The sequence below is a fragment of the Callithrix jacchus genome, chromosome 22, assembly GCF_049354715.1.
Source record: "Callithrix jacchus isolate 240 chromosome 22, calJac240_pri, whole genome shotgun sequence".
Taxonomy (NCBI): domain Eukaryota; kingdom Metazoa; phylum Chordata; class Mammalia; order Primates; family Cebidae; genus Callithrix; species Callithrix jacchus.
In genome coordinates, this window is record NC_133523.1 from 37,114,453 (window position 1) to 37,392,038 (window position 277,586).

Sequence of the window (277,586 nt, forward strand, 5' to 3'; positions counted from 1 at the left end):
CCCGACCTCAGGTGATCCACCCACCTTGGCCTCCAAAGTGCTTGGATTAGAGGCGTGAACCACCACACCCAGCCAGGTTTTATTTTTCTCTCTTTTTTCTTTTTGAGACGGAGTTTCGCTCTTGTTATCCAGGCTGGAGTGCAATGGCGTGATCTTGGCTCACCGCAACCTCCACCTCCTGGGTTCAGGCAATTCTCCTGCCTCAGCCTCCTGAGTAGCTGGGATTACAGGCACGCGCCACCACGCCCAGCTAATTTTTTGTATTTTTAGTAGAGACGGGGTTTCACCATGTTGACCAGGATGGTCTCAATCTCTTGACCTCGTGATCTGCCCGCCTCGGCCTCCCAAAGTGCTGGGGTTACAGGCGTGAGTCACCACGCCCGGCTTGCTCTCTCTTTTTTTTTTTTTTTTTTTGAGGGAGAGTCTTGTTCTGTTGCCCAAGCTGGAATGAGGTGGCACAATCTTGGCTCACTACAAACTGCCCAGCCTGGGTTCAAGTGATTCTTCTGCCTGAGGCTCCTGAGTAGCTGGGATTACTGGAACCTGCCACCACACCCAGCTAATTTTTGTATTTTTAGCAGAGACAGGGTTTAACCATGTTGGTCAGGCTGGTCTTGAACGCCTGACCTCAGGTGATCCACCAGCCTTGGCCTCCCAAAGTGCTGGGATTACAGGCATGAGCCACCACACCCAGCCTAAAACAAAATAAATTCTAATAATTGTTGTTGTAAAAGAAATGACATAAATGTCATTTGCCAAATAACAAGATGGGTTTCACCATATTGGCCAGGCTGACTTCGAACTCCTGACCTCGTGATCTGCCCACCTCAGCCTCCCAAAGTGCTGGGATTACAGGCATGAGCCACTACACCTGGCCCATGTTTGGGGTCTTGCTATGTAGACCAGGCTGGTCTCAAACTCCTGGCCTCAAGGGATCCTCCCATCTCGGCCTTTCAAAGTGCTGGGATTAGAGACGTGAACCATGACACCCAGCCTGTTTTGTCTTCCATTTTTTAGAGTCATACTCTGTTACCCAGGCTGGAATCCAGTGGTACAATCACAGCACACTGCATCCTCAGCCTCCTGGGCTCAAGCGATCCTCCTGCCTCATCCTCCAAGTAGCTGGATCCACAGGCGAGCGCCACCGCATTTGGCTAGTTTATTTTGTAGAGATGGAGTCTTGAGTTCTGTGTGGTTCTGACTGTGCCACCCTGAAGATAGGCTTGGACCAAATGATCATCTTCAATGTACTATTCTGATGCTCCACCCCTGCTGACTTGTTTTGAGAGTTGAGGTGCTTTGCTTTCTTTCAGTCTTGTCAAAACACTGTGATGCTAACACTTTTTGTCTTACTAAATATGAAACATCTCTCTCACTCTATTCCTTTTTCCTGTGCCTCGATTCCCAATACTATCGAATTTGCAGGATCCCAGCACCTGTGTACCAAGCATACATTAGAGGATGGAACAGTGTTGAGGAAACTGAACAGCTTTTTTTTTTTTTCCCCTGAGACAGAGTCTCACTCTCTCACCCAGGCTAGAGTGCAGTGTGGCATGATCTTGGCTCACTGCAACCTCTACCTCCCAGGTTCATGATCCTTGGGCCTCAGCTGCCTGAGTAGCTGGGATTACAGGTGTGCACCACCTGTAATTAGCCTGGCTAATTTTCATATTTTTAGTAGAGATGGGACTTCACTGTGTTGGCCAGGCTAGTCTTCACCTCCTGGCCTCAAGTGATCCGCCCATCTTGGCCTCCCAAAGTGCTGGGATTACAGGCGTGAGCCACTGCGCCCAGCCTTGCAGTACATTTTCATTAATACCACTTCTAATTTTCAGCATTAAGGTTTAAGGGTCAGTCCATGGCCTGATGGCCTGCAGAAGCTGTTGTACTGCCAAGATGGGTACAATAATTTGAGAAAGAGTTACTATTGCTCTAAAAAGGAAGAGGGTTGGTGTATACATTGTACCACCAGAATACTTCAAAATCAACTCTGGTTGGTTTGTTTGAGACAGGGTCTCACTCTGTCACCCAGGCTGGAGTGCAGTGGTGCTATCATAGCTCACTGCATGCAGCCTTGGCCTCCCAGGCTCAAGAGATCCTCCCACCTCAGCCTCCCGAGTAGCTGGGACCACAGATACACACCATCATGCCCAGTTAATTTTGCTCAATTTTTGTAGAGATGGAGTCTCACTGTGTTGCCCAGGCTAGTGTTGAACTGGGCTCAAGGGTTCTTCCTGCATTGGCCTCCTAAATGCTAGGATTACAGGCGTGAGCCACCGCACATGGCCTCGTTTTGTGTGTGTGTGTGTGTGCTTTTTTTTTTTTAGTGATCTGAAAAAATGACATATAACTCTTCTGTTAATTTATTTGACTATCTGTGAGGCTGAAACTTTTTCATGTGTTAATTGGAACTCTGGTTTTCAACAGTCTCGTTCGTCCTTTGGCAGAGCATTCAGGGACGGAGATGGGTAGACACTTGCTGGTTTCCTGGCTTTCTCATAGTAGTCATTTATTGAAGACAGTGTGCTGGAGCTCCGTCCTAAGCGCTTTACTTAGACCATCATCCTACAACCTTGTGAGGTAGATACTGTCCCTAAATACATGAAGGTCATACATTTATAAAATGGCAGCACTGAGATTTGAATTCAGAAATGTGAATTCATCCTGAATTTAAAGACTTGGTTCTTTGATTGGTGAGAACATTTGTTCAGCTTTTACTTCCAAACATTCACTCTTTTTTAAAATTTAATTTTTTAAAAATTTGTTTTTTTTTTTTGAGACAGAGTTTCGCTCTCGTTATCCAGGCTGGAGTGCAATGGCGCGATCTCGGCTCACCACAACCTCCGCCTTCTGGGTTCAGGCAATTCTCCTGCCTCAGCCTCCTGAGTAGCTGGGATTACAGGCACGCGCCATCGTGCCCAGCTAATTTTTTGTATTTTTAGTAAAGATGGGGTTTCACCATGTTGACCAGGATGGTCTCGATGTCTTGACCTCGTGATCCACCTGCCTCGGCCTCCCAAAGTGCTGGGATTACAGGCGTGAGCCACCACGCCCAGCCTCAAAAATTTGTTTTTTTTGAGACAAGGTCTCCCTCTGTCACACAGACTGGAATGCAGTGGCACGATCACCATTCATTGCAGCCTCAACATCCCAGGTTCAAGCGATCCTTCCAACTCAGTCTCCCAAGTAGCTAGGACTAGACACTACAGGCACGCACCACCATGCCCCGCTGAGTTTTTGGGGTTTTTTAAGAGAAGAGTTCTCACTATGTTGCCCAGACTATGAGCATTCAGAAGTAAAACCCAGCATACAGATCTCCAACCCCACACCTGGATTTCTTTACCACCCTTCCCAGGACAGAGAGGAGACCAAGGGAGAGCAGGCATCATTTCTCTCTGTACAGTTTTTAATTTTTAATTTTTTGATGTTTTTTGTTCAGATGAATGACACACTCAAGTTACAAAAATGGGGCCTTAAAAGAAGCACATTGTACAATGAACAAGCAGATTGGAGTTAAGAACACTGAAACGCTAACCCGCTACCACGAGAAGAGACAGGGAGTGGGTACAGGAAAGGAAGGAAGGGGCTACCAACACAGGGGTCAGACGGAACTGAAAGGGAGGCAAACTTGGTGAGGATGGAGGAAAGGCAAGTCTACTCCGGAGCTGATTTCTGGATGCTGCTTTTTGGGCACCCTTGCCTTGTACTTGCCACCCCCTCCAACTCCACTCACCCCCATTCTGTCTGACCTGGTTATTCTGGGAGGTGAGACACCCACACCAAAATGGGCTGAGCCAATCAGGTCTTTACAAGGCAGGGTGCTCACTTTACCCTAGTGCAGCCCTGGATTTGGAAGGTGATGGTGGCAGCAGTGGGACAAGAGGCCAGAAAGGAGCTGATCAAAGTTCAGGCCCCTGCTCTTCCCAAAGACTTCTTGCCCTTTCCCCACCCTACCATGATCCAAAGGCCCTCTACGAGTTGTCGAGAGAGACCCCCAGTCACCCTGCAATTATATAAATAAATAAATACTGAGCCCCTGGGTTTGGGGGACAGGTTGGGGGAGGGGCAGCAAGGATAGAAGACAGGAAAAAGGAAGGGGAGGGAGGCAGAGGGAAGAGGTCACAGACATAGTAAATAGTAGTCTCCATCCCAGCAATACTTCTCTCTGGATTTTTCTCTCCTTTTCTTGTTTGTTTAACAAGGAGCTAACAATTCAAGGACAAATACTTAAAAATATACATTATTTTTTCTTTGTTTCCGCCTTTGTCATCGTCGTCTTGCTTTGGAGACTGCTGAGGTCAAAGTTTAAACCGCATGAAGGACCTGCGGCTTGGAGTTTTTGTGTATTTTTAATTTTTATTTTTAATTTTTTTTCACTTTTTTTCCCAACGTATAAAAAGGTAGCGGAGTTGTCTGTGGGGTTTTTTTTAATGGTTAAATCTTTGGTTTGTTTCTTTTTTCTCTTGGAGGCCTTTATCTCTCGCACTTGCCTTTCCCACTCAGAGACCAGTGGGGGCCCGCGTGTCTCAATCTTGCTGTCTCACTCTCTCTCTCACTCAAGTCCCCCTACCCTGGGCTAGAGGAAGAGAAGCACCCTAGGATTCAGGTGGGTTAGAAAAACTAGTCAGGTCAAGAGTTCACCCTGACTTGGCTAGTTCCTTGCCAAATCTCCCCAGGGCTTGGAGAGCCTGTCACGGCCTTCTCCAGGGAGGAGATGGGTGGAAAACTCATATCCTTCCCCTCCTCCTGATCACAGCCCCCAACTCCTGCTGGGGCTTGGGTTCCCCATCCCTACCCGCCCCCCCACACACTCCCCCCACCCCCCAGAAGAGAACAGAGAGAGGTGGTTTAGTTACTGGCATCAATTTTTTTTGGCACAATGAAAAGGCCCACCATTAAGGTAGACCCAGTCTCTGTCCCTCCCTTAAGTAGGAGATCAGGGTTGGGGAGAAGAGAAATTCAGAGGGCTCCCCACTGCTCCAATCCACTCATCTCTCCTCTCTTTCTAGCCCAGGCCCTCAGCCCCCAACCTTGGACATCTAACCTAGCCCAGAGCCTACCCTGGGGTTTCCCTCCCCATCCCCCACATAAAGCTCCCCAGCCCTCCAACTCTCTCGCTCACACACAGACACACGGACACAGGCTCTGTACAGACCGCAAAATAAAAACGATGAGATAGTTTTGTTTCCCGGAGTCGAGACGGGGGACCCGAGTGGAAGGGACAGATGGGGGTGGGGGGCATGAATTCCCCCATCACCTTCCCAACCCTGGCTCCCTCCAGCCCCCCAGCCCCTTGCCCTGGCTGGCCCCCAGCCAACGATATTTGGTTTCCTTTTTTTAACATTAAAGTTCTATGAGGTATTTGGTGCCTTATCTCGAGTCCTCGGGGGAGGGGGGCCCAGGGGGAGACCTGGGGCTCACCTGCCCCTCCCTCCCTCCTACCCCCTTCCCAATATTTGGTTTCACAGCTGTAGTTAAAGCTTGGGATTTGGTTATTTTTCCCCCTCCCAGGAATTTTCTTTTTTCTTGTTTTTCTTTTCCCAGTTGTGAGGATTGGATGGGGAGGGTCCCCAGCACCCCGGCTGCACGGGGGTCCCTCCACCAACGTCAGGGCTTCTGCCCCATCCCTGCCCCCTGCTCCTCCTCTTCTCTTTGCCCCACTCTCAACACTGGGGTGTGGAGAGGTCCCAAGTGGTGGGACTTGATGAGGAGGAAGCAGGATGAAGTGGGTGGTGGTTGAGTCCTGGATTTTCTTTTTTTTTTTTTCCTTTTTGGTCTAGAATCATAGTTTTTGTTTGAGTCATCTCCACCATGCCTTCCATGCTGCCTGTCTTCTCGGAGGGGGTTTTGGTTGTAATTCCTTTCATTTTGCTCTGCTCACATGTTCTTCCTATTTGGTCAGGAGCCCTTGGCCCCCTCTTCACCCTTGGGCTGGGGCCCAAGCCCTCTTGCCAGTCCCTTCTCTCTTCAGGAAATAAACATGGACAAACTCAGAGGTAGGGTAAGGGCAGGGAGTCATTCATCGGAGATGCTTACATTCCGGCGAGGATGGGTCGACGAGGTGCCAGGCCCCATCGTGCCAGGGGTGGGGGGGCGACTACTCCACCACTGCCCGGACAAGGCACCCGGAGGCCCCTGCAATGGCCGAGTCTCTGCTGCCTCCATGGCCCAGCCCAACAGTTTCATTTCCCAGGTGGGAGAAGGGAGACAAGAAAAAAAGAGAACGCTGAGGCCTGGGGCTCCATCTGCCTCTCCTCAAGAGTGTCCAGGAGAAAGTGGAAGCTGCCCAGGCTGTGGCCCTGCAGTCTCAGGGCTCTCCCCTCCCTCTGCTCCTGCCCAGTGAGGGGCGGGGGCCACACTGCGCTGCCAGGCCCCACCCTGATTTCAATGGCTCGCGTCCTTCACTGCAACACTTTGGTTTGAGGAGAGACACAGAAAGAACAAGATTGAGAGAGGAGAGAGGAGAGCAAAGGGAAAGAGAGGAGAGAGGAAGGAGGGAAGAAGAAAAGACAGAAGAGAACTGAAAAAGAAATCAAAGGAGGAATCAAACCACCCGAAAGTTGTTAGTTTTCCTTTGTCCGTTCTTTTTGCTTGCTCCTTTTTTCTTTTCTTTTTTTAAAGCTTTTTCAGTTGATTGCGGGGGGGTAGTTAGGGCTCTTCACCCCTGTCCCTGACACCCTCTCAGCCCCACCCACCCGCTTCCATCTGCCCTGGCCGAGGGACAGGCTTGCCTCAGCCGCCCCCTCCAGCTTTCCCAAAGACGACATCCATGAGGTATTTGTGAAGAGAAAGAAGCATCCGTCCTTCTGTCCGCGTTGGGGACCAAGGGCCTGGACCACCGGTGCAGGGGCTTGGCTCCGCTTCACGGCTCTATCTTATTCTTGAAGAGTCCTCATCTTCTTTCCCTTTTAGATATATATAAATTCTTTTTTTCTAGTTTAAATTTATTGTTTGTTTGGTTTTGTTTTTGTTTTTTGGTTCAAAACTTTGTTGGCCTCCACAATAGCAGGAGGGCAGGGTGGCTCCCAGTGGCGTCTCTCCTCTGTCCGTCATCAGTGGAGATGTGTCCGGGGCTGGGCAAACACAGGGTCCAGCCAAGACTCGTGGAGGTCTCATGGGAGTAGTGGCCACCACCGTGCCTTTTCAGATAGGGACCACAGGCTGTGGCACTGTCCCCACACATGGACCCTGATGGGGATGCCATCTCGAGGAACCCCACCACTGGGGTGTGTGCGTGTGTGCATGTGTGGGGAGGGAGAGGCATTCGCCAGTACCAGAGGGGCACGGGATGGGAAAAGTGAGGCGAGTTCTCTTTTTGGTTTCTGGTTAATGTCAAAGAACGTGAAGGATCCCACGGATAGGCACTGGAATATGAATTTTCTTTTTTAGGGAAACTGACAGACAGGATGGAAAAAGACAACTGAATGCCTTCATCCCCTCTTGCCTGAAACTTCCACCATCCCATAGGCTGGGGAGGGGGTTGATTCCAGAACAGAGGAGGGTGACAGGGTTGAGGAGGAACTTGTGAGAGCTAGAACTTGGCAAAATGGCCTAGCTCACCCTTCAAAGGGGAAAAGAGGGAGGAAGAGGGGATGAAAAGTCATCCCCAGGCCTTCCCTTGAACTCTCCCCTGGCTGGGGGGAGGGAGGAGGTTAAAGCAAGACCCCCTGCCCAAGTGGGGAGAGCTGGGGGCCAGGGGAGAAGGGGACACATGGTAGGGACACATTCTGTTGAGCACAACGCTAAAAATTCTGTACATCCTTTGGATGAAGCTACTGAATATTTGGTGTAAGGTTGTTCAGGCCCTTTCTCTTTCACCTTTCAGAAAAGAACATTTGGCGGGTGGTGCTGAGCCCCAGCCCATCTGCCTAGACTGTGCCCTGTCTTTGCTGGCCCAGGGCTGGGGGCCAGGACTAGGAAGCTGGCATCTTCTCTTTTTCCTTCTGTAGCCCCCACTGGGGGAGGCAGGGTTGGGGGTTGGCCCCACAGCCAGGGCTTGGTGGCAATGAGGTCTGACCTGCTGGAGGCTTCTCCGCCCCTGGCTGGGGTTCTTATTTGGTGTCATAGCAGTGAGGGTGTGAGCACACTGAGGTCTGGCTCGAGACTGGTTTTTTGGTTTGTTTGATTTTGTGGGTTTTTTTTTTTGGTTTTGTTTTGTTTTGTTTTTCACCTCTGGTTCCTTTGGGGCAGCTGGTTTCTGTTGTGATTATTTTTGGTTTTCTCTTTTGTTGGTTAGTTAGTTTCTTTCCTTTTTTTTTTTTTTTGGTTGGTTGGTTTTTTTGGTCTTTCCTCCCTTGTCACTCCTGCTCCGAGGACCCTCTGTGTCCCCACCACTGGCCTCCTTACCCTCTTCCCAGGCAAGAGACCAAGGCGGGGGTCAGAGGAGTGGGAGGGGAGGCATGGCTGGCCCTCACTCAGGTTTGGACCCTGCCTCGGGCCCCCCTGGGCCTCCAGGGGTCTGTGCTGCTGCCTCGCTGCAAGTGGAGGAGGAGGAGGATGAGGATGAAGATGATGAGGAGGAGAGGCCAGGAGACTTGCTGGAGATGGAGGCTGCCACGGCCGCAGCCGCTGCTGAGACCAGGCCCACGCCAGGTGGGGTGCTGAGCAGGGGCAGCCCAGCATGGTTCAAGAAGAGCGGCGAGGTCACCAGGCCAGGGCTCCCCGGGGCGGCGCCGGCTGCCCCCAGCACCAGGTTCCCGCTGCCATCAAGGCTGGTAAGGGGCAGGGTTCCACCAGAGGCCAGGGCTGGTGGGGAGAGAGAGAGGCTGGGCTGGGGGCACGCCGGGCCAGGGGAGACCTTTGCCTTCCAGCATCCTGCCCAGAGTGCCCCCCATCTCCTCATCGGTCCCACTGACCCCCATCAGCACCCCTCACACCTTCCCCAAAGGTGAGATGGGTATGAAGAGGCGAGCAATGCAGTGAGCAGGGGCATGATGGCATGGCTGGAGCAGCAATGGCAGGGCTTGAGGCCCCAGAGGATAGGGCTGGTGACAATGGGAGTGACATGAGGCAGCACGCACCTTGGATAGTGGCCAAAGGGTTGTTGCTCATGAGGGCTGGACTCAGCCCAGAGCTCAACCCCACCATTGTGCTTCTGCAAGAGGCAAAGCAGAGGCATTAGCAGGGGCAGGGACCTGACAGCATAAATGGGGTGCAGCTCCCCACCCCAGAAGTAGCAGCGACCCTGCTTCTCCCCCACAGCCTCCCACCTGCACCCACTTACCCCGTGCTGGGGTTCAGGCCCGACAAGCTGATAGCTGAGTGGCTGCCTTGAGGGCTGGGGTTTGTGCTGTTGGTTGTGGCCGGGGGTGGGGGAGTGACAGAGGGGATGGAATTGAGGGGGGGCACAGCCCCGCCCCCACCCCCACCCCCTCCAGCTGTCCGGCTGGGGTGGAGCGTCCCCACAGCTGAGGATAAGGTAGTAACTGCCAGAAAGAGACAAAGAGATGAGGTCTTCAGCTTCCACTAATTGCCCACTGAGGAACCTGAGTTTAATTCCTATTTGTCCCCCCGCACAGCTCACGAAGCATCTCCTCAGTCAAAACAGCCTTAGACCTCCCTGCTCTCTCTTCCCAAAGCCATTTCCCTGTGCCTCTGCCATGGTGACCCCTATCTTAACAATGGAAGTCAGAACAGCTGCTTCCTGCTAAGCCCTGGCACTCTGCGCTCCCCGCCCTGAACCACTTTTATACTGACTAGAAACGGGGTGCCCAGGAGACAAAGTCCTATGGCTCTCTAGGGGCCGGGGAGGGGCAAGGGGTGTCAGGCATGTTGCCACAGCTGAGGGATAGGCAACCTGGCAGGGGCTGAGGGCCCAGATTCAGCCAGACTGCTGGGGTAGAAACTCCTGGTTTTCTGTTGTCCTAGGGGTGCCCCTGGGGGGATTGCCTTAACCTCTCTGAACTTCAGATCCCTTATCTGGAAAATGGGGATAAAAGAACCTATCTCATAAAATGAATTTGAGAATTAAGTCAGTCAGTGCAGTTTAGAAAAAGCTCAGTACAGTGCCAGGCAAGCACTTACTGCTTTATAAATCTCCACTTACTATTTCCTGGCCTGGGGAAGGGCAATATGTTGTTTGTTATGCTAAATATATATTTTAGATGAAATCTCACTCTGTTGCCTAGGCTAGAGTAAGGTGGTATGATCTCAGCCTACTGCAACATCCTCCTCCCAGGTTCAAGCAATTCACCTGCCTCGTCTTCCTGAGTAGCTGGGACTACAGACACAAGGCACCACACCGGCTCATTTTTGTATTTTTAGTAGAGACAGGGTTTCCCATGTTGGCCAGGCTAGTCTTGAACTCCTGACCTCAGGTGATCCACCTGCCTCGGCCTCCCAAAGTGCTGGGATTATAGGCATGAGCCACCGCACCCGGCCAATTTTATATTACTCATATATAGTGTATAACCATATATATAAACCTGCTGTGTCCCAGGAAGAGGAAGGAGAACTCTGGGTACAAGAGTATGTCTGTATGCACACGTGTGTGTGTATACGTATACACACATACATACACTCTTGCATGCATGTATTTATATCTTTTGTATTACACATTCATAATAATTTTATAAAAACTGAGGCTCAGAAAGGTAAAGCAAGCTCTTGAGTTCACATAGCTTATGAATAACAGAGGCCAGGCACAAAACCCAAGTGCCTCACCTTTTACCATGCTCGTGCTTTTCTCATATGAAATTGTGAAGCAGATTAAAGCTGAGTTGCTCCTGCAGAGGAGGGGTGAGTCCTGCCCTCTTCCCACTGTCTCTCCCATTCACCCACCCACACTCCCCTGGCCCAGTCTTGATACCCAGAGCCACTTGGAAACCTCAGGCTGCAGCCTGTGCCTCATCCTCCCAGTCCCCCCTCACCACCTTCTGCCCTCCCTGACCTGTTGTGCTCAGACCGCTGGAAGCTTGGGACAATGGTAAGGTCCCCGCACCCCCTTGGGGTGTGACCTGGGGAGAGAGGAAAGGAGGTATGGTTAGGCCACTGTCTGCGGGCAGCCCCCGTGATGCTTCCTGCAGGACCCCACTCCTCTGTGTCAGGATGGGGGCAGGGGGTTTTGGCACAATGCTGTGTTTGTATTATTCCATGTGCCTTCTTCACACTTGCCCTAGCTGATCCTGAACCACAAGCAGGAATGGCTAATTCTCCATTGAAAGCACTCCCCACCTCTCTTCTGACACCACCCTGTCTGGCTAGTCTCTGCAGGGCTTCATCCTGTCTGAAGTGACTGCACCGTAAGAGTGGCTGCTGTACATGCTCTTGCTACTGTTGGTTCAGCAAAACTAAAACTCAGGACGAGCAAACACCACTCTTTTACCAGTGGGGTTGGCAAGTGATGCAGGAGAGCCTGTTCAAAGTGACCCAGGCAAGGAAAGAGCAGGTCTAAAGTGTGAGGCTAAATGGATGCATATCTTTGCATCAGGGTGTTGGGATGTCATATTACTTGATTTTCTGGGACCATTCACCAGCTTCCTTCTTGGCCACTGCACCTCCAGTCTCACCTTTGCATCAGCCCCAAAAACCTCACAAATGTAACCCTATCCTTCCCCAGCTCAAAACCCCTCCTTACCTCCACACTACCCATGGTTCAAGTTCCAGCTGTTCACTGTAAAACTTGGGGTACGTGCCCCCACCCCTTCCCCAACCTCATTCATATGAACTACAGCAACAACCATACTAAATTTGCACTGGAGTTCCTCAGATTGGGCTGGGCACACCCTGGCTTCTAGGCCTTAGTGCACACTCGTCCTGGAAGGCTCTTCGCTTTCTCGTGGCTGGCTAACTCTCCCTTGTCCTTTAGAACTCAGTTCAGACAGTGCCTCCTTCATACCACTGGGGGGCGGGGGCTCCTCTCTGAAGCATGACAGCCCTTTCCAGGAATGGAAATAAAGGGATGGGATAAAGGATGTCCCAGCTGTGTCTGACACCAAGTGGGCCTGTGTGCAGCTGTGGACTTGAGAGGACACCCATGGGTGTAACAGTGTCCCTGAATGGCAAATAAGTGCCTCTCCCTGCCTCTGTGTGGTTGTGAGACTGTGTGTTTCAACCTGGACCACATCCCTGGACATATATCCCTCCCTGTGTGGCTATGGCACTGTGATAACTCTGTGTCTGGCTATGCAGGTGTGTATCTAGGGGTGCTTGTATCCCCCATATAAGACCATAGTTCCCTGGAAAGTGTGTCCTTGTGTGACTGTGCCTGTCTACATGATGGCCTGTCCCCAAGAGTGGCTCTCTTTGCCTCTGTTCTAGGTTCTGTGGACAACCAGGTAGGGTGGGCCTCACAGAGGTGCCTGTGGAGCTCTGTGGTCTCCCACCCCCTAGACGGGCTCTTAGTACCATATGGGGGCTGTAGCTGGCCGGCTTCCCTGGGCTGGGCAGCATGGGGGCCGCACTGCAGGGGTTGATGCGTTTCTCCTTCTGGCGCCGGTTGCAGAACCAGACGCGGATCACTTCCTTCTCCATGTGCAGCTGCTCGGCGATCAGCAGGATCTCCTCTGAGGTAGGCTTCTGGTTCTGCAGGCAGAGGGCTCATTAGCCTGGGGCCCACTGCCCACCACCCCTCAGGTGAGGGCCACCCAGGACGGGGGGGCCTCACCGCTAGAAAACTCTTCTCTAAGGCGAAGCGGACGTTTGTCTCAATGCTGGTCCTCTTCTTGCGTCTACGGCCGGGCAGCCCGTCGAAACCCAGACTGGGGCTGCTCAGTTGGTTGGGGCTGGGCAGGCTTGAGTCCACAGACATAGTCTCTGTGCCCCGGGGGATATGTGAGCATGAGAGGGTGCCTCCCATGGCCACCGGCTGCTGCCCGCCCCCCACACGAGAGCCCCAGCCTAGTCCCACCTGCGTCGTTGAGCCACTTCTCCAAGAGGGGCTTGAGTTTGCACATGTTCTTGAAGCTCAGGTTGAGGGCCTCAAAGCGGGAAATGGTCGTCTGGCTAAAGTCGTTGCCGTAGAGCTTGCCCATGGCCAGGCCCACATCACCCTAAGCCAGTGGGGCGGGTAAGGGGCGGAGGTCAGGGCGGGGCCTTTCGGCACTGGGCCCACTGCGCCCACTGACTCGCCACGCTCCTTGCGGCATCCATCAACTAGCCACGCCCCCACACCCACTGTCCAGCCTGCAAGGTGACTCCAGACCTGTGTGAAGCCCAGCTTGATGCGGCGTTGCTTGAAGGTGCGGGCGAACTGCTCCAGCTCCTCCAGATCACTGGGCTCCTCGGGGTGGGATGGTGGCTCTAAGCATTTGGGGGGCTGCGGATGCGAGAGGTGCGGGTCGGGCAGCGTAGGGCGGGTCACGGCCTGGTGGGGTTGTTGGCAGGTGGGTGGGATGCAGGGCAGAGGACCAGGACGGGGCTCAGAGATGGGTGCACATCCCTCCCTCCTCACCCCTGCATTCCATCCTCCGCCTGCAGACTTCCCTCCACCTTCTTCCACATGCACTGTCAATCCCTTTAAAGGTCCGACTCTGCTGCCCTACATGGGTTTCCTCATTGCTTGGGATTCTGCATTGTCCCTTCACGCCTGGGAACTCCCAGAAGGAGCCGCCAGCTTTTTGTGCCAGGGCTCTTTCCCTGGAGCCGAAGGCAGTGGTTCACAGTCATCTCAACCAGGGAATCAAGGACTGGCCCTGCCACCAAATCATTGCTTAGCCCAGGCCTCACTTTTCCCCTGTGCAGGATGGGTACAATCACTGCTGCTCTGTCTACCCAATGAGGCTGTTGAGAGAATGAGGTTAAAAATGAGTAGGTTGGCCGGGCACAGTGGCTCAAGCCTGTAATCCCAGCACTTTGGGAGGCCGAGGCGGGTGGATCACGAGGTCAAGAGATCGAGACCATCCTAGTCAACATGGTGAAACCCCATCTCTACTAAAAATACAAAAAATTAGCTGGGCATGGTGGCACGTGCCTGTAATCCCAGCTACTCAGGAGGCTGAGGCAGGAGAACTGCCTGAACCCAGAAGGCGGAAGTTGCGGTGAGCCGAGATCGTGCCATTGCACTCCAGCCTGGGTAACAAGAGCGAAACTCCATCTCAAAAAATAAAAAAAAGAGTAGGTCGTGCAAATCCATGGATTGTACAACACCAAGAGTGAACCCTAATGTCAACTATGAACTTTGGGTAATAGTGATGTGTCATTGTAGGTTCATCATTTGTTACACTTGTCCCACTCTGGTGAGGGATGTAGATAATGCGGGAAGCTGTGCCTATGTAGAGAGATATATGGGATATCTCTGTATCTTCTACTCAGTTTTGCTGTGAATCTAAAACTGCTCTTAAGGAATTAAGTCCTAAGAAATGAGTAAACTGCAAATAAACTGAAAATTTTTTTAAAATGGACTGAGAGGGCAATTAGGGAGATTTACAAAAAAGCAACAGCTCTATCTGGGATGCTTCACTGCCCTAAAAATAAGAGATCTGAAGCAGGTGGTGGTTGTAGGGATGTCTTGTCACCCAGGTCCTTGATCCATTATTCTCCAAAATGCTGGGGCCAGATGGTTAGGACTTTTTCTGTTTTGTTTTTTTAGATGGAGTTTCACTCCTGTTGCCCAAGCTGGGGTGCAATTATGTGATCTCGGCTCACTGCAACCTCTGCCTCCTGGGTTCAAGCAATTCTTCTGCCTCAGCCTTCTAAGTAGCTGGGATTACAGGCATTGCCACCATGCCCAGCTAATTTTGTATTTTTAGTAGAGACAGGGTTTATCCATGTTGGTCAGGCTGGTCTCAAACTCCTGACCTCAGGTGATCTGCCCACCTCAGCCTCCCAAAGTGCTGAGATTACAGGTGGTTAAGCCACTGCGCCCAGCCTTTTCTTTTCTTTTCTTTTTAAAATTGTATAAATTTAAGGCCAGCCTTAAGCCAGGTGCAGTGGCTCATGCCTGTAATCCCAGTACTTTTGGAAGCCAAGGTGGGAGGATTGCCTGAGCACAGGAATTTGAGACCATCCTGGGCAACATAGCAAAACCCTATCTCTACAAAAATTTTAAGAATTAGCTGAGCATGTGGGGCATGCCTGTAATACTAGCTACTCAGGAGGGCTGGGGACCGCTTCGCTTGAGCCCAGGAGGCCGAGGCTGCAGTAAGCTGTGATTGTACCACTGCACTCCAGGCTGGGTGACAGAGTGAGACCCTGTCTCAAACAAGAACAAAAAAACAAAAAAAAATTTAAGGGGTACAAGTGCAATTTTGTTACACAAATGTATCATGTAGTGATGAAGCCTGGGCTTTTAGTATATCCATCACCCAAACAGTGTACATTGTACCCATTAAGTAATTTCTCATCATCCACCCACTCTCACCCCTCTCAGGTTTTGTTGTTTTACAGAACAGGTCTCGCTCTGTTGCCCAGACTGGCCTCAAACTCCTGGGCTCAAGTGATCCTCTTGCCTCAGGTTCACACGTAGCTGAGACTATAGGCATGCACCACTGTGCTTGTTTCAGTTTTCAGAAATCCTACATAGGTAGCCAGGAGTGGTAGCTCATGCCTGAAATCCCAGCACTTTAGGAGGCTGAGGCAGGTGGATCACCTGAAGTCAGGAGTTCGAGACCAGCCTGGCCAACATGGTGAAACCTGTCTCTGCTAAAAATACAAAACTTAGCTGGGAATGGTGGCACATGCCTGTAATCCCAATGTCATAGGAAGCTAAGGCAGGAGAATCACTTGAACCCATAAGGTGGCGGCTGCAGTGAGCCGAGATTAAGTCACTGGACTACAACCTGGGTAACATAGCGAGACTCCATCTCAAGAAAAAGAAAGAAAGAAAAAAAGAAAACCTATATAGGATGTATATCATAGATAATGTGGCCTGCCTCCCACCCACACCAGAATCAAAGATGCTACTCCATAATCAGATACATTAGTTAACAGTTTTGCAGTAGCAAAAATGCCACACCAAGGGGGACAAAGAAAAGTCATATACTGCCTTATGTCATGGCAGAACAGATTTTGCAGCCAAATGAGTTCTCATTCCAATGGTGTAAGAACAACTTGACTTTCAGGGCGTTTGGGATTTCAGAACTGCAGCTAAGACCTGTATTAGTCTCTAATCTTTTCAGTCAGTCCTTCTTAAACAGTTCACATATATTTTTTTAAAGGGCTATAAAAAATAGGTAGAAAAAACTTTGAAATTCATAAAAGGTAGTGAAAATTATTATTAAAGTCTAGAATTCAGGCAGCAAACTGAAAGGCCTTTGGGTCCAGGCGCCAAGGTGGCCTAGAGAGCTGACCCCCTCTAAGGGGCCTTTGCTCCTGCCAGTGGCCAGGGAAACTGCTCACTGCACCAAGCCACCTCATAGACACAGGTACAGTCTTGCCAGATCTTTTGGTTTATCAAGAGGAGCTGGAAATCTGGTGCTTTCTGGGAATTTAATTGACAATGGCTAAATAAAACACACCTGTGGGCCTTGTTTTCAGTCTCTAGTCTCAGAAGTGGATGTGAAGTATCACCTAACGAATCCGTTGTTCAGAAAACCCTCCACTGCAGTGCTGGAAAAGGCCCGAGGCATTTGTAACCTAAAGGCTCACAACCCCCTGCAATTTTGCGTGTTTTTGCACATGAGCATTTTGGGGGAATAGGGATCAGATCTAAATCTTTCATCATATTCTCAAAGAAGCCCATATATCTGAAAGGGTTAAGAACCACTCATCTGGGCCACTTCCCCTCATTCTATAGAGGAAGAGGCTGACCCAGACAGGGTGAGAGGCTTGCCTGAGGTCTCATAGCAAATCACTGGCAGAGTGTGGCTAGGTCAACTGGAGAGGTGACTCTCACCCCCGACCCTTGTTTACCCAGCTTTCATCAGGCTTGCTGCTGGCCTGGCCTGGTCCAGTCAGTGGACAGTCTTACCTGTGTGGGAAGCCCGGCCCGGGGCTGGGAGGTCAGAAGAGCTCCCTGGGTTTGTTGAGGTAGCTGGAATAGATTTGGTGTCGGTAGCAGGCCTGGAGAGACAAGGGGAAATGCACAGGGTGAGGGGAGGGGAAAGTGAGGAAGTTCTGTGGAGGTGTCAGGGAGGCCATCTGGGGTAGGGACCTTACCTGGCTGGCTCTGCTGGGCCTGCGGCAGCAGGAACTGAGCAGGTGGCTGGAGGTGGTGGCCTGGCACAAGCACCAGCTGCTGGAGCTGGAGGAGCTGCTGTATGTCCTGGCAGGGAGGGGGATGGACAGAAAGACAGCCTGAGTCCCAGTCGGGTTCCATCCTCTCTGCATCACCTGAACCCTGAGGGACTAAAATCAGGAAGCTGCTCCACATGGCAATCTGGCACTGGGCAGTGAGGGATGCCACCCAGTCTCTGAACAGCATCCCTGAGCAAAAGCAGGTTTTTCTCTGCTGTGGGGTACCAGAGGGTCCCAAATAGGCAGTCCTGGGAGGGCTCACTCTTTATTTACCTTTCTTTTTTGATGAAGTATTTGCCTTATCTTAACATTTCCACAGAACAAATAGAATCACTTAAAAATATAAGCCAGGCCAGGTGCAGTGACTCATGCCTGTAATCCCTGCACTTTGGGAGGCCAAGGTGGGCAGATCACCTGAGGCCAGGAGTTTAAGACCAGCCTCGCCAACATGGTGAAACCTCGTCTCTACTAAAAATACAAAATTAGCTGGGTGTAGTGGTGCATGGCTGTAGTCCCAGCTACTCTGGAGGCTGAGGCTGGAGAATTGCTTGAACCCGGGAGGCAGAGGTTGCAGTGAGCTGAGATCACATCCCTGCACTCCAACCTGGGTGACAGAGTGAGACTCTGTCTCAAAACAATAAATAAATAATAGGCCAGGCACGGTGGCTCAGGCTTGTAATCTCAGCATTTTAGAAGGCCGAGGCAGGCAGATCATCTGAGGTCGGGAGTTCGAGACCAACATGGAGAAACCCTGTCGGTATTAAAAATAAAAAATTACCCCGGCTTCATGGCACAGGCCTGTAATCTCAGCTACTTGGGAGGCTGAGGCAGAGAATTACTTGAACCTGGGAGGCAGAGGTTGCAGTGAGCTGAGACTGCACCAGTGCACTCCAGCCTGGGCAACATGAGCAAAACTCCATCTCAAAAAATAACAAATAAATAAATAAAAACAAATAAATAAAATTGTAAACCAGACCAGGTATTTCCTCCTTTAAAAACATTCCCAAGGCAAATGATACCATGTCTGGAATTAGCTTTAAAATACTCCAGCAAATAGTATAAATTAGTAAAACCACTTTGGGAAGCTCTTCAGCACTGTTATAGGTTGCACTATGTCTCCCCCCGCTACTTCCTGCCACCCCCAAAAAAGATACATTGGAATCCTAACCCCCAGAACCTCAGAGATTAACCTTATTTGGAGATAGGGTCTTTGGTAGATCAAGTTAAAATGAGGTAATTAGGGTGGGCTCTAATCCTATATGACTGATGTCTTAATAAAAAAGGGAAATTTGGACATAGACAAGGATAAAGGGAAGATGATGTGGAGAGACACAGGGAAAAGACAGTAAGCAACAAGCCAAGGAGAGAGGCCTGGAACAGATCTCTCCATCACGGCCCTCAGAAGACACAGATTCTTCCCTCACTGCTGACACCGTAATTTCTGACTTCCAGCCTCCAGAACTGTGAGGCAATACATTTCTCTCAAGTCACCCAATTTGTGGTTCTTTGTTTTGGCAGCCATAGCAAACTAATACAGGTGCTATCTAAGAAAGCTGAATATATACCTCCCTTATAACCCAGCAACTCCACCCCTGCATATAACCCACCATAAATGTGTACGTGTTTACCACAAGACATGTACCACAATGTTCACGTGGACCATTTGAAATATGCAGGATTTGAAGATAGCTCAAGTGCCCTCAACAGAATAGGTAAAGAAACTGCTTCAATGGAAGCCACAGCAATGAGAATGAGCAGTCCACAAGTCACAGTTACATGCTACAACATAGACTTCCCAAACATAATCAGTGAGAGAGCTAGTCTTGACAGAGAACAACCCGTACAATTCTAATGGTTGAAGTTTGGGGAGACAAGACTGAAAAGGGACACCAGGAAGCTTCTGGGGACAGGCCACATTGTTTCTAGATCTGGGTGCCAGTTCCATGGGAGTGCTCATAGCCGTATACCTATGATTTGTACACTTTTATATATTTATTATATTTTAATATAAATATGTTTTAAGAGTTGGGTGGGGAGGTGCAAAAAAATATGTTTTAAGACAGGGCCAGACACAGTCGTGTGTGCCTATAATCTCAGCACCATGGGTGGTTGAGGCAGGAGGACTGCTTGAGGCCAAGAGTTCAATACCAGCAACACAGTGAGACCCCCCATCTCAAAAAAAAAAAAAAATCCTTGTTTGCATAGCAGTGAGTAAAAAATAAAGTAAAATAAAGGGAAAAAAGCAGGATGAGGTAGGGAAAGAGGGAGAGGAAAAACATCCAATCCTCCCCCAACAAAAAAATGAAGAGTTTAGATGAATCCTATTTGCCAGTAGGACTGGCAAAATGTTGGTATCTATTGAGCTTGGTGAAGAGTATGTGGGGTTCTTGACAACATTCTCTCTACTTTTATGTTTAAACATTTCCAAAAGAAAAAGCAAAACCGCCTTACAGATACAGTCCAATGGCTTCTCATAGCTTTCAACAATGCAAACAAAACCCCTCACCTTCCTACAGGTCCATTTATACTGAGGCCTATGCTCATCTTCCTGCTCATCTCCCACCGCCCTCTCCCACCCTGGCTATGCTCCAGCCATTCAGCCCTTTTTCTGTTTGTTTTTTTTTTTTTTTTTCAAATGCACCAAGCTTGTTCCTGCCTCAGGGCCTTTACACATGCTGTTCCCTCTACTGGGCAGTTCTACTTCTGACAGTTATGCCTGGGTCCTAACACAAAGTCACCCTCTCAGAGGTGCCCTCTTTGACCATCCAGTGTTTATCAGCCCGCCTCCTGGCTTCCCTTTATCAGCCCATTTCATCTCCCTCACAAGGCTTATCACCATCTCTAGGCATTGCTCTTCCTGTTTACCCATTCATGGCCGGCCCCTCTCATTGGAACGTCAGGACCATGAGAGCGTGATCTTGACTGTTTCAGTCACCACTGTATCCTGAGCACCTAGAGCAGCACCTGGCACCCAGCAGGTGTTCCATATAGATACATTAATAAACAAGACTGATGCTTTATCATTTACTTGGCAAATTTTATGTAGAGTTGAAACCTGTAATATGTTACTTACAGTTTTTTCCTTCTGGGAAATTGTGGGTATTGGCACATGCCCCTCAATTCTTCCCAATGCTATTACAATTTGATGTGCCAGGAAGTGAACAAACTGGGAAAATACATAAGCAATTCAACAGAAGGAGTTCATTTATTTAATATACAGTGATTTTGAAAGTAACTATATAATTAAAAAAAGAAGAAGAAAAATAACAATTACAAATCTGTATGAAAAAAACTGATAACCCGGTAGTAATGTGGGTGACAAGTCTGGAGAGTGTTCAGTGAAATAAATGTGAACAACTCTGGATAGAAATACACTGAGATTCACTTGCAATAAGATAAACACAACTGCAGTTGCACTGAGATATCATTTTTACCTCTCAGATCACCAAAGATAAAAATAGTGTGTAATATTACATTGGAGAGTGTGGGAAAACACACACACATTCTTGTACATGCTGGTGAGACGGTGATTTGGCAATGTCTATCAAAGTTACAACTGCACACGGCTTTCAACTCTGTCATTCCACTGCTAGAAATTTATCTATTCTCACACTTGTGCAAAATGACCTCTCTAGAAGGCTACTCCCAGCAGCAAGTGGCATTCTAGCAAAAGAGTAGAAGGTAGCTGAGCAGGCAGCAAGAGAGGGCAGCTTGAATGAATGAGAATAGAGCTCTACAGTGGAATACTATGCAGTTGTCAATAAGAATGGTGAGTCACTTTGTATCCTGATATGGAACAATCTTCAGGATGCCCTGCTGAGTGGAAAGCTCAAGAGGCAGAACAGAAGATATGATGATGCTACTGTTTTTGTGTTAAAAAAAAAAAAAAGTATATCTCGATATTTGCTTGGGTATGCATAGTTGATGCCTGGAAAACTAAACCAGAAGGCCACATTACAAATCCATCCATACCTCTGGGATTTGAAACACGTACCTGGTCTGAGTAAATAAAACATCCCAGTGTCCCACCCCCACCCACCCAAAGTCACTGCTGATCAACATCCCTGCTTTTCCAACCATTTGACAGCTCAAAGCCATTTCCTGAACCCCTGGGGGTGTCTCTACTTTTTCTGTGTATGGCAGTAGACTGGGTACTCCTGTGCTCCTGACCTTTCTCTTGCTGCTAATCATCTCAGAATCCAACTTAAGGGATTCTGAAGTCCTAGCACTCTATCCTGTGAAACCATGTCCATCCTGCCTTCCCTTTCCCAGCTACCCCAGCCCAATGACACCTCCGTGGTCACCTCCCTCCAGATGTAGATCAGCTGTGAAGCGGACAACACATATGCTTCAGGGCCCCAATTTAGTGAATGCTTTTTAAGGTCCCATACCTAATTTTGGTTTCAAACGTTGTTTTTTTCTTTCAAGGGACTCCAAGTTGCATAATCTTTCAGCCCCACAAAACGGGACCCACCTGCCTTGTGCTGCACGTCTCCCAAGGCAATGAGTATTTTTCCTCTGCTAGACTGAAACTCTAGCAGGCCAGAGGCATGTCTTATTCTTCCTGTATCCCTAACCCATATTGGAGCCTGGTAAGCCCCCATTAAATGCCCACTGAATTGAAGCTAATGAATAAGACCAGAAATCAAGTCTTATTATCAGCATTTTTCTGATTTCCTATAACCCATAACTTGTGGATTAAAGTGTCTGTTAACTCCTGTTCCTCCCTAGCATGACTCTGAGTGAAAATTCCCCTTTCCTCCAGAAGCCTAGAGAGGTATCTATAGGTTTCATTCTGAATCAGCAGAGAGAGGAAATAATGGGGAAAGTGCATCCCAGTTTGCAGAAGGTCTCATGGTGAGAAAGTCTGATGATAAATATTTAACCACTTCCCTGTCCAGTTTCTCAGACCAGAGACTTAGGGGTCAGCCTTGATCCCACCTTCCCTTCCTCTCATCCACCCAATCCATCTTCAAGTCCTCCCAGTTCCCTCTACATCTCTTCCTGTCCACAGTCACTGTCCTGGTCCAAACCACCATCCTTGTACCCCGGACCATCCACTTGCCCCAAGCAGCCAGAGAGGGGTCTAAAACAATAGATTTCTAAATTTTTTTGTGCCCTGAATTCTTCAGCATCTTAAGACAAAAACAAAAACAAAACAAACAAACAAACAAAACAAAACAAAAACTCTACAACCCTCTTCTCAAAGTTAAAAACACAAAACATAAGATATAAGATCTATCTTTCCTTCCTTCCTTCCTTTCTCTTTCTTCTCTCTCTCTCTCCCCTTCTTTTTTTTTTTTTTTTTGAGATGAGATGGAGTATCGCTCTTGTCACCCAGGCTGGAGTACAGAGTGTACAGTGACTCAATCTCAGCTTCTAGGTTCATGCGATTCTCCTACCTCAGCCTTCCAAGTAGCTAGGATTACAGGTGCACCCACCATGCCCAGCTAATTTTTATATTTTTAGTAGGGATGGGGTTTTACCACGTTGGCTAGGCTGGTCCCTAACTTCCGACCTCAGGTGATCCACCCACCTCATCCTCTCCAAGTGCTGGGGTTAAAGGTGTGAGCCACCACACCGAGCCAGATATATAGAATTTCAAATGAAATCGATCACATAGAATTACAGACATCATCACTAGGGACTCCAAAGGGAGGGAGAAGGGAAAGGGTTGAAAAACTTCCTACTGGGTACTATCAGGGTGACGGGAACAATTATGCCCCAAACCTCAGCATCTTGCAATATAAGCTTTGTAACATACCTGCACATATATCTCTGAATCTAAAATTAAAAAACTGGCTGGGCACAGTGGCTCATGCCTGTAATCTCAGCACTTTGGGAGGCTGAGATGGGAGAATCTTTTGAGCCGAGGAGTTTGAGACCAGCCTGGGTAAGATGGCAAGACCCTGTCTCTACAAGAAGAAGAAGAAAAGTTAGCTAGGCATGGTGGTGCATTCCTGTGGTCCCAGCTACTTGGGATGCTGAGGTAGGAGGATCCCTTGAACCCAGGAGTTTGAGGTGGCAGTGAGCTATGATAACACCATGGCACTGCGGCCTAGGCAACAAAGGGAGATACCCATCTCCGAAAAACAAAATAAAATAAAATAAAAATTAATTAAAATTTGGCAGGGTGTGGTGGCTCATTTCTGTAATCCCAGCACTTTGGGAGGCCAAGACAGGTAGATCACTTGAGGCCAGGAGTTTGAGAGAAGCCTGGCCAACATGGTAAAACCCTGTCTCTACCAAAAATACAGAAAAAAATAGTGTGGTGGTGGGTGCCTGTAGTTGCAGCTACTCAGGAGGCTGAGGAAGGAGAATCACTTGAACCCAGGAGGCAGAGGTTGCAGTGAGCTGAGATCGTGCCACTGCACTCCAGCTTGAGCAACAGAGTGAGGCTCTGTCTCAAAAAAATTAATTAATTACTTAATTAAAATTAAAAGAAAATATAGTCATCAAACATTTTTTGAGTTGTCGTATAATAATTTATAGTTTTCTTTCTTAGCACATTAAGTAACAAGATCCAGTAGTAGATCTGATGACTACTGTAATTTCAAAGCAATGATGAGTAAAAACAGTATTTTGAGAGATCTGCAACAACCATAAGAGAATCTGAAAATCTGCATTCTCTTGGTGACAAAGTCTGAGTATCGCTAATACTACTGTGGTCTGTTGTCTGTATTCATGACAGGGACGTGCTACAGTTTGGTCCGAAGACAGTAAAAACTGAGATGTAATTTTTTTCTCATCCGAGTTCGTGGACTCTGACTTCTATGCATAGACTCTTCTAGGGCTGGTCTGCGGACTCAGAGTCCCTGTTCTAAAATGTAAATCCAGCCACACAGCCTCCACTGACTTTCATCACACTTGTGGTACAATCCAGCTCTAAGCCATCTTGCCTCTCCTTCCTTGCCTCACATGACTCTCACTCCCTAACTCTGATCCAGCCCCACTGGTCTCCTTCCTGTTACTGAACCCACAAATAAGTCCCCACCTCAGTACCTTTGCTATACCCTTTCTAGATTTGCACAGAGCTAGTCCCTCCTCATTATTCAAGTCTCCATTAAATGCCACCTCCTCTTTGGAGAGGCCTTCTTTGGCTACACTCTGATGAAGTCTTCCTTTTCTTTCAACACTCTCTATTGCACTCTTTTCTTTCCTTCATAGCAATTATCTGCTTCCTGCCTGTCTCCCCAACTACAGCAGGTGTCAGCTCCATGAGGGTACAGATGTGTCTACCTCATTCCCCACTATATCCTCACCCAGAAAGGCTCTTGGGCATGGTGATGTTCACTAAATATTTGCTGACTAAAGGAATGAAAGAAGGGGAGAAAGACAGTGGGGAATGGTAGCTCACACCTGTAGTCCCAGCACTTTGGGAGGCTGAGGTAGGTGAATTGCTTGAGCCCAGGATTTCGAGACCAGCCAAGGCAACATGTAGTCCCAGCACTTTGGGAGGCTGAGGTAGGTGAATTGCTTGAGCCCAGGATTTCGAGACCAGCCAAGGCAACATGACGGGGTCTATACAAAAAATCCAGGCATGGTAGAATGTGCCTGTAGTCCCAGCTACTCGGGAGACTGAGGCAGGAGGATGGCCTGAGCCTGGGAGGTCGGGGCTGCAGTGAGCCATGGTCATGCCACTGTACTCCAGCCTGGGTAACACAGCAAGACCCTATCTTAAACCAAAACAAAGAAAAAAAAAAAAAGAAAGAAAGAGACAAGATAAGATTCTGGGTGAACAGAACAGTAAGCTGGCTCAGAACTGGGGTAAGCCGGTAGGAGGTGCCATTTCTCCATAATCTAGAGGTAGCATGGCCACCTGAAGCCACTTGGGGGCGTGTTACATCCAAGTCAGACAGTGGAGAAGTTACAGTAAGACAGGCCAGAGAAAAGACCCTGGCCACCATATTTCGTGCATCAGCTACTCTGTCCCTGAGCTTTGAGGAAGCCTAGCACAGAGGGCTAGCATGCCCATGAAAGCTAAGAAGGGATGGTAACGATTTTTGCTCGTTGCTGTATTTTGATCACCCTCCCAGTGCAGGAGCCTCATAGGTGATCAATGCATTTACAATGAATGAATGAGGTGAAACCTTAAGACAGATTGGCAGTACTCTGCCATAGCTGGGACTTTGGCCATGACTGGGGGCAGAAAGATTGATATGTGGATTATAGGATACTTGGGTGAACTGCCCACTTTCCCATCTGGGCTCAGTTCCACCTGGTGGGGGAAGAGAAAGCCATGACAATGAACTTGAGGACGCTGGGCCCCAGAGCCGGTGGTGGCTGCAATGACCCAGATGCTGCACCTCGCTCCAGTGCATAGGGCAGATGGCCCATCCCCCATGGCCTCTTGCACCCCCATTAGGGGCCACCACGCAAGCTCTGGCAGCCACCATGACATATCAGGGATGGCAAAGGAGTTGACATTCCTTTGCCATCCCTGATATGGCAAATTGTGACCAGTTCTGGACCTCCCCTCTCTAAGACAAGTCCAGAGTAGGGGAGAACAAGAAAGAGTTGGGTCTGGGAACTATGTAAACTATATCGTGATAGACTGTGTTCAAAATGAGGAGGGGAGGATGGATGGGGAAAAGGAAGATGGTCAACAAGCACAGAGTTTCAGTGAGATAACAGGAATCCATTCTGGTGTTCTATTGCACAGTGACTACTGTTAATAATGTACTGTATATTTCAAAACATCAAAGAGAGAGTTTTTTTGTTTATTTGTTTTGACTGGAGTACAGTGGCATGATCCTGGCTCACTGCAACCTCTGCCTCCTGGGTTTAAGCAATTCTCCTGCCTCAGCTTCCCGAGTAGCTGGGACTATAGGCACACACCACCATGCCCAGCTAATTTTTGTATATTTTAGTAGACAAGGGGTTTCACCATGTTGGCCAGGATGGTCTTGATCTCTTGAGCTTGTGATCCACCCGCCTTGGCCTTCCAAAGTGCTGGGATTACAGGCATGAGGTACCGCACCCGGCCTTGTTTTTGTTTTTTAAGAGACAGGGTCTTGTGCCGTCACCCAGGCTGGAGTGCAGTGCATGATTATAGCTCACTGCAGCCTTGAACTCCTGGGCTCAGGCCATCCTCTTGCTTCAGACTCCCGAGTAGCTGGGATTACAGTGAGCCACTGTGTCCGGAAAGGAGAGTACTTCAAAATGATTTCACCACGAAGAAATGACAAATATTTGAGGTGATAAATATGCTAATTAGCCTGCTTTGATCATTCCACAATATATACATGTATCAAAACATCATATTGTTCCCCATAAATATATACAATGATTATTTGTCAGTTAAACATAAAATAATAGCCAGGTGCAATGACTCATGCCTATAATCTCTGCACTTTGGGAGGCTGAGGTGGAAGGATCACTTGAGGCGAGAAGGTCAAGACCAGCCTGGGCAACATTGTGAAACCCTGTCTCCACCAAAAAATTTGTCTTTTTACTTATCCAGGTATTATGGTGCATGCCTGTAGTCTCAGCTACTTGGGAGCCTGAGGTGGGAGGAATGCTTCAGCCAGGAGGTCGAGGTTGCAGCGAGTTATGATGGTGCCACTGCACCTCAGGTTAGGCAATAGAGCAAGACTAAAAAAAAAATAAATAACTACATAAATTAAATAAAACTTAAAATTAAAATGAGGTCAGGCTTTCTGATACTCCAAGTAGTGTCAGTCTGTCTGGTGGAAGGACACTGCCTGGGAAGGCAGTGGGCGCCTGCCATGGAAGACATCTGGGTGAAAATTCCCACCTGGCAATAACAGTGACAAGAAAACACCTAACCCAGGGGAATTTAGACTAGTGGGGTGCAAGAGTCCCTTCCAGCTTAGAAACTTGGGGGTTTGAGCCTTGGCCCTCTCACCTGCTTCTTGCTGTGTGCCTGGGGGAAGCCACTTTCCCTCTGGGCCTCAGCCTCTTTAACTGTGTAAGATGATGATGTAAGGTGTCATAGAGAAATCTGGGCTTTGGAGCCCAGAAACCTGACTTTCCCTCACACCCTTCAGGCAGTTCCTTACCCTCTTTAAGTCTCAGTTTCCTTAGACGACACCACAATAAGTCTTACTTCATGGAGCTGTTAAAGCTGTTAAATTCAATGAGACAATATGCATAGAATGTTTAGCCTGATTCCTGTTCACTTAATTTGTCCTTCATAAATGGTAGTCATTATGACTGAGTCATTTCTCTCTCAGGGCCTCAGTTTTCTTATCTGTAAAATGGGGATAATAATGTCTAATTCTCCACTGGGTTGTTCTAAGGCCTGAGTAATATTATCTAGAAATCATTTCAGAAATTACAACATACCCCTCAAAGTGAGCATTTTCTACCATTGCCCACCTCATGTCACCACACTTGACAGTGAGCTCTTAAGGGTGGGAACCCAATCTGGCTGAGTCCTTCCTTCCATCTGTCCAGCCATCCTCCTTCCTTTCCTTTTTTTCTTTCTTTTTTTGGAGACAGGGTCTCACTCTGTCACCCAGGCTGGAGTGCCATGATGCAATCATAGCTCACTGCCACCTTGACCTCCCATGCTCAAGCGATCCTCCTGCCTCAGCCTCTCAAGTAGTGTGGGACTATGGGTATGCATCACCACACCTGGTTAATTGTTTCTTTTTTTGTAGAGATGGGGTCTCGCTATGTTGCCCAGGCTGGTCTTGAACTGGCCTCAAGCCATCCTCCTGCTTCGGCCTCCTAAAGTGTTGGAATTATAAACCTGAGCCACCGTGCCTGGCTAAGTTCATTCTCTTCCTGACAACTAGCAACTTCCAGCTCCTTCCCAGACACTCTGCTGAACTTCAGCCTCAAATATGTATCTGCTTATTTGGTGTCCCCATGTGGCTGATTTATAGACTCGTCAAACCCTAACATATCCAAAATGAAACTGCTGGCTCCCTACCACAGCCTTCCAAAACATCCTGTTCCTCCCGTCTTTCCCAACTCAGGAAACCATGTCATCACCACCCAGCTGCTGAAGCCAAAATCCTAGGAGTCATCCTTGACCTATACAATCAATACAAAATAGCAACCAGAACCCCCATCCTCACCCTCCTGGCTCAAGCCACCCTCATGTCCCATCTGTATGCCTTCAAGGACTTCCTACTGGGTTCTCATTTCTAATTCTATCCCCTGCAGTCCATTCTATGATTAGTACAGTCACTCCACTAGGGGAAGCTCTAAAGATGGAAGTGGGGTAGAGGAGGTGGCCATTCTCTAGTGTGGGTTCTTCTCTGGACCCCCAGCGGTTGGTCCTGTGACATGGAGCCCAAGAAGTTGTAGAGACTGGGGCAGAACACCACAAATGGAGAACCATTCGACAGGGAGAAAAAATGACTACATACGGACTTCATATCACATCACATGCTACCTTATGCTAAAATTCCAAGACAGATGGGCAACAGCAGATCCCAACCAAGGAACCAGTGGGAGTGACTGGCATGCCTGGGCCAGGCTCCTGGACTCCAAGGCCCTGTGTATGCACTGACCACACATCTCCAGGTGGGCAGCTTTGATTGGTACCCACTGCCCCTCCAACTTCTTCAAGCAACAGAACCCATCTCTTTGGGGGTTACACTTTCCTACTCTGAAATCATGAGGACCAGGTAGGGCTGACCTTACCTTCTCTGGGGTTGAGGGCAAGGACTCAAACCTAGCCAGGGGACATGTTTTTGTTTGTTTGTTTTTGAGACAGAGTCTTACTTTGTTGTCCAGGCTAGAGTGCAGTGGCACAATCTTGGTTCACTGCAGCTTCCACCTCCTGGGTTCAAGCAATTCTCTTGCCTCAGCCACCTGAGTAGCTAGGATTACACGTGCCTGCTACCATGCCCAGCTAATTTTTGTATTTTTAGTAGAGACAGGGTTTCCCCATGTTGGTAAGACTCGTCTTAAACTCCTGATCTCAAGTGATCCGCCCACCTCTGCCTCCCAGAGTGCTGGGATTTGTAATCCAGTGGCATGAGCCACTGCACCTGGCCCAGGGGATGCATTTTATTTCCCTGGGTAGGGTAGCTACAAGTCTGGAAATGCTGACACGCATTTTGCCTGCCCTGGAATGAAACAGGGAGACAGACCCATGGAGCTGGGCCTGGTATTTCAGGCCAGGCCTTTTCAGTTATCTGAGCCAAATACTCCTGAGTCTTGTTCAGCTACCTGGCCTTGAGCTTTGGCTCCTCCCTCCCAGCTCATCCTTCCCTATTTGTGCCTCCACAGCCGGCCTTGCTTTCTCACTTTGCACTTGGCATTCCCACGGCCTGGAAGCCCTTTCCCAGCAAACTCCTCCCCATATCCCTGAGTCTTTCTGAAAGCCTGGGTCCTGATTCCCTCAGACACACATCCATTTCTTTTCCCACATTTCATCACACTCAGTAGGTTTCTTTGGGAAACTTTCATTCGCTAGGTCCTTGCAGCCTAAAAGATTTTGTCAAGCTTTTTGCCATGGTCCTGTTAGGAAAATACCAATTTTCCCCCCTACTCTCCAATACAAAATGATGTTTTAACTGTTAATGTAAGTTTTCCACCAATGCCTACCCCTACCCCACACATTCTAAAATACTTCCCTGGAGAGATATCTTCCCTACCCTTGATTGAAAATCTGCTGCAAAACATCCCTCATTGATTCAGTAAACATCCACCGCCTCAGTAGAAGGTATCACACTGAGCAATGGACAGACAAATTGTAAAACTGTATTATAATTGCCCCTTCATCTGTACAAGCTAGAAGATTGCAGGGAAGGATCCTGCCAAACGGTTTAACTGGCATTTCTTTGGAAGCTGACATCAGAGGGATGGAAGGGGGACTTTTCCTTGGTATTTTATACAGTTTTAAAGGGACAGCATTTATGAGTGTTTTTGACGTCTTTCCTGGGCTTCTTAGTATCTTCCAGGTGAGACATTTCTTATTAGCTTACTGATGTGCTTGTTCCACTTCAGGAAAGGGAGCCCCTCAAGGGCATGGATGGCTGTGACTCATTCCTAAGTCTTCAGCTTCCTGCCATGGCCCAACACATAGGAGGCCAGGAAATGTTTGTGAAATGACTACAGGAACAGAGCTGACCAGGCACAAGAAGTGGACTGGGGAGTGAAGGGCATGAGATGTGGGCTGGGAAGAGCCATCCAAGCTGAGGAGCTGGGGAGGGCTAGAGCAGTGGGCAGGTTAAGTCAGGAAGAGCTGGTCCCTCTGCAGCCTGGGTCCAGCATGGTTCCCATAGGAGGTGTTGTTGTAGAAATCATGTCAAAGGGCAACTCAGTTTGTGAGAAAGAATTCCCAGAAAGCAAACTTGGCCCAGCTTTGCACTTGTTGAGGACAAAAAAGGAAAGATCAGAGCTGAGGGAAGCTGGGGAGGGAGGAGTGAAAGGAAAGGACATGGCAGAGAGGGTTTTAAGGAGACCTTAACAATCAGGGCCTGGGCTGGACAGCAGGTGGTAGAAGCTCAGCCTGCTGCTGCTGGGTCCCTGGGGAGCTGGGGAGGTGGCTCTAGGAGTGCGTAGACAGGAATGTCTGCTGCTCACAGAGGTGGTAGCCTGGCTGGGTCTGCGCTAGGCTGCCCTGTTCCGCCTTCTATCCTCTAGTCTTTGTTCCTTCAACTGATATTTCCTCAGGTATATTCAAGAACAGCTGGAGGGAGGGAAGTCATTATGACTTCCTAGAGGTGTGGACTCCTGGGCTGGGGCTTAGATGAAGAGTAACTATCCAGGTAAAGGAACAAAACAGACTTCCAGGGAAAAGAGAACAAGAGCAGGGCTACTGAGATGCAAAAGAGCCCAGCCCCAGTGAGGAGCCCCCAAGCCCTTGGCATTGCTCGGTAAAGGGCTGTCTATGCTACGAGGCAAATGGAGCACCTGCTGCTGGAGTCTCTGGTGACCAGGGTGGGAGGGGCTAGAAACCATGTTCCGTGAAGAACAGCTAAAAGACGCAGCCACAGATTATGTAGTTAGAGCCCTGGACTTCCAGGCCGCTCTGTCACTCCTGCTCACAGCATGATCTGGGGCAGGTCACTTGCCCCTCGGAGCCTCGGGTGTGGGGAGAATTCATGGGTGCAGAGAGGCCATCACTGGCAGGTGGCTGGAATAAAGGCAGCACCCAACAGACTTAATTTACTGTTACTGTGGAGAGCCAGGCATTTAAAGGCTACGTCTGGGCCAGGCATGGGCTCATGCCTATAATCTCAGCACTTTGAGAGGCCAAAGCAGACAGATCGCTTGAGCTCAGGAGCTCAAGATTGGCCTGAGCAATATGGCAAAGCCCGTCTCTACAAAAAATTTTTATATATGAAAAATTAGCTGGATGTGGTAGCATGCACTTGTAGTCCAAGCTACTCAGAAGGCTGAGGTGGGAGGATCATTTGAGCCCAAAAAGGCTGAGGCTGCCATAATCATTTCACTGCGCTCCAGCCTGGGCAACAAAGCAAGACCTCATCTCAAAAAAAAAAAGGCTACATCTGCAAGAGCCATCACTGGACCTAAGAGCAGTAGGTCCAGTTTACAGAGTGTCTTCACAGAATCAGGCCCAGTGTAAAGAAGCTCTAAGGAGGCAGCTATCAATTCAGTGTTAAGGAAAGTCCCAAATGGGAGCATTGGTCAATAATGAAATGGGCCCATCTGGGGGAGTGAACAGTATCAAGGGAATAGCCTCACCAGGGCTGGACAGCTCCCTTCGTGGACAGCAGCTGCTATCTAGGGTTCTGTGGAAGTGGGTAGATGGAGTGAGAGAACAGCTTTTTATAGAGCAGTCACTAAAGGAAACGCTAGGCTAAGGCAAGTTAAACAGATAGCTTTGCTGTAGGGCTTCCCAGGACCTTCACTGCCCTGAAACTTTGCTTATGGAACTCTAATGCTTATGGAAACCAGACAGACAATATGAATGGGTGACGTAGGATGGGAGTGGGCTGGGAGACAGCTGCCCTTTGGAAGAGGAAGCCTACTCAGCTTCTACTCTGCTCCCCTCAACGTCCTAAGGAAACTCTACTGGCCACTGTTACGGGTTAAATTGTGTCCCCCAAAAGATATGTGGAAGTCCTCACTCCTGATACCTGTACATGTGACCTTATTTGGAAATAGGGTTGCAGCTGTAATCAAGTTAAAATGAGGTCATCAGGGTGGGCCTTAATCTAATGACCAGTGTCCCTAAAAGAAAGAAAAATTTGAATACAGAGACAGATGCACACAGAGAGAAGATGACCATGTGACAATGGAGGAGGCAGAAATCGGAGTGAGCCATCTACTAAGCCATCGAACACCAAGAATTGACAGCAACATCAGAACCCAGGGAGGCAAAGAGGGATTCTCCCTGGGAGCCTTCAAAGAGAGCATGGCCCTGCCGACACCTTGAGTTTGGACCTGTGGTCAGAGACAATATGTTTCCGTTGTCTTAAGCCACCCAGTTTGTGGCATTTTGTTATGGTAGCCCTAGGAATCTGAGACAGCCACTAATTCATGATGAACTATGGACCAGCAAGCTCCAGAGGGAGAGGATGCAGAACCTCTTAACTCATAGATCACGGGCCCCTTTTTGAAAGAGCATCTTGGGGCTGGGCGCGGTGGCTCAAGCCTGTAGTCCCAGCACTTTGGGAGGCCGAGACTGGTGGATCACGAGGTCGAGAGATCGAGACCATCCTGGTCAACATGGTGAAACCCCGTCTCTACTAAAAATACAAAAAAAAAAAAATTAGCTGGGCATGGTGGCGCGTGCCTGTAATCCCAGCTACTCGGGAGGCTGAGGCAGGAGAATTGCCTGAACCCAGGAGGCGGAGGTTGCGGTGAGCCAAGATTGCGCCATTGCACTCCAGCCTGGGTAACAGAGCGAAACTCTGTCTCAAAAAAAGAAAAAAAAAGAAAGAGCATCTTGTTGGATGAGCCAGGGGACCCAATGAAGGTAGGGCACTCATTCTTATTCTCAACCTTTTGTTTCGTACCCACATGGTACCATTCACAGAGGTGACTCCTGGTTTCCTTACCTGTAAGTTGAGGACAACAATCTCAATCTCCCAGAAAGCTGTGAACTCCCAGCAAGATGCATAGCAAGCACTACCCCTGATAACGCCACCAGAGGGAGGATTATTACGTGGGATATTCCTCCCTGTGAGCCTCACTCTACCCCTCTGTAAGATGGGACAGCAATATCTCCCAAGGCTTCCCAGGGTTGCTAGGAACTGGCGTGTGGCTAGTGGTCAGAACCGTCCACGTGAACCAGTCAGCTCCTTCCTGCACACTCACTGCTTCTCCATGTCCGTCACTGCAGGGAGCCTGGTCTCCAGTGGCTGCCCTTACCTGTGCTGTGAGCTGGATGGGTTGGGACAAGGTGAGCTGTGGGGTCCCAGAGGGCTGGCTGGCAGGCTGTGGTGGCGGCAGGTCACCCCCCCCAGAGGAGACTGGGGGCTGTGAGGTCGAGGAGGAGGCAGAAGAGGAGGAGGAGGAAGTGGAGGAAGAGGCGGAGGCGGCGGCGGCAGCGGCGTTAGCAGCAGCCGCGGCACTGGACTGCTGCACGGCGGCGGCCAGGAGCTGGGCCTGGGCTTGCTGCAGGAGGAGCTGCTGCTGGGCTGGCATCAGCGCCGTGAGCTGTGGGGCAGCGGGGTCAGCGGGAGCCGGAGCAGGGGGTTAGAGAGGAGCAGAGAAGGCAGAGAGGGATTAGTGCCTAAGCCAAGCAAGTGAGGGGACAAGACCTCCTGGAGGACAGAGGCAGGCATGCGAGAGTGGCCATGGCCTTGGTGGAACAGTTCATCCACTAGCCCTGTAACAGATGAGGGGTGGCTGGTTTGTGCCCTTGTCCCCATCCTTCCCTGAGTACTTACCCCAGCTAGCTGGCTGCCCGTCAACATGAGTTGGGCCTGGGGCAGATGAGGCTGGGCCGGCTGGTGGGGCAGAGGTGCTGCTGGGGCTGAATCACCACTGGGGTCTTCAGCCTTGATCTGGGGGGGAGAGAGGCAGGGTCCGGGACCCCAGAATGTTAAGTGGAGGCCAGAGAGAATGCCCACCTGTGAACCAAAAAGAGGGCACGAGTGTGGCAATGGCAACCAGACTGGCACAGGAGGAACAGACTGGGGTGTGAACATGAGGCTGCAGCTCGTGGTCCTGCACTGACCATTGGGAGATTCAAACCACTCCTCTGGCCTCAGTTTCCTCATCAATCAGACAGTGCTAACACAACACCTGCACCCAAACTCCCTACAGGAGAAGTCTCCTTTGCAGAGTGCTTTCCCCTCCTGAGAGTCAGTTTCCCTGTCTGTCAAATGTAAAATAGTGGCCAGGCGTGGTGGCTCACACCTGTAAGCTTAGCACTTTGGGAGGCCGGGTTGGGTGGATCACTTGAGGTCAGGAGTTCAAAACCAGCCTGGCCAAAATGGTGAAACCCCGTCTATTAAAAAAAAAAAAAAGGAAAATACTTCCACTGGGCATCTCGGAGGTCAAATAAAGGGGTTCTGGATCCCACACACTTCATCTGTATCACACAGAGGTACCCCTCTCCCTCTCCCCCCCATCTCTATCTCTCTATCTCTATCTCTCTCTGTTGCCTAAGCTAGAGCGCAGTGGCATGATCACAGCTCACTGAAGCTTCTACCTCCCAGGATCAAGCAATCCTCCCACCTCAGCCTCTGAGTATCAGGGACTACAGGTGCCCACCACCACATCTGGCTAATTTTTAAATTTTTCTGTAGAGACAGGGGATCACTATGTTGCCCAGGCTGACCTTGAACTCCTGGACTCAAACGATCCTCCTGCCTTGGCCTCCCAAAATGCTAGGATTACAGGCATTAACCACTGCACCTAGCCAGGTGCATCTCTTATTTGTCCAATGAAGTAATACTTGGTTGGAAGGAAAGGTTTTCAGGTACTAAGAAAAACCACCACTGTGGAACCTGGGCTACAAACTCAGATGCTTACGGAAATGGGCACAAATGTGTGATAGGAGCAGGGCTGGATGGAGGTGGACTGGAGAGAGCGCTGCCTGAGTAGAAGTCCTATTCAGCTCCTACTTGGCTCCTCCTGGCCACTCTTTTCAAAATCTAGAACAAAAATACTGGCAGAATAAGCAAGACACAATATTTGTCCTGCACTGTGGACAAGCCAGATGGATGTGGCCCAGGAACTGCCAGGCTTCAGCCTCCGCCCCTGAGCTCTGCCAAGCCTCTCTGTGTCTCTCTGAAGACGATATGGACACATCTTGCACCATACACACAGAACAGACCACTGTAGAGCCACCTTGGCCTCCTCTGCTCCTAGGTGAAAAGCCAGACAGCAGCAGTTGTTGCTGAAAGGCCTATTGGATGAAGCATGCACAGTGGTGGGAGAAGGCAGGGCCTGATGGATCACACACCCTCAGGCCTAGAGTGGACAATGGGACCATCCTTCAGCCTGATATCCCAACACCATTTTTTAAAGGAAGTCCAGAGAAGGAAAGCAACTTATGCAAAATGATACAGCGTATTGGCAGTGGGGGTGATATTTGGAACGTGGACAGAGACAAACAGAGGTCAAGGAAAGGCCAAATAGTAGACAGTGAGTGCCATGTCCCAAATTATGGAACGTAAGTATTAGAAAGTTTAAGAGCTATGGAGGCCAGGTGTGGTGGCTCATGCCTATAATCCCAGCACTTTGGGAGGCTAAGGCAGGAGGATTGCTAAAGGCTAGGAATTTGAGACTAGCCTGGGCAACAGAGTGAGATGCTGTCTCTACCAAAAAAAAAAAAAAAAGAAAGAAAAAGAAAAGAGAGAGAGAAGTTTAAAAAAAAAAGTGCTGCAGAGATGCAGCATGAAATGACACTGACTATAAAAAGTCAGGGTAGTGGTTGTCCCTGGCAGGGGCATTAAGGGCCTCTGGAAGGCTGGTCGTGCTCTGCTTCTTGCTCTGATGCTGGTGACATGAGTGTTCTCAGTTTCTGAAAGTTCACAGGGTCATACATTGAAGACCTATGTCTGTTTTTAACGTGTGTCATATATGCATATATATATATATATATTTTTTTTTTTTTGTGAGACAGATTCTTACTCTGTCACCCAGGCTACAGTGCAGCCAAGGACGCAGTAGCTCACGCCTGTAATCCCAGCATTTTGGGAGGCTGAGGCAAGCAGATCACTTAAGGTCAGGGGTTCAAGACCAGACTGACCAACATGGTGAAACCTCATCTCTACTAAAAATATAAATTAGCTGGGCATGGTGGTGCACACCTGTAGTCCCAGCTACTCAGGAGGCTGAGGCAGGAGAATTGCTTGAACCCAGGAGGTGGAGGGTGCAGTGAGCCAAGATCACGCCATTATACTCCAGCCTGGGTGACAGAGTGAGACTCTGTCTCGGAAAAAAAAAAGTTTTTAAAAAATATAATGTTGAATGCCATGGTGAGCACACTATTCCCTTTTCAGTGGTCTTTCATTGTTTCTGGTTGTCTTACAGTCTCTGTTTGGTGCTTGGGTATCTTTAACATCTCTCCAATACTAGCTAATCTCCACTTTTATTTTAATTTAATTTTATTTTTTTGAGACAGGGTCTCACTCTGTCACCCAAGCTGGAGTGCAGTGGCACCATCAGGGCTCACTGCAGCCTTGACTTCCCAGACTCAAGTGATCCTCCTGCCTCAGTTCCCCAAGTACCTGGGACTATAGGCATGCACACCCATCTAATTTTTGTATTTTTTGTAGAGACAGGGTCTCACTACATTGCCCAGGCTGGTCTTGAACTCCTGGGCTCAATCGATCCACCCACCTTGGCCTCCCAAAGTGCTAGGACTATAGGCTGAAGACACTGCACCTAGCCTAATCTCCCTTTTTGAGATGCTCTCACTCTATTGCCCAGGCTGGAGTACAGTGGCACAATCTCAACACACTGCAAACTCTGCCTCCTGGGTACATGCAATTCTCCTGCCTAAGCCTCCTGAGTAGATGGGATTACAGGTATCATGCCCGGCTAATTTTTGTATTTTTAGAAGAAACAAGGTTTCACCATGTTGGTCAGGCTGTTGACCAGGCAGGCTCCTGACCTCAGGTGATCCACCTGCCTCAGCCTCCCAAAGTGTGTTGGGATTACAGGCGTGAGCCACTGCCCCCAGTCCTAATCTCCTCTTTTAATAAGAGAGCAGGCCTCTGAAGTTTAGACCCTTCAGCACACAAGAGACTCTTGGTAAATTTTAATAATCATCGTATTTATTTCCGTGGCAAATGATTCTGGTTTTCCATTTGTGAAATTTCCATTTAAAAAACATTTATTTAAGCTGTCAAAAAGCAAGCCATTTCATGAGTTGGTAATTGTTGAAGCTGACTGATGGGTATCTAGGGGGTTTATTTTCATTACACCCTTCTTTCTATTTCTGTATTCACTTCACATTTTCCATAATAAGGTGTTTTTTAAAAATTGAGCCAATTAACACAATTATTATGTAAATAGTTGCACACTGTGGTCTCATGCCTGAGACTGTGACAGGAGCACACGAATCACTTCAGTTAGGGAAAGACTGACAGAAGAGATGAAGAGAAGTTGAGAGGCAAAGGCCAGAGAAACAGGGTGAGTTGTGGACTGAGCCCAAGGCCAGGAAGGGGAGGGAGAAACCTTAATTCCTTTGGTCCCACTGGCATCCCCAAAAGAAGGAAGCCTGCTGCCAGTCTGAGAACAGACTGCAAAGATCTGATTCAAATGAGGACAAAGTGGGGGCAACGGATATATGCTCTGCTCCGAGGGCTAAGGCAAGAGCCAAACCTGCCATCTGAGGGTCACAGAGGTCAAGATCAAGAGCCTGTCTCCCCTGGACCCCGGTTAAAGCAGGCAGCACAGAAGCAGGACATCTGCTTGCAAAGCACTTTTGTCCTCTCCTAACACAGTGGCATGGGGGTACACGAGACATGGAGGCAACCACAGAGGCCATCCCATCTGACTGTCCCCTCCCCCCAACCAATGATAGAGAAGAGGAAACTGAGAAGCCCAGAGAGGGGAAGTGACTTTCCCATGGTCACAGAGCAAAGCTGTAGCAGGGTGGGGAGCAGTTCCCAGCTTCCTACCCAATCCCTCAGCTACCGCTGGTCAGAGTCTGGAGTCCTGCTCACACCTTCTGCCTCCACCTCCAGTGCTACATTCAAGCCTCTGGACCTGCCTGGTACCCCTGACCAGGCTGAAGGGTGAAGACTTGGGCCCAAGCAACCCCAAGAAGCCCAGAATGTCAGGCACAGGGCCCCATCTGGATGTGGAATTTGCACTGCCTGGCTGCTTCCGGCCTCCCTGACATCCTCTCCTCCTGCATCCTTAAAGCTATCCTCAACTGGTGCCAAACTCCCACCCCCACCCACCTCAGCTGGCAGATAAATGTGTGTATTGGGGGACAGGGGGTGGTGCAGGCCCCTGTTGGGTCAGGGAAGTTGGGATGGGGGCGGGCCTTTGGCTTCCTGTTGTTCATCACCCTGGGGTTCTGGGGGGGATTTCCCTGGCCACCCCCACCCCCTAGGGAAGGGGAAGGAGCCTGGGTGAGTCACAGACCTGGGGTGGGAGCCCAAGAGTGAGAAGGGGAGGGAGGAACCTCATTACCAAGGTACCAAGGCTCAGTGCTCTCTCAGGCCTTGGACCGAGGCAGGCCTTCTGAGGCCCCTCTCCCCAGTGCTGCCTGCTTCCCTGGCTGTTCTGACAGTTGCTTACCTTTGTGCTGGGGCCAGTTGGGGACACGGAGAATGGGGAGGTCTTATTCTGGGGGTTCTGCAAATAGAAAGTAAGGGCAGGGGGATGGAATAGTGCAGTGGAGCAGCTTCTGACCACCCCCCTCCCTGCCCTCCTGGTCCAGGTGGCACAGAGCCCCCTCTGTACCCCTCTCCCCATTTCTTCCCACCCCCTCCCACTTATCCACTCCCTCCTGACCTGATGATTAGTGTCTGGTCCATTTCTTTCAGTGTCTGCAAAGAGAGGGAAAGGATGTGTTGTCAACAGGCACCCCCACCACACCTGTCCCCTCCCAGCCCTCTTCCCATCTGCCCCACTTCCCCTGCCCATGGTGATTCCTGCCCCCCTGCTCCCTGCCCACACACCTGTGTGCTCTGATGGGGAGTCCAGACCTTGCTTCTCGGCCTCCAGGGGCTTAGACATTCTTATTTCTGGGGACAGAGGAGGAATGGAAGTGGAATGAAGGAGGGGAAGCCAGTAGGGCTCTCAGGACCCTGTTCCACCACACCGCCCACGCCTTTCCCCCAGATTCCCCCCTTACCCCCAACCACCTTGGAAGTGTCTCTTCCCGAGAGACATGTCCTCCATTCCAGGCCTCTGACCTCCTCTGACAGGACAAGACACGGCCCTCAGGCGTTGGGGGATCTTGCCTTATCCTTTTACCCCTCCAGAAAGTGGCACAGGGGTGTCAATCACAATGCAGCACAGGGTAGGGCAGGAGGTGGAAGGTGGTCATGAGAAGGTATCAGCTGCCCAGGAGGAGGCTGGTGACGTCCAAAAGGAGCGAGAGCAGCCTTGGGCCTCCTCCTCAGGCGAGCCACCCAGACTCCTGTCTTGCCCCACCAGGTTTCGGGTGAGACATGTTTTCCACTCTGAGATGAGCCTCGGAGATGTGATGGGGCTGCAGTGTTCCCAAAAGAGGCAGTTGTCAGATCTCTGAGTGTGATTCAGCCGCCCTCTGGCCCTCTCCCCAGCCCACCACTTTCCCCGTCCACATCTCACTCCCACCAGGCCTTCCTTCTTACGTTTAGCACCCAGGCCTAGCAGCCCCACCCTGATCCTCTGTAACCTCAGTTCCATCCAGCTCTACCCCTGAGCTTGTCCTCCAATCTAAACCTCACCTGGGACTTCAGGCTTAAACCCCAGCTGCATCCTCAAGTCCACTCCTATAACATAACCCCATTCTATAGTTCCCTAGGCCCAGGAAATGACAGGGGGTGGCCAAGGGAGGGTAGCAGGCAGCAAGCTGGGCACCAGGGGACATAAACCCACAGAGACAAATGCCTGTCCTCAAAGCGCTCCGATACTTTTCACAGAAAGGCGAGTGCTCACCAGTGCCAAGAACAGAAGTAGATATGACTCACAGCTCACATTAGCGGTTAGTGCTAATATTACCCCGATTTACAGAGGAGGAAACTGAGGCTCCAAGAAGGGATGTTACCTCCCCAAAAGCACAGCAAGACAGCAGACATGCCCGGATTGGATCTCTGGTCTTCATGCCTCCAGTGCTCCTGCTTCTAATCTGAGCCACTCTAATCTAATGGCCCCGAGTCCTGACTTCCAGCTATCTCATCTTCAACAGTCCCCCCACCCAAGCTCATCCTGAAACCAAATCCAACCCTTCCTGGTCCTAGACCCCAAGACAAATCTGGGCTTCAGCCCAACCCATCCTTAGTCCACTTACTCACCCTGAATCCCAAGTTGTACCCAGATGGCTCAAGTCCTTCATCTGACTTTGACTCTCAACTGTCCTGAGACCCTGTCCCTGATCTAAACTTTTCCCATAACTCACTCCAAAATCCCTACTTAAACCACGACCCCACCCCTACTAAAGGAGCTGTCCAACTCTAGTGTGATCTGCACCAAGATACTTAAAGAAAGCAGCTAGGTTAGGCACAGTGGTTCACGCCTGCAATCCCAGCACTTTGGGAGACTGAGGCAGCCAGATCTCTTGAGCCTGGGAGTTCAAGACCAGCCTGGGCAACATGGAGACCCTATGTCTGCTAAAAATACAAAAATTAGCTGGGCACAGTGGCACACACCTGTAGTCCCAGCTATTGGGGAGGCTGAGGCAGGAGAATCGCTTGATTCACCAGGAGGTCAAGGCTCCAGTGACCTGTGATTGCACCACTGCACTCCAGCCTGGGTGACAGAGCAAGACCTTACCTCAAAAAAAAAAAAAAAAAAAAAAGGTGGGGGGCAGCTAAAGTGAGGGATAGGAAATAGAAAGAACTCAGTAACAGCAAAAAAAAAAGTCTAGGAATTTTGCAATTGAGGATTATTCAGTGTGAAATGCAGCTTGAGTTTTAAAGTCCTAATTAAAAAGACAGGTTATGCATTGCTGGTAGGAGTGTAAATTGATACGCGCACCATTCAGAAAAGCTGAAAAGATATCCTCTCCCTAAGATGTAGCATGTCCACTCCTGGGCATCTGCCCAAGAGGAACACGTGTCCTGCCCATCAAAGGAAATGGGCATAGCCTTTTTATAATGGCCCCAAACTGAAAACAGCCCAAGGGGCCATCAACAGGTGAACGGATAAACAAAATGTGGTACGTCCATACAATGAAACACATCACAGCAATGAAAATGAACAAACTTGGCCAGGTGAGGTGGCTCATGTCTGTAATCCTAGCACTTTGGGAGGCTGAGGCCAGTGAATCACAAGGTCAGGAGTTCAAGACCAGCCTGGCCAACATGGTGAAACCCTGTCTCTACTAAAAATACAAAAGATTAACTGGGTGTAGTGGCAGGCACTTGTAATCCCAGCTACTCAGGAGGCTGTGGCAGGAGAACTGCTTGAACCCAAGAGGTGGAGGTTGCAGTGAGCCAAGATTGTGCCACTGCACTCCAGCCTGGGCAACAGAGTTGAGACTCTGTCTCAAAAAAAAAAAGAAAAAAAGAAAGAAAAAGAACAAACTTCTGCTTTGTACACATGGCCAAAGCTTAAAGACATGAGGGTGAATGAAAGACGCCAAACACAAAGGCAGACATAATTTATGATTCTAATTACAGGAAATTAAAAAACAGGGAAGCTGATAGCAGATGATCACGGTCAGAGTGAGCACCTTGGAGGTACTGACCAGGAAAGGGTGTGAGGAAGCCTGCAGGAGGTGAAAAAGAATCTGGTTTGGTGGTTACAGGGTCTATATATATGCAAAAATTCATCAAGCTGTACACTTAAAATTTGAGCACTTTTACACTTACATTTTAACAAGCAAGAAAACATTTAAAAGCTAAAAAGCAAAAAGCCAGCACACAGTCCCATTAAGATGCACACTGCACCAAGGCAGGTGGATCACTTGAGGCCAGGAGTTTGAGACTAGCCTGGGCAACATAGTGAAACCCCCGTCTCTCCAAAAAATAAAAAAAGTTAGCCAAGCGTAGTGGTATGCACCTGTAGTCCCAGCTACTCAGGAGACTGAGTTGAAAGGATCATATGAGCCCAGGAGGCTGAGGCTGCAGTGAGCCCTGACTGCACCACTGCACTCCAGCCAGACTCTGTCTCAAAAATAAATAAATAAATAAATGAAGATTCAGACTGCTGTATCTGGTAGGGTACCCAGGACACTACCAGAGCTCAGGTCCTATTTCTTGGCCCCAGGGATGGGGCATTAAATGGCTACTGATACAAGAGATAAAGGCTGTCCTGACTCTGGAGCAGTAAAGGCAGGAATCCTGCCTGATCCTAACTTTAATTCATACACACCTTAGCCCTACTTCAGGCAACCACTAAGTCTTATCTGGTCCTAAATCCCACCCCTCCTAGCATCCCTAAAACTGGAACTCCAGCCTCCTCTGGCCTCCTTCCCTCTAGCCAAGCTCCACATTGCCTAAGGGCAATCCTTTCCTGACTCCTCTCTACCTCCTGGAGAAACATCCAGGCTACTGGGCCTGGCCTCCAGGGGCTGGCCCACCACCCTCCACTGCTCTTCTCTTGCAGCTAATGCACACTGCTCTTCAACCACATTGAGCATCTCCCCCCGCTTGGGGGTTCTGCTTGACAGACAGCAGACTGTGTAGGTTCTACACTCCCCACCTAGCTGGACAACCCTCTCCCACCCACAGATCAAGGCAGCCTCGGAACCCCACTGCCAGCCCAGAAAGTCCACACTCATCCTTAGCCTCTGCTACGGGCCAAGTTGCATCTCCCAAAATTCATACACCGAAGTCCTAACTCCTGGTCCCTCAGAATGTAATGGTATTTGGAGATAGGGTCCTTAAATACTTAATTAAGATAAAGTAAGGTAATTAGGGTGGACCCTACTGCAATCTGACTGATATCCTTATAAGAAGTGGGAATTAGGTCACAGATGGGAACAGAGGGAAGACCATATGAAGACCTAGGAGATGACCAGCTGACCACAAGCCAAGGAGAGAGGCCTTGGAAGAGGCCAACCCTGCTGACATCCTCGTCTCCAACTTCCAGCCTCCATAATTGTGAGAATGAATTTCTCTTATTTCAGCGACCTAGTCTGTGACACTTCTCTGTGGAAGCCCTAGCAAACTAAGACAGCATCTCAAAGCCCCTGCCCTCCTGCTATCCCATCCCTGAGCCCCCAGCTGTGCCCAGGTTCCTTCCCCACATGACCAAGGGGACAGGCCTGGTCTGACTAATCGCTGGGTTCCTAGCATCACTAGCCCAGAATGGATTGTAACTGCTGAATGTCCCTCTCTGCAGCAGTCTCTGTTTCCTACTACTTCCCACACATGTCCTACTGTCTCTCTGCTATATATTTTATTATACTTATATTTTGGGACAGAATCTTGCTCTGTCGGCCAGGCTGGGCTACAGTGGCACAATCACAGCTCACTGCAGCCTCGACCTCCTGGGGTCAAGCTATCCTCCCACTTTAGCCTCCTGAGTAGCTGGGACTACAAGTGTGCACCACCATATCCAGCTAATTAAAAAAAATTTTTTTTTTGTAGAGACGGGGTCTCCTTATGTTGTCCAGGCTGGTCTCAAACTCCTGGGATCAAATGATTCTCCTGCCTTGGCCTCCCAAAGTTCTGGGACTACAGGCATGAACCACCATACCTGCACTCTGACATTTAAAATATTTCCTGAGGGTTTGGCACGGGCTGTTCCCTCTGCCTGGAACATTGTTCCCCAATCATCCACCTGGTGACCCCCTACGCATCCTTCAGGATTCAGCATAAGCTCTGTTTTCTTTCTTTTCTTTTTTTTTTTTTTTGATACAGAGTCTCACTCTGTCACCCAGGCTAGAGTGCAGTGTGCAATCTTGGCTCACTGCAACCTCCTCCTCCCAGGTTCAACCAGTTCTGCCTCAGCCTCCTGAGTAGCTGGGATTATAGGCACGTGCCACCACTCCCAGCTACTTTTTTGTATTTTTAGTAGAGACAGGGTTTCACTGTGTTAGCCAGGATGTCTTGATCTCCTGACTTGTGATCTGTCTGCTTCAGCCTCCCAAAGTGCTGGAATTACAGGTGTGAGCCACCACACCCAGCCATAAGCTCTGTTTTCTATGAAACCACCACTTGATGCCCCCCAGCTCCCAGCCAGGTCTCTCTCCAGCTCCCCCTACCCTAGCACCTTCCCTTGTCACTGTCTTTTTTTTTTTTTTTTTTTTTTTTAAGTTAAGAGACCAGGGGAGAACACAAACATAGTCCCTTGTCATTGTCTTAATGAGGCAACTGTAGCTACCTGGGCCCCAGTATATTTCCCCTATCAGACCGGGAATTTTTCAAGAGCAGGTCTGATCTCAGGTTCCCAAACACTGCCTAGCAGAAAACATGTGGGTCAGTGGATAGCAGTGGCCCCAAGGCCCTGATCTCCCTCCCCCCGGCCTTTGCCTCTGCTCCTCTCCCATTTGGGTGACCCTTTCCTTCTCTACTAGCAAACTCTTGCTCCTCTTTAAGATTCAGCTTATATGTCACCTCCTCTGTGAAGTACTCCCTGATTCCCCAGATGGCCAGTGTCTCTCTGTTCTGGGCTTCCCTGCCCCTGTACTGTTCTGCATCACATCCTGACCATCCTGGGCAGAGACCTCCACCCCAACTGTGGGCACCTCAGAAGCCCAGGCTGGAGTCATTGCTGCACAGGCCTAGGAGTATGTCTTTGGAATGAATGAATGAATGAACGAATGCATTCAAGAATCCCCGAACTGACCAGGGCCCAGTCCTGTCTAAAACAAACCGCTATCTCTACTGTCACCCACTCTAACATCACCAAGAAACCTTAACTTAAATCTTTAAGGTAAGATTTCCTCTGCAGGGACAGTGGCTGGAAAGACAAGAGTGGTTTGAGGGAAAACTTTCTCCATTCTCTCACCCTTATTCTCCCTAAATTCTTTCAACCACAGTTATACATCCCTGCATAATCCCTGCCCCACACCTGGTTGGGCCACTGCAAAATGGCCAACTGTTGCCCTTTGCCCCTTTTCTTTCCACCTCCCCTATCAGAGCTCAATCTGAGAGAAGGGTTAGATTATTTCCACCAGGAGTAAACAGGGAGTTCCATTTCCACTGTGGACTAAAAGCCAAATGACACCTTAACAGGGATTCCAGGGCACTAGCAACCATGGACTTGGAGGGTCTGTCAAATGGCTCAGCCTCAACCTCAGCCCAGGCAGGGATGCCCATTGACTGTCACTCAACTCTAAAGAAATACTAGCCTGTTCCAACCCTAGACTCTCTAATTTCAATGGTACAGGGTGTGACCTGGGCATCCAGATATTTAAAAGCCCCTCCAGGTGATTCTTCTTTTCTTTTTTTTGGAGGCAGAGTCTCACTCTGTCACCCACCACCCAGGCTGGAGTGCAATAGCATGATTTTGGCTCACTGCAACCTCTGCCTCCTGGGTTCAAGCAATTCTCCTGCCTCAGCCTCCGAGTGGCTCTGATAACAGGTGCGCACCACTATGCCCAGCTAATTTTTATATTTTTAGTAGAGACAGGGTTTTGCCATTTTAGCCAGGCTGGTCTCAAACTCCTGACCTCAAGTGATCCACCCACCTTGGCCTCCCAAAGTGCTAGGAATACAGGCATGAGCCACCGTGCTCGGACCCCTCCAGGTGATTCTAATGTGCTCCATCCCCTGGCACCTTCAGAAGCTCCTCTCAAAGCCTTACTCACACACAAAAAATTGGTTGGTTATTTACAGCCATTCCCACCCTCATCTAGGTAATGTGTAATTTTTTAGGGGAACTGGAAGAGAAAAGCAATGCAAAGCCCTACCAGGCCCCTTGGAGCCATGTTGCCCGTTGAATCCCACCTTCTTCAGGTTAGGCCCCTTTCCAGGCACTGCCCAGCCCTGAGCTCACACTCGCTTGCCCGACTGCCCCAGGCCTGGGACTCTGGGTCCTCTCCACCCTCCCACTCCTCCCTCCCCGGACTTTCACTTCTCCTCTGCATTTCCACCCCCCCGCCAGTTTTAGCAGACTTAGGCCAGCTTCTCGTTAGCACTTACCGAAAATGGGGCTAAATATAGAGGGCCCAAGGACTGCCCCTCACCCCTCTTGGCCCCACTTGTCCTGTCCCCTGGGTCCCCTGCCTCCACAGCCTGCCTCAATCAAGGCTACAGGCTGGGAGCCCCTGTGGGCAGGTTGGTGCTGCTGGGAACCTCTGTGGGTCCAGCTGGCTGAGTCTCCATCCTCCCCAGAAGCAGCACCTCACCCCTCCCCACCCCACAGCTGTCCCTGGGTGGCCTCAAGGGAGTGAGCACTTCTGAGCTGTCAGGAGGGACGGATGGAGATACAGGCAGCAGACACAACAAGAGAGGTGGCTCCACAGCTGCGCTGACAACAGACAAGAGCTGCAACAGTACACACCCCACGGCCACAGGCAGGCAAGGCCCCAGCCAACACACCACAAGAAACAGATGTACAGATTCCAGACAGGAACGTGAACACGTTTGCAGATGAGACACATGCCCAGACATGATGCCATGGGCATATATGCAAAACACACACAGAGACATGTGTACACACATGCGTTTACACACACTCTCACACTGACACACGGCCAGCCACACACACACAGAAGTACACAAACTCATATACCCAGAGTTGAACACAAACACACCCCTACACACTAGACCCAGTCACTTACAGACTCAAGATATGTGTACACACACACACATGTACTTACACACGTTCTCACACTGTTATATCAGTCCAGCCAGAGGTACACACCTGGACATGCACATGCTCACACGTACTCACACACACATACCCAGAGTCACCTCATCCTGGAAGATGGCCAGGGTTGACCTCTGAACCCAGTCCACAGGTATGGATCCTGGCCCTGACCCCTCTGCCTGGGCCTCCCCTATCCCAGCCCTGACCCATCTGTGCTGTCATTGATGACAGGTCTGTCTTCTCCAACAAACTGGGAGCTCCAAGAGGACAGACCTGAGCTGCCCCTTCCACTGTATTTCCAACACCTAGCACAGAACTGCTCAATAGATACACGTTGGTGGAGGACACAGGGATGCCCACACACAATGGTGCATATGGGACAGCACACACCACCAAACCAAGACTCATGCCCATGGTCATGCCTGCATAGCCACAAATGAAACAGGCATGAAGGGCTGAGTGCCTGCCATGTTCCAGGCACTGTGCTAAGCATGGTACATGTATTATCTCATTTAAGGCTCCCGTCAACACTGCTGAGTGATAGCCATCACCAGACAGACATGTACACATTCTACTAAATGAGCCAACAGCTATACATCACCTTAGACAGTGCCTGGTGCACAACGTTCACTCAATCAATTGACATTTGGTGGAGGAGGCATTTAATAAGCACACAAACAAACACATAATGAAATTCCCAGCAGTGACAAGTGCCCTGAAGAAAAGATAAAGCAGGGTAAAGGGAAAAGATAAAGCAGGGTGAGGCGACTGAGAGTGACAGGATCAGTGCCAGTTTAGATGGGGAGGTCAGGGAAGGCCACCCTGAGGAGGTGACATCTGAGGTGAATAAAGTGAAGAAGTGAGCCAGGGGATCATCACCAAGACTACCCCACAATGCAAACCCAACAGCCCCCTACACTCACAAGCACACAGCAGTCCCACTCAGGGCACTCAGAACTACTGTACACACACACACACCCTTACCAGATGTGCACACACCAACTCAACAGGGAATGACACCCCCCAAGTCCAGCAACGTAGCGTTCCAACCCCTTTGCAGTCCTTATCCAAGGATCACCCTTGTCACCAACCCCACTGGTTCTCCACATGAGGTCCGACGATTAACACCCAGCTCCCTCCCTCCTGTCCCCAGACCCCTTGGAACAGGGCAATAGAGGAGAAGAGGTTGGACGTTCCAGTGCCTGATGTGAAAGGGGAGGGCAAAGAGGACTTGTGGGGGTTTGGGGGTACCCGGCATGGGAAAGAGGGAGTTGCTAGAGTACAGAGGAGAAGGACAAGAGAGACAGCTGAGGAGGAGGGGCAGGGAGGGCCCGCAGAGCAAAACTAAATGTGCTGCCTGTCCTCTGAGCAATGGCGCAGACACCAGCCCCCTTACCTGGAGCCCCCATGCTGGAGTGAACCATGCTGCCCGCCCCGCCAGGGCTGGGGGAACAACTGTGTCATCTCCCCACCCTCTCTAGGGGCTGAGCCCTCCCTGCCGGAAGTCACTCAGGGAGGAAACCACAGGGCCGGTCCGCCCCCTTCAGAAGGGAAAATACCCTGGCCCACAGACCTGCCCTGGCAGCCTGGCCCACCCCAAATCATGTGTGTGTGTTGGGGGTGTGAGGGCTAGTGGGGCAGAGGATAAGCAGGCTAGAAGAGCCCACTCCTACCACTTCGGTCCAGGAGGTGCCTGCAACAGTGTCCCCCAACCACCCCCCAGCTTCTACCGCTTCATGGAGGTAAACAAATCTGTAACAAGGCAAGGGGATCTGGAAGAGAAGGTGGGCCCACAACAGTAACAACGATAAAACACTAGCCTGCAGCTTACTGGAGAAAGGACTTCGCCGATGCCTGACCCTGTGCCTCACTCTTGACAGGTGCCATCTCGAATGTGGTGGTCACTGTTATTTGCCCCATTTTACAGATGAAAACACTGAGGTTCAGAGAGGTGAGCAGTAGCTTTCTCAAGGGCCCAGAGCCAAGAAGCGTTGAAGCTTAAAAGCACGCCGTGGCAGGGAAGATCAAGCAAGTTCTGTGCCTATCTGCAGGTGAGCTGTTGGGTGTCACCATTGGGAGGAAGTGGTGACTGTGGGCAGTGGCAGTGGGGACGGTGGGTCGGGGCCTTGGCCTGGCGCTACAAGAAGTCGCCGGTCTATAGCGGGCGCCCGAGGCGGCTCCGGCGGAGGGGAGCACCAGGTCTCCCGGCTGCCGGCTGGCTCTTCGCGCTGCCTCACTCCCAGTTCAGCGCCTTCGCGCCCGCCAGAGGGCGGCAGCGCCCAGCCAATGGGCCGGAGGGCGGAGCCGGCTGCGGAGGAGGGAGACCCTCCCTCTGCTCCCTTCCCCAACCCCCCCAACGCCCCCGCGCGCACACCTGCCAGGGTCACACAAAGGCGCAGGACTCCTGGCGCACCGCAGTTCAGACAAAGGCACGCCCAAGTCCGCTGCCCTCTTCCTCTTCTTGGTACCTGGGGTCTGAGGCTGCTGGGCTGCCTGGCATCTCCAGACACCTCATCTGCCTATCTGGGCCCAGCAGGACACGCTGCAGCCCATGCCTGGACCAAACCACAGGTGCAGGCACAGATGCCTGAACTCACCCCCCCACACACAACTATTTCTACACATGGACCCCAGCACATCACACACATGTGTGCACACGCAGGCATGCATGAACACATCTTTGTGCACAGACCCCAACACCAGCCCTCCCTGCTAACGATGGTTACTCCCGTATACTGATACCCCCTCTACTTCCTCACATGGACCCAAGACACAAAGGCATTTCTACACATATGTGCCCAGGCACGCTTCCTGGCCACTCACACACAGGCACACTCAAAAAGGGCATACCACAGGTAGCACTACAGGAGTGCCCTTCCCTGATGGCACACATGCCCTGTGCACCCAGACACACCCAGGCAGACAGGTGGGCACAACAGGAAGGACCAGCAGTTCTCATATCTGCACGTGAGAGGGGACAGTTTCCAGGCATCTACACGCCACAACATCCCATATTGTTAAAGGCCATTTCACAGAGGAGATCCACAGACCACACAGCAACTGGCCACAGGATTTCTATATGTGAGGGTCTTCCCAACAGCAGCCTGGTGGCGGTGGGTCCTGGAGCCTTGTGTCGAAGCTGTATTTCCACAGTAAGCTTTGTTTTCTATTAGGATTTGTTTTGGGGGGACTTGGAAATGGGGCTCATAGGACACTGAGGGGGGCAAAACCTCATCAGCCACCCCTATGTTCCACTCTGGACAGATTCAGCATCATCCATGTCAGGAGCATGCTTTTGGACACGACCCCATTCCAGTCCCTTAGGGTGAGCCAGCAGAGAAGGACCACCCACTTCCAGTGCAGCCAGGTCTGCAGTTCAGTCCTACAGCTGGGGAAGGCTGTATACATTCCCTGAAAGATGAAACCACCCTATCCTTCTTGCCTTCCATGCTAGTTCCATTCTTAGTGCCTCAGACCAGAGCTGGGCCTGGTGAGGGGATCTTGAAAGAGGATGGGCCTGCCCAAGAGAGGATAAAGGGGCAGAGTTTGGAGCACACCGGGTGGGTACAGCCTGGCAGCCAGAATGGGGAGGTTCAGGCAGTGGGAGATGGTGGCCTCATTGCCACTGAAGAGGCCTGGAGTCATGCTGAGCCCGGCAGGTAGGGTATGGGAGCTGGGGAGCAGTGGGGGCCACTTGAGGTGCAGAGAGCTGGCAGGGAGGCGGCACAGGGGAGGCCAGGCTGGGCTCAGGGCTGAGCGGTAATTAAAGGAGACGTAGGGGGCTCCCCAGGGCCAGCGGGGCTGGTAACTGACACGCGGGCCCCATTGCTCCGCTCATATTTCTCGCCGGATCGATACGTTTGACTCCCGACAAGACAATAATCGCTTGTACGCGGCCGGCGAGTCGATCAAATACATTATTAGAGCGAGGTCCCCTGGGGGCCCGGCGGGGAGTGGTTGGGGGGAGCAGTCAGCCCACCGGGGACAGCGGAGCAAGATTCTTCACCCCTCAGGGCCCCCCAGCCAAAGCCTCTTCCTCTTGGCCACCCCTGGGGACCCTCTCTGTGGCTCAGTTCCCCAACCTCTCTCCAAATACCTGCTGCTTTGGTGATCTCTCTACTCAGCCCCCAGCAGCATCCCTGTTCTGTGAGGGGACCCAAGGGTTCTTTCCCCATAGGCACTGCCTTCATCTGTAAGGCTGTGGCATGTGGGAGCTCAGAGAGGCCCCTCAGACCCCCAGCCTGGCAGGACACAGGGAGACCAAGCCTCGGGCCACACTCTGAGTCCATGGCTAGGCCAGGAAATGAACTTGGGCCCAAGACTCATTGATATCCACCTTCCTCTGCCCAGCCTCCTTGCTGCATCTAAGCACATGGGGCTTCAGTAGCACCCAGGCAAGGGGCAGCCTCTAGGGTGGTTAGGGAAAGCTAGCTTAGGGACCCAAACAGGCAGGAAAACAGGATGATAGGGGTGACAAACAAACACATAGACAAAGGGATGTGTCTGCTCCTGCTGCAGGGCCATCCGGTCCCCCAGTGGGCCTCAGATACCCTCAAACCATGCCCAGCCCCAGTCCTGGCCCACCCTAGACACTGCTTGCCACACTTGCCCACTTTCTTGGCTTCTGGGCTCAAGCCTATTTCTCCCTTTTAAAAAAATTCAATTAAGCTTTATTTTTAAAGGCTTTTTAAAAGGCTTTTTTTGTGTGTGAGATAGTCTCACTCCGTCACCCAGGCTGGAGTGCAATGGCAGGATCTCGGCTCACTGCAACCTCCACTTCCTGGGTTCAAGCAAGTCTCATGTGTCAGGCTTCTGAGTAACTGGGATTACAGGTACATGCCACCATGCCAAGCTAATTTCTGTATTTTTAGGAGAGATGGGGTTTCACCATGTTGACCAAATGGGTCTCGAACTCCTGAGCTCAAGTGATCCGCCCACCTTACCCTCCCAAAGTGCTGGGATTACAGGCGTTGAGTCACCACACCCTGCCTCAAGTCTATTTCCTGTTTACACACCTGCTTTGCCCACTAGACCCAAAGTGCCCCCTTTGCTTCTCCAGCAGCCCTAAGTCAAAGTCAAGTTCTGTTTAGGAGTATCCAGTACTCAGGGACTTAAAATATTTCTTCCTCTTCTTCTTTGTCTTCATTATCACTGGCACAATCTTGGCTTACTGCAACCTCTGCCTCCCAGGCTCAAGTCATCCTTCCATCTCAGCCTCCCAGGTAGCTGGGACCACAGCCATGCACCAACACATCCAGGTAGTTTTGTATTTTTAGTAGAGACATGGTTTTGCCATGTTGCCCAGGCTGGTCTCGAAACTCCTGGGCTCAAAGCCATCCACCCACCTTGGCCTCCCAAAGTGCTAAGATTACAGGCATGAGCCACCACGCCCGGCCTACTCTGTGTTATTTGAACCAATACATTATCTCTAAGTCTTCATGACAGTCTGAGGAGATAAGGTCTGTTATCCTCATTTTACTAACAAATTGAGCCTCAAAAAGGTGAAGTCACCTGCCCCCAAGTCAGACAGCATGAGTGGTCGAGTCAGGTTAGTTTAAGCCCAGGTCTGTTCCCCTGACAGCTTGCTATCTCTATACTGAGCCCTGGAGCGCCTTCTTGGAGGGGTGAAATGCTACCTATCCTTCAGGAGACAACAGCAACAGCCAGCCACTCCTTGCACAGTCAGCAACGCTGGAATCCCTCTACAGCTCACAACCCAATGCCCACAGCCTTCAAGTCTGTTTCTTGATATTCAGCAATGCACTGGACTCCTGATCCCATCAGCTCCTGGCTTAAGGTGGGCCAACCATTCCCCATCTCCTTCTATTCAAACATTCAGTGCCAAGCCCTGTGCCGGGAGCTGAGGACCCAGAGGTGAGCTAGATCTAAAATCTGACCTCAAGGAGTGTTAACAGTCTGAGAGGAAGACTGAAGTGGATAAAAATACCTTGACAACATGGTGAAACCCCATCTCTACTAAAAATACAAAAATTAGCCTGGCAGAGGGCACCTGCAATCCGAGCTACTCAGGAGGCTGAGGCAGGAGAATCACGTGAACCCGGGAGGCAGAGGTTGCAGTGAACCAAGATCATGTAATTGCACTCCAGCAAGGGTGACAAGAGTTAGACTCTGTCTCCAAAAAAATAAAAAATAAAAAAATAGCCTTGATAATTTATCACTCAGCAAGTATCCAATAAACGTTATTATGTGCCAAGCCATTGCTAAGCTCACAGAATGCAGTAGTTTAAAGCACCCCATAGAGCTTATAGTCTTTGGGGGACAAACGCTTTTTTTTTTTTTTTGAGACAGAGTCTCGCTCTGTTGCCAGGTGCCAGGCTGCAGTGCAGTGGCATGATCTCGGCTCACTGCAACCTTCGCCTCCCGGGTTCAAGCAATTCTCCTGCCTCAGCCTCCCAAGTAACTGGGACTACAGGTGCACGCCGCCATGCCCAGCTAATTTTTGTATTTTTAGTAGTGACGGGGTTTTACCACATTGGCCAGGATGGTCTCCATCTCTTGACCTCGTGATCCACCTGCCTCAGCCTCCCAAAGTGCTGGATTACAGGCTTGAGCCACCACACCTGGCCCGAGAAACAATTTTTAAAAGTTAATCAGCTAGCTGGGCATGGTGGTATGCCCCTGTAGTCCCAGCTCCTCTGGAGTCTAAGGCAGGAGAATCACTTAAGCCCAGGAGTTCAAGGCTGCAGTGAGCTATGATAGCACCACTGCACTCCAGCCTGGGTGACAGAGCAAGACCGAATCTCTCAAAAAAAAAAAAAAAAAAATTGGCCGGGCATGGTGGCTCACACCTGTAATCCTAGCACTTTGGGAGGCCAAGGCGGGCGAATCTCAATCAAGGTCAAGAGATTGAGAGCATCCTGGCCCACATGGTGAAACCCTGTCTCTACTAAAAATACAAAAATTAGCTGGGCATGGTGGCATGCCTGTAGTCCCAGATACCTGGGAGGCTGAGGCTGGAAAATCACTTGAACCTGGGGGGAAGAGGCTGCAGTGAGCCAAGATCGCACCACTGCACTCCAGCCTGGAGACAGAGTGAGACTCTGCCTCAAAAAAATAAAAATAAAATAAAAAATAAAAAGCCATCAAATAAATATGTAATTCTAAGTTAGGAAAAGTTATATCAAGAATAGGTCGAGGATTGAGCCAGGCATGGCGGCTCACGCCTGTAATCCCAGCACTCTGGGAGGCTGAGGTGGGCAGATCACAAGGTCAAGAGATCAAGACCATCGTGGCCAACATGGTGAAACTCTGTCTTTACTAAAAACACAAAAATTAACTGGCCACGGTGGCACACGCCTATAGTCCCAGTTACTCAGGAGGCTGAGGCAGGATAATAGCTTGAACCCAGGAAGTGGAGGTTGCAGAGTGGAGATCGCGCCACTGCACTCCAGCACTCCAGCCTGGCGACAGAGCAAGACTCCATCTCAAAAAAAAAAAAAAAAAATAGGTAGAGGAGAGGCTGGGCATGGTGGCTCACACCTTTAATCCTGGTGCTTTGAGAGGCGGAGGTAGGAGAATCGCTTGAGGCCAGGAGTTTGAGACCAGTCTGGACAATATATCAAGATCCCATCTCTACAAAATAAAATTGTTTTAACTTAGCTGGGTGTGGTGGTATGCATCTATAGCCCCAGCTACTTGAGATGGGAAGATTGCTTGAGGTCGAGGCAACAGTGATCTACAATCATGCCACTGCACTCCAGCCTGGGCAACAAAGAGAGACCCTGACTCTTAAAGCGGAAGGAAGATACCTGATGTAAACAAAGGGTACAGAAAAGTGTTGTTGCAGAAAGCGTCCCAAGGAAGTCACATTTACATAGGAATTGGACACAGTATTCTTGAGGCAAAGAGTGTGGAGGAAGATATTCCAGGCAATGGGAACAGAGGTGGCGATGGCTCCATGGCAGAAAACGGTGTGGCAATTCCAGGATCTGATAGGAGGCCTATAAAGCTGGAGCCGAGTGAACAAAGAAGAGAAGATAGAAGACAAGGTGTGAGGTGGTGAGGCAGCCAGGGCCAGATCACATGGGGCCTTGCAGGCCACGGTAATAATCTGGGACTTTAACAATTGGACATCTCTCAGAAGGTTTCAAGCAGGAGAGTGGCATGGTTCTATGAACATTTTTGTGACAACCCTGGCTGCTTTGGAGGCCGCAGTGAAGAACCAGAGGATGGGGGTGTCAGGGTCAGTGTGAGAAAGCTGATGAGTTCCGTTCACCATCAGGTGATGGTGACAGGAAGTAAGAATTGGTGATTGGCTAAATGTGGGAGTCATGGAGAAGTCAAGAATGAGGTCCAGGTACGTTAAAGTATCTTTCCTGCCACAGAAGATTGGGGCAGGTAGAAGAGCTTAAGCTCAGCTAAGAAAGATCAGGGTAGGACCTGAGGTCCTGAAGGATGAGAGGAAGGGCAGGAAGTAGAGAACAGTATTCAAGGGTGTTGGCAAGGTTGAAGGTCCCAAGGTGGGGACAAACTTGGGACTTGTCCTTGGTTCCCCAAGTTTGTCCTTAGCTTCCCAAGTTTGTCCTCAAGTTCCTTTGAGGCTGGATTTGAAGTGCAAGTGGAAGGCTTCTGAAAAGAAGGATTCTGTGTAAGGAAGTTCTACTGGGGATGAATGTGGGGACAGGTTGGTAGGGTGGAATTTGGAGAAAGGACGATCGTGGGGAGGCTGGGACAGTGGTCCAAGGTGGCAGGGGAGAATGGAGCCATGAGGATCAGGATGAGAAAACACATTCAAGCTGGAGTCTACAGGAGCAGGAGATAGGAACTGAGTGCTGGGCCAGGGTGGCTGCGTGGATCCAAGGTCATCACTGAAAGAGAATGAGACGGGAAGGCACTTGGGTCAGTCCCAGGGGGAAAGTCAGGAAGCAGCAAGGTCTGTGGACCAGGAAGCCAGCAGATGCTTAACAAATTCACATGGACACAAACATTCCTCAACATACCCTCCCCACCACCACCAATTTTCCACATCTACCAGAATTCCCAGTTTGCCTCATGTAAGAAAAGAAGCACTGCAATGTGAATCAAAGAAAATGAAAGAAGACCAACTGGCCAGGCCCAGTGGCTTACACCTGTAATCCCAGCACTTTGGGAGGTCGAAGAGAGTGAATCATCTGAGGTCAGGAGTTCAAGACCAGCCTGGCCAACATATAGTGAAACCCTACCAAAAAATTCAAAAATTAGCTGGGCATAGTGGCACATGCCTGTAGTCCCAGCTACTTGGGAAACTGAGGCAGGAAAGAATCACTTGAACCCAAGAGACAGAGGTTGCAGTGAGCTGACATCACGCCACTCCATTCTAGCCTGGGCAACAGAGTCTTGCTCTGTCTCTCAAAAACAAACAAAAGAAGACCAACCAGTCCCTATTCTGAAATTCGCCCTCTAGTGACCTAGAGCCAGTCCCCTGAACTTCCTGGACCTCAGTTTCCCAGATATAAGTCTGAGATGGGCTGGAGAAGCACTCTAAGACTTCTTTCAGCTCTAATAGTCTTTTATTTTATTTTAATTCATTGCAACCTCCACCTCCTGGGTTCAAGCTATTCTCCTGCCTCAGCCTCCCAAGTAACTAGAACTACAAGCATGCACCACCAGGCCCAGCTAATTTTCGTATTTTTAGTAGAGACAGCGTTTCACCATGTTGGCCAAGCTGGTCTCAAACTCCTGACCTGAAGTGATCCACCCGCCTCAGGCTGCCAAAGTGCTGAAATTACAGGCATTAGTCACTGCGCCAGGCCCCAGCTCTAATATTCTATAGCTTGAAAGAAACAAGAACAAGTGAGATGAACTGATGGCTCAACTGACCACTGACAAATAGGGAGGTAAAGCACAGCCAACCTACTCTAAGGAGGCCCCGGCTGGGTATACTCAGCAACCCACTGACTCCTCACTGTCATCTTATGAGGGAGAGACCATTATTATCCCTACTTTAAAGATTAGGAAGCTGAGGCCCACAGTCACACAATTAGGCTGGGATGAACCCAGAAGCTTGCTGACCCCAAAGCTTGTGCTTCAGCTGTAGTGTTGAGCTCACTGCTCCTCAGCCTGGCTGGTGCAAGTCTCACTCAGATTGCAGATCCCCAGGAACAGGGTCCCTTGGCATCCACTGCCATGTGCTCACCAGGTTCTCCAAATGAGCTGTAGGAGCAGGTGCCTGGCCCTAGGCCTTCCCCAGTGAGGCTCCACCTTTGGCCCAGAAGCCCCCAGCCCCCTGCTGCTGACCCTAGGCTTTCCACAGCCCACATGTGCACTTCCTGTTCTGCTCTAGCTCCCACTCACCCAGCACCAACTGTGCAGGTTCAGAAGCCTCTGCTATCACCCCAGCTCCAAGAGCAGGGAGCTGTCCAAAGGCTGAAAAGCAAGAGCCCATGGTCTTGACCCAGAGCCCTCTAGCCCTGCTGCCCCCCAGGACAACCCCAGTCCCCTTACCATGGCCTCTAGGGCCCTAAAGGACTTCCCCTCTGGCCACATGAGTACCACGCCCCAGCCACACTGGAGGAAGAAGAAGCCAATTTTGTTCCCAACATCGGGCCTTCAACCTTGCCAGCCCCCTTGAATGCTGTTCCCCACCCTCCTCCCCTTCCTCTCCTCCTTCAAGACTCCGCTCAAAGGCCACTCCTCAGAGAAACCCTCCCTAGTCACGCTCCGCTCCATTCCCAGTTTTATTTCCTTCAGAGCACTCTGGAATTCAATTGCTGCCTATTCACTTTACTGTCTGTTTCACCCTCTAAAATGTAAGCTCTCTGAAGATAGGTGTCCTTTTCTGTCTTATTCACTGTGGTATTCTTGATGCTTTAACAGTTCTTGGCACAGAGTTAATGCTTGGACCTTATTTATTGAATGAATAAATCCTTCCAGGCACCCATGGTCCACAGAACAAAATCCAAGGCTGGCTCTCCAAACCCAAATGGATATGGTGCCTCCCAACCTCCTCAGCTGTCTCACCCTCAGAGCTCACCTTTCTCCTCTGTTCAATAACTTGGGCTCCCCTATGTATCCCATCCCTCATGCATGCATTTGTCTGCCACAAATTCTGTATCCACCAACCTCTGCTCAAATCTCTTCTCTCTGGAAGCCTTCCCTGACATCAGTCTTGCCACAGCTCCAGGCAGTATCCCTGGACTTTAGCACTAATTGTACTGCACTGAGTCACTTCCCAATGAGGCTGTCCCTACAGACTGTGAGCTTCTTGAGGACAGGGCTCAGTTTGACATGTTCTTGTAGACTCAGAGCCCAGCACTGGGCCTGCATTTAGGCAGGGCTCCAGGAATGTTTATTGGGTAAGGACAACTGCCCTGCAGATGGTTAACCATCTATACAAGTACACATAATGACTAACTTGGGAGTCAGTCAGATGAAGGTTTGGAATCTGGTTCCTCCATTCATTTGCTGTGTGATCCTGGGCAGGTGACTTCCCTCTTTAAGCCTCAGGCTCCTCATCTGTGAAATGGGGGCAGTAACATTGGCTGACAGGAACTTAATTAATCTTTTTTTTTCTTGAGACAGAGTCTCACTTTGACACCCAAGCTGGGTGTGGTGGTGCATGCTTGTAATCCCAGCTACTCAGGGAGCTGAGGCTTGAACCTGGAAGTACACTGGTATGATCTTGGCTCACTGTAACCTCTGCCTCCCGGGTTCAAGCGATTCTCCTGCCTCAGCCTCTCAAGTAGCTGGGATTACAGGCCTGTGCCACCATGCTTGGCTAAGTTTTTGTTTTGTTTTAGTAGAGATGGGATTTCACCATGTTGGCCAGGCTGGTCTCAAACTCCTGCCCTCAAATCATCTGCCTGCCTTGGCCTCCCAAAGTGCTGGGATTACAGGTAGAAGCCACCAGGCATGGCCAGGAACTTAATTAATCTTAACTATAATACTTGCCACCACGCCCTAAGAACAAACATGTTCACTAACTACATCAAGATTTGAGGTTAATAAAAATAAGAAACAGTCTAGATGCCTCCAACAGGACAGTGGCTAAGTAAATTATAATACATTCATACTCAGGAATACTATGCAGTTATGAAAGAGAATGAGACAAGGACATGAAAAGTTCTCCAAGACACTGTTGAGTGAAAAAGCAAGTTGCAGAACGATTTATACAATTTGATAGCATTGATGTAAAACACATACATCTATTTTTTTTGTTATTATTCTTTTCTTTTTTCATCTATTTTTAAAACTAAATATTTTCTATGGTGCACAAGTATTAAGCAAATGTAGAAGAAATAGTCTGGAAAGTAATTAATTATAACCTCTTCTGTAATGACTTTAGTTTTTATAATGAGATATACTTGTTTTTTTGAAGAGGGGGTCGGGTTTGTTTTTTTCTTTTGCCAGAGTCATCTCACTCTGTCAAGCAGGCTGGAGTGCAGTGGTACAATCTCAGCTAACTGCGAATTCCACCTCCCAGCAAGCAATGCTCCCAACTCAGCCTCCTGTGTAGCTGAGACCACAGGCACACACTACCATACCGGCTAATTTTTGTATCTTTTGGTAGAGACAGGATTTCATCATGTTGCAGGGGATGGTCTTGAACTCCTGGACTCAAGCGATCCTCCCTCCTCAGCCTCCCTACATGCTGGGATTACAGGCATGAGCCACTGCGCCTGGTCTCATTTTTTAAATTAAAATTAGAACATACTAAATGATACACTGCAGAAAATCAAACAAATGATTATCACAAAAGTGAGAATTGTAGTTACCTCCAGCAGGGAGAAAGGAGTATGTCTGAGAAGGGACACGCAGAAGTGGAGCTTATGGGTGCCTTTGACGTCTCCACCCAAGTGGTGAGTGCACATACGTTTGCTCCATCAAGAGTCATTAAACTACCAGGTGCTGTGGCTCACACCTGTAATCCCAGCACTTTGGGAGGCTGAGGCTGGATCACTTGAAGCCAGGAGTTTGAGACAGCCTGGCCAACATGGTGAAATCCTGTTTCTGCTAAAAATACAAAAAATTAGCTGGGCGCATGCTTGTAATCCCAGCTACTCAGGAGGCTGAAGCTTGAACCTGGAAGGCAGAGGTTGCAGTGAGCCAAGACTGCGCCACTGCACTCCAGCCTGGGCAACAGAGCAAGACTCTGTCTCAACAAAAAAAGGAAAAATTCATTAAACTGTACATTAACATCTTGTCCAATGACTGTGCGCTTCCTGTGGGCAGGGGCAGAGTCATGCTGACTGCCATATCATCTGTTTCCCCACCCCCATTTCACTGCCCAGAAACAGACTTAATATCCCAGAAACAGACTTAATATCAACAGGGAACGCCCATAGCAGCAGCGCTCAGAGGGGCCAAGGCCGCTGTCCAGGGTACTAACGACCCAACGCTGGCCACAGAGAAGGCCAGCCAAGCGAGCCAGTTTCAAGATGCCTCATTCCAAAGGGCCTCTGCCCACCTCAACTCCTCTCTCCCCATCCCCTTCACTCACTTCCTCCAAGCTGGCTGCCTTTCTGTTCCTGCAATCCACACCCGCACTTCCTCTTGCCTCAGGACTTTTGCTCTTGTCCTTCCTCCTGCCTGACGCAGGAGGTGTTCCCATGGCTTGTCCCCTTACTGATTCCAGAATTACACTTAAACACCCCCTCCACAGACACCTTTTGATCATCCTACCTCACATGGCCCTTCTCATCACTATGTCCTCTACCAGACTGCACTTTCTTCTAGCACTTTTTGCTGTCTCACCTTCAAGCTTCCATGTGTCACGTGCTTGTTTATTTTCCCCCAACCTGAATGTTTATGCCAGCACAGGGAGCATGTGTGTCCCATTATTTCTCATCCTGTCTTTTAGAAGGATCCCAGGTGCACAAAATTGGATTAATCATAATCCTTGGTTCATGGTGTATTCCCATCACTAGGCTGGACGGAGCCCTCTTTCTCTATACATTCACTTGTTGTTTTACTTATTTTTAATAATGAGTTAATGTGAACCCACATTAAACATTCCGATTAGAACATAATAATAATCATACTAGCTTGTAGTCTGTCCTGTTCACCACTGTGTCTCCAGACCTGCAGCCCAGGAGGTGCTTGGTATTGATTTATTGAAGAAACTGACAGAGGGGTAATGACCTTCACACCCTGCAAAAGGGAGTGAATGGGAACACCCACCTGTCCTCACAAGGTGGGAGAAGAAGGCAAAGGCCAGGCCCTCCACTCAGCTCCCCTGTTCTCCCCTGATGCTCCACTCCTGCTCAGCATGGGCAAGAGCTTCTTCCACATGATTCAGTTCCACACTTTCAGGAAGGACCCACTGTGCCAGATCCTGTGCCAGAAGCTGGGGACACAGGGCAGCTCAGCTTGGCCATGCTCCTGGGGAGCTCTCAAGCCTTGATGCCCCAGGCCCCTAGACCATCCCACTACTCTACTAAGTAACAAAGCAGCTACATGGCACCTACTCGTTGCAGGCATGTGCTACATGCATTCTCTGTATCATTTTTTGGCATCTTCCCAACTATCCACTAAAGCAGGGGCTGTTATTATCCACCCCCTTTTCAGAGGAGCATCCCAAGGTGAATCAGAGAGGGCAAGGACTTGCCCAAAGTCAGTCATGGGCAAGCTGATTCCAGAGCCTAACTCCCCTTGCCCCAGGCCTTGCTGTTACACTGATCATATGCATGTTTCTCTTCCTCCAAAGTCCGTGAGGTCCTGGGCCTCTTGCATCTCTGCAAAAGCAACTGAGGATAGCTAAAAAGGTGTCACATAAATAGGTAGTTAGGTCCCAGCTGCAGGACTAGCTATGACCTTTGTGTCACTTGGCCCATGTGTCACATTCCTGAGGGGATGAAATTAAAACAACATGTGTATTTTCTACTTTATAGTTAAGTGACACTGCCAGACCATATCACCTGTAAGATACTATGAATTTTATTTTAATAAATCCTGAATTGACCTTATAAATATCAGTTAATGTGGTATTTTATTGTTGTCATTGCTAACAATGGATGGGCAGGATTCAGAGAGGAGAAGAGCAAGAGGGAAGGGCATGGCCATTTGTCAGGTGACACTGCATTTTGTATGTTCTCTTTCCCTAACCCCTATGAGGTAGTAGTTATGACCCAGAGGAGGAAATAAGGCTCAGACACGAGAAGCCCCCTTCCTGGGGTACCCCTTATACAGAGGCAGGCAAGGTTCCTGAGCATCTCCAACAGAGCTTGATCCCTAGCAGTGGGCTCTTGATAAACATTTATGAATGGAACTAATTCAAAGGGCCAGCCAGAATCACAGTCCTGGCTCTGCCTCTCACTGGCTAGAGATCTTAGGCAAGTCACTTCCCTTCTCTGAGCCTCAATGTCCCCATCAGCAAAGTGGGAATAATAAAAATGCCTACACCCTAGGGTGGTCAGAGGTCAGCAGGAGCACAGGCTGAGAACCTAGCACACAGAAGGCAGTACATAAGCAGCTGCCAGAATGGTTCCACTTCCAGTGAGGGAACGGCATGCGTGAAGGATGGTAACAGGCTAGCAGTCAGTCCAAGAGGACTCACAGGAGGGGCTGCTGGAGCCAGATGGAAAGGGACTCCCAAATCTGTGCCTGGATCCCTTCTCAAGGCAGGCAGTGGGAAACCTGGACGTGTTCTGAACTCTAAAGAACAGCCCCTGTCCAGGGGGCCCTTCCTCAGGCAGCCAGGGAGGTGGTGAAATGGTCTTTGCAGGAGAAGCATTCCCTGATCTCTTGCCCCCTCTTCATCCTTCACCCCCAAAGCCCTCACCTCTTTCCAGGTTTTCTGGCCTTGGCCTGAATCCCATACTCCTCAGCCAATCCTGCCAACCTCATCTCCATCCCAGGACCCAGCCCTGCCCCAGCTGACACCGGGTTCTTGTGGTCATACCCTGGTCTTTCCCAAATAGCCCAGAGGGACCTTTCTGTCTTCTATTAGGAAGGCCTTGTGCTAATTGGAAAACTTTTGTCTAAAGGTAATATCAAAAATTCAAAACTGGTGAAAAATAAGCGCTGTTTCAGGTATAAGCAAGCATATGGCATATGGGTAAATAAATGGATCTGTACACACCTTTGAAACACAAATGGCGTCTTCCCACATCAGAGGGATCTCTCTAACACAGAGATCCTCACTCCCCTCAGCAAACCAGTTGCTGTGAGGCCACAGGTGGGGAACTGTGAAAGCTGCACTAATGTAGAGCTTGTTGGTGTAGGGTGGGGATAACTGGTCCTAGGTGTAGGATGAAGGCTTGAAAAGGACACCCATGGTCATCCTGAGATCCTCCTCCTCGTCCAAGTGCTCCCATCTGTCAACTTCCCCTCAATTCAACCCAAAGTTGTCTGAATCCCTCTTCTCCTCCCCCTATGCCTCCCATCCAGGACTTGCTCCTCCCCTCTCCCCACCGTAGCCTGTAGTGTTGCACAGGTTCTTCCTCACTTGCTCCAAAAATGTCTCTTGAATCCCATCTGTGTGGCAGGCAATGAGCCAGGGACCAGTGATGTCATGGACCCTGCTCTGGGGAGTTGACAATGGACATGGAGCCGGCGTCTTGAATCCACACCCCATATTCCTTAAAGCATGATTCTGGTCAGGCCTCTCTCCTGCCCAGACCAAGAGCAAAAGTCTTAGCACACTTGACCTGCCCATATCTGCAGCTTCACCTTCCCAAGCCACCACAAGGTGAGAGGCGGGGCAATCATGTTCCCCAGCATGAAGATCCTGCCCCAAACTCCCTCCCTAGGAGACAGAGGAACTTGGGCTTTCAAGGCAACATAATCCACAGAGGAGGCTGTAAACACCCTTGGAGCAGCTCACTTTTCATGGGAAACCAAGGCTCAAGGCCGGCAAGTGACTTGAGCAAAGGCATACAGCATGTCTGTGGCAGACAGACGGGCTTTGCCCCTTAGTTCCCAGCTCTATCTCTGTGAGTGTAGACTCGCCTAGACACTGACACTACTAAGAGAGCGAAGAGGGGCTTAAGAACCTTTTTCTGCATGTTCTGCTGATGTTCCAAGGACCCAAGCCTCCGCTCCTTTCTATAGCTGTGTGAGGGGGGATGAACCAAAAGAGATGGGGCTGAGACAAGGGATGTGGGGCACAGGCAGGGTAGAAAAAGATGGAGTAAAAAGCATGCAGCAGGGCAGAGAAAAGAGGGGTGTGGGGAAAGAGTAACTGGGGACTATAAAGGTGGAACAGAGAAGTATATGGAGGTTTATCCCTAGAGGGAAAGGCAGCAATAAAGGAAAGAGAGTCAGAGTCAAACAGACAGAGATAGGAAGATGCAGATAAAGAGGCAGAGAGAGAGAACAGCAGAAAGAGAGACAAAGAAAACGAGAGAAAAGAAAGAGGGAGGGAGAGAGGGAGGGAGGGAGGGAGGGAGGGGGAAGAGCAAGCTGAGGTGGGGCCACCAGGGCCTTCTGTAAATTGCTTCCCAGTATCCTCTCCTCTGCCCCTCACACCAGCAGTCCGGCAGGGTGTGTGGTGTCATCCCCATTCCTGAAGGGGCTGCTCCGGGCAGAGAGCTGAGACTGACGCATGGGAAGGTGTCCAGCTCCAAGCCCTCTCTTCACCTGAACCCAGCTGCCTCCCAGAGAAAAGGGCCAAGTTCAGTGTGGAAGGGGCAGGAACAGGCCCTGAGGGACTAAGAACTGAAGTGCTGCAACCAGGGGCAGAGGGGCTGGGGTCTGTCTGCCCTTTCCAGTGCCTGGTGCCCACAGACACCTTACCTGTTCTTGTTCCCTGCTGGCTACTGAGGAACAGGCTTTGGCTATCCTGACTTTAGCTAATATCTCCCTCAACCTATGACCATCATCTCCCTATCTGGCCACCCCAACGCCCTCCTGAACCTCCTCCTGCCCAACACTGTGCTCCCCAAGACCACCCATCCCGAGCCCACCTTTCTGCTCCCCTGCAGTTTTGGGGTTAGGGAAGGGAGCACAGAGGCCTAGATGGGGGGTGGAGGGCTTGGTGGATTATTGAAGATGTGTGGGCACTGCGGCTGACATGGATGAGGAGGAAGAGGAGGGGGTCTTGGTGATGGACGATGCTGATTCTGCGGTGGGGGGAATGGCAGGGGAGGGGGTGGAGAGGGCTGGGGGAGGGGTGGTGAGGAAGCAGGTTGGGGGGGAGCAGGACCAGGCTCACATTTGGCATTCAGGGCAGCTGACAATAAAAATGCTTTATTGCCAAGAAACTGGATCGATCGGGGCTGGAGGGGGCCGGCAGGGGGGACGCGGAGGGCTCAGCGCAGAGGCCGGCGGCCGGCCTTCGCAGCGACCAGGGCCCGAGCCGCCCTCCCCCCTGCGCCCCCCTCCCCGCCTCCTGCCCTTTCTCTCTCCTGCAGCCACCGCTTAGTTCTTATTATATTTTTTCTTATATATTTTTTCCCCCAGCTTCTGCTCCCGTTGTTTTTTTTTTTTTTTTTTTTAATTTTTTTTAAAACTCGCTGCACTCCCAATGCCGCAGGCGGGGTGGGGGTGGGGTGGGGGCGTCTGCCTGGGCCAGGCCCCTATCCACCGGGTGCCCAGATCTGCTGGCTCTGGGATGAGCCCCACTTTGCCTCCATATCCCCCAATCCAACCAGGCTCCTCCTAGAGCCTGTCTTCTGTGGGTGACCACCTCCCCCTGCCAGCCCTCCTACGGGCCTCCTTCCAACCTCAGAGCACCCACACACACACATCCGTGGTGGGCTGAGAGCCCTGGTCAGGCCTTCCTCCCCTCCCCCCTACCTGGCCCCCTGCTCACTCCTGGAGCCATTTGGCTGATGGTCAGAACTGTCCGTCAAGGGGACTCTGAGCCCCTGGGGACCCAGATGGGAGGAGGGAGGGTGAGAGGTCGGGGGTCAGGCCGCATCCCCTCAGCTGGTCTCTTTCCCCTCCCCCTTCCTAACAAAGGGAGCATTGGCCTGATGCTGGCGGGATGGCCTGGTACTTAGGGAAGCGGGGAGGAGAGGGGCTGTGGGGATGGCCATGGGCAGGAGGTGGGGGTGGGGGCCGCCTGCCCCTCCTCTGCCCTCCCCCTCGGGTCAAGGCTAAGGTGATTCCTCAACCTCTCGGAGGCTGGGCTGGGAGGAGAAGAGGATCTGAACAGACAAAGAACTGGAGCCCTGGGGAGCTGGGGGCCGGAGGGATGCACCTGGGACCCGGGCAGTCCTGGCTGAGGGAGGGGCAGCAGGCACCCCTCTGGCCCTGCTCTCACCCTCCGAATGGCCCTGCCCCCTATCTGCACCAATCCCTACAGATCCCAGAGCCATACAGACCTTCTAGCTTGGGCAGGGTTGGATGGGAGTGGGGGGAAACTGAGGATCAGAGAGGAGAGACAGCCCAGGCCCAGGGTTCTCAACACTGTCCCAGAGACTCTCCCCTCACTTCTCTTCCTACTAAGGGAAGACTTCTTCCTTTCCTGCCTTCCCCACCCAGGTCAGGGGAGGTTTGGTGGGGGCAGATGGTAGAAGGTTCTATGGAGAGGAAAGAGGACGCTGAGGTAAAAGTGAGGCTAAGTGTTCTCCTCTCTTAGACCAGTGGGGAAGGGAAGGAGCCAGAAGAAAAAGAGTCTAAATGTGACCTCTAGCACTGGCCTGGCACAGCTGTGGGAAGAAACTTAACATCTGTTGGAAAGGGCAGGAAACCGACATAGACAGGGTGCTCCTGAGTTCCTGGCTAGCAGTGGCTGGGGAAGAGGCCTTCAGACAGTTTCCCCTTTTGCCCATGACCACAGTGAAGGAGGTGGATTCACAAGCCACCCATGACATTGCATCAGGGCCTCCCACCTACCCAGTCTGACAACAGGAGATAAAAGGTAGCTGAGGCAATGAACAGCTGTGAGCCCCCATGCCCACAGGGATAAGGAGCCTCCAAAGAAATGGGCAGATCTTTTATGCTTTAAATTCTCCTATGAAGGCTGAGGTGGCTCTTGGAGAGAGGGCCGCAGCCAACAAGAGGGGGAGGATAAGGCAGGCCTTTTTTGTGGGGGTGGGATAGGCTCACACATGACCCCACAGCCTACCAAGAAGGACCCAGATGGGCAGAGGACTATAGGGGTCCTGGCTGCCCTCCCCTAAATCTCCCCTCCCTTCTCTCCCTCTCTCTTTCTCAGCTGGCTATCGACCGAGGCTGTGACATGGTGGATCAATACGGCAGGGATATAAAGCCGGCTGGCTGACTGCCTGCCTCTCCCTCTCTCTCTCTCTCCCTTGCTTGCCTTGCTTCCTTTTCCAGGAGCTGCACCCAGGTCCCCTACCATCATGTACCCCTTACCTAGGCCTCTGAGGGGCCAGGCACCCCCCATCACTTCCCTACAGCGGGAGAGCTTAGGGAGGCTGAGAGCTTGGACAGCCAGGAGAGGGGGTGAGTATGGGAGTGGGCAGGGAAGCAGATGGGGATGGGGGCACACTTGCAGGTAAGGGGGTTGGGATAAATTGAGGGACAGGCCACCTGGGAGAAAGCAGGCATCCCCTCAGTTGGGAGCAGCTCAGGGAGATGGGGCCCTTTGAAGGTGTGTGATGGACAGAGCTCTTGGAGGTGGGCAGGGGGCACCTGGGGGTCCAGGGAAACACTGTCCTGAGCCCATGAAGCAGGGGAAGGTCTGGAGGGTGCTGGGGTAGGCTACAGTGAATGGATGCAAAGAACAGTGGGGCAACCCCTCAGGCCAGCCTGCGCCCACCCTCAGAGCTGCCGGCTGCCCCCACAAGCTGCCTTGGCCTCACCCCAGGGTCTGGCCTGCACATGTGTGGTGGGAGTGGGAGGCTTGTGAGGCTTCAGACAGGAGGTTCCATGGAGAGGTCTGTGATGTGCAAGCTACCATGTACGTAAGGTGTGTATGTGTCCTCAGGCTCTGCTGCGGGACTCTGGGACTGCACACACCCAAGCGTCTTGGCCCCTAAGTCATGTGTGTATGTGACCATGAGTTCATGGATGTATCCCAGGAGCACAGGGTGGCTGTGTATGCACTTACACGAGTGTCTCCCTGACCCTCGGTATCCCTAAGTCTCTGTCTGTCCCTTGGGGCTGTATTCCAGGAGCACCTCAGGGATCCCCCCGTCCCTAGGTAATGGGGTGGCTATGTGTTCCCATGTCCTCTGGGGAGTCTGTGTGTGTTGGCGTGTGTGTTCCCCTGCCAGAACGTGGCTGAGCACGGATGTTGCTGCACGTGAGCCTCCATAGGTCCCATGTGGATCCGTGCCTGTGCCTGTGGGCCTCTGTGTGTGCTTCAGGGATCTGCGTCATGGTCTCTGGGTGTACTGGAAGCGCTTTCTCCTCATGAGTGTTGGAGAGTCCATGTGGTTTCTCTGTATGTCTACATGTTGCTGTGTGTCCCTGTGTGCCGATGGCCGAGTGTGTTTCCACAAGTGGGCTAGAGGCTTTGGGTGTGTCCCTGTGTGTGTCATGGTGACTCTGTGTACACGGCAGGGTGTGTGTGTGTAGAAGCTACAACCCTGTCTCTGAGTGGGGGAGGGTGGTGAGGCAGCAGGGGCTGCCACAGAGACACAGGCTAGTCCGTTTTATCACTACATCATCTCCAAATCCCAATGTTCAGGCCTGTCTGCCTTCTTTCCCTTCCCTGCCAGAGACCCCAGACCCCTGCCAGGATGGATGGCCCAGGTCCCCACCTCCCCCCGCACCTTGGGCAGGCTGTACTTCTGTTCCTCAACACCCCTGCTTGGTGGATGCCACCTCAACTCCACCAAGCGACCTCCGTCCCTCCCAACCCCCCCAGCGCCACCCGCTCCCCCCACCCTCCCCCCACCACAAGTCCAGTCCAACCCAGACAAAAGCAATTACTCCAGAGGTAGGATGTGAGTGTGGGTGTTGGAAACAGGAAAAAAGGGGGGGCAGAGAGGGGGAGCGAGAGAGACACACACAGAGGCAGGGATGGACAGGCAGAGACCCTGAGACATGAGAAGAGAAAGAGATCGGCAGAGTGAGAGACAGAGGGACACACAGAGAGGCGCACAGAGAAGCAGAGACAGAAGATGAAAGAGACTAGAAGGGACACAGACACCAAAACCAGGAGGCAAAGGCAGAGAAAAAGAGTAGAGGAAGGGCAAATGCAGAGAGCATGATAGAGAGACAGAGACAGAGACCAGAGAGACAGAGAGAGAAACAGAGAAAGAGCACACAACAGGGCGGAAAACCCAGTGATGGAGCCACATGGGGAGAAGACACAGATAAAGAGAGAACGGGAGCCAGAGGCAGGGAGAACTAGAAAGGGCAATGCACAGAGAGGAACAGAAAGGCTGAGTGAGAGTGAGAGACAGAAAGGAGACCAGAGAGATAAAAGACAGACGGCAGATAGTGGTGGAGGGGAGTTGGTAATGCACTAGAGACTCTGAGATAGCAAAGCTAGAGAGAAGCTGAAGGGGGACCATGTCCAAAGTGATCTCTCTCTACCCCCACCTCCTGCGTGTGCATGCGGGTGCGCACGCACACACGCGCGCACACACACACACACACTTCTCCCCATTCCGCAGGCCAGAAGTCAGGGATGCTAAAGCCTTTTCCATGTTCCTCTGGGCCCCTGTGAGCCAGGGTGGGGAGGGGACAGGATGAATGGACAGGGATGATCTCAAATAGCTTCAGGGACCAGCCAGAGCCAACTGGGACCTGATCACAGGGACAGGGGGAGCAGTGCATCCCTCCTTACCACACACTACCACCTCACCCTCCACACACACCAGGGCCCTGGTCAAGTTCCTCGTACTCTGCCAGGCATGGCCAGCTTGGGGGGTGGGGGCCAGGTGTGAGGTCCTTACTTCCTGCCCCACAGTCCTGCCCACCTGCCTCGGCTGCAGCTGCCTTGCACTGTTTTTTCTTTCTCATTGTCCCCTGCCGTCATACCGGCCACCTTCATCTCTCTCTGATGCACTCTCATGAGTTCAGCTCCAAAGCACACACTCTCTCTTTCTCTCTGTTCCTTTCTGTCTCTGAGTCCCTTACTCTGCTTTCCTGCCTCTGACTTTTCCGTTGCTCCCTCTTCCTCTTGGCACCTCTCCAGTTGCTCCATCCCCCTCTGTGTCTCTGTCTGGAGGTGCGTGCTCTCTGGGTCTCCCTCTCCCCCCACTCCATCTGGTATATTCTAGATTTCCCTTTCTTAGACATCCCTCCAGCCCCTATCCACCTCATGCCCAAGAAAACTAAGGGTGGGCACAGTGGTCTTAGCCTTGTACCTGTAGGCCCGGCTACACAGGAGGCTGAGGCAGGAGGATTACTTGAGAGTTCAAGAAAAGCAAGGGTGGATCACTGTGTAAGGGACCTCAGAAGCTGTCCTGGAGTAGCCAGGAGCAGGTAAATACCTCCTTTCTTGTTTTTCTCTCAAGCACCTTTTTTCCTCCTCTCTTTCCTTCCCCGGCCTCACACCCACACCAGACCTGATCTCTGGATCTCCCTGATCTCCAGATCTCAGTGTGGCTCTCTCTGGAGACAAAAGCTAAGACTCAACCCACAGGCAACACTAAATACAGAGATCCAGCTCAGAGGAAAAAGGAGGTGACCAGGGAGGAATGGAGAGGCCAAGACATATAATGAAGACCAGGAAAAGGAAGAAAGAGGATGCTGGGGCTGGAGCCAAAAGGAGAGGAAGAGGAAAGGAAGGAAACCCAGGAGTGGAGACCCAGCAGGGCATCGTGAGCACAACCACCATGGAGTGGGAGTGGGGTGCGCATCAAGATTTCTAACAAGCGCAGCTGAAAACATCCAGGGTCGTTCTCTGAGGCCTTCTCTCTGCCTACCAGTCCTGACCAGTGCTTTGAAGAACCCTGCAGAATGTCTCTCTATTTGAAGTTAGAGCCAAATGCCTGCTCTTGGCACCTGGGGCTCCATGCTTACTAGGATGGTTGGCATTTGACCTTCATTTGCTATGGGACTGTCAGGGATTCCAGAACCCACTGGTCCCCAAACTAGCTCAGAGTTCAAGCCATTTTTACCTTCTACACATTTGTAATCCCCACCCCATGGCTGACAAATATTCCCAGTCCACAGCTATCTCCACCCACCCAGTGACAGAGCCCAGGCAGCCAAAAGGATCAAGCAATCTTTTGCCACCTCCCAGCAAACCATAATGGTGAACAGCCCCTCACATCTGGACTCCACATTCAGCGAGAGTGGCTCTGCCCACCGCCCAGATCACACAGCTGCAATTTACAGACCACCCTATGGGTCCCACCCCACAGCCATAGCCACCAGTATCCAAGAGCTGCCTCTACAATGAAGCTCTGTCCCAGCCCAGCCCATCCTTCAAGCCCTATATGGAACAGCACACACCCTATTCCTCTAGCCAAAGCCCTCCAGGTGCAATTCAGAAGGAGGCAGACTAGGCCTGGAGCATGTGGACAAGTTCCTGATGTCACTCCCTGGCTTCTCCAGCTTGTCTGTGGAACCTGACTGCCCTGAAGGGCCGAACCTCTGATCTCAGGGCAGCCCTCCATCACACCTCTACTCTTGCCCATGAGACAATGTCTCCAGAGGCTAAACATCCTCCTCATGCAGCCCTGGGTTCTGTTCCTTCCATGTCACCTCACAGACCCAGGATGGAAGCCTTTCACCCAGACCGAAGCTTCTGCTTCTGAAACATTCAGGACTCTCTCGGAGTGTGTGAGCACCCTGGGGCACATCCCTGCTGCTTATGTCTGAGTTACCTCTGAGACCCCAGGACCACTCCACATCGAAGGCCATTGTGTCTTTTTGCAGAAGGATGGAAGATTAGAAGGGAAAGAAATACAAAGTGGTACCATGGCCCTGCTCCTGCCCTGGCACTTGGAAGGCACCAGATACCCAGGGGACTGTAGCTGGCTGTGAGGATTCTGAGGCCAGGTCAGCATCCATGGTCCCCAATAGTGAGTAAGAGTCCAGTTTTAGCCCACACCCCTTCCCATCCACCTGAAATGTAACTTAGCCCTCGGCTTCTCCTTACCTTTCAGGAGTTCTCCCCTTACCCCCAAAGAATTCCTGAGGTCCCCCTAGGCCGGTAAGTCTGTCTCTCCCCTAACCCAGCACCCTGTAGCCCCTGGTTCAAGTTGATAGTATCTGTGCCCAAGCCCCCACCAGCCTGAAAGCCCCTCAAAGGCCACACAGATCTCCCACCTCTCTGCATCTCCAGATGTTGGTACAAGGCCTAGCACAGAAGGAATCCCAGAAAATGTTGGCTGAAGGAATAAATGGATGGATCTGGGTTTATGTGTCTGTTTGCTCACTTATTTATTCATTCAACTCATGCTTGCTGAGCACTTACACTGGGCCAGGGACTGAGTGTAGACAGACATGTTAGACAGAGAGGTCCCCTTGCCATGAAGCTTCTGGGGGCAGACACTAACCATATAGAATATAATCAGATATGGTGATAGTGCTCAGGAGGGAAAAGGGGGCATCATCCAGCCAAGGGGTCAGGAAAGGCCCTCAGAGTTGGGGATCCTTAGATGGAGAGCTGAGGAGGTAAAGAAGTGAACTCAACGCAGAGTAGAAAGAAGGCCCTGGCATGGGTAGGAGGAGAATTTGAAAGAAGGACCAGAAGAGGAGAGGGAGAAGAGGAAGGGGAGTCACATGGGAGCATGGGCAGCAGAGGCTACCACCACCCCACAGCTGGGAGGGGGTTCTCTCACTCATCTTGGGGCTCCGGCTCCCATGCAGAGCATTGAGGAGGCCTCCAGACATGTTTGGGGGAACACTCACCTTCCAAGTGTGACTATAAAGGAAAGACAGAGCAGGTGTTTATTGTAGTTGTTATTTGACAACAAAACTACACACCTGGCCGGGCGCAGTGGCTCACGCCTATAATCCCAGCACTTTGGGAGGTCGAGGCAGGCCGGTTTTTTAGTAGAAACCCCGTCTCTACTAAAAATACAAAAATTAGCTTGGCATGGTGGTGCGCGCCTGTAGCCTCAGCTACTCGGGAGGCTGAGGCAGGAGAATTGCTTGAACCCAGAAGGCGGAGGTTGCGGTGAGCCGAGATCGTGCCATTGCACTCCAGTCTGGGTAACAACAGTGAAACTCCATCTCAAAAAAAAAAAAAAAAACTATACACCTAAAAGACTATGGCTTCCTTCAAATATTTCTCCTCAGGAGGCTGAACTTTTTCTTCAACCTTCTGACTTTTGGCAACAGCCTTCAAGGCCAGTTTACAAACTCCATCAACAAAGCATCTCTCTAGTGTATAATTGTCTCCAGTTTCTATTGAAAAATCAAGTGACCCCAGTATTATCCAAATCCTTCATTGCTAAATTCATCAGATCTACTGCTAAATCAAACTTCGAGTGGTCTCCAAAATCAAATTCATTCCCAAAGTGCAAAAATTTGCCACTCTGTGGAGATACCAAAAACTATGGTGGGTTCTGGTGAGGTACAATAATGAGAGCTTTAAGTTCAGGCAAACCCAGGTCCAAATTCTGACTCTATTGCTTACATGTTGGGTGACTACAGGAAAGTTGCCTTCATGCTCTGTGCCTCAGTTTCTTTCTCTTTTAACAGTTGCCAACACTCACTTCACAGGGTTGCAGTGAGGATTAAAAGCAAAGTGCCAGCCAGGCACAGTGGCTCACGCCTGTAATCCCAGCACTGTGGTAGGCTGAGGCAGGCAGATCACGAGGTCAGGGGTTAGAGACCAGCCTGACCAACATAGTGAAACCCTGTCTCTACTTAAAAATACAAAAATTAGCCAGGCATGGTGGCACAAACCTGTAATTCCAGCTACTTGGAAGGCTGAGGCAGGAGAATTACATGAACCCGGGAGGTGGAGATTGCAATGAGCCAAGAGTGCAACATTGCACTCCAGCCTGAGCGACAGAGCAAGACTCTGTCTCAGAAAAAAAAAAAGCAAAGTGCCCAGAACAGGCCCTCACACAAAAGTGGCCCCTAATAAATGTCAGTTTCCTCAGTGGAATGTACAAGCCCTATTATGATTACATGTGTTACCAAGTCAGTCACCCATATGTCCATGAAATCATGGATATTTAATGAACATCTATTTGAAGGCAAAGAATTAAAATCATAGACCTGACTGTAACCCTACCCAACCAGAAACATTTCAGCCCAAATTTCAGGCATTCCTCAAAGCCAGTCTCTAGCTCCCAAACTAATTCTGCAATCTGGAAACTCCTTGACCCTCTTTTTGAGGATGTGAGGATTTCTGGAAAAGCTGCAACTCCAGTTCCCTGGAGAAAAGCATGCTAGAGAAATGACATGCCCTGGAATGAATATTCTCATGTTCCTCAGCAGTGATAACAGGGGCCCGTGAATGAACTTCACGGGATCTGTGATCATCCCAAAGTGTAGCACAACTGGGTAAACGTAGGTATATGTTTTCCTGGGAGAAGCTCTGTACTGTTGCAGAACTAACCAAAGGTTGCCTGAAACATGTGGTTTGGACCGCAAGGAGATTTTGGAAGTTTTGCATTAGTCACCAACATTTAAAGATTGGAAGACGTCACACACAAGTCCGGGTTTCTGGCTTCTCTTGAAAAATCAAAAACTGGTAAGTCAGGGTTGCATCTGTGTATGAGAACAGTCAGTGGAGCTAAAAAGCAGCTCCCCAACCTATGTATTTTCCAGTCCATCACAGTCCCTACAATACCGGGTTGCAAATCCTGGGCTACAGCTTCCATCTGCTTGTTAAAATGAGTCTGTGATTCCTGGTATAGCAAAGGACACCTGGGTAGGAGTCCTACGAGGGCACCCAGAGGCCTCCCTGGGGTCCTGAGGCCTTTGCGTTAAGCTTCGATGGTGGGAATAGGGGTGGCAGTAGGGGAGCGTTCCACCCCAGAACTCTTATCCACCCTGCTCCCTAGATGTTCATTGCAGGGCCTCATCAAGCCAACTGGCGCAAACATCAGGGCAAATGGCCAGAGCCCCTGCTTCCCACAGAGGTAAGCAACAGGATAACTACCACTTTTACCTGAGAGTCTCAGTGGGCTTTAGGGAGGGGATTCATAAAACCTTCTTTGTTCAGGGGAATGCTTCCAGCCATATTTCAAGCTCCCATTTCCTCCAGCTACACAACTTTAAGAAATAAGTACTTTCATTGTCACACCACCTCTGCATGGTAAATGCTATTAATTACCCTCCTTTGACAGATGGGGAAACTGAGCCATGTCCAGGATCACTCAGTCACCTGGCTCTTCTTCCTCTATCTCCTTATGCTCTCAGGATGGCACTTAAGGTGGATTCTATTAGTATTCCCATTTACAGATAAGGAAATGGAGGCTCCAACTTTCCCAAGTCCCTCGAAGTCAGGAAAAGAGATTAAACATAGGTGTGCTTGACCCCAAAGCTGTGATCTGAGCCACCAAGTTATCCCTATCTCACTCCTACTGAGTCCTAACACCAGCAAAAACACCCACAGTCACAAACACCAAGAACCACTTGTTTGGCACAAAAGCCACAGGATCCATGGAGGGTGAAAACAGTTAGATACTAATCTCTGAGTGGCCAGAGTGGAGAGGGGAAGCAATTCTCTGGGTGAGCCAGAGACAAGGATGTGAAAGCAGGGACTTCTGTGAGAAAACAGGATCCCTGGTGCATCATTAAGCAAAACTCTAGAGGCCACGGTCCTTACCTCTTGGGCAGACGCAGCGAAGCTAATACATTCAGGCCACCAACCCGGTCCAGTCGAGAACCTGGAGAGAGAGGAGACTGCAGTCAACATCCCAGAGAATTCATCTCACCCTCATGCAGGATAATGCACTCCTCCAGTGGAGGAATCCTCTTCCTGTCACATCATCAGGAGCTGCAGTTGGCGAACTGTGGAGTCAGGTGCCTGGGACTCAGGTCCAGTCAGCCACTTGTTGTCTGCAGTGGTCATTTCTGGCCTCTGAGCCTCAGTGTCCCCATCTCATAAATGGGCATACTGGTGCCTGCCATTGTAGAACATCTGTTTTCCCATCAGACTGGAAGCTTCTTAAAGTCCAGGGACCTCGTCTTGCAGCTTTTGTGTTTGGCAGAGGGCCTGGCAAATTTGAGATGCTCAATTAGTGCATAATGGATGACTAAGTGATGGATACGTAAATAGAGAAATTAACTGATTAAACTGTGCATCTTAAAGGACTGCTAGGAGGATCAAATGAGAAAGAAATTTGAAAGGGTTACTTGTTAATAGGTACCTATGTGCTGTGGGAGATAAAAATAAAACTCATAATAATATTTCTGACTTGTACATTTGTCCATTCATTTATGCATTTAGTTCATTAACAAATATTGAGGTTTCTCTGGCTCTGAATCAAGTGTGGCAGGGGACAGAGACGAATTAGACAAGGTCTCTGCTCTATTACGGGGCTCACAGGCAAGTTGGGGAGACAAAAGGAAGAGCCAATGCCAACACGCTGGGTTAAGTAGAGGGTGCTGCAGGCATCCTGGGTGAGATCACAGAAGACTTAAGGAGGAAACAACACCCAGGCTGAACCTGGAAGACAAACTTTAGTCAGAGAAAGAACCAGGTGCAAGGAAAAAGAATGCCAGGCCTTTGCCTGTCCGGGGTTCAATGAGAGAAGTGAGGAAGGACGAGGCTTCCAGATTGCAGGGGCTACTCCCTGCAGGGCCTCAAGTGCCTGGTCCGAGCAGCCAGGGCTTCATTGGAGAGGGAGGTGGGTACAGTCCGTTTGCCTTTGGAAAGGTCCTTCTACCTGCTGTGTCCAAGATGGAGAGAACAGAGAGGTAGGCAAGAGGTCAGGAGGCTCATTCACAAAGAGGGTTTGCTGAGCCTCTCCACAGCCCTGCAGGAAGGGAGAGTGAGGAATTAAGGGAGGCACCGGAGTTCAAGAAGAGGAAGCGAAGAAAGAAAAAGATGGACTGAGAAAGAAAAACAGAGAAAGAGAAGAGATAGGGAGACACGGACAGAGAGAAATGAAGGAAGCCGGGGCAGAGAGACCAGGGAAAAGCCCAAACAAGAAGAAAAAGGGAGGTAAAAAGGGCCAGGGGTCTCCCCACTTCCTCCTCCATCTGTCCTTTCTCTCTCTGGGCCTTAATCTTCAGGAGCAATAAGGGACCAGAACTCCTAGTTCCTGGGGGGAGGGAGGAACTGGGGTTGCTCCCCCTTCAGGGGCTGCTTCCCCCCAACCCCCGCCTTGGAGCTAATCAGCGGCTGTCATCTCCACAGTGAGGTCTTGGTTAAGGAGATTTAGGGCCAGGATCAATAGGAAATTTAAAAATCGATGCAGCGCGCAGGGCAAAATCGATGGCGTTTAATCGCCTTGCCGATTCCCAGTCAAAACAATTAGCCGCGCTGAGTGTTGAACACGGTGGCGACACGGCATTAACCGTCAATATTGGTGTAAGTGATGGTGGGGAGGGCAAGGGAATCCCCAGGCCTGGGTGGGGGGGCAGAGTCAGACAGCGCCTTAGGGCTGGGGTCTTCCCCCAGGCAGCACCCCTATCCTTGGCTTCCCTCCAGCAGGGCCCACACTTCAGTCTCCCCGCCCTCTGCTACCTGGGGCTGTGGTGCCCATGGGCAGCACTACCCCTGGCATATCTACCTCCAACTCTCATCCCACCTCCCAGGTTCCCAAACCCCAATATGCCCTCCAACAGAGGGGAGAGGACCCCCCTCCCAAGCAGACAACATCTCCAAGTAGAGAGACAGTCCATGGGATCTGGGAGCTGTATTCCCAGCAGTGTCTTAAGACTGGAAACTATTTAAAAGATATCTTCTCCCATTGTACAGATAGGGACTCAGAGGAACACAGAAGGGCAGCAGCCGGCCTACGGTTACCAGGCACAGGAATTGAAACTGATGTGACAGCCAGGATTTGAAACTGATGTGTCCAACCCCAAAGCTTACATTTCCTGCAGCTGTGCCACATAAAGGGTAGATTCCACTGTTCACAGAGGGAAAGCAAGCTCAATGTTTGGTCCTGGCCCCTCAAGTCTCCTCGCAGCTGGTGTACATAATGGTTTGCTGTGTCCTGGGGTCAGTTTTCCACATACATGGCAGACTATGAGCTCCTTGAGGGCAGGGCAGGGTCTGGCTCCTTTGAGGGTCTGAAGCATTGCCCAGCACAGGGAATGGCCCCAAGCTACAGATTGGGACAGACCTAAGAATGACGGTGACACTTGGCCCCACAGACACAGAATGCCCACATACACCCCCACCGACGGACAGATGGACGGAAACATGGCACTCACAGACGCATCAGTACTGGCATTTCCTGATTGCTGGTCATGCACCAGGGGTGGGCCACTGTTCTGCAGGTGTGATCTCTCAGCATCTCACATTTGTTTGGTGAGTGTCATCCCACGACACTGCTGTGGAAAATGGAGGCTCAGAGAGGTAAAGTTACTTGCTCAAGGTTATACAGCCAAGTGTGGGCAGCTCTAGCTGACTAGACTCCAAGGGGCAGGGGACATACAGCAAACAAGATCTAATGACTATGAGCAAGATAGTTGGATGCAAGGAGAAGGTACTGGAACTGGGCACCTAGACAGAGGACCAGGAATGACCCACAAAGGGCCATGGGGTTCCTGGTTCTGGGGTGCTGTGTGGGGAGGGCAGAGGCTTCTATGGCCACCTGCTCCCTGGCGCAGAACAGGAAGGAGTGTGTGGGCAGGGGAGGAGGCCCACAAGATGAGTCAGGGATTGATCTGACAAGGTCCTAATCAAATGGTCAATATCACTGACCTGACCACTTAACCTATTGATAAGCTGGCAAGGATGGAGCAGGCAGTGAATGGGCTCAGGGAGGGGGGCAGTGGAAGGGAAGAGGGAAGCCTGAGGGCGGCAGGGCTTAAGCCGGAATCACACCTGGTTCTAGCGCCTGGAAAAGGGTGGTCTCCTCCTCAAGGGCCCCTGCCTCCCCTCCGACATGTCACATGTCTTATATCTTGGGGGCTTCCTCTACCCAGTCCCTCAGTCCCTCCCTGAGGCAGGCCAGGGACTGTTGCCAGCACCCAAGCCATCCCCAGCTCCCCTCTGACCGTGCCTTAGCTTTTTACATATAAGAGAAGCTTCACATCCGAGCCTCAATGTCTTCAGCTATTAACAGGGGATAATTATAACAGGAGAAACAGAAAACAGCCTAGAAGTCCTATGAGTGGGGATTGGTATAATAAATGATGGTATAGCACCCACACAAAGAAGGACTGTAAAGTACTAAAAAACATGCCCAAAATACATTCTTTTTTTTAACACTCCTCTCAGCTCATACCATGAAATAAAATCATTGACAAGGGAACCATGTTCCTAATCTGTTGTTAGGAAGAAGAATAGGCAAGTTATAAACAAGTATGTAGCATATCATCCCATTTTTACAAAATACACATCCAGATGCTTCCCCTCACCAAAAATAAATAAATTTGGAACAGAAATCAGAATTCTGAGTTTGGACCAGTCTGGTCAACGTGGTAAAACCCTATCTCTACTAAAAATACAAAAATTAGCCAGGTGTGGTGGCAGGCACCTGTAATCCTAGCTACTCAGGAGGCTGAAGCAGGAGAATCTCTTGAACCTGGGAGGCAGAAGTTGTAGTGAGCTGAGACTGTACCGCTACACTCTAGCACTCTAGCCTGGACAACAGAGTGACACTCTGGCTCAAAAAAAAAAAAAGTTAGGTGTGGTGGCTCACGCCTGTAATCCCAGCACTTTGTGAGGCCGAGGCAGGCAGACCACAAGGTCAGGAGTTCGAGACCAGTATGGCCAACTAAAAATACAAAAAATTAGCCGGGTGTGTTGGCAGGTGGAGGCTGAGGCAGGAGAATCGCCTGGACCTGGGAGGCAGAGGTTGCACTGAGCCAAGATCACACCATCATACTTTAGCTCAGGTGACAGTGTGAGACTCCATGTCAAAAAAAATTTAAAAATCTGAGTTTGGGTCCCAGGTATCTAAATTTTAATAAGTTCTTTGGATAAATTCATAGGCATAGTCCCCTTTGGGGACAAAAAGCTATCTAGGACAGACAGTCCGGGCGCAATGGTTCACGTCTGTAATCCCAGCACTTTGGGAGGCTGAGGTGGGCAGATCCCTTGAGCCCAGGAGTTCAAGACCAGCCTGGGCAACATAGCAAGACTCTCTCTACAAAAAATACAAAAATTAGCTGGGTGTGGTGGTGCCACATACTTATAGTCTCAGCTATTTGGGAGGCTGAAGTGGGAGGGTCGCTTGCACCTGGGAGGTAGAGTTTGCAGTGAGCCAAGATCTCTCTACTGCACTCCAGCCTGGGTGACAGGCTATTTCAAAAAAAAAAAAAGATAGACACCGAAAAGTTAATGTCTTTTTTGCTGTTCGCTTAACTAGATTATTAACAGTCATTTTCTTCTCATCTCACTGAATTTCTGTGTTTTCTGTTATTTCTACAATGAACATGCGTCACACCATTTGTCTGTAATTGGCAGGCAGTGGCTAGGTGCTCAGTGGAAGCACAATGAGTGCTGTTTCTCTGCTCCCCTCTCCCTTTCCCAGCCAGGCTTGTCTTACGTCCTCCCTTATGTCCAAACCCAGCAGAGTTCAGTGCCTTCAAGAATGTGAATGAATTTGAAGTCCACTGAATAGAGAAGAGCTCGCTCCTCTGGCTTCTACTCTCAATAGAGTGGGTAGGGTAGCACCGAGCCGAATATAGTCCCCTGTCCCCTCTTCAGGAAACTGGCTGAGGGCTTACAGACAGGAGAAACTGCTGGAGGGAAAACCAAGACCCAGAGGGAGGGAAGGGATTTTCCCAGAGCTGCTCAACTGGTCATGACACAGCCGGGACCAGAAGCTGGGCCTTTGGACTCCTGCATCCTACATAGTGCCATCCAACTACTGGGAGGGGGAAAACTGCAAGAACTAGTGTGCATGCAGACCACTGAGAGAATGTGCACTTCTGTGGGGCGGAAAAGCACAGTGGGTAAACACTAGGTCAGCCACTGCCGCACTGTGTGGCCCTGGGTAAGTCACTTCACCTCTCTGAGCTTTAGTTTGCACAAAGATAGCATGAAGATAATAATAATAATAGCTGCCTCATTTTGCTGATGCGAGAAGCCAACAATCCCATGCTTCTAGGGAACTTAGCAAAAGGCCTGACACACAAAAAAGGGGCAATGAGTGGGAGAAATGAATAGTATTACCATCAGCAGCCACAAATGCTGTGAGTAGCAAGTGAAGGTGGTGGGTGGGGAAGGGAGAATGTATGTCTTGGTAATCTGAGCAAATGAATAAATGCAATGAAGACACTCAGCTAAATATATTCCTTTGTTCATTCATTCATTCATTCAGTAAGCATTCCCTGAGGCCAATTCTAAGCCAGATCTCATGCTGGGCCCTGCAATCCAGATATAAACAATGAAAGCTCCCATTAGGTTGGTAAAGGGTAATTAAGGATGCCTGGGGATGGCCCCTTATCTCTGAGAGTTGCTGCTTCAATGGCCCCCAAACTATCTCTTTGGGCTTCTACAGAAAAGCATCACATACAGGAGCGTAAGCCCCCAATCACCTGACTGGTGTGACACTTCGGGTATGTGTGTGCACACACTGGAATAGTAAGCTCTGTGCAGATGGGTTCTGTTCATTTTTGTCATTCACAGCACTGGGCACCAGGTCTCATGCTCTGGGGACATACCATGCTCAGAGGTTTTTTTTCCTCCATTTTTTAAAATGAACAACAAAAAAAAGTTCAAAGCACCTCGCACAATGCTTAACACCTGGCAGGTACTCAATAAATAGCAGCTATTATTAGCGTCATCATCACACGTGCCACTGCTCTTCATCCCCACAAAAACCTTATTTTGCCGACAAGGAAACTCGAGGCTTAAAAGGAGTGATGTGACTCAAAGCCGGGTGTGTCTGACTCCACAGTCTGTGGTCTTCCCTCCTTTGTGTCTGGGGGCGGAGGCCATCAGAGTGTATGCTGGAGGTGAAGGAGGGGAAGGGCAGCAGCCTGTGTTGGGGGGTGAGCAGATCTGACAATGGGAGTAAGCAGGAGTTGGTTGGAGTGAGGGGAGTGTTGTGAGGGAGATGAGGGTGTAGGATGGGAGCATATAGGCCCAGGATGATGATGGTGCTTTGAGGGTCAGGTAGGAGGTGAACTCACTTGCCAATGTACCCCTCCAGCACTGGTAGGTGCAGCCCCCCTGAAGTTGAGCTCCGCTACCCTTATCTGACACAGCAGACATCTACCTCCACCATTATATTGAGCAAGTAGGTGACAGGGAATCTGGCTTCAGTTCATTTAAAAGAACACCCAATGAGCACTTATCATGTTATAGGCACTGTGCTACACACTACGGATACAACTATGTACAAGACAAAGTCCCTGCCATCGTGGAATCCACCTTCTAGTGGAGGAAGAGATACCATAGACAAGAAAATATATTTAAGAGCTAAGAAGGAAAGTAAAGCAGGGAGAGAGTGCCTTACAAGATGCTGCTATTGACTGGGTGCAGTGGCTCACACCTGTAATCCCAGCACTTTGGGAGGTTGAGGCGGGCAGATCACCTGAGGTCGGGAGTTCAAGACCAGCCTGGCCAATATGGTGAAACCCTGTCTCTACAAAAATAAAAAAATTAGCCAGTCATAGTGGCTAATTTTGGGAAAAATGACAGGCTCTCTCTGTGGCAGGTGTACCCCACAGAAGGTTGGTCTCACCTTCACAAACCAGGCTCCATCCTCACCCATTGCCCATATACCCCATGGAGCCTTCTGACCCATTCATTCTCCAAGAACAAGCCCAAGAAGCCCTCAGTAAGCCCTTGAAGTCCCTTGACAGGGCTTTGTCAGGGTCAACCTCCCCAGACTGAAGACTCCTCTGGAACACGGAAAGATCTGACTCAACTGTGTGACTGGGCATGCAGCTCAGGCCTGGCCACAGGAGGCTCAGAAATCAGCAGAATATCAATAGGAACTAAGGGGAACTATAGCCCCTGACCCCTATCCCCTAGCAAATCTCTATTTGGGGGCAAGTCGTAGCAGTGGCCAAGATATGGGGCTGGGGGCAAGGCAAAGGTAGTCTGCACCTCCCTTGCCAGGCCTTGTCCAGGGTTCCCAGACTGGACAGGTAGAACAGAAGGCCTTGTGACTGGTGGCCTGCTCACTGGATCCCTTCCCCCAGGGGCTACCCATCCTGTTCTACCCCCACACAAGACTCAGAGAGATCAGACTTGGTATCTGGCTCACACGCCCTATCTAGTCCTTTCTCAAAACCACTTTGTGGTTATGTGGTATGCCCAGAATAAATCCTAAGCCTCACAGCCCTTCCCAATCATGTAAAGTCTCCTCTCAGTCCTCCTGAAGGTCCCGTGACCCTGGACCTTACATGATTGTTGGGAACAGTCTACGCTTGTTCGTACATCCGTGCCCTTGCCCAGCCTAACACCTCCATTTAGAAAGTCTTCTGTCGGGCCGGGCGCGGTGGCTCACACCTGTAATCCTGCACTTTGGGAGGCTGAGGTGGGTGGATCACGAGGTCAAGAGATCGAGACCACCCTGGTCAACATGGTGAAACCCCGTCTCTACTAAAAATACAAAAAATTAGCTGGGCATGGTGGTGCGTGCCTATAATCCCAGCTACTCAGGAGGCTGAGGCAGGAGAATTGCCTGAACCCAGGAGGCGGAGGTTGCGATGAACTGAGATTGTGCCATTGCATTCCAGCCTGGGTAACAAGAGCGAAACTCCGTCTCAAAAAAAAAAAAAGAAAGTCTTCTGTCTCTCTTCTCTGCACCTAATCACCCTCTCCATGTCTCCTCCTTGGTGAATCCTCCTGGGCTCCCCACTCAGCACTGCCCCAGAATGCTTTGTGCACCTCATCCAGTCCCCAGAACCTGGGCCCCAGGTGGAGGGAAACCATTTCCCACCTAGGGACATGCCAAAGGAGTTTTCTAGTGGGACAAGTATGGCATAGTGAGGTGAGGGTAGGGGCATCTGAGTGCTGCATTATTTATGCCTGTGCGGCCTCTGTGAGTTTCAGGAGGGATACGTGTACACATTTAGAATCTGTGCGTTGTGTCTGATGCCAAACTTAAATGTCACTTCCTCAGAGGTGTTACACCTGGCCCACCAATCTAAACCAGTTTCTCCCATGATGCCCTCCTGTAGCCCCTTTTTCCTCTCCTTCCCAGATGCTATCTCTATTTATAACTAACTATACACTGAGGTCTGATCAGTGCCAGTCCTGTTGGCTTGGAGCTCTTAGAGAGCAAGGCCCAGGTCTGTCTTGTAAACCACTATTTCCTCAGCTTCTAAGACAGGGCCTGACTCCTATAGGGGCTCAGTACCTTTGTGATGAGTTAATTAATTCTATTCACATTTTTAAACTTGAACATCTACCTGTTTAGTTTTGCTTTAAGGGGATGAAGCTAGCCTGGGGGGGTGTTTGTGTGCTATAACTCAGGGCATAGCCCTTTCAGTCACCCTGTGTGGCCTCCTTGTAGGATCTTGGAATGTGGCCTGTGTGCACCCACAGGCATGTAGGCTGGGATGCTGCCATGTTTTATTATCTCTATTTGTACATTTTCTATTAAAAAACAAATCTCTACACAAGGAGCATGGTGTGTTGGTGTCTGTCTTGCCCTGAGAGGTCTCAACACCTACATGCCTGCACCAACATCTGGGTTTTCATACCTGTGTCTGAATATGTGTTTATCCTTATTTCCCAACCTGGTGTGTCCATTTTGGCAACTCTGTGGACAAATACACAAATGTCTATGTGCATCTGCAGGGTTTAGTATCTACGAGTTTTCTTAGAGAATCTCTGACCTAAAATATGGGTACCTGGGTCTCGGGACCCAGGGGTGCACATGGCTATCATGTGTTTCAGAATCTGTGTGTATGTCTCTTGCAGGATCATGGCATTTGTCTTCATGCACATGTATTTCAGTATTTGCCTGTGTATGTTCAAGATTTATGTGGCCTCTCTAGTTTGGTGAGGGTGAGTGTGTATGTGTGTGTGTGTGTGTGTGTGTATGTGTGTGTGTGTGTATCAGGGGTGATACAAACATGTGTGCATGTGTACCTGTCTGCCTTTCTTCCCCTATCTGCTGCTGCCTTCCCAGGCTGGATGAGTACCTTTTCTCTCTCTCTCTCTCTCTCTCTCTCTCTCTCTCTCTCTCTCACACACACACACACACACACAGCCTTGCTCATATGTGCCTCGCAGATGGGGAGGGGGCCGGGGTGTCGACGAGCTCCTGTGTCACAAGGTTAATTTCTCCACAGCCAGGCAGGCTGGGCCCTGAGGGGAGTGGTGGGGGAGGGGCTGGTCCCCACAGCCCCTCTGATAAATATGTATTTGGGGCTGCTGTGCTCAAAGGTCATGGGGGGAAAAGGAGGAGGAGGGGTGGTCTGCAGTGTGCCGTGCTGCTGGATCCCAGCCAGGCTCAGCATGGGTTGTGTGACCCCCTCCAGAGGTCTGATGAGATTCAGGGAGATGCCCCTCTCATCGTAGTCTGGCCCACTCCACCCACAGCCATGCTCATAGGGAGATGCTGCTGTGGACACACAGATAATTCAAACTCTGAAACAGGCAAGCACATAAGCCCATGCCCGCCAACACCTAGACAGAGGCTCAAATAGATGCACAAAGATGGCCTTGTGGGCCATCAGATGCATGGATGTCATAGAGTGCAGAGCCAGACCCATCACATCTTCCCTACCCTAACCTTCACCTTAACACCAAAAAAATATATATATATACACACACACACACATATATACACACACAAATGCTCAAGAGTGCATAGTGTCTCACAATAAGAAAGATGTCTACACATTCAATAGACACAAACACACACATGGACACAAAAATGCACAGTCTAACAAGAAATGTCCCTGAACACTTTGTGGGTAGGCATGTACACATATATACACAAGTAAACACAAACACAAAGGCACACACATAGATGCACACCAAAAGTCCCAAAGACACAAAGTTCTACGGAGGTAGGCACACACTGACAACTGCAGATAAATATATGAACACATATGCAGACAAACATGCACACATACAAAGACCCCAAGATACACATGGCAGGCAGGATACACGGTGGAGCCAGGCTGGAAAACCCACCCTGCTGCAACAGAGCCTGATGTGGCCCTTTCCCTACAGAGGTGAGAATGGCTGCCTGGTCTCTAGTCTTGGGCCCCCCAGCCAGCTTCAGCCAAATGCGCCATCATTTGTCCAGCTCTGAGTCACATCAATTGTCGAGCCTCCCCTCCTCGCTGACCAGCCATCTCGGCCATCGGCGGCCTCGGCCATTAGCCGACTCCTGCCTCTGGCCTGCATTTGTTGAATCTCCCTTACCTGGCAGAACCGTCCGGACCAATGGAACCCTTTTGGGGTTGGCCTGACCTTTTCCTCAAAGGATTCTGATGTACCCTGTTCTATGACCCTTGGTCCATGCCTCAGGGCGACCCTCCCCTCAGCACACTGCTCAGGCTGTCATTCTTCAATGACCGCTGGCCACAGTGGTTCTGGTGGATTGTGAGGCTGTGTGTTTGAGTATGTGTGGAAGTCCGCTAGAAGGTATATGTGTATGGGTGGTGGGATGGCTATAGCTGTGCTTTAAGTCAAGACGAGTGTGTGTCTGTGTGTGAATAAAGGGTTAGGAAGTCGTCAGTAGCTGTGCTTAAAGTCAGAATGCCTGAGTATATGGTTGTGCATATGGGGAGACAGAATGTCAGGGGCTGTGCTTCGTGTGTGTGTGTGTGTGTGCATGCGTGTGCGCTTTAATGTAGGACTGACTTGGTGTATTGGCCTGGGCTTGGGGTGGGGGGTAATGAGGGGCCGTCTCTGTTTTGGGCATGGGGGGCAGTGCAGTACAGGCGTCTGTTTCTCAAGCAGTTGTCAGCAAGTGGAATGTGGCTCTCTCAGACTCTGCTGCTTGTGTTTGTGAAAGTGACAGATGCTGCCTCCCTGCCCTCACTGCGGTGGATTAAGTCTGTGAATGCCACATGAGTCTGCACCCCGGGTGGGGGAGGGTCCCCAACCTGCTCTTATGCTTGCATGTGTGGGCCACAGCCCTGTACATTATAGGATCCTGAGAGTGAGGACTAATGTAGCCCGCCCCCCACCTTGTTGGTTTCTGTGAGGGAGACCCTGAATGGATGCCAGAATAAAGGTCCTTGTGTGTGTGGCACAAGCACACTCATGCTCACATACAAGTCCGTATTGTCCAAAGCACACTGTCACGAGATGCACATGTACATGTGTATGTGTGTGTGATTGCAGGCATGATAGCTCCCCGCTGCCAGCCAGATCAAGTTCAAACTTCCCAGAGCAGCAGCTGAGCCTCCACAGACAGGGATTTGCAACACTGTGCCAACCTCTACTCTTAGAGCTTTATCTCCAGCCTGGGCTGCTTCCTCCCTACTTCCCTTGGCCATCTTTATGCCCTCCCACCACGCCACTTTTCTCAATGCCTGAGCATCCCCAAAGACCTACCTTTCTGTCTAAACCCAAGCCATCCTCATTCCCCAGATTCCTAATGACCTGGAAATTCCCTTTGTGCTCACCTGTCTAAGGCTGGGGTTGGTTCTGTTTCAGAGTCCAGGTCTGTGTCGGCCCAAGGTCAGTGCCTAGCAATCATTTCCAAGTAAGGAGTGATCATACCACCATGGCCCAACTACCTCAGGGAACTCTTGGACTTTATTTGTTAAGTGATTCACACTACTTAATAAATACCTATTGAGTGCAGGGACCTTGTATGTGGAGCCACCACCTTCAGCCTCCTTCCAAATGTGTCAGACCTGAGAAAGCTCCCTGTCCCGAGGATCTAATGAAGTTGGGGTGGTGACTGAGAGAGGGAAAGTGCATCTGCTTCCCGAGGCCATCATGTAGATTTGAAAAGGTCACACAGGGCTTACCAGAATGGGTAGGGGAGACCATAAGCTCATGTAAACCCCTGTCTTTGAACAGGCCCATCCCCAAACCATCATTGACAGAACAAACTTGACCATGCTCATTTGCTGGATCTCCCTTCAGGATATAAAGCGAGACCCAGGTCCTTAAAGCCCTCAATCAGCCACATAAGGCATCCATCCACCCAACAGGTCCTGGGAGACAGGTCTGTGGATGGATATCTCAGGGGGCAGGGAGAAAGTGGGGAAAGAGGCAGAGCCAGTGAAAGGAAATGGCTCTGGGACAGCTAATAGGAGAGGGCAGACCAATAAGGACAGACAAAGGTCGGTATGAGGAGGACCTTGGTTCTAGCATCAGCATGGTTGCTGATGGGCTGAGCAAATAATGTGGGCCTCAGAATCCTCATCTGTGAAAGGGGCACCATCGGGGCTGCTGTAAGAATGGGGTGGGTGTAAGGGACATCATTGCCATTATTATTATTAGATCAGGAGGTATCGAGCCCAAGAGAAAAATTAGTGACATACATTCAGAAGGAGGAATAGGTAACAGTCTGAGGAGACCTCACACCTACTCTGTCTTCTAACAATTCTTCATACTTGCGTTTCTCAACCATTTCTATCCTGAAATATCTTAAAAATTAACCAGCACATGCCAGAGATGAAAACTTCTCCCTTGCCCCCATCAATGTCCAAGTAGCCCCTGGTATGGCCATGTGCCCCTGCTCCCCTCATTGTAAGTCATGCCACTACACATTATGATTATGCACCAGGGCTGTGAAAAGCTCTACCTAATGGGGTGCTAAGGTTGGGCCCCTTGCTTGGCTGTCACATGGTGGAGGAAGAAGTTCTGGGCTATGGGCCCTGCATACAAGAAGGGAGTGTATATGAACTGGAATGGCTGGAGTGGCCACAGATGGACTTGCTGGAAAAAAAAACCTGGCCAACATGCTGTCTAGGACGTAGGCTAACAACCTCTAATACACACACAGCATGGGTACAGGCATGTGTGTGTACAGCATGTGGCTGAGTTCTTTCCCGACCATGGCCCTGACACAGACACCTTCCATTTTCCCTGCAAAGACTGTCAGAGGAAAGTGAGGGCAACCATGATCCCCAAAGATGGCATTGCAACCTGCCACAGGATTCACCAGCAGCCTCAGGGAAATGGGGGTCTGGACCTCTCCGAAGACAAAGATGGGCCTCTGACCAGCATTACCCATAAATCAGGAAGTAGATGTGGAATTGCATTATCAGCAACTGGAGATGTTGCCTGTGGCCCTGATCGGCTTTACTCCTGGCCTGCCTGTCACCCCCTGACATGGGACGCTTTGTTACTACAGACGGTCCAGGGAAGGTTTTCATGGGTTGGTAGATTATGGAGAGAGAGGATCTTTTCTTGTTTTGTTTTCTTGAACCCAGCTTCAAGGTTGCTGTACAAGCATGCTGTCAAACTCAGTCATACACCTGCGACCTCTGTGCACTCACACATCTCTCACCACTCTACCCAGACCCTGCTTCACAAACCCACCCTCCCTCTTACCCAGGACACACAGAGACCCCAAGCAATAACAATATCTCCATGCAGAAATGATACTTTCACATATGTGACTTTCTTTAATGTGCACCTTTGTGCGCACACACTACGTTCAGACCTAGTACCCACACAGAGAGCCTCTACTCCAAACACGCTGCACATACAAAGTGTCACGTGTCCACTGCTGAAGCCACACTCGGCACACGGATCTGCACACGCATGGATGGCTTCCACGCACAGACCCAGAGTGCACACATATCGATGGTACAAAAACATCAAGACAAGGGAGAGATCAGTACAAATATGCACTGACTCCCTCATGCACATATGTCACTCATAATGGGGACCCCCGGTATCCGACCCCACACTGAAAATGCATGTCATGATTCTATACCTTTGGCTCCTCACTCTGCCAAGGCTTCTAGGCCCAACATACATAGTCCTTCCTGAACACATCTCGCCATGCATGCAGGCCTTGTACACATGCACGCTACCGCCATGGTCTGACTCTGTACACACCAGCCCCCTACTGCACACTGACTCTGTACCCTCCACTAATATCCTGGGGGGTGGAGGAACAAATCCACCTGACAAGATGGCAAGAGACTAGAAACTACTGAGTGAAGGGGCTGATTGGGTCTTTCTCTAAATCCAGGACCTACTCCCCAACTCCACAGGCCCCAGGAAGGAGGCAAAATGTGGGGAGTGGTCATCAGGCCAAAGGATTTCTCTCAGGATCTTTTACCTGGACTCAAAATCTCCTCTAAGGACTCTCTTAGATGGACCTCCGCCCCAATTTTCTCCCCTTTTCACTTCCCACTAGGAATCCATGTCATTTTCTTTTCTGTCCACACCCTTCTCAGTGGGGCTGAGTCCACAGCCATGAGCCCTCACTTAAGATCTTCCCCTCCCCCTCCCAAAGCCCCAGTGAGCATCCAGCAGGACTTCTCCAGGAGGCCTCAAGGAAGTAAGGGGTGGCACTAGAACTCCAGGGCAAAGACCCAAGCCCCCACCCAGGGGAAAAGAGAAGGTAGAATTTCACGGGGTTTCCGAACAGAGGTTAAGCTCCTGTACGAAGTTGGGGATTCCTGCCTTTGCATGGAGTCCCTTTCCCTGGCACCTTGTTCAAGGCCAGAGCAGCAGAGTGATGAATAAATGAAACTGAGGGAGGGGGTAGGAAGGGCCGGCAACAGGGGAAATGAGTGGCAGGAAAAGGAAGAATAAAAGAAAGGGGGAAAAGGGGGAGGGAAAAAAGGGAGAAAAAAAGAAGGGAAGGAAGTAGAGATAAGGGAGATAGAAAAAGAAAAACTAAGGGGTAGGAAGAAGGAGAAAGTGCCTTTATTGAGAGGAGGAAGAGAGGGAGAAACTGGAAAACAGGAAGAAAGAAAAGCCAGTTAAGGAGATGGAAATAAAGGAGCCGAGAAAGGACATGAAAAGAGAGCAAAGAGGTAGCAGGCAGTCGAAGGGGTTTCCCAAGTTGCAGACTTTGTCCAGAGAGCTGAGGGGTGCACCGCGGCTCCCCAACATCACTCTGGGGCCCTGGAGCTGTTTTCCACCTTTCCTTCTGCCTGAGATGCCACCGCCTCTAGGTGCCCCATCCCGGCTGCTTTTTTCTATTTCTCACCTTTTCTGCTGTCCAAGGCACCCCGTTCCTTTCTCTCACCCTGCATTCCCACCCCCCCAGCCCTTTCTCGTTCCCTGTGCCCCCTTACCTCTCCCCCCTATGCACCCTGCTTGCTTCGGAGCTTCAGGCAGCATCACCGACCAATATCCTCACCATCATCACACTAAACCGGCCCCCACACCCCCAGAAAAGGAGAGAGAGAGAGAGAGAGAGAGAGAGAGAGAAAAAAAAAAAAAACAGGCGGAACCGCCACCAGCCCTGACCCCCTCTCGCCTCATTTTCTCCACAGTCGCCCCTTCCTCAAATGCAGGGTCAAAATGGGGGTCCCGCCCAGCCCGGGGAGCCTCTCCGAAACGCCGCAGCCAGCCGGGAGCAGATGCCACCTCGCCTCTGTCCTCGCTCCTTTTTGTGTCAGTGGCCCTAGATGCGATGTGTTTTATTCCATCGTCTTTTTATTGGCATTTTTTTTTCTTTTTCTTTTCTTTATTTTTTGGCCTGGGGACAGCAGCGGCGAAGCGCCCACTGCCTGCCTCCTTTCCCAGCTCCGCGGCCGTCAGGCTCTTTCTCTAGTCTGCGCTCCTGCCTCCCTCCTTTCTCCTCCGCTTCAGCTCCCGCTCCTCTGCTCCTCCGCTCCTCCGTCCTTTCAGCTCCGTCCTCAGTCCACTGCCTCTCCTCTCTATACTGCCTCCCGCTCCACGCCTCTCCTTTCCCCATCCTTCTTGCCCCTTCTCCCTTTTCCTCTCCCTCTACACCTCCTCTCCATCCCCATTTCTTCCCATCCCTCCTCCCCACCCCCATGTACACCTCTCCTTTGGTTCCCTCACTGCCACCGAGAGCAAACTGACGCCCCCCCATCCCCAAATAATAAAAATACCCAGCCAGGGGGCAAAGCCCCGGCACCGGGCGCCGAGAGGGAGGCGAGAGGGCCGGGGCCGCGGCGGCAGCGGGCAGCCGGAGCGCGGTGCGGAGCGAGCGGCGCCCGCCCGGCTCCCGCCCGGAGAGCTCTCTGCAATAGGCCGAGCCGGCTGCATTAAGCTTCTTGCAATCAATAAAGCGCGGGTCAGATTATGCAAAGCGCAGATATTAATATGCAAAGTTTTAAAGATTTTTAAATGGAAGGGCGAGCGCGGCGCGGGCGGGCGGGCGGGCGGGCAGGGGCTGCGAGGGGAGAGGGAAGAAGGGAGGGCAGGCGGGCGGGCGCGCAGGCGAGCTGGGGAGAGGAGGAGGCTGCCCGCCGCCCGCCCGCCCGGCTGCGCCGCACCGCCTTGCCTTACCGCTGCTCCCATCGGTAGGCGCCGCTGTCTTCGCCATGCGCGTCAGCTGCACGGCTCCGAGGGGATGGCCGAGGAGGAGCCGCCGCCGCCAACGCTACCCCCGCTCCCGCTCCCGCTCCCGCGCCCGCTCGCTGCCTGCTGCTGGCGCTGCTCTGGCCGCTGCTCCTCGCCTGAGCTGCCGGCGCGAGCCCAGGCGCGCGCCATCCCCGGCTCCCACCTTGTCCCCATGGCAACCCCGGGCCCAAGGATGCTCAGAGAGAGAGCGCGAGTGTGAGAGCGAGGGGGGAGAGAGAGGGAGAGGGAGAGGGCGGGGAGCGCAGGGGACACGGAGGCAGGGAGAGGCCCGAGACCCACAGAGACACAGAGAGACACAGAGATAGAGAGATGCAGAGATATGCAGAAACAGAGACACAGACATAGAAGGGTAGGACTAGAAGAGGACACCGAGACAAGGAGAATCCTTGAGAGCCACAGAGACCCAGAGATACTTGGAGACACAGAGACACACGAACACACAGTAAGAGACAGAGGGGAAATGGAGAGGGATAGGGAGCAAAGAGGGGGAGACCCTGAGGTCCAGAGACACACAGACACCCAGATATACTCAGAGACAAAGAGACACCCAGAGACAGAGAGAAAAAAGAGAGAGGATAGGGCAGGGAGCACAGAAGATGCAGAGGAAGAGAAAGACTCATAGAGACAGAGAGAAGCTCAGAGACACAGAGAGACATAGATGCACTTAGAAACTAATAGACACAGGAACACACAGAGAGAAAGAGACAGAAGGGTGGGGAGCACAGGGAACTCAAAGGCAGGGAAAGGCCCTAAAAGCCAGAGACTCAAAGAGACACCCAGAGACAAAGAGGAAAAGGAGAAGGGAGAGAGCAGGAAGTATAGGGGACATGGAGGCAGAGAGATTCCTAGAGGGAGAGAAATGTCCAGAGACACACAGAAACATAGAGACACAGGGACAGAGAGGAGGAGAAGAGGGAGGGGGGAGCAGATGGGGACACAAAGGGTCACCAAGAACCACAGAGACACCCAGGGACAAAGAGATAAGGAGAAAGGTCCATGCAGAGAGATGCAGAGTCAGAAAGACAGCCACAGAAAACTAGACACATAGATTCAGGGAGATAGTGAAAAAAATATATATATGGGGAGAGAAAGAGACTAATTCACAAAGAGAGAGACAGAAATAAGAGAGATAGGTATGCACAAATCAAAGATAAGAGAAAGCTACATGCAAAGAGAGACAGATGAAGATGCAAGGCAGTGTTGCAGAGATACAGAGAGAGGAAGACAGAGAGACAGAGGCAGACACACACAGAGGTAAGAGAGATAGACCTACAGAAACAGAGATTAAGAAGGAGCCATTGAAAGAGACAGAGAAAGAGAGACAGAAAAAGAGAGATGCAAAGCCAGAAAGACAGACACTGACAGAGACCAAAAAGATACAGAGACTGAGACTGAGACAGAGAAAAAGGCAAACAGAGAGTGTCAAACAAGGAGACAGAGTCAAACAAGTAGATGTAGACAGAAACACAGAGATATATACATAGGGATTCTGAGAGAGAACCTAAGAAACAGAGACAGAAAGAAATGTGCAGAGACACAGATGTCAAGACATAAAAAGAGACTAAAAGAAATATAGAGATGGTGAGAGAAAGAAAGACCTCGAGACCCAGAGAGTCAAAGTGAGACAGAGAAATGTGGAGACATGGACAGAGACTGCAAAAATGTGACAGGAACAGAGAAACCTCAGGAGACACACAGAGAGACACAGTGAGATGGAGACAGACAGAAAGAGGCTTTCTGTTGGACAGAGATCCACAGAGAGTTGTGAGACAGAGACAAGAAGAGACAAATGCAGAGTCAGATATAGAGAATGAGATCCTGTAGACGAGGTTGGGGATGGGGGCAAAGAGACAGAGCCCAGGTAAAGGAGGAAGGGGCAGTCTGGGGTGAGAGCAGAAAGTAGGAAGGTGACAAGAGGGTCCAGGGAAGCATCAAGGGGGAAAGGGCACATAGGGGAGAGAAGAATAGCAGAAAGGAGAGGAGTAGGGGAGGGAGGGGAAGGGAGGAAACAGATGAGGCAGTGCCCGGTCACTGGTCACCGAGAACCTCCCCTGTGCCAGGCACATTATGGCTTGGGGACAGGGAGGAAAGAAAGGAAGGCCAAGGGTAAAAAGGCTGCAACTAGGGGAAGGTGGGAGCAGGGTCCTGGTAGGGTGCATGGCTCCCGCCCCGTGTTGGCTGGGGCAGTGGTACAGAGAGGAGAATGGGGTTGCAAGTGGTACCCAGACCTGGGAGGGGGTGTGAGAGGGAGGGAAAAGGAGGGGGAAGACAGGGAGGGAAAGGGAGGAGGAGGAGGACACAGGCACTCGCTACACAGTCTTGGCTTAGCAGCTGCAGCCGCCCTTCGCTTTGTTACCAGCAAGGCTGCCCCGTGTGTACTGAGTGGGCACTCGGGACCCTCATGTGTGTGAGCGAAACATGAGAATCACCAACTGCCCACATGTATGGAGAATGCTCCCGAGACCTACACTGGAAATGTGTAACATAAATAAATATAGAAAACATCTACCCCGTGGGCATACAAAGTAAGTACCCAGGACCTGTGCAGAGTGTGCATAATAGACATGGAACTACCTACTACTCCCTGTATGGAGCAGCCTCCTGGGACCCACACTGTGTGCAAAACACAAATAAATGCAAGGAATACTACCCTGTGTCCATACAAAGTAGGTATGGGTCTTATACAGCAAGTGCATAATGGACATGGGATGACAATACTCCCATACAGAGAGACTCCTGGGATCCGCACTGTGTTTACAACACAAATAAAAACAGGAAATGCCCAAACCACCTGCACACAAACTAGGCACATGGGCCTACAGGGCATGAACATAATGGACATGGAACTACCCCATAGCCACCTACCAAGCAGCCTCCCCAGGACCCATATGTGTGTGCACAACACAAATGAATGCAGGAAGTACCCTATCCCCCGTGCCTACAAAGCAGGCACACCAACCTAATACACTTAGCTAGTGTGAACATAAGAGATGCCCATGAGCATGTTCTGGTGACTCACAGAAGGCACATAACAAAACTGAATGTAAGAAACACCCATTCAGTTTGCATACAAAGGCACATGGGGTCCCACTAGTGAGGAGAGAACTCAAAAAAAGGTGTGTGTAATGACAACTCACACACTATTCATTCTGGAAAGAGCAAAAAGGAATACTGGACCCTGCAATGCATCTACCCAGCAGACTCTCAGGCCCCTCAGTCTGTATGTGCACAACAGACCCAAGAGGAGCTATGGACACCCTGTGTACTTATTAGAAAGGAAGCAGGGACAGGGCAGAGACCAAGGATGTCCTGTTCCCTGCCTTAGCCCTGGCACCTACAAGGACCAGCACATGGGTCAGCGGGGGTCATTCTTTCTAAGAATCATTGTCCTAACATGATAATTGTGCATACAATGAGTATACACTAAGCACCAATTGTTTTTGTTTGTTTGTTTGAGACAGGGTCTCCCTCTGTCACCCAGGCTGGAGTGCAGCAGTGCAGTCATGGCTCACTGCAACCTCAAACTCCTGCGCTCAAGTGATCCTCTCCTGCCTCGGTCTCCCAAGTAGACCCACAGGCATGCACCACCACACTCAGCCTTTTTTATTTTCAGCAGATATGAGGTCTCCATATGTTGTCCAGGCTAAGCACCAATTTTAAGGATACAAAAAACTTGGTTTGATATGTGCTAAATCTGTATCATATGCTTATTTGCCAGTATGTTAAGAGTCTGTGGTCCACAGCCTATGCATGATTGGTACCTCTTAATTATCCAGAATATCCGTATGAAGCAGAAGCTGACATCCCTCACGGACTGACAAAAGTCAGATCCAACAGGACAGTCAAGCAATCCCCACATGCAGATTGTCCTGACTGATTTGTAGGGCTCCACCCAGCCCTGAGTCATGATTCCATGAAGGCTGATGCAGCACATGTATACAACTCCAGGCACATGCAAAGATGTACACTGCACACTGCACACAACACAGCAAAAACATGTTTGCTTTCCCTGCTTCTGAAATAGCCCAGTTCCAGAAATACCAGATTCTTCTGAGGAATATGTGTGTGTGCATGTCTGAGTGAGGGCCATCTCCGGGTACAGGTGTGCATGCATATGGCTTTTACTGTGCAAGGGAACCTGTGGGCTCAGCTCTTATTCCCTCCTTATCCCGCCTGTTCATCTTTCAGAGACATGTATACAAATAATAATACCTGATGTATACTAAGTGTAAAACATTTCAAGCTATGGATGCCCTTAACTGTGTGTATGTGTCTGAACATAGTTTTATTTATTTTTGTTTTGTTTTTGTTTTTTTTTTTGAGATAGAGCCTTGCTCTGTCACCCAGGCTAGAGTGCAGTGGTATGCTCTCGGCCCACTGCAACCTCCGCCTCCTAGGTTTAAGCAATTCTCTGCCTCAGCCTCCTGAGTAGCTGGGATTACAGGTGCTCACCAGGATGCCTAGCTAGTTTTTGTATTTTTAGTAGAAACAGAGTTTCACCATGTTGGCCAAGCTGGTCTCAAACTCCTGACCCGGTGATCTGCCCACCTAGGACTCCCAAAGTGCTAGAATTACAGGTGTGAGCCAACACACTTGGCCTTGAACATACCTTTCAATAGATGCATGTGCTCATTAATGCAACGTCTATTCACACATCTGTGGCTGTGTGTGTGTGTACATCTTGGTGTCTTGGTTATAAGTCTTGGGGCTCCCTTATAACCTCTGAGGATAAAGGGTATAAGATAGGGAAAATGAAGGCACATAAATCAGGAAGGGAAGAAACTGGGGAGAAGAAAAAAAGTGGTGCAAAGAGAAGGGGCAAAAAGAAGAGAGCTGTTATTCAGGCGCCTGAGGCACAAGAATCACTTGAACCCAGGAAGCGGAGGTTGCAGTGAGCCGAGATTGCAACACTGCACTCCAGCCTGGGCAATAGAGCGAGACTCTGTCTCAAAAAAAAGGACAGAGAGAGAACGAGAGACCTGGAACTGGAACTGGAACTGGACGTTTGGAAAGAAAGGAGGAGGCCCTGAGGACACAGGCAGAGGGAGATGGGGTGGGTGAGGAAGGAGAACAAGGACAGGAGGAGAATGGGTGGGAGAGAAGACAGGAGGCTAGGAGAAAGAGGAAGGGAAGTGAATGGTGAGCCGAGAGGAGTGAGGGTATCAGGAAGAGTGAAGGGGAATGGGGAAAGGAGAAAGGAGATGAGAGAAGGAGATAAAGGGCCAAGGGAAAGAGAGGCTTTTCTGGTCTGAATGAAATTTAGAGGTTGCCCCAGTGGCCTCCTATGGGAAGGTGTTGAGTCAGAGAATGATGGGGAAGCAAAAGACAGACAGGAAGAGGAATCATAACCTAGTTCCCTAGGATGGGGCAAACAGCTGTCTCCATGATCCTAGAAGGGTCCCAGAGAGAGGGACACAGAGACAGAGAGAGAGAGAGAGGTATGCAGAGCCAGACTGAGACATCTGAAGTGGGTAGGGTCCTGGAACAGGCAGGAGGAGGAGTGGAGAGACTGGCAGGCTCAGGGAAGTCAGGGCTCAGTGGTGTGAAGACTTCCAAAGATCGGGAGGAGGCTGGAGAAGGCAATGGAGTAGGGCCCTGAGACCATGAGCAGGGAATTGAAGTCCAGGTAAAGGGAAGCAGGTCAGAGAAGGGCAGAGGAGTGAGGGTCTGCTGAGCAGAACCAGCTAGGGTAAATGGAGGAGCAGCTGGAGTGGGATGTGAAGGCCATGAGGCATCTTGCAGATAGGTCCTGCCTTACGCACACCCGGGTTCAGAAGCTCTCCAAGGCTGACTCTCCCCAACCATTCAGTTTGATTTCATTTAAGACGCGTGCACTGAGTACTATCACAGGCTAGCACTACACTGCGAGCTGAAGAAACAAATGTAAATGATACCCAATTCTGCCCTCATGGAGACCCTCATCTGAAGTTGTCGGTGGGAGGGGTGCTGGGCAATAAATACAGTTACTGACACACACAGCAACACAAATGCAGCTAAAAAGCAAAGTCAGATGCAGAAGACCACACACTGTAGGATTCCATTTACATGAAATTCTAGACAGCAAAACTACTATGACAGAAAAGCAGATGAATGGTTGAAAAGGGCGGGAGTGGAAGTAGGGGACTGACAGCAAAGGTACCAGAAGGAACTTTTCGGGGTAATGGGAATGTTTTGTAACATGATTGTGGTGGTAGTTACACAACTGTGTGTGCAGGTGTGCATGCGCGTGTGTGTGTGTGTAAACTCATCAAACTATACACTTAAAATTCTTAAAATTAGTGAATTTTACTGTATGCAAGTTATATCACAATAAAGCTGACTGTAAATAAATAAATAAATAATTACAAGCCAGAATATTCAAAACTCAAGAAGGAGCTCTATGGGAGCCAAGAGGAGGTGGATGGGGCAGTGAGGGAAGGCTTCTGAAAAGAGGTGATGCCTGAGATAAGACCTGAAGAATAGGCCAGGCGCAGTGGCTCACACCTGTAATCCCAGCACTTTGGGAGGCCGAGGTGAGTGGATCACCCGAGGTCAGAAGTTCAAAGCCAGCCTGACCAACATGAAGAAACCCCATCTCTACTAAAAATACAAAATTAGCCAGGCATTGTGGCACATGTCTTTGATCCCAGCTACTCAGAAGGCTGAAGCTGGAGAATCGCTTGAACCCAGGAGGCGGGGTTGTGGTGAGCCAAGGTTGCACCATTGCACTCCAGCCTGGGCATCAAGAACAAAACTCCATCTCAAAATTAAATAAATAAATAAAATAAAAACCTGAAGGATAAAGGGGAGGCAGGATGGAGGCGTTCCCCTGGAAGAAGAACATTCACATGGAAGCAGTTGAGAACTGAAAAAGTTCACTATGTTTTGAACACAGAATGCAAAGTAAGATTATCAAGAAGTGAGAGCAAAGAAAATGAAGGTTCAAAATACAAACCCATGGCTACTGGAAGTATCGTGTTAAATAAAACCTGCCTGGCCTGAAAAAGCCCAGCGAGAGGGAAACTACAAGACACAACTGGGGATTTTTATTGTTGGGTTTTTTTTGTTGTTTTTTTTTTTTTTGAGACAAGGTCTCCCTCTGTCATCCAGGCTGGAGTGCAGTGGCACAATCACAACTCACTGCAGCCTCGACCTTCTCCTGCCTCAGCCTCCCGAGTAACTGGGACCACAGGTATATGCCACCACACCCTGCTAATTTGTGTATTTTTTGGTAGAGACAGATTTTTGCTGTGTTGCACGGCCTGGTGATCTGGTAGCCTTCATCTCCCAAAGTGCTGAATTACAGTCATGAGCCACTGCACTGGGCCAGGACTGGGGATTTCTAATCGGCCTCCTGTCTGCCCCACAGAAAGGTCTCCTTCCCACAGCCCTTCCAAGAACTTCTTCCTTGCTCTTTTCACATGGGGACATCCCTCTCCATTAGGAAACAGCCTCTGCTCTGGACCTGTCCCCCAACCCTACCCACATCTCTGACAGCTTGTGGGACCCAGTGAATCCCTCCAACCTGAATTCCATGTGGCCACTGCCCTCTGGTGGCTGAAGTGATGCATTACTAAGGATGAAGGGACACCTCCAAGGCCAGGCCCAGCCTGCCCTTCCAGAGGCCAGTCCAAGCCACTCCCACTGCTGCCCCCCAAGACAAACCCGTCCCTGACAGTCTCCTCCTTGCTAAATCCAACAAACACTTTCCAGTCCTATCTGACTCTCCTCTGTAGCATGCAGCCACAAATATCTTTTCAAAATCCTCTTGGCATCTCAGAACCTCACTCTCTTGGTTCTCCAGCTCTGCCTGGGCTGCTCTCCCAGAGTGAATCATCCCCTCCCACAACTGCTTTCTCTATGCTGGTAATCCCTAAATTTGTCTCCAGTTTAGGCCTCTCTCCTAAGCTTCAGATCAGGATACCCAGCCACTTCCTAGATGTTCCAAAAATACCTTAAAATCAACATGTCCAGTCTAAACATGTCATCTTCCCTACCATGCCCCCAGACCTTGGTTCCTGCTCCCCATGGTGACACTCCATCCAATCTGGCATTCAAGTTCAGAAAAATGGTCCCTGTCCTTGACACCTTCCTCTTCCTCATATTCACATTCCAATCAGACTTGAAATCCCACCCAGTTAATTTACTTCATTAATATTAAAATAAACCATATGAAATTGACAATATCACCTAGCTTTTTCTTATAAAACAGGAATTTCACAGAGTTCAACTGAATATTTCTCAAATCCATCTCTTCTCTTCCCTGTTCCCCATATCCTAGTTCAGGCCTCCACATCTGCTTGGCCCGTGAATCTCCTTCCTACTTGGCCTCCCAGTCTCCCATCTTGCCTCCTTTGTAGTCCATCCTCCACACTGGCTACTGCGGTAACCTTTCTACAATATGGCTCTGATCAAAGCATTCCGCTGCTTCCAAGTCTTACTCCCTGTTGCCAACAGGACAAAAGCCAAACTCCTTAGTCAGGTTTTCAGACCCTTCACAGTATCTGGCTCCCTTCCCTCTCCAGGGAGCACCACTATGCATCCTATACTCCAACCACACCAAACCACCAACACTTCCTTGAATCCACCTCCCCTAATCTCCTGGCCTTTGTACATGCAGTTCTCTATAACTAGAATGCCTTTCTCACTCTTCTCCCACTTGTATTTGACTTCAAGAACCAACTTATAAATTGTATGTTAATGTAAACCTCCAGTTCATCCATTCATCCATTCAATACACACAGTTTGAGTACCTATACTTGTATGATCTCCACAGAAGGTACTGGGGATGTGAAGGGGAATAGGACACAATTCTTGCCATCAAGAAAGCTCATGGTCCAGTAGGAGACACAAATGCATATATAAATCACAACACTATAGTGTGCTAGCACACAAAACTAGACTGGGAAAATAGAGTTTTACTTATTTTTGAGATGTCTTACTCTTGCCCAGGCTGGAGTACAGTGGCACTATCATGACTCACTGCAACCTTGAACTCCTGGGCTCATGTTATCCTCCTGCCTTGGCTGCTCCAGTACTGGGACTGTAGATGCGTACTACTACACCAGCATGTTCTTGAATTTTAAAGGGGAAACAGTCCTTCTAAAGAGGTCATTAAAATTGGAGGGAAACACGAAAAAATGTACCCAGGAGAGGAAGAGTAGGATATGTGGAGGGAGGGAGTTATTAGTTGGGATTGCTAAAGCATAAAACCGTAAGAGAAAAATGCTGCTGGAGAGGCTAGATGGGGCCCAATCATTAAGTATCTTTTGATCTAGGAGGCCATGGGAAGCTGCTGATGAGTTTTCATCAAAAGCAGCTTTGTAATTTTGAGAAGATGAATTTGAGGGGACAAGAATGAAGACAGGAAAAACCAGGAAGCTATTGCAATAGCCTAGGCAAGAGATGCTAATGGCCAGTATTGACACTGGTATCAGGGACTTGAAGGAGGCAACAGGTTTTAAAACCCAGAGGTAAGTCAAGTCAGCAGGGCTTTATGTTTGGATATGAGGGTGAGGGAGAGGGTGGTGTCAAGGATGATGCCCACGTTTCTCACTTGGATGCCTGGATGGATGGAGGTGCCATTTATTGAGACAGGAGAAAACAGGAGGTGACACAGGATTTACTCAACAAAGTTCTTTTTTGAACCTCTTATATCTAAGGTGCCTATGGGACATGCCCTGGATCCAGCAAAGAGTTATGTTAGTTCTTCGGTCTATATTAGGATACAGTTGTGTGCAGTGTCATGGAGAGAGGTCTGGGCTGAAGATCTGGATGTCATTAGCATACAACTGATAGCTGAAATCACTAGAGTCGATAATGTCTCTCAGGAAGAATACACTGAATGTAAAGAGCTCTAAGCCCAGGAAAGAGCCTAGGAGAAGCACCATATTTCAAAGGTAGGCAGAAGCCAGGCACGGTGGCTCATGCCTATAATCTCAGCACATTGGGAGGCTGAGGCAGGTGGATCACCTGAGGACAAGAGTTCAAGACTACCCTGGCCAACATGATGAGACCCTGTCTCTACTAAAAATACAAAAAATTAGTCAGGCATAGTGGAAGGCACCTGTAATCCCACTTGCTCGGGAGCCTGAAACAGAAGAATCACTTGAACCCAGGAGGCAGAGGCCACAGAGAGCTGAGACTGCATCACTGCACTCCAGCCTGGGCGACAGAGCAAGACTCTGTCTCGAAACAAAAACAAAAACAAAACAAACAAACAAACAAACAAAAAACAAAAACACAGGCCAAGCACGGTGGCTCACAGAGGCCGAGGCGGGCAGATCACCTGAGGTCAGGAGTTTGAGATCAGCCTGGCCAACATGGCGAAACCCCATCTCTACTAAAACTACAAAAATTAGCTGGGTGTGGTGGTGGGCACCTGTAATCCCAGCTACTCAGGAGGCTGAGGCAGGGAGAATTGTTTCAACCCGGGAGATGGAGGTTGCAGTGAGTTGAGATCACACCACTGCACTCCAGCCTGGATGACAGAGAGACTCCATCTCAAAAAAGGGGGGGAAAAAAAAAGGGTAATCAGAGAACTAGTGTCCATCAATGAACAAGAGAAGAAGCTGTCAGGGAGAAAAGAACAGAACTGTGAGCCTGCTTCATTATGGAAGCTGTGGTAGGCAGACCCTAAGAGGCCCCATTGACCCCTGCCTCCTGGTACTTATGCCCTTGTGTGGTGCCCTCTGCTTGAATGTGGGCTGAACCTTTTGACTCACTTATTTTTTAAAATCATTCTATATTTCATTTCAAAAGTGACTCACTTCTCATGAATAGAATGTGGCAAAAGTGATGAGATGTTATTTCTGAGATTAGGTTATAAAAGACTATGGCCTGGCACAGTGGCTCATGTTTATAATCCCAGCACTTTGGGAGGCCAAGGCAGGCAGATCGCTTGAACTCAAGAGTTCCAAACAAGCCTGGGAAACATGGTGAAACCTCATCTCTACCAAATATACAAAAAATTAACCAGGCGTGGTGGTACATGCCTGTGGTCCCCACTACTCAGGAGGCTGAGGTGTGAGGATCACTTAAGCCTGGGAGGCAGAGGCTGCAGTGAGCTGAAATGGTGCCACTGCACTCCAACATGGGTGACAGAGTGAGACCCCGTCTCAAAAAAAAAAAAAAAAAGAAAGAAAGAGAAGAAAAAGTCTTCTTTTTTCCAAATTTAAAAACAGAGAGAAAAAAATTTTTTAAGACTACAGATTCCATATGGCACATATATGTTAATGTATGTGTGTGTGTGTGTCTCTCTTTCCCTTCTCTTCTTCCTCCCTCCACCCTCCCACTCTCTGTTGGATCACTCACCCTCGGGGAAACCATGTCGATACCCACCCATCTCCACACCCCCACTTCAGAAGTGACCACAGCCCCTCATCTGGGCCACTCATAGATTTCTGAATCACAGAAGCAATGAGATAATAAATGTTAGGCCAGGTGTGCTGGCTACACTTGTAATCCTGGATTACAGGGCCACCATGCCCAGTGAAGCCAGAAGTATGGCTTGAGGCCAGGAGTTTGAGACCAACCTGGGAAACATGGTGAGAGCCTGTCTATACAAAAAATAGATTTAAAAGTCAAGCCAGGTGTAGCTGCACACATCTATTATCCCAGCTATTGGGAGACTGAGGTGAGAGGAACACACGAGCCCAGGAGTTGAAGGCTGCAGTGTGGCATGATTGCACCACTGCACTCCAGTCTGGGTGACAGAGCAAAATCCTGTCAAAAGGAAAAAAGAAGATGGGCACAGTGGTTCACACCTGTAATCCTAACACTTTGGGAGGCTAAGGTAGGCAGATCACTTGATGTCAGGAGTTCAAGACCAGCCTGCCCAACATGGTGAAATCCCATCTCTACAAAAAATACAAAAATTAGCTGGGTGTGTTATCGTGCATCTAGTCCCAGCTACTCAGGAGGCTGAAATGAGAGAGTCGTTGGAACCTAGGAGGCGGAGGTTGCAGTGAGCCGAGATTGCGCCACTGCACTCCAGCCTGGGTGAGAGTGAGACCCTGTCTCGAAAAGAAAAAAAAAAAGGAAAGAAATAAAAGGAAGGAAGGGAGGAAGGAAGGAACAGAGGAAGGGAGGAAGAGACAGATGAAAGAAAGAAAGAAAGAAAAAGAAAATGGAAGAAAGATGGAAAGAGGGAAAAAGGAAGGAAAGAAGGGAAAGAGACAAAGAGAGGAAAGGAGGGAGGGAGGGAGGGAGGGAGGGTTGGTTTGGGGTTGACTTAATATGCAGAAGCCAAGGGAAGAAAGATTTCTGAAAGAGAGGTACTGGTCGATGGAGTTAAAGCTTTAGATAAAGATGGAAAACGTCCTTGGATTTGGCAAGACAAAGTCCTTAACAAGCTCAATGTGAACGGTTTCAGTGAGCTGAGACTCAAATGGGAGGTAAAGGCCGGGACTGGTGAAGGAGTGGACACCATTGTTTCTGCCTGCCCAGCATCCATTTTGCCATCCTCTGTAGTAGCTCCCTCACTTTTCTGAGTAACCACCATATCCTACTGGATATGTTTCCATGAGACTGTCAGGGCACTCAGCTGTCTAAAGGCCAAGGGAGTCATGGAAGGCTACATGACTCAAGATGCACCAGTCAAAAGCTCTCCCTGGAATCTGAATCATGAGCTTATGTGACATGAGGCCCAAATCTGGTTGGAGCTTATTCATGCTGCACCCAGGGCCCTGAGGAAACTCCCTGTCCTTTCTTCTACTTCAATCCCTGATACTGCCCTGGTTCCAGTCTTTTCTGAAGCCTGCTTCTTCAGTCTTTCTCTCTCTCTCTGTTGTGGGTGCCACCTTTATCTCCTTCTAATAAATATCTTTCTTGCTTAAGTTTGCAAGGTGTGGTCTCTGTTGTTGCAGCCGAAGAACCTTGACTCATACTTGTCCTTTCAAGAATTTGAGATGAGATGAGGAGGGCAACAAAGGACAAGCATGAGGGGAGCATAGCCTAGAGGAAGAAAGAGGTTTTTTTGAGTTGGGGGCAGTTTGTTTTGTTTTCGAAACAGGGTCTCACTCTGTCACCCAGGCTGGAGTGCAGTGGTGGGATCACAGCTCACTATAGCCTCAATCTCCCAGGCTCCAGCAATCCTCCTCCCTTAGCCTCCGGAGTAGCTGGGACCACAACAGAGGCTCATTTTTTTTTTTTTTTTTTTTTTTTTTTTAGCACAGAGAGGGGTATCACTATGTTGCCTATTCTGGTCTCGAACTCCTGGCTCAAGCAATCCTCCTGCCTCAGCCTCCCGAAGTGATGGGATTATGGGCATGAGCCACCACACCTGGTGAGTTTTTTTCTTTTAATTAGTTTCTAAGGTAGTAGAAATGTGGATGTATCTATAGGTTGAATAGGAGGAGAGGGAAGAGGGAAGAATGATGGAGTAAGAGTCTGGGAGTCATGCTGTGATGAGCAATACACAGGTGGAGGGGGGGACCAGAATAGAGCCTGGAGAAGTGAAGTAAATATGGGTGTGGCTACATGAAGGGTTGTTTCTTTTTTTTTAAGAAAAATCATATATATATATATATATGTTTGATAGCAAGCTGAAGGAAATCATGGTCCATTTGCCTGAATGTTATTTGTTGAGACTGAAGGGGTAGGGTTGTAGGGATACTCAAGGGAGAAGAGTAAGTGAGAGAGGGGGCTGTCTAAGAAGTGGCTAAAAATGTGCTACTCTGTCACTATTTTTCCCTAAGCCAAGATCTACCACCTGGACCACAGTTAGGGATACGCTGGCAGATGAGGCAGAAGGCTGGGGGTACAAGGGGCTAGGTGTGGTGGCTCATATCTATAATCCCAGCACTTTGGGAGGCCAAGGCAGGCTGATTACTTGAGGTCAGGAATTAGAGACCAGCCTGGCCAAGATGGTGAAACCCCATCTTTACTAAAAATACAAAAAATAGGCAGGTGTGGTGGCACACACCTGTGATCCCAGCTACTTGGGAGGCTGAGGCATAAGAATCGCTTGAACCCAAGAGGTGGAGGTTGAGGTGAGCCGAGATCATATCACTGCACTCCACACTCCAGCTGGGCAACAGAGCAAGATTCTCCTTTAAAAAAAAAAAATGGCTAGGGTTGTAGGGTTGTAGGGAATTGATAGCATATGCTGGTCATTTTCCATCTGCCCTCCAGGTCCACCCTCCATCCTTCTCTACCCATATGGGTGATATCATATGATCCCCCCATACTTGCTCTCTACTTCTAATTAGGTTCCTCCCTAAGAGAAGCACAAGCAGGGCATCAGAGAACAGAAATAGAAAGCATTCTGGATACTTCTTCTCCACTCCAGCTCTGTCTCAGTACCTTGACTCTGGCAGTAGCTATGCCCTCCACAACTCCAGCTCCTCTCAGGCATATTCTATGACTCTCACAACACTCCAGTAATACCATTTCCTTTCCTCACCCCTTCAGACCTAAGGGTGGTCACAGCTTCCTGCTGCCTTCACCTCCCTTGTTGGTTACCTCAACCCTGTCCACACCTCTGCAAATAGTCCCTTCATTAAATTATCTTCAAAATCCCAGCTGTGGTGCCTTCTGTTTCCTGCTGGGACCTTGACTATTAGAGAGCTAGTGAAAGAGCTCAGATGGTCCAATATGAGACTCTGGCTGGGCAAGGAAGGGAGAGAAGCCAGGAGGGGTCTGGCAGACTGGCAGAAAACAGAGGGATCAAGGGAGTGAAGCTCTCTTTGAGTTGATGCCACAGGTGTGATGTCAGTGAGGGGCTGTCAGACCTGAAAGGCAGGTACTGGGATCAGAGAGCAGGATGCTGGATGCTGAACATGGAAGACAGTATTGGGTTACAATTAAAATCAGGGATTTTTTTTATTTGAAACTCATAAAGTCTTGTGTTAGAATCCCGACTCTACCATTTTAATAAATGTGTCAGCCAGGCAAGTAACCTCACCTTCCTGAGTGTAGATCCTCATCTGTAAAGTGAGGATACTAACACTGGCCATGCAGGTTTGTGTCAGGGGTAAACACATGTAAAACATTTAGCAAAGGGCCTGGTATGTGGTATAAGTGCTCTGTAAATGTTCACTATGTATGTTACACTTCCCAGTAATGACTAAATTCAAGGTGTGGTCATGGGAGTGGATGACTAAAGTGTGATGAAGGTCACCAGAGATGAAGTGGAAAGAGACTGTGAGGCTAGATAATTACAAGGATGGATTATCAGGGGCAATTAAGTATCCCAGCAGGACAGCATAGGTTGGGGTGGAGAGGAAGTCTGTGAGCAAGTGCTAGTCTTCAGGAACGAGGTGAAGTGGCCAGACAGTCAACAGATGTCAATAGAGAAGTGGGACAGAGGGCAGTGGAACCTGAGGACATTAAGCCTCAAGGAAATCTGGGTTCTGTGAAGCCAGGTCAGAGTTGGTGTCTTCCTCAGCTGATTGCCACAGTCCCTCTTACATCCCTTTGGGATTTCCCCCGTGATAATGTCCCCTACTAAGCCAGAGTTTATCAAGGGAGGGAATGGATCTAACTCATCCTGTTAGGTGTGTTAGCACCTAAGACAGGTGCTTAAGTTGGTAAATGTTTGCTGAATGACTTGGTGTTTGAGGGAAAGAGAAAAGTCTACCTCTGCATCTTATTTACCCTTGGTGATAAGACAATAATTCTAGGCCAGGCACAGTTGCTCACACCTGTTATCCCAGCACTTTGGGAGGCTGAGGCGGGCGGATCACCTGAGGTCAGGAGTTCAAGACCAGCCTGACCAACACAGAGAAACCCGGTTTCTACTAAAAATATAAAATTAGCCAGGTATGGTGGCGCATGCCTGTAATCCCAGCTACTCAAGAGGTTGAGGGAGGAGAATCGCTTGAACCCAGGAGGCGGAGGCTGCAGTGAGCCAAGATCATGCCATTACACTCCTGCCTGGACAACAAGAGCAAAATTCCATCTCAAAGATAATAATAATAATAATAATAATACTCTTTAAGTAACTTAATGCTTCTTTTAAACCTCTTATTCAATTTCAACAAACATTTCCTAAGACCTACATACATGCTATTCCATCTACCTGGAATACCCTCACTCACTCTACACTCAATGACCTCCTACTCCTCATTCAAGAAAGAGCAGAATTTAATCATCAGGAAGAAAAGGAAACCACAATAATAAACAACTACATATCCGTCAGATCAGCAAAATTAAAGCATTGGCAACACCTAGTACTGGTGACAAAGTGAAGCAAAGAGAGCTCTCTTTCATGCTGCTGGGAGAGTAAACTGGTATTGTCACTTCACAAAAATAATTTGGGAGTACGGTGGGCAGAAAAATGTCCCGCAATAGATGTCCAGACTGAAGTTCTGGAAACTGTGAATGTTACCTTAAATGGCAAAAAGAACTTTCTGTATGTAATTAAAGTTTGTGAAATGAAGAGATTATCCTGGATTATTTGGGTGGGCTCTTAACGTAATCATATATATCCTTCTAAGAGGGAGGCAGAGGAAGATTTGACACAGACAGAAGAGGAGAAGGCAACACAGAGGCAGAGATTGAAGTGATGCTGCTACAAGCCAAGGGATGGTGGTGGCCACCAGAAGCTGGGATAGGCAAGGAACACATTCTCCCCTAAGTCTCAGGAGGGAATGCAGCCCTGCTGACACCTTGATTTTAGCCTAGTGAAACTGGTTTGAGATTTCTGGCTTCCTGAACTGTGAGAGAATACATTTATATTGTGTTAAGCCAGCACGTTTATAATTTTTTGTTATAGCAGTTACAGGAAACAGTATAAACAGCACATACCAAACCCGTGTATACCCATATCCAAGTCCAGCAATTCTGCCTCCAGATATATCCCTATAGAAACACAAGCGGGCCGGGCGCGGTGGCTCACGCCTGTAATCCCAGCACTTTGGGAGGTTGAGGCGGGTGGATCACGAGGTCAAGAGATCGAGGCCATCCTCGTCAACATGGTGAAACCCCTGTCTCTACTAAAAATACAAAAAAATTAGCTGGGCATGGTGGCGTGTGCCTGTAATCCCAGCTACTTAGGAGGCTGAGGCAGAAGAATTGCCTGAACCCAGGAGGTGGAGGTTGCAGTGAGCCGAGATCGTGCCATTGCACCCCAGCCTGGGTAACAAGAGTGAAACTCCGTCTCAAAAAAGAAAAGAAAAAGAAAAAAGAAACACAAGCATTGGTCACCAAAAACCATGCACAAGAATATACATAGCAGCATTATTCATAACAGCCTCAAACTGAAAACAACCCAAATGTCCATCAACAGTTCAGTGCATGAACTCACTGTGTATATTCATACAGTGGAATGCCATGATACAGCAATAAAAACGAGTAAAGTACAGATAAGCAGAACATAGAAGAATCTCACAAACACAATGCTGGGCAGATGAAACCAGACACCACTGCAAACATATGGCATGATTTCATTTATATTATGTTCAAGAAGAGATAAAATTAACTCTAATGCTAAGTGATGAAAAACTAGAATATTGAAGAAAAGCAAGGCGGTGGATCACGCCTGTAATCCCAGCATTTTAGGAGGCCAAGGCGGACTGCTTGAGCCCAGGGGTTCAAGACCAGCCTGCGCAACATAGGGAGACCCTGTCTCTACAAAAAAAAAAAAAAAAAAAAGAGCCAGGTGTGGTGGTACATGCCTTTCGTCCCAGCTACTTGAGAGGCTGAGGGAGACTGCTTGAGTCCCAGAGTTCAAGGTGGTTACAATGAATTGTGATTGTGCCCCTGCACTCATTCTGGGTGACAGAGCAAGACCTTGTTGAAAGAAAAAAAAGAAAAAGAGAAACGGAAGGAAGAAAGGAAGGGAAGGGGGGGAGGGGAAGGGCAGGGGAGGGAGGGGGAAGGAAGGGAGGGGGAAGGAAGGGAGGGAGAAGGAGGGAGAGAGGGAAGGTGGAAGGAAGAAAGGAAGAAAGAGAGGATAGGTGGAAGGAAGAGAGAGGGAAGGTGGAAGGAAGGGAAAGAAGGAAGGGAGGGGGGAAGGAGGGAAGATGGGAGGAAGAAAGGAAGGGTGGGTGGAAGGGAGCGAGGGAAGGTGGAAGGAAGGGAAGAAGAAGGGAAAAGAGAAAAAGTAGACAAAAGAAAAGGAGGGAGGGAGGGTGGGTGAAGCAAGGGAGGAAAGAAGAAAGGGAAGGAGAGAGGAAGGGAGGAAAGAAGGAAAGAAGGGTAGGTAAATGAAAGAAAGGAGGGTGGGTAGAAGGAAAAAAGAGAGGGAAGGAAGAAAAAAGGGGTGGGAGGAGGAAAGGAGAGAGGGAGGGAGAAAGGAAATAAGGAAGGAAGAAGAGGGAGGGAGGAAGGAAGGTAGGAGAGGGAGGAAAAGGGATGGAGGAAAGAAGAAAGGGAGAGACAGAAGGAAGGGATGAAGGGAGGAAGAAAGGAAGGAAGGTGGAAGGCAGGAAGGGAGGGAGAAAGGGAAAAAGAGAGGAAAGGAGGGAGGGAGAGTGGGTGGAAGAAAAGAAAGGAAGGATGGAAGAAGAGAGGAAGGGAGAAGGAAGGAGGGAAGAGAGGGAGGAAAGGAGGGAGGGAGGAAGAAGAAAGGAAGGAAGGAAAAAAGGGAGGGGGGAAGGTAGATGGAAGAAAGGAGGGGAGAGAGGGAGGGTGGGTGGAAGGAAGAAAGGGAGAGAGAAAGGGAGGGAGAGGACAGGGGGAGGGAGAAAGGAAGGAGGGAGGAAAGAGGGAAGGAAAGAAGGAAGGGAGGGAGGAAGAAAAGGAGGAAGAGAGAGAGGGAAGGTAGAAAGAAGAAAAGGGAAGGGGAAAGAAGTAGAAGGGAGGGAAGGGGAGAAGGGGTGAGGGAAGGAAAGTAGGAAGAGGGAAAGAAAAGAGGGAGGAAGGGAGGAAGGGAGGAAGGGGAGGAAAAGAGGGAGGGAAAGGAGGGAGGGAAGAAGAGAGAGAGGGAAGGAAGGAGGGAGGAAGGGAGGGTAAAAGGGAGGGAGGGAGAGGGGGGAGGAAGGGAGGGAAGAAGAGAGGGAGGGAGGAAGAGAGGGGAAAAGGAGGGAGGGAGGAAGAGGAGGAGGCAGAAAGAGAGGGAAAGGAGGGAGGGAGGGAGGAGCGGATGACAGGAAGGTGGGCAGGCGGCTCCCGGATGTCCTCCAGCGTCCCTGCTAATGTATTTCTTGGCATGGGTGACACAGGGAGGGAGGGGTGCGATCTCACAATGATAAGAACTGTTCGTTTCTGCCACGCGCTTCTCGGCAAGGTATTTCACAGGTAAAAGTGTGTGGGCGGCAGCAGCGACTGGTAGTGGAATGCATGGGGAGCTTCCTGGCGCCCTCAGCGTCCTCTGGGCTCCCACCACCGTGTCCGCCTCAGAGCCAGTGCCCTCCAGAGCCAGCGCCCAGGCCGGGGTCCCCTCAGGGCCCTGTGGGTCATTTGCCGCCAGCCCGGGCACGCTGGGCGGGTCTCACGTGGCCTCCTCGTGTGGTAACTGTCGGGCCGGGTCTGTGTCCCCACCTGCTCCTGCTCCCCCGGAGGAAGAACGTGGAGGTGATGGCTGCTGACCCTCGAGGGGCTGGTGGAGGCACGTCCCCACTTACCTCTGACTCCGTCCGACTACATCCCATTCAGGCACGTCCCGAGGCCTTCACAAGGGCCGAGAAATTGCAGCAAAGGCTGTCCCCTGCCCGGAATAGCCCCCTCACTGCCCAACTCCTGCTCAGCCCACACAGGCCAGCCCCTGGTTCTGCTCCTCCGTGGGCCCCCACAGGCCCCCATCTCCCATGGCCACACGCCCTGTCCCCACAGGATCCTGTTTATCCACACCCGAAGCTCCCTGGGTTGTCTTCTCGGCTCGGATCTGACCCACTTCTGGGTCCCGAGGGTCTGTCCCTCAACCACGGCGTCGGGCGCGCGCTCTGACCCGCTCAGGCGAGCTCCAACGCGCATGAGCTCAGGGAGGCTCTGGAGGCGCAAGCCGCTGCCACACGGTTCCCGCCAAATGCACTGCGCCTCCACAAGTCCCTTCAGCAGGTCCCTTAGCCTCGAGGTTGGGCCTCTTGACAGGCACACAGTAGCGAGAGGCAGGTCTGGGGGCTGAACAGGGTTACAGGTGAGGGGACCCTGAGAATGGGGCGGGGCCAATAACGTGGAACGGAAGCAGGGGGCGGAGCCTGAAATGTGCCTAGCTTTGAGGTGGGACCCGTATTCAAATGAGGAGGTCAGAAGAGAAGCCAGGGGCTACGGGCTCAAGTGAATAGCGGGCCCTAGAATTTGGCCCAGCAGCTGGGAGCCCAAGCACAGGTAACCCCATCTAGAGGATAGCCTCAAACTCTTGAGGTTCAGGTCATGAAATGAAAAGGGTGAGGGCAAGGGAGTAGAATCCCCTCACTCCCCACCTAACTGCTGTCACTAAGGTACTCTCCCCCTTTCAGTGCTCCCACTCCTCAGGTAAATCACCTGCCCTCTCTCAGCCCATTTCACATCAAACATGGGGATACAATCCCACACAGGGTGGCTAGGTGCTAACTGATCTTCAGTAGGTGCCCAGTGGAACTCAGCTTCCTCCCAGAGAGGGTGAAGGCAGAACCTTGGATCACACAGCAGCTTGCTGGACCAGGCCTTGGCTCCTGGACAGGACTCACACCTGGACTCTGCCACTCCCCCACACCCACACATCAAGATGGGTCAAAGCTCCAGGACAGGCTCCAAGGTGTGGGCAGGGGCACCCCTCCTCACAGGAAAGGCAGCCTTGGAAATCCCTGCCACCCTACCCCTTACTCCCCATCCAAGTCCCTTCCACCTCAGGAAGGAAAACACAGGGTTTTAAGAAACTTGACTTTTTGAGCCCCTACGAGGAGTGGGGGAAGGGCAAGAGGCCACAACCCCAGCAGGAGCCACAGAACAGCACGAAGAAGTGCTTGGCCTCACAAAGAACAGAGCCAGGTGAAGAGAAGGTGAATGTCCAGAAGGTGTGACCAGAGGGGAGCAACATGGAGAGAAATTCCAGGTAGAGAACCCCGGGCTGCCTATCTTTTCCATTTCCAAAGCTTAGGGCCTCCATCAGACTTGGGTGTATCCAGCCCACCTCACACAAATTAAAAATTCTGGGAGCCTCCAAGGACACACAGGAACAAAGCACACGTGAACATGGTTAGTAGAGTTTCTGACTCCGAGGCAGTATTGTATTTCTTCCTTTGCCAGATGAGGAGACTGAGGCCCAGAGGGCAGGATAATCTTGTGGTTATCAGTTGGCAGATGGTCCAGTATCCTAACCATACTCCAGTCCCTAACACTGGGCTAGGAACACTCTTTCCCCCAGCCCAGAGGTCCAAAAGCTACACATGGTGATGGGCACCTGTAGTCCCAGCTACTTGGGAGGTTGAGGTGGGAGGATCGCTTGAGCCCAGGAGTTTGAGGCTAGCCTGGGCAACATATCAAGACTCTCAACTCTGAAAAAAAAAAAAAATTAAAGAGTCCTAGAGATCCTGATGCCCACCTATGCCCCTTCCAGGGCAGTTTAATTGGTACCATTTGTAAAAGGTCTTTTCCATCACCCCCAAAGCCTTTGCATTCCCTTCTCAAGGCAGCAGCCGTTTTCTGATCTTGGCCCCATGTGCAACAGTAGGCCTTGGTCTGCCACAACACTCCCATGTGACGCTCCGGGTGAGAGTCCAAGTGTAAGTCTGTGTCCAGCTCTGGGCAGCAAGGGGAAGGTGAGGACAGTCAGGTCTGTATATAGAAGCTAGGCAGGGCCCTGGCTGGCTGGAGATGTGTGGGCAAGGTGAGCAGGCCCCATGTGCACCCCAGCTCCAGTACCCACTAGTGTGGCTGAAGCCCAGGGTGTGGTCAAATTAGAGGTCCTGAGAGAGAAGCCCTTAGGCCAAAGAAGTATGTGCTGGGGAGCAGGGCAGGGGCCCAGGGAAGACCTCAGAGGGGGCAGTGTGGGCATGAGTGAGTATATGCACCTGTGAGTGTGCAGACAATCCAAGACCAGAGACGAAATGTGCAGGGGCCTTTGGTGAATGTGTGGCTGTGCCCCCTCGCTTTAGAGATACAGGCCCAGGCCCAGTCCCTGCCTCCAGAGGCTAAGGGAGCATACCCGGGGGTAGGAGGAGTTTGGGAAGGAAACTCAGCTAGAAATGGTTTAGGCCTCAGAGCCCACATCCTGTGGAAGGGGCTGTCAAGGGGCCTGCTGTCCTGGTCCTGTCACAGTCCTCGAAGATGCCGGAGTGACAGTCCTCTAGGGGTAGAGATGGTCGTCCTCCCAGGAAAAAGTAGCCTGGAGACTCAGAGGTGGGATCAGTCCTGCCAATCCTGGATCAGGAGGCCTCTGTTGGGCGCCGGCCCCCCTCCTCCTCCATCAGCAACAGGCGGCGCCGGCCAGCCTCATAGTCAGCTTCATCCACACTGACCAGTAGGCGGACAGCCTCCCGGCCTACAGCCTCTCTCAGGGCCTCAGTCAGGAACACGCCCCGCAGGGCCTGCAGCAGGGCACCACTCAGGTAGTCACCCCAGAAGGCGTCCAGATAGGAGAGCTCTGAGAACTTGATGTCACACACCACGGAGCCCAGGTCCCTTGAACGCAGCACCGCGGTGGCCTGCCCAAACACGTCCAGCTGCCGCGCCAGCGCCTGGGGCCGCCGGGATGCCACACCCTGCTCCAAGGCTGGCCCATGCTCGCAGTACTCAGCTCGAACCCGAAGCCGGATGTCTGCAGGGGACGGAGGGATTTGTCAGGGAGAGGGTGAACACTAGACACACAGCTCACAGGAACGCTATTCCTTCCTCCCTCCAGCCTCTTCCCTCCACCCACCTCCAGTAACCACACCCTAGTCCTGACACAGCCTCTCCAGCTCTGTGGAGTTCCCTGACCAAGTACATCCTCGCAGGGCCTGCAGCAGGGCTCCTCTCCAGCCCCACTACCTCCTCACTGCTCCAACAAGCAGGAAGGCTCCACCTCGGCATTGCCTCTCCTCGGCCAGGGATGCTCTTTCCCTAGATCTGCACAGCACTTGCTCCCTCTCTTCCTGCAGGTCTTTCCTCAAAAGCCCCCTTGCCAACAAGACCCACCTAGGCCAACCTATTTACAACTGTAACCACCCAGCCCCATCTGCAGCACGCCAGGTCCATTTTTGCCCAAGGCACTTCTCACCTTCTAACCTCCTCTGTTACTATCTGCTCATCATCTGTCTCTCTACACTGGGAGCTCCCAGTGTGGGGAAACAGGTAATAGGAAGGAAGGGGTTTTTGTCTGTTTTGTTCACTTGTGTTGTGGCACATAGTAGGTGCTCAATATGTACTTGTGAAGAACTAATGCATAAGCTGATGTACTTGCCTTTAGGCAACCAGCCTCACACCCCGCCCCTAAACAATGAGATTCACAGAGGGCCGACCACATCCCTATCCCTTCCAACCACCTGAGCCAGCACTGCAGGGTCCTGACCAGGCCTGGGAGGCTTGTGGCTGGACCTGTGCTGGCTCTGCTTGGAGTCAAGTGCTCTCTTGCCACAGAGCTGCTAAGATGGTGGGTTGGAAGCCCAGAGCTGCTGGGGGCCACTGTGCCAAGAGGAGAGAAGGAAGCCTACATAGGGCAAGCCGCAGAGAGAAAAAGATTCCTGAGGTCATTACATGAACCCAGGATCATATCTCAATTTTCAGCTAAACTCAAACTCCCCTTTTTGCTAAAGCCAGTTTGAATTGGTTTGTCACAACTCTCCCCACATCTGCCCAAATGAAGTGGCAGCTGTGCACAAGGGGCAGGACACTGGACTTCTGAGGCTATCCCTGTAATTATGAACTTGGGCATACCACCTCTTCTAGGATTTCTGAATTCCCACCCATCACCTGGGCTACTGACAGTACCCCCTCTCAACACACCCAATGAGGCTGTCCTCAGGATCAGGTGTGAGCTGGAAATAGCAGGAGCCAACACTTACAGAGTGCCAACTATCTGCCAGATGCTACACCAAGTGCTTGAATCACAGAAATTCGTTTAACCTATAAACGACCCTGTGGGGCAGGTCTTATTATCACTCCCAAATTACAGATGAAGAAATGGAGACCAAGATTAGTGAAGTAACTCACCCAAGGTCACACAGCCAGGCAATGGCAGTGTTTGACAGAGGTCATTTAACTTTCTATGTCCCTGAGAGCAGGCTCCTTAATCATGAAGTAGATTCCCACACAGGAGCCCTCAGCGGTATGACCTGCGACAAGTCACAACCTCTCTGAGCATGGGTTCCTGCCTAAACCAGGGGACAACTCCTGCTGTGAGGAGCTGTTAAGAGGATTAAAGAGAGAGCAATGAATAGGAGCAAGCTAGCACTGCATGCAGCGCCTAAGGGGTGCTCCTGGAATGGCAGCCACCAACTCCTCTGATAAGCCAATTGCCTGACTCTTGGGGATGTAGTAGAATCAGCCCCGTGGGGCAGGGGCCACCTAAAGCCCAATTGACAGATGAGGAAACGAGGCTCTGAGAGGGAATGCCTCATGTTGTGGCTCCCTTCAACTTTGACAGACCATATCAGCCACAGAGCAGAAAGAAGGCAGGGCCCCTGCTCCTCAAGACAACTTCACACCCCTGCCTACTTCCTCCTCCCACCCCAAACTCTTCCTCTTTCTGGCTCTAGGGGAACCCCATCCTCTCCACTCAAGGCCCAGGGAAACCTGCCCAGCCTCAGTCCCCAGGCCCTCCCACGGCACTCAGGCACAGCTGTCTCAATCCGGAGGACCAGATCCTTGACTGCGTCCTTGACTCCAGTAAGCAGCTGGCCATGACCTCGATCGATGTGAGTGGGAGAGCAGGGGGCTGGGAGGAGCAGCGCCTGTTTCAGGCCACACAGCGGTGGTCAGCCATAGAGGCAGGGTGAGGTGGCGGAGTCCCACAGACCTTGAGGTGAGTCCCAGCTCTGCCACTCTCTAGCTGTGGGGCCTTGGGCATGCAACCTCACCTCTCTGAGCCTGTTTCCCCATCTGAAAAACAAAGAGGTCCCGGCTGCATATTGAAGTCACAAGGATTAAATGAGGCAACTCATAAAATGCTTGACTCACAGCCCTACAACACAGAAAGCACCCAGAAACAGGAACTGTAATTTCGACACCCACCTCCCTACCCCCATGGCCCTCACCCAGGCCTTCACTTCTCTCTCGTGGGTTCCTCAGCCAACCCTCCTCCTTGGACTCCTCCAATTTCCTGCCATGTCCTTCCATACCCTACACTCCAGTCACAAGAAAATGTTCCCACCAAGAGCCTTACTCACAATGACCTGTCTACCTCCTCCATCCAGAACACATGCCAAGGCTCAGCTCATGGGACCCCCACATCCTGTCCAGTTGAATCCTCTCTCGGCTCATCCTTCTCCCCAGCATGGATCTCTGGTGTAAATTCTCTATTCACCCAGAGCCGCCACCACATCAGAGTAGACAGGAGGCAAGGACAAGGCCAGGGCAGATCTCTGTGTCCCTGTTCAGTCTCTTATTGAACAGATATTTCATGAATGCCAGGCATGCTAGGGTGACAAGAGGGCCCTGCCTCAAGTGGGACAGGGAGACATGTAACCCAGGTAGGAAGCACTCCTTGCCAGCCAAGCCCTACTCAAGGGCTTTCCTCTCTCAGCCCCTTTTACAAATGAGCAAATCCTTCAGCAGACCACACTCCACCTCTGAGCTGGAAAACATGATCATGGTGCACAGGGAAAAGATAGGGAGGCGCCACCAGGCAAGAGGAGGCAGCGAGCCTCTGCTCCACTCTTATTAGCACCCAATCATGTGCTTTACCCCTCCCCAAAATAATCACAACAGGTGACACCTGCTTATAGCTTTTATTACAAGCTGGCATGGGTGCTACATACTTCACATCTGCTGACCCTTTTAATCATCCCACAACCTTATGAGGTGATGCTGTTATTATCCATTTTCTGCAGATGGGGAAACTGAGGCACACGGATTGAGTCACCTGCCTAAGGCCACCAAATAGGAAATTGCAGAGCTGGAATTTTACCTGAAGTGTCTAGCTCCAGCGCCCGAGCTCTTAACTACCCCATCCTGTTTGCTACCTCACACAGAACCATACACATCAATACACAACTAAAAGACATCCTGAGGACCAGCAGAGAAACTAGACAGGGTGAATTATAGTTTAGATTGAAAGGATCAGAGAGGACCTCTCTAAGAAATGACATTTGAAGTAAAATGCAGAGGACAAGTAGGTTTAGAAAGGAAAACAGGAAAGAAGAAAAGGATGGCATTCCCATGAGAGATGAGCATTCATGGAAGTCCAGAGAGAAAATGAACTTCAGGCCTGCATGGGCTGAGGAGCCAGCATGGCAGGAACATGGAGGGGAGAAGGGCACTAGGGGAGAAAGGGTAGCTGGGTCACGGAGGCTGATCCCAATCACCAGCAGACTCAAGATTCTAGGACCTCTGGAGGTGACCACACTTCTCTGCACCTCGGTGGCCTGCTGTGTAAAACAAGTCTCCCCCTACCACCTGCCCGCATGGACCTACTGTGAGGATTCGGGGCTGAACGCAAGAAAAGAGGGGAGGGCCAGGAAGGCCAGGCATGCAGAGAGGACAGGAGGCCAGGACCTGCCAACTCAGGGGCAACTCCGGCTGTGCTGTGAAGTGGCAGGTGGGTAGGAACAGGGCCAGGACAGCAGGCGGGGAAGGGCCGAAGTGGCTGTCCAGGATGGGAACAGCAGACATGGAGATAAGTGGAGGCACTGTCCAGGTGTGGCCCTGAGGGGTGACACAGGAAGAGCACCCAGCGCCATGTGCATTGGACCAGATGGGTAAAAGTTCCCTGTCCCTGGGAGGGCGGGGTACAGGTGCCATGCCTTCCTAGAGAGGAGAGCTGCTCCTGCTTCCTGCACTCAGGTGGGTCCAGCACCCTCTTGTTCCCCACTCCCACCTGACCAGTCTCTCTTCTGGGACAGATGGAACTTCAAGTGAAATGGGCTTCCCAGTGGCAGACCAGGGCGAAGTCTGAGGGAGCAGGCCCTGGGCTGGGTGCGACAGAGATGAACCTCACTCAAGTCTTCCCTCCAAGAGTTCCTAGTTGGGTGGTGATAGGGTTTGGATGTGTGTTCCCTCCAAATCTCATGTTGGAATGTGACCTCCAGTGCTTGCTTTGGCAGCATATATACTAAAATTGGAACAATACAGAGAAGATCAGCATGGCCCCTGTGCAAGGATGACATGCATATTCATGAAGTGTTAAAAAATTTTTCAAAAATATTTTAAAAAATGAAAAAAAAAAAATGAAATGTGACCTCCAATATTGCAGGTGGGACCCGGTGGGAGGTGTTGGATCACGGGACTGGGTCCCTCATGAATCCCTTGGTGATGAGTGAGTTCTTGCTCTGGTATTTCCCATGAGAGCTGGTTGTTAAGAGTGTGGTAGCTCCCCTGCCTCCACCTCTCACCATGACTGCTCCCCTTGGCCTTCCACTATGAGTGGAAGTTCTCTGAGGTCTTCAACAGAAGCAGATGCTGGCGCCATGCTTCTTATACAGCCTGCAGAACCGTGAACCAAGTAAACCTCTTTTCTTTACAAATTATGCAGTCTCAGGTATTTCTTTATAGCAACACAAAAATGAACCAACATAGAAGGGCTGGGGAAAATGAGGACCTGAGCTCCCACAGCACTGGGGGATGCTTCCAGCCTTGCTGGAAAGAGGCAGCCAGTGTGCTGCAGTGGAGAGACCCCACCCGCACTCCTGCCACCACACCGGGACCAGCACCAGCCCTCTCTGGACAATGGTGGGACCCCTCCCAACATCTTGCCTCCATGCTTGCCTCACTTGTCTCCTCTCCACAACACAGCCAGCATCGTCATGTCAAATGGAAAGGTCTTCAACTCCTACTGAACTACTGAATTGAGGCAATGATGAGAAGCTGCCTCCAACTCCAGAGAAGGATATGCAGCCATCGCCTGCTTCCTGATAGAGGGGCATAACACGCCCTCAGAAGTGAGCTTGAGGAAAAGAAAACATCAAACCACAATCTGATCAAGTCTCTCCAGATCCCATTACCAATCTTCAGGAAATACAAAAGACAGGGCAGAATACACTGAATCAAACCTACTGCAGGATACAATCAGCAAAACCCAGTGTTCAGGAAATGCTACAGGACAACTACTTTCAAAAAATACAACGCAAAGCAGAGAAACAGAGATGGCAGGGGAAAGGAGAGACTTCAGAGAACCTACGTTAATGAAACAATGGAAAATCTGAGCACTGATCAGGTGTTTGACAGTAGGGAGTTATGAATCTTTTTTGGTGTTACGCCCTATTTTTATTTTTGGCCAGGCACAGTGGCTCACACCTGTAATCCCAGCACTTTGGGAGCTCAAGGCAGAGGATCACTTGAGGCCAGGAGTTCAAGACCAGCCTGGGCAACATGGTGAAATCCTTTCTCTACTATAAAATTAGCCAAGTGGTCAGGTGCAATGGCTCATGCCTGTAATCCCAACACTTTGGGAGGCCAAAGCAGATGGATTGCCTGAGGTCAGGAGTTTGAAACCACCCTAGCTAACACAGTGAAACCCCATCTCTATTAAAAATACAAAAAATTAGCTGGGCGTGGTGGCATGCGCCTGTAATCCCAGCTACTCAGGAGGCTGAGGCAGGAGTATCACTTGAATCTGAGAGGTGGAGGTTGCAGTGAGCCAAGATCACACCATTGCACTCCAGCCTGGGCAAGAAGAGCAAAATTCCATCTCAAAAAAAAAAAAAAAAAAAAATTAGCCAAGTATGGTGGCTGTAATCCCAACCACTCAGGAGGCTGAGGCATGAGAATCGCTTGAACCTGCGAGGTGGAGGTTGTAGTGAACCAAGATCTCTCTACTACACTCCAGCCTGGGTGACACAGAGAGACTCTATCTCAAAAAAAACAAAAAAGCCAGGCACAGCGGCTCACGCCTGTAATCCCAGAACTTCGAAAAGCTGAGGCAGAAGGATCACTTGAGGTCAGGAATTAGAGACCAGCCTGACCAACATGGAGAAACCCCATCTCTACTAAAAATACAAAATTAGCCAGGCATGGTGACACATGTTTGTACTTTCAGCTACTCAGGAGGCTGAGGCTGGAGAATCGCTTGAACCCAGCAAGTGGAGGCTGCAGTGAGCCAAGATCACACCACTGCACTCCAGCCTGGGCAACAAGAGCAAAACTCCAACTCTTTAAAAACAAAAAAACAAACAAACAACTCTTTTCAAGCATCTACAGATGAGATTATAGGGCAACCAGAATTGACTCCAAAATTCCTAATGATCCTCATATGAGATTAGCCATGAGTTGACAATGGCTGAAGCTAGTCTATTCACTTTGATATGTTTTCCACAGAAAAAATTCCAGGGGCCAGTCAGCAGCTCATGCCTGTAATCCCAGCACTCTGGGAGGCCGAGGCAGGTGGATTCTCTTTGAGCTCAGGAGTTTGAGACCAGCCTGGACAACATGGCCACATGGTGAGACCCTGTCTCTACAAAAAAACAGAAATTAGCCAGGCGTGGTGGTGGGTCATGCTTGTAGTCTCAGCTACTCAGGAGGCTGAGGCTGGAGAATCACTCGACCTGGGAAGCGGAGGTTGCAGTGAATCAAGATCACGCCACTGTGCTCCAGCCTGGGCAACAGAGTGAGATCCTGTCTCACAATTAAAAAAAAAAAAATGACAGGGGAGAACCAAAGCTGATCCTGTCATTCGAATCCTCCAACTGCTTTCCATAATCTAAAAAAATGCAAAGCCCACGCCCTGCAAGATCTGCCCTGGTTCCCTCTCCTGCCCTCACCTCCTAGGGGTCTCCACCCTACTCCTCCATTCCTGCCAGTTTCCTTGCCCTCCTCCACGCTGCTCTTGAGCACTGGCACATCCCACTTGGGCCTGTGCTCCTGCTGTCCTTTCCATCAGGAACACCATTCCCCTGACATCTGAAATCTCTCTCTCGGCTTTCTCCCACCAGAACACAAGCTCAATGAGGGCAGGGCTTCCCATCCTGCTGACCTAATATAAAATAAGTACTCTATAAATCCATATGGAAATCCAAGTTTCAGCCGAGCTCTGCCACCTGCCACTCAGACTGTGACTGCCTTTCCCTGAGCATGCCTCTTCCTTTGCAAGGTGTCACCCCACCTCAATGGCTGTCTTGAGAATTCAGGGCCAGGTGAATAATGCCCATCACAGACCCTGAGAGGATCATGGTCCTTCAGATGTCCTGGATCTAAGCCCAGGACCCCCAAGGTGCCCTTCCTCACTGTCTCAGGCACTCGGGAGTTTGTCTAGTTTTATCCCTCTGGAAGGCAGCTGGATGAGGGTCATAGATATCACAAGTGAGGAGGGGGCAAGAATGGCAGGCCTCTTCTTCAATCAGTCCTCCTTCCACCGCTGGCATTCGGCCTCTCTTAAAGGAAGCCATCCCATTTTTCAGAGGGAAAAACAGGGGCCCAGATGGGGAGAGCCTCACTACAGCCCCACCCAGCCTGGTGAGTCAGCAGTCAGAACTGATCACCCATCTTCCATCAAGACCCAGCCACACCCTGGTTAATAACCTCCTCGCCTCCAGAAAGAGACCCAAAGCCTCCCTTGGCCTGTTCCTGTCTTCCTTGAGGCAATGACTCTCTCACCTGCCCAGCCAGCCTGGTAGCTCTGGAAATTACTGGCTGATTCGGGGGAGAGTCACCACCAGGCAGCTATCCCCTCAAACCCTGCTCTGCAAGCCCACGTAGCTGCCTGAGGACTCAGGGCTGGCTCTCTAGGTTGGTTCATTCTAACAGCACCCAGCACAGGTATCTGCTGCCTCATTTATGAAGTAGGCATAATGCCCACTCCCTGAAGGGTCATGATGTGCACTAGGAGGGGGCAGGTGTACATGCTTTGTAGGCTGGAGAAAGCTCTGCAGAGGTTAGCAGAAAGCACCCCTAGGCCAAGGTCTCCTGGCAGACGGGACACACCAGCTCCAACCTGGGACTCCTGACCTCCAGCTTCCACACTGGCCTCCTCCACTGAACCCTTTCACCATAAGCACCTGCCACTCCCCTCGTGCCTCCTCTCCCCCGAAGCAGCCTCAGCCCTAATTGAGCAGAGGTGCTCGGCACCACCCCTGGCCTCATGTTTCATTAGAGCACTTGTCACTAGCTGACGCCATCTGCTACAATGGCCTACTTTCAAGTTACCGGTCTCACCCACTACTACGTAAACTCCTAGAGGCTGAGGACTTTCTTCACCTGGTCCAATTCTGTGCCCTTCATGCCTAGAATAGTGCCTGGCATAGAGATGATGCTAATAAAAATATGATGAAGCAATTAACAAATAAACCCTTCCTTGGATCCCCTGCTTCGCTGTCCCCTGGAATAAAATCCAAACCTTCAAGACCTGCCCCTTGCCTCATCTCCCCCTGCTCCCACCCACAAAGCCTCTGCGTCAGACTCAGCCCTGACCACATCCAGCTGAGGACACTGCACACATGGTTCACTCTGCCAGGATCACTCTTCCCAGCTCCTCTTCCAGCTTCCTTGAGTTTGCTCTGAACATGGCACCTTCACAAGGAAACTGGGGCTGGCCAGGAGACTCCCTGCACACCCCAGAACCCCTGCACTCACAATACCTGTGGCACCTCTCACACAGCCTGGCTGCCACTTCCCTCGTCTGTCTTCCCTGCAGTCTGAGAGCTTAAAGACCATATCTGATCCCTTCTGTGTTCCAAAGCTTGCCAACTAGAGAAAGGAGTACTATAGATGAGACTGTGTCCTCCCCACAGGACCAAATGGAATTTCTCTAGGGAAAAGTCTAAGCAGTCTCCACAGCAGAGCCCCCAACCCACCCAATGCACAGTGTCTACAGTCAGCCCTATGGCCAGTGCTCTTATTTCCTAGGTCACTTCTCATCCTCTTCAACACGACCCGGAGGCCAGACCTCTGCCCAGTACTTCTCCACGGACCTCACAGCCTCTTCATGCGATTTCTCTGCTTCCACATAATTTAATCTACTTAACACATGCCTAGCAGAGCACCTACTAGATGCCCAGTGCCTCCTAAACACTTTGCAAACCCTAACTCCCTTATTAACTCATTTTCCAGATGGAGTTAGAGTTCCTTGAAGAGGTATCACATCATACCACCCTCCTGCTTAAAACCCATTGACAGTGCCTGATGTATGGAATAAAATCCAAACTCTCACCCCTGTCGTGGCCCGCCAGGCCCACGTTTTATGCATCAGGCACCATCAATGGCTCCTTCACCTGCTCCCACCCTCTCTTCATGGCCCTTATCACTGTCTAAACTGATCTTCAGTTTCACTGGTGACCTAACAGGTCAGCTTCACAAGAGCAGGGAACCTCGCTGCAGCACTCCTGCCGCAGGCACACTGTGAGAACAACTAACCACTGCATAGCAAGTGCCTGGGCTGGGTGCTGCTCCAGGCATACCATGGCTGAATTTGTTTTCCCACAACAATCCAAGCAGGGAGGCACGATTATCAGCCTCATTTTACAGATGTGGAAACTGAGGTGGATGGCTAGGCGCAGTGGCTCATGCCTATAATCCCAGAACTTTGGAAGGCCAAGGTAGGTGGATCACCTGAAGTCAGGACTTCGAAACCAGCCTGGCCAACATGGTGAAACCCCATCTCTTCTAAAAATACAAAAATTAGCCAGGTGTGCAATCCCTGTAACACCTGTAATCCCAGCTACTCAGGAGGCTGAGGCAGAAAAATCGCTTGAACCCAGGAGATGAAGGTGACAGTGAGCCAAGATCGTGCCATTGCACTCCAGTCTGGGTGACAGAGCAAGACTCCGTCTCAAAAAAAAAAAAAATAGAATACACAAAAATTAGCCTGGCATGGTGATGGGCCCCAGTAATCTCAGCTACTTGGGAGGCTGAGGTAGGAGAATGGGTAAAACCCGGGAGGCGGAGGTTTCAGTGAGCCAAGATTGTCCCACTGCACTCCAGCCTGAGCAACAGAAGGAGACGGTGTCACAAAAAAAGGGGGGGGGGGGAGGAGAGGAAGGAAGGAAGGAAGGAAGGAAGGAAGGAAGGGAAGGAAGGGAAGGAAGGGAAGGAAGGGAAGGAAGGGAAGGAAGGGAAGGAAGGGAAGGAAGGGAAGGAAGGGAAGGAAGGGAAGGAAGGGAAGGAAGGGAAGGAAGGGAAGGAAGGGAAGGAAGGGAAGGAAGGAAAGGAAGGAAAGGAAGGAAAGGAAGCAAGCAGGTGGAGAGGTTCAATTACTAGCCCGAAATCAGACAATTTATTTAAGGGCCAAGACCAGGATGTAAATCAGGCAGGCTGACCCAGGATCATTGTTTTTCCCCACTTGATACACTGCCACTACACAAGAAATGTCTAAATAAGGAAACCCCTGCAGATGTTTACTGAACACACAAATGAAACTAGGGCAGGGGGTTGTCAGAAAAGGCTTCTTGAAGGAGGTGGCACAAGATTTGACACTACAACAATGGGCAGGATATAGACAAGATGGCAAGAGAAAGAACAAGAATTCCACTGTGGTGAACAAGAGCTGCCATCCATCTGCTGGGTGTGTCATATGCCCCAGACAAATGCTCATTTCTCCCACCCTCTGCCTCTATTGCCTGCCCTGGGCATTCTACATGTATTGCCAAGGCCCCCAGGCACCTACCACAGGTCACTTTGCCTTCGGAGGAAGGTCTGGCAGGCTCTGGCTGCTGCTGGGGTGCTGCTGGGGCCCCTCTCCGCCGCCGTCTGGCACCACCACTAGGCCGACCCCGACTCCGCCGCTGCCGCTTGGTTGGGGGGGAGCCTGAGGAGAAAAAAATGGGGCAAGCTGAGGACCAAGATGACAGCTAGAGTGCCCATATATATGCCTGGAAAAGAACTCAAGATGGTCTCAGTACTAAGCCCCTGAGTGAGCCCCACTGCCTCCCTTCCTCAGTGGCCCTGTCTGAAAGATGAAGAGTACCATACCTAGCACCATCTAGAAGGGCAGATGAGGACACCCCACCTGCTACAGCAGGCCCACTCCAGGTGTAACTCTAGAGCAATCCTGGTACACTTACACCAGGAGACAAATATAACAACCCCCACCGGGGTACTGTTAATCGTTATGAAAATCAGAGAACAACACATAGGGCAAGAAGAAACAGGAATATAGGGTGATCTCCAGGATAGACTGTTTAGCAAAATAAAGCAAGATATAAAATAAGTGTCTACAGTGTGCTATACTTTGAACAAAAAAGGAGGTAAAGTAAGATAATATATATGTGCAAAATGAAATACTGGAAGAATAGACTAGAAATGAATGAATTCGGGATGGGGGGAGCCCAACAGTAGAAATGACATGTCTAAAAACACCATATTTTCATACTTGGTTTTTTTTTTTTTTTTTTTGAGACGGATGGAGTTTTGCTCTTTGCCCAGGCTGGAGTACAATGGCGTGATCTCAGCTCACTGCAACTCCCGCCTCCCAGGTTCAAGCAATTCTCCTGCCTCAGGCTCCTGAGTAGCTAGGATTACCACCACAACACCCAGCTAATTTTTTGTATTTTTAGTAGAGAAGGGGTTCACCATTTTGGCCAGGCTGGTCTTGAACTCCTGACCTCAGGTGATCCACCCCCCCGAGCCCTTGGCCTCCCAAAGTTCTGGGATTACAGATGTGAGGCACCTAGCCTGGACCCACACTTCAGTTTTGTCTTTTGACTCATGTAACTGATTTACACATTTAAAAAGTTATAAGGAAATACACCATGAAATTAACACAAAGAGGCTGGGCACACAGTGGTTTCTGCCTATAATTCTAGCACTTTGGAGGCAGCTGGATCACTTGAGATCAGGAGTTCAAGACCAGCCTGGCCAACATGGTGAAACCTCGTCTCTGCTAAAAATACAAAAATCAGCTAGGCGTGGTGGCACCTGCCTATAATCCCAGCTACTCGGGAAGCTCAGGCAGGAAAATCACTTGAACCCAGGAGGCAGAGGCTGCAGTGAGCCGAGATTGTGTCACTGCACTCCAGCCTGAGCAACAGCATGAGACCGCCTCAAAAAAATAAAATAAAAATAAAAAACACAAAAAAGAAAATGAGCCTGGCCAGATGCTACGGCTCATGTTTGTAATCCCAGCCTGCAGCCCAGGAGTTCAAGACCAAGCTGGAAACTGGGCAACATGGAAAAACCCTATTTTTTTTTTTTTTCCCCAAAAAAAAGGCCAGGCGCAGTGGCTCACGCCTGTAATCTGAGCATGTTAGGAGGCCGAGGCAGGCAAATCATGAGGTCAAAAGATTGAGACCACCTTGGCCAACATGATGAAACCCCGTCTCTACTAAAAATACAAAAATTAGCTGGGCGTGGTGGCGGGTGCCTGCAGTCCCAGCTATTTTAGAAGACTGAGGCAGAAGAATTGCTTGAACCCAGGAGGCAGAGGTTGCAGTGAGCTGAGATTGCACCACTGCACTCCAGTCTGGTGACACAGCAAGACAGCCTTTCAAAAAAAGAAAAATTTAGGCCGGGCGTGGTGGTTCACGCCTGTAATCCAAGCACTCTGGAGGACAAGGCGGACGGATCACTTGAGGTCAGGAGTTCAAGACCAGCCTGACCAACATGGTGAAACTCTTTAAAAAAAAAAAGACAAATTTAAAATTAGAAAGAAAAAAAAAATCAGCCAGCTGTGGTGGCACGTGTCTGTAGTCCCAGTTACTCAGGAGGCTGAGGTGGGATGACTACTTGAGCAGCCCAGGAGGTCTAGGCTGCAGTAAGCAGAGATTGCACCACTGGACTCCAGCCTGGGAAACAAAAAAAAACCCTCAGAGAAAAGAAACAAATGAGCCTGACTGTATACATAATTGGTAATATGAATACTCAGATAAAAGAATTATTTCAAGTAACTTGAAGAAAATTCTGACTCTAAAACCTCAATGGGATATGCTCAGAGAACAAGAACCACAAATAAAATCTATGTTTCAATTACTAGATACAGTAAGTAGTTGTACTGACTTTGTTATTTTGATGCTATTTCATTACTGTTGTAAAATAGATTAAGCAAATCCACACATCTCAATGTTATTAAGAGCATAAACTTTCAAGTATAAAAAAGTCTGGTTGGGGTCTGGCACAGTGACTAATGCCTGTAATCCATCCCAGCACTTTGGGAGGCCATGGTGGGCTGACCACCTGAGGTTGGGAGTTCAAGACCAACCTGTCCAACATGGAGAAACCCTGCCTCTACTAAAAATACACAATTAGTTGGGCATGGTGGCACTATTAATTACAGCCTCCTGAGTAGTAATCCCAGCTACTCAAGAGGCTGAGGCAGAAGAATCATTGAGGTTGCAGTGAGCCAAGACTGTGCCACTACACTCCAGCCTAGGCAACAAGAGCGAAACAGTCTCAAAAATAAATAAAAATAAAAAAATCTGGCTGGGAGTGGTGGCTCACGCCTATAATCCTAGTACTTTGCGAGGCCAAGGCATGCAGGTTACCTGAGGTCACGAGTTCAAGACCAACCTGGCCAATAAGGTGAAACCCCATCCCTACTAAAAATACAAAGTTAGCCAGGAGTGGTGGTATATACCTGTAGTCCCAGCTACTCGGGAGACTGAGGCAGGAGGATCGCATGAACCTGGGAGACGGAGGTTGTAGTGAGCCGAGATGGCGCTAACGCACTCAAAAAAAAAAAAAGTCTGGCAAGACACGGTGGCTCATGCCCAGCACTTTGGGAGGCCAAGACGGGTGGATCACCTGAAGTCAGAAGTTCCAGACCAGCCTGGCCCACATGGTGAAATCCCATCTCTACTCAAAGTACAAAAATCAGTCAGGCATGGTGGCAGGCGCCTGTAATCCCAGATACCAGCTCCTCAGGAGGCTGAGGCAGGAGAATTGCTTGAACCCACAAGGCAGAGGATGAAGTGAGCCAAGATCACGCCATTGCACTCCAGCCTGGGCGACAGAGCGAGACTCCGTCTCAAAAAAAAAGTGTAATGTTTTTGTTTGTTTGTTTAGAGTTGGGGTCTTGTTCTGTTGCCCAAGCTGAAGTCCAGTGGCATGCCACTACACCTGGCTTTTTTATTTTTTCTGAGACAGGTTCTTGCTCTGTCACTCAGACTGGAGGACAATGACATGATCTCAACTCACTGCAACCTCCACCTCCTCGACTCAAACAATCCTCCTACCTCAGCCTCCTGAGTAGCTGGGACAACACACACACATCACCCTGCCAGGCTAATTTTTTTGTATTTTTTATAGACACAGGGTTTTGCCATGCTGGTCTCAAATTCCTGGGCTGAAGCAGTCCACCTGCCCCAGTCCACTCAGCCTCTCAAAGTGCTGGGACTACAGGTGGGAGCCACTACAGTCGGCCAGGTTTTTTTTTTATCTTTTTTAGAGGCAGGGTCTCACTATATTGCCCAGGCTGATCTCAAACCCCTGGCCTCGGGCAATCCTCCTGCCTCAGCCTCCCAAAGCACTAGGATTACAGGCATGAGCCACCACACATGGCTATAATGTTAATTTTAAATTTAAAATACTAAAAGAAACTTTTTGAAAAGTAAAGTCTCTAACATCGTTCACTGAAATAATCTAGAAACATTATACACACTCAGCACCCAGGTTTTGGTCTCTAAATACCACAGCTACCTTGAAAAACAGCTGATTGTAAGGTGGGGAAGGGAAAGTTCAAAACGAGCCCAGGACATCTTGCAGTCCCACAAAGCAGGAAGCACCCAAAGAATGATACAAACACATGAAGAAGACACAAGAGGCTAGTCAACTGGAACTTAGGAAGAATGAATGACTGTAACAAGTCAATAAATAGTGTGAGTCTGTAGTGATACTCAAACTCAAAGGGGCACTAGGGGAGTATCTCTTGAAAAGACTTGCAGCTAACAGAGAAGGAAAAAAAATTAGAAAAATCACTATTTTGCAAATACCAATATGATAACTGGTTCAGGCAGAGCTCACAGATGTAAAATTCACTGAGTAAAAGGCTATTAGGAAACAGGACGTGCCAAAGTACCACTCCATAGACTGTTTACTAGCCATAAGAACTAAATGTCCCTTCACATTGGACAAACAGGGCAGCTATCCCCTTAACCAAGTGATCAAACTTTCCCACACAGGAAAAGCCAAGCCTTACATGCCTGGAATATACTCTGATATGAACTAGATGGCAGCAACCAAAGAGTATTCCTGTCAAAAACTTATAAACTGAATCTAACCAAGTCTCAGACACAATTCCCATTTAACAAGAAACGTAAAGGAAAGAGAGACAAGTTAAATGACTCCATCAGGAAATAGACAGAGAAACAATCAGGACATTCTACAAAACAACCAGCCTGCTAGGGTTAATAAACCAATGTTACAGGAAAAAAAAAAAAAGGTATAGGATATAGAGGGAGTTTCTGTGCTATGGCAGGAGACTAAGGAGACATAACAACTAAATACATACCAACTCAACTATGAACAGATTCTGAATGGTCCCACAATCTGGGGATATTTTAAAATAAACCATTAGAATATCAGAGAATTCATGTTTATTTTCTTAGGTATGATAATGGTCTTAAAATGGTATAGGAGAATATCCCTATTCTCCATGGATGCCTAATTTAGGGGTAAAGCATCCTGATGTCTGTAATTTACTTGCAAAGGGTTCAAGCAAAAAACCAGAATTACATATACACATAAAGCAAAAGTGGCAAAATTTTAACAATTACTGAAACTAGGTGGATGTTTACTGTACTAATCTTTCAACTTCTATGTTTGAAATTTCACATAATAAAAAAACGAGAGGTGGGCAGGGCACAGTGGCTCATGCCTGTAATCCCAGTGCTTTGGGAGGCCGAGGTAGGTGGGTCTCTTGAGGCCAGGAGTTTGAGACCAGCCTGGTCAACATGGTGAAACCCCGTCTTCACTAAAAATACAAAAAAATTAACTGGGCATGGTGGCATGCACCTGTAGTTCTAGCTACTTGGGAGGCTGAGGCAGGAGAATTGCTTGAACCAGGGAGGTGGAGGTTGCATACAGCCGAGATCACACCACCACACCACAGCCTGGGTGACAGAGTAAGACTCTGCCTCAAAACAAACAAAGCGTGGCTAGGCATGATGACTTATGTCTGTAATCCAGCACTTTGGGAAGCTGAGATGGGAGGATCGACTGAGGCCAGGAGTTTAAGACCAACCTGGTCAATAACAGGAAGACCCTAACTCTATGAAGGATGAAAAACTTAGCCAGGCATGGTGACATGCACCTGTAGTTCCAGCTACTTGAGAGGCAGAGGTGGGAGGATAGCTTTAGCCCAGGAGTCCAAAACTGCAGAGAGCTACGATTTCTTCACTATCAGACCAAGCTCCTATCTTGGAAAAACCAGACCAAGAAAAAAAAAAAAACTGAGGCAGTGAGGAGAATAAGTTAATTGGGGCATGGCAATTAAAAGAAACCAATTAGAGATACTCAGCATGAATAAATCTCAGAAACATGTCTGGCAAAGACAGCCAAGTACAGAGTAATACCCACAATGTGATACCGTTTAAATGGAATATGAAACCATGTGCAACAAATTCTTTATGTTGCTTCAGAACAGAGTTTCTGTAGCAATGAAAACACATACACACACAGACAGTGAAAATAAGACAGAATAACCCCCTCAGGCCCCTTCCTTGATGGGCACAGTTCGTAAGGAAAAGAGGAGTGCTGCCATCACACCTACCCAGCTGGGCTTACCTGTCTCCCATTGACCCTGCTGAGAATTTGCAGAACTGCTTGACTGTCGACGGCGACGGCAGCTACCCTCTGTCCTCTTTGAAGAGCTGGAGGTGCCATAGCTATAGCGTTCTGGAGACACTGGAGGAAAAGAAGAATGGGAAGAAGCAGTCAGCCTCCTAGCCCTAATTCCCACCCCTGGAAGAATGCCTGCACCACAGGGTGCCTAAGTTCCCCAGAGGTCAAAGCCCAATATCCCCTCTCACTCTCAAACACCTCCAGCAGAGGTTGTTTCCTGAAACAGAGAACTCATCACCACTTGCAGCAATCTAACCCATGTCTACAGCAGCTCACACTGTCAACATTATTCTGTCATGGACAGGATCCCTGCAATGGCCCTTGGCCTTTGAATCAACTGCCCCCAGCTCTCCCCAAGAAGTAAGCAGCCTCTGTGCAGGTTCCCAAATCCATTCTTCTAGAGCCTGATCTTGAAACATACATATCCAAAAACACTGCCAGCTATTCCCTACAGCTGTCTTTCTTCTGCTTACCTAAATCCTGTGGGCTTACTCTAGGCCAGGGAAGGCCATAATCTCCCCTACCCAAACTAGCCACTGCACCTTTAGTAACCCAGCCAAGGGCTTGACAGTCTATGCATGCACAGGGCAAATGGCAGCCTGAACCCCTCCCAGCTTCTCAAGACTGCTATCCTTCAGGGGCACTTCCTTCACAAGGATTAAGGACATCAACTCTGCGAACAAGCTGGCTGGGTTTGAATCCTGGCTCCTAGCTATGTTCTCTGTAAGCCCCTTCATGACATAACTTCTCACCTGCCTCTATCGGCTAGCTTAGGTCCCCTCTGCTCCTGCCACACTGGCCTCTGGTGATGAAACTCATTCCCACCTCAGGCCTTAGACGCTCCCTGGGATTTTCTCCCCTAGGGCCTATGCATGGCTGGCAGGGCAACCTCAGGGCAAAGCCTCCCTTCACCTTGCTGCCCTCCCGACTCTCTCTATTCCATTACTTCTGGTCTTCCTAAAACAGCATCTAAAAGTAAGTTCTCTGCCTTATTGTCTGATTGCCCCACTAAACTTAAACTTCATGGAACAAACACCTTGTCAGCCCCATCATCCTGTATTCCCTAGGCCCAGCAAACAGGATTATTATTATATATGCAAACTTCTTAACTTCTCTGAATTTGGTATTTTCCCAGTTACGGTGAAGACAGTAACAAGACTTCCTTGTGGGATTACTGGGAGGCTATACGGTACTAGTTTACATGAAGGGCTTACAGCTGTGCCTGGCAAGAAACAAGCCCTCCGTAAACAGGAGCCATAATCATCATCACTGATGTGGCCAAATTCCACTAGCTCACCCCTCCCAAAGCCAGGCTTCCTCTCTCTTGTGTTTCTCACTGATACTGTGGGAAGAGGGAGGAGTGGAATGGGACATAAGCTGCCTGATATGGCACTGTCCGTATCAGAGCACCAGGGAGACCCAGCGGGAGCCAGGCCCTCTCCTCCCAGGAAGTGTGAAACCCTCCCATTCAACCGTACCTGGCCGGCGCCGCTTGCGCGCCAGGTGCGGCAGCAGGTCGTGGCGGGCCAGCACGCGCAGGAGTTGCCCCAGCAGCCGCAGGTTGCTCTCGTCGCACTGCCCGCGACGCTCCAGCTCCAGCAGGAGCTCTAGGCCGCTGCGGGCCCGGGCTAACCCGCCGGCGGCGCCAGGGACCTCGTCCAGCAGAAAAGCCAGGAGCTCCAGCTCGCACTCGGTCAGTTGCCCGCCCACCACCTCGAACATACGGTGAAGCGACAGCATCCCGTAGTAGTCCAGGCACTCATCCTCCTCCCAGCACGGGGACGGGGTCGACCCGGATAGCGCCATTCCCGGGAGAGGGAGGCGGAACAAGCTCAGAACCCGGCCTAGAACCCACACAGCGAGGAGGGGGCAGTGGTCAGCGACGCGGAAGCCCGAATCCCACACCGCCAGCGCGTCTCCCCCGCCCCGTCGCGCCAGGCAGGGCCGCTCCCGCACCCCCAACCGCCTCGGCCTCCCCCTTCCCGGGAGGGAATGGTCCCGCCAGAGATCCCCTAGGAACAGGTCGGGACACCAGAGCCCGCTCGGCTTCTGCCCCCTCACCCTGGTACGTTCCAAGCTCTCCTCCGGCCCGGACCAAACGGTGCGGCCCAAACAAGCAAGCCTCGGGGCCCACCCTGGGGCTCCCTGACGACTGCCCCTGACTCTGGATAGGACTGCCCAGACGAGCCGCTTGGCTTCGTCCAGTGGTACCGTCCGATGAGTCCCCCAGGCTTTACGCAAGTGGTACCGCCCGAAAGTGACCCTCTACCCCTACACGGAGGAGCGACCCAGGAAGCCCCTTTGCTCCACACAGGTGGTACCGTCCGAACCCGACACCCTCGCCCTGCAAGGGCGGTCCCGCTGGCTCCCCAGCGCCCAGGTGGTTCTATTTACCCGCCACCAGTCACCATTAGGCCTCTCTGGATCCTCACCAGATTCTGGCGTCCGCTGACTCCTGGGCGACGGCCGCAGCCACTTGTTTTGGATCTTTCTGGCACCTTCTCTATTATTACGCCTGCGTCACCTCGCCCCTCCTCCTTCCCCCAACTCGCGCAGGTGCGACCGCCACGCCCCTTAAGTGCATGCGCAGAACAGGGCCTCCAAGCCCCGCCCCCAATCGAGGCGTCTTGGCTCACGGGTGCTGCGCTTGCGCAGAGCGAGAGCGCGTAGCTTCGAGCGTTGTATCTGATACCCGATTCCAAGTACGTACCTACTGCACGTGACTCAAGCTACCGGGACCCTGTAGCACCACGTCACGAGTAGTTGGAACTATTCATCTCATGAACTACAGCCCCCTTCTGATCACAACCTAGACGGCCACATCACCAATGCCCCTAGTTGCCCGTGGCAGACGAACACAAGCACTACATTCTCGGCACCCAGTAACTCCCAGGCCTTATATGATCTGGTCCTGGGCACCCCTCCATTAGATTGTCCCTCACTTCTGGTGACAAGAAGGAATCTACATCTCAACTATGCTGTCTCATGATCCCAACTGGAAATCCCCTCCCCATCCCAATCTGTAAGTCCCTTCCCCTGATAGAGACCAGAACTCCCTTATCTTACCTCCAGGACGGATACCTCCTTCCAAGCCGCAACAGAACCTTCCTTTCCGACTGTGGGCATCTCGATGCCGTCCGTCACGATCCCCATCACAGTCAGACGTCTCCACCCAGAGCCAAAAACGGCCCCTCTGTAACTAACCCCTTCCAATCTCTGTCTAACGGGGTAGCCAAGATATCCGTTCCCTAACTTGCAACAACTGCAGAGGGTCTTCCGAGGAATCAGCGTCTAGGCTGTGGTGTATCTGCGTCCCCTCACTGTGGGGTCTTGGGTGTGATGGCCGCCCCGCTCTCCACTTAGGTGTTTCAAGGTCAGGGCCTGCACTTGCCTGAGACCAGTACCCTCCCTGGACCGGTTCCCACGCCCAGAATTAACTCCTCTTGGGAGTCTGGAGACCTGGGTCCTGCCTAGCACTGGCCCAGTACTGACTCTGCTTGAGCTGCAGCAGTGAATTCAAAAGACTTGGAAGGCTCACGTCTGTAATCTCAGCACTTTGGGAGACCGGGTGGGCGGATCACACGAGGCCAGGAGTTCTAGACCAGCTTGGCCAACAAGACGAAACCCTGTCTCTACTTAGCCGGGCGTGGTGGCACGCGCCTGTAATCCCAACTACTTCGGAGGCAAGAATCGCTTAAACCGGGGAGGTGGAGGTTGCAGTGAGCAGAGATCGCGCCATTGCACTCCAGCCTGGGCGACAGGGCGAGATTCTGTCTCAACAAACAAACCCCCCAAAAAAATCCCTTCCCCTCTCTGGGCCTCAGTTTTCCTACTTGTGAAACAAATGGATGGCAATGGTAAGCTACGGAAGCATAGTCCTGGGCTAAACTCACAAGGGGCACCCGGCAAGTGACTATCGTTAAATTAAACGAAGAGTAGGAAGGATAGGAAAGCAATTTAACAAACTGTGGAGGAATCTGTCTTGCTAGGTGAGTTGTAGTGGGCACCTACGGTGTATGAGCGCTGTGCATGTGTGATATCATCCAATCCCCTTTGAAGTGCCTGTGACTCAAGCCCACCTCACACCAATAAAACTGAGGCCCGGAGAGGAGAATTTCCAAGTGTGTCGGGCTCCAAAGCTGTATTCTCAGAAATGCTCAGTCTTTTCAGCTTTGAAATGACACCTCAGTCAAGGTCTCCCGCCGCCCAGTTCACTTCATGGGCCCAACGCTCACCAAAGATTGTCCACGTCTCTGTATTGAACTTTCAGACGCTTAGCCGGGGAGCGACCCGGGGAACTGCGCAGGCGCGTCTCCGCGCCCTGAGCCCCGCCCACAGGGCGCAGTTGTATGCGTGGATAACTCTGGAGCCCCACCTGAGTGGCAATACGCAGGCGCAAGGTCGCGTGCCCTACGCTGCGGGCTCTGATTGGTCTCCAAGGATAAGGGCACCGCCCAATGGGAGGTGTGGATAGTGAGGGGTCCCACTCGCCTGGAGCCGAGGGTCTGTGTCAAGAGCGTCAGGGGCTGCAGGAGATAAGAGAAACGGGTGAGGGCGCCGCGGGGCGGGACGGGGAAGAAAAAGCTGGGCGGACGGAGAGGGCGGAAGGCAAACTAAGGGGTTTGCGGGTGTCTAAGAGCCTTGGGGCCTGCGCTAGAGCGGGAGCGGCGCGGGCTGGAAGGAGACCGTTCCTTCCTGTGTGCCCTGGGGTTCCTTTAGTGTGCGGGAGCCTACGCTGGAACTCGCCAACCACCCACTGCTGGGAGCTCTCACCCTGCCGAGGAGATGAGTCTGGTAGGAGAAAAAGCGTTGTGAAGCGGGAAAGTTGAATTCCCAGGCCCCTACTGGGTTCCTTCCTGGAAAGACTTCATGTTAGCTACTGTGTGAAAAATCCCCATTCCTTCCCCTAGTAGTTCGCAATTCAAGAGTGGGAAAAAGAATCGTAGGAAAGGGCAAATTTCAAGTCTCCCGGGCCACTTCGTAGACATTTATTGGGTACCTGCTTTGTGCAAGCTTTGCAGTAGGCACTGGGCCTCGCCCTAGCGGAGTTTTCTGTTGGAAGTGGAGCTGTAATCAAGGAAAAATGGAACTCTCGGGCCCCTATTTGCCTGCTTCCAGGAAGATCCTTTATGGAATGGCTGTCGTGTGCAGGGGCCTGGCAACTGAAAAATTAGGAAGGGGATTGGAATAGTAGGTAGGGAAAGTTTAGCTCCTGGTCCTCTAGTGAATAATTTACTCAAGGAGTATTCATTGGACATTAACTGTGAGCAGGGCCCTGTACTGGGCTGTGTATTTTGGGAATTCACAGTCTAATGGGAGAGTTCGTCTGGTATAATGGTAGAAATGGAGTGTGCACAGGGACAGTTCAACTTAGGGTCGGCCAGGCACGGTGGCTCACACCTGTAATTCCAGCGCTTTGGGAGGCCTAAGTGGAAGGATTGCTTGAGCCCAGAAGTTCAAGACCAGCCTGGGGGCTGGTCGTGGGGGCCCACGCCTGTAGTCCCAGCACTTTAGGACGGATCATGAGGTCAAGAGATCGAGACCTATCTGGACCACAGCAGAAAAAAAAAAGAAAAAGAGATCGAGACCATCCTGGCCAACACGGTGAAAACCCCGTCTCTACTGAAAAAATACAAAAATTAGCTGGGCGTGGTGGCACGTGCCTGTAGTCCCAGCTACTCGGGAGGCTGAGGCAGGAGAGTCACTTGAACCTGGGAGGTGGAGGTTGCAGTGAGGGAAATCGCACCAAAAAAAAAAGACCAGTCTGAGCAACACAGGGAGACCTTCTGTCTACAAATAATTAAAAAATTAGCCAAGGACAGGGTGCGGTGGCTTACTCCTTTAATCCCAGCACTTTGGGAGGCCACGGCGGGTGGATCTTTTGAGGTCAGGAGTTTAAGGCCAGCCTGGGCAACATGGTGAAACCGCATCTCTACTAAAAATATAAAAATTAGCTAGGTGTGGTGGTGAATGCCTCTAGTTCTGCTACTCAGGAGACTGAGGTGGGAAAATTGCTTGAATCCAGGAGGCAGAACTCCAGCTGGGGCAGCAGAGTAAGACTCCATCTCAAAAAAAGTAAAATAAAATAAATAAAAATAAACTTTTGCCAGGCATGGTGGCAGATACCTCTGGTCCCAGTTACTCAAGAGGCTAAGGCAGGAGGATCACCTGAGTCCAGAAGGTGGCGGCTGCAGTAAGCCAGGATTGCACCATTGCACTACAGTCCGGGGCAACAGAGTGAGACCCTGTCTCAAAAAGAAAAAAAAGGCTGGGCTCAGTAGCTCACGCCTGTAATCCCAGCACTTTGGGAGGCTGAGGCGGGCAGATCACCTGAGGTCGGGAGTTTGAGACCAGCCTGACCAACTATGGAGAAACCCCGTCTGTACTAAAAATACAAAATTAGCCGGATGAGGTGGCTCATGCCTGTTATCCTAACTCGGGAGGCTGAGACAGGAGACTCGCTTGAACCTGGGACACAGAGGTTGTGGTGAGCTGAGATTGTTCCATTGCACTCCAGCCTGGGCAACAAGAGCGAGACTCCATGTCAAAAAATAAAAACTTCTCAAGGTCTCACTTTCCAAGGGAGCCTTTTTTTTTTAAAGACAGGGTCTTGCTCTGTCGCCCTGGCTGGAGTGCAGTGGTGATGTGATTGTGACTCACTGCAGCCTCGACCTCCTGGGCTCATGTGATCCAACCACCTCATCCTCCAAAGAACTAGGATTATAGACGTGAGCCACCACGCCTGGCCTGGGAGCATTTCTCAGTCACTTAATATCTACTGTGTGCTAGGCATTGTTCTTGGCACTGGACATAACTCAGTGATATACAGGCTAAACTCCTACCCTCTGGGTGCTTAGTATGAGCAACTTCTATATGCAAGGCTGTAAGCTACACTCCACCTGTCCAGTGGCACTAATAGATGACATGAAGAAGAGGTAAAGAAGGTGTGTTTGAATTCCTAAGATTAGCTGCTAGGCCTGGAAGGGAGGTAGTCATTTGCTGAGTTTACTCTGAGTCCCTGTAGTGTGAAGGGGCCTGGGTGGGGTTGAGCCCACATAGGTAGAAGGGAAGATCCAGCATATATAGGGAAGTTTGAAAGCTAAAAATTCCTGTTCCGCGGTTTTGTTGTTGACTGGAGCCTCCAGAATGAATCAGACCCACAAACTCTCAGTCCAATGAGGAACAGTGAGATGCCATCCCAAACTCATGATATTTGCCATGTTAGAGGTGGCATAGGAACCCTGAGGATGTAGAGATGTCAGAGAAGGCTTCACAAAAGATGCTGAGTAGGAGTTTGTCAAACAAGAAGAGGAGATAACTTTCTTGGCAGAGGGAACAGCAATATAACAGATTTAGGGTCCAAAAACAGTCTGTCTAGAGAACTACACGGGGTTACAGCTGACCTTTACCAGTACCAGGGATTTTGTGTCACTACTACTTTTAGCCCCGTTTTACAGATAAGAAAAACAATGTCAGAGACAGTAAGTGGTGGAGTTCAAATTCAAGCCAAGGGCATTCTGGTTCCAGGGCCTGTGTTTTTAAACACTTTGGTGTATCTGTGTGTGTATATGTAAGAGGCAGAGGAAAAGTGTTGCACAAAGAAGAAACTGCACAGCAGGCAAAGGCTGTGGTGTTCTCAGAAAGGGTGTACCTGGCCCTCTCAGTAAAGAGGCTGGGCTGTTGACCCGGGTGGTAGCTCACGCCTATAATCCCAGCCCTTTGGGAATCCAAGGCAGGTGGATCACCTGAGTTCAAGACCAGCCTAGCCAACATGGTGAAATCCCGTCTCTACTAAAAAAAAAAACACACACAAAAATTACCCAGGTGTGGTAGCACACACCTGTAGTCCCAGCTGAGACATGAGAATCACTTAAACCCTGGAGTGGGATTGTGCCACTGCACTCCAGCTTGGGTGACAGAGCGAGTCTCTGTCTCAGAAAAAAAATAGAGAGACTGGGCTGAGTGTTATTTCTTTCCTGCAGGCTGCCGTGGGGTTTCTGTAGGCTTCAGAGACATGGGATCACTCAAGACTGAGGCAGAAACATTGGATTAAGACTTCCTGAGTGATAGAGGCTGGTGAGTGGTGGAATGGGGAGGAGAACTCCACCTCCCCTCAGGTTTCTGCTGTCTCACTGGCTCTTGCCCCTCTTTCCCCAGGCACTGCCTTCCCCACAATGGCAGAGGTGGTGGCTGAGGTAGCCGAGATGCCAACACAGATGTCACCAGGGGCAGTGGAGATGTCAACACCTATGTCAGGAGAGATGATGGAGATGTCAACAGAGGTGACTGAGATGACACCTGGGGAGGCCCTTGCCTCATCCCTCTTCTTCCAGCACCACCAGTTCATGTGCTCTGAGTGTGGCAGCCTCTACAACACACTGGAGGAAGTCCTCTCACACCAGGAGCAGCACATGCTTACTGTCTCAGAGGAAGAGGCACTGACCACACAGAATGCTGGCCTGGAGCCAGAGCTGGTGCCAGGCACTGAGGGACCCTTCCAGTGTGGTGAATGCAGCCAGCTCATCCTCTCCCCTGGTGAGCTTCTGGCCCACCAGGATGCCCACCTCCGGGAGTCTGCAAACCAGATCCAATACCAGTGCTGGGACTGCCAGGAGCTGTTCCCCTCGCCCGAGCTGTGGGTAGCTCATCGAAAGGCCCAGCACCTTTCTGCCACGGTAGCTGAGCCACCAGTGCCACCTCCTTTGCCTCCCCCAACACCACTGACTCCACCTTCTCCCCCACCCCAAGTCAAGATGGAGCCTTATGAGTGTCCTGAGTGCTCTACCCTCTGTGCCACCCCTGAGGAGTTCTTGGAGCATCAGGGCACCCACTTTGACTCCCTGGAGAAAGAGGAGCGAAACGGGCTGGAGGAGGAAGAGGATGATGAGGAGGATGAAGAAGATGATGAAGAGATAGAGGATGAGGAGGCCATGGCAGAGGTCGGTGATGACGCTGTGGGAGGTGACGAGTCCACAGCTGGCTGGGCTCAGGGTTGTGGGGACTGTCCCCAGCACCGGCCCTCCGCAGATACTCGCCAGCACCGGCGGAGGTCTCACAGCCTAGCCTTGGCAGCCCACCCCTTCCACTGCAGCCAGTGTCAGCGCAGCTTCAGCTCTGCCAACCGGCTGCAGGCTCATGGGCGGGCCCACATTGGTGGCACACACGAGTGTACAACCTGCTCCAAGGTCTTCAAGAAAGCAGCCTCACTTGAGCAGCACTTGCGGCTGCACCGCGGGGAAGCCCGCTACCTCTGTGTAGACTGTGGCCGAGGCTTTGGCACAGAACTCACATTGGTGGCCCACCGGCGGGCCCACACTGCCAACCCATTGCATCGCTGTCGCTGCGGCAAGACGTTCAGCAACATGACCAAATTCCTCTACCACCGGCGCACGCATGCTGGCAAAAGCGGGACACCTCCCTCAGGAGCAGCAATTGCACCAGCTCCAGCGGAGCCCACCCCTCCTCCCCCACCTGCCCCGCCTGCCCAGCTGCCGTGCCCACAGTGCTCCAAGTCCTTTGCCTCGGCTTCCCGGCTCTCCCGGCACCGGCGTGCGGTACACGGGCCCCCTGAACGGCGCCACCGCTGTGGGGTTTGTGGCAAGGGCTTCAAGAAGCTGATCCACGTGCGCAACCATCTGCGGACGCACACGGGCGAGAGGCCCTTCCAGTGCCACTCATGTGGCAAGACCTTTGCTTCTTTGGCCAACCTCAGCCGCCACCAGCTGACCCACACGGGTGCACGTCCCTACCAATGCCTGGACTGTGGCAAGCGCTTCACGCAGAGCTCCAACCTGCAGCAGCACCGGCGGCTACACCTGAGGCCAGTCGCCTTCGCCCGCGCCCCCCGCCTCCCCATCACCGGTCTCTACAACAAGAGCCCCTACTACTGTGGGACCTGTGGCCGCTGGTTCCGCGCCATGGCGGGCCTGCGACTGCATCAGCGGGTCCATGCCCGAGCTCGGACTTTGACACTACAGCCTCCCAGATCACCACCTCCTGCCCCACACCCACCCCCCGAGCCTCAACAGACTATTATGTGCACAGAGCTGGGGGAGACCATTGCCATCATTGAAACATCCCAGCCACTGGCGCTTGAGGACACGCTGCAGCTGTGCCAGGCTGCCCTGGGGGCCAGTGAATCAGGTGGGCTATTGCAGTTGGACACGGCTTTTGTGTGACATAGCTGAAAAACAGCAACAAAAGGGTTTGGCTGCAACAGCCAGTATGGGTACCTCGGGGGAGAGAGGACCACCCTCTGGCAAGCTGGTCTAGTACCCACCATGTGCCAGGATCCACCTTGGCTTTTACCCACTGACTCCCCAGAACAACCCTTCCAGGTTTGTCATCTTTCTCTGCCTGAGGGGAAACCGAATCTCTGAGATGCGATGTGATCTGTACCAGGTCACCCAGCTACACTGGAAAGCGGGTTGGCCAAGGCCCTTTGCACTGCTTCACCCTGGTGCCCAGCAACATCAGGTAACCTTCACTAAGCACCAAGCACGTGCCAGGTCTCTGCTGGGCACTCCCATATACCTCTTCAGATCCTCTGTTTGTACCCCCAGCCCTGGCCGTCCCTGGATTTTGGGCACCCAGGACTTGGCTCTGCCTGGTGGAGGATGGTATTTGATTTCTCTGGGCTTCCTTCATCTCAATTTTGACAGTGTGGAAGGAAATCTATAGGTACCCAGGTTCTCAGCTCCAGACTGAGTGATGCTGGAGACCCAGGAGCAAGCCAGCATGGGCTCTGCCCACAGGAGATGTGCATGGTCTTGTAGGATAAACACACAAGTACAGATGGCTTGCTCTCTGAGTGTGTCTCATTGATTCATTCAGCCTGTGTGTCCTAGGGCTTCCCTCTTTGCATATTGGGTTGATGCTGGGGAAAGAGATGAGTCAGGCATAAGGCTTCTCAGGGCTGTGATGGGGATGTGCAGGGACAGTGGGATCCCAGGAAACAGACCTCCATGGTGGGAGATGAGAAGTCAAGGACTTCCTAGAGGAGGTAGTCCCTAAAGGAAAAGTAGGAATCTGCTAGTGAAAGAGAGAAACAACATTCCAGGCAGACAGCACTGCAAGAGGGTGACCTCTTCGTGTATTTGGAGACCATCCTGTTATCCATCTGACTGCCTAGCCGAGGCAAGCACCACACTTAGCACTGTACGTGTACTATGATCCCAACAGGCCTATGATGTAGATATTATCCTTGTTGTATAGATTTTTTAAACTGGCCAGGTACGGTGGCTCATGCCTGCCATCCCAGTGCTTTGGGAGACTGAGGCAGGAGGACCACTTAAGGCCAGGAGTTCAAGCCTGGGCAACAGCAAGACCTCATCTCTACAAAAATTAAGTTAGCCAGGCACGGTGGCTCATGCCTGTAATCCCGGTGCTTTGGGAGGCTGAGGCAGGAGGATCACTTGAGCTCAAGAGTTCAACACTAGCCTGGGCAAGATAGTGAGACTTTGTGGCCATTAAAAATAAAAAAGATCAGCCGAGCATGGTGGTGCACACCAGTTTTGCCAGGTACTCTGGAGGTTGAGGCAGAAGCAAGAATGCTTGATACGGGGAGATTGAAGCTGCAGTGAGCTGTGATCATGCCACTGCACTCTAGCCTGGGCAACACTACAAGACCCTGTCACTTAGGAAAAAAAAAAAGGAAACAAAAGAAAACTAAGGACAGAGATTTGTCCAAGGTTTCACAACTAACCAGAGACAGATTTGAGTCCAGGAGGCCCCTTAGGCCCACATTTGTAACCCATATTATACTGAGTGATTAAGATCTGAGACCTGTGCAGGGGCAATCCAGTGTCAGAGCAGTTGGAATTTGAGGGGGCCTTGAAAGATCAAAGGTCTTGGGAACAGGAAGATTCCCACCTTGTTCAGAGGTTACCTAGGATGATACTCTTTCCCTCTCTTTATTTATTTTTCCTTTTTTTGAGATGGAGTCTTGCTCTGTCACCCAGGCTGGACCACAGTGGCCCAATCTCAGCTCACTGCAACCTCTACCTCCCACACTCAAGCAATTCTCCTGCTTTAGCCTCCCTAGTAGCTAGGATTACACTTACCACCCCGCGCAGCTAATTTTTGTATTTTTAGTAGAAATGGGTTTCACCAGGCTGGGCTCGAACTCCTGACCTCAGGTGATCTACCCACCTCAGCCTCCCAAAGTGCTGGGATTACAGGTGTGAGCCACTGTGCCCAGCCATAATAGTCTTTGTCTCCCAAGTGGATGCATGTGATTCATGATAAGCTCCTCCCAGGCCCCTGCAGCCCAGGGTGCTCAGGCAGGGGAGGCAGAATGCAACCCCGGAATTGTCCAGGAGGGATGCCTAGACTTAGGAACACCTTCAAAGTTGGGCTGAGTAGTTCAGAGTTGGGGGAGGGTTGTAACTGGGTGTTGGCTCTGGGCTCAAAGTGGGATGAGTGGGAGGCTAAAGATGGTCCAGCAGAAGATAGGCCCAGAGACCTGAGAAGGGGTCATGGGGTGGGAGGAGGGTGAGAGACACATTAGTGACATCATGGCTGACCAAGTGTGAGTAGCAGGGAGGAAGGGGGTTCCAGGATCCCAAGGTCTGCCCCTCGCCCAGAACAGCCATCCTCCCCCTTGTCAGTCTGCTTATTCTGTATATTCATTCATTCTACAAACCAGGTAAAATCCAGGTAGTGTTGAGCAAGGAAGGGACAGGGTCTGTCCTATCCCAGGTAGTGTAAAGATGCCCCTCGAGTGGGGCAAGCAGACTGGAGAGCCCACACTCCACCCAAATAGTCGCTTCACTCCATCTGGAACATTTGAAACTCCTTTTTTGTTCACCAATGGAATCCAGTAGGGGGCATACCCAGTGTTCCTCCCCAGGCCCCCTTCCACCTCTGGGGCATCCTGGCCACACTCACTGCTGGTGCCATGTAGAGAAGATAACATTTCCTTCCACCCATGCCTCACCATCTGGCCCCAGCATGTGTTAAGTGTGGGTAAAAGTCAAGCTCTCTGCCCCAACCTTTCCAGAGTTGTCACTTCCCAACATCCTTAAGAGGTGGACCAGGTAGGTGCCCTGTTTAAGACTTGGAAATGAAGGCTTGGAATCTTCTAGGGTTCTGCCTCCAGCCATGGCCACCCAACAAAAGAGTCTACAAGCAGGCTAAGTTTTGGCCTGAGTAACTCCTCATCACCTCATGTCCCCCTAGACCCTAGAGTAGCAGGCAGCTTGGGCTAAGACAGTCTATTGTTCAAGTCCTGACTGTCTCTTAAGCTCCATGGCCTTCGCTTCTCTGATCCCCGATTCACTCACCATTTCTGGGAGGTTAATCCCACCCTCCCTAAGCAGAAGCAGATAATTTATGCTGGGTCATGGGGCAGGCTCCTCCCAGGCCTCTAGAGCAGATAAGCCAGACGAAGCTCATCACCACACATGCTGAGAAAGCCACCGTGTGAGGCCTTTGGACAGCCCTACCTGAGACGCAGCTCACGCCTGTCCTGGAACAGTCCACCTGGGAGCCCCCACCACCTCAGTGGAAATAGGCAGCCAGACAGAAAGCAAGTTTTCATGCCAATAATTTATTGAACGGAGGTCTGTACACAGGCAAACCTTACTGTGGAAACTAAGACATCAGGAGCTCTCTCCACTCCTCTGGCCCTCCAGGGTGGGGTGAGGAGGGAGAAGACCTTGGGGGCAGAGGACAGGAGGGGAGTTACAGCTGTAGGAGGGGGCGGGGCCAGGTTGGACGGTGCGAATCGACGTTTTCTTTAAGAAAAAAATTATAACAATCTATTTACACCCAGGGGCCAGGGAAGGGAAGAGGAGACAGGGGCTGGGCTGGTTCTATTTACAAGGGAAACAGGAGGGGAGGGGGTTTGGAGGAGGTGGAGACCTGGGGGAGGGGAGGGGTCAAGGGGGTAGGAGGTCCTCATCCCCCCAACACCCTGTCCTTCTTTCCCTCCCCACAACCAGTTAAAATCCTCTTAAAAAGCCCACCACAGGAGTGAGGCTGGTGAGGGAGGGACTGGAGGTGGGGACAGGGACTCATTTACCTCTGCCCTCTAGTCTAGGGGCCCAGCCAGGGCAGGAGCTTGATGGGCTATGGCCCCCCTTCCCAGCCCCTCTTGGGGCTCCCAGATGGAAGTGGAAGGGTGGTTGGTGGGGCTCTCAGGACGAGTTAGTGAGGGTAGGTGTGGCATCGGTTGACTGCCAGTCTGAGCTGGTTGTAGTCTCAGTTAAAGCTGGAGGGAGGGAGGGAGGGAGGGAGGGAAGGAGCAGAGAATTAGCCTTTGCCTTTCAGACACCCCTTCCCCCAATCGAAGAATAGGAATTCTCTTGTTATAGATGCTGCATTAAAAGTTTAAAGCTGTCACTTTAGGTCAAGGGTTGCAAACTTGAGTGCCAAAGGGCCAGGATGGTAACTGAGTCATACACCAGAGTGCCAGGCTCCATATAAGGGGGCAGCTGGGTCGGGAACGGTGGCTCACACCTGTAATCCCAGCATTTTGGGAGTCCGAGGTGGGCAGATCACTTGAGGTCAAGAGTTCCAAACCAGCCTGGCCAACATGGTGCAACCCCATCTCTTATTAAAAATACAAAAATTAGCTGGGCAGGGTGGTGTGCACCTGTAATACCATCTCCTCAGGATGCTAAGGCAGGAGAATCACTTGAGCCAAGGAGAAGGAAGTTGCAGTGAGCCAAGACTGTGCCACCGTGCTCCAGCTGAGGCTGGACCCATCTCAAAAGGGGGTGGGGAGCAGCTGGAATCCAGCCCCCACTGTCTACTGTCAGAAGGATGGGTGGGCCCACTGCTACTCAATCTGATTTTTTTCTTCCCCGAGAGAAACAGGAAATCTGAATTTTTACATAAAATGGCCCCTATTTTTAAACCTGGGCAACATAGCCAGGAGTAGTGGCTCACACCTGTAATCCCAGCACTTTGGGAGGCTAAGGTGGGAGATCACCTAAGGTCAGGAGTTCAAGACCAGTCTGGCCAACATGGTGAAACCTCATCTCTACTAAAGATACAAAAATCAGCCAGGCGTGTTGGCGTGCACCTGTAATTCCAGCTACTTAGAAGCTGAGGCAGGAAAATCACCTGAGCCCAGGAGGCAGAGATTGCAGTTAGCTGAGATCAAGCCACTGCAATCCAGCCTGGGCAACAAGAGGGAAACTCTGTCTCCAAAAAAAAAAAGAACACCTGGGCAACAAATTCAACGTTCTGTTTGTTCAGGCCAAACATTATTTCTCTGGCTTTCCCACTGGCATTTAAACACAAATGTGCACAAGAATGCCCTTTAAAGATGGTCATTCACATGTTTAAGATGTGCTTTGTATGCCATCAAGATTTCAACGATTTAAAAATACATTCAGGAAACCCAGGACTGAGAGAACAGCTTCACACTTCCCAGATGGAGAAATGCTTTAACCCCCAGCAGATGGCCCCCACTTACCTTGTGAGGACTGGGTGAGGGTGGTAGTGCCCGCTGGGGACCTCAAGTGAGGAGGGATGAGAATGGCGTTGAGAGATGGTTGGATGGAGAGTTCTAGAAACAGCAATTGACATGCCAGTCAGGGTAGCCTACAGCAGGGTTATGATGGGCACCAAATGGGAACCCAGCTATTGGCAAGGCCAGTTGTTTGTGGACACTTTCAGCCACAGGCCTCTCTCAGTGAAAAACCAGAAAAGGCCTAGCACGAAGCAAATCATAGTAGAGCATAACTGAAACAGGTTCGATTACCCCTGAATCCAGGGGTCATCTTTCCTGAGCCCCTCCCCCACCTTGTACCCTACCCTTAGGTCCCCATTCCTGCTTCAACACCAAGCTCTTAACAATCTTTGACTGCCCCCGCCCTGCTCCCCAGATCCCAGGCTATGCCCTCACCACCAGCACTGAAGTTGAAGAGAGGGGGAAGTGGGCGGTTGTTAGGGAGCTGGGTTCCCAGACATCGTAGTTCATCAAAGAAGCTGTGGGCGCAGGCCTCTAGTGGGGAGAGCCTTGAGGACGGGGTGTACTCCAGCAGGCTGGAGCAAAGCGCGATGGCCTCCGGCGGCGTTCGAGATTTAAACACCTGGGGAATGGGTGCAGGGGTCATGAGGGTGAAATGACCTGGTCACTAGCATACTCCTGTTATCTCACTGCCACAGTGCCTGTGGCAAGTATGACTGGCTACTTCCCACTCCCCCACCTTCCAAATGGAGAAACTGAGGCCCAACCACTATGGAAAGTAGTTTGTATCGGGTGAGCAGCCAGCCCAGGTCCGGACTGTATGAGCCCTGCTGTGAGCTTTTTCCCCTCCATAATAATTAGAATCTTGAATTTACTTGAGAGTTCTCGACTTTTAAGATGCCATAAACTTTGAAATTGCATGGAAGTTACTGATCCCTGGATAACTCTCAAATCCTCCTAAGCCAGGTCCACAGAACACTTGACCTCCAAGGGGGAATGGCTCTCAGCCATGCTGCCCTAAGCCCCGAGCCCTGCCCCACCTTTGTCCAGGGGTGAGCTTTAATCTGAGGGAACTTGAACTCCGTGTAGTTGGGGTTCATCTCTCGGATTTGTTCCCGGGTTGGTGTTCCCAGCACCTGTAAAAAGAGGGAGGGGTCTGAGACAAGGGCCCCACCCCTCAGCCCCACCCCCTGCCTACCCCAGCCCCACCCCTCACCTTGATGATCTCCACGAGCTGGTCCACCCCACTGTCCCCAGGGAAGATGGGCTGGCCCAGGAGGAGCTCCGCCAATACACAGCCAGCTGACCAAACATCTGAGGGGAAATGACGGGAGTATCAGGGCTAGGCGAGTAGGGCCACCAACCTCCCAGTACTTCTATTCCTCATGGCCATCCTGAGAGTGTCAAGAGTCCCGTTTTCTCAAAGACAGAGTACTTGGCCCAAGGTCACGTGAAGCCTAGAAACATGGGCCTGACCTTGACCCTGAAGGTCTGCAAGCCTTTGCTGCACTCTCTAGTCTAGATGTGTTTCCAGCCCTCAGTGCCTTTCTCTGCTAAGGACCCCAATGAGCTTTTTCTCTGCGGCTAGCCTTAAATGAGACCAAACTAGGCCGAAACCTGCCAACAGGCACCCGTGTTCTTTGGGCCTCAGGAAGGTACAGCCTTAAATCTTAGACTGCCTTCCTCTTGTTCCAACTTCTGTCCTTCCCATGAGAAGACCTACAACCTGGCAGCTTCACCCCTCCCTGCTTGTACCTTGACCCCCACAACGTGAATTCATACCTTAGGACTACACAGTTCCTCATGCTGCTGCAGAATGTTCCCTTTCAAACTCTTTCTTGCTCATTCCCTCATTTCAGCCTTCCCCTCATGCATGAAAAATGGCAGTCGTCCCCACAAACAGGGAAGGACACAGAGGCCCTGGGAGCAAGTTGCACCTTCATGGTGGCAAAGCCTTGCTTCCCGATCCCCCCAAGGTCTCCAGCAGCCCTTCCCCCTAGCTGAGAACAGAGGGTTGGCAGGGAGGTTCCAGAACTGGTATGGACTCTGGAGTCAGGTCAGCTTTCAAATCCCAGCCCTGCCCAGTCCCAGCGGTGCCACTGCTGGCAGGCAGCCTCACAGCTCTCTAAGCCTTAGGTTGCTCATCTGTAAAACGAGCATCTGACAGCATCAGCCCCTAAGTTTGTGAGGACTTAAGCTTTTATCAGCAAGCCCGGCATACAGCACACAGAGAACTCCAAAATAGGGCTGGGCACTTGTAATCTCAGCACTTTGGGAGATCAAGACGGGTGGATCATGAGGTCAGGAGTTCAAGACCAGCCTGACTAACATAGTGAAACCCCATCTCTACTAAAAATATAAAAACAGCCGGGCGTGGTGGCGGGTGACTGTAATCCCAGCTACTTGAGAGGCTGAGGCCGGAGAATTGCTTGAACTCGGAAGCCGAGATTGCACCATTGTACTCCAGACTGGGCAACAGAGTGAGACTCTGTCTCAAAAAAAAAAAAAAAAAAAAAAAAACTCCAAAGCTTCCAAGATTGTCACTACCCCCCGCCACCCTCCCATAGCTCTGACCAATGGATGAGGTGTAATCAGTGGCTCCAAAGATGAGCTCTGGGGCCCGGTAGTAGCGAGAACAGATGTAGGAGACGTTGGGCTCCCCTCGGACCAACTGCTTTGCACTGTGGGAAGAGAGAGGCAGGAGTAAATACGAGGCAAGGGCTGGGATCCTCCCCAGTCTCCTCAGTCACTCAACATGCCCCAGGCCCACCTGCCAAAATCGCAGAGCTTGAGGACAGCAGTATCAGGGTCCACCAGCAGGTTCTGGGGCTTGATGTCACGGTGACACACACCCTGGGAGTGGATGTAGGCCAAGCTGCGGAAGAGCTGGTACATGTACACCTGGGGCAGGCACAGGACAGCAGAACTTCAGCCCAGCTCTCCCCACACAGCATCACTACCCCACCAGCGTGGCCAGAAGAGCCCTTCCAGGCCCACTCTCCCTGCTGCCCTCACAGCTTTGGGGAAACCCCTGTTTGAAACCCCTGGTTATCTTAGTGTGCACCACAATTACTTGGAGGACTTGTTAAAACAGGGACTGCTGGCCAGGGGCGGTGGCTCATGCCTGTAATCCCAGACCTAGATAGGTGGATTAGTAGAGGTCAGGAGTCCAAGACCAGCTTGGCCAACATGGTGAAACCCCATATCTACTAAAAATACAAAAATTAGCGGGGCGTGGTGGCACAAGCTTGAAATCCCAGCTACTGGGGAGACTGAGGTAGAATCACTTGAACTTGGGAGGCAGAGATTGCAGTGAGCCAAGATCGAGCCACTGCACTCCAGCCTGGGCAACAGAGTGAGACCCTGTCTAAAACACAAACAAACAGAAAAACAGGGCCTGCTGGGCCCCACTCTCAGAGTTCCTGTCAGTGAGCTCTGGATGAGCCACTTGCAACAAGCCCTCCAGCACTGATGCTGGTCCCTGGACCACACTCTGAGAACCACTGCTTTCATCACAACCCTTGGCAGAAGCCTGATGAGTAAGAAAGCTATGTCAGGAGGTTATCTTAAAACAGGCTAGGGAGCCAGGCACTCAGCTTCCCCCTCACCAAAACCACTGGCTCCTTAATCCGACAATCAAAACCACCCCTGAGCCTGCCCCCTCTCCAGCTCCATTTTCCTGCCATTCTCCCTCCCACTGACTAGAACAGAAGGGGAATGAGAGCAGGATTTTGAGTTCCAGTCACTGCTGCATCCCGCAGGGCCTAGGTAGACCAGGGCATGGCTCCTAATAACAGGACTGCTTCCTATGTCCCCTTCTCTTTATTCCAGTCCTCCTCAGCCAAAGATGCCACTTCCTTGCCCTGGTCAGTCTCCTCCAGGAAGCCTTCTGTGATCCTTCTCATCCACAAACCAGGCTAGGTGTTTCCTCTATTTCCAGAATTCCCTGTGCTCCTTCTGATATGGCAGCAGTAGTTCATTGAATTTTCTGTGACAATGCCTGTCTACCATACCAAACTGAGAGCTCTTCAAGGGCAAGGGCTGGGTCTCAGTCAACAGTGCCTCTGGAATTGCTCAGCACTGGGCTCTATGCAGGCAGTCACAGGACAGATTCCCCAAACCAGAGGGCTCACCTCCGGGAGGTGAGGTCCAATAGCCACAACCACTGGTAAAGCCCACGTCGGCTCACCCAGGCTCAGGTACATAAAGCCAGCAGGAGCAGCAGCTGGGCTCCAAGTGACCACCAGCAAACAAATCCACCCACCCCCTTCCAATGCAGCAGGCTGCTCCAGTCTCTGTTCGCCATATCATCCCTGGGCTGCAATCATTCATTCATTCAAACACCTCCTGAAGGTCTGTAACACCCAGGGCACAGTGCCAGGCACTGGGGAATGAGCCTGCACAGACGATGGACGGAAATCAGTTCCTGGCTCTGTGGATGCTAACCTTCCTCCAACCCTAACTCCTTCCCACCTACTCCTAAGGCTCTGAAGGCCCGAACTCTGGCCTCGGCAGCTGTCCCTGTGCATTCCTAGTCCCCACCACTCCCTTATCCTGAGCTAACCCCAACATCTCTGGTGCCACTGGACTCCCCATATGGACCTGGGCAAGTGCATGGCAGCCTCCGCAGCCCCAGGTCAGTCTGCCTTCCTGATTCAGTCAGGCCTTGCCTGCCTTGGCCCTCCCCTGTATTAGGCAAGCTCCATCTCTGGGGGTTAAGGGAACAACAGCAGGGAACACAGAGGGCCTCCAAAGGCCAACATAAACTATGCAAATGAGGGAACCCCATAAAAGGTGGGAGGCTCCAGAGCCCCTGGCTTTATGGGCCTGGGTCCCAGCAGCCCGTCTGCCGGCCTACCTTGACATAGAGGATAGGGATGGTCAACTTGGCCTTGGTGAAGTGACGGGCCACCCGGTATACTGTCTCGGGCACATATTCCAGCACCAGATTTAGGTAAAGCTCATCTTTCTGCAGGGAGCAAAGGAAAGGTGTGAGGCACTATGAGAAGAGTGAGGAAGGGGGAAGGAAAATGTGCGGGGAGCAGTGCAGGAGGGACTGGCACTCATGGGAAAGGCACACAGGCAGGAAAATGGCTAGAGTCGAGGTAGAGCACCCCACCACCATCTTGAGGTCTCACCTTCTCCCCACTGGAGTAGAAAAAGTATCTCAGCCTCACAATATTGCAGTGGTCCAGCTTACGCATGATCTGCAGCTCTCGGTTCTTGGTAAAGGAAGAGTGTCTCAGAATATGACAAACTCTCTTGGCTCCCCATCTCTACTCACTCACTCCCCACAACAGAGCCAGGCATCTACTTCCTGTGTCCCAGCTCCAAGGTCCCCCAGAGTATCCCTCAATTCCTTCTCTCCAGCCTATTCCCTTCCCACATGAGCTGGAGGCCTATGGGTTAAACACAGGCCACAGAAGTGTTTTCTTCAGCCCACTTAAAAAAAATTCAATTTATTGCTGACATGTAAAACTCAAATGACACCTTTCTTCTGATTTTTTTTCCCTGCAAAAGAAAGAAAAAGGATAATATAAAGTGTATTTATTTATTTTTTTGAGATGGAGTTTCGCTCTGTCACCAGGATGGAGTGCAGTGGCACGCTGCAACCTCCACCTCCTGGGTTCAAGCAATTCTCCTGCCTCAGCCGGAGAACTGAGAACCTGGCTGGGGCCGAGCTCCATGGCTCACGCCTGTAATCCTAGCACTTTGGGAGGCTGAAGCAGGCAGATCACCTGAGGTCAGGAGTTTGAGACCAGCCTGACCAACATAAAGAAACCCCGTCTCTATTAAAAATACAAAATTAAGGCCAGGCGCGGTGGCTCAAGTCTGTAATCCCAGACCTTTGGGAGGCCGAGGCGGGTGGATCACGAGGTCAAGAGATCGAGACCACCCTGGTCAACATGGTGAAACCATGTTTCGTATTTTCTACTAAAAATACGAAAAATTAGCTGGGCATGGTGGCATGTGCCTGTAATCCCAGCTACTCAGGAGGCTGAGGCAGGAGAATTGCCTGAGCCCAGGAGGCGGAGGTTGCGGTGAGCCGAGATCGCGCCATTGCACTCCAGCCTGGGTAACAAGAGCGAAACTCTGTCTCAAAAAAAAAAAATTACAAAATTAGCTGGGCATGATGGTGCGCACCTGTGATCCCAGCTACTTGGAGGCTGAGGCAAGAGAATTGCTTGAACCCGGGAGGCATAGGTTGTAGTGAACTAAGATCACGCCATTGTACTCAGCCTTGGCATCTCAAAAAAAAAAAGAACCTGGCTATGTTGGCCAGATTGGTTTTGAACTCCCAGCCTCAAGCAATCCTCCTGCTTTGACCTCTCATAATTCAAGGATTATAGGCATGAGCACACACACCCAGCTTTGAAAAGAAAAGAAAAAAGAGCTGGGCATGGTGGCTCACACTTGTAATGCCCCCACTTTGGGAGGCAGGGGATCACTTGAGGCCAGGAGTTCAAGACCAGCCTGGTCAACATGGCAAAACCCCATCTCTACTAAAAATACAAAAGAATTAGCTGGGCATGGTGGCATACACCTCTAATTCCAGCTACTCAGGTGGCTAAGGAATGAGAATGGCTTGAACCCAGGAAGCAGAGGTTGCAGTGAACCGAGATAACACCACTGCACTCCAGCCCGGGCGACAGAGCAAGACTGTCTTTAAAAAAACAAAAATGAGGCCTGGTGCAGTGGTTCACAACTATAATCCCAGCACTTTGGAAGGCTGATGCGGGCAGATCACCTCAGGTCAGGAGTTCGAGACCCCCCTGACCAGCATGAAGAAATCCCATCTCTACTAAAAATACAAAATTAGCCAGGCGTGATAGTGCATGCCTGTAATCCCAGCTACTCAGGAGGCTGAGGCAGGAAAATTGCTTGAACCTGGGAGGCAGAGGTTGCAGTGAGCTGAAATCGCACCATTGCACTCCAACCTGGACAACAAGAGCGAAACTCTGTCTCAAAAAAAAAAGATTTCACATCTAAATCCAGTTTTTTATTTGTCTTGAAAAATCAGGGCCAGGCATGGTGGCTCACACCTGCAATCCCAGCACTTTGGGAGGTCGATGGGGTGGATCACTTGAGGTCAGGAGTTTGAGACCAGCCTGGCCAACGTGGCAAAACCTTGTCTCTAATAAAAATACAAAAAAATTAGCCGGATGTGGTGACCCACACCTGTAATCCCAGCTACTCAGGTGGGTGAGGCACGAGAATCACTTTAACCCAGGAAGCAGAAGCTGCAGTGACCTGAGATCATGCCATTGTACTCCAACCTGGGCAACAGAGACTCCATCTCAAAAAAAAAAAAAAAAATCCGCTGTGGGCACATGAGGCTTGCCACCCTACCTGCCACAGGCAACAAGAGACAGGTGGTGGCCTTCCAGCTGGCCCTGGTCCCCTGGAATCATCTGGGTCTTTGAACTCTAGCTAGGATCCTGAGTCCCCAGACTCCACACCTCCACCTCTTCCCAGAAGGCGGTCTCAGCATTCTTGCCCATTCTCTATTCCTTTGTGGGGCCTAGGAACTCCCTGCCCCCACATCCCTCTCACTTCTGGAACCCAACTCCAATCAAATCCTGATACCCTGGAGCTCCTCCTGCCCAAGAGCCCTCCCTGCCAAACCCAGGCCCTGGTCTGGTTCCCTTCCAGTCTAGGCTCAGTTCTCCTACATCCAGATAGCCTAAGCTCCAAATGCCAGGCCCTTAAACACCAATTATTCCTCAATTTCCACTTCTTCCATCTCCTCCTACTTCCCTGAGCCTCTGCTGGCTCACAGGGTATCCCCACTCCATCCTGCACCAGCCAACCACCTGGCCAGAGCGTGACCTTCAGAACCACCCGCCTAGCCCTGCCAGGTGCCTTTTTCCCCTGGGAAAAAGTGTAACCAAAAGGTTAAGGTAGAGGGCTTGGAAACCAGATTGTAGCCTTGACTGGGGCAGTACTCTATGACCTCAGGCAATTCTCTTATCTGAGTTTCAGTTTTCCTGCAGAAGGTTATCTTATACTTACAATGGGTATAACAATAGTACCTACCCTCAGAGAATCTTTATATAAATTAGATAAGAACCTGCCTATAAAGCATGTACACTGAGCAAATGCCCAATAAGAGTCAGCTCTGGGCTCTCCTGGGATCCACATTTCCCATCTTCCACAGGTCTCATTTCCTCTTTTCCCCCTTTCCCTTCTGAACCATGGCTCTGAAACCCAAGCCTTCAGCTGTCTGGCTAGGGTTCTCCCACCAGTCATGCCCAGTTCCCAAACCTCCCCATCCCCATCCCGCCCAAGCTACCTTGAACCTCTTGTCCTGGAGAACCTTCTTGATGGCGACCAGTTCCCTGGTCTCTGCCAGCCGTGCCTGGTACACGACCCCAAATGAGCCATTGCCAATCACTTTGATGTCTGTGTAAGCCACCTCTTGGGAGCGCTCTGGGCCTTGGCCTAGAGTGGCTACCACTGTGGTCACCTTCCCGCTGTCACCTGGGGAACAAAGGGGATACACGATCCACTGACCCATCCTGTCTGCACATCGCCCCATCCTGGGGCTGTGGGAGGAAGGGAAATCTCCACAGGAAGCTTGTTGGGGACCTCTTTGTCCCTTCCTCCTCTTTGAGGAGAGGTGGATGCTGGAACTTCCCAGTGACTTTTCCCCTCTTCCTTTCTGGGAAACTTAAATCCTGCCTCTCCTCCACATGGGAGGATATTGATACGTAAACCTCTCTGCTTCAAGGGTTGTCAACCCCAAATTTCTACTTCTAGGAAGCAACAGATCACTGGTCCATCTTGGTACTGGGAGACACCAGATGTTGACTCCATCCACTCTGATCTTCTGCCCTCTGGCCCCTCATATTTGGAGAAAGCTTGACTCAACCTCATCCACTTAAGGGAGCAGAAACCCTGAGTTACTCCTACTTTAGGAAAGCACTAGTCTTTCTCACAGCCTAGAGGATACTGACCTCTAAGTCCTCCCCTGTAGAGCTGTTAACTTCACTGGTTCTTGGTGACAGAAATGAATGTCCTCTCCTGGTATACGTAGCAGTGCCTTGACCCTCACTTTTTGGTACTTTGAGATTAGAAAAAACACTGACCTGACCTCTTCATCTGTGTGGTCCACAGCCCCAGACCCCTCCCTGTATGTGGGTGGTCCCTAATGGACAAGTACCAGATTATGAGAATGATAAACCTGACTTCTATTATCAAGGGGCTAGTCCAGCCTCAGTCCTTTGAAGGAAAGCTACAATTCTCAATTCCCATTATTCAGATGGTAGCAAACCCTGGTGCCATTCTTAGGGGTCTTTGAATAACTGATGAACCAAATCCTTTTTTTTTTTTTTTTTTTGAGACAGAGTTTTGCTTTTGTTGCCTAGGCTGGAATGCAATGGTGCAATCTCAGCTCACTGCAACCTCTGCGCCCTGAGTTCAAGCAATTCTCCTGCCTCAGCCTCCCAAGTAGCTGGGATTACAGGCGCCTGCCACGACGCCCAGCTTATTTTTGTATTTTTAGTAGAGACGGGGTTTCACCATATTGGCCAGGCTGGTCTTGAACTCCTGACCTCAGGTGATCCATCCACCTCGGCCTCCCAAAGTGCTGAGATAACAGGCGTGAACCACCACGCCCAGCCACCAAATCCATTTTGAGGGGCCAGAGACATGTTCTTTCAGAGGGAGATAACCCTACATCACTATTTTTTTTTTCAGAGCCAATGACACCATACCCTAGAACATTTATTAAAGAAGTAAAACCTTAGATCCATAGTCTATAGGAAACTGTGAACCACCCTGCTCCATTCCATTTTTGTTAAAGAAGACACACCAAGCCATGTATTTTAAAATATGGACTATGGACTTGGTTTGAAGGATATGCTGACTCCCAATGTCTTTATATCGAAGAAGCAATACCTATTAATTCTCACCACTGGGGTACAGCTCAACATATTTAGGGTGGGTAATGATGCCAAGTCTTGATGTTAATAGGGAAGATGATCTGAGTACCAGGTTTGGAAAGCCCTGGCCCTATTTTTTGGGGACACAACACAGTAACCTCAAAGCCCTGATTTTAAGTGATATTCACTCCAAATCCCCATCTTCTGAAGGACAGCAAATGCAGATCCCTCTTTTTCGGGGTATTGTCTTATTCCTGTTCTCTTAGGAGACAATAGCTCCCCATTTGCAAGCGACTATGACCTCTGATCCAGTTTTCTAATGAACAGCAACGTAAGATACCTGTTCTTAAGGCTCAAGGGCCCAAGACCTCAATAATGGAAGAACACGGACTTGTAACTCGTTTCTTTAAGTGTTAATAATTCTGATCCCAGAGTAATTCTGACATCCAAGAGATGGTAACCCCAAGACCCCTTTTTCTGGGAGGGAGAGGGCTCGGATCTTCGGTTTAGGGAGGCACAGTGACCTCGAGCTCCTATCTAAGCATATGAAAGAACCTGACGGATGTCTGAGGAGCTTTAGGAACCCTGATCACCACCTACACAGGCGCCGCTAGTACTCACGGCCCAGCTTCACCCCGGGCGGCGGGAAGCTAGTGCCTGCGCCGGGGCCTCCGCTGCCTCCTCCGCCGCTGCCGCCGGGTCCACCCCCGGAGCTCGATGCCCCGACGCCCCCACCCATGGCCCCGACAGACGTCTTCCCGCCGCCGGTGCCGCCTGGGCCGGAGGCCGAGCCTCCTGGGCCGCCGCCGCCGCCTCCGCCTCCGCCGCCTGGCTCCGCAAACGAACTGGTCCGCGCCCTGCCCGAGCCCCCAGGGCCGCCTCCCGAAGGCCCGCCGCCGCTCATGGCGCCGAGCGCAGGCCCAGGCCGCGGGGCTCGGGCTGCCTGGGCTGCCCCAGCCGCCGCTGCTGCCGCCGCCTCCCCCGGGCTCTGGCCTCTTCCAGGCCGCGCCGCTCGGGCTTGGGCTCCGGCTCCGGCCCAGCGCCCGCCGCGGGGCACGCCGGGAGATGCAGTCCGGCTGTCGTCCGCGCCGCCGTCACCGCCCTCGGCCCGCACGGAGAGCCGCGTGGCACGCCGGGAAATGAAGTCCACAAAAGCCTCAAAGTACCACGGGAATGACAGGTCGCGCTGTACGTCGGGAAATGGAGTCCAGGGTAATCTGGCAGCCGACTGTACGACGGGGAGCCCTGAAGGACTTTGGGAAGCAGAGAGCCTGATGCCGCTGGGAAACGGAGTCCACTCACTCAGTCTATTGGTTGTGTATGCGTCCCAGAGCCCGGTGCGCTCTGGGAAATTGAGTCGGCGCGCGTGAACCTGCGGCTCTCCGGCCGTGAAGCAAGCCGGGAAATGGAGTCGTCGCCACGCCCTCACCGCATTGCAGGTGTAAAGAGATTTTTAGAGCACGCCGGGAAACGGAGTCCCAGTTGGTTTCCAAGCCCCAAGTGGCTACTGCAGTTCCGGAGATCGGCGAGGAAATGGCGTAGGTTTCGCGCTCCCCTTCCCAGGTACGCTAGGCCGCAGTACCTGCCGGGAAGTGTAGTCAACACCAAGGCTCTTAGAGCAGTAGCCACAGAGAGCCCTGGTGTGTTCTGGGAAATGAAGTTCCAGGCATCCTCCCCATTGACTGAGGGGGCGGGATCGCCTAAGAGTTCCAAGCGTGCTGGGGAATAGTCCAGACCTGACCTTTTGTAAGGCCAGTCTGCAGAGGCTTGCCGGGAAGCGGAGTCCAATGGCGACGATTGGGGGCGTGTGAGCAAAATTTAGAGGCTGCAGCAGTTCCCTGGAGAGACTTAAAAGTGTTTCAGCGCCTTCTTCCTCGCCCCAGGTCCTTCTTTACGAAAAAGCCGAGGTCGGTCAAGGACTGCTGGAAAATGGAGCCAAGCACCTTTAAGTTCCAGGTGATCATAGATCAAGAAAGAAAAAATGTCCCCTCTCTTGCCCCCCCACCCCCACAACTGTGCAAAGGATTCAGGAAAGAAAGTTTTCTGCGGTTTCTCAGAACACGAGCCGTCGGATACAGTCTAGCTTTTCCTAGCAATGTGGTTAGCACCAGAAAGCTTATTGGAACATTAAAAAGATTGAAATATAATTTCTGGGCCTGGCGAGATGGCTCACGCCTGTAATCCCACCACTTTGGGAGGCCAAAATGGGCGGATCACCTGATGTCAGGAGTTCGAGACCAGCCTGGCCAACATGGCAAAACCCCGTCTCTACTAAAAATACAAAAATTAGCCGGGCGTGGCGGCGGGTGCCTATAATCCCAGGTACTCAGGAGGCTGAGGCAGGAGAATCGCTTGAACCCGGGAGGCGGAGGTTGCGTGAGCCGAGATCGCGCCACTGCACTCCAGCCTGGGTGACAAGAGCAAGACCCGTCTCAAAAAAAAAAGAATTCTGTCTTGAACCCCATTCCGTTTTTGCTTTGTGTGAGACAAGGTCTCGCTACGTTGTCCAGGCTGGAGGGGAGTGGTGCGATGATAGGTCACTGCAGCCTCGAACTTGCAGGCGCAAGCAATCCCCCAGCCCAAGCCTCCCATGTAGGTGGGACTACAGGCGTGCACTACCACGCCCGGCTAATTTGCTTTCATTTGGTTTGTTTTTTGGGGGTGGGAGTTGAGGGGAGGGCTTCGACATGTTGCCCAGGCTGGTCTCCCAACTCTTGAGCTCAAGCGATTTTGCCTCAGCCTCCCAACGTGCTGGCATGTCAGGCTTGCGCCACGGCACCGGGCCTCCCACTCTGTGTTTTGGGTCCTCTGCTTCCTAAATTGCAGGATCCCAAAAAGTAAAAAACAAGCCGGTTGCAAAGAGTAGCCTCAGGTTTTGCGTACTCAGTGAGTCGTCCTATTTATCGATCAATACTCGAAGGTGAGTAGCCCCAGAAGGGCGCTGGGAAACAAGTTCCTATGTATGTGTGTGTCTCTTTCTCCCGGAGAAATAATTAAAACTAGAATGAAAACGTTCTCAGCCCCTCCCGCCTCCTGGAATGGCGGGAAATGGAGTCTCTGGACTTCACGTTAATCCGAGCTTGTATTCCTACTATCTGTCCTGTCCTTTCTGAAGCCAGAAGAAAGTCCTGTTCTCTCAGTTCTGGGTTTTTTGTTGTTGTTGTTGTTGTTTTTAAAGACGGGGTTTCACCATGTTGGTTAGGAGTTTTTTCTTGACTGCAATTCCCAGCGGACACAACCGCGGGGGACGGTAGCGCCAAAGCCTGTTGAGACTACATTGCCCAGAAGGCAAAGTGCGGACACACTTCCGCTCCCTTCACAAAGCAGGCGGCAGCACCATGCGCACCTCGGCGCGGGCATCTCTGGGAGTTGTAGTTTCACAGCCAAATGGGGCCTACTGCCCTCTGATGGCAGCGTTGAGTCAAAAAGTAAAAATTTGAGTCAAGCCCTTTGGCCTAGGGATTCCGACACCCAACCAAGGCTCACAAGGGCGGCGAAATGGGATGGGATAGCGGCGGTTACTTAACCGCCAGAACCCGTGGGGCATGCGCCGTAGGCTGCGCGTGGGCAACCGCCACTAGGGGATTGGGATCCGTGGGAGTTTGAGGGTGACGGCCTGAGATCCATCAGGATGTTTGGAGAGGGTGAGAATGTTCATAGAGGAATGCTAGGAAGGGTTGTAAACGTCTGGAAGGGCTAAGAGGAGTCCTAGAGCTGTGAAGGGGTCTTTGATGAGCTTAGTGACCTGAGGATAATTACTGGGTGAAGAAGCCTGAGGGGAATTAGGGTGTCTGTTAAAAAATCTGTGGGTGGCCGGGGGCGGTGGCTCACGCCTGTAATCCCAGCACTTTGTGAGGTCAAGGCAGGTGGATCACTTGAGGTCAGGAGTTCGAGACCAGCCTAGCCAACACGGAGAAACCGTATCTCTACGCACAAAAAAATTAGTCAGGCGTGGTGGTGCACTGTAATCCCAGCTACTTGGGAAGCTGAGGCACAAGAATTACTTGAACCCGGGAGGCTGAGGTTGCAGTGAGCTGAGATTGCACCACTACACTCCAGCCTGGGCAATGGAGTGAGACTGTGTCTGGAAAAGAAAACAAGAAAAGGTCTATGGGAGACAGAAATTACTGGTGATCAAGGGGATCTCTGAGTGACCTGAAGGGGTGAGAAATGGTTAGGAAGCATCGCGAAGGGGCTTTGAGAGTCTGTGGATATACTGGGGCTACATGTACAAAGCAGGGAGGTCTCTGATGAGATTAATCTGTGAAGTGCTTTGAGAGCATCCGTAAAGGGCTTTCTACTTGGAAGCAAGGATCTCAGAGGATATGGACAGGACCAAGGGTGTCTTCTTGCAGAAACATTTCAAGCCCACTAATGGATTTAGGTGGGCAATTAAAGGTTAGAGGAGCCGCTGGAGTTTTCAAGGCCAAATGCCATCTGTGACATCCTACACAGCCAGAATCTGGGGCAACTAGTCCGGTAGGGCTGTGGTCTGACCTGGACAGCAGTTAGGGAGCTGAGCATCTAGGATTCCGTGTTAGTTAGAGGTGCTTTAAAGGCACTGGGGTCAGGGGATGAGGCCAGTAGTCAGGGTCCTCTCCTCCCCTGAGTGACAACATCCTCTTCTCCATCATCCCACCACCAACTCAGCTGCATCTATGTTGCCAGGAGACATGTCTCATCCAAGCTTCCAGAAATAGCCCAGTGGCCCCCACCCCAGAGTATGACTTACATCACCCAGGAGAGGGAGCAGTTTCCCGAAGGCCGCCTCAGGAGCCTCGATTTCCTACCAGTATCTAGCTCTGTATCCTCTCTTCCCTGCCAACCGACATCATCTGGGACCACCCACCCTGGCTGGCATGAAATGAGATCCAAGTGGGTAGCAGTTGCCAGTCAATGTTCCTTCCCCACTCAGGGTTGCACAGGGTGGAGTTTCATGGTGAAGCAAGTCCATCTTGTAGCAGCTGTGTGGCCTCAGGGAAGCCCCTTCCCCTTTCTGGGCCTCAGGCACCTCACCTGCAGAAGAGGCTGGCTTGTCTCTAAGGACACTTCCAACCTGGATTATTATTCCTAATTCTTTCGTCCCTGATTCAAGCTCTCCAATCTCAGCTTCTATAGCTTTATGAGCGCATCTCAGATCCTCTGACCCTGAAAGCCTGATCTGGATCCAACTATCTTGGTGTTAGGAAGCAAAAGTCAGGAGTTGTTGAAAGAACATGGGCTTTAAAGTCCTGGCTCAGCCTTAGGGCCTTGGGCAAGTCACTTAGCAGCACTGGTTGCCCGTACCTTACTGGATACTGAGAGCAACAGCACTGCAGCTCGTAAGTACGGGACACACAGTAAGTCGACAGCATCGATGACTAACTAGTAAGCCAGACCCTTCACTTCATGTTAGCTTGGGGTGTTCCCCTGGCTGGACCAGATCACTAAGTTACCTTGCAAGGTCTACATTTCAAGAGATACTGCAGGCTGGTCTCCAAAGAACTCCCAGTGGAACTCAGAGCAACATGAGGGGTTTGGGCAGGGTACTAGGGGCAGTGCCAAAGGGAGCTCCTGGTCTTCACTGGGGACCTGGGGTTCGGGAAGAATTCTCAGCTGCAAGAGGGAAGGCATCCAGCCAATCGAAAAACAAGAGCATCAGGGTCGTTACAAAGAACAGTAAGCTTCCAAGGACAAGATCCCCATGGAACAGAGGAGCAGTCAAATGAAGCCAGTGCACGCTCAAGACCACTATCATCAAGCTCTGGGGCTTCTGTGCCTCTGAGGTCAGGAGATGGTTTCCCAGGCCTGGATTTGGCCCATTCGGATTAGGGTTAGGCCCTCTATACCAATCCAGCCACAGACTCACTAGCAGCCAGGCTGGGGCCCCTCCTTCAGAATCAAGCAAAGGCTGTGGCCCGGAGACGCTGCACCTAGCATCTAGGACATTGATCACTGCATCCAAAGGTCCAAAGTTTTATTGTTTTGAATACATTCTCCAGCGGCCCCTCTACTCCCCCCACCCTCAGTCCCCAATACAGAATAAGGCTTGACTGCAGCCCCCCACCCCACCCCAGAGGCCCCAGCTGGGAGGCAGAGGGGGCTTCCAGTTTGGTTTCAGGGACCCCCTTCCCATCCCCCCACCCGCCTGCCCATGGGCCAGTCCTAGGAGCAGCTGGGGTGAAGGGGCTGGATGGGTGCAGGGGTGGAGTGGGAGAGGGATAGCAGGCACTTGTTAAGATTTGTGGCCCATGGGCGGTACCCCTCACCGCCCTCCACCCCCCTCCCCAAACACATGGAATTTTTGGTTCATCATCAAACTGTCCCTCCCTCCCCTGCTGTGACCTTGTTGTGTATGAGAAACCTAGGCACTCATGGCCCCCTGGAGGGGCAGGGCAGGCAGGGCTGGGGCTGAGGAGGGCTAGGGATAGGGCAGAAGGGAAAAGGTACAAGAGGCAGAGAACAGGGAGGGAAACAAGGCTTTACTTCCTAAGCGATTGTAATAAAAAAGTTCCTGGGTGTTAAGGCCAGAGCCTCAATTCAAATATAAATTCCCCAGAATGGAGGTGGCCCCCCTAACTTCCCCCTCCCTCCCCGCTACCACCACTTTGCCCAGAGCTTAGAAACCCAGAGAGACAGGGAACAGCCCCTAGCTCTGGGCACCCACCCACCCCCACCATTTAAAAAAAAGAAATTAAAGTTTTATACAAAATGTGGGGAGGGGGAAGGGAGGAGGCAGAGAAGAGACAAGAGAGCTGCCCTCACCTCCAGGACACAGGGGGCTTAAGGCAGCAAAAGAAGCATGGGGGGTGGGGGGCACAGGGGTCCCCTGCCCACAGCCCTCAGGAGTCTCGGTGCTCCAGGGAGAGCTGGGCCGTGGCATGCTGGAGGTCAGAGCTCACTCGCCTTGGGGTGAGGGGCCCCCCAGCCTCCCCAGGTCCCTCCCCACGAACCTTCTTGTCCTCGCCCTCATCCTCAAAGACCCCAGTGGGGCCTCCACCCCCTTCCAGGCGACAGTCTTCACTCCAGCGCCGCTTAAAGCGCAGCTTGAGAGGCATGCACTGGGCTGCCCCAGGTGCCTCGCCGGGTTCAGGCTTGGGGGGTGCAGGTGGGGCACGGGGCGTCTTGAACACCTCCCCATCTTCCTCATCCTCATCACTAATGTCAGTCACCTCCACCTCCTCCGACTCGCCTTCTGAGATGGGCTCCACCTTGATCTGAGGTGGCGGGGGCGGTGGGGCCAGCCCGCCTGCGCCACCACTGCTCCTGTCAGCACTGGCTGGGGCCTTGTCCCCAGCTGCCCGCTGTCGGCGTCCGAGTGGGGGCGGCTGGAGCTTAAACTTGAATGGAGAAGAAGAAGAAGAAGAGGATGACGAGGCCGAGGAGGGGACCGGTGGGGTTTCGGGCGCCATGGGCGGCAGTGGGCACTTGTCAGGGCGCTGCGGCTGGGGCACCACCAGCCCAGGGTAGTGCAGAAAGGCGCGGGGGCTGAGGTGGTAGTTGTAGACGCTTTGGGTGTGGGCCTGCAGGTACCGTTTCATGTCCTCAGGGCTGAAGGAGAAGTGAGAGCCTCCCCCTGAGCCGCTGGGCCCCCCACCACCACTAGGGTACATAGGGCTCAGCGTGGGCGAGGGAGTATAGGCCAGGTGGGTGGGCGTCATAGGCAGAGCCGGGGAGAGCTGAGGGGGTAGCAGGGAGCCAGGCCCGGCCAGAGGAGACACAGGGAAGGGGCTGAGGGGTTCAGGGCCACCCCGAGGCCGGGGGTAGACGCGGAAGACACCAGGGTCATGGGGCAGGCGGGCCAGTGGGGGCCCACGGAAGGCACCCAGATCCGGAGGGCCGGGTGGTCGGGCCCGGGGATCCTCTCCCAGTGGTTCCTCCAGCTCTGATGTGCCATCACTACAGTCACTGACTGAGCCTCGGCCCAGGCGGCGAGCTACCACAGCCGAGAAGAGGGATGATGAGGATGAAGAGCAGGCAGGTGGCGAGCGGGGGTCCTCAGTGGGGGACAGCACCTCAGAGGGCGTTGAGGGAGGGAAGCGGAAGTGGCTACCGCCCGACGGCACTGGCGGGGCACTCTGGGGCACTGCACCCCCTGGCAGGGGAAAGGAGACGTGTCAAAGCCCCTGGCCTAGGTTGGAGGGGCACACAGACCCTCTCCACACCAACCATCCCCGGTACTCACCAGCCAACCCCACATCAATGAAAGGGTAATTAACCAGCACCAGTTTGTTGAAATTGAACTTGTAGGTGAACCGTTTCCCCTTGGTCTTGTGCAGAATGCGCTTGTTATAGTAATAGCTGCGGGTACAGAGATGCCAATGGGAGGGTCAGGTACACGGGATCCAGGTCTAGCCTCCACACCTTGACACGCACTTAGGTGTGGTTCCCAAAGGGCCACTGAGGAACATGGGCCACAGAAGAGAAATCAAGTGCCCAGAGGGTAGGTACCAGCTCTCTCCTCGGGTCTAAGGCAGAACTAGATCCATTAATGACTGTACTCTTCTCAGGATACCTCTGTGTTACCAAGGGGCTCAGGGAGGAGCTGGGAGTGGCCCAAGTTTCACAGCTAAGATTTGGCAAAGCCAGGGGTCAGACCCAATGGCTGTTCCCTTGAGCCAGGGGGTATGCAACCAGTGAGGGCCGTCCACATGTGCTCAGGGGTCCCCAGCCCATCCTCACCGCAGGGCCCGGCTCAGCTTGTCGTAATTCATCTGGGGCTTGCACTTGCGGACGCCCCACAGCCGGGCCACCTCATCAGGGTCTTTGATGACGAATTCCCCGTAGTCCCCCTGCCAGGCAATGACGCCCTGGTACTCCTCCTTCCGAAGCAGCTCCAGGATAAAGTGCCACAGCTGGATCTGCCTTGAGCCAGGGGACGACTCTGGCTTGTAGGCCCAATCCGGGAAGGCAAACCCTGGGGACGGGAGGCAGGGAGTGGCTTGGGGTCAGGATGCCAAGTCCAGGGCTCTGGGTCCCATCCCAGAGTCCACCTCTGCCCCACCTTCAACATGGGGAAATCTGTCTTGCCTCAGTCAAGTCAAGACCTGATTTAAGAGAAGACAGTGTGTGTCTGTCTGTCTGCATGTGAGGGGCTAGACAGGAGCTGGGGGGAGGGGAAGCTGGAGCCTACTCCAGCGACACCGGGAGAAACAGGAAACCGTCGGCGGTGGGTCCCGGGGCCAGTGCCAGGGGGCCAGGCACCAAGCCAGGCTGTCGGGCAGGGCTGCCAGTGGGGGAAGGGCAGGAAGGGGCACACGTGGCCAGCCGGGTTGGGGTACAGCCCCCCAGCTTACCCCCACTCCCATCCAGAGACAAATGCACCACCCCAGCTCCTCTGTTCTCCTTAGAAACATGCACTGTCTTCCCCCAAAGATCCAACAGAGCCCCTACTCCCACCCCAGGACCGGAGAGGAAGATTTTTTTTTTTTTTTCTTAAAAGGACCAGGAGGGGTGGGGTGACTGGTTGCCGATGAGGTCAGCGCTTGCACACACAGAGGCTTCTGTCTTCCCTGGAGAGTGAAACCCAGACTGTCTGAGAGGCCCCCCCCACCCAAGCCCTGGACCCTCTGAGCTACACTGCCCTCCCCAGACCCAAGCATCCGGGCCCCACCTGGCTGGAGGACCCAGCCCAGGCCTGGACCCTCTGAGCTACACTGCCCTCCCCAGACCCAAGCATCCGGGCCCCACCTGGCTGGAGGACCCAGCCCAGGCCTGGACCCTCTGAGCTACACTGCCCTCCCCAGACCCAAGCATCCGGGCTCCACCTGGCTGGAGGACCCAGCCCAGGCCTGGAGCTTGAGCAGGCACTCTGGAGCTGTCATCCTCTTCCCACTTCTGTCTTCTCATCCTCGGCTCCTTCCCTGCCCACCTGCCTGCCTGCCCGCCCCCAGCATTAACCTTGGGTAGAGGTTGGTGGTGGGCTGGCTGGTCTCTGGAGGGGGTGGGCAGCCTGGGGTGGGGGGTGGGGGGGTTGCGGTTGTTGTCATTTCCCAAACCCCCGGGTAATCAGGGGCCATCAATAATTCAGCACCAGGCAGCCGGTAATGGAGGGGTGGGAGGAGGGAAAGGGGAGGAAGGGAAGGAGGGGGGACGCAGGGCAGGGGCCGTGGTGCCACTAGAGAGAGAAGTCCAAGGTGGCGGCTAGAGATGGACGGCTCCCAAATCCAATCAGGCTGCAGGGGTCAGCAGGTATCAACCAGGCCTCCAGGCAACACAGCCACCCTCAAAGACTCCACCCCAGTCTGGAATCCAACAGGGGATCATTCCCCTTGGGAACTCAGGGAATCAGTAGTTCCTGCTCCCACAGGGACCACCCCCTCCAAATCCAGAGCTCACCGTCCCCCACAGGGACCCAGGCCCCAAATCCTGGCCAGACTGGGCTGCAGTATCGCATACCCCATGGAGTCCCTGCCCCATTGAGATATTCCAGCCTTCCATCTTCCACCGGGGTATGACCTCCCGCTGTTCACAGACCAGCACCAACAGCCCCTGTTCATTTAAAAGTGACAGCCTTTAACAACCCCTTTCAGGGACTCCAGAGCCCCATCGCTCTCTTGGGAATCTAGGTGTTCACCCCATTATCCTCACCCTTCTAGAGAATTCAGATCACAAGGTCTCCTGCAAGGCCCAGGGTCTTTTAGAAGCCAGGTGACCAAGCCATCAGCTCCATGGACCTCACATCCCCTCCACAAAGCTCCCGGCCCCTCTCAGGGCACCAAGCTCCCCGCTACTTCCATCTCAGCTCCAATCTGGCTCTAGAACCAGAAGGGGGGCTGAAGCCCCTGAGACATCAGTCTGGGGGTAGGGGATGTACTGACTTCCACCCTCCCCCCAAAATTAAAGCCACCCTTCCCAGCCCACCCGCCCCAGCCTCCGTGTCCCGGTAACCAGGCAACGTGTGTGCAGCGACAGTCCTGGGAGCGGGGGAGCAGGAGGCTAAAAATAAACTTTGCAGAAGAGAGGGAGTGAGAGAGACTACATGCAACACAAAGGGAACTCGGAAAGGAGGTGGGGGGGCTCTGGAAAGGCCTCAAGCCGCATTCTGGGAGCTGTCCCAGGCCCCCTTGTTAAACCCCTTCCCTGAGTAACCCCTCCTCCAGGGTCTGGACCCTGGCTCCCACTCCTGGCAGGGACCCTTCCCCACTCCCAGGCCCACCCCAAGGATGGCTTTCCTAATCGGACACAGCATACATGAGGGCCTGTTCCTGGCTTTGGGGGGGAGAATGAAGAGGGGGTGACGTCAGGGTGTCTCAATGGGGCTCTGTTCCCCAGGCCCTGGAGCCAGGAGCCAGGCACGGGCAAGGGGAGCATGTGTGAGTGTGTTGTGTATGCGTCCACGTGCTTAAAACAGGGAAACACCAGACCTGCACAGAGGAAGCTTGGGGGTGTGGGACCTCAGGAATATGGGGGCCAGTGAGGCAGGGAGAGAGCAGACACATAGAGAGAGGGGTTCACAAGACTGCGAGGCAGGGTGCAGAGTGGCAGCAGACAGACAGGAAGGGCTGGGATGGCGAGGTCCCGGAAGCACACCTGGGTCCCACAGAGGCGGGGTAGGGATTCTCCCAGACAGACTGCAAGCCTGGGGGGACAAAACTCCTGGGCACCCCCCCAACCTCACGTGACAGCCCAAACTTTTTTTAAGGGACCATGAGGGTCGGAAGGGAGGAGTGATGGTAGAGGAACAACACGCCGGCCTCCTGGGGGGCCCCACTACCTCCCCCACTTCAGGCAGCCCTCTGTGGCGCCAGAGCCGGGAAGAAAACAGGAAGTGGGAAACAGCCACGGCAGAGGAGAGAGGGGCCGGGATGGAGGATCGGATGGAGGGGTGCGGAGCGGCAGGCCAGGAGGCAGATGGAAAGATGCACCGATTGGAGGCCATTCCAGGCCTCCTGCCCCTCTTCTCCCCCCCGCCGGAGAACCCACACACTGCTCGGCCCTCAGACGGGGTTGGGGAAGCAACCAGCGGGTCCCATCAGGCCAAGGCCGGTAGCAGGGAGGGAAGATGAGGCGGGGTTGTCTAGGCGCCTCGGCCTCCTCTTCGGACCAGAGGAGGCTCCTGCTGCCCCCGGGGCCCAGCGGCCCAGGAGCGAGTGGAAGCTGGGGGAGTCTGTGGGACGCACGTGACTGACCCTACAGCACTCCGCACCCCGGCCCCACCTCCAGGGCCCCTCCTCGATCCCAATCCCCTGCCCTTTAAGATTAAGCCTCCCCCACCCGCCGAGCAGGGGGATGGAGATGGGGTGGGGATGGGGTGGGGTGGGGTGGGGATGGGGTGGGGTGGGGTGGGGTGGGTGGGCCGGTCGGGGCATACACCCGCACACTGGAGCCCGAGCCGCCGCCGCCGCCGCCGCCGCCGGGGGAAGGAAACAAGTTTGAACAGCGGCGCCCGGCCCCCTTCCCCCTCCCCCGTCCCCGCCCCGGGCCGGATTCCGACGGGGTAGACGGGCAGGGGGCGGCTGGGACCCCTCCCCCTGCGCGCTTGGGCGCAAAGTCCAGCCCGCGCGAGCCCGGGGGCGGCGGGGGAGGGGAGGGGGAAAAGTCCGAGTGGGAGGGGGGTTAATCCCGCTGCCCCCCGTCCGCCGACCGAGGGGGAGGGGAACCTTGGCCCCTTAAGGAGGAGCAAGTTGGCGGGGAAGAGAGGGGCGGAGGGAAGAGACGGCCCGCTGAAAGAGAAGAGCTGGATCCGGGAGGGGGGATAAGGGGGGAGCCTCTGCGTCTCCCCCCACCTTTTCCACCCTCCACTACCCCGGAGCCCCGGTGGTGCGGAAGGAGGGTACCCAGGTCTCCCCGGAGCCACCTTAAAGCCGCGCGTTCTAAGGTCGGAAACAAAAAGTTCCTTTTTCGAACGTTCGGGCTGCGCTTTGGAACTTTGCGACTCGGCGAGGGCGGGGGAGCGAGGAGCCGACTGAGGCGGGCGGGGGAGGGGCGGCGCAGCCCGGACCCCGAGTCTCGGGCTCCCCACTCACGCCCTCCTCCTAGAGGCCATCCCGTATCCTCCGCTAACCTGGTGCGGGGCACGCGCTGCGGTGAAGGTCACCAGCCGGACCGCGAAGCGCAGAACCAGGGATAGCGGGCCCAGTGGACGAGCCCCCCCCCCGCCCGCACACGTCCCGGCCCCCAGAGTGCAACGTGACAAGAGCGGAGGGGAAGGACCCCGCCACCCCCGTGATCCCAGGAGTGGGAGAGAGCCCAGCCTGCGGGGTCCCGGTAGGGATATAGGACCAAGATCCGCAGCAACCACACCACTCTGCCCAGAGCCAGGAATCGGGGGTCCCAGGCAGCAACCCCGCTCGCGCCACGAGAAGCAACAGGTCTCGAGTGCTTGAGGGGTCCCCCAGAACTGGGGAATCACTCGGGCTCCCCTGGACCCCTCAGCCCCCCCAAAGTTTCTCCGTTCGATTTCCTGGGGCAACAAGTCTCCCCCACACGTGCTGCCCCCGCCCCCACCTGTGTCCGCCGGGGTCTTCATGCTTGGGGGCCCGGGGCGAAGCGCCCCGACTCCGGGCCGCGGCTCCCGGCGCCCGCGCTGCCCCGTCCCGTCCCGCGCCCGTCGGGCCGCCCTTGCCGCCTCACCCGGCCTCGCCTCTCAGAGCCTCTCCCCTCCCCGCCGCCGCCTCCCGGGTTAATATCGCACTCCGGGGCCGGGACGCCCACGCCCCCCGGCCGGCGACGTCACCGCCGCGTCGCCATGGAGACATTGCGCCCGCCCCCTCCCCGCGCACTCACACACACGCTCTCCGGCGCTCAGCCACTGAGGACCGGCCGGCTCTGCGCTTAAAGGGGCCGCGCAGCGGGGGAGGGAGGAAGGAGGGGGCGGGGGTGGGATGGGGTCCCGTAGGTCGTGACCCTAGTCCGAGGCTCCAAGTCTGCAGATAACTTAAGTCCTCGGCACTCGCTACCTGCTGCCCCTCCTCCTCTCCTGCCCACTGCGGGCACGAGAGTTTCTTTTGGGTGCCTGTATGGAAAAACGGGGGGCCCTTCCGAGGAAATGGGGTTCAGAAACTTTTGTGGGGAGGGGGCAGAATCTTCCCTGCAGAGGGGCGGGGTCAGGCCCTTGGAGGACAGCATTTCCCAGCTTAGTTTTACCCAGCCCCCCAACCCTGAGCCTGAATGGGGGCAGCTGTCCAGGGGTGGGGTGGAATGGGTGGGATGCATTTCCCAGCCACGGAAATGGGGAGGCGGCTGTGCCCTCCGCTCCTGTGGGGATGGGGTCTTGTCCTTCCTGATAGCCCCAGTCCAGCTGAGGAGGAAGTGACCAGAGAATGCATTTGGAAGCCCCCACCGCCACCGTGCCCAGGCTGCAGCTGTCCCGGGGACAGAGCTGGCGCCGGAGGTCCCCCCACCTCCACCATTAGGACCGGGGGTTCCGGAGGCGGGGCCAGGATATGAGGGGGCGACCAAAGTCTGAACAAATGTGCTCCCAAAGGGCACTGAGGGTCGCCAGGAAAGAGGAAGACAGGGCTTAAGATCGAAAGCCAGCGCGTAGGGAAGCGTTAAGTCTCCGTTCTTTGCTTCAGTCGGGAGGGAAGGATGAAGCCTGAGGCTCTGGGAAACAGGAAATCACTGTGCAGATCTGATGGAGCCTGGGAGCCGGCAGCACGGTAGAGGCCAAATAGAAGCAATATTCACAAGCACAGCCTGGAAACAGGGTCTCAAAAAAGACTCTGAGGTTCCAAAGGAGGGGCGTATGGGTGGCGGGCGGATCTGAGGGGCGGGGGTGTGGGGGCGACAAATCCAGAAGATGGGCGGGGAGACACAGACAAGTCACAGATAGGGAAGGCCTGCGGAGCTCAGGCTCCCGGTAACTAGGGTTTCAATCCCAGCCTCCTCGCCTCCTTCCTTGCGGGGTACCTAGTCCGCCTTAGGCGCCTCACCGGTGCCTCAAAAAGAAGTCTCAGGCCTCCTCCTCCCTGGTGAGACCAGGGGCTCCAGGGAAGCTCCCCCCCAACCCCAGAGAATTATGTAACCTTGCCTACGGACAGTGCAGCTCCCCAACGGATATTGTAACCCTCTGGGAGCGGTGTGGTCCAGCAATAATAATCATCATCATTGTTCGAATAACAGCTCCCGAATTCCAAGTGTTCATGATGTGCCAGGCGCCTAGCCAAGCATTGTCAGGGGCATCTTCTCATTTAATCCTCACAAAATCTCAATGAGGAGGAGTTGCTGTTGTTATCCCCATTTACGGATTTAGAAAGTGAGGCTCTCTAAGGGGAAATCAGTCCAATAAATCTCACAGCCAGAAAGTACTGGAACTAAGATTCGAACCCAAATCTATCCAATTCCAAACCACTACATTTACCTCTATGTTTATTACTTCCTTTACTAACCCCTCAAAAAAAAAAAAGCAGTTTTTTGGGGTTTGTTTTGTTTTGTTTTGTTTGAGATGGAGTCTTGCTCTGTCACCAGGCTGGAGTGCAGAGGCCTAGGCTCGCTGTGACCTCTGCCTCCCAGGTTCAAGCAATTCTCTTGCCTCACTCTCCTGAGTAGCTGGGATTACAGGCCACGCCCAGCTAATTTTTGTATTTTTAGTAGAGATAGGCTTTCACCATGTTGGTCAGGCTGTTCTCGAACTCCTGGCTTCATGATCCTCCCGCTTTGGCCTCCCAAAATTCGGAAATTACAGGCATGAGCCACCACGCCCAGCCAAATTTTCAAAGATAATACATCAGGGCCCCATACGGTGGCTCACGCCTGTAATACTGCTACTTTGGAAGACCGAGGTGGGAGATAACTTGAAGTCAGGAGTTCAAGACTAGCCTAGCCAACATGGTGAAAATGTAAAAAATGGCCAGGTGTAGTCTAGCACCTGTAATCTCAGCTACTCCAGAGGCTGAGACAGGAGAATCACTTGAACTGGGAAGGCGGAGGTTGCAGTGGGCTGAGACGGCACCACTGCACTCCAGCCTGGGCAGCAGAACAAAACGCGGTCTAAAAATAATAATAATAATAATACATCAGTAACAGACCCAGTGACCCCTACCCTCCCACCAGTAAGACAGAGATCCAAGTTACACCCAACCCTTGCTATTTCTTGTCTCTGATAGGCCAAGTGAACGTTCACTTCTTTTTTTTTTTTTTTTTTTTTTGATGGGGGTCTGTGTTGCCCAGGCTGGATTGAAGTGGCACCATCATGGCTCAGTAAAGCCTCGAACTCCTTGCCTCAAGTAATCCTCCCACTTCAGCCTCCTGAGTAGCTGGTATTACAGGCACATGCCACCATGCCCAGCTAATTTTTTTTTTTAATGGAATTTCACTCTTGTCACCCAAACTAGAGTGCAGTGGCACTATCTCGGCTCACTGCAACCTCTGTCTCCCCAGGTCAAGCAATTCTCCTGTCTCAGCCTCCTGAGTAGCTGGGATTATAGGTACCCACCACATTGCCTGGAGAGTTTTTGTATTTTTAGTAGAGACACGTGGCCAGGCTGGTCTGAAACTCCTGACCTCAGGTGATCCACCTGCCTCAGCCACCCAAAATGCTGGGATTACAGGTGTGAGTGACTGTGCCCAGCCAACCCAGCTAATTTATTTTTATTTTTTGAGGAGTTGGGGCCTCCTTATGTTGACCAGGATAGTCTCCAACTAGTGGGCTCAAGCAATCCTCCCAGCTTGGCCTCCCAGAGTGCTGGAATTAAAAGAGTCACCCTGCCTGGCCAAGTTCACCTCTTTGAACCTCAGTTTCCTTATCTGTAAAATGCAGGTGTCAATAGATCCTACATGATCAAGTTACTGTGAAAAATCAGAGATGTGGCCAGGCATGGCGACTCACACCTGTAATCCCAGCACTTTGGGAGGCCAAAGTGGGCGGATCATGAGGTCAGGAGTTCGGGACTAGGCCGACCAGCATGGTGAAACCCCCTCTCTACTAAAAATACAAAACTTAGCTGGGCATGGTGGTGGGCACGTGTAATCCCAGCCACTTGCGAGGCTGAGGCAGAAGAATCGTATGAACCCAGGAGGCAGAGGTTGCAGTGAGCCGAGACTGCACCATTACACTCCAGCCTGGGTGACAGGGTGAGACCCCACTGAGAGAGAGAGAAAGAGATGTGAAGTAAGTATGCAATAAATACCGTTAATAATTATTAGCAGAGTGAACTCTATGCCCCGTTATGCCCCATGGATAACAAGAGCACTCTACCCTCCAGACTCCAACTGTAACAACAGTCCGAGTAAACAACAATAAACAGGCTGGCTGCAGTATGTCTGACACCTGTCATCACAGCACTTTGGGAGGCCAAGGCAGGAGAATTGCATGAGGCCAGGAGATCGAGACCAGCCTGGGCAACACAGTGAGACTCTCTCTGTCTCTACAAAATATTTATTTATTTATTTATTCATTCATTCATTCATTCAAGATGGAGTCTTGCTCTGTCACCCAGGCTTGAGTGCAGTTGCAGGCTCTTGGCTCACTGCAATCTCTGCCTCCGGGTTCAAGCGATTCCCCTGCCTCAGCCTCCCAAGTAGCTGGGACTGCAGGTGCCCACCACCATGCCTGGCTAAGTCTTTGTATTTTTAGTAGAGATGGGGTTTCAGTGTGTTGGCCAGGCTGGTCTCTTATCTCCTAACCCTGTGATCCACTCGCCTCAGCTTCCCAAAGTGCTGGGATTACAGGGGTGAGCCACCGCAAATGGCCCGAGGGAGTGGTTCTTTTTCCTTTTCTTTTTTTTTTTTGAAACGGAGTTTCACTCTTGTTGCCCAGGCTGGAGCACAGTGGCGCGATCTCAGCTCATCATTGCAACCTCCACCTCCCAGGTTCAGGCGATTCTCCTGCCTCAGCCTCCCAAGTAGCTGAGTTTACAGGCATGTGTGACCACACTCGGCTAATTTTGTGTTTTTATTAGAGACGAGGTTTCTCTGTGTTGGTCAAGCTGATCTCAAACTCCCGATCTCAAGTGATCCGCCCACCTCAGCCTCCCAAAGTGCTGGGATTACAGGCATGAGCCACGGAGCCGAGCTGAGGGGATGGTTCTTATTGGCAGATCTGTGTCTGTGGTATCCAAAGTGCAGCCCAGGATAGTGTTTTCTTTTCTTTTCTTTTTTTGAGATAAGGTCTGACTCTGTCACCCATGCTGCAGTGCAGTGGTGCAATCTTGGTTCACCACTACCTCTGCCTCCCAAATTATAGTGATTCTCTTGCCTTAGCCTCCCCAGTAGCTGGGATTACAGGCATATGCCACCACACCCGGCTAATTTTTTTTTTTTTTGGGACGGAGTTTCGTCTTGTTACCCAGGCTGGAGTGCAATGGTGCGATCTTGGCTCACCGCAACCTCCGCCCCCTGGGTTCAGGCAATTCTCCTGCCTCAGCCTCCTGAGAAGCTGGGATTACAGGCACACACCACCGTGCCCAGCTAATTTTTTGTAATTTTTAGTAGAGACGGGGTTTCACCATGTTGACCAGGATGGTCTCAATCTGCCAAGCTCGTGATCCACCCGCCTCGACCTCCCAAAGTGCTGGGATTACAGGCTTGAGCCACCGCGCCCGGCCAAATTTTTATATTTTTTGTAAAGATGGGGTTTCACCATGGGGTTTCTCAAACTCCTGACCTGGGGTGATCCACCGACCTCGGCCTGCCAAGGTGCTGGGATTACAGGCTAAACCACTGAGACCCTGTCTCTTTTTTTTTTAAGTTCTGGAATACATGTGCAGGATGTGCAGGTTTGTTACGTAAGTAAATACGTGCCATGATGGTTTGCTACACCTATCAACCCATCACCTCGGCATTAAGGGACTCTTTTCTTTCTTCTTTTTTTTGAGATGGAGTCTCGCTCTGTCACCCAGGCTGGAGTGCAGTGGTGTGATTTCAGCTCACTGCAACCTCCACCTCCCAGGTTGAGGCAATTCTCCTGCCTCAGCCTCCTGAGTAGCTGGGACTTCAGGTGCCTGCCACCATGCCAGGCTAATTTTTTGTATTTTTAGTAGAGACAGGGTTTCACCATGTTAGCCAGGATAGTCTCAATCTCCTGACCTCATGATCTGCCCGCCTCGGCCTCCCAAAGTGCTGGGATGACAAGCGAGAGCCATAGCATCTGGCCTGGGGCTTTTTCTCTAAAAAATAAAATTAAAAATAAAAATAAGCATTCAGTACTGACAGTGTGAAATTGTCTGTTAATGTCGTAATCCTGCTCTGACCCAGATGGATGGCTCAAACTCAGTTTCCATGAAACACAATCATGGATGCTCGGCATACCTCATGGGAGAATCTGAAGGAACCGCAGAGAATGGAAGTCCCTGGTGAAAATGTCCCCTGGGCCTCATAACTTTGGTGGTTTGTGCAAACGAGTCCATGGATATTGTAACCTTTCAGGGTTCTATGTGGACCCTCCTGGATAATTCAGTTGCTTCATCAACACCTGATACCCACCTCCGGAGATGGTACAGATGGTGACACATTGGCCAGGCAAGGTGGCTTGTGCTTGTAACCCCAACACTTTGGGAGGCTGAGGTGGGCAGATCACCTGAGGTCAGGAGTTCAAGACCAGCCTGGCCAACATGGTGAAACCTCATTGGTGAAACCCTACTAAAAGTTCAACAATTAGCTGGGCGTGGTGTCGGCTGCCTGTAATCCCAGCTACTTGGGAGGCTGAGGCAGAACCCTGAGGCAGAGGTTGAACTCTGGAGGCAGAGGTTGCAGTGAGCAGAGAGATCTGGTTCAAGTGACTCTCCTGCCTCAGCCTCCCAAGTAAATGAGATTACAGGTACATGCCACCAGGCCCAGCTAATTTTTTTTGTATTTTTTAGTAGAGATGGGGTTTCACCATGCTGGATGGGCTGATCTCAAACTCCTGACCTCAGGTGATCTACCCTCCTTGGCCTCCCAAAGGGCTGGGATTATAGGCATGAGCCACAGCGCCTAGCCTCTTTTTTTTTTTTTTTTTTTTTTTTTTTTTATACAGAGTTTTACTCTTACTGCCCAGGCTGGAGTGCAATGGTGGCGATCTCGGCTCACTGCAACCTCCACCTCCCAGGTTCAAGCAATTCTCCTGCATTAACCTCCTAAGTAGCTGAGATTACAGGTACCCACTACCACGCCTGGCTAAAAACACTGTTTCTTAAGAAAAAAACAGTTTGATGCAGGAGGTTGAGTCCAACCTCTCCCCCATTGCAAAACCCTGTTGCAGTGTTCTGTATCAAAACAAAACAAAAATTTTTTAAATGAATAGTGTGACTCATCTCGTATGGCATAGCCACTCTAAACAGTGTGACCACCCCTAAGCAGAATGTCACCCACTTAGAGTACCACTCTTTCTCACTCCCCTGACCTGAGATGCTGAAGGCACCAGGGCTCAAAATCCTCTTTCTCCTCTGTCTATACTCCTTCCCTTGATAACCTCCGCCAGTCCTGTGGTGGATATACCATCTCTATGCTGATTACACCCACACTTATTTATTTCTCTCTCTTATCTCCTTCTCTCTCCCTTTTTCTCTCCCTCTCTTTCTTTCTCCTTTCTTCTCTTCCTTCCTCCCTTCCCTCCCTCCCTTCCTTTCTTTCTTCATTTTCTTTCTTTCTTTTTTGTTTTTTGAGACGGAGTTTCGCTCTTGTTACCCAGACTGGAGTGCAATGGCGCGATCTCAGCTCACTGCAATCTCCGCCTCCTGAGTTCAGGCAATTCTCCTGTCTCAGCCTCCCGAGTAGCTGGGATTACAGTCACGCGCCACCGTGCCCAGCTAATTTTTTGTATTTTTAGTAGAGATGGGGTTTCACCATGTTGACCAGGATGGCCTCGATCTCTTGACCTCGTGATCCATCTGCCTCGGCCTCCCAAAGTGCTGGGATTACAGGCTTGAGCCACCACACACAGCCATTTTCTTTCTTTCTTTCTTGACACGGTCTCACTCTGTGTCCGGCTGGAGCCAAGTGGCTCGATCGCAGCTCACAGCAGCCTTGACATCCTCGGGCTCGGGTGATCATCCCACTTCAGCCTCCTGAGTAGCTGAGACTACAAGTGTGCACCACCATGCCTGGCTAATTTTTTAATCTTTTTAAAGAGATGAAGGTCTTACTATGTTGCCCAGTCTGGTCGTGAACTCCTGGGCTCAAATGATAATCCCACTTCAGCCTCCCAATAGAGTTAGGATTATAGGCTGAGCCACTGCACCCAGCCTCCGCCCACATTTCTATCTCTAGCTCAAGACTTTCCCCTGAACTCCAATCTCGCACATCCAACTACCTCACCAGTGTCTCCATTGGGATTTCTCAAGCTTGCCAAATCAAAAATGGTTTTCCAGGCCGGGCGTGGTGGCTCACGCCTGTAATCCCAGCACTTTGGGAGGCCGAGGCAGGTGGATCATGAGGTCAAGAGATTGAGACCATCCTGGTCAACATGGTGAAACCCCGTCTCTACTAAAACTACAAAAACTTAGCTGGGCATGGTGGCATGTGCCTGTAGTCCCAGCTACTCAGGAGGCTGAGGCATGAGAATTGCCTGGACCCAGGAGGCGGAGGTTGCGGTGAGCCGAGATCGCGCCATTGCACTCCAGCCTGGGTAACAAGAGCGAAACTCCGTCTCAAAAAAAAAAGGTTTTCCTGAACTGCCCCCAACTGCTGCCCCCGCAGGTTTCCCCATCTCAGGAAATCGCAATTCCATATTGCTGGCTGCTCAGGCTGAATACCTTGGAGTCATGCTTGCCCCCTTTCTCTCATCCAAAATCCAATCGGAAGGAATTTCCACCAGCTGTACCTTTGACTACTCTAGAATGGGCTACTCTTTGTTTTTTTTTTTGTTTGTGTGTTTGACACAAGGCTTGGCTCTGTAGCCCAGGCTGGAGTGCAGAGACACTGTCTCAGGTCACTGCAACCTCTGCCTGCCAGGCTCAAGCCATCCTCCTACCTCAGCCAACCAAGTAACTGGGACCAAGGCATATGCCACCACTGCTGGCTAATTTTTTGTGTATTTTTTTTGAAACAGAGCTTTGTCATGTTGTTCAGGCTGGTCTCAAACTCCTGGACTCAAGCGATCCTCCTGCCTCAGCCTCACAAAGTGCTGGGATTACATGTGTGAGGCACTGCACCCAGCCTATTTTATGTTATATTTATCTACTTATTTTTATTTACTTTTTTGAGACACAGTTTTGGTCTTGTTGCCCAGGCTGGAGTGCAATGGCGCGATCTCTGCTGACTGCAACCTCCGCCTCTTGGATTCAAGAGATTCTCCTGACTCAGTCTCCTGAGTAGCCGGAATTACAGGTGAGGTTGGTCTCAAACTCCTGACCTCAAGTGATCCACCTGTCTTGGCCTCCCAAAGTGCTGGGACTACAGGTATGAGCCACCAAGCATAGCTGCATACAGTCTATGCCTTATCCTCAGTTCCTAGACTAGTGAGTGTCATAGAATAGGTTTATAATATTGGCTGGGTGCGGTGGCTTATGCCTGTAATCCCTGCACTTTGGGAGGCCTAGCCGGCTGTATCACCTGAGGTCAAGAGTTCGAGACCATCCTGGTCAATATGGTGAAACCCCATCATCTCTACTAAAAATATAAAAAAGGCCGGGCATGGTGGCTCATGCCTATAATCCAAGAACTTTGGGAGGCCAAGGTGAATGGATCACTTGAGGTCAGGAGTTCAATACCAGCCTGGCCAAGATGGTGAAACCCCATCTCTAATTTTTATAAAAATTAGAGCAAGACTGTCTCAAAATAAACAAACAAAAAACCAATTTGTGCCCCCATACAATGTGCCTGTGTTATAGAGGCAATATAATTTTTCTTTTTTTTTTTTATCGAGACGGAGTTTCACTTTTGTTACCCAGGCTGGAGTGCAATGGCGCAATCTCGGCTCACCACAACCTCCGCCTCCTGGGTTCAAGCAATTCTCCTGCCTCAAGTCCAAGTAGCTGGGATTACAGGCGCGCACCACCACGCCCAGCTAATTTTTGTATTTTTAGTAGAGACGGGGTTTCACCTTGTTGACCAGGATGGTCTCGATCTCTTGACCTTGGCCTCCAAAGTGCTTGGATTACAGGTATGAGCCACCACGCCCGGCCGATTTTTGTATTTTTATTAGAGATGGGGTTTGGGCATGTTGGCTAGGCTAGTCTCAAACTCCTGACCTCAGGTGATCCGCCTGCCTCAGTCTCCCAAAGTGCTGGGATTACAGGCATGAGCTACCAAGCCCAGCCAGCAGTATAATTTCTTTTTTTGTTATTTTTTTGAGATGGAGTCTTGCTCTGTTGCCCAGGCTAGAGTGCAGTGGCGCAATCTCGGCTCACTGCAATCGCCTCCTCCTAGATTCAAGCAATTCTTCTGCCTCAGCCTCCTGAGTAGCTGAGATTACAGGCACTCGCCACCGTGCCTGGCTAATTTTTGTATTTTTTTTTTTAGCAGAGACAGGGTTTCACCATCTTGGCCAGGCTGGTCTTGAACTCTTGACCTTGTGATCCACTCGCCTTGGCCTCCCGAAGTGCTGGGATTACAGGTATGAGCCATCACGCCCGGCCACAGTATAATTTCTTTACTATTGTGTGAATTCCTTTATCAATGAGGTCAACTCCCATAACCTGGGTAAACCCCCTATGCACAGTGTAGACAACCATGTAAACAGGTTCACTTCCATAAGCAGTGTGACTCTTCAAGCGAAGAATGTAGCCTTATATTCAACATGAGCTCATGCAGCATAACTCGTGGACACTGTGCTCCCACATGGGCAATGCCACCTACCTGGGTGGACCACCCATGGGTACAGTGTAGACTATAAACAATGTCCACTCACCAGTGGGTACAGTAGCCCCCAATGTTGGATTGGTATGTCAGTTTTTGTCTTTTCATTTCTTGTTTTGAATTGTTTTGTTTGAGATGGAGCCTCACTCTTGTTGCCCAGGCTGGAGTGTAATGGCATGATCTTGGCTCACTGCAACCTCCGCCTCCCAGATTCAAGCAATTCTCCTGCCTTATCCTCCCTAGTAGCTGGGATTACCGTGGTGCCTGCCACCATGCCCAGCTAATTTTTGTATTTTTAGTAGAGATGAGACTTCACCGTCTTGGTCAGGTTAATCTTGAACTCCTGACCGCAGGTTATCCACCCACCGTGGCCTCCCAAAGTGCTGGGATTACAGGAGTAAGCCACCACTCTTGGCCTTTTTTTTTTTTTTTTTTTTTTTTTGTATTTTTAGTGGAGACTGCGTTTCATCATTTTGCCCAGGCTGGTCTCAAACTCCTGACCTCAAATAATCTGCCTGTGTCAGCCTCCCAAAGTGCTGGGATTACAGGCATGAGCTACCACACCGGGCCTGGTATGTCAGTTTCATTAGATCGTGGATGACATAATTCTTCCATAGACAGGTAGAAACTCTCTGTTCTGGCTGGGCGCGGTGGTTCACGCCTGTAATCCCAGCACTATGGGAGGCCAAGCTACTCAGGAGGCTGAGGCAGGTGTGTCGCTTGAGTGCAGGAGCTCAAGACCAGCCAGGGTGACATAGGGAGACCATCTGTGATAAAAATGGGACTCAGCCAGGCATGGTGGTGTGTGCCTCTAGTCCCAGCTACTTGGGAGGCTGAGGTGGGAGGATCGACTGGGCTTAGGAGACAAAGGCTGCAGTCAGCTGAGATCATGACACTGCACTCCAACCTGGGCAACAGAGTGAAACTCTGCCTTCAAAGAAGAAACGAAAGCCAGGTGTGATGGCTCATGCCTGTAATCTCAGCACTTTGGGAGGCCGAGGTGGGCGGATCACCTGAGGACAGGAGTTCAAGACCAGCCTGGCCAACATGGTGAAACCCTGTCTTTAAAAAAAAAGAAAGAAAGAAAAAGCTAAATGTGGTGGCTCATACCTGTAATCCTAGCACTTTGGGAGACCAAGTCCGGCAGACTAACTGAGGTTGGGAGTTTGAGACCAGCCTGACCAACATGGAGAAACTCCGTCTCTACTAAAAATACAAAATTAGCCAGTGTGGTGGCACATGCTTGTATCCCAGCTACTCGGGAGGCTGAGGCAGGAGAATCGCCTGAACCCCAGAGGCAGACGTTGTGGAGAGCTGAGATTGCACCATGACACTCTGACTGGACAACAAGAGCAAAACTCCATCTCAAGAAAGAAAAGAAAAGAAAGAAATAGAATATTGCCAGCAGCACCCCTCCTTTTCTGATCACTACCCTTCCTCTCCCCTTCACAACAGTGGTAATCTTAACTGACTTTATTTATTTATTATTATTATCATTTTTTTGAGATGAAGTTTCGCTCTTGTTACCCAGGCTGGAGTGCAATGGCGCAATCTTGGCTCACTGCAACCTCCGCCTCCTGAGTTCAAGCAGTTCTCCTGCCTCAGCCCCCTGAGTAGCTGGGACTACAGGCACGCGCCACCATGCCCAGCTAATTTTTGTATTTTTAGTAGAGACGGGGTTTCACCTTGTTGACCAGGATGGTCTCAATCTCTTGACCTCATGATCCACCCACCTCAGCCTCCCAAAGTGCTGGGATTATAGGCGTGAGCCACCGCACCTGGTTCCCTAATTTACTTTTATAGTAATCATTTACCTTCTTTTCTTTATTATTTACCACCTGTGTATATATATTCCTAATATAGTTTACTTTTGCTCATTTTTCTCCATCTCAAAAAAAAAAAAGGAATAGAAAAAAAGAAAAAAACAAAAAAAATTTACCCAATAGATCTTCTGCACCCACAGACATTAAAATGCTATGACTCGGCTGGGCAGGGTGGCTGACGCCTGTAATCCCAGAACTTTGGGAGGCCGATGTGGGCAGATCACCTGGGGTCAGGAGTTCAAGACCAGCCTGGCCAACATGGTGAAAGCCCATCCCGTCTCTACTAGAAATACAAAAATTAGCCAGGCGTGGCAGTGAGCACCTGTAGTCCCAGCTACTCAGGAGGCTGAAACAGGAGAATCGCTTGAACTCAGGAGGTAGAGGCTGCAGTGAGTCAAGATCGAACCACTGTGCTACATCCAGCCTGGCCAACAGGGCAAGACTCTGTCTTATTAAAAAAAAAAAAAAAAAAAAAAACACAGGCCAGGCGCGGTGGCTCACACCTGTAATCCCAGCACTTTGGGAGGCCGAGGCGAGTGGATCACGAGGTCAACAGATCGAGACCATCCTGGTCAACATGGTGAAACCCCGTCTCTACTAAAAATACAAAAAATTAGCTGGGCATGGTGGCGTGTGCCTGTAGTCCCAGCTGCTCAGGAGGCTGAGGGAGGAGAATTGCCTGAACCCAGGAGGTGGAGGTTGCAGTGAGCTGAGATCACACCATTGCACTCCAGCCTGGGAAACAAGAGCGAAACTCTGTCTCAAAAAACAAACACACACACACACACAGCCAGGTGCGGTGGCTTATGCCTGTAATCCCAGCACTTTGGGAAGCCAAGGCAGTTGGATCACAGGTCAAGAGATCAGAACTATCCTGTCCAACATGGTGAAACCCTGTCTCTACTAAAAATAAAAAAAATTAGCTGGGCATGGTGGTGTGTGCCTGTAGTCCCAGCTACTAAGGAGGCTGAGGCAGGAGAATCACTTGAACCTGGGAGGCTGAGGTTGCAGTGAGCTGAGATAGTCCCGAGTAAAGGTGAGGAAATGGTGAATTTCTGAAAAACAGGAACTTCCCAGGGTCCAATCCAGGACAGGGCACATAGAAATGATTTTTTAAATGCCCGTTTATTGAGCACTTACTATATGCAAGGCCCTGGGTTAAACTTCTCATTTCATCCTCACCTCGGTTTCATGAGGTAGATTCTCAAATTATCCCCACTAGACATAATGCCTCCAGATGAATGAATAAATGACTCACAGATATGCTGACTCTTGGAATCCTTCCAAAAAGTACCACCACCACTAGAGCACGCACAAAGTATGGAAAATGTTACCAATAAGATTGTGACAGCATAAACTTTTTTTTTTTTTTTTTTGAGACAAGGTCCTGTGCTCTGTTGCCTAGGCTGGAGTGCAGTGGCACCATCATGGCTCACTGCAGCCTTGACCTCCCAAGGCTCAGGTGATCCTCCTGCCTCAGCCTCTGAAGTAGCTGGGACTATAAGCAAGTGCCACCACACCCAGATTGTTTTAAAAAAAAATTTTTTTTTTTTGAGACAGAGTCTCGCTCTGTCACCGGGCACCAGGCCGGAGTGCAGTGGCGCCATCTTAGCTCACTACAACCTCCACCTCCAGGGTTCAAGCAATTCTCCTGCCTCAGTCTCCCGAGTAGCTGGGACTACAGGCACATGCCACCATACCCAGCTAATTTTTGTATGTTTAGTAGAGACGGGGTTTAACCATATTGAACAGGATGGTCTCAATCTCTTGACCTCGTGATCCTCCTGCCTCGGCCTCCTAAAGTGCTGGGATTACAGGTGTGAGCCACCACACCCGGCTAAAAATTTATTTGTAGAGATGAGGTCTCACTATGTTACCCAGCCTGGTCTTGAACTCCTGGACTCAATTGATCCTCCTGCTTCAGCCTCCCAAAGTGTTGGGAATAGAGGCATGAGCCACCACACCTTGCCAATAGCTAACATTTTTGAGGACTTATTTTGCTTATACTATTCTAAGTGTTTTGCCCCAGACTAGGCAACATAGCAAGACCCTGTCTCTACAAAAGATTTAAAAAACAAAAAATTAGCCCAGCACAGTGATGCATGCCTATAGTCCCAGCTACTCAGGAGGCCCAGGCAGGAGGATTGCTTGAGCCTGGGAGGTCGAGGCTGCAGTGAGCTATGACTGTGCCATTGCACTCTAGCCTGGGCAACTGAGTAGGATCCTGTCTCAAAAAATTGTTTAATTTTAATTTTTATTTATTTGTTCTGAGATGGAGTCTTGCTCTGTCACCCACGCTAGAGTGCGGTGGTGTGATCTTGGATCACTAGATCACTACAACCTTCACTCCACCTCCTGGTTTCAAGAGATTCTTGTGCCTCAGCCTCCTGAGTAGCTGGGATTATAGGACTTGCCACTATATCTGGCTAATTGTTTTTTTTGTTGTTGTTTGTTTTTTGAGATGGAGTTTTGCTCTTGTTGCCCAGGCTGGAGAGCAATGGTGCGATATCGGCTCAATGCAACCTCTGCCTCCCAGGTTCAAGCCATTCTCTTGCCTTAGCCTCCTCAGCAGTTGGGATTACAGACATGCGCCACCACATCCAGCTAATTTTTTTCTTTTTTTTGAGATAAAGTTTCACTCTTCTTGCCCAGGCTGAAGTGTAATGGCATAATCTCGGCTCACTGCAACCTCTGCCACCTGGGTTCGAGCTATTCTCCTGCCTCAGCCTCCTGAGTAGCTGGGATTACAGGCATGTGCCACCAAGCCCAGCTAATTTTGTATTTTTAGTAGAGATGGGGTTTCAGCATGTTGGTCAGGCTGGTCTCGATCTCCCAACCACAGGTGATTCTGAACTCCTGACTTTGTGATCCACCCACCTCGGGCTCCCAAAGTGCTGGGATTACAGGTGTGAGCCACTATGCCCGGCCCTGGCTAATTTTCTGTATATTTAGTAGAGACGGGTTTCTCCATGTTGGTCAGGCTGGTCTTGAACTCCCGACCTCAAATGATCCACTTGCCTTGGCATCCCAAAGTGATTGAATTACAGGCGTGAGCCACCTCATTGGCCTGTATTTTTTTAGTAGAGATGGGGTTTTGCCATGTTGGTCAGGTGGATCTCAGAACTTCTGACTTCAGTGATCTGCCCGCCTCAGCCTCCCAATTTGAGCCACCTTGCCAGGCCATGTCTTGAAAAGAAAGAAAGAAAGAAAAAAAAAAAATAGGCCAGGTGCAGTGGCTCACACCTGTAATCCCAGCACTTTGAGAGGCCAAGGCAGGCGGATATCCTGAGACCGGGAGTTTGAGACCAGCCTGGCCAACATGGCGAAGCCCTCATCTCTACTAAAAATACAAAAATTAGGCGGGCATGGTGGCGTGTGCCTGTAATCCCAACTGCTCAGGAGACTGAGGCAGGAGAATCACTTGAACCCGGGAGGCAGAGGTTGCAGTGAGCTGAGATCATGCCACTGCACTCCAGCCTGGGAAACAAGAGCGAAACTCCATCTGAAAAACTAAATAAATAAAAATAAGATAAACACTTTGCATATGGGAATTCATTATATCTTCATAACAACCCATCCCTTAGCGGTCTGAGGGGTGTTTTTCCTTTTTTTCAAGACGGACATTGGTACATTGCCCAGGTCCAGTGCAGTGGCTATGGTGACACCACATCATAGCACACTGTGGCCTCGAAATCCTGGCTCCCTCGATCCTCCTGCCTCAGCCTCCTAAGTATGGCTAGGGCTAGAGTCCTGCGCCACTACTCCCAGCATTTTTGTTTTTAAAGTTCTACTGCTTAACCTTAAGTTTATTTTATTTTTTGAGATGGAGTCTGCTCTGTCACCAGGCTTGAGTGCAGTGGCATGATCTCGGCTCACTGCAACCTCCGCCTCCTGGGTTCAAGCAATTCTCCTGCTTCAGCCACCCTAGTAGCTGGGACTACAGGTGCAAGCTATCACACCCAGCTAATTTTTGTATTTTAGTAGAGACAGGGTTTCACCATGTTGGCCAGGATGGTCTCGATCTCCTGACCTTGTGATCCACTCCCCTTGGCCTCCCAAAGCACAGGTGTAAGCCACCGCACCCAGCCAAGGTTATTTTATTATCCCCTTATACAAGGGTGGAAATCAAAGCACAGAGGGATTAAGTAACTTTCCCAAGGTCACACAGCTGGGAAGAAGCCCAGCTGGAATCTCACCCTAGGCAGTCTGGCTAAACCTGTGCTATCTTGCTTCCTGCGACATCACCCCAACATTACCCCACATGACTGTAATTTTAATGAAATGTGTAACTAAGTTAACTATGGTTTATGTAATTCCCCCAGGGGTAGGGTGCAACTCCCTGTGCGCACTTTTCCTCAATGACAGGGGAAATAGGCCTTGGACAATATGAATTCCCATTGACAGGTTTCCTTCATGCATTCATCATGCATAATATAACTCTTTTTTTTTGAGACGGAGTTTCGCTGTTGTTACCCAGACTGGAGTGCAATGGCACCATCTCAGCTCACTGCAACCTCTGCCTTCTGGGTTCAAGCAATTCTCCTGCCTCAGCCTCCGGAGTAGCTGGGACTACAGGCGTGCACCACCATGCCCAGCTAATTTTTGTATTTTTAGTGGAGACAGGGTTTCACCTTGTTGACCAGGATGGTCTCGATCTCTTGACCTCGTGATCCTCCTGCTTCGGCCTCACAAAGTGTTGGGATTATAGGCGTGAGCCACCGCGCCCGGCCAACTCTTTTTTTTTTTGAGTATCGGTCTCACTCCGTTGACCAGGCTAGAGCACTGGTGCAATCTTGCTTCACTGCAACCTCCACCTCCAGGGTTCAAGATATTCTCTTGCCTCAGCCTTCTGAGGAGCTGGGATTACAGATGAGTGGCACCATGCCGGGCTAATTTTTGTATTTGTGTTTTTATATTTTGGAGACAGAGTCTTGCTCTGTTGCCTAGGCTGGAGTACAATGGCATGCTCTCAGCTCACCGCAACCTCTGCCTCCTGGCTTAAGCGATTCTCCTGCCTCAGCCTCCCATGGTATTTTTAGTAGAGTCAGCGTTTTACCATGTTGGCCAGGCTGGTCTTGAACTCCTGACCTGAAGGGATCTGCCTTCTCGGTCTCCCAGCATGGTACAACTCATGTAAGCAGCTGGGATCCCTGTGTGGACATTATAAATTCACCACAGCCAGAGAACATCCTGAACTGACAGTTGAGACCTCATTTCACTGCAGTAGGCTCCCTAGGCCAAGTGAATTCCCTCATGCAGAGTACACACCCCTCTGCTAGAAGACCTGATGCAAACTGACTGTGGAACAGGACACCCAACCCTAATCAATGAAAAGCTCCCCCAAACACAATGTAAGCTCCCATTGGCAATGTGAACTCTTGCCCGGTAGGAGCCTCCTCACGGACAGGGTAATCTCCTTCGTATCCATGACAAAGTCAATACAGGCAGGGCACACCTCCATGCCTGGAGAACTTTCTGTGGCTGCTGTGAACCCCTTTTGTGACAGCATGAACCACCCCCCATGGGGCTACCTACAGAGGCAGTGTGCACTCTGTTGAGTGTAAATTTCCCCCAGATTCAGCATCTACCCAATGTGCACAATATAAACTGCTTTGTCAAACTCCCCTCAACTCTGGGTTCACCCAATATGAAAGTATGAATTGTCTTTTAGGATTACATTAAAGGCTAGAGGCAGTGGCTCATGCCTGTAATCTCAGCACTTTGGTAGGCCAAGATGGAAGGACGGCTTGAGGCCAGAAGTTGGAGACCAGTCTGGATAACATAGTAAGACCCCATCTCTTCACACACACACAAAAATTAGCAGGGCATAGGGGTGCATGCCTGTGGTCCCAGTGCCTCAGGAGGCTGAGGCAGAGGATGGTTTGAGCCCAGGCGTTCAAGTTTGCAGTGAGCTATGATCTAGCCACTGTAGTCCAGCCTGAGCAACAGAGTGAGACCCTGTCTGAAAAATAATAATAAAATAAAAATAAATAAAATTATATTATAGTAATACTAGTAGTATGATAGTTTAAGATGGTATAAATAATTTAACAGGACCGGGTACAGTGGCTCATGCCTGTAATCCTGCACTTTGGGAGGCTGAGGCAGGCAGATCATGAGATCAGGAGTTCGAGACCAGCCTAGCCAACATGGTGAAACTTCGTCTCTACTAAAAATACAAAAAAATGCCAGGTGTGGTGGTGGTGAATGCCTGTAATCCCAGCTACTCAGGATGGTGAGGCAGGAGAATCGCTTGAATGCAGGAGGCAGAGATTGCAGTAAGCCAAGTGAGATCGCGCTCAGCTCACTGCAACCTCCAGCTTGGGCCACACAGTAAGACTGTCTCAGTAATAATAATAATAATATAACACTGAGGTTATGTTTCCTTCCGAATGTGAACTCCTTGTGGACAGTGAATTTCCCCCAATCTCAAAACAATTTGTGAACCGTGAGACATTCTCATAATTTCAATATCCTTCATATTCCATGAACCCCATTGGACAACTGATATTTCTTTTTTTTTTTTTTTTTTTTGAGACGGAGTTTCGCTCTTGTTACCCAGGCTGGAGTGCAATGGCACGATCTCGGCTCACCGCAACCTCCGGCTCCTGGGTTCAGGCAATACTCCTGCCTCAGCCTCCTGAGAAGCTGGGATTACAGGCACGCGCCACCATGCCCAGCTAATTTTTTGTATCTTTAGTAGAGACGGGGTTTCACCATGTTGACCAGGATGTTCTCGATCTCTTGACCTCGTGATCCACCCGCCTCGGCCTCCCAAAGTGCTGGGATTACAGGCTTGAGCCACCGCGCCCGGCCGACAACTGATATTTCTTCTATGCTATGAACTAGCTCTATGTCCTAGCACATTCTTTTACACGTAGTGTGAGTGTTTCGTGGACAGTATGACCTGCAACAGACTGGATGCACTTCCCTCACAAATGGTGTGAATCCAGTGTGGAACTTGAACCTGTCACAGGCAAAAGAAACCCTCCTTGCGGCCAGCGCACCCAGGTGGTTTTCCAGTAGCCTCGGACTAGGGCAAAAACAAGGTGGAGAGCATAGATACACTGCAGACAGGTTCACACCTGGTTGTAAACCTGTATCTGGGCAGCAGGCATCTACTACAAACAGGGGCATCTCCCTGTCCTCCTCCAGTCCAGTGTGACACCCTCTCTACCCCCAGGATCTTTAAAAATCTCCCTCCGTTAGGGGCGTACACCCACAAAATGTAGCTCTCCACGGAATTCAGTGCGGAAACCCCAAGTAGCGTTGCATTTTCTCATCTCGGTCCCCTGCCCCAATGCCTAGTGGGCTGTCAAATTTTGCTGTCCTAAATGTCAAACTCTTGGAGGAGGTGACCTGTCCCTCGGCCCCCAGGGCCCCAGACCCAGCGCGTTGCCTATACTGCAGCGCGCGACACCCCACATGCGCGCATTCTCTCCCCTCCCGGTGGCAACAGGGCTTTCCACGGGGCCGCGCCAGACTTTTCGAGACCGTCAATTGGTCGTAGTCCCGGCCACCCGACAGCCAATCAAGAAGAGGAAAGGTGACATCACTGGTTCTCTTCCCCTCCCCCAACCCAAACTTCCCTACTCCGGCGACCGGCAGCAACAACCACGTGGGGGAGGGGTAAGAGAGTAGAACCGGTGAGGTCATTGCACCGCCCCGGCCGCAGCTGATTGGTTGCGGGGCTCGCGGGTGGCGGTTGGCTGCTCCTTGCACCTCCCCCTCGTGCCGCTACCGCTGCCACTGAGAGGAGCTACCGGCGACGCCAGAGCCAGTAATACGGGTGAGTCGGGGCCCTGGGTTTAAGATACTCCTGGTGTCCAGTGAGACTCACGATGAACTGCCCTTTTCGACTTTTTCTTTTCGCCGGGGTTCTTTGGTGTTTCAGGCACTCTGTCACATGGGAGTTGTAGTCTGCTTTGCACTGTCGGCTATGGGCCGGAGACGTGAGAAGACTACGATTCCCAGCAGGAATTGCGACTAGCCGGTCAACAAATGTTCGGGCCACGCCTTCTACCTCCACTTATTGGACAAGCTGGCCATTAGCCCCTCCTTCTTTTAGTTCATTGGCTACTGTCCCTCACGGAGGCTGGGTTCCGGCCTAGGCTGCATGACGACTGGGTACTGTATTTGTCATTCGGAACTAAGACGGCTTTCAATTGGGCACGGCTTGTGTCCTTCAGTTGTTGTAGGGTAGGGCCCTAGGCAGATCAGGCGGTCGTAGGCTCAGGTTGGTGTCGGTCCCGGAGGGAGGCCTGTCTTGGGCTTTTTCCCCGCCCTCTAGCGCTGCCGGATGGGCACGATTGGTCGCTTCGAGCGTCGCTCGTCGTCGAGAGGCGGAGCCGACCAGGCTGCGTATATCTATTGGTCTAGACTGGCGCCGGTCAGCGGGGTTGTGACCGCTGATTGGCTGGCTGCTCCAGCTGTTGCAGGTCCATTCACCATTTTGTGTGTTGGAGTAAAAAAAAAAGGGAGAATCGAGAGGGAGAGCCGGAGGGGGGGCGGGGAGGGACCGGACCGGACCGAGCCGGGGCCACGGCCCCCCGCCCCGAAACCCCGCCGAGCCCAAGGTGAGGGGCGGGGCCAGGGCTGACACAGGAAGCGGGGGTCCGGGGGTCTGGGGGCCGAGAGGGGACAGGTGGCAGGCACGGGGAGGGGGTACAGGGGGAAAGAGGTGGGCGTAATGGTAGGAAGGGAGGAGGGAGTGGAGGAAGTGCTGGGGGTTTGACAGAAAAGGGGTAACTGGGGGAGGGGGTGTTGGGCAAAGAAAGGTAACAGGAATGGAGGGGTGACAGGACTAGATTAGGGTGACAGGGAGAGGGAGGGGACAGAGTTGGAGAGTGTGACAAGGAGAGGTGATGGGGAGAGAAGGTGACAGGTCCGGAGATGGCTGACAGGAGAGTGACTGGGAGGAATAGGTGACAGAGATAAATGGGGGTGACAAGGAGGGGGTGACAGGAGGGGGCCTAGGACATGCGAGCAGTGAGGCAGAGGTAGAGGTGGTGACAGGATGAGAGAGTGGCAGAGAAGCTGGTGCCAGGAGGGCTAATGGGAGCAGAGGGTATGAGACCCCAAAGAGCCAGGGCCTGGGCTGGCCTGGGCTCCAGGAGTTACTATTTAGATCTGAGAAAGGTGAGGGCCCCGGGGGCTTGGGTGGGAGTTATTCAGACAGGGTGGACAGGAAGAGAGTAGGCCCCAGGGGAAAGAAAGCAGCTCTGGGGTGTAGAGAGGCTGGACCAGGCAGCAAGGTCTAGGGGGCCCAGGCAGTATGGTTGTAGGCCCTGGGTGGGGTATGCAAAGGTTTGTTTTTGGGGAAAACTGGGGCCAGATCTCAGTCCCCAAGATGGTGGCCCAGTGGGTCAGTGGGGAGTAGGTGGTGGTGGCTGCCCAACTTCTGGGCACTTGGGTGCCAGCCCCAGGCCCTCCAGACTCTGCCTGTGAGGACCCCAGGATTGGCCCAAAAAGGGGCAGGCTTGGGATTTCAGGGTCCACAGGAGGAGCAGCCCCTAGTGGGAGAGCATGAGGTCATGGGTCCCCTGGTAGCCAGAAGACTGTGTCGGGGTGCCTCTCATTGTGTTTGGCTTATGGTCCTGGGCCCCTTAACCCTCCTAGAGCCCTCTGTTTTGGCCTCTCAGGTTCTCTTAGTCACTTCAGAGTAAAGTTTTTTTCCCCTTTTCTTTTCTCAGGGCAGCTCGAAAGGGGGCGGGCAGTAATGACTGTTCAGGAAGTGGGTGAGGTTGGCCTGTTGGGCTTGTCCTGCTTTCTTTGACCTTATCTCACTTATCCCCACTTGGAGTTGGAGGGCATATTTGGGGGTCTGCGGGGGGCTAGCCGACTCAGCCACCCTGCCAGAGCCAGCCCAGCCAGGGCAGGGATGCATGCAGGCCAGAAGAGGCGGGGGCTGGGTTTGTGGGTATCACGCTGGGTGCTGTGGGGGGAGGAGCAGCCTCCAGTGGGACAGAGAAACCCTGGGGTGTAGCTCTGTGTCCCACTGTGTGATGACGTGTGCGTGCCTCTGTGCGTGTGTGTGTTTGTGTGTGTTTGTGCGCGTGCGTGTGCTCCTGCACGGCCCCGTGGCAGTGCTGGATATAAGCTCTTGCCCCAGACATGCCCCTGCCTGCTCCCTGCCAGGATCTGGGGAGATGGCCGTACCTGGCAGCCCTGGGGTGCAGAGCAGAGTGGGTAGCCGTCCCTGAGGACGCTCAGCTGCCCACTTCTTCCCACAATGCCTGGCCATGCCAGGCCGCCTAGAGGGGCGGAGGGAGGGTTGGGGGGGTGGAGAGAGGCTCATATCACAGCTCAATCACCTCTCTTTCTGTGACTTGGTGCTTGTGCATGTGTGTGTCTGAGTGCATGTACCCTCTGCATGGTGACTGTGAGTAAATGTGCCCTCTGGATCATGTGACAGGTAGCACACTGAAATGGCCAGGAGCACGGACTCTGGAGCCAGCGAGCCTGGGTTCAGACCCTAGCCCTGCTGTTCCCACCTGGATGGTCTTGGACAAGTTGCCTCATCTCTCTGTGCCTCCATTTCCTCAGGTGTGAAATGAGGCTGATAGTAGCACCTGCTTTTAGCGCTGCTATGAAGATAAACGGGTTAATAAAGGCAAGCTCAGCACAGAGTTCAGGATGCAGGGAGTGCTCCATAGGTGTGAACTGTTAGTGCTTCTGGTGGCCCCTTGGGATGTTTGGAGCATGTACTCTGCGTCCTCTGCAGAGACAGCAGGTGTCTGTGAGTGTTCCCTGAGGAGCTAGAGTGTGTATACTCAGGGGACTTGGGTGCTCGCCTGTGCCTGGTGCTGACTTGGGAATCACATGAGTTGAGGGTGGCCAGAGAGGTGGCCTTGGGGATGGTGGGATGGAGACAGCAGACTCAGCAAGTGGGAAGTCTTAGGGTACACTGGCTATGGGGGGGTCCTGAGTTGCTCCCCATAATCCCTGTCTGCTCTCCCACCCTGCAGGTGGACAGAAATGAAGCCAATGAAGAAGACATGCACTGGCCTTTCAGGTGCTGGCAGTGGCAGCAAGTCCCCTCCAGCCACCAGGGCCAAGGCTCTGAGGCGGCGAGGGGCTGGGGAAGGTGACAAGCCAGAGGAGGAGGACGACGAGGCACAGCAGCCACAGCCACAGCCACAGCCTGGGACCGAAGAGGCTGAGGAGGGGGAGGAGGAGGAGGCTGAGCAGGGCCCTGGGGCTGAAGGTCCCCCACTGGAACTGCACTCTGGCGACCCAGCTCCAGGCCCAGCTGAGGACTCCAAGGGGGATGGGGAGGCAGGCCGCTGGGAGCCCTCACTCAGCCGCAAGACAGCCACGTTCAAGTCTCGAGCGCCCAAGAAGAAGTATGTGGAGGAGCACGGAGCTGGCAGTAGCGGGGTGGCCGGGGCCCCTGAAGAGCAGGTGCGGACCCCTGAGGAGGCCAGTGGGCTGGGGGTGCCTCCACGGCCACCCACCTCCACCCGCTCCTCCTCCACGGACACAGCCAGTGAGCACTCAGCAGACCTGGAGGATGAGCCAGCTGAGGCTTGTGGTCCAGGCCCCTGGCCCCCTAGCAGCACCAGTGGTGGCTATGACCTGCGGCAGCTGCGGTCCCAGCGGGTGCTGGCCCGGCGTGGTGATGGCCTCTTCCTGCCAGCTGTGGTGCGCCAGGTGCGCCGAAGCCAGGACCTGGGCGTGCAGTTCCCTGGTGACCGAGCCCTGACATTCTACGAGGGGGTGCCAGGCAGTGGTGTGGATGTGGTTTTGGATGCCACACCACCACCAGGTGCCCTGGTGGTGGGCACAGCTGTCTGTACCTGTGTGGAGCCCGGCGTGGCTGCCTACCGGGAAGGTGTGGTGGTGGAGGTGGCCACCAAGCCAGCTGCCTACAAGGTCCGTCTCAGCCCTGGCCCCAGCTCCCAGCCAGGCCCACCAGGCAGCCTCCCACAGCCCCCACAGCCACTGCACCGTGAGCCCGAGGAGGCTGTGTGGGTGGCCCGCTCCAGCCTGCGCCTGCTTCGGCCCCCCTGGGAACCTGAGGCCCTGCTGAGGAAACCCCCCACAGGCCCTGAGGAAGAGCAGGTGGAGCCTGGGACCACCCTGCCACCCTGCCCTGCTGCGCTGGACCCCAAACAGCCCGAGGATGCTGAAGTCTCTAAGATCAGCTTTGGTGGCAACCTGGGTACTCACTGTGAGGAGGGCGAGGAGAAGCACCCTCCAGCCCTGGGCACGCCAGCCCTGCTCCCACTGCCCCCACCCCAGCTCCTGTCGCCGCCACCCAAGTCTCCAGCCTTTGTGGGCCCCGGCCGACCTGGCGAGCAGCCCTCGCCCTGCCAGGAGGGGAGCCAGGGTGGCAGCCGCAGCAGCAGCGTGGCCTCCCTGGAGAAGGGGACCGCGCCAGCAGCCCGGGCCCGCACGCCACTGACAGCTGCCCAGCAGAAGTATAAGAAAGGCGATGTGGTCTGCACACCCAGCGGAATCCGCAAGAAGTTCAACGGCAAGCAGTGGCGCCGGCTGTGCTCGAGAGATGGTTGCATGAAGGAGTCACAGCGGCGAGGCTACTGCTCGCGCCACCTGTCCATGCGAACCAAAGAGATGGAGGGCCTGGCAGACAGCGGGCCTGCGGGGGCGGGCCGGCCAGCGGCTGTGGCAGCCCGTGAGGGCAGCACGGAGTTTGACTGGGGCGATGAGACGTCGAGGGACAGCGAGGCCAGCAGTGTGGCGGCTCGTGGAGACTCGCGGCCACGCCTGGTGGCCCCTGCTGACTTGTCACGCTTTGAGTTCGACGAGTGTGAGGCAGCCGTGATGCTGGTGTCACTGGGCAGCTCGCGCTCAGGCACCCCCTCCTTCTCGCCCGTCTCCACTCAGTCGCCCTTCTCGCCAGCCCCGTCGCCCTCACCCTCGCCACTCTTTGGCTTCCGCCCTGCCAACTTCAGCCCCATCAACGCTTCACCAGTCATCCAGCGCACTGCAGTTCGCAGTCGCCACCTGAGCGCCAGCACCCCTAAGGCAGGTGTCCTGACGCCACCAGACCTGGGCCCCCACCCACCGCCACCTGCCCCCCGAGAGCGTCACTCCTCTGGCATCCTACCCACCTTCCAGACCAACCTGACCTTCACCGTGCCCATCAGCCCTGGGCGACGGAAGACAGAGCTGTTGCCACATCCAGGGGCCTTGGGGGCCCCTGGCACAGGGGGTGGAGGAGCTGCCCCAGACTTCCCCAAGAGTGACAGCTTAGACTCTGGTGTGGACTCGGTGTCTCACACACCTACACCCTCCACGCCGGCTGGCTTCCGGGCCGTGTCCCCTGCCGTGCCCTTCTCTCGCTCCCGCCAGCCCTCACCATTGCTGCTGTTGCCCCCGCCTGCAGGCCTGACCTCGGATCCAGGGCCCTCTGTGCGCAGGGTGCCTGCCGTGCAGCGGGACTCACCTGTCATTGTTCGCAACCCAGATGTGCCACTGCCCTCCAAATTCCCTGGGGAGGTGGGCACTGCTGGTGATGTGCGGGCTGGGGGACCTGGGCGGGGCTGCCGGGAGACCCCGGTGCCCCCTGGGGTGGCCAGTGGGAAGCCAGGCCTGCCCCCACCTCTGCCAGCCCCCGTGCCCATCACCGTGCCTCCAGCTGCACCGACTGCCGTGGCCCAACCGATGCCCACCTTTGGCCTGGCTTCTTCACCCTTCCAACCCGTGGCCTTCCACCCCTCACCTGCTGCCCTGTTGCCTGTCTTGGTGCCCAGCAGCTATACCAGCCACCCTGCCCCCAAGAAGGAAGTCATCATGGGCCGGCCAGGAACAGGTAAGAGGTAGCAGTGGATGGGCTGTGCAAAGCTCGCCTCAAAAGGAGCCTCTTGCAAGCTTAGCTCTCGAGAGGTGAGCTCCTCACCTTGGGAGGGCTTCAAGGGGAGGCCAGCCTCCTCTGCACAGATGTTGCAGTAGGAATTCACGTGTCAGGAAAGAGATTGGACCTTTAAGGCTCAAGGCACCGTTTGCAGAGGCCTCCTGTCAGAGAAGGTGGTCTTGAGAGGTCTGCCAGTCAGCAGACCTTTATGGAGCGCAGACTGAGGCAGGTCTCCATGGAGCTGAGGGGATAACAGAGAATGATAATTGTGGCAACCTCTTCCACATCTTGGGGGACTGGGTGAGGGCATCACCATGGTAAGCACTGCGTGTAGGTGAGCTTGCCAGATGTTCACATCCACCTCATACTGTGCTCACCACGTACCCCCTGTTCTAAACCCTTTTCAAATCTTAGCTCATTTTGTCTTTGCAACCACCCTGACGGGAAGGTGCTATGATGATGCTTGTTTAAGGGAACTAAGGCCAGAGTCATAACTTGCCCAGGGTTACATGGCTAGTAAATCCTGGAGCAGCCCTCAAACTCAGGCAGGCTGGCCTGTGCCCACATGGTCATAGTGCTGGATTACAGACGGGGAGACGGAGGCTCTCACAGGTCCTTCCCAGGAGGTGGCAGGACCAGGACTGGAACCCTCATCTTGATCACTGTGTCCAGTAAATATGACAGGCATGGTCAGTGCCATGGAGGGGAGCCGGGGTGTGCCAGGCATTCTTCCAGGTATGAATCTAGCCTGGCTGCCCTGAGGACAGGGCGTGTATGCTAGGAGTTGAAGGATGAGTAGGGCCCAGCAACGGTGGGGCAGAAGAGCCTCCTGGGAGGAGGGTGAAGGGACGGCTATGAGGCTGGAAGGAGCACAGCCTAGGAGGGGAAGAGGGAAGGTCAGGGTGGCTGGAGAGCTGACAGTGGGGTTGGAAGAGTGGCATTTCTGAGATGGTGCTGGACAGCTAGAGACCGAGTCCAGGCTGGGTCTTGTAGTAGCACCACACAGAGGGCGATAGATCTGTCAGAAGCTCCTTCCTAATATTTCTTTCTTATTTACTTATTTATGTATGTATTTATTTATTTTTATAGAGATGGGGTCTCACTACATTGCCCAGGCTGGTCTCCAGCTCCTGGGCTCAAGCAGTCTTCCTGTCTTGGCCTTCCAAAGTGCTGGGATTATAGGTGTGAGCCACTGCACCTGGCCTTATTTGTTTATTAATCTAATGTTGATTCAGGGCCTGGCACTGTGCTGTGCCTGGTCTTGTGCTTGATGGTGCTGAGAACACAGCCCTACTTTCACAGGGCTCACAGCCTCTGGAAGAGACAGACCCCTCCCTAGACAGTAACAGTCTGGGGTAGTCAGGAATGGTGTGGATGAAGCCCAGGAGGCTGTGGGAGCCCAGAGAAGATGCCTGTCCAGCCTGAGAAGTCAGGGAAGGCTTCTTGGAAGAAAGGCCAGGTGCCTGTGAACTGAAACCTGAAGGGTGTACAGATGTGAGCCCAGCAAGGACCTTCAGGCAGAGCAAAGAGTTTGTGCAAAGACCTTAAGGCAAAAGCAGATATTTGTAAGATGTTGAATCTGCAAAGTCAAAGGCTCTAGATGTGGGTGAGTGTTAGGGATATGTGGCCAGATGAGTGAGCAAGGGTCAGATCAGAGAGGGGACCTTCCTTTTTTTTTTTTTTTTTTTTAGAGATGGGGTTTCACCATGTTGGTCAGGCTGGTCAGGCTGGTCTCAAACTCCCAACTTCAGGTGATCTCCACCTGTCTTGGCCTCCCAACAGAGAGGACCTTTATATAAGATCATTATGAACTGTATCCTGAGGGTACTAGGGAGCTATGGGAGGTTTTGAGCAGATTCAACCACTGCTGCACCTCGGAAGGTAGGTTGAGTCTCTGAGACCAGAGGCAGGGAGACCAGGGAGGAAGGAGGCTGGGTGTGAATGTGTAGGAGCTGCTGTGGCTTGGGCTGGGGCAGGAGCCCTTTCAGGAAGGAGCACTGCCCTGCCCTTATGGGGCTCCAGCCCAGGCCAGTCCCTAAGGACAGGGCACAGAGACATGGGCTATGCCTGCCCCTCATGCTCATACACAGAACGGAGGTTGTGAGTTTCATGTTTCACCCTGCCACCAACGTGTTTTACATTTGTTGTTATAGGTGATATGAGCAAAATTCCACAGTAGGAATTTCTGTCTTTAGGCCAATGAAAAAACTGAAGCAGAGGGTCTCTAACCACTCCCCTACCCTTCACCCCTCCATGTGCCCACAGCCCCCGACATGGGCCCCACAGCATCGTCTCATGTGACCACTACTGCTGTGTGGGGAAGGATTCCACTGGTGCAGGGAATGCTGAGGCTTACCAGGGCAGGCCCAGCAGGGCTCTGGCTACCATTTTCCAGATGAGGAAGAGTGCGGCCCTGACAAAGGGAGAGCCTTGACTGAGGTCAGTCAGCCAGTGAGGGGCAGGATGAGGGCCTTGAGCCGTCTCCCAACTTCTGGACTGTGGAGCTCTCACTACCAAGAGTGGCAGCGAGCAGCACTGGTGATGCATGTGCCTGGCACACTTCAGTGAGTCCTGCTGAGCCTTTCTTCCCTGAGTCCTCATGATGCCCCAGGCTGGTACCACAATTAGTTCCATTGGACAGAGGAGGAAACTGTAGCCTGAGAGGTTAAGTGACTTGCCCAGGGTACCTCAGCTAGGAAGAGAGAGAGCCAGGATTTTGAGACAGAGTCTGGCTCTCTCACTCAGGCTGGAGTGTAGTGGCACGATCTCAGCTCACTACAACCTCCACCTCCAGGGTTAAGCGACTCTCCCACCTCAGCCTCCTGAGTAGCTGGGATTGCAGGAATGCGCTACCATGCTAATTTTTGTATTTTTAGTAGAGATGAGGTTTCACCATGTTGGCCAGGCTGGTCTTGAACGCCTGACCTCAGGTGATCCACCTGCCTTTGCCTTCCAAAGTGCTGGGATTACAGGTGTGAGTCACTGCACCCAGTTGCCAAACGCCAGGATTTGAACTCAGGCTCTTTGGCTCCAGCTCCCAGGCCCTTAAGTACTTTTTTTTTTTTTTTTTTTGAGACAGAGGCTGGCTCTGCTTTCCAGGTTGGAGTGCAGTGGCACTATCTTGGCTCACTGCAACCTCCGCTTCCCGGGTTCAAATGATTCTCCTGCCTCAGCCTCCTGAGTAGTTGGAATTACAGGCACACACCACCAGGCCCAGCTAATTTTTGTATTTTTAGTACAGACAGATTTCACCATGTTGGCCAGGCTGGTCTCGAACTTCTGACCTCATGATCCACCCGCCTTGGCCTCCCAAAGTGCTGGGATTACGGATGTGAGCCACCGTGCCCGGCAAGTACTTTCAATAATGATGATAACAGTAATACCCACTGTACTGAGTGGAGACTGTGTGCCTTACCCCGGGCTTAGGACCATTTCATCAACCCCACCTGATGCTGTGAAGCAGATTGCCAGGCCTGTTAAGGGGTAGACTGAGGATCAGAGAAGGGAGGCCCCTTGCCGGGGGCCACCTGGTCGTCAGGACTTGTCCAGTGCCTGTCCTGGCAGTTCTGAGGAGTGCCTCCGTAACAACACCCATGCTGAGGTATCCAGGATGCCTTCAGGCCCCTGAACAGCCGGCCATTTCATTTTTCTTCCAGAGGCCTCCCTAAACCCTTGGGAGGTAGGCAGCTTGGGGCCTTCTCCCCAAGAGGCCCAGATAGGGCAGACTGTGTCCGGTGGTATAGTGAGGTTGCAGGCCTGGTCCCTTCTGCTGGTCCGTGCCAGGGCCTGACCCTCCATCAGAGGGCAGCAGGTGTGAGGGGGTGGCCCAGGGCAGCCTGCCTGCTCCTGCCCCCCGCCAGGCATTTGCTTCCGCTGGGGGACTTGCTGGGGCAGGCGGCCGGCATTCTCAGCATTCTGCGCATGGCATGGCCAGCCAGCTGCCGTTGCCACCTCCCTGTGACTCTTCCCGCCTGCTCCCCAGGAGAGGATTCCACCCCAGGGCCTGCAGCCCCAATCCAGGAGGCCAGATGTCTCAGCCCCATTCCTGGTATGGCCTGCCTCCCAGCTCCCAGCTTCCTGCCTGGCTTCCCCTTGTTGACAGGGGTTGCTCCTTCTTCTGGGCCTCTGTCTGGTGGTCTGGCTCTACTGTCTGTCTTATGCTTGGCTTCCTATGTCTCTCTCTGGTCTCTATTTCTAGGTCTATATGTGTGTCTCTCTCTGGACCTCTGTCTGTCAGACTCTCTGAGTCTGACGGCTCTCTATGCCTTCCTGGGTTTGTTCCTCTCTGGATTTCAGTCCTTGCCTGAGCTTTCAGCCCACCCTCTTTTTGTTTTGGCTGCCAGTCTTGGCATCCTGTGTCTCTGGGCCAGCCTTGGCCTCTCTCTGGCCCTCCCACTCCCAGTCTTTAGACAGACTAGCTGCCCCCATGCCAGCCTCTCAGTCCTACCCTGTGCATATCAGGTGTTCTGTTTTGTTTTGTTTTTTTTGAGATGGAGTCTCTGTCGCCCAGGCTGGAGAGCAGTGGCGTGATCTTGGCTCACTGCAACCTCTGCCCCCCAGGTTCGAGTGATTCTCCTGCCTCAGCCTCCTGAGTAGCTGGGATTACAGGCGCCTGCCACCACGCCTGGCTCATTTTTGTGTTTTTAGTAGAGACGGTTTCACCATCTTGGCCAGGCTGGTCTTGAACTCCTCACCTTGTGATCCACCTGCCTCGGCCTCTCAAAGTGCTGTGATTACAGGTGTGAGCCACCACACCTGGCCCGGTGTTCTGTTCTGTTAAGATAGTGGGCAGCTGCCAAGCACCAGGTGTCCTGCTGCTTTCTTGGGGAGGATTGGGAGGTTGTCCAGGCCAGGGAGCCCCCACATGCTCCTTGACAAATTAATTGCCTACTACTGTCCCTGAAATCTGCTGAGAATTGTTGAGATCCATCCTGCAGACCCATCCACTGTCCAAGCACCTGTTCCCAAGATAGGCAGGAAGGTGGGGGCTGTATGGACCAAGCTAGGAGATCCGGCAGTGGGGGGCGGCAGGAAAGAAGCTTCTGTGCCCACTCACCTGCTAGAGGGCATGACCCAGATCACCCTACCTCCCCCTGCTACCCGTTGCCTTTCAGGAGACATATTTGGTGCCAGCTTCATTGAAAGGAATCCCAGATATAGTGCACCCTGATAGGTAGGGCCTCAGAGACCAGGAAGTACCCACCAACTATGCTTGGGCAGGTGGGGAAAAAGAAGGGCCAAGGGGGTTGAGCCTGGGTCTCCTGACTCCCCAGAACCTGGTACTGCCCACCATAATTTCCATTTTGTCTCAAACAGTGAATCCCATCTCCCCCAACAGAAGCCAGCTCCCTTCTCATCCCTCTGCCAGGCCCAGGGCTGAGCTGTCTGGGGTAAGTGGGTGGGGAAGGCAGATGTGGATGCAGGCACAGGCAAGGATGAGCACAGGGAGGTACTGAGTTTGGGGAAGCCAGGTGGCAGGGACAACTCAGTGGTTCATGGGGGGCTGATAAGGGAGGTTCAGGTAGGTTTCTCATTGGAGGTGACATTTGAGCTGAAGTGTGAGGAATGAGTAGATTTCAGAGTAGTCAAAGAAAGGAAAAGGCAATTCCTGCTGAAGTAGCTGCATGAGCAAAGACCAGGAGGAGTGAAAGTGCATAAACTCCAAGTGGCTAGTTGAAGCTGGAGCTGACACCAGAGTCCAGGCTTAGCAGAAGTGTGCCATGGACGACAGGCGCAGCCTGAATGTCAGGCTGAGAAGCTGGCTCTCTGCTCGGGCCAGTAAAGAGCCAAGAAGGCATTTAGAGCACTGAAAAGGTTGCATCTAGGTGTCAGGGAACCCTGGAGACCGCCCTGGAGAGACAGGAAGCCTCGGCTGGGAAGAAGATGGCTTGGGGAAGAGGAGGAGAGGAGGAAGAGCTTGTGAAGTTGCAGCAGTGACTTTGTAGAAGAGACCCCAGCTCCCCCAGCTTGGCAGCCCCCAGCTCCAGAAACGCTGCGAGGTGTCAGGCTGCCTCCTGGCGGCGGGCGGTGGCGGGGCAGCAGGCACGCGCATGCGCGGCAGAGTGGGTGGCGGGGGTGCGTTCCGGAGCCCCCGGCGCCCGGGTATTAATGGCTCCATTAGTGGCCGGGAGGGAGGCGCATTAGCGGCGGCGACGGCGTCTGGCTCCCATTACCACCGGCGGCAGCGGCTGCACCGCAGGCGGCTGGACTCTAGCCCGCCGCGTCGCCTCCTCCACCCCCACCCTATCCCCTGTTCCTGCTCCCCACGAGGGCCCGGGCAGGGAACTCCCGTCACCCTATTTCGGCGGAAAAGCTGATTGTGAAGCCAGATACATTTGGGTTCAAATCCCGGCTGTGCCACTTCCCGGCTGCAAGATGCTAATCCCACTCTGAGCCTGTTTCTTGCAAAGTAGTCGGGGAGACCGGGTGCTCCAGGGCTGTGTAGACGCGCAGGGGCACCCAGCGAGGGCCGCGCCCAGCCCCCGCTGGCACCTAGGGGTGCGGGTTCCCGCGCGCCCCTAGGGGTAGGCCTCCTGCGCCGGGCCTGTGTCCTTCCCATTGGCTGTTGTCTCGCCAGCCCGCCGCTGATTGGCCGAAGCCCGCTTTCCCTGCCCCCGAGCGATTAACCCCTGCGCGGCCGCGTCCTCGGGCTGGGTGGGGGACACTCCCTCCCACTGTAGACAGCTCGGGTGCCAGCTGGCCGGCGCCCCGCCGCGGCCCGCGTGGGTGTCAGGGCGGCCGGCACCCGCCCACCCTCTATGCACAAAGCGGCTTTGTGGGGCCTGCGGGGGTTGGCTGGGGGCCAGGCGGCGAGTGGAAAATCTCGTGAGCGCGAGGAGGGGAGGGCAACGCGGGGCGGCGCCCCCTCCTCTACCCGAGCCTTGGCGCCTCCCTCAGCCCGTGGCGACCAACCCTCCCAGCCCCAGCGCCTGTACACCCCTTACCCGCCCCCGCACTTTCCCGTCCCCAAACCCACGTCTCTCACCCCTCCACCCCCGCATCCCACCCATCTCCCAATCTCCGGGGACCATCCCCCACACTCTCTCCCATGTCTCTCTTTTCCTCCTGGTCCCCCTGCCTACCCCAGCCCCACTCACACTGACTCACCCCAGCGCTATTTTTAGCCCCCCATCCCTGCGGAGCCGTGCCAGCCCAATCCTGGGCTCGTTCCCTAGGCAACCCTGGCCGTCGCCGACGCCGCCCGGGGTGGGTGGGTGGGTGTGTATGTGGAAAGCGGGTGAGGGGAGCTGGGGACACCGGGGTGGTGAGCTGAGGCGGGGACCCGGCCCTGGAGAGCAGGGTGGGGAGCCGCAGGCTGCCGGCAGGGGTGCGGTGCCTCACGGGCTCAATAAATGGAGCCTGCGAGTTTAGAGTGCGTCTGCCTGTCCCACAGTCTGTCAGCATCCCTGGCTGCTCGCCCCAGGCCTCTGGGCAGGCCTTAGCCTGTACCACCCACCCTGGTGACTGCTGAAGTCTTCGTCTAGGTTCCCTGTCCCCAGGCCTGGGTGTGGTGGCACAATGGGAGCTGTTTAGGGGGAGTCCTTTTGTGGAGTTGGTTAGGGGTTGGTGCAGGGGGTGGCTGCCATCACAGTCCTGCTCAGTACCTTGAGCGAAGGATGATATTGCACCCCCTCTCACATGGGGCTAGGTCCCTGGTTTGGGGAGACTACCCCAGCTTTTGTCAACTAGGGAGGCCCCGGTTAGGGTTGGGGATGGCAAGAGAGAGGGAGCTGTCTAGGGACAGGACCTGCTCCCTCCTCTCTGCTCCTAATCCACCCCCACCCAGGGTTCCTCCATCCTGAACAATAGAAGCTAAGTATAGGGCTGGCCCAGTGCCCAGGGCAGGGGAGCCCTTCCCGCCCAGATTCCCGCCCCTCCCTGCCAGGGTAGGCCCCCACTTGGTTGTACGCTGCCCCGAAAGGGGCCTCTTCCCATCTCTCCTCCGTGGGCACTGTGTCTTTTACCAGATGTGCAACCCTCCCAGATGTGTGGGGCCCTCTTTCCCTGCTGTGCCATGCCTGGCTCTTTTTCTCACCCAACAGAAGTGGGGGATCTGGGGGGCAGAGCTCCTCTGAGTTCTGTCCTTGGGCTGTAGTGCAGAAGGGAAGGGGTTAACTTGCCAGTAGGTGACTCACTCACCGGTGGGGAGGGGAGGGGGCAGTGGTGGGGAGATATCGGGCCACATTGATTTCAGCCTCAATTCCTGCCTCACATTGCAGTCCCTGGGGCAGTGAGGTAATGGAGGGTCTGAGTCTGGGGCTGCATAGGAAGGAGGGGGCAGTCACCTAATAGTCCCTCTGGTAGCCCCTCCAGGCTCACAGCCAAGTGTCTGGCCCTGTAGTCTCTGGAGGTCAGAGGGCTACAGACCTTCCCTTCCACTGATGCCCGCTCAGGTTACCCAGTTTTTGCTCCCTCTCCATTTCTTCAGCTCTGTCAGTGGATGGGGCAGGTTAGGGAAAGGGCTTGTCTGCTCCTGTCGACAATCCAACCTGTGGAAGAGCCCAGTCTTGGTCCATCTGAGCCTGTGCAATCTTTACCTGCCCAAGTGTGACCCCAGTCCTGTGCCTTTACTGGGTATGGCCCCAGGGCCCCTCTTGGGTGATCTGAGGCCTCTGTGTCTCTGCCTGATGGGCCCCACATCGTTGCTTGTGTCTTTGTGTGAGCCTCCTCACCTTTCTGTGGTCCACGTGGCTCTGTATCATTTGCCTCTGTTTGTAGTTCCCTCCCTGGGTCCACCTTGAGGTTAGGCCTTGAGTAATGGAAACAGCACACTTGAGTTGGAGCTCTGGGCTGGTACATCCTGACTGCATGATCTTGCCACAATTTATTCAGTCTCTGAGGCTCATTTTCTCACCTGAACAATGAGTGTACTAAAGCATACCTCCCTAGGTGGCTGTGAGGATTCAGTGAACCAGATAATACATACAAGCTCCCAGCACACAGCAGCCCCAGTAAGTGTTAGTTCCTTTCTTCCTGGCTTTTTTTTTTCTGGAAGGAGGAGGGGGGCGTTAGGGGGTGGCTGGCAGAGTAGTGTTGTGAGACCAGACATGGTGTCTTCTGTGGTCCCCTGCCTTATGCTACTAGGAAGAGGGTCCAGAGTGGCAGATGAGTGTCAGGGTGGGTGACTGAATGATGGCGATGGCTACTGGGTTCTGTATACCTGATGGGCCTGGGTACTGAAGCAGGTAGTGCCTATTAGGATAGGTTTATATAGAGGATGGGGTCGGTATGATGGTGTTTGTGAAAACTGAGTGTGCACTGGGGATAGAAGGCGCTTTGTGTTAGGAAGGCTGTGTGTATGTGACAGAGGAGTGTGTGGTTGTGTGGGAGGGGTGTGGAGTGTGTGTAGTGAACAAGCAGGGCTATGCTGAGTTCCTCCTGCCTGACATGTCTGTTTGCATGATTCCTGTGGGCTGGTGGGGGTGTGATGAGGATGCGGGTTGTCGAGGCATGTGTGACAGGGCATGGATGAGATGGGTGATGTGAACAGGATGGGTGAGTGTGCACGATGGTGGGTGGGGAGCGATGGACCGTGAGCGTGTGAGGTTGTACATCTGTGTGAGGTGTGTGAGGTGTTACTTCGTGTGAGTGTGGGTGTAAGACAGAGGACATATGTGCCCGTGGGGTGTGTAGAGATAATGGGTGTGGCACGAAAGTGTGTCTGTATGTCTGTGAGGAGTGTGAGTGTGAGTAGGTGAGGGCTCAGGGATGCCTCGCCCAGCCTTACGCGCAGTTTGTCTGCCTAGCGGGGCCAGGCGCGCCCAGGTGGGCGTGCGGGAGGCGGGCCGAACCGCGCGTGAGCGTGTTCCTCGCGCAGACTGGACTTCCACGGTACCACGCAAAACCCCGGGACCTCCGCAGCGCAGCGCCCCGAACCGCCCCCCTGGCTCGGTGCCTTTACTGCAGTGCGCCCTTCCAGCCACCCTCCTATCGCAGCCCCGCCCCCGGCCGGCTCGGGGCCAACCGGAGCCCGCCCCGCCCCGCCCTTATTTGCATATGACTGACGTTCCCCCGGGGCGGCCAATGGGGGCGGGCGCGGCGGGGCCTGACCCGCGCGCGGCGGCGGCAGCCAATGGGCTCACGCGCGGGGGGCCGGGCTTGCGCGGAAGGCCGCGGGGGAAGCGGGGAAGGGGCGGGGGGAGGCCCGGAGGGGGGAGGGGAGCGCGTAGTAGTGGCGGGGCGGGGAGGCGGCGGTGGTTCGGCGCGGGGCTCGCTCGGAGCGCACGGACGCACGCACGCTGGTCCGTCTGCTCGCCCGGGGCCGGAGGTCGACCCGGCGCTGAGCCTCGGGCCCGGGGCCCGGAAAGGCGGGGCGGCGGCACCGGCAGCCGGGGCGCGCGGGGCCAGAGCCGTTACCCGCCGGAGCTGCGAGGGAGGGAGGGAGGGAGGGAGGGAGCGAGCGAGCGAGCCAGCGAGCGGGGAAGGGAGGGGGCCGCCCCCGCGCACGCGCGCCGCGCCCCGCCCCGCCTGCCCCGCCCGCCGGACTCCGCGAGGGAGGAGGGAGAGGGAGGGGGCGGCGCCGATGGCCCCCGTGCCGCGCGCCCCGTGACGGCCCCCGCGCGCGCCGGGGGGCGGGGCGGGGCCGGTGCGCGCTGACCTCCCCCGCCCCCTCGGCGGCGGGAGGCAAGCGGGCGCTGTGCGCAGGCGCGCCCGGCGGAGACCCCCGTGTGGGGCGGCCGGAGGGGGGCGGCGGGGGGGGCATGCGGCGACGGCTTCCCGCTCCCCCCGGGCCCAAGCGGCGACGGCCGAGGAACGGGTTACGGGTGGAGCGGCGTCGGCCGCTGAGGAGGTGCGAGCCCCTGCCTGGCCCCCCCTGCGCCGGACCATGTATTCGGCCCACAGGCCCCTGATGCCCGCGTCCAGCGCGGCCTCCCGTGGCCTCGGCATGTTCGGTCAGTAGCGCCTGGGCCCTGGGACTGCAGGGGTCAAGGTGTCGGGGTGCTAAGTGCGGAGTAACGGTGATGGGGGCATAGTACGGGAGAGAACAGTAGAGGCAGAGTAAAGGGATGACGGGGAAAGTTACAGAGCTTGGCTGGGCCGAGTGGTTAGTGACGGCAGGTGGGAGTGTAGCGGAGTGGGGCGTACCTGGGGACAGCTGTGATGCTGAAGTGATGGGATGGCACGGGGCTGCTGTAATAGAAAGGTGAGGGGTGCAGAGTAACCGGCTCTGGAGCATCGGATAGAATAGGAACAGCACGAGACCGGCTGGTCCTAGGGGAGGAGGCTTGGATTGGGTAGTGGGGCTAAGGACAGGGCTCAGGAAGTGAGGTGGGCACTGTTTGCTTAGATCAGAGTGACGGGCTGCAGTGTGTGAGGTGTACTTTGCAGAGAGCGAAGACACTTAAGAACCTGGAGGGTTGTGCACTGGGGAGGGGTTCAGGGGGGAGCAGGACCAAAGGACTGCCCTCCATTGTCTGCTGGGTCCCTTTTCCCCACCCCCTAGAAAAAAGGAGGCCCTGATGGGAAAGATCTTTGCAAAGAGAGGAACAGGTCTTAGGTCCCTGGGGGCTTTTATATGGGATTGGGGGGGCCCAGTGGGTTTTTGGGCCCCCAGAACCCCAGGGTTAAGGGATAGGGTCATTGTAGAGTCTTGAGTGCTTTCCAGTGCTGTCTTCGTGATTCTAGTCCCTTGTTTCCTGAGGTCTACTTTTTCCTTTGTCAACCCCTCACAGAATCAGGTCTGGAGGCCAGTGCCTCTCACAGAGCTCCCCCGAGTCCAGGCTTCTGTAGGCATGGGGAGGTCATCTCAGGTCAGGTTGATCTGGATCAAGGGGAGGCCTAGAATGATGGAGAGCAGGGCTAGGGCGGTTCCCTCCTCCCTTCTTCATCTTCCCCGAGCGGGGGCCTCTCTCCTCTGCTGGTTCCACTTCCCTCAGGGAGCCAGGCAGTTCCAGGGGAAGCCCACTCATGCCCTAGGCCCGCCCCAAAAGTCCAGCCAAGGGTGAGTCCCAGCCCAGGGCTTGCTCTTCCACCACTCACCTCTTGGGGCTGAAGGTTGGACCCCTGGGACCAGCCTCCTGGTGAGGAAGCATCTTCCTGTGCATATCCTCAAGGAAACACCTGGCACTTGTGCCCTCTCTGGTTAGAGACTTGTAACAGTTCTCTCCTGTGGCCCATTGTCTATGTTTTTTCTTCCAAGGAGTTTACCACACCCTCCCTTGTTTTGGGAAGAGGGCTGGACACTGGACTACAGATAAGCTGAGGGGCTGATGGGGAGGGAGGGTGGGAGGCCGATTTGTGGATGGTGCATTCTCTTTGTGGGGGGAAGGGGAGAGCTGCTGGAGCCACCTGTGCCCAGCCAGGAAGGCCAGGTCTGGCACTCTGTGTTTGTGGTTGGGGAGGAAGGCAAGGAGAGGGACCTTTCCCACACCACAGTTGTAAGAGCACCCACAGCCTGTGGGTGGTGGACTGAGAGTTGGAGGGGAGGGAACATGGGGCCATATGCCTCAGGAAAGGGAAAGGGAGTGTGAGACCAAGGTGAGAGGCTGTGTCGGGTGGTGACTGGGCTGCTGGGAATGTGGCATGACGGGGGTGGGGGGTCCCAGCCTGTAGAGGTCTGGGGCCTTGGGAGTGTGGGATGGCAGCCGAGCATGACCTGGTTTGTGGCAAGAGCAAATCGTTCCTCTGGTCTGGTCCCTGGTGGCAGGGCTGGTAGAGATTGGTGGGGGGAGGAGTGGGGCGTGAGTACTATTTCCCTTCCCTGCTTCTGTTTTCTTTTTTATAAATCTAGAAACCTTTCAGGGAGGAGTTTTTCCTGAGTGACGTTGCATGGACGAGTCCAAGAGGCTCTGGTGTGGGGTGGGGGTAGACAAAGGGGTGGGGCCACCTCATCTAGGGTGGGGAAGAGCTTGAGTTGGGGCTGGGGCCAGGCTCTCCTGCTGCACAGCTCACCTGGCTTTTTTCCACAGTGTGGACGAATGTGGAACCTCGCTCTGTGGCCGTGTTCCCCTGGCACTCCTTAGTCCCCTTCCTGGCACCCAGCCAGCCTGACCCCTCCGTGCAGCCGAGTGAGGCCCAGCAACCTGCCAGCCACCCAGTGGCCTCCAACCAGAGCAAAGGTAAGGGCTGGGGAGCCTGGAGACAGGCATGGGTATGGGGTCCAGGTGGCCCAGGAGCCCTCTGATCTACCTCTCTGTCCCCAGAACCTGCTGAATCGGCAGCTGTTGCTCATGAGCGGCCACCAGGTGGGACAGGGAGTGCTGACCCTGGGCGGCCCCCTGGAGCCACATGCCCTGAGAGCCCAGGGCCCGGACCCCCACATCCTTTGGGGGTGGTGGAACCTGGTAAGGGTCTACCTCCCACCACAGAGGAGGAGGCCCCCGGGCCCCCAGGAGAGTCCCGGCTGGACAGTGAGACAGAGAGTGACCATGATGATGCGTGAGTTCCCTGAGGCCTGGGACTTTGGGGTGGGATGGCCAGAGACATGGCCCTCACTGTCCCTGCTGCCCTGCCGCAGCTTCCTCTCCATCATGTCTCCTGAGATCCAGTTGCCTCTTCCGCCCGGAAAACGTCGGACCCAGTCCCTCAGTGCCCTACCCAAGGAACGAGACTCATCTTCTGAGAAGGATGGACGCAGCCCCAACAAGGTGCTTCATACCTACTTGTCCTGCTCACCCGTGGCCACCCACACCTGTCTCCGTGGTCCTAACTGTTCCGCTCTGGGCTGTGTTTAATGCAGCGAGAGAAGGACCACATCCGGCGGCCCATGAATGCCTTCATGATCTTCAGCAAGCGGCACCGGGCCCTGGTCCACCAGCGTCATCCCAACCAGGACAACCGGACCGTCAGCAAGATCCTGGGCGAGTGGTGGTATGCCCTGGGGCCCAAGGAGAAGCAGAAGTACCACGACCTGGCCTTCCAGGTAATGCTGCCACCTCTTGGCTCCTCCCAGCTTCTTCTGGTGGGGTGGGTGAGTGAAGGGTCGCCCTGCCCTCTCCGCCAGGTGAAGGAGGCCCACTTCAAGGCCCACCCAGATTGGAAGTGGTGCAACAAGGACCGAAAGAAGTCCAGCTCAGAGGCCAAGCCCACGAGCCTGGGGCTGGCAGGAGGGCACAAGGAGACGCGGGAGCGAAGCATGTCGGAGACGGGCACTGCCGCTGCCCCTGGGGGTTAGTCAGCCCCTTGGGTCTCTCACCCTGCCCACCTCCCTCCCTGAGAGCTGCCAACTACCCCCTCGCTTGTTTATTCCTTGCCCCAGTAGCTCCTCTCTGCTCAGTCGCTTTTATTTAGCGACCCTTACCCGTAAAGGAACCAGCAGTTGATTTATGTGAAGGAGCCAGGAGATCCAGGCAGATAAGAGTCCCAAACAGCAATCTCGTTATTAGCTGTTTTTTTATTGAGCATTTACTATGTGCCAGGCGCCACAGGGAATATAAGCTATAGTCTGCAAAACCATGTTCTATTTCCAGACGAGGAAACAGGTTCAGAGGGGCAGAGTCACTTGCTTAAAGCTTAAGCAAACGACAGGGCCAGAATGTAAACCCAGCTTGGCTGGCTCCCAAACACCCCTGATGGGCTGCTTCCACTTACTTATTGCGGGTGTGTGGTGTGCCTGACAGTGTTCTGGGGTGCATTTTTGGAGTGAGCCCATGGATATGGCAGTTCTATGAGGATAGGTGGATAGTTCCTATGGAACTGCAGTTCTGGGAGGGTGGGGACGCTAGTTACTTCCTCTCTGAGATGAGGGAGCCGAGGCTCAGACAGGCCAGCGGTTGGCTAGCCAGCACCACATGAACCTCTTCTAGGTCTCCTTACTTTGAGGAGGGCTGCCCTGCAAGGAATGGGCCTGCCGCAACCCCAGAGGGCAGGAACCAGCAGGAAGGAGATGCTGGGCTGGTGGTGGGTGGTGGTTTTTTTCACCAAGTGGCCCAGAAATTCCAACCTGCTTCTGCCCAGTATCTAGAAATGTCTGTTGGTTGTTGGGCCTTGGTGCTGGTGAGAGGCTTCCTGACTATCATAGCGCCCCCCTCCACTTTACAGTGTCCTCTGAGCTTCTGTCTGTTGCGGCCCAGACACTCCTGAGCTCGGACCCCAAGGCTCCAGGGAGTAGCTCCTGTGGGGCGGAACGGCTGCACACAGTTGGGGGACCTGGCTCAGCCCGGCCCCGAGCCTTCTCCCACAGTGGGGTACACAGCCTGGACGGTGGAGAAGTAGACAGTCAGGCACTACAGGAACTGACGCAGGTCTGGGTGCAGGTGCCCTGGGGGGCGGGCAGGGAGGCTGTCCAAGGCAGCAGCCCAGCTGAACCTTTCCTTCTGCCTGCAGATGGTGTCTGGCCCTGCATCGTACTCTGGTCCAAAGCCTTCTTCTACCCAGTATGGAGCTCCAGGCCCCTTTGCAGCCCCCGGTGAGGGAGGTGCTCTGGCAGCCACTGGACGGCCCCCACTGCTGCCCACTCGAGCTTCTCGTTCCCAACGTGCGGCCAGTGAGGACATGACGAGTGATGAGGAGCGCATGGTCATCTGTGAGGAGGAAGGGGATGATGATGTCATTGGTGAGCATTGCAGCATCCAGAATCTTGCCCAGGACCCAGCAGGCCAAGACTCAGAGGGTGGGGAGAACTTGGATCCAGGCCCCTAGGCCCCTTTGGTTTCTTTACCACTTGGTTTATGGTTGCGTGTGGCCAGTTCAGGCCCTTCTGAGTAAACCCAGCTCTGCCCTCAGAAAGCCCCTGGCCCTGCAGGAAACCTGCAGGACATGGGCGTGACCAGATCTTCAGGTGCAGTGTTAGGAGCTCTTTCCTGTGGGCTCATAGGCTCCTGTGCTGAGAACATGGGCACAGCCCTGGGCTGAGGAGTAGCCTTCCTGGACAGCAGTCCCTGCCTGCTTGGGGCAGAGCTGAGATTGAGGCTCCAGACTGGCCTCCTGGGTTCCCTTACATCTAGTCCCCTGCCCATACTGTTCCCTCCACTCTCTCAGCTGACGATGGCTTCAGCACCACTGACATTGATCTCAAGTGCAAGGAGCAGGTGACCGACAGTGAGAGTGGGGACAGCTCTGGGGAGGACCCAGAAGGGAACAAGGTGAGGACTTGGGTCACGGTGCTGTTCCATCACACTCCCTCCTAGGCCATGGGAAAGTCTATTCCTCCCGAGTGTTTGAGAGAGGGGGAGATTAAGGTCCAGAGAGGGCAAGCTGCTTGCCCCATGGGGAGTTGGGTCATAGCCAGGATGCACTGAGGCCTTTAGCTGGCGGCAGCCCTAGGCTGACCTGCTGACAGGCTGGATGGACATAGCTAGGGGGTTGCTGTCTAGGTGCTGGCATGTCCTGACCTGGGGTGTCTTTTCCTTCGCTTAGGGCTTTGGTCGGAAGGTGTTTTCACCTGTGATCCGTTCCTCCTTTACCCATTGCCGCCCCTCGATGGACCCTGAGCCCCCAGGGCCCCCGGATCCTCCTGCAGCTTTTGGCAAAGGCTATGGTTCTACCCCGTCTTCCTCCTCTGCGTCCTCGCCCGCTTCTTCCTCAGCCTCGGCAGCCACCTCCTTCTCTCTGGGCTCAGGAACCTTCAAGGCCCAGGAGTCTGGTCAGGGCAGCACAGCAGGCCCCCTGCGGCCCCCGCCCCCTGGGGCTGCGGGCCCAGCGACACCTTCCAAGGCGACCCGGTTCCTCCCAACGGATCCTGCCACCTTCCGGCGCAAGAGACCTGAAAGTGTGGGCGGCCTGGAGCCAGCAGGCCCCTCTGTCATCGCGGCCCCTCCCAGCGGAGGAGGAAGCATCCTGCAGACACTGGTGCTGCCCCCAAACAAGGAGGAGCAAGAGGGCGGCGGAGCCAGAGTACCCTCGGCCCCCACCCCGTCACTGGCCTATGGGGCCCCGGCAGCTCCCCTGTCCCGTCCTGCCGCCACCATGGTCACCAACGTGGTGCGGCCTGTCAGCAGCACTCCTGTGCCCATCGCCTCTAAGCCCTTCCCCACCTCTGGCCGGGCTGAGGCATCTCCAAATGACACAGCAGGTGCCAGGACTGAAATGGGCACTGGGTCTCGGGTGCCTGGGGGCTCCCCGCTGGGTGTCAGCTTAGTGTATTCGGACAAGAAGTCGGCAACAGCCACCTCACCAGCCCCACACTTGGTGGCTGGACCCCTGCTGGGCACTGTGGGGAAGGCGCCTGCCACTGTCACAAACCTGCTGGTGGGCACCCCAGGGTATGGGGCCCCTGTGCCCCCTGCTGTCCAGTTTATTGCCCAGGGGGCCCCTGGCGGTGGGACCTCTGCAGGCTCAGGAGCAGGTGCTGGGAGTGGCCCCAATGGGCCAGTACCCCTGGGCATTCTGCAACCAGGTGCCCTGAGCAAGGCTGGGGGAATCACCCAGGTGCAGTACATCCTGCCCACGATGCCCCAGCAGCTTCAGGTGGCACCTGCCCCAGCACCAGCCCCTGGGACCAAGGCAGCGGCTCCCAGCGGCCCTGCACCCACTACCAGCATCCGTTTCACCCTCCCACCGGGCACTTCCACCAACGGCAAAGTCCTGGCCGCCACTGCACCCACTCCTGGCATCCCCATCCTGCAGTCTGTACCCTCCGCCCCACCCCCCAAAGGTGAGACCTGGGCCGGGCAGCACTAGGAGAGGGGCCATAGTCTCATTTGGCTCCCTTGTAATCTTTTCCTTTCTTGCCTCTTAACTTCCAGCCCAGTCAGTTTCTCCCGTGCAGGCCCCGCCCCCAGGTGGCTCAGCCCAGCTGCTTCCCGGGAAGGTCCTAGTGCCCCTGGCCACCCCTAGCATGTCAGTGCGGGGTGGAGGGGCCGGCCAGCCACTGCCCCTGGTGAGCCCGCCCTTCTCAGTACCTGTGCAGAATGGTGCCCAGCCACCCAGCAAGGTGAGGGCCTGTCTCTCTCTCTGCCTTCTGTTGGGTGTTAGTCCCTGTACCCCACCATTTCTTTGTCTTGTCTTTCTTTCAGTCTTTCCTCCTTTAGTGTCTGTCTCTGGTTCTGTCTTGCCATCTTTCATGATGTCTGTGTATCCTGACTCTCGAGTCCTCAGTGTCTGTACCTTACTTCTCTGTGTCCTCATCTCTCACTGTCATCTTGCCCATCCTGTTTTTATTCCAAGTTCTGTGTTCCCTGCTTTTGCTTAGAGCCCCCTTTAGGTCTTGGTCCTCCCCTCCCCAGTCTGGGGCCACAGCTCAGTCTGGTATATGGGTGTCCTTCCCCACAGATCATCCAACTGACCCCAGTGCCTGTGAGCACACCCAGCGGCCTGGTGCCGCCCCTGAGCCCAGCCACACTCCCTGGACCCACCTCACAGCCCCAGAAGGTCCTACTGCCCTCTTCCACCAGGTAATTGCATCTGAGCCCTCACTCAGAGGTCAGGGAAGGGGTGGAGCCGGGCTGGCTTACCTCACTCCTCCCCGTTTCCTCTCCCTGCGGCAGAATCACCTATGTGCAGTCAGCGGGCGGGCACGCGCTGCCCCTGGGTACCAGCCCTGCATCCAGCCAGGCTGGAACAGTCACCTCGTACGGGCCCACGAGCTCTGTAGCTCTAGGCTTCACCTCATTGGGGCCCAGCGGCCCCGCCTTCGTGCAGCCCCTGCTCTCAGGTGAGGGGCGGCGTGGCAGGCAGTGCTGGGGACCCAGGGTGGGGCTGAGGCAGTCTGGGCCCTAACTTGGTCCCCTGCTTCTCCTTTTCTGTCTCAGCAGGCCAAGCCCCACTGCTGGCTCCCGGTCAGGTGGGCGTGTCGCCTGTGCCCAGTCCCCAGCTGCCATCTGCTTGTGCAGCCCCTGGAGGTCCTGTCATCACAGCATTTTACTCTGGCAGCCCTGCACCCACCTCCTCAGCACCCCTGGCCCAGCCATCCCAGGCCCCCCCAAGCCTGGTCTACACTGTGGCCACCAGCACAACTCCACCTGCAGCCACCATTCTGCCCAAGGGCCCGACTGCCCCTGCCACTGCCACCCCAGCCCCAACTAGCCCTTTCCCGAGTGCCACAGGTAGGTGTCAGATCAACTCACAGCAGGGTGAGTTGGGGGGCCCAGCAGATGGGTACCAGTCAGGCCTGGCTCAGCAAACGCTTTTCTCCCCACTAGCAGGTTCCATGACGTACAGCTTAGTGGCCCCCAAGGCCCAGCGGCCTAGCCCGAAGGCACCCCAGAAAGTGAAGGCGGCCATTGCCAGCATTCCTGTGGGGTCCTTTGAGGCAGGTGCCTCTGGACGGCCTGGCCCTGCACCCCGGCAGCCTCTGGAGCCTGGCCCAGTCCGAGAGCCAACTGCCCCAGAGTCTGAGCTTGAGGGGCAGCCCACACCACCAGCCCCTCCACCCCCACCAGAGACCTGGACTCCCATGGCCCGGAGCAGCCCCCCACCGCCCCTACCTGCTGAGGAGCGGACCAGTGCCAAGGGTCCTGAAACCATGGTGAGCACCTGCAGGCTGTGGGGTCCCCACTGGCACTCAGCTGTGCCCCTCCACTGGTATCTTTGGTTTTTTGTCCTGCTTCTCTTTCCTCCATGCCTATGTGTTTCTCAGTTTAAAGGGTCCCCTCTGTCCCTTCTGCTTGCCTGTATTGGCTCCCCTTCTGATCTGAGACCCTGTCTTGTCCTTCCCAAGGCTGTGTGACTGGGCCTTCTCAAGGGGTCTGCCGGTCAGTTTCAGATTCAACTCTTTGTTTCTGGCCTTTGCCCCAGAGTCTGAGCCCCGTGTTCTCCATTTCCCTACCCATCTCCACCCCAGGCTAGCAAATTCCCCAGCTCATCTTCAGATTGGCGCGTCCCTGGGCAGGGCCTGGAGAGTCGTGGGGAGCCTCCCACCCCTCCCAGCCCAGCTCCAGCTCCAGCCGTAGCTCCTGGTGGCAGCAGCGAGGGCAGTGGTGGGCGGGCGGCCGGGGACACCCCTGAGCGCAAGGAGGCGGCTAGTACTGGCAAGAAGGTGAAGGTGCGGCCCCCGCCCCTGAAGAAGACCTTTGACTCTGTGGACAAGTGAGCATGGGCTGGGGCCTTGGTGGGGTGTGTGGGGTGGTGGGAGTGGGAGCAGCTGCAGGCTGAGGCAGGGGAGGTGACCCTGCTGGCCCTCCAGCAGGGTCCTGTCAGAAGTGGACTTTGAAGAGCGCTTTGCAGAGCTGCCTGAGTTTCGGCCTGAGGAGGTGCTGCCTTCCCCTACCCTGCAGTCTCTGGCCACCTCACCCCGGGCCATCCTGGGCTCTTACCGCAAGAAGAGGAAGAATTCCACGGGTAGGGAGCGTTGGGCATCCAGGGTTCATAGGTGAAGGGCAGACTGGGACCACCTGCACTGAGCCTGTTTCTGTTTTGGCCAGACCTGGATTCAGCACCCGAGGACCCCACCTCACCCAAGCGCAAGATGAGGAGACGCTCCAGCTGCAGCTCGGAGCCCAACACCCCCAAGAGTGCCAAGTGCGAGGGGGACATCTTCACCTTTGACCGTACAGGTGCCGTGGTGGGCAAAGCTGTGGCGGGCCCGGAGCCTGCAAGAGGAGTGGGTCTCTGGGAGGCAGTTAGAGGGAGAGGTGGGGTGGGTGTCAGAGGCAGGACAGCAGGTCAGGGTTCTGGAGTCTGGCAGGCCCCCGAGTTGCCCTGTGACTGTGGGCAGGACTCCTCTCTAACTCCTCTGTGAAATAGAATGCAGTGAGGGCTTGGGTGGGCACTCAGACGGTGACAAGACTGCTGTAGCCTTGCCATGCTGCCTGTGCCTGCGCAGGTACAGAAGCTGAGGACGTGCTGGGGGAGCTGGAGTATGAGAAGGTGCCGTACTCCTCCTTGCGGCGCACCCTGGACCAGCGCCGGGCCCTGGTCATGCAGCTCTTCCAGGACCATGGCTTTTTCCCATCAGGTGAGCGTGTCTTAAGAGTTTTGAGGTCATTCGGGTGGGACCTGTCTGCACATCTCACCCTGTGGTCCCTTCGTTTTTCTGCCTCCAGCCCAGGCCACAGCCGCCTTCCAGGCCCGCTATGCAGACATCTTTCCCTCCAAGGTTTGTCTGCAGTTGAAGATCCGTGAGGTGCGCCAGAAGATCATGCAGGCAGCCACTCCCACGGAGCAGCCCCCCGGAGCTGAGGCCCCCCTCCCTGGACCGCCCCCCACTGGCACCGCTGCTGCCCCTGCCCCCACTCCCAGCCCCGCTGGGGGCCCTGACCCCACCTCGCCCAGCTCGGACTCTGGCACAGCCCAGGCTGCCCCGCCACTGCCTCCGCCACCAGAGTCGGGGCCTGGCCAGCCTGGCTGGGAGGGGGCTCCACAGCCCTCCCCCCCACCCCCAGGTCCCTCCACAGCTGCCACAGGCAGGTGAGGGACCCCTGAGAGGATCCCAGGACTCACAGTACCCCCTCAGGACATGGACAGTATGGGGGCAGGAAGGTTATCTCCTCCCGGGTAAAGCCATTTCGTCCTCTCCAGTTTGGGGCGGAATGAGGCCTGCTCCTCTTGTATATACCCCCTTCCCCCACAGCTCCCTCCCGGTGCTGGGGGGCAGCTGAGAGGGCCGCAGGGGCAGTCTCCCTCCTGAGCCCCTGTACATAACCTGGAGTGTGTGACCTTCAGAGCTTTTCACTTTATGCAAAATGGCTCCTGTGAGGGCTGCAAGCTGGAGGGTGGTGCAGGCCTTGGGCCACAGGGAGGCGCCTGTGGAATAGGGGGGAGTTCATGCACCCCTTTTTTCCCCAGAGGGGCTGGACTCAGGTTAGTTTGGGGGTGGGGGCTCCTGCACTTTGCCACAGGCACGGGGAGGGTTTTCTCCTCACCCCCTCTGCCCTCCCAACTTGGGTTGTACTTTCTAAGAAGGTGATTCCCCCTGCCTTTGCCCCCTTTCCCAGAACAAAACATGTTGATCATGTGCAATATTTCTTACTGTGCCGAGAAGCCGCGATGAGCGAGATTAAAGCTGTTTAACACACCTGTGTGGCTTTGGGCTCTTAACGGGGAGGGCTGTTGGTTATACAGTGGCTCATAACTGTCCTCAGTTGTCATGGAGCTGTAGACTTTCCATGAGGTTGGGGGAGCAATACCAGGAGGACTACCTCCAACATCAGAGGGACCCCATGGGCCAGGTCCCTGACATGTGGACCAGGCAGCCCCTCCCAGTTTAGGAGCCCATGTGCTCAGGGAGCCTCAATGCTTTTGGGCCCTGTTCTCAGCCATTGGACTGCATGAGCTTGGGGAAGGCCTGAGGCAAGATGCCACCAGATGGTTTACCCTCAGTCTCTGGTGTCATTTGTATTCAGGAAACAGGCCCCCAAAAGTCCTAGTCCAGAGGTGGCAGTGGGTGGCAGGAGACGAGGGTCCTCCTTGTGACCCTTACTGCCCCCATGTTGCCTGGGTCAGCACTGCAGTAGCTTGTAGCCTCCCCTGGCTGACACCCCTCCCACTCAGCATGTAGACACAGTGCCCACCTGAGATGACAGATACAGTGTGTGGAGGGATGACAACTAAGGGTGGGAGGGTCAGGATACCTCTGTAGAAGTGGCATCTAAGCTACAGCTGGAGCACTAGAAATTTCCAGTTGGGGCAACAGTGTATGCAGAGATGGAGGGGCAGGGTAGGGTGGGCTTCACAGTACCGGGTCCCTGTGTTCACAGAATTCTTGACCTTGGTGCTGTAGGGTAGTGCTGGCAAGCTGGTCTTGCCTAGTGTTGACTGATTGGTAGCACCTGCCTGAAACATTCTATTGTGAAAATTAACCTAACCACAAGAACAGTGTCTTAATGTATCAGTGATGCCTGCCCTGGGCAGAAATAGAACCACAGCCAGGTACAGTGGCTCATATCTGTAATCCTAGCACTCTGGGAGGCCGAGGCGGGTGGATTGCTTCAGCTCAGGAGTCAGACCAGCTTGGGGAACAGGGCAAAATGCCTCCAAAAAAATACAACCAGCTGGATGCAGTGGCACACACCTGTAGTCCCAGGTATTCAGGAGGCTGAGGAGGGTGGATCGCTTGAGCCTAAGAGGTTGAGGCTGCAGTGGGCCATGGTCTCACCACCGTACTCCAGCCTGGGTGACAGAGACCCTGTCTTAAAAAACACCACCTTGCAGTACCGCAGGGTCACAGATCAGGGTAAGGACTAGTGGTGGTACCCAGACAGGCTTGACCATAAAGCAGGAAGCAGCAGACGGAGGAAGGAGAGTTTAATGTGGGAGGGCAGCAGGATGCTTAGGGTGTGGGCTCTGGCAGGGGAGCACCTTGGCCCTGGTCTTGGGCCAGCAGACGCAGAAGCAGGGAGTGCAGGGTCCGGCAGACAGGTGTGTAGCCCAGGCGGCTGAGATGCAGGTAATCATACATGTCATGGTGGCTGATGGTACCATCTGAGTGCACAAAGCCAGGGTCGGCATCTAAGAAGTGGGCCCGAGGGTGGCCAGCCAGTGCTGCCCGTACCAGCTCATTCACCCGTTGGTTCTTCTCCCGAAGTGGGTTGGGATGCTGGCCTCGTGGAAGCAGGCCCTGAACAGGAACACCAGGAGTAGTAAGGAAATGAGCATTTGGGTATCCTGTTTTCTGTGCCAACCTGTCCTCTACCCCCAACCATGAAGTTTCCAGCTGCAGCAAATGCTAGGGATAGGCAAGTGGGTGGTAGGATGGAAGGGTAGTTCCTAAATACCATATCTTAGCCCCAATTCAGCAAGAGACTTCTGGGTTTAGCCTCTTTCCAAGCATCACTTAGAAAAACGTTGATACTGGCTGGGTACAGTGGCTTCCACCTGTAATCCCAGCATGATGGGAGGCAGAGCTGGATGGATCACTTGAGCCCAGGAGTTCTAGACCAACCTGGGCAACATGGTGAAATCCCATCTGTACCAAAAATATACAAAAATTAGCTGGACATGATAGCGTGTACCTGTAGTCATAGCTACTTGGGAGGCTGAGGTGGGAGATCACTTGAGCCTTTGAAGCAGAGGTTGTAATGAGCTGAGATCATGCCACTGCACTCCAGCCCGGGTAACAGAGCCAGATCCTGTCTCAAATAAATAAATAGGCCAGGTGCGGTCGCTTATGCCTGTAATCCCAGTACTTTGAGAGGCTGAGGCAGGTGGATCACATGAGGTCAGGAGTTTGAGACCAGCCTGGCCAACATGTAAAGTCCCATCTCTACTAAAACTACAAAGATTAGCCGGGAGTGATGGAGTGTACCTGCAGTCCCCGCTACTCGGGAGGCTGAGGCAGGAGAATCACTTGAATCCAGGAGGAGGAGGTTGCAGTGAGCCAAGATCACACCACTACACTCTTATCTGGGCAACAGAGCAAGACTGTCTCAAAAAAATAAAAAATAAAATAACATCATGGCTCACGGCAAGGGGTCAATCCCCTCTTTCAGAGGAGGAAGTGTCCTAGCTACCTACAAATGATGGAGCCTAGATTTACCCCAGGAATGCCTGACAACTTTTGGTATACTCAAAGAGGTTTTTGGAGGATTTTTCTTTTGTTTCTGGTGAGTCAGGGTGTCACTCTGTCACCCAGGCTGGAGTGCGGTGGCATAATCACAGTTTACTCTAACACTGAATTCCTGGGCTCAAGTATGATCCTCCCACTTCATCCTCCCAAGTACCTGGGATTACAGGTTTTTCGAACCATCATGCCCAGCTAATTCTTTTTAAAATTATTTTATTTTATTTTATATTTTGAGACGGAGTTTCGCTCTTGTTACCCAGGCTGGAGTGCAATGGCGCAATCTCGGCTCACTGCAACCTCCACCTCCTGGGTTCAGGCAATTCTCCTGCCTCAGCCTCCCCAGTAGCTGGGATTACAGGCGTGCACCACCATGCCCAGCTAATTTTTTGTATTTTTAGTAGAGACAAAGTTTCACCATTTGACCAGGATGGTCTTGATCTCTTGACCTCGTGATCCACCTGCCTCGGCCTCCCAAAGTGCTGGGATTACAGGTGTGAGCCACAGCGCCCGGCCAATTTTTTTTTTTTTTTTTTTTTTGAGACACTTTCACTCTTGCTGCCCAGGCTGGAGTGCAATGGCTCTGTCTCAGCTCACTGCAACCTCCGCCTCCCGGGTTCAAGTGATTCTCCTGCCTTAGCCTCCCAAGGAGCTGGGATTACAGGCATGCGCCACCACACCTGGCTTATTTTGTATCTTTAGTAGAGACAGGCTTTTTCCATGTTGGCCAGGTTGATCTCGAACTCCCAACCTCAGGTGATCATCCCAAAGTGCTGTGATTACAGGCGCCTGCCACCACGCCTGGCTAATTTTTGAATTTCTAGTAGAGATGGGGTTTTAACATCTTGGCCAGACTGGTCTTGAACTCCTGACCTCATAATCCACCTGCTTTGGCCTCCCAAAGTGCTGAGATTACAGGCTTGAGCCACCATGCCCGGCCTGCCCAGCTAATTTTTAACAATTTTTAGTAGAGACAATGTCTTGCTGTATCCCAGGCTGGTCCTGAACTCCTGGGCTCAAGCAATCCTCCCACCTTAGCCTCTGAAAGTGCTGGGAGTATAGGCATGAGCCACTATGCCCAACCATTTTTGGGTTTGTCTTTTTTTTGAGATGGAGTCTCTGTCTGTTGCCCAGGCTGGAGTGCAGTGGCGTGACCTTGGTTCACTGCAACCTCTGCCTCCTGTGTTCAAGCAATTCTCCTGCCTTAGCCTCCCAATAGCTGGGATTTCAGGCGAGCACCAGCATGCCCAACTAATCTTTTTTTTTTGAGATGGGGTCTGGCTCTGTTGCCAAGCTGGAGTACATTGGCATGATCTTGGTTCATTGCAATCTCTGCCTCCCAGATTCAAGCAATTCTCCTGCCTCAGCCTCCTGAGCTGGGACTACAGGCACACAGCATCATGCCCAGGTAATTTTTCTATTTTAGTATTTTGTATTTAGTATTTTAGAGGGGTTTCACCATGTTGGCGAGGATGGTCTTGATCTCCTGACCTTGTGACCCACCCGTCTTGGCCTCCCAAAGTGTTGGGATTACAGGCATGAGCCACCGTGCCCAACCATTTTTGAGACCCCCAAAGTCTCAAGGCATCCCTGGGCAAAAAACCGGTAACTGGAGCTGGGCATGGCATGCACCTGTAGTACCAGCTACTTGGGAGGCTGAGGAAGAAGAATCACTTAAACCCGGAACGCAGAGGTTGCAGTGAGCCGAGATTGTGCCACTGCACTCCAGCCTGGAGACAGAGCGAGACTCTGTCTCAAAAAAAAAAAAAAAAAAAAAGTCTAATTGCTCTTGCTCTCTTAGCACATTCTCAACCACAGCCACTCTGAAGGGTGTAGCCAACGTGAGGTTCTGCCTGAAAGCCACTGCTCTATGCCAACTTGCCTAGAACTGTGCCAACTGTGGCTATATCTGAGGGGGTCCCAGACCGCTGCCATTCTTCCTTTCCCACCCTCCCAGCCGCTCACCAGCACCACGACCCGGGCCTGCGGCTGCCGCTCATTCACCAGCTGCACAATGGCCTTGATGCCACCAGTCACCTGCTCTGCTGTGTGTCCATGGTTGTTGGTGCCCACCCAGACCACCACAATCTGTGGAAAGAAAGACATGAAGTGGCAGTGAGGGGACAGGCAAAAGACGTTTTAGAGCCCCACCCAAGCCCTGCTCACCTTGGGCCGGATGTGTTCCAGCTCCCCATTCTCCAGCCGCCACAGTACATGCTGTGTGCTGTCGCCACCGATGCCAAAGTTAAGTGCATGCAGAGGAGAAAAGAGCTCCCGCCAGATCTGTGGGTAAGAAGTGGTATGGGCACGGGGCACTGTCCGCATGGACAATCACCCTCTGTCCAAGTGTTAACCAAATGCCATATGGAAGAACCTTACTTCATGGAAGCAGTCTTTTAAAATTTCACCTGGAGCATACTCCAGCACGGCTGAACCTCACTTTATAGAAATTGATTAAGGCCGGGCGTGGTGGCTCATGCCTATAATCCCAGCACTTTGGGAGGCTGAGGCAGGTAGATCACGAGGTAAGGAGATAGAGATCATCCTGGCTAACACAGTAAAACCTTGTCTCTACTAAAAATACAAAAAAATTAGCCGGGTGTGGTGGCGCGTGCCTGTAGTCCCAGTTACTCTGAAGGCTGAGGCAGGAGAAAGCACTTGAACCCAGGAGGCGGAGGTTGCACTGAGTGGAGATCGTGCCACTGCACTCCATCCTGGGTGACAGGCTGAGACTCCATCTCAAAAAAAAAAAAAACCAATTGAGTCTTTCACTATCACTTTATTTTTATTTATTTATTTTTATTTCATTTTATTTTTCGAGACAAGTCTCTGTTGCCCAGGCTGAAGGGCCGTGACGGGATCTTGGCATACTTCAACCTCCGCCTCCCAGCCTCCAGTGATTCTCCTGCCTCAGCCTCCCGAGTAGCTGGGACTATAGTCATGTGCCATTATGCCCAGCTAATTTAGTATTTTTAGTAAAGACGTGGTTTCGCCATGTTGGCCAGGCTGGTCTCAAATTCCTGACCTCAGGTGACCCACCTGCCTTGGCCTTCCAAAGTGCTGGCATTACAGGCGTGAGTGACCACACCTGGCCTAGAGTTGTGCTTGAGCCCAGGAGTTCAAGACCAAACTGGGCAACATGGCAAAACCCCATCTCTACAAAAATTAGCTGGGTATGTAGCGTTGTGCACCTGTAGTCCCAACTACTTGGGAAGCTGAGGTGGGAGGATCGCTCGAACCCAGGGGGTAGAGTTTGCAGTGAACAGATATCATACCACTGCATGCCAGCCTGGGCCACAAGAGCGAAACTCTGTCTCAAAAAATAAATAAATAGGTAACAAAGCAAGACCCTGTCTCAAAAATCAACCAACCAACCAACAAACAAACAAAAAAAAAACAAAACAAATCCCATAGAAGCAAGACTAACTTTATGAAAATCCAGTCTGAGTCATGCATTGAACCAATGGCACTACAGTTGAAACTTATTTTGAGGAAAGCTATTACAGTTGAACATGCTTAGTGGAAAGATATTACTATGATTGAGCCCTCTTTGTGGAGTGCCATTAGAATTGACCTTCACTTCCTGTAAAGTGACTATAGCTTTGTGTAATCCCAAGAGGGCTGTGCACTACTTAAAGCAAACAAGAAAGAGCCTCACTTTAGGCAAGACTATGGCAGGAAGGCCTCATTGTAGGTTTTAGTACATTATACATACACAAATCCAATCTGATAAAACCAAGGCATACATTACCTTCTCACCAAGACCCTCGGAGCCTCAGGCTACCTCAGGTCAATCCGGGTACCCCCATAATACCTACCCCACCTGCCCTGGGTTCTGATCCAGATGTATCAGCATGGGCACGGGGCCGGATAGGGCAGGCGGAGAGGGATGGGCCTCACCTCGCACTGGTGCATTAGCTGGACCAAGGAGTCCCCGATGAAGACGACTTCGGGTTCCTTATCTTTGCTGTCAGCGACGAAGCGATGGTGCTGCGGGAGCGCGTGAGAGGGAGTCGGTGGCTCGCTAGCTCCAGGGCCCGCCCCGCCCTGCCCTTAGGCAGCACCGCCCCAACTGCCTTCAGTTTCCCAATCAGGTAGTGAGAGTGGCAGGAACCAGCCGTTCTCTTGAGTGATCCCCGCACCCCGGACTCCTCAATATCCCAAGTAAGAACGCTCACCAGGGACATCCAGCGCCCGTCGCCCTGCACGTCCTGCACCGGCGTGGGCTTGCTGGCTGGGTTCTCCTCTCCGCTCATCTTGGCGCCGCAGCTCCTGCAGGATGAGCGAGTGGGGTCGACCCGGGAGTCTTCTGGACCGAGCTGGCTCCGCCACGCCCACTTCTACCCTTCTAGGCAACAAAGGACCGTCCCAACGCTCGCACACCCGCGGAGGACGAAGGCCGATACAGGGCGCCGCCTCCTCTCCAGGGACTGAAACCTTCACTCAGAAGGGAGGCGGAATCGGGAACCCTCGTTTCCCCCACGACGGCCGCACAGTGGGCTCGTCCGGCGTTTCCCGCTCGGGCCGCTGACTCCCGGGCAGCGCACCCGGCACGGGCTGGTGGGAGAGAGAGGCGAGACCATCCAGCTCCCAAAGCGGGGAGGAGGGAGAAACCACCCACCGGTCACGGGGAGGGGCAAGCTACCTGATGAGTCGAGAGTGGGCGGGGAAAACCTAGCCGTCTTTCTAGCAAATGGGAAGATACCATTTGCTGTAGAGAGTGAAATGTGCGGAAGGGACCACCTACTGTTGCGGAGAGGGGGAGCGGGCGGGTGGCCCATTCACTTGGTGGGGTGAGGGGAGCGAGTGGACGAGTCCATTCTTGGATCCCTTGAAGGGGTGGCTCGAATGCAACTGGCTAGGAGGAGACGCTCCCATTTTCTACTGGTGCGGGGGACAGAAAAGGAAGATGGCAAAATGTGAAAATTCAAGGCTCCGTTCTAAGGAGCCATCCTAAGGCAGCGCTAGGTCTTTATTGAGCCTGTCTCCCAGTGGGCTTCCCCTTACTCACAACACCGTGTGTGTGTGTGTGTGTGTGTGTTGAAATCTAAAGTACTAATCTTCGCATTCAAGACATCACAGGACCCCTACTCAAAACACCATGTGTGTGTGCGCGCGGGCGCGCGGAATAAAATATAAACTATGAAATCTTTGCATTCAAGACACCATAGGACCTGCGTGGAGGGTAGAAGAAGATGCAGAAGGAGAAAGGAAATTAGAGACGCCTGCAGGGCTCAGGTCCAGTCTGGCGCCCTTCCCGCAGATCATCTTGCAGATCTGCAGTCTCTACTCCCCTCTCTAAACCCACAGGCCGACCGGGTATGTCTCTGCTCTGAAACCTACATCCACAGCCAAGGCATCTGGGGTCGCGCCTCTTCCCCTACGCCACCCCAAATTAATCTCAGACTTCGGTGTCTTCTTAGATCTCCCTCTTCTCTGGGACCAAGTCGGGGGTCTCCCAGCTAAATGTCCTGGTCATGTTCTTGTAGCCCCACTCCAGGTGGGACCTTCTCATTATTCATTCCTTCGAGGTGGATTGATACTGAGACATAGAGATGAGTCTTACTCTTTTTTTTTGAGATGGAGTTTCGCTCATTACCCAGGCTGGAGTGCAATGGCGCGATCTCGGCTCACCGCAACCTCCGCCTCCTGGATTCAGGCAATTCTCCTGCCTCAGCCTCCTGAGTGGCTGGGATTACAGGCACGCGCCACCATGCCCAGCTAATTTTTTGTATTTTTAGTAGAGATGGCGTTTCACCGTGTTGACCAGGATGGTCTCGATCTCTTGACCTCGTGATCCACCCGCCTCAGCCTCCCAAAGTGCTGGGATTACAGGCGTGAGCCACTGCGCCCAGCTGAGTCTTACTCATTGTGTTTATGTTCTGTTTCAATCCACTTTTCTGGGACCGGGTGGGCACACAGTGGTTCCATAAGCACTTGCTGAATGAATAGTAAATGAGTCGGTCAGCTCCTGGCCTCGTCCCAGTGTGTTCAGGGAGACAGATCCACGCACAGAGGTGTGGGGGTGTCAAAGTTGTGTTTGAGGGAGAGACAGGGTCTTCTGGGGAGGAGGAGGAGAAGGACTCTAAGGACTATGGGTTTCCTAGGAGTAGTATCTCTGCTGGCTCTGAAAGATAATGAAGACTGAACAAGCAGAAAGAAAAGATACAGGTAACCACTTTCTTATTAGGGCCTGGGGAATATCATGGAAGAGCTTGATTTTAAAGTCTGAGGAAACCGGCGAGGTGGTTTATGCCTGTAATCCCAACACTTTGGGAGGCCAACACGGGCAGATCACTTGAGGTCAACCAGCCTGGCCAACAGGGCAAAACCCTGTCTCTACTAAAAAAAAAAAAAAAAAAAAAAAAAAAAGCTGGGTGTGGTGGCACAAGCGTGTTGTCCCAGCTAATTGGGAGGCTGAGGCCGGAGAATCGCTTGAGTCCGGTAGGCAGAGGTTGCAATGAGTCGAGATCTAGCCACTGCAGCCCAGACTGGGTGACACCGTGAGACTCTGTCTTAATTACAAAAATAAAGTCTGAGGGGGCCAGGTGCAGGGATGCATGCCTGCAGTCTCAGCTACTGGGGAGCCTGAGGTGGGAGGATCGCTTGAGCCTAGGAGTTTGAGACCAGCCTGGGTAACAGTGAGACCCTGTCTCAAAAAACAAAACAAAAGTCAGGCAAGAGCCTGTAGTCCCAGTTACTAGGAAAACTGAGGCGGGAGGATTGCTTGAGCCTGGGAGATAAGGCAGCATTGGGCCATGATTGTGTCAGTGCACTCAAGGTTGGGTGACAGAGTAGTCTCTGTCTCCAAAAAAGAAGTCATAATCGGCTAGGTGCAGTGTGGCTAACTCCAGCAATCCCAGCACTTAGGGAGGCTGAGATGGGCAGATCACTTGAGGTCAGGAGTTCAAGACCAGCCTGACCAACATAGTGAAACCCCATCTCTATTTAAAAATACAAAACTTAGCCAGGCATGGTGGTCTGCACTTGTAGTCCCAGCTACCTGGGAGGCTGAGGCAGGAGCATCACTTAAACCCGGGAGGTGGAGGTTGCAGTTAGCTGAGATTGTGCCACTGCACTCCAGCCTGGGTGACAGATTGAGTCTTCATCTCAAAAAAAGAAAAAAAGGAAGGGAAAGAAAAAAGTCATAATTATGCCTTCACGTTAGTGGTATAACGAGAGAGAAAAGAATTTTTTTTTTTTGAGACGGGAGTTTCGCTCTTGTTACCCAGGCTGGAGTGCAATGGCGTGATCTCGGCTCACTGAAACCTCCGCCTCCTGGGTTCAGGCAATTCTCCTGCCTCAGCCTCCTGAGTAGCTGGGACTACAGGCATGTGCCACCATGCCCAGCTAAGTTTTTGTATTTTTAGTAGAGACCGGGTTTTACCATGTTGACCAGGATGGTCTCAATCTCTTGACCTCGTGATCCACCCACCTCGGCCTCCCAAAGTGCTGGGATTACAGGCTTGAGCCACCACGCCCGGCCCCAATCTCATTTTTATAGGTCAGAAAACTAAGTCTGACCAGTTACAAATATTTTCAAGGTCACACAGCCCAACTGTGACATTTTGGGCATTTAAATCAAGCCTAGCTATGAATCACAACAGTATACTATTTTTTTTTTAGATGGAGTCTTACTTTGTCGCCCAGGCTGGAGTGCAGTGGTGAAATCTAGGCTCACTGCGACCTCCACCTCCCTGGTTCAAGCAATTCTCCTGCCTCACCCTCCTGAGTCACTAGGATTATAGTCGTGAGCCATTTTGCCCGGCCTAATTTTTTTTTTTTTTTTTTAACTCAGACAGGATCTTGCCCTCTCCCTCAGGCTGGAGTGCAGGGGCGTGATCACGGCTCACTGCTGCCTCAACCTCCTAGGCTTAAGCGATCCTCCTGCCACAGCCTCCCAAGTAGCTGGCACCACAGGCACGAACCATTGCGCCCAGCATATTTATTAATGTATTTATTTTCTGAGACAGAGTCATGCTTTGTCACCCAGGCTGGAGTGCAATGAGGCAATCTTGGCTCACTGCAGTCTTCGCTTCCTGGATTCAAGCGATTCTCCTGGCTCAGCCTCCCCAGTAGCTGGGACTACAGGTGCGCACCACCATGCCTGGTTAATTTTAGTGGAGACAGGGTTTCACCATATTGGGCAGGCTGGTCTTAAACTCCTGATCTTGTGATCCGCCTGTCTCAGCCTCCCAAAGTGCTGGGGTTACAGGCGTGAGCCACTGCGCCTGGCCTACTAATTAATTTTTTGTTGTCAGGGTCTTCTATGTTGTCCAGGGCGGTCTTGAACTCTTGGACTCAAGTGAGCCTCCCGCCTCTGCCTCCCAAAGTGCTGGGATTACAGGAGTGAGCCACCACAGCCGGCCAACTGTATAAATTTTCTAGGGATTATGTCTGTGGCTGCCTGGGGGATAGCTGTGCGTGGGGGCTACCAGGACCCTTCTGCTTGGCGCGCCTGGTCACAACTAGCCCTCGAAAGACCGCCAATAGCTATCTGAACCAATCAGTATTCAGGAAGGGGACAGACCTAGTGAACCTCACAGCCAATTGGTGGGTGGGAGGTGCTAAGAACAAGAAAGGGAGATTTCTGAAAGCGAGGCTAAGAGGGGCGGGGCTATAACTGGCACTTCTCTAGCACGCGCCTCTGGGCTTCCGTCCTCTCAGAGCTACGAAGCCAAAGGGTATGGAAACGGCACGCGCATGCGTGTGGGGTGCCCGAGGCCTGGAACAGCGCCAGGTGGCTTAGAGAGCTGGGGTCACGGCAGAAAAGAAGCCATTGCGCCCCACGGCTGCGTGGAGTGGGAAGAACCGGGGTTCGTTGGGGCAGGAGAGGTGCCCTTCCCTACCCTGCTTCCACCAACCAGACCCCACTCCCTTCACTCTGCCCCCCCCCCCGCCCCCCACACTACCGTCGCACCCACTGTGCTTCCTCTACTACCCTAGGCACTTCCTTGGTGACAAGGCCCTGTCTCTGATCGGGCCTGTCTCCCCTTCTGTTCTCTTGAGGTTTTCTCAGTCTTTCCAGACTTCTCTTGCTGCTCTCCCTCTTCTGCTTTTCTTTCTCTGCCATCTCTTTCCACTTTCTGCATTCCTGTGTACCTCTTCTATCCCTGGATTTCTCCGTCCAGAATCATTTTCTGGTCCGCCAAATCCCTCCAGTTCCATGACTCCTTCCCCACCCTCCATCTTTTCTTTTTTTAAAGACAGAGTCTCGTTCTGCCCCCTAGACTGGGATGGAGTACAGTGGCGCGATCTCGGCTCACGAAACCTCTGCCTCCAGGTTCAAGTGATTCTCCTGCCTCAGCCTCCTGAGTAGGTGGGATTACAGGCATTCACCACCACGCCCGGCTAATTTTTGTATTTTTAGTAGAGGCGGGGTTTCACCATGTTGGGCAGGCTGGTCTTAAACTTTTTTTTTTTTTGAGACGGTGTTCCGCTCTTGTTACATAGGCTGGAGTGCCATGGCGGGATCTCGGCTCACCACATCTGCCTCCTGGGTTCAGGCAATTCTCCTGCCCCAGCCTCCTGAGTAGCTGGGATTACAGGCACGCGCCACCATGCCCAGCTAAATTTTTGTATTTTTAGTAGAGATGGAGTTTCACCATGTTGACCAAGATGGTCTCGATCTCTTGACCTCGTGACCCACCTGCCTCGGCCTCCCAAAGTGCTGGGATTACAGGTGTGAGCCACTGCGCCAGGCCTCCACCCTCCATCTTTTAACTATTTTACCATGTCCCTGTTCCCAATAACTTTTCTGTATTCCCTGGCTTATCTTCCCATTAACTGTGACTCCTTTGTCTCCATCCCACCCCTGTGATTCCCTATCTGACCAAACCTTTCCCAGTCTTTCTCTGCTCATTTCTTTTCTCTTATCATCCTTTCTGTCTTTTAAGAGACAAGGTCTAACTGTTGCCCAGGCTGGAGCACAGCGGTGCAATCATAGCTCAGTGTAACCTCTAACTCCTGGGCTCAAACAATCCTTTCACCTCAGCCTCCCTAATAGCTGGGACTACAGGTGTGGGCCACTGTATCCAGCTAATTTTTCTTTCTTTTTTTTTTTTTTTTGAGACAGAGTCTCTGTCGTCCAGGTTGGAGTACAGTGGCACGATCTCAGATCACTGTAACCTCCGTCTCCTGGGTTCAAGCGATTCTCCTGCCTCAGCCTTCCGAGTAGCTGGGATTACAGGTGGACACCACCAAACCCAGCTAATTTTTGTATTTTTAGTAGAGATGGCCACTCACCTTGGCCTCTCAAAGTGCTGGGATTACAGATGTGAGCCACTACACCCAGCTAATTTTATTTTGTAGAGATGAGGGTCTTGCTTTGCAGCTCAGGTTGGTCTTGAACTCCTGGCCTCAAGTGATACTCAACTGAGTCTCTCTCAGTTGCCCAGACTGGAGTGCAGTGGTGCAGTCTTGATTCACTGCAACCTCTGCCTCCTAGGTTCAAGTGATTCAAGTGATTCTCCTGCCTCAGCCTCCTGAGGAGCTGGGATTACAGGTGTGCCCCGCCATGCCCAGCCAATTTTTGTGTTTTTAGTAAAGACAGGTTTTGCCAGGTTGGCTAGGCTGGTCTTGAACTCCTGACCTGAAGTGATCTGCCCATCTTGGCCTGCTCAAGTGTTATTATTACAGGCATGAGCAACTGCGCCCGGCCCTCCCTATTCACGTTGCTACTCACCCTGACTTATCTGCATGCTGATGGCCATCCTATCTGTATCTTTCAGGACACCATGGATACCCGGGGACCAATCTTCCAGCCTTTCCAGCGGCCTGAGAAACCTGGTCGTGTCCGCCGTCGGAAGACTAGGCGGGAACGTAACAAGGCCCTGCTGGGCAGCCGCCGGCCATTAGCCCATCATGATCCTCCTGTGGCCATTCAGGATCCACCTGTGGACCCTACTGCCTCCAAGCTCGTGGTCATAACCCAGGGCCGGCTGAGCCGGGAGCACCGGGGTCTCTTCAACCACGAGGTGAAATCCCTAGATGTTGGAAGGCTGCTTAGCAGTGGAACCCTGGCACCGGGCAGCCCCACACTCTCTGCCAAGCCCTCCCCAAGCCCAGGGAGGGCCCAGAAGCCAATCTCACAGTCCAGGGACAAAGAGAACCAGGTTCCTGGAGGTTCAGGCCCAGGCCCACCCAGTTCCCCAGAGTTGCCTAGCATGGGGCAACTGCTGGCAGAGCTGCAGTGCCAGCTGAGTTTGCCACAGGCCTTCCCCCGGAGGAACCTAGTTCAGGATGCCAGGGATGCCATCGTGCACACCTTGCAGGCCTGCCATGGTTGTGTGCCTGACCTTGCCCTGGTGCTCCAGGGCTGCCAGCCACCCTTGCCAGGTGAGCCTCCCTCTTTCCCCTGCACTCCCCTTTCCTTTGTCTGCTCTAGCTCACCTGGCCTCTATGCTTCTTTCCTTTGTACCAGGGGCCAAGCCTGGGGGCTCTGAGAGAAGGATGACACCCTTCTGGATCAATATCCCTGATCAAGTCCCAGAGGAAGAGAGGCAAAGGAAGCAACAAGGGACAAAAGAGTTTACCTTCCCCATGCCCCCCTCCTCCAGCGTGCCCACTGTGCATAGGGAGAGCCTGGCACCGTCAAGAGGTCCCTGGCCACCCCCTTTGCCCTCACTGTCTTCACCATCTGGGGCAGCCTTGGGTCCCCCAACAGCATTTGACTTGCTAAAAAGCATCTGGCTGGTAGCCACGCCACCCCCTCCTCAGCCCTGGGGGATTGGAACCCCTCAGCCCATGCCTCAGCCTTCATCACCCCTGTTGCCCCGGACCTCTGTCCTGGACTGGAGCCCCAGCCCCCCTGCCCCGCTGCCCAGTCTCTCCTGGGTAGTGGCCCGGAACAGTCCGGAAGCCTGGTCTTTTCCACCTATGAGACTGTATTGAGGAGGGGTTGAGGCTAGGGCTAGGGACGGATATCTTGTACTCCCAGTGACCTCAATAAAGTAATTCTGTGGTCCTCTTGATTTTCAGTGAGTCACTGACCCAGGAGAGCAGCTTTCCTTAGCTCTGAGTTCTAGGTCCAAGGTGGAAGGGAAGGTCACTTGTTACCTTCACAGAGCTTGAGGAGCCAGTGTGATGGGGAAAACTTGGGACTTCAGTTAGTCCAACACATAGGTACACTGTGGCTAACCCTGTACCTGACCTTGAGTGCTGGTGATCCTGGGGCCCCAGAATGAGTGAGACCAAGGCCTTGTCCTCATGAGGCTCCCAGTTTGGTGGTGGGCATACACAACCTCAGCTCCAATGGTTGTGTCTAGGAGAGTGAGAGAGATGCAGGGGCTGGGTCAGTCCAAGGAGGGAGTAATGACTGCCCTAGTGAGGAGGGAATTCTTCATAGAAGAGCTGACATGGACTTCCTTCCCTTTTCCCTTCCCTTCCCTCCCCTCCCCTCCCCTTCCTTTCCTTTTTTCTTTTTCTTTTCTGGCAGAGTCTAGCTCTGTCGCCCAGGCTGGAGTGCAGTGGCGCACGCAATTTTGGCTCACTTCAACCTCTGCCTCCCAGGTTCAAGCAATTCTCCTGCCTCAGCCTCCTGAGTAGCTGGGATTACAGGCACTCACCACCACGCCCAGATAATTTTTGCGTTTTTGGTAGAGATGGGGTTTCACTGTATTGGCTAGGCTGATTTTGAACTTCTGACCTCGTAATCCTCCTGCCTCGGCCTCCCAAAGTGCTGGGATTACAAACATGAGCCGCTGTGCCTGACCATTCTTTTCTTTTCTTTCTATTTTTTTTTTCTTTTTTGAGACAGTCTCGCTCTGTCACCCAGGCTGGAGTGCAGTGGGCGTGATCTCAGCTCACTGCAACCTCCACCTCCTGGATTCAAGATTCTAGAGTTTCTTCTGCCTCAGCCTCCTCAGTAGCTGGGATTACAGGTGCACGCCACCACACTCGGCTAATTTTTGTATATTTAGTAAAGACAAAATTGCCTACTGTTATGAACCAGGGTTTCACCATGTTCATCAGACTAGTCTTGAACTCCTGACCTGGTGATCTGACCACCCTTTTTTGGAGTACAATGGCACAGTCTTGGCTCACTGCAGCCTCTGCTTCCCAGGTTCAAACGATTCTCCTGCCTTAGCCTCTGAAGGAGCTAAGATTACAGGTGTGCGCCACCATACCCTGATTTTTGTATTTTTAGTAGAGATGGGGTTTCACCATGTTGGCCAGGCTGGCCTCGAACTCCTGATCTCAAGTGATCCTCCCTCCTTGGCCTCCCAAAGTGCTGCAATTACAGGCATGAGCTACCGTGTTCTGCCAACCCTGTATTTTTCAAGGTTGGTGGAAACTTGCCACTTGAGGAAAAGAACATTTCAGCCAAGGGGAACAGCATGTGCAAGTCCTGGAGGAGGGCACATGGCAGATGTAGGGCCATTTTCACTCAGCAAATCCCTAGGCCATGCTGGGACCTAGAGTAAGCCACGTCTGGGCCTGCCCTTGAGCACCTCCTGGCCTGTAAGCACAGGGAACAGTGTATGTGCAGGCTCAGGGCAGGAGTGGCAGATCAGGGCTGAATCTGGCCCACAGGCTTTTTTCATTTCACCCACGATATGTTTTAAATGTTTGAATCAATTGCCTACTGTTATAAACCAGGCAGTTTGCTTTTTTTTTTTTTTTTTAATTGCATTTCTGGCTTCTCTTAGAAAGAAAGAAAAAAAGAATCTGGCAGCAGAACTACAATCCTTCCTGGCAACCACTGGCCAAGTTGCACAGGCCTCCTCTGTGGGATCCACGCTCTACATTAAAAATGTTTCACTTATATTTCCAGCTTGGCCCCTTGGCTCAGAATTTTTTCTTAAAATGGTATTTTGAGCAGCCCCCAGTTTTCTGCAGTGGAGAGGGATGAAGCTAGAGATGTTTGTTGGAGTCTGATCAGGGAAATCAAGGGGAAGGGCGTGGCCTCTACTCCAAAAAGTCTTTCTAGGGCTTGCTGTTGTCCTATCAACCATAGGGTTGATACCCGCATAGAGGGGACTGGACTGGGAGATCACAGGGCTGAATGACTGGGCCCAGGTCTTATGGTGGACAAGTGTCAAAGGAGGGACCAGGCTGGGATTTGAATGAACCCAAGTAAGTAATTTCAACTTGGATTTGAAACATACGTTTGGATATCTCACACTACCACCTCTGCGTCTCACAGCAACCCAGTTTCACAGCATGGTAAGCAGTGACAGGTCATGGGCAGGCAGAAGACGGGTACAGTGGTTATAGTGAGGGCTCCACCACCACCATGTGGTGTAACTCAGAACGAGTGGCTTGCCCTCTCTGTGCCTCTGCGAGCACTTTGCAGGGTGCATCAGATCTAGAACGCTGGCAACTCCAGGATGGACACAGCTTGGGGGTGTAGTAGAGGTGGGGATGAGCAGTCAAATAGTTGGCCGGGCATGGTAGCTCACACCTGTAATCCTAGCACTTTGGGAGGCTGAGGCAGGTGGATCACCTGAGGTCAGGAGTTTGAGACCAGCCTGGCCAACATGGTGAAACCCCATCTGTCCTAAAAATACAAAAAAATTAGCCAGCTGTGGTGATGGGCGCCTGTAATCCCAGCTACTCAGGAAGCCGAGGCAGGATAATCGCTTGAACCTGAGAGGCAGAGGTTGCAGTGGACCGAGATGGCGCCACTGCACTCTAGCCAGGGTGACAGAGTAAGACTCCATCTCAAAAAACCAAACCAAAACAAAGCAAAACTGGCCGGGCGTGGTGGCTAACGCCTGTAATCCCAGCAGTTTGGGAGGCCCAGGCATTCGGATCACGAGGTGAAGAGATCGAGACCGTCTTGGCTAACACGGTGAAAACCTGTCTTTACTAAAAATACAAAAATTAGCTGGGCGTGGTGGTGCATGCCTGAAGTTCCAGCTCCTTCGGAGGCTGAGGCGGGAGAATCGCTTGAACCCGGGAGGCAGAGTTTGCAGTAAGCCGAGATCTCGCCTGCACTCCAACCTGGGCGACAGACAGAGACTCCGCCTCAAAAAAAAAAAAATAAAAAAAAAATTATAGTTTGGGGACTACAATGCGGGGAGGCCAGGACAGAGCATAGGTCTAGGGTTCTGGAGAAGGCAGTCTGGAGGAGGCTTGGCTTTGGAAGACGTGAGTTCAATTTAGGACATGGGGAACCATAGGTATCTACGAGACTCCAGGAGGGGAGGGCTGGGGAGGCGTGACAGAGGATGAGCGTCCCCCTCTCACGCGGAGAATGTGGGAGCCAGGTTGGGTCCTCCTAGAGAAGGGGGCGGGGAGCGCGGCACCCAGCGGCCCCTTTAATCGGGGGCGCGCGCTGGCCGGCCCGCGCGTTCTCGCCTCCGTCGCCGGGCCGGAGCGGGAGCAGGAGCGGAGCCGGGGCTGGAGCTGGCGGAATGGAGACCCCGCGCGCGCCCGCGCTGCGCCGCCTGCTGCCGCCGCTGCTGCTCCTGCTGTTGTCACTGCCCCCCCGCGCCCGGGCCAAGTACGTGCGGGGCAACCTTAGCTCCAAGGAGGTGAGCACGCCGAGCCCTCCCCTGCCTCCCGCCCGCCCTCGGGGGACTCGAGGGAGGCGAGGGAAGCGGGTACCACCCCGCCCCCTGCCGCCCCTCCTGGCGGACCCCGGAGCTTTGGGGAAATGGGGCCGAGGGCGATGTGGGACTGGGCCAGAGTCGAGGCTGAGGGACCGGTGGGGTCACGGCCAGACCTGGGGGTTGTAGGAGGGACGTTGAGGTCAGAGCTGAGCAGGCGGGGAGAGCGGATTGGGAGAGTCAGAGTTTGGGAAGGGGGGTGGCGCAGAGGTGGTGCTGAAGGGACAGCACTTTTCACTCAACAGAGAGCCCCGAGCTGAACGAGCTCACCGCCACACTCCCGCTCAGGACCGGGAGGGGGCAGTTTGGAAGATTCCCCTGCGCGGGATGGTCTTTGGGAACAAGGGGTGGGATGCGGAGGAGTGTGGATATTGGGGGAACGGGGTCAGATGGTGGCCAGGACACGAGGTGGCCAGGATAGGCATCTGGCCCCCAGGGTCTTTCTGGGGGCTCCCGGGAAATGTGGGGAGGAGCATTTGAGAGGAGGGAAGGAAACTTGAGGGGGCAATGGAGGGAGAAAATCAGGGCGGCAGGAATCCTGGACCCACAGTGGAAGGATTTTGGAGGTGACCTGGTCTCCTTCTAGTACTTGGGAAGCCAGGTCCCTGAGGGGTAGGGAAGAAAAGTTGGGAGTCTATGGAGTAGACAGTTCTTGAAGGACTCAGCAGAGGGTCGGATTGGGCCCCTTTTCAGGACTGGGTGTTCCTGACAAGATTTTGTTTCCTCTCGGATTACGGCCGACTGGACTTCCGTTTCCGCTACCCTGAGGTGAGTCTCCCCCAACACTTGCTGTGCCGAGGCTGGATACTCCCTTGGCCTCCAAAGGCACAGACTGCCCCAGCTCCCGGCCCCCAACTTCTCTGATCTGCAGGCCAAGTGCTGTCAGAACATCCTCCTCTATTTTGATGACCCATCCCAGTGGCCAGCTGTGTACAAGTCAGGGGACAAGGTGAGGACTGTGAAGAGGACGTAGAGGGTGAGGGGAGAAGGTCATGGCTGGCCGAGGAGTGACCCTGTCCCTGCCTTCCCCAGGACTGCCTGGCCAAGGAGTCAGTGATCCGGCCAGAGAACAACCAGGTCATCAACCTCACCACACAGTATGCCTGGTCCGGCTGTCAGGTGAGGGCCCAGCCTGAGGGAGTGGGCAGGTGCTGAAGGTTGAGGACTTGGGGGCATCGAGGACATACTTCAGCTTTCTTGCTTGTCCCCAGGTGGTGTCAGAGGAGGGAACCCGCTACCTGAGCTGTTCCAGTGGCCGCAGCTTCCGCTCAGTGCGTGAAAGGTGGTGGTATATTGCACTCAGCAAGTGTGGGGTAAGGGGCTGGGGTGGCCACCTGGGCCACCTTCTCTTTGCCTTCCTGCCAACCCTAACCTGCCCAGGGCCCCCCCTTAGGCCTCCCTACTTCCCACAGGGAGATGGACTGCAGCTGGAGTATGAGATGGTCCTCACCAATGGCAAGTCCTTCTGGACACGACACTTCTCGGCTGATGAGTTTGGTGAGCACGTGGGGACCCAAAAGCCAGGCTCTCCTTGGCCCACCAGAGCTGGGTGCCCACTGAGGGGACAGCCATCTGAATGAACCTTACTTCTCCTACCAAATCGGCAGGGATTCTGGAGACAGATGTGACCTTCCTCCTCATCTTCATCCTCATCTTCTTCCTCTCTTGTTACTTTGGATGTGAGTCTGGCACATGGGGTGTGGGGGAGGAGATAGAAGGGAGCAGGGTGGGGAGGTGAGCTGCTCTCCTTTTCTGCCTGTGGACAACCTTTCCCTATCCTGCTTCCTAGATTTGCTGAAAGGTCGTCAGTTGCTCCACACAACTTATAAAATGTTCATGGCTGCAGCAGGAGTAGAGGGTGAGGTTCAGTGTTCCAACTTTTGTGTTCTGGAAGAGGAGGGACTTGGGGCCAGACACCTGGACCTAAGAGGAATGCCTGGGGGTCTGGACTCCTGGGTTCAAGGAAGAAGGGGCTGGGGGCCTAGAACCTTGGTTCCTGGGGGAGAAGGGGCTGAGGCCTGGACCCCTGGTTCCTGGGGGAGGAGGGGGTGGGACCTGAACCCCTGGGTCCTGGAGAGGGTATAGAAGTCTGAACTCCTGGGTGTGAGGGAGGGGGTGCTGGGGGCCTGGACTCCTGGGTATGAGGGAGGAGGGGCTGGGGGCCTGGACCGCTGGGTCTGAGGGAGGAGGGTTGGGGCTGGACTCCAGAGTCTCCTAGCAGGTGAGTGGGGTAGAAGGTCTGGAGTCCTGAAGGAGGAGGTGGGGCTCAGACCACCTGGATGGTGGTGCTAGAGGACAGTGATGCCCCAGAGCTACTTTCTATCCTTTCCTCTCTGCCTATCCTCCCCCCAGTCCTGAGCCTCCTGTTTTTCTGCATCTACTGGGGTCAGTATGCGACCGATGGCATTGGCAACGAGAGTGTGAAGATCTTGGGTGAGAATGAAGCCGGGTGGGGAGAGGGTGGAGCCCAGGGCTCAGGTCAGGCGTCAGGTCTGAGCTTGGCTCTGAGCCATCCCCTCCTCCCTTCTCCCAGCCAAGCTGCTCTTCTCCTCCAGCTTCCTCATCTTCCTGCTGATGCTCATCCTCCTGGGGAAGGGATTCACAGTGACACGGTGCCCGGGCAGGGTGTGCTCGTGGGGCGGCTGGTGGGGGAGCAGGGCAGGGACAGGGTTGGAGGGGGCGGGTGCATCCTCCTCCCTGACGGCCCCCACCCCTGCTGTCTCCCCCCATGGCCTGCCGCCAGGGGCCGCATCAGCCACGCGGGTTCCGTGAAGTTGTCTGTCTACATGACCCTGTACACGCTCACTCATGTGGTGCTGCTCATCTACGAGGCGGAAGTGAGTCCCACCGGCCCCTGGCCAGGCCCCGCCTTCCCCTGCTTTTGGCACCACCTCCCCCTTGACCTGTCTGCTCGCCCTTGTAGCTCCCGCTGGCTTGCTCTCTCTCCCACTCTTCGATTTTCTGCTTTCCCATCTGTCTAAGTGATTCCTCCTCTCTTCACCATCCCACAGTAGCTTTCTTCCTCCTCCTTCTGTCTCACCGTCTATCACATTTGTGCTCAATATCGTGGCTAAGAGTTCAGGAGTCACACAGACCTGGATTTCACACCGGCTCCCCCACTTCCTAGCTAACCTTGGGTGCCGACCCCGTCTCTGGGCCCATTTTCTTCTTGGAAAATTGGGATGATCTTAACTACCCCTTGGGGCCCCTCTAAGGCTTTCTATCATCTGTATGTATGGCTTTGGTCAAAGGACTTCCCTCTTAGCCTCAGTTTCCTCTTCTGTGAAATGGAGCAATAATAAGACCTACCTCATTGAGTACATGCTGATGGAAAAACTCACACATAGGAGGTATTTAGCCCCATGTTGGGCACACAGTAGCTGATTTATTCTTTTCCTGTCTTTATCACCCTCTCTCTCTGCATCAATATGCTTCTGTCTCCATGCCTGGCTCTCCTGTTGCTTTTGTTCTGACCGAGTACCTCTATTCACAAGTGCCCAGGGGTGGGGTCCAGGGACCCTAATAGGGGGCAGGAGGCCAGGCTGTGATGGACCCTCTCCCGCGGGTCCAGTTCTTTGACCCGGGTCAGGTACTGTACACGTATGAGTCACCGGCTGGCTACGGGCTCATCGGACTGCAGGTGGCGGCCTACGTGTGGTTCTGCTATGCTGTGCTCATCTCGCTGCGCCACTTTCCTGAGAAGCAGCCCTTTTATGTGCCCTTCTTTGCTGCCTATACGCTCTGGTGAGAATTGGTGGGCCCCAGCCTGTCCCTTCCTCCCTCCCGGGGCTCCCCAGAAGTGACTGCTCCCTATCTCAGACCCTCCATAGTGAAGAAGGTAGGCTTGTAACTCAGGCAGCTGTCACTCAGAATCTGTCACTCACGTTGTGAAAAATTACTTTCATAAGAAGTGCATCAGTTTTTTTTTTTTTTTTTTCCCGAGACGGAGTTTCCCTATTGTTACCCAGGCTGGAGTGCAATGGCGTGATCTCGGCTCACCGCAGGCTCTGCCTCCTGGGTTCAAGCAATTCTCCTGCCTCAGCTTCCCGAGTAGCTGGGACTACAGGTGCGTGCCACTATGCCCAGCTAATTTTTGTGTTTTTTTAAGTAGAGACGGGGTTTCACCATGTTGACCAGGATGGTCTCGATCACTTGACCTCGTGATCCATCCGCCTCGGCCTCCCAAAGTGCTGGGATTATAGGCGTGAGCCACTGCGCATGGCCAAGAAGTGCATCAGGTTTACCCATAAAACAACAGGATCGGCTGGGCATGGTGGCTCACTCTTGTAATCCCAGCACTTTGGGAGGCCGAAGCAAGCGGATCACAAGGTCAAGAGATTGAGACCATCCTGACCAACATGATGAAACCCCGTCTCTACTAAAAATACAAAAATTAGCTGGGTGTGGTGGCACGCACCTGTGGTCCCAGCTACTCGGGAGGCTGAGGCGGAAGAATTGCTTGAACACAGGAGGCGGAGGTTGCAGCGAGCCGAGATTGTGCCACTGCACTCCAGCCTGGCAACAGAGCCAGACTCCGTCTCAAACAAAAACAAAAAAGCAAAACAGGATCTCCTCAAAGGGATATCTTGAGCAAGCATAGGCCACTATATGAGGGCCGAGTATCTGGCACATAGTAAATGTTCAGTAAAAACTATTGTAGGCTGGGTGCAGTGGTTTAGCCTATAATCCCAACACTTTGGGAGGCAGGTGGATCACCTGAGATCAGGAGTTCAAGACCAGCTTGGCCAACATGGTGAAACCCTGTCTCTACTAAAAATACAAGAAAATTAGCCAGGCGAGGTGGTGCATGCCTGTAATCTCGAGAGTGGCAGGAGAATCGCTTGAACCTGGGAGGCCGAGGTTTCATTGAGCTGAGATTGTGCCACTTCACTCCAGCCTGGGCAAGAGAGTGAGACTCTGTTTTTAAAAAAAAACACCCAAAACTATTGTAATTATTATTGTTCACCGTAACAGTAATAAATAGGCTGGCAGATTCTGAGCCAGAATGCCTGGATTCAGATCCCAGCTCTAAAGCTTATAGATGATGTGACCTCAGACAAGCCCATTAACGTCTCTCTGTCTCAGTTTCCTTACCTATTAATGGGGATGGAAATTTCATCTGCCTCATAGAGTCACTGTGAGAGTTAAATGAGTTTATCTACATCAAATACTTAGAAACAGGCCTGGCATGCAATATGTCCTTACTTGTTATTATCATTTGTTCATTCATTCATCAAATATCTAGTGATTTCTTATTAGATGCTAGGATCTGGGGTGGTGTGGAACTTAGTTAAATTCAGCCTTGTCCTTGCCCCTCAGAATTCCCCAATCCAGTCCTGCCCCTTTTGCTCTCTGGCTTCTGAAGGTCACACTGGCTTCCCTCCACTTTGGGACCTGCCTGGGGTCTGTGTGTGTACATGGCTGGGGAGGTGGGGCCATACGGTGGGGTGGAGGACAGAAGCAGTGTCTCTTCTGACCCAATATTCCCCTTCAGGTTCTTTGCAGTTCCTGTCATGGCCCTGATTGCCAATTTCGGCATTCCCAAGTGGGCCCGGGAGAAGATTGTCAATGGCATCCAGCTGGGGATCCACTTGTATGCCCATGGCGTGTTCCTGGTAAGGATGGGCATCTTGGAGGGCAGAAGATGCATGAGGCTCCTACATCTGAAGTGCTGGACCTCCTGTTTCGAGATCTGGATCCATTTTCCCTCTAGTCATTCTCCCTGTATGGAAAGCCTGCTGAGTTCCTGCAGCCTCCTCTACTGTGTCCCTCAGAGTCCATAATCTTCTTTTTTTTGAGATGGAGTCTTGCTCTGTCACCCAGGCTGGAGTGCAAGAAACTCAGCTCCTTGCAACTTCTTCCTCCAGGGCTCAAGCAATTCTCCTGCCTCAGCCTCCTGAGTAGCTCGGATTACTGGTGCCCGCCACCACATGCAGCTAATTTTTTGTATTTTTATTAGAGACAGGGTTTCACCATGTTGGTTAGGCAGATCTTGAACTCCTGACCTCAGGTGATCCACCTGCCTCGGCCTTCCAAAGTGCTGGATGACAGGCGTGAGCCACCGCACCTGGCCCATGTCCATTTTCTTCTGTTCCTCTCTCCCACCTTGTGTCCTGGCCTCTTTCCTCAACCCATCCTCTCTCTTTGCCCTCCCTCCCCATTTCCATTCCTGACCCTGTGTCCCCAGATTTTTCCATGTCCCTTCTGTATCCCCACTATCTTCCTCACCTGCCTTGATCTCTACTTCACTCTCCCCTGCCCACCCCACATTCTGCCATCACAGGCCATTGTTCAGGAAGAAGCAGCTTGGGTGGCACAGGGTGAAGCTTTTGGGCTTATGGGTCTGAACAGTGTAGGTAAGAGCTAGGCATCAGGAGGGCCCAGCACCACATCTATTCTTTGCCCTGGTTCACATCCTATCTGACTTTATTGGTGCCAGTTCTAATATTCATTAATTTATTCATCAACTATTCCCTGGGCACCTGTCTTGAACCAGTCTGTTTCATTCTAGGAACATCTGTATGAATTTATTCCTGCCTTCTTGTTTAATTGTTAGAGCAGCTTCAGGAGAGGATAGGTAATTGACATTGTTCCCACTACATAGAGTGGGGAAGCTAAGGCTCAGAGAGGAGAAGTGACATGCCATGGCTCTGTGGCCTTTGGTGGCAGGCAAACACTTTGAACCCCATCCTTCTCCAGCAGACCACAAGGTCTGAAATGAGGGGGGTCCAGAAATGGAAATAGGCATGACTGAGTGTCCCAGCTTCTGACTCCAGGGATCTACAATGTACCTGTGTAGGGAGTGGGCCCAGCCACTGAGGGAGGGGACAGGTCCCCATCCTTTACCTCAGAGCCGGACTTAGGTACGGACTCCCTCACCTTCCCAGACCAGTCCATCCTGAAGCTCTACAGGAAGTCAGAAAGGGACAGGAAGAGGAGAAACACTGAGAACCTGCCATGTGCTGGGCTCTGCATCAGTGGTTTTCATTTCCACCCTCTCATTTTTCCAAGTAGGCGCTACAATCCCTTTTCCCCCAGCGAGGCTCAGGGAGTTTAATCAACATGCCCCAGATCCCACACTCAGTGAGCTACGGATCCCAGAGGTGGCATGCAGGCTCAAAATGGCAAGCGCAGCGCCCTTCCTGCTTTATCTCAGCCAGCTTCCTTCCTAAGGATGCTCGCATTAGCTCAGCACAGCTCCACCTGGGTATCCTACTGCTCATTGCTTTCAGCTCCCTGTTCATTTTTTCAGCACGACCTTAGAGGAGCTGTGTTAGGCTTCCAGGGTGTGGTGATGGAGTCACACCCAGTCCCTGCAGGAATGGCCTGTCAGACTAACTGGTACCAGACATCCCTACATTCCACTAATATTTATTTATTTATTTATTCCAAGATGGAATCTTGCTCTGTTGCCCAGGCTGGAGTGCATGGTGTGATCTTGGCTCACTGCAGCCTCTACCTCCTGGGTTCAAGCAATTCTTCTGCCTCAGCCTCCCCAGTAGCTAGGATTACAGGTGCACCACCACACCTGGCTGATTTTTGCATTTTTAGTAGAGACAGGGTTTCACCATGTTGGCCATGCTGATCTCAAATTCCTGACCTCAGGTGATCCACCCACCTCGGCCTCCCACAGTGTTGGGATTATAGACATGAGCCACCACACCCGGTTAATTTTTGTAATTTTTTTTTTTTTTGATACGGAGTCTTGCTCTGTTGCTCAGACTGGAGTGCAGTGGTGTGATCTCAGCTCACGGCAACCTCCACCTCCCGGGTTCAAGTGATTCTCGTGTCTCAGCCTCTGGAGTAGCTGGGACTTCAGGTGCCTGCTACCACCCTCGGGTAATTTTTTGTATTTTTAGTAGAGATGGGATTTCACTGTGTGAGCCAGGATGGTCTTGATCTCCTGACATCATGATCCGCCCGTCTCTGCCTCCCAAAGTGCCGGGATTACAGGCCACTGTACCCAGCCAATTTTTGTATTTTTAGTAGAGGCGGGGTTTCACTGTGTGAGCCAGGCTGGTCTGGAACTCCCGACCTCGTGATCCACCCTCCTCAGCCTCCCAAACTGCTGAGATTACAAGCATGAGCTACCTTGCCCGGCCCACCAATATTTATTGAAGGCCAATATGTGCCAGGCATAGTTGTAGAAGGTACCGGGGACTCAGTAGGGAACAGAAAAGTCTGGTTCCTGCCTCATCGAGGCATTCTAGAATCTATTAGTTGCTGTCCAATTGAACTTTCTGTATTTATGAAAATATTCTATTATCTGCACTTTCCAATATGGAAACTACTAATCATATGCGGCTGTTGAGCACTTGAAGGTGGGTAGTGTGTAATGAGTGTGTAGTGGGGAGTGTGACTGACAAACCAGAGTTTAAATTTAATTTTGATTAAATTTAAGCCACATGCAGCCAGTGGCTATCATGCAGTGCAGGACACTGACCCTAACCAATCACTGATGGTGATAGTTCATCATCATCAGTGATCAGGGCTCTGATGGAGGAAGCACTGGCAGAGTTGTGTTGAAGGGAAAAGGTCAGGGTCCAGAGCCCACAGGAGGCGCCTAATCCAGTCTGAATGGCTTCAGGGAAGTGTGGGGGGATGTCAACTGAAAGGGAATCCTTTGAACCCCAAGTTTATGGGGACAGCTTCGGGCCAGACAGTGCCTCTCACACCTGCTCCTGGCCCTGGACTCAGATCATGACCCGCCCGTCAGCGGCCAACAAGAACTTCCCGTACCACGTGCGCACGTCGCAGATCGCGTCAGCCGGAGTCCCCGGACCGGGAGGGAGCCAGTCGGCGGACAAGGCCTTCCCGCAGCATGTCTATGGGAATGTGACGTTCATCAGCGACTCGGTGCCCAACTTCACGGAGCTCTTCTCCATTCCCCCGCCCGCCTCCTCCGTAAGCCCCGCGGCCCCAGCGCCCGAGGAGCTGCTGGCGCCGCCCCTGGAGTACCTGACCCCGCTCCCGGCCCCGCCGCCGCTCCCAGCGCCCCGGCGCCTGAGCCCGCCCCCTGCCTTTCGCACGCCCCGCGCCCCAACACCGCGTCGCGACCGTCCCCCGGCGCCTGCGCCCACCCTGCCCGACTGGGTCCTGGCGCTGTTGCGCACGCCCCCGCAGACGCCCTGTGTCTTGCCCCCACCGCCCGCCTTCCGCGGCTCTCCCCCAGCTCCCCGGCCGCCGCGGGAGTTCGCCCCGCGCGCCCCGACGCCGCCCTTTGAGTACCTGGCCCCGTTGCCCAGGCGCCCCGCCACCCAGTCCTTCCCTGACTGACACGTGCGTCCACACCTGGGTGGAAGGGTTCTCAAGGGGAGGGGGACGGGTCTTCGGGGCCGCATCTGCCCCCCCGAGGGTCCTGGACGGCCTCTGACCCTGACCCCCCTCCCAGGCCGGGAAGCAGGTGGAGGAGACCGCGGTAGCGGCGGCAGTGGCCCCGAGGGGCCGCGTGGTGACCATGGCCGAGCCGGGCGCAGCCTCCCCGCCCCCTCCCGCTCGGTTCCCCAAGGCTGCCGACCCGGGATGGGACGGCCCGACGCCGCCCTACCAGCCGCTCGTGCCTCAGACGGCGGCGCCGCACACCGGCTTCACCGAATACTTCAGCATGCACACGGCCGGGGGCACTGCACCCCCGGTCTGAGCACCCCTGCCTGCCCCTGCCCCATGGGCCGCGCACCGGGCCCCGGCCGGGCTCCGGACCCCTGCTTTATCCCGGCCCGAGAGCTTGGCTATCCCGGGCCTTCCCGACCCTTTCCACCTCCCGCGCCCGGGTTGGGTGCGCTGCGTCCCGCCCCCCTCCTCTGGTGCCAAACAGTCCCGCGGGAGCCGCTCTCCCGTCCACTCCCTCAGCCCCTGCCCCGAGCGGCGCCGGATTCTGGGCTCCCGCTGTTCCGTGACCTCCGGCCCCCTGACCCCCTTCGAGACTTCTGACCCCGCTGGACTCCGAAACACCCGTGGTGACCGCCGGGACCCTGCCTGTGACTCTCCAGGACTCTGCGACCCCGGGATGGATATTGCGATGCTGGTCTCCACCCTGAAACTCTCCCTTGGATCTGTTACCTCGGACCCGTGCTCCGTCCGCCCCTATCTCCATTCCCGAGGCCTTCCCTCGGGTCTGTGGCAGAAAGACATTTTCCCCCTTCTTGCCAAAATAAAGATTCATTGAGTTTTTATTTATAACATGGTTTTTTTACATTGAGGGTGATCGGCAGCAGGGCTGAGCCAGACCATGTCAGGCTCGGGACCTCAGTGTGTCCATCTGTGAAATGGAAATTTGGGACCGGGCGCAGGGACCTGTATAACCTGATCTTTATAAACTGATCTTCAATCTGGGAACATCGAAGATGATAGAGCAGGGTCTCCTTGCACCGCTCCTTTATTTTTGCCTTCCCTTCCTCACTCAGAGGTAGATGCGCCCTCCAGTGGCCCATGTTTTGCTCAACTGCAGGCACCCAGAGTTTGGGTTACGATCTTAGCACTGCGCATGTGTGATTCTCCCCGGGCAGGCCCAGAAGGTCGCTGCTGCGCATGCGGCTCGGAACAAATTGGGCGGAGAATTTCCCCGGAAGTCTCCCTTTATGGAGGGTTGGGGTTGGACTCTCCGCAGTCCTCCTAGGGCCGCTCTGACCCGCCGCTCTGCAATTTCTCGTCTCCTCTCCGCCTTCCCTCCCACAGCTGCTGCTCGGCTCCCGCCCCCACGGGCTCGTACAGCGGGTCTTCCCGCGGCCGCTCTGGCCCAAGCGTCCCGTCGTCTCTCTGATCTGGCCCATCGGCCCGGGAGGGAGGCGCGGGTGGGTGAGCAAAGGGACTGCGTCTATGGGGTCCAGGCCCGAGCCCCTGAAGACTGGCTCCGCCCCCGGCATCCGCTCGCGCCCCGCCCCCGGCTGGAGGAGTCTCTCCTGGACCATCCGAGCCTTGCCTGGTCCCGGCCTGCATCCTCTATGTAGGCTCCTGCCAGGCCGTAGAACCCTTCGCCCCCTGGGGACCCACCCGTCTGTAAGGTCCATTTGGCCTGCAGCGGCCTGAGTCTGTAACTGCTGGACACTATTTATGGAGTCGGCCCCCTATGGGGGCCTGTGTCTATAGGGACCCCCACCGTCCCTAGCGGTCGGCTCCGTCCATAATGACTCCATATACAGGGCCTTCCATCGCTCTGTAGGGCCCAGCCCTCGGCTTCCAGAGCCTATCAACAGCGGCCATTCCCTTTGCCTGGACTGCGTCTCCTGGACCTCTTCGGTCTACAAGGCCATGCTATGCCTATAGAGGTCGCATTTGCAGGGCCTTACTCCGGGTAGAGGGTCCTCTCCAGGTTTTTACGGCCCATCCCGGCTCTAAGGGTCAGTGCAGGAGGCGGCGATGGCCCTGGGCAAGGCTCTGGCCACGGCACTGGCTTTGGCCTTGGCTGTGCTGGGGTCGCTGTCCCCTGGGGCCTGGGCGGGGGACTGCAAGGGGCAGCGGCAGGTGCTGCGGGAGGCGCCAGGCTTCGTGACGGATGGTGCGGGCAACTACAGCGTCAATGGCAACTGCGAGTGGCTCATCGAGGGTGAGTGGGGCCGCGTGGGTCACTCACTAATTCCTGCTGGTTTATTCATGTATGCCTTCATCCACTGACCACATTCCCAGAGTTCTGTTCTGGTCCAGGCCTTTTGCTCTAAAATGCCTGACATCCAGGGTTGCAGCCAACCTGGGGCTTGCCCTGGAGAGCCTCCAAGTCTAGTGACTTGGAGGCCTTGGCTGGGGTGGCATCGCTGTCCCCTGGGGCCCTGGCGGGGGACTGCAAGGGGCATCTGGAGATGCACATACACCCAGATGGACAGTTACAAGCCAGGAGCATCAGTGCTGGGTCTTCTGAGTAATTGTTAAGAACTCAATGTCTGAGTCCAACCTGGCATTGAATTTGGTTCAACAACTACTTCTTTTTCTTTTCTTTTTTTTTTTTGAGATTAGGGTCTCACTGTCACCCAGGCTGGAGTGCAATGGTACTAACACAATTTACATACTGTAGCCTTGATCTCTTGGGCTCAAGTGATCCTCCCACCTCAGCCTCCCAAGTAACTGAGTTTGTAGAGACAGAGTCTCACCATGTTGCCCAGGCTAGTCTCAAACTGCTGGGCTCAAATGCTCCCCCCACCTCAGCCTCCCAAAGTGTTGGGATTGTAGGCATGAGCCATTGTGCCTGGCTTCTTATTGTTATTAGCTTTGAGACTTTGAGCAGGTGGCTTCCTTTCTCTGAGGTTCAGCTTCCTTCCCCCACAAAATGGGATAACAACAGTACTCTCACCTCACAGGGTTGTTGGAATGAAATAAAAACGTATTTAACGTGCCTGATGTGCATATAGTAACTGTTCAATAAATGGCATTAGGATTATTATTGTTGTTATTTGTAAAATACTTCAATAAAAGCATTTTTCTTCAGTCATTTATATGCCAGACATTATGTTTCCCATTGGACAGAGCCCAGACTGAGACAGCTCCAACAATCCCTGGTGACTTAGGTCTTGGAGTCCAGCTGGGGAGACAAACACTTTAATAGTGAGAGCCAAGAATGGTCTGTGAAGGAGGAATCCCACAGGCCTGGGAGAGCCCAGAGAAAGTGCCTGATCTGGGCTGGGGGAGGACAGAGAGAGGCTTCCTGGAGGAGGAAACGTCTAAACTGAGACCTAAAGGACCGATAGGAATCTGTCAGGAGCAGGAGGAGAAGCCCCAGCCCTACCCTTCTGGGCTCCCAGTCAGTGGGAGAGACAAACCCACTTCCAGGCTGTTTGTTTTCCTTTTCTACCCAATAAACTATGCATGCTTCAGAACCCTACCTCAGTGGCGCCTTCTCTGTGAAGACATGTGACTTAACCCGAGGTGTAGCTGAGATTAGAGGTGTCTGTAGGAGGGAGCAGAAGGGCATTCCAGACAAGAATGGCCGTGCAAAGATGGGAAGCGGGATAGTGATGCTTGCTTCTGAAGAACTAGAAAGCCAAGGTGTTAGAACATAGAATACTGGCAGGCATGGTGGCTCACGCCTGTAGTCCTAGCACTTTGGGAGGCCGAGGCCTCCAGTGGATCACCTGAAGTCAGGAGTTCAAGACCAGCCTGGACAATGTGGTGAAACCCCGTCTCTACTAAAAATACAAAAATTATCTGGGCGTGATGGCACATCTCTGTAGTTCCGACTTCTCAGGAGGCTGAGGCACAAGAATCGCTTGAACCTGAAGGTTTCAGTGAATTGATATTGTGTCACTACACTCCAGTCTGGGCAGCAGAGCAAGACTCCATGTTAAAAACAAAAACAAAAACGTAAAGACAGAATACAAGACGACCAATGAGCCAGATGCTGCAGGGTGGGAGGAGCCAGCATTTGTAGGGTTTTGTGATTTTGAGCTGTATCCTGAGGGCAATAGATGGGTGGAAGAGAAGTTGAAAGGCAGTCCCTGGAGAAGTCCTGGAAGGCCTCACAGAGTAGCGGATGTAGAAGCTGGCCTCCAGACAGGGAGGTCCTGAGCAAAGGCCAGAGGCATGAAAGGGCCTGGGTCATGCAGGGCCTCCCTTGGCAGCCTGTGGAGCTTCGTCTTTGTCTGGGGGCTCTGGGGAACCATGGAAGAGTTTTGATCAGGAAGAGGACATGATCTGATTTATGTGTTAGAAGATCTCTCTGGCTGCTGTGTAGGGTATGGATGAAGGCATGTTTCTCTGTGTGAGCATGTCTACCTGTCAAGCTAGTGGGATGAGAACAGAGTAGGAAGAGAGAGAGAGAGAGAGAGAGAGAGAGAGAGAGAAAGAGAGTGTGTGTGTGTGTGTGTGTGTGTGTGTGTGTGTGAGACAAAGGCGTGCTGGATATAAATTGCTCTCTGGGCTGAGTGCGGTGGCTTACGCCTGTAATCCCAGCACTTTGGGAGGCCAAGGCAGGCGCATCACCTGAGGTCAGGAGATCAAGACCATCCTGGCTAACATGATGAAATCCTGTCTCTACTAAAAATACAAAAAATTAGCCAGGTGTGCTGGCACGTACCTATAGTCCTGCTACTCAGGAGGCTGAGGCAGGAGAATCGCTTGAACCTGGAGTACAGCTGAGATCATGCCACTGTACTCAAGCCTGGGTGACAGAGCAAGACTCTGTCTCAAAAAGAAAAAAAAAATTATGGCTGGGCACGGTGGCTCACGCCTGTAATCCCAGCACTTTGGGAGACCGAGGTGGGTGGATGACGAAGTCAAGAGATTGAGACCATCCTGGCCAATACGGTGAAACCCTGTCTCTACTAAAAGTACAAAAATTAGCTGGGCGTGGTGGCGTGTGCCTGTAGTCCCAGTGACTCGGGGGGCTGAGGCAGGAGAATTGCTTAAACCTGGGAGGTGGAGGTTGCAGTGAGCCGAGATCGCGCCACTGCACTCCATCCTGGCGCCTGGTGATGGAATGAGACTCAAAAAAAAAAAAAAAAATTACTCTCTAGCCTTAAAGAGCCTCAGACTGGTTAGGCGGGAACGGTGGCTCACGCCTGTAATCCTAGCACTTTGGAAGGCTAAGGCAGGTGGATCAGCTGACATTAGGAGTTGGAGACCAGCCTGGTCAACATGGAGAAACACCGCCTCTGCTAAAAATGCAAAAATTAACTTGGCATAGTGGCGCACGCCTGTGATCCCAGCTACTCAGGAGGCTGAGGCAGGAGAATTGCTTGAACCTGGAGGCGGAGGTTGCAGTTAACTGAGTTGCACCACTGCACTACAGCCTGGGTGACAGAATGAGACTCCATCTCAAACAAAAAAAAGAGTCTCATTCCCACCGGTTAAGAATGGTGGAGCTGGTCACAGATATTCAGCCCCCAGTGTGTTCACTGGGACAGTGTCCAGGGCCGAAAAGGGACGTGCAGGGGTTGGGTGGATGTACTTAGGGAAGAAAGAGGACTGTGCTGGAGGTCACAGAGGAGGAGCCACTGAAACAGGGTTCTGAAGCATGCAAAGGAGTTTATTGAGTGGAGAAAGGGAACAAACAGCCTCTATGAAGACATGAGGGTGGCTGGGGTGTCTCAGGATCCCTGTCTGCTTGTCTGGTCTGGTGACACTTTTGACTGGGATTGGGAGGTAATGAGAGCCAGAAGCAGGGGAAGAGGGGCCTTGAATGTCACTCAGAGCAGCCTGGCCTTCCCCTTGGGGTTAATGGGGAGCCATGGAAGGTTTTGAGCAGGAGTAGGGCATTGCCCTCAGGCTGGAGACTTGGTGAGCTGATCTGGCAAGAGAGGGTGAGTTCCTAACTGGCGCAGGGGCTTAGAGGGGTGGAGAGGTGTAGAGAGTGCAAGAGATGTTTGTGGAGTTTCACCAATGAGACTTGGGGACCAACTGGGTGGATTTTGGGGTAAGGAAGGAGTCTAGGAGACCTCCAGACCCCCTCTTGATGATCTTCTGTTCTTACCAATGCTTATCACCTCTTACCTATAAGAACCAACATCTTCCTCCTTATATTATAAAATAAACAACCAAGGCCAGGTGCAGTGGCTCACTCCTATAATCCCAACATTTTGGGAGGCCAAGGCAGGTGGATCATGAGGTCAGGAGTTTGAGACCCGCCTGACTAACAAGGTGAAACCCCATCTCTACTAAAAATACAAAAATTAGCCTGGTGTGATGGTGTGCACCTGTAATCTCAGCTATTCAGGAGGCTGAGGCAGGAGAATTGCTTGAACCCGGAGTGAGACTGTCTCAAAAAAAAAAAAAAATAACCAGCCAGGTGCAGTGGCACACGCCTGTTATCCCAGCACTTTGGGAATCTGAGGCAGAAGGATTGCTTGAGCCCAGGAGTTAAAGACTAGCCTAGATAACACGGTGAGATGTTGTCTCTACAAAAAAAATTATAAAAGATTAGCTGGGCATGTGCCTATACTTCTAGCTACTGGGGAGTCTGAAATGGGCAGATCCCTTGAGCCTGGGAGGCTGAGGTTGCAGTGAGCGGATTGCGCTACTGCACTTCAGCCTGGGCAGCAGAGCAAGATCCTGTTTCAGGAAAAAAAAATAATAATAAACAACCAACCCACTAACTTTTGTATTATGTTCACACTTTAGTCCTAGATTTTTTTTTTTTTTTTTTGAGACAAAGTCTTGTTCTGTTGCCCAGGTTGGAATGCATTGGAGCAATCTTGGTTCAGTGCAACTTCTGCTTCCCAGGTTCAAGTGATTCTTGTGCCTTGCTTGGTTTCCCAAGTAGCTGGGATTATAGGCATGGGCCACCATGCCTGGCTAATTTTTTTTTTTTTTTGAGACGGAGTTTCGCTCTTGTTACCCAGGCTCCGCCTCCTGGGTTCAGGCAATTCTCCTGCCTCAGCTTCCTGAGTAGCTGGGATTATAGGCACGCCCCACCATGCCCAGCTAATTTTTTGTATTTTTAGTAGAGACGGGATTTCACCATGTTGACCAGGATGGTCTTGATCTGCTGACCTCATGATCCACCCGCCTCGGCCTCCCAAAGTGCTGGGATTACAGGCTTGAGCCACAGTGCCTGGCCTGCCTGGCTAATTTTTATATTTTTAGTAGAGATGGACTTTCTCCATATTGGCCAGGATGGTCTCGAACTCCTGGCCTCAAGTGATCTGTCCTGGGATCATAGATGTGAGCCACGACTCCCAGCCCAGTCCTAGTCATTATAACATCCTCATGAATAAGGGGCATCCTGTTTTTGAGCAGGAGGGGTTTGGGATCAGATTTTTGTCTGGAATGATACAGGGGGTTGGGTGGAAACAGGAGACCTTCAACTTAGGGAAGAACTTGGGGAGGCAGATGGTGAGCCGGCCTCTGGCAGGCACTTAACAAAGATGTGCTTGTGATTCCAGGAACAGAGCTTTATAGTTTGGTTGAGGCTGGTAAGATTCTGGGAGGTCTGGTTGTGTGGCCCTGCTGAATGGTTCTTCTGCGTTCCCCAGAGCATGGGTGGGAACTGTGTGTGATGTTCGTGGGGGCTCTTGTCAGAGCCTGAGGGAGAGCTTCCAGCTTTGGTATTCTTTCTTTTGTGTATTTCTTCATTCAATCATCCAGCATTTCCTGAGCCTTTGCTCAGTGCCAAGCCCAGGTCTGGGCAGTGCTGCAGAGGGAATTAGGCCCACGTCCAGGCCCTGCCCTGCAGGGAGACAGAGCAGGACATAGATGTTCCTGGCCCAGAGGAGTGAAGGTTATAATAGGATGTGAGGACCCTGTAGAGGGGCCCCTAACCCAGCTAGGTGGCATCCTGGAGGAAGAGGGCTGGTGGCAGGAAGGCAGAATATGTTGCAGACAGAGGGAGAAGCTTGTACAAAGGCCCAGCTCCCATTAGAGCTATAAGAAAGCAGTGAGATGATTTGAGACAAAGAGAAGCTCCAAACAGCAGTTTAGGGAGCTGGACTTTCTCCTAGGGTGGTAGGGAGCCATATAGGGCTTTGAAGAAAGGGAGCAACAAGGCTAGATGAGTTGGGAAGATCTCTCAGGGACTCACGTCAGGGCAAGGAGGAGGCTGGATCAATGGTTCTGGTGAGAGAGGTTGAGGCTGGGCAGTCAAGGGCACAGTATTGAACACCCTGGCTCTGAGCTGGCAGGCTGGAGTCATCACCTCGTTGAATGTTCACCCCAGCCTTCATGGGTGGGGGGAAATTATCCCCATTTTACAGTCAAGGAAACTAAGGTTCAGAGAGCCCATGGAACTGGCCCAGGATCACTCAACCATTGAGAGTGGTGGCTGAGTGTTTCCAGGATCCAGATAGGCACACTGAGGGTTATGGGGGAAAGGGCTGGCCCAGGGTCCTCTAGTCAGTCATGGGCAGTGCCAGAGCCAGAGCCCAGGCCTCCTAATTTCCATCACCCAGAGGACTTCCCTCAGCTACCTGCTCAGTAGTCTCCTGATGTGGGATGTAGAATGAGAGAAGCTCCCAGAACCAGGACTGGCAGAGAACAAGACAGTGACAGTGTTAGGGGAAGTGGCACTCACCAGGATATGCAAGCCCTGTTGTCAGCATTTCTTTTTTTAGCGGGGGTGGGGGGTGGGGGGGAGTTTTGCTCTGTTGCCCAGACTGGAGGCAATGGTGTGATCAGAGCTCATTGCAACCTCTGCCTCCCGGGTTCAAGGATTCTCCTGTCTCAGCCTTCCGAGTAGCTGGGATTACAAGCATGCACCACCACATCCAGTTAATTTTTTGGTATTTTTAGCAGATACGGGGTTTCACCATGTTGGCCAGGCTGGTCTCAAACTCCTGACCTCAAATGATCTGTCCCCCTTGGCCTCCCAAAGTGTTGGGATTACAGATGTGAGCCACAGTGTCCAGCCTCTTTTTTTGTTGTTTTTTGAGACAGAATTCCTCTCTCGTTGATCAGACTGGAGTGCAATGGCACAATCTCAGCTCACCACAACCTCCGCCTCCCGGGTTGAAGCAACCCTCAGCCTCCTGAGTAGCTGGGATTACAGGCATGCGCCACCACACCCAGCTAATTTCGTATTTTTAGTAGAGATGGGGTTTCTCCATGTTGGTCAGGCTGATCTCGAACTCCTGACCTCAGGTGATCCACCTACCCAGGCCTCCCAAAGTGCTGGGATTACAGACATGAGCCACCTCACCTGGCCCAGCCTCTTTTTTTTTTTTTGAAACAGAGTTTTGCTCTGTTGCCCAGACTGGAGTGCAGTGGTGTGATCTTGGCTCACTATAGTCTCCTGCTCCTGGGTTCAAGCAATTCTTCTGCCTCAACCTTCTGATTAGCTGGGACTACAGGCACACACTACCATGCCTGGCCAATTTTTTTAGTAGAGACAGGGTTTCGCCATGTTGGCCAGGTTGGTCTGGAACTCCTGACCTCAGGTAATCTGCTTCTCTTGGGCTCTCAAAAGTGCTGGGATTACAGGCATGAGCCACCATGCCTGGCTCCACTGTCAGCATTTCATGTGCATTACTGCTCCTCATGAAGTTGCAGTCAGATGTCAGCTGGGGCTGCGGTCTGCTGAATGTTCACCTGTACTAGACGTCTGGGAAGGTCCTTTCAGGGCTGGCAATTGAAGCCAGCTATCAGCTGGAAGCTGAGTTGGGACTGTCAGCCAGAACGCCTGTGTGTGGCCTCCTCTTGTGGCTTTGGCTTTTCATAACATGACAGCTGTGTTCTGAGAAAGAGCATTCTATGAGGCCAGGTGAAAAGTACAAGGCCTCTTATGATATAGCCTTGAAAGTTTCAGAATGTCATTTCTGCGGGTTTTTGTTTTTTTGTTTTTCTTTTTGAGATGGAGTTTGCTCTGTTGCCCAGGCTGGAGTGCAGTGGCGTGATCTCAGCTTACCACAACCTCCAGCTTTCAGGTTCAAGTGATTCTCCTGCCTCAGCCTCCTGAGTAGCTGGGATTACAGGCATGTGCCACCATGCCTGGCTAATTTTTGTATTTTTAGTAGAGACAGGATTTCACCATGTTGGCCAGGCTGGTCTCAAACTTCTGACCTCAGGTGATCCACCCACCTTGGCCTCCCAAAGTGCTGAGATTACAGGTGTGAGCCACTGTGTCTGGTCTCTGCTGTTTTTTATTGGTCAAGCAAGTCACTAAGGCTCTTCCCAGATACAAGGGGCAGGGAATTACCTTTCAATGGCAGGAGCGGCCTAGAAGTTTGAATCTACTACAGTACCACTATATCCCATTTTACAGATGAGGAGACTGATCCAGAGGAGTTACTTGCCCAAGATCACACAGCTAGTAGCTATTTGGTGGCAGAGCCAAGACATAAGCTCAGGCAGTCTGGGTCCAGAGTTTGTGCTTCCAGCCATCACAGTAAACAGATGTGAGACTCTGGATGTGGACAGAGGGGAACTGTGCAGCTCCAAGGTTAGGCCTCTGTTCAAGGGGAAGGAACTGGACTCTTCTCTTGGAGCTCTGTTCAGCCTGGGCCAGGGGGCTGTCACGGAGGTGCTCTTCTCACTGGGATTATGACCTTGACCCTCCAGCCTGGACATGTCTGAAGCTTAGGCAGAGACAGGAAGAGTGACGCATCAGGAACAGTGATGCCTCTGCTCTGTGTAGCCACTGGGATGGGGTTTTCTCTCTGCACTTTATTTTCCCATCTGAATGGTGGGGGTGTTCATTCTGATCTCAGGAGACCTTTCTAGAGGTCAGGAATATTGTGATTCTTTCTCTGGGCTCCTGTCTGTCTGTTTGTCACAGCCCTCGATCGTTCTAGGCTATGAGACTGGGAGACCCTCCAAGGTGGGGCCCAGGTCTGACTCATCCTTGAGCTCCCAGCATCACCTGGAGCAGGGTTTGGTGTTTGTGGGAGGCTGCAGGGAGGTGTGGGGAGAAGGTCCACTTTTTTTTTTTTGGAGATGGAGTCTTGCACTGCTGCCCAGGCTGTAGTACAGTGGTGTGATCTCGGCTCACTGCAATCTCTGCCTCTTGGGTTCAAGCAATTCTCCTGCCTCAGCCTCCTGAGTAGCTGGGAGTACAGGCATGCGCTAGCATGCTCAGCTAATTTTTTTTGTATTTTTAGTAGAGATGGGGTTTCACCATGTTGGCAGGATGGTCTCAATTACCTGACCTCGTGATCCACCCACCTCGGCCTCCCAAAGTGCTAGGGTTACAGGCATGAGCCACCTCGCCTGGCCAAGGAGGTCCACTTTAGAACCTGGTCCCTCTGTGCTCACCTCCCAGCCCCAAGCCCTCAGTACCGGATCTTGCTGGACTTCCTTTTCCTGGACACGGAGTGCACGTATGACTACCTGTTCGTGTATGATGGTGATTCCCCCCGAGGGCCACTGCTTGCCAGTCTGAGCGGGAGCACCCGGCCTCTGCCCATTGAGGCTTCCTCAGGCAAGGTTAGTGGGGACAGGGCTGTGGGGTAGATACACCAAGGGAAAGGGAAGAGGAGGGGAGGCACAGATAGTAAGAGGGCATCTGAGAGTAGGACACAGGGACAAGGGAAGGTGGAGAGAGACAAAGGAAGGAGATGGGGCCCTGGGTCCCCCAGGGTAGACAGGAACAGGAGTGGACCACCCTCCCAGCCCAGTCCCCCGGCCCTGCCCACCTTACCCAGTCCACCTTGTGCCTGCAGATGCTGTTGCACCTCTTCAGCGATGCCAACTACAATCTGCTGGGCTTTAATGCCTCATTCAGCTTCTCCCTGTGCCCGGGTGGCTGCCGGAGCCACGGACAGTGCCAGCCGCCGGGTGTGTGTGCTTGCGAGCCGGGCTGGGGGGGTCCTGACTGTGGCCTGCAGGAGTGTTCAGCCTACTGTGGCAGCCATGGCACCTGCGCCTCGGTGAGCCGGTCCCCAGCCCTGTTTCCCCTGGGGCCCTGATCTGTGAGCACACCCTCCATGCCCATCTCCTAGGTCTGACCTTGCCCCTGCATGAAAGTCCCCTTACACCCAACCCTTTCCCATGGTACTCACACCTCTCTCCTTCCAGAGCTTGCCCCCTACCCATTACTCCAGCTCTACCCCACCTTCACCTGCAGGCTCTCCCCTGCTTAGCGTATCCCACGCTCATCTATACCCCACTCTCACCTGTGAACACCACCCTCCTTCCTCCAGCCAGGCCCAACTCTGTCCTCCCACCCAGCCACTCTTTGTGGCCTTGGACCCCCATGCCATGACTTCCAGCCTCACACTACTGACCTTTTGCCTAAGCTGTGCACATCCAGCTTTCAATCTGGATCACACTTTGAGCCCTCCCCGCCTTGGCCTCCTCAGATCTGAGCTCTTTAGGCTGAACATCAACCTCACTGACTGTCTTCTCCAACCTGCCATCTTTCTGTCTGTTCTCCTTTTTCTCTGTGTGCCTTTTCCGTTTTCTGTGGTCTTTTTTTCCATCTGTCTGCTTCCTTCTGTTGTGTCTCTCCGTCTCGTTTCTCACTGTCTGACGATTTGCCTTTCTCCTCTTCCTGTGTCTCTCTGTCTCCCTTTCTCTCTGTCTCTTTCCTTTTCCATACTCTTCCTCCTTTCTGTCTCTTTCTCTCTCCCTTTGTGCCCTGTCTCATTCTGGCTTTTCTCTTTGTGTCTCTTTTGTCTCTCCGTCCTTCTCTCTCCTTCTCTTATCTCTGCCTTTATGTCTCATTCCCCCCCAGCCCCTGGGACCATGCCGCTGTGAGCCTGGCTTCTTGGGACGTGCCTGTGACCTGCACTTGCGGGAGAACCAGGGGGCTGGCTGGTGGCACAATGTGAGTGCTGGGGACCCTGCCTTCTCTGCCCGTATCGGGGCAGCTGGTGCCTTCCTGTCCCCGCCGGGGCTGCTGGCAGTTTTCGGAGGTGAGCAGATGGGATGAGTATCAGGGTCTGGAGGCCTGGCAGCTCGTGGCCAGGGCTTGAGATTATCCATCGCTCCATAGGCCAGGACCTCAACAACGCCCTGGGTGACCTCGTCCTATACAACTTCTCTGCCAACACCTGGGAGTCCTGGGACCTGAGTCCTGCCCCGGTATGGACCCCTCCCCTGGAGGAACCTGTCTACTCAAGCAGGCCCAGCCAGCCAGGGACCCCCAGACTGATCCCCTATCACCCAGTGCTCCCCCAGTTCCCACAGCTTGCTACAGAAACCTACTTTTCCCTATTTCTGCCTTTTCTCTCTGTTTTTTTTTCTTCCTCCTCTTTCTTTATCTGCTTTTGTGCATCTTATTTTTCCACATGTCTCCTGTCTCTCGATCTAGTCTATTTTAGTCTGTCTGACTTCTGGGCTTCTGTGTTCTCGGTTTCTGGGTCTCCATCTCTCTGGGTCTGTTTCTCTCCACTATTTGTTCTCTAACTCTGTCTCCTATGTCTTCCCTCTCTTACTGTTTCTCTGTTTCTATGGGTCTGTCTTTTCTCTCTCTACCGATCTCTGCCTTTCTCTCTGTCTCTGTCTTTATCTTGGCTTCTCTGCATGTTTCTCTGGCTCTGCATATCTCTGTCTAAGCCTGGCTCTTGCTCTCTTGCTGTGTCTCTATCTCTGTCTCTTGTCTCTTCCTCACAGGCTGCCCGTCACTCCCACGTGGCCGTGGCCTGGGCCGGCTTTCTGGTGCTGATGGGTGGTGAGCTGGCTGACGGCTCACTCACCAACGACGTGTGGGCCTTCAGTCCACTGGGTGGGGGCCGCTGGGAGCTCCTGGCACCACCTGCCTCCAGCTCCTTGGGGCCCCCAGGCCTGGCAGGTCATGCGGCTGCCCTAGTGGACGACGTCTGGCTGTATGTGTCTGGAGGCCGCACCCAGCACGACCTTTTCTCCTCTGGCCTCTTCCGTTTCCGCCTCGACAGCACCAGCAGGGGCTATTGGGAGCAGGTGATTCCAGCAGGTGGACGGCCCCCTGCTGCCACTGGTCACTCCATGGTATTCCATGCCCCCTCCCGTGCCCTGCTGGTTCATGGTGGACACCGGCCCTCCACTGCCCGGTAAGTGACCTGTCCCATAACCTGTGCCCCACAGGCCAGGCCCAGTTCAACAGCACAGGCCTTTAGTCTTTAGAGGTCTTTGCCCACTACCGGACTCTTGTAGTCTCTGCATCACTCCTTCCTTCATATATTCTTTCTTTATTCACTCACTCATTCACTCACCCACTCACATACCTGTCTGATGTTTTATTCAAGCTCTTGGTGAATTGCCTCCCATACATTCCCACCCATGTGTCTTTTCAACAGAGCCCTGCTTGGTGTCTAGACCCTGCTTGCTTATGTGGGTACCCAGAGATGAGTCAGGGTCCTGCCCACAGGGAACTTCTAGTTTGGAGGGGACATAGAGCCAGTCATGGCCAGTCTCATGCCTGGGTGGTCACACAGCTCCTAAGAGCTTGGAGGAAGGAGAGACCCTTCCCACCCTGAGCCCCTGTCCTGCTCCTCCTTCGGTAGGTTCTCTGTGCGAGTGAACTCCACTGAGCTTTTCCATGTGGATCGGCGCTTGTGGACAACGCTGAAGGGGCGGGATGGGCTTCAGGGCCCAAGGGAGCGAGCCTTCCACACAGCCAGTGTTCTGGGCAACTACATGGTGGTCTATGGTAAGGAAGCTCCCCAATCATGCCTGCCCACCTGCTGAGGGCCTGAGCCAACCCTGAGCTGAGGCTCCCTGCATGGGAGTCCCCACCTCCCCCAGGCTTGCCAGCTATGCCCCTTTCCTCCTCTCCCAGGGGGCAATGTGCACACCCATTACCAGGAGGAAAAGTGCTATGAAGATGGCATCTTCTTCTACCACCTCGGCTGCCATCAATGGGTGTCAGGGGCTGAGCTTGCCCCCCCAGGAACCCCTGAGGGTGAGTTGCCCCCGTTCTTCACTAGGGGCTCCTGAGGGTCCTGCCTCCGTTCACAATGATTCTGGACTCAAGCCACCTCAATCCTTGTGAGGGTGAACCTGACATCCAGGCCAGTTGGTGCCAGCCTCAGGAAGCAAGCCTGGGATGGAGATGAGACTAGGACATCATCACCATGGAGATAGGAGGCCCTTGTGGCAGCATCCAGTGTGGGTTCCAATCCAGGTTTTGCCAGTTCCAGCTGCCCCAGGCAAATGCCTAAGAGGCTAAGAAGCAGCAACTTTTCCTTCTTTCTTCTTTCCTTCCTTCCTTCCCTTCCTTCCCACCCTCCCTCCTTCTCTCCTCTCGTCCCTTCCCCTCCCTTCCCTTCCCCTCCCCTTTCTTTCTTTCTTTTCTTTCAATGGAGTCTTGCTCCATCACCCAGGCTAGAGTACTGTAGCACCATCTCAGCTCATTGCAACCTCCGCCTTGCGAGTTCAAGCGATTCTCCTGCCTCAGCTGGGATTATAGGCACACCTCACCATGCCTAGCTAATTTTTTTTTTTTTTTTTTTAGTAGAGACATGGTTTCATCACGTTAGCCAGGCTGGTCTCAAACTCCTAACCTCAAGTGATCTGCCCACCTTAGCCTCCCAAAGTGCTGGGGGATAACAGGCGTGAGCCACTGCCTGGCCTTTTTAACTTTCATTTTAGGTTCAGAGGTACATGTGCAGTTTTATTTTATAGGTAAATTGTGTGTCATGGGGATTTGGTGTACTGATTATTTCATCACCCATGTATTAAGCCTAGTACCCAACAGGTACTTTTTTTTTTTTTTTTTGAGATGGAGTTTTACTCCGTTACCCAGACTGGAGTGCAGTGGCGCAATCTTGGCTCACTGCAACCTCCACTTCCTGGGTTCAAGTGATCCTCCCACCTCAGCCTCCCAAGTAACTGGGAGTACAGGAACATGCCACCATGCCTGGCTAATTTTTTTGTATTTTTAGTAGAGATGGAGTTTTGCCACATTGGCCAGGCTGGTCTCCAACTCCTGACCTCAGGTGATCCACCCACTTTAGCCTCCCAAAGTGCTGGGATTACAGGCTGAGCCACTGCGTCTGTCCCCAGTAGGTAGTTTTTTGATCCTCTCCCTCCTCCAGCTCTCAAGTAGGCCCTTCAAGTGTCTGTTGTTCCCTTCTTTGTGTTCATGTGCACGCAATGTTTGGCTCCCACTTCTGAGAACATGCAGTGCTTCATTTTCTGTTCCTGTATTAGTGTGCTTAGGGTAATGGCCTCCAGCTACATCCATGTTGATGCAGAGGGCATGGTCTCATTCTTTTTTGTGGCCACGTAATATTCCACATAATGTATATGTACCACATTTACTTTTCTTTCATTTTTTTTTTTTTTTTTTTTTTGAGATAGAGTTTTGCTCTTGTCACCCAGGCTGGAGTGCAATGGCATGATCTCGGCTCACTGCTACCTCTGCCTCCCAGGTTCAAGTGATTCTTCTGCCTCAGCCTCCTGAGTAGCTGGGATTATAGGCGCCCACCACCATACCTGGCTAATTTTTGTTTTTTAGTAGTGATGGGGTTTCACTCTGTTGGCTAGGCTGGTCTTGAACCTCTGACCTCAGTTGATCCACCTACCTCAGCCTGCCAAAGTGCTGAGATTGCAGGCATAAGCCACCATGCCTGGCCTCCATTTTCTTCATTCAGTCTATCATTCATGGATATTTAGGTTGATTCCATGTCTTTGCTATTGTGAATAGTGCTGCAGTGAACATACATGTACATGTGTCTTTATGTTAGAACAATTTATATTCTTTTGGGTATGTGTCCTGTAATAGGATTGCTGGGTCAAATGGTAAATCTGTTTTAAGTTCTTTGAGAAATCTTCAAACTGCTTTCCATAATGCCTGAACTAATTTACATTCCCACCAGCAGTATGTAAGCATTCCCTTTTCTCTGCAACCTCACTTGCATGTGGTATTTTTTGACTTTTTGATAGTAGCCATTCTAACTGGTTTGAGATGGCATTTCATTGTTGTTTTGATTTGCATTTCTCTCATGATTAGTGATATTGAGCATTTCTTCATATGCTTATTGGCCACACGTATGTCTTCTTTTGAAAAATGTCTGTTTATGTCCTTTGTCTACTTTTTAATGGGGTTGTTTTTTGCTTGTTAGCTTATTTAAGTTCCGTATCGATTCTGGATATTAGAATTTTGTTGGACGCATAGTTTGCAAATATTTTCTCACATTCTGTAGGTTGTTTTTGTTTTGTTTTTGAGATAAGTCTCGCTCTGTCAGCCAGGCTGGAGTGCAGTGGCCCTATCTCGGCTCACTGCAACCTCCCATCTCCCTGGTTCAAGCAATTCCCCTGCCTTAACCTCCCAAGTAGCTGGGATTATAGGTGCCCGCCACCATGCCTAGCTAATATTTTTGTATTTTCAGTAAAGACAGGGTTTCACCATGTTGGCTAGACTGGTCTGGAACTCTTGACCTCAGGCAGTCCACCTGCTCAGCCTTCCAAAATGCTGGGATTACAGGATGAGTTGCCTGGGTTGTTTGTTTAGTCTGTTGATGGTATCTTTAGCAGCAATGTTTTCAAGATCACAGTGGATAAGCGACAGAGCCAGCATGGCTATCCAGACAACCATCTGTTTTCCACCACAGAATGCACTGTCGAAGCTGAAGCCGGCCCCAAACAACCATCTGTATAAAACCATCACTTAAGCTCTGTGCCTCAGTTTCCTCATCTGTGAAATGAAAATTATGATAACACTTATGCCATTGGGCAGCTGTAAGAATAAATTGAGATGATCCTTGAATAACAATGCCCAGTGAAGGGCACCACACATTGTCTTTCTTTTTTAAACTTTTTATTATTTATTTTTGAGGCAGAGTCTCACTCTGTTGCCCACACTGGAGTGCAGTGGCTCCATCTTGGTTCACTCCAACCTCTGCCTCCCAGGTTCAAGCAATTCTCATGCTTCAGCCTCCTGAGTAGCTGGGACTACAGGTGTGTGCCACCACGCCAGGCTAATTTTTGTATTTTTAGTAGAAAAGGTTTTTTTGCCATGTTGGTCAGATGGTCCCAAACTCCTGACCTCAAGTGATCCACCTGCCTCAGCCTCCCAAATTGCTGGGATTACCGGTGTTATTATTATTTTGAGATGGAGTCTCACTCTATCATCAGACTGGAGTGCAGTGGCACAATCTTAGCTCACTGCAACCTCTGCCTCCTGGGTTCAAGTGATTCGCCTGCCTCAGCCTCCCGAGTAGCCGGGATTACAGGTGCGTGCTAATTTTTTTTTTTTTTTTTTTTTTTTGAGACAGAATCTCACTCTGCCACCAGGCTGGAGTGCAGTGGCACAATCTTAGCTCACTGCAACTTCCGCCTCCTGGGTTCAAGCAATTCTTCTGCCTTAGCCTCCGAAGTAGCTGGGACTATAGGTGCATGCCACCACGCTCAACTAATTTTTTTATTTTCTTAGAGACAGGGTTTCGCTATGTTGGCCAGGATGGTCTTCATCTCTTGACCTCATGATCCGCCCGCCTCAGCCTCCCAAAGTGCTGGAATTACAGTTGTGAGCCACTCCGCCCAGCCTAATTTTTGTATTTTTTTTTAGTAGAGATGGGGTTTCACTGTGTTGGCCAGACTGGTCTTGAACACCTGACCTGTGATCTGCTCGCCTTGGCCTACCAAAGTGCTAGGATTACAAGCGTGAGCCAGCATCCAGCCAGGCATTATTATTATTGTTGTTACTATTTTACTTTATTTATTTATTTTTTGAGACGGAATCTTGCTCTGTCGCCAGGCTGGAATGCAGTGGCACGATCTTGGCTCACTGCAAACTCTGTCTCCTGGGTTCAAGCGATTCCCTTGCCTCAGCCTCCTGAGTAGCTGGGACTATAGGTGCACGCCACCATGCCTGACTAATTTTTTGTATTTTAGTAGAGACGGGGTTTTACCATGACAGGATGGCCTCAATCTCCTGACCTCGTGATTTGCCTGCCTCAACCTCCCAAAGTGCTGGGATTACAGGCGTGAGCCACCGCACCCAGCCCTATTTTATTTTATTTTACTTGAGATAGAGTCTTGCTCTGTCACCCAGGCTGGAGTGTAGTAGTGTAATCTCCACTGACTGCAACCTCTGCCTCCCGTGTTCAAGTGATTCTCCTGCCTCAGCCTCCTGAGTAACTGGGATTATAGATGTGTACCACCACTCCTGGCTAATTTTTGTATTTTTGGTAAAGATGAAGTTTTGCCATGTTGCCCAGGCTGTTCTTGAACTCCTGACCTCAGGTGATCCACCTGCCTGGGCCTCCCAAAGTGCTGGGATTGCAGGCGTGAGCCACCACTCCTGGCCTATTGTTGCTATTTGAGAGACAGAGTCTTGTTCTGTTGCTCCAGCTGCAATGCAGTGGTGCAATCATAGCTCACCGTTGCCTTGACTTCCTGGTTCAAGTAATCCTCCCACCTCCGCGTCCCAAGTAGTTGGGACCACAGGCCCATGCTATCCTTCCTGGCTAATTAAAAAAAAAATTTTTTTTTTGGCTGAGTTTGGTGGCTCATGCCTGTAATCCCAGCACTTTGGGAGGCTTACGCAGGTGGATCACCTGAGGTCAGTAGTTTGAGACCAGCCTGGCCAATATGGCAAAACCCCATTTCTACTGAAAATACAAAAATTAGCCATCATGGTGGCAGGCGCCTGTGGTCCCAGCTACTCAGGAGGCTGAGGCAGGAGACTCACTTGAACCTGGGAGGTGGAGGTTGCAGTGAGCGAGATCACGCCACTGCACTCCACTCCAGCCTGGGTAACAGAGCGAGACTGTCTCAGAATAAAAAATAAAAAAAAAATTGTTTTTTCTAGAGATGAGGTCTCACTGGGTTGCCAAGGCTGAGCTCCTAGGTTCAAGTCATCCTTCCATCTCAGCCTCCCAAGTAGCTGAGACCATAGACACACACCACCATGCCTGCCTAATTAAAAAAAATTTTTTTTTTGGTAGAGATAGGGTCTTGCTGTGTTGTCTAGGCTAGCGTTGAACTCCTGGCCTCAAGCGAGCTTCCTGAGACTTTGCCTCCCAAAGTACTGGGAATACAGATGTGAGTTACCACGCCCAGCCATATTGTCTTTCTAATAGCAGCTAGGGTCCTTTCTTAGGGCCAGAGGGCTCACCAGGGAGGAGACATGGGGAAACCTTATATTCTCACTAGATCAGACATTGCTTTGAAATAGAGAAAGCCACAGGCCCTCTTTTCAAAAGATGCTTATAGCCACAAGCTGGATTTATCACTTCTGGGACTATGGGCTTCCCAGAAGCCTATCTGTTTACTCCTCCCTGAAAATGAGAGAGAGAGGAGAGGACAAGTATAAGGAAGGAACCTTAGCGTTTAAGGGATGGGAAGGAGGAAAGGCCCCAGAGGAACCTGTGTGGCTATCAGAAATAAAGCCCAGGCCTGGTGTCTGAGGCCCTCGTTCTAGGTCTCATCTGCCTAGCCCTTGGTTCCCTTCACTGGGCAGGAGTCAGGAGTGTGATGTTTCTGGAGGCCTTTTCCTGCTTTGCAGTATGTGATTCCCTGGGCCAAGTGCCATATACTTAGAGTGCATACAGGTCAGTAACAGGGTAGGGAAGTCACCATTCACTGACCACTTACCTGTCAGTCAGGATTCTTGGCTGTAACTGACAAAAACCCAACCCAGTTGCCTTAAGTGAAAAGGAGAATTCCTGGCTCTCTTGGGTGAAAAACCATAGGCACTGTCTTCAGGCTGGGCTGGTTCTAGGTGCTCACAAAATGGCATCAGCCATTTCTCACTCCACTTTTCAGTTGGGTTCACTTCAGTCTCTTGCCGAGCATAGATGGTCACAAGCAGCTCGTGGATTATCTTCTACTGCCATAAAATGCCCAGAGAGAAAAGAGCGTCTTTGCTCTGAGAATGGCTCTCCCTGAGCCAGTCGCTGCTACTGATGGGCCTGGGCTAAGGCCACACCTCTGCCAGAACCAGGGATAGCTCCACCTGTCTCATGGACTGGGAGAGGGAAAGGTTGGTTTACCAGAGGAAAATCAGGTGCTGTAACCAGAAGAGAGGCTGGTGCTAGACAGACAAAAATGAGGCAGCCTGCTGGGGGCTCAGCAGATTCTTCAGTCTTCCCAGCTCCCTGAGGACAAGATGATGGTTCTTCTTATGGAGGAGGAAACCGAGACTCAGAGAAGTTCAGTCCCCTGACCAGGGTCACACAGCTAGTCAGTAGATGATCCACAGTTTGAACCCAAGTAAGTGAGTGGTAGACCCGGGATTTGATCAGAAAGGGCCGGGAGCGGTGGCTCACGCCTTTAATCCCAGCACTCTGGGAGGCTGAGGTGGGCGGATCACGAGGTCAAGAGATGGAGACCATCCTGGCCAACATGGTGAAACCCATCTCCACTGAAAATACGAAAATTAGCAGGGCATGGTGGCGTGCACCTGTAGTCCCAGCTACCTTGGGAGGCTGAGGCAGGAGAATCACTGGAACCAGGAGGCAGAGGTTGCAGTGAGCTGAGGTTGCACCACTGCACTCCAACCTGGCAACAGAGTGAGACTGTGTCTCAAAAAAAAAAAAAAAAAAATCAGAAAGATTATTTGGGCAGGGGTGAGGGAGCTCAGCTTGTTCAGGGCCAGGCAGGCTGGGAGGGTGTCCTTGGGCAGGTGAGGTTGAAGCAGCCACCAGAATAGAAAGTTGGGCTCCAGAATAGAAGGCTGGGCTGCAGCCCAGGAGAATTGGCAGCCATGAAGGTGGTGGAGGGGCTGGGGGTCTAATAATGTTACTGGGGTCTCTATTCCCCTAGGCCGAGCAGCACCTCCCAGTGGTCGGTACTCACATGTAGCTGCGGTGCTTGGTGGCAGTGTCCTGTTGGTGGCTGGGGGGTACAGCGGCCGGCCCCGTGGGGACTTGATGGCCTACAAGGTGCCCCCCTTTGTGTTCCAGGCACCTGCCCCTGATGTGAGCACTGGGATAACAGGGAAAGGGTGGCTGGGGTGATGGGAAAGGTGGAAGGGGATCCCCAGGAGAAGTGGGGGTCCACAGGTGATGGGAAAGGTGGGAGGGGATCCCCGGGAGGAATAGAGGGTCCCTAGGGCTATGAGAGGAGGGAAGGATATCCCTGGGGCCAAGAAAAGAGGAGCTAGAGGTCCCTGGGCCTGGGGGAGGAATGGGTGGGTGTGCCAAGCAGTCAGGGTCCTCTGGGATAGCTAAAACACTCCCAGCCCAGGTCTGAGAGGCCTCCTCCAACATCCCCTCACTTCCCTGCAGTACCACTTGGACTACTGCTCCATGTACACAGACCACAGCGTCTGCTCCCGGGACCCGGAATGCAGTTGGTGCCAGGGAGCCTGCCAAGCTGCACCCCCTCCTGGGACCCCCTTGGGGGCTGTGAGTGACTGCCCTAGACCCTCTGTTCCCTAGCACAGAGACCTGCCCTCAGTGTGTCCCTCCGCCTAACCAGGTGGACAAGGACTTTCCCTCAATTGGGAGACTTGTTTTCATGCCGAAGATCCTTCTTCCTGACTCCTGACTGTGGAGCCCTGAACCTTTGCCTGTCCCACCCAGCCTGACCCTTTTGAGCCTGTGACCCCATCCCCGCATCCCCCATCCTTTCGATCTCCCAAACTCCAACTTTTAATTTCCCATTCTCCAGTTTTTTGGCCCTTTCCATTGCAGAACCCTGTATCCATAGCCCTTCCTTCCCAGATCTCTTGAGCTCCAGTGGACAGTGAGCCCTGTCCCCTCTCCTCCTCGCAGTGTCCAGCCGCCAGCTGCCTGGGCCTGGGTCGCCTCCTGGGCGACTGCCAGGCCTGCCTGGCCTTCAGCAGCCCCATAGCTCCTCCGAGGGGACCCGGCACCCTGGGCTGGTGTGTGCACAATGAGAGCTGCCTCCCTCGGCCTGGTGAGTGTCCACAGCAATGTGCTGGGTGGAGGGGGGGCAGAGCACTCCACACTGACCCACCAACCCCCACCCCCTGTCCTCTCAGAGCAGGCCCGCTGCCGAGGGGAGCAGATCTCAGGGACTGTGGGCTGGTGGGGGCCTGCGCCTGTCTTCGTCACATCCCTGGAGGCCTGTGTCACCCAGAGCTTCCTGCCTGGCCTGCACCTGCTCACCTTCCAGCAGCCGCCCAACACCTCCCAGCCCGACAAGGTGGGTAGGAGGTGTAGCCCTGGGTGTGGGGTGTTGGTGATCCTGGTCCTAGGGTTTGTTTTGTCTCAGATGCATCTTTATCCCTTTTGTGTTTACTCCAAAAGTCTCTACATTTAAGGTCTGATTTTTCTTATGGACTTTATTTATTTATTTTTTGTTTTTGAGAGGGAGCCTTTCTCCGTCACCCAGGCTGGAGTGCAGTGGTGCAGTCTTGGCTCACTGCAACCTTCACCTCCTGGGTTCAAGCCATTCTGCTGCCTCAGCCTCCCAAGTAGCTAAGATTACAGACACCTGCCACCGCACCTGCCTAATGTTTGTATTTTAGTAGAGACGGGGTTTCACCATGTTGGTCAAGCTGGTCTTGAACTCCTGACCTTAAATGATCCGCCTGCCTTGGCCTCCCAAAATGCTAGAATTACAGGCATGAGCTGCTGCATTTAAAAATAATTCTTGGCCAGGCGCGGTCGCTCATGCCTATAATCCCAGCACTTTGGGAGGCCGAGGCTGGTGGATCACGAGGTCAAGAGATCGAGACCATCCTGGTCAACGAGGTGAAACCCCATCTCTACTAAAAATACAAAAATTAGCTAGGCATGGTGGTGCGCGCCTGTAGTCCCAGCTACTCGGGAGGCTGAGGCAGGAGAATTGCTTGAACCCAGGAGGCGGAGGTTGCAGTGAGCTGAGATCATGCCATTGCCCTCCAGTCTGGGTAACAAGAGTGAAACTCTGTCTCAAAAAAAAAAAAAAAATTCTTTCATTGTGGTAAAATACACATAAAATTTATAATCAGTGACATTTAGCACATTTACAATATTGTGCAACCATCACCACTGTCTTGTTAAAGAACATTTTCATCACCCCAGGGGACAACCCTGAGTGGAAGTGGTACTGCAGGGAGGCGAGGCGTTGGAGGAGACCTCTCAGACCTGGGCTGGACTCACTGAGTGGAATAGTCACTCTCTATTCCACTCTCCCCCTAGTCCCTGGAAGCCACTTATCTGTTTTCCATTTTTGGGTTTGCCAGTTTTGGACACTTCATGTACATGGAGGCCTGTACTATGAAGTCTTTTGTGTCTGTCTGCTTTTTTTTTTTGAGATGTAGTTTCTATCTTGTTGCCCAGGCTCAAGTGCAGTGGTGAAATCTCGGCTCACTGTGACCTCCACCTCCTGGGTTCAAGTGATTGTCTTGCCTCAGCCTCCTGAGTAGATGGGATTACAGGCATGTGCTACCACGCCCAGTTAATATTGTATTTTTAGTAGAGATGGGGTTTCTCCATGCTGGTCAGGCTCTTCTCAAACTCCTGACATCAGGTGATCCACCAACCTTGGCCTCCCATAGTGCTGGGATTATAGGTGTGAGGCACCTCGCCTGGCCTGTGTCTGGCTTCTTTCACTCAGCATAATGTTTTCAAGGCTCATCCATGGTATACCTTGATTCAAGGCTCACTCATGTTATGACTTCATTTATGATTGAGTATATTGCATTGTATAGATGTATTACATTTTGTTTATCCATTCATTAGCCGATGGACATTTGGGCTGTTTGCATCTTGTGGCTGTTGTGAATAGTGCTGCTATCGGCAGTTGTATACATGTTTTTGTTTGAACATCTGTTTTCAATTCTTGCGCTGTATGCCTAGGAGCAGAATTGCTGGGTTATATGGTAATTTTATATTCATCTTATTAAGGAATGTCCAAAGTGTTTTCCACAGTGGCTCTTAATTGATTTTTAAAATAGCTCATATATTCACATGGTTCAAAAATCACAATAATATCAAAAGTCATTGGGGCTGGGCATGGTGGCTCACGCCTGTACTTCTAGCATTTTGGGAGGCCGAGGTGGGTGGATCCCTTGAGGTCAGGAGTTTGAGACCACCAGCCTGGGTAACATGGTGAACCTGCATCTCTACTAAAAATACAAAAATTAGCTGGGCATTTTGGCGGGTGCCTATAATCCCAGTGCTTTGGGAGGTGGAGGCGGGGCGATTACTTGAGATCCGGAGTTCAAGACCAGCCTGGCCAACATGGCAAAACCCCGTCTCTACTAAAAATACAAAAATTAGCCACGTGTGGTGGTATGAGCCTATAGTCCCAACTACTCTGGAGGCTGAGGCAGGAGACTCTCTTGAGCCTGGAAGGCAGAGGTTGCAGTGAACCGAGATCATGCCACTGCACTCCAGCCTGGGTGACAGAGTGAGGCTCCATTTTAATAAAAAAAAAAAAAGATAAAAAATGTCATTAAGTGGACAGTCTCTCTCATTTACCCTACTCCCCACCCCTTAAGTGGTCCAGAACTATCTAGCTCCAGCATGGCCGCAACTTAAGGCCACTATACCTCCCTGGAAGATCCATTTGGATTTCTTTGATCTCATTCCAGAATCTACCTATTCAAATGCAAGTAAGCATGACATTTTATCATTTTTCTTTCACACAAAAGTAGTATACTATGTACACTATACAACTGCTTCCATTTTTTCTTCTTGGCAAGCTTCTCATAACAACGTAAGAAACACTCTGATTCTTTTTTTTTTTTTTTGAGATGCAGTCTCTGTCTGTCGCCCAAGCTGGAGTACAGTGGCAAGTGATTTCGGCTCACTGCAATGTTGCCTCTTGGGCTCAAGCAAACCTCCCACCTCAGTATCCTGAGTAAGCTGGGATTACAGGCACATGCCACCATGCCTGGCTAGTTTTTTTTTTGTATATATATACACACACACACACACACACACACGTATACACACACACACACATATACTTATGTATATACACACACACACACACACATACATATGTATACACACACACACACATATACATATGTATACACACACACACACACACACATATATATTTTTTAGATGGAGTCTCGCTCTTGTTGCCCAGGCTGGAGTGCAGTGAGGCATAAGTTACTGTACCCAGCCTAATTTTTGTATTTTTAGTAGAGGTGGGGTTTCGCCATGTTGGCCAGGCTGGTCTTGAACTCCTGACCTCAAGTGATCTGCACATCTTGGCCTCCCAAAGTGCGAGCTGCGCCCGGCCTTCATTCTTTTTTTTTTTTAAACAGTTGTGTAATATTCCATTTACATTTGTAGTTTATTTAAATAGCCTCCACTGGTGAACACTTGGACTGTTTTACTCTTCTGCTATTACAAAATCACACACCAGGAAAATAGATCTTGTACTTTGCCACTTTAAATATTAGATCTGGGCTTTGAAGTGCTTAGCTGGAAAGGTGAGGAATTGGGGGAAAAAAACACTGAAGTGTCCAGTCCTGGAGTTTTGATGCGAGATGGAAATGGGGAGAGACCAGGGGTAAAGGTGGGCTCACGGACCCTCTTGTCTATTGTCTGAATTTGGTCTTCTTGCCTCTTCTCCCAGAGTGACCTTTGGCAAGTCACCTAACCCTTGTCCCTTGGCCTCAGTCTCTCATGTGGTAAAATGGGGAAGAAGTTTAGGCTGACCAGTCTTTTCTGGCTCTGATGTGGCCTGGGGAGTGTGGGAACTTGGGGGCAGTGCAGAAAGGGTCTCATGCATATACCCATCCCTGGTGGCACAGGTCTCGATCGTCCGTAGCACGACCATCACCCTGACACCCAGCACAGAAACGGATGTGTCCCTGGTCTACCGTGGCTTCATTTACCCAATGCTGCCTGGAGGGCCAGGTGGGCCGGGGGCTGAGGACGTGGCTGTGTGGGCCCGGGCCCAACGCCTACACGTCCTGGCCCGGATGGCCCGTGGTCCTGACACAGAGAACATGGTGAGGCTGCCTGGGACATTGAGGGAGGAGTTAATGGGAAAAAGGGGGGCTAGGGATGTGGTATAGGGCATCTGTGGTGATTTGAAAGTTCTGGGGGAGGATTGGGGAGAAATCAGAGACGGGATGGAATTTTTTTTTTTTTTTTTTGAGACAAAGTCTTACTCTATTGTCCAGGCTAGAGTGCAGTGATGTGATCTCAGCTCACTGCAACCTCCACCTCCCAGCCTCAAACAATTCTGTTGCTTCAGCCTCCCGAGTAGCTGGGATTACAGACGTGCACTAGCACTCCTGGATAATTTTTATGCATTTTAAGTAGAGATGGGGTTTCACTATGTTGGCCAGGCTGGTCTGGAACTCCTGACCTCAGATGATCTGCCTGCTTCAGCCTCCCAAAGTGCTGAGATTGCAGGCGTGAGCCACTGAGCCCAGCCAGAGATGGATCTTTAGTAGAGGAGGGAGGGTGCTGGCGTTTTCAATTGTGAGCAGAATTTGAGGGAAACTTTGAAGCAGGTGAGGAAGGTTTGAGTCAGACTTGAAAGGCCCCTGAAGGTGGGACATGGAGGCACACACTGTAATCCTAGTACTTTGGGAGGTAGGGGCAGGCGGATTGCCTGAGCCCAGGAGTTTGAGATCAGCCTGGGAAACATGGCAAGACGTCATCTTTCCAAAAAACACAAAAATTAGCTGGGCATAGTGGCATGTACCTATAGTCCCAGCTATTTGGGAGGCTGAGGTAGGAGGATCACTTGAACCTGGAAGGTTGAGGCTGCAGTGAGCCATGATCGTGTCACTGCACTCCTGTCTGGGTGGGAGTGAGACCCTGTCTCAAAAAAAAGCACCTGAGGAGGAGGGGAGTCCCTGGGGGGCTCACCTTGGAGGTTCTCAGGATCTAAGGAGGTCTGAAGCCCTCCTCTTCTTAGGAGGGGGTGGGGTACCAGGTGAGTTTGGAGGTATCAGGAGTCTGAAGAAGGAATGAGAAGGTTCTGAGGCCCCTGCCTGTCACTCACCCCTACCCCAGGAGGAAGTAGGGCGCTGGGTGGCCCATCAAGAGAAGGAGACTCGGCGGCTGCAGCGCCCTGGGTCTGCTCGCCTCTTCCCCCTGCCTGGGCGAGACCACAAGTACGCAGTAGAGATCCGGGGCCAGCTCAATGGCTCAGCAGGCCCTGGGCACAGCGAGCTCACTCTGTTGTGGGATCGGACTGGTGTGCCAGGAGGCAGCGTGAGTACCCAGGACCTACCTCTGATCCTAGCCACAGGCCCCAGCCTCAGATCTGCTAAGCTTTCTGACCCCAGGCAACAAACTTGGAACTCCCTAGATTCTGACCTTGGATGCCTTACCTCTTGGCCTATGAACTCTTGACCTCCCCATGAACCCTGTGGTCCCTGATCTCTGCCCATAGACCCTGACCTGATCCTGTGTTTTGACCCCCATCTGCATCTTCTGATTCCTCACCCTTGACCCTGACCTCTGCCCTCTATACTTTGACCTCTAATAATCTCCAGATTTCTCCAGACCTTGGACCTCTTTACCTATTTCCTAAATCCTGACTTCCTGTATGCCTCAGTGTTCAACCTGGGCTCCAAACTCTACTTTCAGTTAGTGCCAGACTCTTACCCCTACCCCAGACCTTGACTGCTGTCCTTCCTGTGGCCCCTTCCCCAGGAGATCTCCTTCTTCTTCCTGGAGCCATACCGCTCATCAGCCTGCACCTCCTATTCCTCCTGCCTGGGCTGCTTGGCGGACCAGGGCTGTGGCTGGTGCCTGAACAGTGCCACCTGCCACCTGCGCCAGGGCGGGGCCCATTGCGAGGACAGCGGGGCTGGTGGGTCCCTGCTGGTGCTGGTGCCTACCCTCTGCCCACTCTGCGAGGAGTATCGGGACTGCCACGCCTGTACTCAGGTGCCTATGGGGCCACCAGGGGAGGTCACAAGGTGGAGGTAGCCAGAGCAGGCAACAGGCAGCCAAGGGAACCCCTAGTCAGGGGTGTGGGGGAAATAGCAAGGGCTTTTGTCCTTGATCTGCAGAGCCTGTTGGGGAGGGTGAGTTGGAGCTAGAGAGAGAGGCACCTGGGAGTCAGGACTCTAGCTGTTGCAGGGGCCAGAGAATGCAACTCCGTCCATTTCCAATAGCGGAGAGTTTCTCAGCCCAGGCATCAGAGCCCAGGAGTAGGCCTTCAGGCCTGCCAGCTCCATGTGATGTCAGCAGCCCTCGACACCCTGTGTCCTCTTGTTCCCTGGCGGGGTTTGTTTCCTTGTGAGTGGCAAGCTAGCCATTAAGGCTCCAGACTCTCAGTCCCTGCTCAGTTTCAAACACAGTGAGGCCTCCTGTTTCTCCCCACCCGCCCTACCACCATCCAGGAGCTCAACAGAAATCCCAGAATTACATGTCAGTGGCAATGGTTGGGCCTTGTGCAGGCTCCTGGGCCAGTGACTAGAGTTGAGGGAAGGGAATGAGGCCCCTTGGCCCACCTCTGGATCTTGAGGATTGAATCAGTCCCACCCGGACCACACAGAAGGGGCACTATTGCCCAAAGGAGAGAGTGGGTGCTGGGCAAGCAGACCCATGGATGTCTGTGGCTGAAGGGAGGGGTCCAGAGATGCAGGCAGCTGGGAAGGGAGATGGCCTTGCAGGGATAGTCTGCGGGGTGGGGCGGGGGTGGGATTGGCACTGGGAGCCCAAAGGAGAGGGCTGAGTGGGGTTCTGACTCCTCTGCCCAATTGTCCCCCAGGACCCCTTCTGTGAGTGGCATCAGAGCACCAGCCGCAAAGGGGATGCAGCCTGTAGCCGGCGGGGCCGGGGTCGGGGTGCCCTGAAGAATCCAGAGGAGTGTCCCCCGCTCTGCAGCCAGTGAGCCCAGCTGGGTCCAGGGAGTGGGTGGGTGGATGTGCCCGGGGACATGGCTGGCTATAGAATGACCCGGCTCCCCGACCCAGGCGCCTGACCTGTGAGGACTGCCTGGCCAACTCAAGCCAGTGTGCCTGGTGCCAGTCCACCCACACCTGCTTTCTATTTGCCGCCTACCTGGCCCGGTACCCACACGGGGGCTGTCGAGGCTGGGATGACAGGTATGGTCCCTGGGGCAGGGATAAGAGAGAAAGGTCCCTGCCAGCAAGGGGCTGGGGCTCTGACCCCCCACCCCTGCCATCCTGCAGCGTGCACTCGGAGCCACGGTGCCGGAGCTGTGATGGCTTCCTGACCTGTCATGAGTGTCTGCAGAGCCACGAGTGTGGCTGGTGCGGCAATGAGGATAACCCCACACTGGGACGGTGAGCCGGGGCGAGCGGGGAGGCGGGAAGGGTGCCCAGCTGTGTCCTCCATGACTGGTCATTCTAATGGCCTCTTTGCTTCTCTGCCCTCTTGCCCTAACCCTATCTATGGCCACCTTTCCTTTTACATACTGTTTTTCTGTTTATTTACCCTCCCACTCTTCTCCATTTTTCCTTCTTTTCCGGCTCTCTGCAATTGGTTTTCTTTCTCTTTGTTTCTGTCTCTCTGCTTTCCCTTTCACTGAATCTTCATCTATGTCTGTCTTCTGTCTTCCAAAATTGTTTTTGTCTGCGACTTCTGGTTTTTGTCTCTTTCCAAATTTATATTTTCATCCCTCTCTCTCCAATTGGCCTCTTCTCTCCCTGTCATGGCTCCTGTTTCTGTGTTGTCCCCCACTTCTTCACTCTCCCACCCCACAGGTGCCTACCGGGGGACTTCTCGGGACCCCTCAGTGGGGGTAACTGCTCCCTGTGGGTGGGGGAGGGCCTGGGGCTGCCCGTGGCCCTCCCTGCCCGCTGGGCATACGCCCGCTGTCCTGACGTGGATGAGTGTCGCCTGGGACTGGCCCGGTGCCACCCGAGGGCAACCTGCCTCAACACACCCCTCAGCTATGAGTGTCACTGCCAGCGGGGCTACCAGGGTGATGGCATCACACACTGCAACCGCACGTGAGTCAGGCGGGGGTTGCCATGGAGATGTCGCCCCAGGCTGGGGCACATGGAGGTGGAGGGAGGAAGCCATCATGGCACCGGGTCCCTTCCTGTGGAAGCAGCATCCCGTTAGTCAGGGATTTTACCTTGCAGAGACTAGGCCCTTGTTAGAGTGACAGGGTCCCCAGTGTAACCCTGGTTACCGTGGAAACGGGGCACCATAGGCTGTGGGCCATAGTCTTCAGTGTTGCCATGGAGGTGGAGGAGGGCTTAGTTGAAGAGGTTTTCACAGTGGTGCTATATGGTTGCTATAGAGACAGGCGTGGTGATGCATGGAGTTACCTTGGAGACAGAGTCACCCACATAGCCCAAAACCATGGAAACAGGCAGGGGTTTTGATGGTGTCACGGTGGGTGGAGATGATAGGGTGCTTTAGGGGCTCTGGGCCTGCCTGGTACTTTCCCTACCCCCAACACGGCCCCCTCAGGTGCTTGGAGGACTGTGGCCATGGTGTGTGCAGCGGCCCCCCGGACTTCACCTGCGTGTGTGACCTGGGCTGGACATCAGACTTGCCCCCGCCCACACCCGCCCCGGGTCCCCCAGCCCCCCGCTGCTCCCGGGACTGTGGCTGCAGCTTCCATAGCCACTGCCGCAAGCGGGGCCCTGGCTTTTGCGACGAATGCCAGGGTGAGTGGCCCTCATCCCTGGCCCTAGCCTGGCCTCAAGGAGCCTCCTCCCTTCATGGGGCTCCAGCATGCTCTTCTCGGAGGGAGCCTTGGTGTCCCCTTGTGCAGCTCTGGGTCCCCTGCCCCACTCCTGTACCTGACTCACAGGTTTCAGTGCCACCATTGCTCTGGCTGGGCCTCAGTTCCCCATCTTGGGACTTGCTGTTTCCTCTGATCTGGGTGGGCCTTGGTTTTTCCCCTTTGAAGCAGCTGGGTGGGGTCAGGGTTCAGCTGAGCCAGTAGGCCTGGGCCTATTCTCACCCTTGACTTGACTCTTTCCCACCTGCTGGGGCCTCCACAGACTGGACGTGGGGGGAGCACTGCGAACGGTGCCGGCCTGGCAGCTTCGGCAACGCCACAGGCACAAGGGGCTGCCGGCCTTGCCAGTGCAACGGGCATGGGGACCCACGCCGTGGCCACTGCGACAATCTCAGCGGGCTCTGCTTCTGCCAGGACCACACCGAGGGTGCTCACTGCCAGCTCTGCTCCCCAGGCTATTATGGGGATCCCCGGTGAGCCAGCGGGGCTGGGTAGGGTGGGTTTGGGGACATATTGGGGAGGGGCAGGACTGGTCTGACGCTGGCTCACCTCCATCTCCCAGGGCTGGTGGTTCCTGCTTCCGGGAGTGTGGGGGTCGTGCTCTCCTCACCAACGTGTCCTCAGTGGCACTGGGCTCTCGCCGGGTCGGAGGGCTGCTGCCTCCAGGTGGCGGGGCTTCGAGAGCTGGGCCTGGCCTGTCCTACTGTGTGTGGGTTGTCTCGGC

At 52.5% G+C, this 277,586-nt stretch overlaps 10 protein-coding genes, 1 long non-coding RNA gene and 1 other non-coding gene across 64 annotated transcripts in view; 7 read left to right on the plus strand and 5 right to left on the minus strand.

The window, feature by feature from the left end:
* Positions 1 to 8,091: 8,091 nt before the first annotated feature.
* POU2F2 (POU class 2 homeobox 2) lies at positions 8,092 to 92,102 on the minus strand. Of its 19 annotated transcripts, none has more exons than XM_078359784.1 (17): positions 91,949 to 92,102; positions 75,320 to 75,380; positions 39,102 to 39,167; positions 38,935 to 38,969; positions 38,719 to 38,775; positions 33,900 to 34,016; positions 33,379 to 33,666; positions 17,035 to 17,140; positions 16,847 to 16,938; positions 13,142 to 13,255; positions 12,848 to 12,989; positions 12,605 to 12,753; positions 12,346 to 12,522; positions 10,889 to 10,955; positions 9,224 to 9,425; positions 9,021 to 9,094; positions 8,092 to 8,745 (listed from the first exon to the last, which is right to left on the minus strand). In XM_078359784.1, exons 3-17 carry the CDS (start codon positions 39,157 to 39,159, stop codon positions 8,411 to 8,413), a joined length of 2,013 nt encoding a protein of 670 aa, XP_078215910.1. In that variant the 5' UTR covers positions 39,160 to 39,167; positions 75,320 to 75,380; positions 91,949 to 92,102; the 3' UTR covers positions 8,092 to 8,410. The 19 variants fall into 19 exon arrangements, with proteins under 19 accessions (XP_078215910.1, XP_078215908.1, XP_035140463.1 ...); XM_078359782.1 differs by having other exon boundaries at positions 13,142 to 13,303; XM_035284572.3 differs by having other exon boundaries at positions 13,142 to 13,303; positions 33,900 to 34,082.
* On the plus strand, positions 66,951 to 71,947 carry LOC118150132 (uncharacterized). The gene is made up of 2 exons (XR_004738017.2): positions 66,951 to 67,125; positions 70,144 to 71,947. It is a non-coding gene; the product is annotated as an uncharacterized LOC118150132 (long non-coding RNA).
* A 20,965-nt stretch (positions 92,103 to 113,067) lies between the features above and the next one.
* Positions 113,068 to 135,928, minus strand: DEDD2 (death effector domain containing 2). 4 transcript variants are annotated; one of them, XM_008988101.5, is made up of 5 exons: positions 134,708 to 135,928; positions 133,120 to 133,485; positions 131,585 to 131,704; positions 125,535 to 125,675; positions 113,068 to 114,623 (listed from the first exon to the last, which is right to left on the minus strand). In XM_008988101.5, exons 2-5 carry the CDS (start codon positions 133,445 to 133,447, stop codon positions 114,232 to 114,234), a joined length of 981 nt encoding a protein of 326 aa, XP_008986349.1. In that variant the 5' UTR covers positions 133,448 to 133,485; positions 134,708 to 135,928; the 3' UTR covers positions 113,068 to 114,231. The 4 variants fall into 4 exon arrangements, with proteins under 4 accessions (XP_008986349.1, XP_008986350.1, XP_002762234.2 ...); XM_008988102.6 differs by lacking the exon at positions 134,708 to 135,928 and adding an exon at positions 134,036 to 134,158; XM_002762188.8 differs by lacking the exon at positions 134,708 to 135,928 and adding an exon at positions 134,074 to 134,154.
* Positions 119,031 to 119,137, plus strand: LOC118150322 (U6 spliceosomal RNA). The gene has a single exon (XR_004738437.1). It is a non-coding gene; the product is annotated as a U6 spliceosomal RNA (small nuclear RNA).
* Positions 135,929 to 136,097: 169 nt separating the features above from the next.
* Positions 136,098 to 142,451, plus strand: ZNF526 (zinc finger protein 526). 4 transcript variants are annotated; one of them, XM_078359780.1, is made up of 3 exons: positions 136,098 to 136,435; positions 139,624 to 139,717; positions 139,799 to 142,451. In XM_078359780.1, exon 3 carries the CDS (start codon positions 139,816 to 139,818, stop codon positions 141,817 to 141,819), a length of 2,004 nt encoding a protein of 667 aa, XP_078215906.1. In that variant the 5' UTR covers positions 136,098 to 136,435; positions 139,624 to 139,717; positions 139,799 to 139,815; the 3' UTR covers positions 141,820 to 142,451. The 4 variants fall into 4 exon arrangements, with proteins under 4 accessions (XP_078215906.1, XP_078215905.1, XP_078215904.1 ...); XM_078359779.1 differs by having other exon boundaries at positions 136,098 to 136,189; XM_078359778.1 differs by lacking the exon at positions 139,624 to 139,717.
* Positions 142,452 to 145,174: 2,723 nt separating this feature from the next.
* On the minus strand, positions 145,175 to 158,015 carry GSK3A (glycogen synthase kinase 3 alpha). Of its 2 annotated transcripts, XR_004737993.3 has the most exons (12): positions 157,568 to 158,015; positions 155,356 to 155,543; positions 152,201 to 152,284; positions 151,921 to 152,031; positions 149,833 to 149,963; positions 149,637 to 149,743; positions 148,279 to 148,376; positions 148,103 to 148,198; positions 147,498 to 147,684; positions 147,066 to 147,158; positions 145,665 to 145,853; positions 145,175 to 145,377 (listed from the first exon to the last, which is right to left on the minus strand). XR_004737993.3 is itself a non-coding variant. In XM_008988105.5 (11 exons), exons 1-11 carry the CDS (start codon positions 157,848 to 157,850, stop codon positions 145,780 to 145,782), a joined length of 1,452 nt encoding a protein of 483 aa, XP_008986353.1. In that variant the 5' UTR covers positions 157,851 to 158,015; the 3' UTR covers positions 145,175 to 145,779. The 2 variants fall into 2 exon arrangements, 1 of the variants encoding a protein (XP_008986353.1); XM_008988105.5 differs by having other exon boundaries at positions 145,175 to 145,853.
* A 4,870-nt stretch (positions 158,016 to 162,885) lies between these two features.
* Positions 162,886 to 170,526, minus strand: ERF (ETS2 repressor factor). 2 transcript variants are annotated; one of them, XM_035284592.3, is made up of 4 exons: positions 170,501 to 170,526; positions 165,608 to 165,842; positions 165,111 to 165,226; positions 162,886 to 165,020 (listed from the first exon to the last, which is right to left on the minus strand). In XM_035284592.3, exons 2-4 carry the CDS (start codon positions 165,637 to 165,639, stop codon positions 163,768 to 163,770), a joined length of 1,401 nt encoding a protein of 466 aa, XP_035140483.1. In that variant the 5' UTR covers positions 165,640 to 165,842; positions 170,501 to 170,526; the 3' UTR covers positions 162,886 to 163,767. The 2 variants fall into 2 exon arrangements, with proteins under 2 accessions (XP_035140483.1, XP_008986354.2); XM_008988106.5 differs by having other exon boundaries at positions 170,375 to 170,526.
* Positions 170,527 to 190,124: 19,598 nt separating this feature from the next.
* Positions 190,125 to 218,057, plus strand: CIC (capicua transcriptional repressor). Of its 18 annotated transcripts, none has more exons than XM_008988107.5 (21): positions 190,125 to 190,195; positions 193,374 to 196,183; positions 209,134 to 209,283; positions 209,368 to 209,602; positions 209,682 to 209,811; positions 209,904 to 210,086; positions 210,168 to 210,333; positions 211,205 to 211,407; positions 211,490 to 211,718; positions 212,144 to 212,247; positions 212,522 to 213,758; positions 213,850 to 214,037; positions 214,376 to 214,497; positions 214,591 to 214,757; positions 214,855 to 215,148; positions 215,245 to 215,570; positions 215,886 to 216,130; positions 216,228 to 216,382; positions 216,466 to 216,597; positions 216,867 to 216,998; positions 217,087 to 218,057. In XM_008988107.5, the coding sequence occupies exons 2-21, from the start codon at positions 193,384 to 193,386 to the stop codon at positions 217,452 to 217,454; spliced, it is 7,566 nt and encodes a 2,521-aa protein (XP_008986355.1). In that variant the 5' UTR covers positions 190,125 to 190,195; positions 193,374 to 193,383; the 3' UTR covers positions 217,455 to 218,057. The 18 variants fall into 18 exon arrangements, with proteins under 18 accessions (XP_008986355.1, XP_054105536.1, XP_078215860.1 ...); XM_054249561.2 differs by having other exon boundaries at positions 216,231 to 216,382; XM_078359734.1 differs by having other exon boundaries at positions 215,248 to 215,570; positions 216,231 to 216,382.
* Positions 218,058 to 219,269: 1,212 nt separating this feature from the next.
* Positions 219,270 to 225,311, minus strand: PAFAH1B3 (platelet activating factor acetylhydrolase 1b catalytic subunit 3). 3 transcript variants are annotated; one of them, XM_002762194.5, is made up of 6 exons: positions 225,187 to 225,311; positions 224,720 to 224,813; positions 224,442 to 224,531; positions 222,708 to 222,824; positions 222,507 to 222,629; positions 219,270 to 219,599 (listed from the first exon to the last, which is right to left on the minus strand). In XM_002762194.5, exons 2-6 carry the CDS (start codon positions 224,795 to 224,797, stop codon positions 219,312 to 219,314), a joined length of 696 nt encoding a protein of 231 aa, XP_002762240.1. In that variant the 5' UTR covers positions 224,798 to 224,813; positions 225,187 to 225,311; the 3' UTR covers positions 219,270 to 219,311. The 3 variants fall into 3 exon arrangements, with proteins under 3 accessions (XP_002762240.1, XP_008986360.1, XP_008986359.1); XM_008988112.4 differs by lacking the exon at positions 225,187 to 225,311 and adding an exon at positions 224,925 to 225,160; XM_008988111.5 differs by lacking the exon at positions 225,187 to 225,311 and having other exon boundaries at positions 224,720 to 225,160.
* A 344-nt stretch (positions 225,312 to 225,655) lies between these two features.
* PRR19 (proline rich 19) lies at positions 225,656 to 232,513 on the plus strand. 6 transcript variants are annotated; one of them, XM_078359791.1, is made up of 3 exons: positions 225,656 to 225,860; positions 231,272 to 231,878; positions 231,964 to 232,513. In XM_078359791.1, the coding sequence occupies exons 1-3, from the start codon at positions 225,684 to 225,686 to the stop codon at positions 232,431 to 232,433; spliced, it is 1,254 nt and encodes a 417-aa protein (XP_078215917.1). In that variant the 5' UTR covers positions 225,656 to 225,683; the 3' UTR covers positions 232,434 to 232,513. The 6 variants fall into 6 exon arrangements, with proteins under 6 accessions (XP_078215917.1, XP_035140487.1, XP_017823413.2 ...); XM_035284596.3 differs by lacking the exon at positions 225,656 to 225,860 and adding an exon at positions 229,199 to 229,225; XM_017967924.4 differs by lacking the exon at positions 225,656 to 225,860 and adding an exon at positions 229,207 to 229,376.
* A 3,321-nt stretch (positions 232,514 to 235,834) lies between these two features.
* On the plus strand, positions 235,835 to 246,271 carry TMEM145 (transmembrane protein 145). 2 transcript variants are annotated; one of them, XM_035284586.3, is made up of 15 exons: positions 235,835 to 236,020; positions 236,789 to 236,863; positions 236,967 to 237,044; positions 237,128 to 237,214; positions 237,307 to 237,408; positions 237,508 to 237,592; positions 237,703 to 237,774; positions 237,885 to 237,953; positions 238,448 to 238,528; positions 238,629 to 238,707; positions 238,839 to 238,932; positions 239,667 to 239,839; positions 241,590 to 241,710; positions 244,793 to 244,999; positions 245,487 to 246,271. In XM_035284586.3, exons 1-15 carry the CDS (start codon positions 235,901 to 235,903, stop codon positions 245,733 to 245,735), a joined length of 1,692 nt encoding a protein of 563 aa, XP_035140477.1. In that variant the 5' UTR covers positions 235,835 to 235,900; the 3' UTR covers positions 245,736 to 246,271. The 2 variants fall into 2 exon arrangements, with proteins under 2 accessions (XP_035140477.1, XP_035140475.1); XM_035284584.3 differs by having other exon boundaries at positions 244,793 to 245,514.
* A 570-nt stretch (positions 246,272 to 246,841) lies between these two features.
* Positions 246,842 to 277,586, plus strand: part of MEGF8 (multiple EGF like domains 8) — a 54,798-nt gene continuing 24,053 nt past the window's right edge. For both annotated transcript variants that reach the window (XM_035284520.3, XM_035284521.3), the window contains exons 1-22: positions 246,842 to 247,637; positions 256,707 to 256,870; positions 257,107 to 257,313; positions 258,120 to 258,300; positions 258,381 to 258,469; positions 259,001 to 259,416; positions 259,870 to 260,015; positions 260,145 to 260,267; positions 267,077 to 267,231; positions 267,541 to 267,660; positions 268,030 to 268,174; positions 268,260 to 268,423; positions 271,980 to 272,180; positions 273,199 to 273,399; positions 273,844 to 274,080; positions 274,910 to 275,028; positions 275,115 to 275,246; positions 275,334 to 275,447; positions 275,868 to 276,116; positions 276,586 to 276,785; positions 277,125 to 277,335; positions 277,425 to 277,586. The exon at positions 277,425 to 277,586 is cut by the window's right edge and continues 88 nt beyond it. In XM_035284520.3, coding sequence (XP_035140411.1) covers positions 247,451 to 247,637; positions 256,707 to 256,870; positions 257,107 to 257,313; positions 258,120 to 258,300; positions 258,381 to 258,469; positions 259,001 to 259,416; positions 259,870 to 260,015; positions 260,145 to 260,267; positions 267,077 to 267,231; positions 267,541 to 267,660; positions 268,030 to 268,174; positions 268,260 to 268,423; positions 271,980 to 272,180; positions 273,199 to 273,399; positions 273,844 to 274,080; positions 274,910 to 275,028; positions 275,115 to 275,246; positions 275,334 to 275,447; positions 275,868 to 276,116; positions 276,586 to 276,785; positions 277,125 to 277,335; positions 277,425 to 277,586 — 3,923 coding nt within the window. In that variant the 5' untranslated portion in view covers positions 246,842 to 247,450. The remainder of the gene's footprint in view (positions 247,638 to 256,706; positions 256,871 to 257,106; positions 257,314 to 258,119; positions 258,301 to 258,380; positions 258,470 to 259,000; positions 259,417 to 259,869; positions 260,016 to 260,144; positions 260,268 to 267,076; positions 267,232 to 267,540; positions 267,661 to 268,029; positions 268,175 to 268,259; positions 268,424 to 271,979; positions 272,181 to 273,198; positions 273,400 to 273,843; positions 274,081 to 274,909; positions 275,029 to 275,114; positions 275,247 to 275,333; positions 275,448 to 275,867; positions 276,117 to 276,585; positions 276,786 to 277,124; positions 277,336 to 277,424) is intronic.

Bases quoted from the DNA above. Each gene is read 5' to 3' on its own strand.
- CIC (XM_008988107.5), top strand. From the start codon at position 193,384: ATGAAGCCAATGAAGAAGACATGCACTGGCCTTTCAGGTGCTGGCAGT. The intron at 196,184-209,133 runs GTAAGAGGTAGC...TTTTTTCCACAG, and splicing joins CATGGGCCGGCCAGGAACAG to TGTGGACGAATGTGGAACCT. The intron at 216,383-216,465 runs GTAGGGAGCGTT...TGTTTTGGCCAG, and splicing joins GAAGAGGAAGAATTCCACGG to ACCTGGATTCAGCACCCGAG.
- ERF (XM_008988106.5), bottom strand. From the start codon at position 170,396: ATGAAGACCCCGGCGGACACAG. The intron at 165,843-170,374 runs GTGGGGGCGGGG...TCCCGTCCCCAG, and splicing joins GAAGACCCCGGCGGACACAG to GGTTTGCCTTCCCGGATTGG. The intron at 165,021-165,110 runs GTGAGTACCGGG...TTCCCCTGCCAG, and splicing joins CATTGATGTGGGGTTGGCTG to GGGGTGCAGTGCCCCAGAGT.
- TMEM145 (XM_035284584.3), top strand. From the start codon at position 235,901: ATGGAGACCCCGCGCGCGCCCGCGCTGCGCCGCCTGCTGCCGCCGCTG. The intron at 236,864-236,966 runs GTGAGTCTCCCC...TCTGATCTGCAG, and splicing joins TCCGTTTCCGCTACCCTGAG to GCCAAGTGCTGTCAGAACAT. The intron at 238,529-238,628 runs GTGAGAATGAAG...CCCTTCTCCCAG, and splicing joins CGAGAGTGTGAAGATCTTGG to CCAAGCTGCTCTTCTCCTCC.
- ZNF526 (XM_078359778.1), top strand. From the start codon at position 136,099: ATGGGAGGTGTGGATAGTGAGGGGTCCCACTCGCCTGGAGCCGAGGGT. The intron at 136,436-139,798 runs GTAGGAGAAAAA...CTCTTTCCCCAG, and splicing joins CTGCCGAGGAGATGAGTCTG to GCACTGCCTTCCCCACAATG.
- PRR19 (XM_078359791.1), top strand. From the start codon at position 225,684: ATGAAATCTTTGCATTCAAGACACCATAGGACCTGCGTGGAGGGTAGA. The intron at 225,861-231,271 runs GTATGTCTCTGC...TGTATCTTTCAG, and splicing joins TAAACCCACAGGCCGACCGG to GACACCATGGATACCCGGGG. The intron at 231,879-231,963 runs GTGAGCCTCCCT...CCTTTGTACCAG, and splicing joins CTGCCAGCCACCCTTGCCAG to GGGCCAAGCCTGGGGGCTCT.
- GSK3A (XM_008988105.5), bottom strand. From the start codon at position 157,850: ATGAGCGGCGGCGGGCCTTCGGGAGGCGGCCCTGGGGGCTCGGGCAGG. The intron at 149,964-151,920 runs GTAGGCCGGCAG...TGCCTGCCCCAG, and splicing joins TCCCTATCCTCTATGTCAAG to GTGTACATGTACCAGCTCTT. The intron at 145,854-147,065 runs GTAAGTGGGGGC...CCCTCCCTCCAG, and splicing joins CCTCACCCAGTCCTCACAAG to CTTTAACTGAGACTACAACC.
- PAFAH1B3 (XM_002762194.5), bottom strand. From the start codon at position 224,797: ATGAGCGGAGAGGAGAACCCAGCCAGCAAGCCCACGCCGGTGCAGGAC. The intron at 222,630-222,707 runs GTGAGCAGGGCT...TTCTTTCCACAG, and splicing joins TGGAACACATCCGGCCCAAG to ATTGTGGTGGTCTGGGTGGG. The intron at 219,600-222,506 runs GTGAGCGGCTGG...GTTCCTGTTCAG, and splicing joins AGGCCCGGGTCGTGGTGCTG to GGCCTGCTTCCACGAGGCCA.
- POU2F2 (XM_035284571.3), bottom strand. From the start codon at position 48,257: ATGGTTCACTCCAGCATGGGGGCTCCAG. The intron at 16,939-17,034 runs GTAAGGTCCCTA...TTGTCTCTCCAG, and splicing joins GGCCCAGCAGAGCCAGCCAG to GCCTGCTACCGACACCAAAT. The intron at 12,754-12,847 runs GTGGGACTAGGC...CCCGGGGCACAG, and splicing joins GAAGTGGCTCAACGACGCAG to AGACTATGTCTGTGGACTCA.
- DEDD2 (XM_008988101.5), bottom strand. From the start codon at position 133,447: ATGGCGCTATCCGGGTCGACCCCGTCCCCGTGCTGGGAGGAGGATGAG. The intron at 131,705-133,119 runs GTACGGTTGAAT...CTTTTCCTCCAG, and splicing joins GCGCAAGCGGCGCCGGCCAG to TGTCTCCAGAACGCTATAGC. The intron at 114,624-125,534 runs GTAGGTGCCTGG...CGTCCCCTGCAG, and splicing joins CGAAGGCAAAGTGACCTGTG to ACATCCGGCTTCGGGTTCGA.